General features: G+C 41.5%; 3 protein-coding genes and 1 long non-coding RNA gene across 6 annotated transcripts; 2 read left to right on the top strand and 2 right to left on the bottom strand.

Moving 5' to 3' along the window:
* Positions 1–122,133: 122,133 nt before the first annotated feature.
* oat (ornithine aminotransferase) lies at positions 122,134–146,161 on the bottom strand. Of its 2 annotated transcripts, none has more exons than XM_055646755.1 (10): positions 146,008–146,161; positions 132,815–133,038; positions 130,798–131,022; positions 129,415–129,510; positions 129,001–129,128; positions 128,786–128,908; positions 128,572–128,700; positions 126,633–126,746; positions 125,099–125,243; positions 122,134–123,300 (listed from the first exon to the last, which is right to left on the bottom strand). In XM_055646755.1, the coding sequence occupies exons 2-10, from the start codon at positions 133,014–133,016 to the stop codon at positions 123,140–123,142; spliced, it is 1,323 nt and encodes a 440-aa protein (XP_055502730.1). In that variant the 5' UTR covers positions 133,017–133,038; positions 146,008–146,161; the 3' UTR covers positions 122,134–123,139. The 2 variants fall into 2 exon arrangements, with proteins under 2 accessions (XP_055502730.1, XP_055502731.1); XM_055646756.1 differs by having other exon boundaries at positions 132,815–133,035; positions 146,008–146,142.
* A 1,922-nt stretch (positions 146,162–148,083) lies between these two features.
* LOC129703984 (uncharacterized) lies at positions 148,084–166,752 on the top strand. The gene is made up of 3 exons (XR_008724668.1): positions 148,084–148,179; positions 160,637–165,248; positions 166,179–166,752. It is a non-coding gene; the product is annotated as an uncharacterized LOC129703984 (long non-coding RNA).
* Positions 158,644–162,683, bottom strand: nkx1.2la (NK1 transcription factor related 2-like,a). Its single transcript, XM_055646759.1, has 2 exons — positions 162,446–162,683; positions 158,644–159,525 (listed from the first exon to the last, which is right to left on the bottom strand). Exons 1-2 carry the CDS (start codon positions 162,681–162,683, stop codon positions 158,903–158,905), a joined length of 861 nt encoding a protein of 286 aa, XP_055502734.1. The 3' UTR covers positions 158,644–158,902.
* Positions 166,753–167,365: 613 nt separating the features above from the next.
* lhpp (phospholysine phosphohistidine inorganic pyrophosphate phosphatase) lies at positions 167,366–274,150 on the top strand. Of its 2 annotated transcripts, XM_055646757.1 has the most exons (7): positions 167,371–167,545; positions 190,586–190,773; positions 193,857–194,010; positions 199,263–199,326; positions 202,998–203,090; positions 228,233–228,324; positions 273,747–274,150. In XM_055646757.1, the coding sequence occupies exons 1-7, from the start codon at positions 167,421–167,423 to the stop codon at positions 273,838–273,840; spliced, it is 810 nt and encodes a 269-aa protein (XP_055502732.1). In that variant the 5' UTR covers positions 167,371–167,420; the 3' UTR covers positions 273,841–274,150. The 2 variants fall into 2 exon arrangements, with proteins under 2 accessions (XP_055502733.1, XP_055502732.1); XM_055646758.1 differs by lacking the exon at positions 228,233–228,324 and having other exon boundaries at positions 167,366–167,545.
* The last annotated feature ends 14,208 nt before the right edge of the window (positions 274,151–288,358 follow it).

Raw genomic sequence — 288,358 nt, 5'->3', positions numbered from 1 at the left:
AAACCATGGGTCAGTGCAAGTTCTGATTGATTACCGCCCCCCTGGACAAGAGTCCAACTCTCTTGACGTGAGCCAGTTGTTCTGTAAAGTTCACTATAAGTTCGGGAATTATTCTTTGGTCATTCCCTTTTTTGAAATCCACCAAAGCAAACAATTTTCCATTTAGCAACATTCTTAACTGATTGGGTCAATGAGATAAATGGAAAATAGACATCAGGAAATCGGATGAATAGACTAGAAATGTGTTCACACACACAGACCACCTGGGTATTACTGGCAGGCCGGCAATTATTGTCTGTCTCTAACAACTCATGAAACATGTTGGTTATCCATGATACGAAACTGCTGCAACCCTCTAGTTAAAGGTACCCATGGCAGTACTGTTCCTAGAATTTGACCCAGCCACATGGAATATAGAACAGAGAATAGTTAGGCAAATGGATGTAGGGGGAAACTGCAAATGGTGCTTTACACCGAAGACAGACACAAAATGCTGGGGTAACTCAACGAGTCAGGCAGCATCTCTGCAAAAATGGAACAGGTGACGTTTCAGGTTGAGACCCTTCGTCAGACATTTACTCAGAGGGTATGGCACAGGAACAGGCTCTTTGGTCCACAATGTCCTTGCTGAACAAGATGCCAAGCTAAACTAATCTCCTTTGTATGCACATAATCCATACCCCTCCATTCCCTGTATATCCTTGAGTTTATCCAAAAGTCTTTTGGAAGTCCCAATCATATTCACCTCAACCACCACCCGTGGCAGCAAGTTCCTGCACCAACAACTCTCTGTGTAAAAATGTACTCTACATATATCCATTAAATTGTGCCCCTCTCACCTTAAAGCTCCCTCTCACGCCCCCCCTCAGTGAGGCAGATGTGATAGTTGATGTGATGAAGGGGTCTACAAACATTACATTGGTGACAAACAGAGAGATAGTAACAGGCACACGCTTATTGCCCACGCTCCATCCAGTTTCGGAGGGATTGTGCAATCAGAGGGGAGGCTCAGCTCGTCGCTGCCTCACCTCTCGTTTCTCCCTGTATTTGCGGCGGAACTCTGCAAATTTGTCGATTTTGACTTCAAATCTGGCTCTGGTACTAGCCAGTGCCTCCCCAGCCATTGACCTCACCGCACATCACAGTGAAGGAGCGTGTGTGTGGCCCGGACATTGAACTGATGGCTGTGGGTCTCCGCTTATGTTGTGTGCCCTGGGGATTCTCACACGCCACTCTGGTGGCTGTTTAAGTCTATATTTAATTTTTACGTGGTTATGTAACTTGCTGCTTTTTTGTATGACTGTTGGCAAATCAACTTCCTTTTATGTTTACATACTTGGCTAATAAATTAATTACAGTTGAGACTCCAGTCAGTGGAAGGTATTCTGATCATTACCATGAACTTCATTAGAAAGTTTGAGCTTGAGTTTAATTTACTGTCTTGTGCACCGAGGTACAGTGAAAAGCTTTTGTTGCGCGCTAACCAGTCCGTGGAAAGATAATACATGATTACAATTGAGCCATCCACAGTGTACCCATCCACATGATACCCATCCCCTCCGTGCTGCACAACATCACTTCTCCATCATCAACAATAAAAATAGAGGAGGTGGAGAGGCTGTTCAGAAGACAGAAAAAACGGAAATTGTCCAGGGCCGGACAATGTTTCCCTCTCTAATCTCACGCTCTGTGACGAACAACTGGCACCGGTCTACACAGACATTTTCAACCAGTCCCTGCAAACCTGTACTGTCCCTGCCTGCTTCAAAGTCTCCACTACCTGTACCCAGAAAGGCAAGGATTACTGGTCTTAATGGCTACGGGCCTGTCACACTGACCTCTGTGGTCATGAAGACCCTTGTGCTGGCCAAGCTGAAAAATATCACAAACCCCCTACTGGACCCTCTGCAGTTTGCATATCGGGCCAATAGATCTGTGAATGATGCAGTCAACCTGGGCCTGCACTTCATCCTCCAGCACCTAGACCGCCAGGGGACCTATGCGAGGATTTTGTTTGTTGATTTTAGCTCTGCATTCAACACCATTGTGCCAGAGCTACTACATTCCAAACTTTCCAAGTTGACTGTGCCTGAACCCCTCTGTTGGTGGATCACCAGCTTCCTGACAGACAGGAAGCAGCATGTGAGGCTGGGAAAGCACATCTCGTACCCGCAAACCCTCAGCATAGGAGCAAGGCTGCGTACTCTCCCCTCTCCTCTACTCTCTCTACACCAATGACTGCACCTCCACTGACTCCTCTGTCAACCTTCTCAGGTTTACAAACGACACAACCCTGATTGGACTGATCCAGGATGGGGAGGAATCTGCCTACCGACAGGAAGTGTCGCAGCTTGCGGCCTGGTGCCATCACAACAACCTGGAGCTCAATGCCCTTAAGACAGTGGAATCATCTCCAAGGACCTTAAATGGCGGACTACCATCGACTCCACAGTCAAAAAGGCACAACAGAGGATGTACTTCCTGCGGCAGCTGAGGAAGCACAATCTGCCACAGGCAATGATGGTCCAATTCTATACTGCTGTCGTAGAGTCTGTCCTCACCTTCTCCATCATGGTCTGGTTTGGCTCAGCCACCAAGCACGACATCTGGAGGCTGCAGCGAATCATCCGATCAGCAGAGAAGGTTTTTGGCTGCAACCTTCCCTCCATTGATGAACTGTACAGAGCAAGGGTCAGGAAGCGAGTGGGTAAGATCATCTCTGACCCCTCTCACCCTGGCCACAAACTCTTTGAATCACTTCCTTCTGAAAGGCGACTCCAGACTGTCAAAGCTGCCACAGCCAGACATAACAACATATTTTTTCCATGAGTAGTAGCTATACTCAATAACCAAAAATCTGTAGCCTCCTTTTGCTCTGGTATTTTATTTTGTTTAATGTTTTGTGTGTCATAGAAACATAGAAACATAGGTGCAGGAGGAGGCCATTTGGCCCTACGAGCCAGCACCGCCATTCATTGTGATCATGGCTGATCGTCCCCAATCAATAACCAATGCCTGCCCTCCCCATATCCCTTGATTCCCTTTGAGCTCTATCTAACTCTCTCTTAAATCCATCCAGTGATTTGGCCTCCACTGCCCTCTGTGGCAGAGAATTCCACAAATTCACAACTCTCTGGGTGAAAAAGTTTTTTCTCACCTCAGTCTTAAATGGCTTCCCCTTTATTCTAAGACTGTGGCCCCTGGTTCTAGTCTCGCCCAAAATTAGGAACATTTTTCCTGCATCTCGCTTGTCCAGTCCTTTTATAAGTTTATATGTTTCTATAAGATCCCCCTCATCCTTCTAAACTCCAGTGAATACAAGCCTAGTCATTCCAATCTTTCCTCATATGACAGTCCCGCCATCCCAGGGATCAATCACAAGGATGTCCTTCCTCAAATTAGACCAACACTGTACACAATACTCCAGATGTGGTCTCATCAGAGCCCTATACAACTGCAGAAGAACCTCTTTACTCCTATACTGAAATCCTCTTGTTATTCCTAATTATCACTATGTCATTGCAGGCGGAGCACCAAGGCAAATTCCTTGTATGTGAATACTTGGCCAATAAACGTATTCAATCATTCATTCATTCATTCATAACAGGAATAACGTGAATAATGTTTAGTGCAAGATGAAGCCAGTAACATCCGATTAAAGATAGTCTGAGGGTCTCCAATGAGGTAGATAATAGTTCATGATGTTGGTAGGATGGTTCAGTTGCCTGATAACAGACAGGAAGGTGAGTGATGATTAAAGAAGGTAGCTTTTCAGCCTTTCAAAACCTGTGGTACTCCTCAGAAATGGCTCTCTTCATCCCATTTCTCTGCACATTCCCCATGTTCTGGTTAGATATCCCTTCTTATATATACACAGTAATTTAATTTTAATAGCCGTTATAAATTCTACTTTCAGCTTTGTATCTTAGAAAGTATCCATATAGCAAATATTATGCAAAAAAGCTAATAACAACTTTCCTTCTTGATTTCTTTCCCCTACAGTTTTCTTGCTGCCTGCAATATTTTTATAGCACTCTTGTATATTTTACATAAAGGCCTCTTTGAAAAATACTAGATTATATAAAACTGTTTTTAGTACAACCCAGCATGATTTCCCAGGTTCTTCTGAAGGATTGAATTGTTTGCCATCAAAGTCTATTTTTTAATCAGCTTCATGGGCATACAATGGAGTCCTTAAATATGAATGACTTTCAATCCTTTCACCCAAAAATATTCATAGCATTTTCTTTGGTACTGTGCTAATTTGTTAATGTTATTTCAAATTAAATTCCATTCCAGATTAAGTAAAAATTTCTTCTTAAAATATAAACAAGAAACAGAAAAATGTAAAAAAAAAACCAGAAAATTCCAGAAACACACTACAGGTCAGACAGTACCAGTGGAATAAGAAAGATAGTTAAGGTTCCACCCTGACAACATTCCATCAAGCCTGTTCCAAGTTCCAAGGCTGCAGAAAGTTAAAGGGAAGTTTAGTTCAGTTTCAGCTATCCCCGCACACTAATGCTGCACACACTAGGGACAATTTACATTTATACCAAGCCAATTAACCTACAAACCTGTACGTCTTTGGAGAATGGGATGAAACTGATCTCAAAGAAAACCCACTCGATCATGGGAAGAATGTAGAATATCCATACAGACAGCACCCTGGTCTCCAGCGCTGCAAGCGCTGTAAGGCAGCAACTCTAACACTGAGCCACCGTGCCCGCCCACAAGCGGGAGGAATTATAAGACACAAGTAATGATGGTGAAAAGTACAAAGGGGTGATAATGGGCCATGGAAAAAAAATTAAAAATAGCTCAGGAGGTAATGGTGGTGCAAATCTGGTTGGCAAACGTTAGAAAGGGTAAGAGGGAGAGTACAGATAAAATTCACCAGGATATTTCCTGGAATAAAAAGTTTCATTTGACAGGAGGAACTCAGTAGACTGGGTTTATTTTGCTTGATCAGAGGAAACTGTGGGGGTACCTGTTTGAGGTGAGAGAGATTGACAGTAGGAAATGTTTCCCTGGACCAAGAACTATCTATTTCTGGTGACCATAGATTTAAAGGAAGGGGTAGGAATTTTAGAAGTGGTCTGAGGAATAGAGTGGTTAGAATCTGAAGACATTATCTGAGGTGACAATTGAACTATCAACATGAGCACTTGAATATCCAAAGCTTAGAAAGCTAATGGGCAAACGCTGGCAAATGGCATTTGAATGGTCTTGATGGTCAGCATGAAAAAGGTGGTCTGAAGGACCTACTGCGGCAATGTTTGTCTTCGTGTCTCGATGAATGCATTGGAAAGATAAGAGATTAGAAGTTGCAACATTGACATTTTTTGGGCAAGGAGAGAGGAGGTGCGATTGGAAGGGATTTAAACTGCAACTTGGCCCACTGTTTACGAGTGTTGTGCTAAGAGCAAAATTACAAGGTGTAGGGATGATCTTCTTATTCCAGATGTGTGCACCACCCACACTGTGGTTTGGTGCAGGGCAGAACAGCAGAGCAGCAACCTGCCGTGATCCTGAGGCTAAGCAAATGCATGTGTATGTGGCCATGGTCACCACAGACTGAGCAACCCAGACATCTGCATGAGTACGTTATTGTGGTCTTAAGGAATCAGAGTCTCAATGAGGATAAAGAATGTGGTTTAATGATTACTATGATTCATACATAAAACCCAACTGTTCAGGTGTACGATACATCTGTAAATGAAAATGGTTAATTTTCAAATTTTTGTTTCTCTTGAGACAAAGAATTTGATAGAACATAGAACCATGTTGCTGAGGAACAGGCCCTTCAGCCCGGCAATGTCCAAGCCAAACATAATGTCAAGTTAAACTAATCTCCTCTTCCTGCACATGATCCATATCCCTCCGTTCCTTGCAGAATCATAAAGGCCTCTTAAATGCTACTCACATTCGACCACCAACACTCCGGCCAGTATGTTCCAAGCATCCACCACTCTGTGCAAAAATCTTGCCTTGGATACCGCCTTTAAACTTTTGCCCCTCTCACCTTGTGACTAGAAAGTTGTGCTTTCTAGTCTTTGACATTTCCACCCTTGGTGATAGGTTCTGACTGTCTACCTTCTCTATGGCTCTTAAAATGTTGTATACTATCAGGTCTATCGTGGATCATGAGAAGGGGTAAAATATCACATATGTGTTTCCTCTGACTGCAGAAGAAGTAGACATGGTATTGGGAAATAATTTAAATGCAGATGGAAGTATGGGAGAATGGTGCTGGCAAGATACTAATGAAGGTGAGGGAAGATATTTTAATGGTTGCATCAGATAAAAAATGGTGGGGAAGGTGGAGGAGGATTAATTGATTGAACATGGAAGGGGCGGGGGAAAAGGAGGGAGGGAGGATGGAAGGGAGGAAGGAAGGAAGGGGAAGGAAGGGGCAGGGGGAAGGGAGGAAGGGAGGGAGGAAGGGAGGAAGGAAGGGAGGAGGAAGGAAGGAAGGAGGAAGGGAGGAAGGAAGGAAGGGAGGAAGGGAGGAAGGAAGGAAGGAAGGAAGGAAGGAAGGAAGGAAGGAAGGAAGAAGAAGGAAGGAAGGAAGGAAGGAAGGAAAGGAAGGAAGGAAGGAAGGAAGGAAGGAAGGAAGGAAGGAAGGAGGAAGGAAACAGAAGAAAAAAGAAATACAACAGACATGAAGAGTGTAAGAAAGAACTGCAGATGCTGGTTTACTTCAAAGATAGACACAAAATGCTGGAATAACAGCGGGACAGGCAACATCTCTGGAGAGAAGGAATGGGTGACATTTTGGGTCGAGACCCTTCTTCAGACTGATCAGACATGATGAAGAGCTGTCATCCACAGGGGAAGGAAATACTTGACTCATGGAATGAGAACATATGTGGGAGGTACTGCTGTGGAAGATGCCATGCAACAGAGAAACAGCTCAGAGGGTTACCAGTGGTCTGTAATAACCCATGGAATATTGAGTTGGGCCATCTAATTTATTTGAATAGCATGCAAAACAAAGTTTTTCTGTCCCTCAGTATAGGTGACAATAATAAAAATAAACCTAAAGCTAAGTCCAATTTCAAATGGGCTTAGGCCTACAATGTATGACTCATTGACTATATTTATAAGGTAGGTAAAACAAAATGGTGACTCCATGAGTATCAAAACATAGGCAGTGAAGTGGTGGCATTTTTGGATTTGACTGAATAAATGCTCCAATATAAAGAACATATTTTGTTTTCTACGGCTGTGCCATGACTGACCCAGAGGGACCCCAAGCCGACACAATGAACCTGCGTTGTCGAATGTTTATATTCCACATTTACTGCTGTCAACTGATGTACACAAATAGATCTTTAAGGTATTTTTAACTACTAGTAGGAACTTTAGAATTAAATAATGTATTGTGTCACCCTTTAAGTTATCAGAACTTTGCAAGATTACATGAACTGTGTCCACAGTGACCCAAGACTAGTGCTTTCGTAGTTGAGCAGTCTCCCCTTTCTTTACCAGCCTTCAGTATCCAGAGGAGAAATCTACTACTAGAAAAGGCAACCAAAGTCCCTCGGTCTTGTGAAGGCTGGGAATCTATGGCAGGACACCATAGGCATTTCATAACGCATCTGGTGCCAATCCCACTAAAATACTTGGAGGATAAAAGAGGTTAATTTTCTTTGAGATTCTTGTGAAGTTGTCAAGTTTTGATGTATTGATAAGCACAAAATAATATAAAAGTCTGGTCCAAATAAGGAAGAATCCCAGAAGATTGTGCTTTACTGAGAATAGCTTGCTCATAAGTAATCTCACAATGCCACTGACGATGATTAAAAATTTGCTTTTGTTTACAGGACTTGACCGTTGCACCGTTTTCCAGGCCAGCTTCCTGACCCTGCAGAGATGCCACATCTTGGTTCACTCCAAGTTGTGTACACCCATCACACCCAGCTAATCAACCACATGGCCATTATATACATACAGGTTGTTGGATATTCTTACTGATGATAAAAACTAGAAACCTATATCTTTGACCGATTAGATTAACAGGAATTGGTTAGACTTGTTCCATTTACAATTCAAGAAATTGTCAGCACCCATAGCCTTTGCTGTAACTAATGTACTCACTTGCTTCATAGCACTATGTGGAGAGAAGGGGGTTGACTGGATACCCAGATCTGTGCTACTCTAGACCGTAGAAACAGGAGAAGTAGATTTTCCGCTTTGGCACCGCAGCAAATAGTTCAGGGGAAAAATGTATTCTACGAATACCCAGTGCACTAACATACTGAGTTTGCAACTTGATCTCCTTATTATTTTGATCGAGAAGCAATAAGATTTCACGAAGTGTTTGTAATGCCAAGATACTTTTGCCAGTAACCATGGATTTTTTTCAGAACAATTTTCAATCCAAATTTTTAATTGATTAGAATATTTTCTACTATGGCAAAAACAATAAAATGTAGTATAAAAATAACATGCAATGGGACTAATCACAGAGAAAGGCCTTCAATTATATCTGTGATAGAGAGTTGCTAAAGAAAGTTGTTTTTCAACACTTAATCCAGCCTATGAGCTCACATATACATTGAATCATTGATTAAAGGGGATGTGTAGGAAGGAACTACAGATGCAGGTTTAAACCGAAGATAGTAACACAGCGGGAAAGGCAGCATCTCTGGAGAGAAGGAATGGGTGACGTTTCGGGTCGAGACCCTTCTGCAGACTGACTCACCCCCCTACCTGAAGTCTGAAGAAGGGTCTCGACCCGAAACATCACCCATTCCTTCTCTCCAGAGATGCTGCCTGTCCCGCTGAGTTACTCCAGCATTTTGTGTCTGTCTTTGACTAAAGGCTCGCAGAACCGTAGCTTTACTGGCTTCTGAGCCAATATTATTTCCTTCAGTACTTTTTTTCCTGTAACAGCTTTTTAGCTCTTTCATTGTTTGAGAGCACAGCTGGAGATCATAATGCTGAGAGCAAGTCACATCCACGAGGATCACAGTTGTTAACAACCAAAAGGAAATACTGTGGAAATTAGATCAACCAGTAGGTTACTCATCTTTATCTAGTTTACAGTTCGATGACCTTTAGCAGTAAGTTTTACAGACCGCATTCATGCCAGAACCATTAAATTACTAATTGTGTCACATTCTTGGTCTTGAAGATAACTGACATCAACTAAACATAATTACGTATCACTGTAGGAAGGAAGTGCAGATGTTGGATTAAACCAAAGATCGACACAAAACGCTAGAGTATCTCAGCGGGACAGACAGCATCTCTGCAGAAAAGGAATAGGTGATGTTTCGGGTTCAGACCCTTCTTCATACTGAGAGCCAGGGGATAGGATTGGTTGTCTTTCTCTTCCCCTCTTTCTCATCCCTAATTCCATGGAAAATCACAGAGAGATCGACAGGGAACCATTTTTATGAACAGTAATTTACCAACAGCATTTTCCTCAATGCAAGCCAAGACAAAAAGAACATAAAAAGATGCTTTTGACTCATAAAGTCATAGAGTGATACGGTGTGGAAACAGGCCTTTTGGCCCAAATTACCCAAAACGGCCAACTAGTCCCACCTGCCAGCATTTGGTCCATAGCCCTCCAAATCTGTCCTATCCGTGTACCTGTCTAACTGTTTCTTAAACACTGGGATAGTCCCTGCCTCAACGACCTCCTCTGGCAGCTTGTTCCATACACCCACCATCCTTGTTACCCCACAAATTCCTATTACATTTTTTCCCCTTCACTTTAACCTATGCCGTCTGGTTCTCCATTCACCTACTCTGGGCAAGAGATTCTGTGCATTGACTTCAGGAACATGGAACTATTAGTTCTCTGGAAGGGACTAAATAATGAATCAGTTGTTTGCAGTCAGAGCTGGAAGCTTCTAGCCATTCAAAGCAACATGGAGGGAGAGACTGGGCCACTGAGTGCAAGCTAGGTTATTCAGAGTACTGCTGAAAATAAAATAGGCACAGAAGCTGACAAACCTAAGGTACCAGTCGCTTTAACCCTTCCCTTAGCAGTCAATGTAAAAAGCACACAAAGTGCTGGAGTAACTCAACAGGTCAGGCAGCACCTTCCCAGCACATGGATAAATGATGTTTCAGGTTTGGACTTCTTCAGACTCATTATAGCAAGGGGGAAAAGGCTGGAAAATAAATGGGGGTGGGATAAAGCCTGGCAAGTGATAGGTGGATACAGTTGAGGAGGTGGGGGAAGGGGGGGGGGGGGGGGGGGGGTAAAATGGATAGGTGGATGGACAAAAGCCAGAGATGAAAATACATAAGGTTGTAAGATAAGGAGAGGAGTGCAATGTGAAGCCAAAGGAAGGGATAGAGGAAGAAGGGGGTGGGGAAAGGGCGGCTGGAGGGACAGTGAGAGAAATGGGTGGAGCACAGAGAAGAGAGGGGGAGAAGAGAAAAGGGGGTGAGAGGGGGTTGGGGTGTTACCTAACATTGGAGAATTCCATGTTCATAGTGTTGGGGTTTGTGAACTAACCAAGTGGAATATGAGGTGCTCTTCTTTGTATGAAGACCCCCGTCACTGCCCTTATAACCCCCCCCCCCCCCCCCCCCCCCCCCCCCCCCGACCCCCCCCCCCCCCCCCCCCCCTCCCCTCCCCCCCCGCCACCCTCTCTCCTCTCTCTGCCAAACCCAGGTGCACACTTCAGTCAATGTACATGTGTGCTAAATGAGATGGTTCAATGTCAATGCTACCAATTATGTTCAACCCTATGAGGATGTTGCCAGGACTTGAGGGAGAGGTTGAGCAGGCTAGTACTCTATCCCTTGGAGTGCAGGAGAAAGAGGGGTGATCTTACAGGGGTGTACAAATTCAAGAGAGGAATAGATTGCATAAACGCACAGAATCTCTTGCCCAGAGCAGGGGAATCGAAAACCAGAGGACATAGGTTTAAGGTGAGAGAGGAACGATTTAATAGGAACCTGAGGGGTAACTTTTTTGCACAAAGGGCGGTGGGTGTATGGCACGAGCTGCTTGAGGCAGGTACTATAGCAATGCTTAAGAAACATTTATACAGGTACATGGATAGGACTCGATTAGAAGGATATGAGCCAAACACAGGCAGGTGGCACTAGTATAGATGGGGCATGCTGGTCGGTGTGGGCAAGTTGGGCCGAGGGCCTGTTTCCATGCTGTATCATTCTATGACATCACTTGAATTGTTTGGTGAAATATTACATACTCGTCAAGATCAGTAACCAGAATAAATGTCAGCATTAAGAATACAATGTCTATTTGGTTAGGGCATTACGTCCCTAGTGTGGTGATGGGGAAGCATTTTCTGAAATAACCACACTGTTTTCTTAACAAGTTTATATCTTTTTGATTCTCATCCACCAATGCATGGAAAGGTTACCTCAATAATTGCTGTTCCCTGAATTCTGACTGAGGGCCATCCCACTTTTTTATTACACCACAATGACCCTGGTCTCTGCCAGCTGATCAGTCAGCATTTTCCACCTGAAGCCGTACATCCGCAGCTAAATATATAGCCACACGATCCGTCCAGACCCCCCTGCCATTCCTGCAGCTGCGCCACAAACTCTCACAGACTTTCTCAATTCCACTTCAGCCTCCAGTAAAACAAAGCTACGCAGTGGCCAGAATATGACGATGATCCAATCACCCTGGGAAGTCTCTACCTTCATGAGCTTTTCATTCACCCATATATTTGAAGCATGCTTAAAGATGCTGAACACGTCTTCTGAGCATTTGTATTGGTTTTTTTGCCTTCAGTGATTTTGCTTGATGGTAGCCCTCAGGTTTTCATTTTTTAATTATCGAAGAGGATACCCTTGGTATTCTGTCAGCTATTCTGGCTTCCACTTCAAATGAGAATGCTGCAACTGTCTGTTTCAAAATAATGTTTTACAGCAGTGCCAGTTGTCAGGCATCTGCTTGAAGAACTCTCTGCTCCGGCTGTAGCTGAGCAGCTGGGTGTTTGGAGAATTGAAGCCCTCTCTATTCATGAAGTACCAGAGGAGAATTGAGGACCAGAGGAGATAGGTTTAAGGTGAGGGGAGGGGAAGGTTAAATAGGAAATTGAGGGGTAACTTTTTCACACAAAGGGTAGTGGGTGTATGGAAGCCAGAGGAGGTAGTTGAGGCAGGGACTATCACAACGTTTAAGAATTCTCTAGACTGGTACATGGATAGGCCAGGTTTAGAGGATCATGGGCCAAATGCAGGCAGGATGGCTAAGTATAAATAGTGTGGATGGGACATGTTGGCCAGTGTGAGCAAGTTGGAACGAAGGGCTTGTTTCCACGCTGTAAGACCTGACCTACTGAGTTACCACAGCACTGTGTCTTTTTTTTCCTACAAGTCGCCTGAAACCCTGATTCACTAACACCACATTTAGAATTTTATTAGCCCCCTCTCCAAATGACTTCTTAAGTTCATATTTATGCCCCTTTATTTATGTTGAAATCACATTTTAAAGCCCAGTTTTAGATATTTGTTTCACACAATCTAAAGCCCTTCTCTTCTGACCTGGCCATTTACTGTAGCATATTGTTCCGTGTGTTTATATATGGTTGCTCCCTCAATGTTGGTGGTTAGATGGATTTCAGAGACTGAAATTGTGAGCATAGTTTTGAACAGTGCTATTCTCAGAACAACAATGAAATATTTGTTGAAGAATTATATCAGGAAAGCCTCTACTTTACTCAATCCTGCGCTGTGGTAAAACAGTACTATATAAACAAATTGCCACAGACTACAGTTCAATATTTTTCTGCAAACTTACACTAGAGCAATGCTCACTGCGAAAGAAACCTTTCTGTCCATCTTTCCTTCAAGATAAGAGGATATTGATGCAGTTCTAAATCGGGCATTACAGAGTGAAAGAGAACTTTTAAATGAAGCAGTGTTTCATAAACCCAATATCAACAGCTGGTAAAACAGCATGGCCTCCAATTTACAAACCAAATGATCAGGACATAGTATAATGGAATACAAATGAGTAGTAAATTCTACAGAGAGATCTACTAAAAAAAGTAAAGTGTTTTTTTTGTGCCGCATTTTACATGAGCTATTTAATGAAATCTTGATTCTTGATTAGTAAGGGTGTCAGAGGTTATGGGATGGCAGGAGAATGTGGTTGAGAGAGAAAGATAGATCAGCTATGATTGAATGGTGGAGTAGACTCGATGAGCCGAATGGTCTGCTTCTTCTCCTGTGACTTATGAACTTATAAAGCATGCAGGTTCTATGAGTATTATAAGTGTTGATAAATCATGCAGGATGCAGTACGTTTGACTCCTGGTCTGGGTTCAGGCAGTGATCCTGAGGTTTAAGAGATTGGTGGGACCATTGCCTAAATCGTGTTGTTGCGGTTTCGCATCCTACCCCAGGTTTTCAATGCACAATCCAGGTTGTCATTTCAATCTTGGCTTGAGGGAGTGCTGAACTATTGAGAGACTTTCAGGAGAGAGTTTAGTTTAATTTAATTTAATTTAGAGATACAGCATGGAATTAGGCCTTATGGCCCACCGAGTCCCCGCCGACCAGCGATCCCTGTACACTAGCACTATCCCACACACTATGGACGATTTACAATATTTACCGAAGCCAATTAACCTACAAACCTGCATGTCTTTGGAGTGTGGGAGGAAACCAGTACACCCGGGGAAAGCACAAGAAGTCACGGGTAAAACATACAAACTCTGTGCAGAAAGCACACGTAGTCAAGATTGAACCCAGGTCTCTGGCGCTGTAAGGCAGCATCTTTACCGCTGCTCCACTGTGCCACCCTAAATGCTAAGACACAAAACTTTAGCTCCATTTGCTCTACCAAGTGAAAATAAAAGGCTTGATGGCAATCTGCTCAGAAAATGCGAGGGTTCATCTTTTATCCTTTATCTTTTCACCAGCAAATAACAAATTATCTGGTCATCATCAGATGGTAGAATCATAAACACATAGAATTGCTATTAAAGAATACAAAAGACAAGTATTTAACCATCACTTCTAGGCCCAATCTTCCTGTAGGGGTCAAAGACTAGAGGCCACAAATATCAAATGCACTGGAAGAGAATTAATAGTGTTACGATGAAAAAGCTTTTTAAACAATAGACAATAGACAATAGACAATAAGTGCAGGAGTAGGTCATTCGGCCTACTCCTGCACCGTGCAAACAAACTCTAGAATGCATTGAATGCGGATGTGGTAGAGATAGGATCCATTGTGGCCTTCAAGAGCAAATCAGATAAATATATGGTGAAGAAAACATTACAAGGTATTAGAGATGGGCTGAGAATAGAACTAGTGGATATCTGGTGGATAGCTAGTGTGACACAATGGCTAAATTAACCTCATTCTGTGTTGTAACCTGTTCTATAATGGGTGAGAACATGATCAGGCACAACTGTGAGATTCCCAGAGTTAAGTAGCTTACGAACATATATTTTCACGGTAATTCTTCTCACATTTTTCATCTCTCTTAGTAAACAGAACAGATGTATCAATAATGCAAAATCAATAAACCATGAACAAACTGAGTTGGATGATCAGCCATGATCATATTGAATGGCGGTGCGGGCTCGAAGGGCCGAATGGCCTACTCCTGCACCTATTTTCTATGTTTCTATGTTTCTAAACTCATGGACATCACCTGCCACACACATGAAGCATGGCGATTGGGAAAGAAAGTCTAATAATACTAATATAAAGATTCATTGTAAAGTAGTCTTGTGTTTGAAAGTCCTTTCTTATATCAACTGTCGTATTAAATTACCTAGGATATAGATAATACTGAATTTCCTTTTTTAGCTTTCAAACTTGAATTCACATCCCACCAAACTGTGTCCTTGTTATATTTCTAATGATTATTTTGACAAAATAATCCAGGTTTTATTTTTCTCTGGCCCATAGGAGGTTGAGGGGAGACTTGATTGAAGTATATAAAATTATGAGAGGGATGGATAGGATAGACAGTCAGAACCTTTCTCCCTGGGTGAAAATGATAAAGGAAAGAGGGCATAACTTTAAAGCGAGAGATCAAGTTTGAAGGATATGTGCGGCACGTGTTTTTACATGGAGATTGGTGGGTGCCTGGTATGTGCTGCCAGGGGTGGCGATGAAAGCAGATACGATAGAGGCATTTAAGAAGCTTTTAAATACGTATATAGATATGCAGGGAATGGAAAGACGTGGATCACGTGCAGGCAGAGGAGATTAGTTTAACTCGGGATTATGCTCAACACAGATATTGTGGGCTGAAGGGCCAGTTCCTGTGCTGTACTGTACAGAACAACAGACAGCCAACCATGTCATCTCTGGGTGCCCGCTCTACCACCCACCAAATGGAGCTCAGGGCCTGGCAGACATTGACGCACAGACAACAACCTGGCTGCTCAACAATCGGCTTGAGATCTAACTATTCCTTTGGTTTATGTTTCATTCGCAAGAAGAAGAGTGTTCTATGTTCTACATCCTCATCCTGGATTTGACATTGTCTGGAATTGGGTGATTCAATAGAACCAATTAGATCCCACTTTGTGCAACACCCAAACTCAGAACAGGCTGAATGATATATTACTTACTACTGTTGGGAGAAATTGAATCTCGAAACTGAGACGACATCCCACAGTCCTTTTCAGCTGGTGGAGAGTTGAAGGAGGTTTAACAGTTGACAATTGGTTCACATTTCACAGAAGGCTGTGCACTCTCTGCAAAAATGATTTCAGAGCATTCTTTGAATAGCATGCTCGCACGAATCCCAATGTGCTGCTCACTGGAATTGAGAACTAAAGAGCTACCTTCAACCCAGCGCCAACCAAATATAAATCACTGAATTGCAGAGGATAGATTTAATGTCATGTCCGGGATCCTCTACTTCTCTGCATTTTAGTGAGTAATCCAGCTGTAAAACTGCCAAGACCTAACCTTTCTTATGCACTTAAGTCTTTCAACAGAGAGAGAGTGCCCCTTATATTAACAGTTCAGGCATATAACTGATTCCAACATATAAAATGGTGCCAGTGAAGCCTGGGGAGCCATTAAACAAGGCAAATACTAGTGGTTCCAAACTGAAAAAGCAGGTTTAACAACCAGGAAGTGGAGTTGTAAGCTATCAGGCATAGGAAAGTTACATCGTACAGCAATGCTCTCTAAAATAGACACAAAATGCTGGAGTAACTCGGCGGGACAGGCAGCACCCCAAGAGAGAAGGAATGGGTGATGTTTCAGGTCGAAACCCTTCACCAGTCTGAAGAAGGGTCTTGACCCAAAACGTCACCCATTCCTCATCTCCAAAGATGCTGCCTGTCCCGTTGAGTTACTCCAGCATTGTGTGTCAATCTTCAGTTTAAACCAGCATCTGCAGTTCCTTCCCGCACAATGACCTCTAAAATCTCTCTTCAAACTTTTGGTCATCTTTATAAGTGACTGGGGTCAAGGTTTATTTAGCGCAATCTATTAAAATGCCTTGGAATGTTTTCCTAATACGAAAGTGCGTTTTGTGATGTGAGTTTTTATTGTTGGTTACCACTACACAAGATGCATTAGATACAACAGAGAGTTGCTAATGGCTGTTTTCTGTCCTTTATTCTCCTGTGAGATAGTTACTACGTTCACATCAGCAGGGAAGAGAGACTCCATCTATTGCAGACTTTGTGTCATGTAAACTAAGAGCACCAGGGTCACCGATATTGAAATGGATCCTCACCTGGATGTGAAAGCTTCTCTGGTTCTTGGATTTCTCGGTCCAGGTCTTCTTGTGGGAGTGTCTCGGTGAACAGAATGTCAGTGTGCCAGATGTAACAGTCCAGAGGTGGTTTACGAGAATGGTCTCAGGAATAATTGGGTTAACATGTGATGAGTGCTTGATGGCACTGGGTTTGTACTCGCTGGAATTCAGAAGGATGAGGGGTACCCTCATTGAAACTTACCGAATAGTTGGCCTGGATAGTATGGATGCGGAGAGGATGTTTCCACTATTGGGAGAGTCTAGGACCAGAGGCCATAGCCTCAGAATAAGACAATGTACCTTTAGAAAAGAGATGACGAGGAATTTCTTTAGTCAGAGGGTGGTGAATCTGTGGAAATCATTGCCACAGAAGGCAGTGTAGGCCACCAATGGATATTTTCAATTCTTGATTCGTGATTAGTGCGGGTGTCAGGGGTTATGGGGAGAAGGCAGGAGAATGGGGTTGAGAGAGTAAGAAAGATCAGGTGTAGAACACTTGATGGGCTGAATGGCTTATTCTGCTCCTACAACTTATGAACTTATGAGATGCAATAAGGCCTATCTATGGTGTTTAAGGAGGAAGTTTTTTCCGCTTCCTTCCATTTCTTACACTGACATACTGCCAACATGATACGCATGCTATATTGCTTATTTTCTCTTTAAATATATTGGAACAGAGATGGATCTATTCCAAACCTCTGGTATTTGTATTGCTCACCTTATCCTTAATATATGTTATTTTCTTGAATTGTCAGCAAACATCTGACCACCTTTATAATTCTAATACCTTAAAAGGCTTGATATTTCTTAATTATCGCCCTACTATTACAGCTTGATTTTAGGTATTTTAACTGCTAAGGTCGATTTTTAAGTCGATTTCTCAACTTTTACTTGCAAAGATGTGATATTAAAATATTGAATTTTAAGTTTAAGACCAGAAATACGAAAATACTTTTCAACACTCGGCTCCAATCAAGTTCTTCAGCGAAAACTTTCTTCTAAGTTACCTGCTTCAATTTATAATACACAGATATCCATGTGTTTTGTTTGTATATGCCATCTACACTGGAGCAATGGCAGAGTTGCTGCCTTACAGTGCCAGAGACCCGGGTTTGATCCCGACGACGGGTGCAGTCCGTATCATTATGAGACTGACACTAATGAACACTATCAGCCTGAAATGTTATCTTTATTGCTGTAACTGCAGAACCACCTTGCAGTCCATAAACTCCCACATATTACACTTCCGTCACAAAACCAGTCCTGCCTTTATTAACTTTTATTTACAAGAGCAAAATATTGCAGGGGGTGCGATACTGAAATAATACACAAAGTACTGGAAATGATTAACAAATCAGGCAGCATCTGCAGAGAGAGAAATAAAGGTAACATCTCAGGTTGATTGTGTTCTTTAGTGTCAGCCTCGTCACTTAGTGGTTGGGGTGGTACTGTTGAAACATGTACAGGCTCGGCAAAACATGTAAACAGTTCACAAACACTCAACCGGCTGGCATTATTTCAAATTAAAATACTAATTCAGAGTATGAGTGAAGAGTTGTTACTGCCAAAGAGTTGAAAGTTAATTAAATCTGCATTACTTATGTGCCCTCTCGGTCTTTATGTCTAACTAGTGTAATTGAGCAGAGCAGAGCTTGTTGACTACGAAAGATTATGCAATCAACAAAATATTTTTTTCAATAAAGAAAGGCCGATTCCCAGACATTTTCAAAGAAACTGCAGATTAGAATGTCAATAAAGAGCAATAACATCTGGAAGTTGCAGGACATCACGTCAAGACAAATCATTAGGTCATAGAGTCATACAGAACAGTAACAGGCCCTTTGAAATGTGAAGGAAGGAACTGCAGATGTTGGTTTGCATCGAAGAAAGACACAAAATGCTGGAGTAACTCAGCGAGACAGGCAGCATCTCTGGATAGAGGGAATGGGTGACATTTCAAATCGTGACCCTTCTTCAGTCTGAAACGTCACCCATTCCTTCTCTCCAGAGATGCTGCCTGTCCCGCTGAGTTACTCCAGCATTTTGTGTCTCACGGGCCCTTCGACCCAATTTGTCTATGCTGACCAAGATACATCATTTACACTCGTCGCACCTGCCGGCATTTGGCCCATATCCCGCTAAACCTTTCTTTTCTATGTATTACTTTGGTTTCTTATGACAAACAGGATCATTCAAGAATCTTTGCCTCCAATGGGATGTTTGTTTTTTTTTTTACCTCAATAATTTTCCTGCTGTTTTGACAGATGACCAATTTTTTTGAAATAATAGGGTAAATATCATCAAATATCCGAGTGATAGCGAGAATACAGTTTTACATTTGGAAACCACCATTACCAGAAACAGTTTGAAACTGCCCGCATTATTAATAGGATGACAACTTTGTTGCAAACTGGCCCATATTGTCATAAGGAGAACTTCAAAATACTAATCTTTTGTTGTATTGGGAATAGATCTGGATCATCCACTCAGGTTGAATCCTGTCCTGACCGAGATCCTGTAACTCTTATTTTCATGGTGTTAGTCTGAAGGCAAGTATAAATGTAAAATGGTCCCAAGTGTGTAGGATAGCGTTAACGTGCGGGGATCGCTGGTCGGTGCGGACTCAGTGGGCCGAAGGGCCTGTTTCCTCGCTGTATCTCTAAACTAAATAAAAGTTGCTTTGAGTAAGCAGAGGCCCCCAGGCTGAATCGGCTGAGATAGCTGTCAAAAGGCTAGGGTGTTTGTGAATACTTGTGACACAAAAACATTCAAAAACTTACAAAATTAAAAAAAAATAAACATATTAAAACATTTAAAGATTTTGAACAATTAAAAAAATAATTAAAATGCTTAAGACACCAGGAAATGTAAAAATGATTAATATAGTATTTTTAAAAAATCCAATTAAATCAAGAATAAAGGACCTTATACTTACACATTTCCATTGCCAGCATTCATCTCCATTTAAACATGTGGACCCTTTGTTACAGCAGCAAGTCTAATCTTGCACGGACAGATCTGCACTCAAAGACGAAACTGGCGTCACTATCAATAAATCTCCACCAAGGTCAGGACTTTAATATTCAAGCAGGAGTCTTTACTTTCCATACCATTCAAAGCAAAAAGCCTTCCTAGAACTATAGTTTCAAGCTGAAATCTTGAAACTATATTTAGTTTGTCACTTTTATAAATATTCCTGGGTTAATAGGCCAAAAAGGAACACTTATCTGGGTGGGAGATGAAGACGGGGAGTTAAATCTATGATATCAACATCTCTTTAATCTCTGATTTTCTTTTCAATGTAATAGTATGGCAGATAAACGTCTTGATTCCTGCTCATTAATTTCTAAAGACATAATGAAGAGAAATTAAAATAACAACTTCACTATCCTTTAGAAAAATGAACATAGTGTACGTGAACTGGATCAGTCCAACAGATCTCAATATTCTTGCAAAGTTTGATAAAGTCATCATTGTTGGAGGTTTGTATGTTTGTGTACCAGACTAAACATTTACTGCATCTATAAAACTTCAACAGGAAATGGAATACATTTACCGAAACAGAACTGAAATTAGGATGCCAGTGACTGTACAAAGTAGTTCTACAGAAGCTGAACTTAGCAAAATATCACCTGGATAACACCATTTACCACACAACATACATGAGCTAATAAATTTTAAAGGAAAAAACATCCACGTCTGATATTTCCATTCGGTTAGCTTCAAACCACCTTCGAAGCACCTTCGATGCATGTAATTTTTCTTTGACTTGGAAGCACAACATTTTCCACACACACAAGGTTATGTAAACTTAAGAACTGGGAACCACAGTGTATTAACTGGCTTTATTGTGTGGATGTTTCATGGAAAGTGGTGTTCATTTTGCAGCAAAATGTTCTTCTATCCGTTATCTTATAATTTCTTTGGCTTTTGTTAGTCCCCCAGGTCTGGTATAACAAATAGTTGCCTAGATAAGAGATCACATGGATCTGTTGGTGTGTTAAACCATGTTATTAATACTCAATAGGACCCCGACAAAAAATGGATCAGTTTAATTTCACAAGCTCCAAAACCAGTTGCACACCTACCTGAGAAGGGGAGTCCTTCCTTAAAGGCATTCTCTATTGCCTGGATGAGTCTGCCAAAATATATATTTAACTAACTTAAATACAACAAAGTTGGTGATTACCATGGTGATGATTCAAAGATGGTCATAGTTTGTACCTTGCACCAACTAATGCTGGAAAGGGCAGAAAAGAGTGCAATGGGTCCAGGGATGCCCTTAATGTCCAACACTAGAAGAACACAAGATGGAGTACATGAAGAGCAAACTACAATGCCCAATGCAATTTCCCAATGAATAAAGGACACTAACCAATCCACGTTCTAGACAAAATATGGATATCTACCATTTCTTCTCAAAACCCAGATCTTTCTCATTCACAGAAAGCCAAAAATGGTTTTGGCATAGATTGAAAACCATGGTAGGCAGTCAGTCTGAATAGTCCAGTTCATCTCTAGCCAGTCCGTGTGTTTATCCTTCATCAATATCTCCAGAATACCAGCCACTTTCACTTTTCTGTGTGAACTGAATGTCTCCTTAAGAATCTCTTGAGGAGAAATCATTTTTAGGCTTTGTGGAGCATGACATAAATATTCGCACTCTAATCCCGCATTTTTTTTTTTTTAATCATCTCCCAATATTTAAACATGCCATATTTCAGAAATGATTACATCCTCTAATCAGTTCATGCCCTGCTAAGTATTAATTTGTTTTATTTCTAGGCATGGTCTCAAGCATTTGCCAACAGACTGATGTCTCCTGTTTACTAATTGCTCTACCTTTTTACGCCTAGGTATAATATTTGCTCTCTTCTAGTTCTTGGTTCAGCTCCAACCTTTACTGAATCGTGGATGCTGCTGCTTCATCATTGGACTCCTCCAGTAACTTTCCATTTCTTTCAGGATGTTTATCAGTTTTCAGCAGCTCAAGATGTTAATAAATAAAAGCTCTTACTTGTGTGCATTGGTTGCTCCATTACACATTTAAAGCACTGGGTTCTGCTCCAGTCTATTCTGTAAACACTGAAGCAAAATCCTCAGTAAGCAAAACTACCATTTCCTTATTGAATATATTTGTTTCAATAAGTTGAAATGGGCAGCACAATGGTGCAGCTGGTAGAGCTGCTGCCTCGCTGTGCCAGAGACCCAGGTTCGATCCTGGCCTTGGATGGTATCTGTGTGGAGTTTGCACATGTGGCTTGGCTTACCTTCACAATACAGTGACTCTGGCTTAAGAGAAGATTTATTTCCCCTGAAGAACTACAGGTGGACAATAAATATTATTTTATACTACTATGTCTGTAAACATTGACACATCTATCAATGGACATGGATGAGCACTTCTGTAGGTAAATAGAACTTTGCAAAGATGGTTTCAACCAAATTGCAATGTAGGAACAATATTATCAATGGATGTAAAATTCAATATCCCAGTGAACTTTCATTCTTCTAGATTTTTACAAGGATGCAATCTTATACCAGCACCAAAGGGACTGTGGGGGAGCTTTGCAAGTGTGCAACCTTATGTTGACATCTGAAATAGTGACTGCATAATTCAACATCTCTCAAACTTTCATTGAATGAGAGAAACTTGTAGCAGATCCATCGTATCCATCTCTTGATCTGTATTGGCACCTCAAGTTTTCATTCACATTGTTTTAAACACAAAGAGGACTTCTGCCTTCAGGTGGAGGGAGGGCGGGGATGGTCGGATGGTGATCACCTGAGTTTCTCAAGACCACTAGAGCACCACACCGAAAAATGGTGGCACCTTAAACAGTGAATAATTTTTGAAAGGTGTCAGACCGATAATCGAAGGAAAGAATATGAGGATTTATTAAATAGGAGCATAATTTTACATTTCACTCAAGTGCCTGCTCCTCCATCAATGTCATAGCTGATTTTATTCCTCAGTCCTCAGTACTTTCCTGCACAAACTCCTGCACATATTTCTTGGTTCATTTAATATTTAAAATACTTCAGTCTTTTTCTTGAGTATACTCGGCTTCTGAGCCTCTTGGGTAGAGAATTCACCATTTACCACCCATTAGCTGGGGAACATTCTTCTCATCTCAGTCCTGAATGGCCAACCCCTTACTCTGAGAGTGTACATCATCTACCCCGTCAAACCTCATAAGAATTTTGAGGAATTCAAATGGCATTGCTTCTCATTCTTCCAAATTGACGAGATTGTAGGTCCTGTTTACTTAATTGCTATTGATTGGGCCATCCCCACCACCAAACCTCTCTTTCTCAGTAAATATGGCAAATTGTTTGCACATTCCCTGTGCTAATTGCAGACCTTGCAGGGAGACAACACTTGTATGTAACTACCCCAGCTGCAGTCTCACTCCTATATAATTGTGGTAAAGGTACTTTTACACTTGTACTCAAATCTTCTATCAAGTTTGCATTCCTCATTGCTTGCTGCATCTATTGATTGCACATTGATACAGATACATGTGCACGCACAAGGACAATTTCAATTATTCAATTACAAGGCCACTACAGCTCTCTCTGAACCTTAACACCAGTCAACCGCTCACCATTCCACCAGGCATGTTCTAGCCTATCTACATACTCCGGAAGTCTCTATGCATCTCTACGCAATTCAAATAGTCATCCAACTACATACCATCAACAGTCTTAGATATATTAGAATTGGTCACTTCATCAAAACCATTGGTATGGATTGTGAACAGCTAAGTCCTCATCACTGATGCCTGTATCACACTGGTCACAAACTCCTATCCTGAAAATTACACATTTATTCCTGCTTTCTGTTTTCTTAGTTTAGTTTAGTTTAGGGTACAGCACAGAAATAGGTCCTTCGGCCCACTGAGTCTGCACCAATCAGCAATCCCCGTACACTAGCACCATCCTACACACTAGGGACAATTTACAAACCTTACCACGGTCAATTAACCTACAAACCTGTACGTCTTTGGAGTGTGGGAGGAAACTGGAGCACCTGGTGAAAAGCCACTCAGGTCACGGGGAGAAGATACAAACACCGTACAGACAGCTCCCTTTGTCAGGATTGAGCCCGGGTCTCGCGCGCTGTAAGGCAGCAACTCTACCACTGTGCCAATTGCCGTCCATTTTTGTCCATTAACAAATCATCAACACATGGAAATACATTATCTCCGTACAGTGACTTAGCCAAAACAGGGTAAAATATTTATTTCAACGAGCCAGCACAGGAATGATGACCCATATGAACCCTGTGTCGATTTTTATGAAACTGATTTGATCAATGTTACCATTCTTGGACATTCCTTAGCTAAATCCATTTTACTTGTGGAATTCAGTTTAAGTGCATAACTCTTGTCTAAGGAAGGAAAATAAATTTCCCTGTAGCTACTAAATGCTGTGCAGGAGAAATAAATTGTCAGTAACTTCATATTCACAAATTGTAGCAACAACTCACCAAATAAGCTGATTAAGCAGATAAAATCTGACATAAGATATAACTCTGAGCCTCACGCAGGCACTCAACCAAGCTGATTTGCACCAAATTATTAAGTCACTGACGGTAGGCACTGAGCCAGGCTTTCTCTCAAAATAATAATGACGTTAATAGTGTTCGTTATTTATGCATAAATGCCACATTAAATTCAGAAGAGGAGCTGATAAGCTGTTAAATGTTAATATCCAAACATTTATTACTTTATGCACTGCCTCCTTTGATAGTTTCTTGCTAAGAGGTATTTCACTGTCTATCACCGTTGACATTCATTGAATGCTGTGAAATTATTACAATTATGCTATAGGTAATAACCATGTAATAACTACACAGATATTTAAGGATAGTAATTACTGTTCTAGTTACTAGCAAAATTATAGGAATATACCAATGCATAGGAATAGATAAGTTTTATTGTTAATTATCATTTTATTAATGTACTAATTGTTGGTAGCTGGGAAATAACATTTCAAACATCCAGAAATAATTATTAGAATTGTGAAGTATTATTCCATCAGATTATGAATTATTTTAGGGAATTTATAATTACAACTATCATTTTTATTCTTAATTTTCCTTCTTTCTATCTTTCCATTCCTTCCTCCCAATACAACCCTTCCCTAATACAATCATTTAATCAGAAATTTACAACTACTAAGTCATTTGACTCATATCCATGCCAGTTAGAAAAGTACTAATCCTGTGTTCCAATTTTTGGTCCATAGTCCTATGGAAACTTTTTTTCAATCTCTTACCTTGCCGGAGATGCGATTATTTTTCGGGTCGTATCTCCGGTTGCTCTGTGGCCTAACATCATGGAGCTGGAGGCCTTGTTCAGGACTGATTTTAAGCCCCACCGCGGGGCGTGGACTTACCATTGGAGCTGATTCCTTGCCTGGGATCGACGCCCCAAGGCCTGTGGACTTTAACATCAAGGGCTCGCAGTCTCGGGAGAGACCGAGTCGGGAAGCTCCAAAACCGCACGACGTTCGACTAGCCCAGAACCGGGGTAGATCGCCCGGCACGGGGGAGCTCAGATTCTCCACCCATGCAGGAGCTTGATCGCCCCGACGAGGAAGGACCGCCACCGGCTACGGGAGTAAGATCATCCCGTTAGAGAAGGTTAGAGGCCCCCGACCGCTGGAGGACAAAGAAGGGAAGGGATTGAACTTTTTTTAGCTTCCATCACACTGTGGAATGTGGAGGAGTCACGGTGGTGGATGTTTATGTTCAAATGTATTTTGTGTGTTCTGTTGTTCTTTATTAGTATGACTGTATGGCAAATCAAATTCCTCGTATGTGTCAAAAAAAAGCTTGACTAATGAAGTATGAGTATGAGTAGTTATGGCTCTTCAAGTGTTCAGCAATGAAGGTTTTTGCTTCCATTACCATCTAGTTTGCAAAGCTCTTCAATCACTGAGTAGATTGCATTTTTTCTCAGGCTCTGTAATTTTTCCACCAGTTAAGTCAATGCCCCCAGGTACTTGCCTTTGAGAAAATAAATTGGTCTTTTCTTTTGACCTTGTATAGGTATTTTATAATTTTATGCTCTTTAAATAAATCTCCCTATAGTTTCTTTTGTTCCATAAAAACAGCCCCAGCCAACGCAGATTCTCCTCTTAACTACAATTCTTTAGTCTGGCAACATTCCTATGAACCAAAGCTACTCCCGGTCGAGCATTTAGTTTAGTTATGGAGATGCAGCGTGGAAACAGGCCCTTCAGCCCACTGAGACCGTGGTGGTCGGTGATCACCTGTACGCTAGTTCTATCCTATACACCAGGGACAATTTTTACACAACCCAATTAACCTACAAGCCTGCACGTCATTGGAGTGCAGGAGGAATCGGGAGCACCCGGAGAAAACCCACAAGGTCACAGAGAGAACATATAAACTCTGTACAGACAGCAGCCGTAGTTAGGATTGAACCTAAGTGTCAGGCACTGTAAGGCAGCATCTCTACCGCTGCGTCACTGTGCCGCCCATATTAAATACCTCCTGTTGTGTTCCAATGTGAACTGCACACATACCCTAGCTGGGGTCTAACTCATATTTTATACAGTTTTCCCTGCAAATCCATAAACCGCTCTGGGTTATACCATTTACCTGCACAACGAGAGAGAATTTACAGTGGCCAATTAATGTACTAATCCGCGTGTCTTTGGGACGTGGGAGATAACAAGGGCACCCAGAGAAACCCATGCAGTCACATGGAGCACATGCAAACTCCATACAGATGACACATGAGAGCAGGATAAAATATGGATTGTGGAGCTGTGTACCACAGTGCTGCCCCAAACTTCATTCCATTTGTCACTTTTGGGCCCAGTTGCGCAGCTTTTCCTGTGCCCTAGAGCACATGGGATTAGTATAGTTTGGCATTATGATTGGCACAGATATGATGGGCCGACCACATACATATAGACAATTATGGAATCATCAGCAAACTCTTGACATATTTATTTGTCTATCCATAGTTTTGATGTTGTATTATTTCATTTTACAATGCTTGCAATACATTGGGTAAGGAGAGAAATTAATTTTTTCCAATATAATGAATGGTTAATTGAGAAGAAAAGTGACTACATAAAACAGATGCTTAGTTCTAACTCAATTGGTATACAAATCATTTACAGTTTATAAATGTTTATATTTATACATATTTCATTTCTATACCATTTAGTATACCAACTTGTTTCTCTTAGCTCTTGATGGGTTATTTCTCAATGAACATGAAGTAAAAGAAGGGAGGCACAAAATGCTGGAGTAACTCAGTGGGACAGGCAGCATCTCTGGAGAGAAGGAATGGGTGATTTTTCAGGTCAAGACCTTTCTTCAGACTTCAGACAAAGAAGGGTCACGATTCGAAGCATCGCCTATCCATTTTCTCCAGAAATGCTTCCTGACCTGTTGAATTAATCCAGCATTTTGTGTATATCTAAGTTAAAAAAAATAGTTTGGGGGCCCAATGGTTAACTAAATCACTGACATTTTGGAAAAAGGCAATTCATTAGAATGATTCATTAATCTGTTGTTAATGAATGTTGTCTATGAATCTACCAGATTCTGGCTCGCTCCAGTCCATCTGGATATTTGCAGTACTGACCTGGTCTGGCTGAGGAATGACTCAGACCTATCGCAAGGAGATTGAGTTGTAAATGCCATACAAATTGTATAACCAGCCACTCAGTTCCCAAGAAAGTAGCTCACCACCACCCTCTGATGGGTAATTACAAATGAGAAATTAAAGCTGCTCTTGTTAGTGAGAAATTAAAGCTGCTCAGTGCTGACAACTCAATAAAGCAGAAAATCAGATGCATTTTTTGATTTAAGGTGAGGCAATAATGTGCGATTAGTCATTAATTATAAATGCGTAGGCTATTTTCTTCTGGTGAATTTTGACTGCATTTTCAAATAGGCACCAAGTTTACATTTGATGCCTAACATGGAATCTTCATGAGCATGGTTTTACCTTGCTGGTTAATTGAAATGAACATCAATGGCAGGACAGTTTGCATTCTAAGGGAATTAAAATACTGCAGTTTGTCCAGGGAGCTGTATTGTCAATGACTGTCTTACCGCACAGCTGGAGAATTCATGCCTGAGAGATTATGGTTGGAGGGGGGAAGGCGTAGGTGAGTGTGCTGCTAGCAGAGAGGTGAGGGAATGGGATGAGGAGGGAGAGGGGGAACAATTTGTCCAAACATGAATGTCATAATGGCTATTTTAATCAATAATGGGTTTTTTATTAGAAAAAGTAAAAGTAATTTATTAAAAAGTTGGAAACTTAGAGAAGGTATCAGTAAGTATTTCCAGGGAACATTTCTGCTAAGAGTTTATATAGTGCATTAAAATAAATATATTTCTAAAGCCCCTGCTATCCAATGCGTACGTTTATATGCTTTGGCATTGAACTGCTTTTCCTCTGTGTCTAGCCCAAGATAATCCACTGACTATTTTTGTACAGCGTACATTAACCTTTACTCCAGTTATTTAATTATAATTCAAGCAATGTTCAGATATTTTACCAAAGCACCCAGCACAAATAACATCTTCCTTATCTCATAGTCATAGGGTCATTGAGCGTGGAAAGAGGCTCCTCGGCCCAAATTGCCCACACCGACCAACACGTCCCTTCAACCCTAGTTGCACCTACCTGCGTTTGGCCTATATCCCTCTAAATTTATCCTATCCATGTACCTGTCTAAATGTTTCTTAAACATTATGATAGTACCTGCCTCAACTACCTCACCCGGCACCCTCCTTCCATTCACCCACCACCCTTTGTGTAAAAAAGTTACCCCTCAGGTTCCTATTAAATCTTTCCCCCCTCATCTTAAAATCTAACAAACCTTGAGTCTCCTTTTCACCTCTAGCCTTTCTCTCTTATTCAACCCATCTGTGAATCACCATCCCTCCCCTCCCCTCCCCCATCACCTGTATCCAGCTATCACTTGCTAGGCTTGGTCCCATCAACATCTCTCTTTTCCAGTTTTCCCCCCATATTCCAATCACTCTGAAGTAGGGTCCTGATGACAAACATCGTTTACCTCCACTAATGCTGCCTGACCTGCTGACTTCCTCCAGCCTTTCGCTTTTTGATCTGAATGTATTAATTACAAGAGAATTGTATTAAAAAAAATACTCTCCCCTTGCATAAATAACCCACAGATTAATTAATATGTTGACATTTGAGTTTTTCCCAAATTGGGAAACATTTCTGGATTGTGTTTAAGTTTGAATCAGTTGAGTGTCACAAATGAAGTTAACTTCTCTTGCTGAAACAAACGTGGGCCAATCGCGTTGTATCGTGCAGTCCTGACAGATCTGTAAAGTGACCATAACTCTGGAATTTCCTCCTGGTGTTAACTCAAAGGTTGGTGTTCAGTGAAACTATGGAATCAATGGATAAGGTATCAAGCTGAGTTATGTCTGAACTTACCAGGCACTTTCTGTCTGATTTGACCACCCATTCTGTAAAAGGAGACAGTGGAGTTTACCCTTAACTATAAAGTGTAAAATGAGTCCTTATAAACTTTCCAGTGTACTATTTCCATTTAAACCCTGGCAGGAACCCATCTGGCGCGTTCAAACTGGGTTAAGTGAATGTGACAAATCCTGCCACTGCATTTCTGTGAATTCCAACTTGAATTTGATCCTGATGTCCCTTCCTGCCAAAGGCAACAACTAAGTGGGATGTAGGAGGACCACTCTTAACCAACAGTCCATTGGTAAACAAAGTTCAGTGGGTTAGTGGTATACGTGGGTGGAGGTTCTGCCCTGACATTAACCTGCCCACAGGAGAAGAATTCAGCCCTCAAAATTCAAGAGTTTCTGTTAGTCAAATGTATGGTTTCAATTACTAGGTAGTGGTAACATGTCTGGGCTTACAGTCAAAGCCATTACATTTGAAGTGAGTGAGCCATGAAAGGCCCTTTGTTCTAAACTTCAGTTCCTGCTTTGTCTAAAAACATTGATAGCTAACTCAGGAAAGGATGAGATATGGTTTTCATTGGCAATGAATATTGGCAGTAAACCGATACAAGAGGATGAACTTTATATTGATGAAAGCGCCGCAGGTAACAGTTTCCACTTCACTGTTTTTCAAAGCTTCAAACAGCATGACAAGGACTCGGCATAAATCACTTCCCCAGTAAGTCATCAGAAATTCAGCCAGAAAGAACTACTGTACAAAGACTCCGAGGAGCCTTCTTTCTCGGGCTAGAAGTGACTTTGCAAGCTTTTCACTGTGTTAAAAGAATGCCGTACGACAGCTTAACATTGTTTCCGAAGGTCACATAAAAAATCATGTTCTCAACTGAACAGTTGAGCAGAGAGTGGCCAAGTTTCCTCGCGTAATGCCAGGCTGAAACTAACACTGTCAGCAGCCAGTTCTGAAGGACATACCACAATACAAACACCACTCTACCCGTGGCAGGAGACTGTTCCCACTGAATGTATACATTTGGTGAGGATGGAAAATGTGGATCAGTGGGTGGATGCCCCCAAGGAGCCAAGGGGTTTGGTCACTTGTGCGAAGAGCTACACCCAAATGGGGAATGCTCATCCTACAAGGGGACCATGCAGTCATTTAATGGGCAGACATGCCCAAATGTTTATGCAAGTACATAACAGTCTGCAATGCCAGCAAATGCACACTCTTGCTGTAACTGCCCCTGTTGACCCAACTAGAAGTCTGGTGAGGTTTCTTCCAATGAATGTGGAATTTGGATGATCTCCCCAAATTGGAAAGTTGTGAGATGTAGCCAGAGAACAACAGCAGCATCCAGATGGTCCTGACGTCAGTAAGCTGAGTGACCATGGACATGACTTTCAAAGTCAAAGCATCCCAAGGACACATCTAAGTCTGCATTTCATTTCACAGGGGATCACAGATCACCATGAGAATAAAGAATGCAGTTTTGAGTGGAGGCACTTTAAATACCCTGGTTTGAGCTGTATCATGGTCAGTTCAACATGTTCTTTCGTGACTAATGAACTGTCATTGTTCAGCCCAGTGAGCTTTGGTGTCTAGCATGGCCACAATCGTTGATGTCATTTCTGGGTGTTTTACATTGGAGAAATGTTGCTGGAGAGATCAAACATCCAGCAGATAAAAACAGGAGACAAATCTTATAATGGGAGCCAAAACATAAAAATAAAAGCACAAAATTGCCCAGCTCGTCTTTGTGATCTACAGAACTTATTTACTTTGAGGTTGTGCAAAATAATGTATTGTAAATGCCAGTGGATCTTTAGCCTTGTCCTGATATTGAATTTCATCCGTTTTTTAGTTTTATATGGGCGGGGTGTGGAACCAAATGTAAATCATCATATTGGAGAAATTGATCTTTCAAAATTGCTAGAATGGTTTCACCATTATCAGCAGCATTAATAGTGTGCTTAGTGAATCCTAACTCCAGCATGTGGAGGGATCGCAGTTACCATGTCATTTCCACAAGGGATCATTGAAAGCATGTCAGAGCCACAGAGTGCTCACTACATTATCATCCACAGCAATGCAGAAGGTTCAATGGTTGGGTATTAATGGTGGAGTAGCAAGATGGATTCAACAATGGCTGAATGGGAGATGCCAGAGAGTAATGGTGGATGGTTGTTTGTCAGGTTGGAGGCCAGTGACTAGTGGGGTGCCACAGGGATCTGTGTTGGGTCCACTGTTGTTTGTCATGTACATCAATGATCTGGATGATGGTGTGGTAAATTGGATTAGTAAGTATGCAGATGATACTAAGATAGGTGGGGTTGTGGATAATGAAGTAGATTTTCAAAGTCTACAGAGAGATTTATGCCAGTTGGAAGAGTGGGCTGAAAGATGGCAGATGGAGTTTAATGCTGATAAGTGTGAGGTGCTACATCTTGGCAGGACAAATCAAAATAGGACGTACATGGTAAATGGTAGGGAATTGAAGAATGCAGGTGAACAGAGGGATCTGGGAATAACTGTGCACAGTTCCCTGAAAGTGGAATCTCATGTAGATAGGGTGGTAAAGAAAGCTTTTGGTGTGCTGGCCTTTATAAATCAGAGCATTGAGTATAGAAGTTGGGATGTAATGTTAAAATTGTACAAGACATTGGTGAGGCCAATTCTGGAGTATGGTGTACAATTTTGGCCGCCTAATTATAAGAAGGATGTCAACAAAATAGAGAGAGTACAGAGGAGATTTACTAGAATGTTGCCTGGGTTTCAGCAACTAAGTTACAGAGAAAGGTTGAACAAGTTAGGGCTTTATTCTTTGGACGCAGAAGGTTAAGGGGGGGGACTTGATAGAGGTCTTTAAAATGATGAGAGGGATAGACAGAGTTGACGTGGATAAGCTTTTCCCACTGAGAGTAGGGAAGATTCAAACAAGGGGACATGACTTGAGAATTAAGGGACAGAAGTTTAGGGGTAACATGAGGGGGGAACTTCTTTACTCGGAGAGTGGTGGCTGTGTGGAATGAGCTTCCAGTGAAGGTGGTGGAGGCAGGTTCGTTTTTATCAATTAAAAATAAATTGGATAGTTATATGGACGGGAAAGGAATGGAGGGTTATGGTCTGAACGCAGGTGTATGGGACTAGGGGAGAATACGTGTTCGGCACGGACTAGAAGGGTCGAGATGGCTTGTTTCCGTACTGTAATTGTTATATGGTTATATGGTTAATTATACAAGTAGATGCCATGGAGATGTGGGGTATGGGGGCAGCACTTAAACCCCACTCTTGACTCCCACCCTGCCCCAATTGCATCAATTTCTGTGCTTTAGGTGGTTCCAAGCCATACAGAGATCAGTCGTGATCTCTGCAGGGAAGAACTTCTACAACTTATGCACATAGAACAAATCTACTGCACATGCATTCGCTGATCTGGCAGGGAGCCCCAATGAGGAATAACATCTTTAATGCCCCAGCTGGGAAATATAACTCACACACACTTAGAGACATGGTGCAGGTGTTGATTCTTCTTTGACATCTTTAGATGAATGAGAGGGGATCTTGTAGAAACATATACAATTCTCAGATTCAGATTCAACTTTAATTGTCATTGTCAGTGTACAGTACAGAGACAACAAAATGCAGTTAGCATCTCCCTGGAAGAGCGACATAGAATATGATTTCAATAAATAAATCTATTTACATGTATACAGGCATAGTGTTTTTCCTGTGGGAGGAGTGGCCGGGGGTGGGTGATTGGCAGTCACTGAGGTACATTGAATTGAATTGAATTGAATTGAATTGAATCCTTTATTTGTCATTCAGACCTTTCGGTCTGAACGAAATGTTGTTGCCTGCAGCCATACATGTAATAATAACAACACACAATAAACACAAATTAACATCCACCACAGTGAGTTCACCAAGCACCTCCTCACTGTGATGGAGGCAAAAGTCTTAGAGTTACTGTCTCTTCCCTCCTCTTCTCCCTCTGCGCTGAGGCGATACCCCCCGGGCGATGGTAAGTCAGTCCCGCGGTTCAAGCTCCGCGGCCCGGGGGTGGTCGAAGCTGCCGCCCTCCAGTCCAGCGGATGCAGTTGTTGCAACGGGAGCTCCGGAAAACAGGCACCAGCCTGTGACCCGCGAGCTCCCGACGATGTCGTCCACTGGCCCGCGGCCGAGCCCCGGATTCAGGTCGCCGCCGCCAGAACGCCGCCTCAGCTACCGGAGCACCGTCTCCGCCCCGCACCGGGCCGCCCACACGAGAGCGCCTCAGCCCCGCACCGGGCTGCCCACACGGCAACATTGTTGAGTAGTGTGACAGCCGCAGGGAAGAAGCTGTTCCTGGACCTACTGGTCCGGCAATGGAGAGACCTGTAGCGCCTCCCGGATGGTAGGAGGGTAAACAGTCCATGGTTGGGGTGAGAGCAGTCCTTGGCGATGCTGAGCGCCCTCCGCAGACAACGCGTGCTTTGGACAGATTCAATGGAGGGGAGCGAGGAACCGGTGATGCGTTGGGCATTTTTCACCACCCTCTGCAGTGCTTTCCGGTCAGAGACAGAGCAGTTGCCATACCATACTGTGATGCAGTTGGTAAGGATGCTCTCGATGGTGCAGCGGTAGAAGTTCACCAGGATCTGAGGAGACAGATGGACCTTCTTCAGTCTCCTCAGGAAGAAGAGACGCTGGTGAGCCTTCTTGACCAGAGTAGAGGTATTGTGGGTCCATGAGAGGTCATCGGAGATGTTGACCCCCAGGAACCTGAAGCTAGAAACACGTTCCACGTCCGTCCCGTTGATGTGGATGGGGGTGTGCGTAGGCGCCCCTAGACTCCCTGAAGTCTACAATGAGCTCCTTGGTCTTCTTGGAGTTAAGGGCCAGGTTGTTGTCAGCGCACCATGCTGCTAGGAGCTGGACCTCCCCCCTATAGGCCGACTCATCATTGCTGCTGATGAGGCCAATCACCATTGTATCATCTGCATACTTGATGATGGTGTTAGTACCATGTACAGGTGTGCAGTCGTAGGTGAAGAGGGAGTAGAGGAGGGGGCTCAGCACACAGCCCTGTGGAACGCCGGTGTTCAGGGTGAGGGTTGAAGAGGTGTGTTTGTCTAACCTAACAGACTGGGGTCTGTTGGTTAGAAAGTCTAATATCCAGTTGCAGAGGGAGGGGTCGATGCCCAGGTTACCGAGTTTGGTGACCAGTTTAGAGGGTATAATGATGTTGAATGCTGAGATGTAATCGATGAATAGCATTGTTACGTAACTGTCTCTGTTGTCGAGATGGGAGAGGGCGGAGTGAAGTGCTGTTGAGATGGCATCCTCCATACTCCTATTCTTGCAGTAGGCAAACTGATAGGGATCCAGTGTGGGGGGTAGGCAGCCTTTGAGGTGTGCCAGGACCAGCCTCTCGAAGCACTTGGTGATGATGGGGGTAAGTGCAACTGGGCAGAAGTCGTTGAGGCTTGCCGCAGTGGAGTGTTTTGGCACCGGCACGATGGAGGTGGCTTTAAGGCAAGTGGGGACAACTGCTTGGGCAAGTGACAGGTTGAAGATGTCAGTCCAGACGTCTGTCAGCTGCGCAGCACAGGCCCTGAGCACGCGCCCGGGGATGCCGTCAGGGCCAGCAGCTTTACGTGCATTAGTCCTACTCAGTGCCATGTACACATCGTAGGGGGTGTGTGTGAGGGGTTGGTGATCAGCAGGGAGCACAGCCTTGATGGCTGTCTCTAGATTGTCCCTGTCGAAGCGGCCATAGAAGTGATTAAAGGATTGGACAGGGTAGATGCAGGAAATATTTTCCCTATGTTGGGCGAGTCCAGAACCATGACTGAGAGGAAGAAATATTTCTTCACCCAGAGTTATGAATCTGTGGAATTCTCTGCCACAGAAGGCAATGAAGGCCAATTCACTGGATGTTTTCAAGAGAGAGTTCGATTTCGCTCTTAGGGCTAAAGGAATCAAGGGATACGGGAAAAAATCAGTACATATTAAATGATCAGCCATGATTATATTGAATGGCAGTGCTGGCTCAAAGGGCCGAATGGCTTACTCCTGTACTTATTTTTCAATGTTTCTATGTTTCTAAATATGTTTAGTTTAATTTCGAGATTCAGCGTGGAAACAGGCACTGCGGCATACCAAGTCAATGCCGACAATCGATCACCCATTCACACTAGTTCTATGTTATTCTGCTTTTTCATCCATTCCCTTCATGCAAGGGACAATTTTACAGAGGACAATTAGCATACAAACTGCAATGTTTGAAATGCGGGAGGAATCCAGAGCACCCAGAGAAAACCCACATGATCACAAGGGCAACGTGCAAACACCACAAGAGGCAGCGGCCGCGGTCAGATTGACACCCAGGTCTCTGATGCTGTGAGGCAGCAGTTCTACCAGTTGTGCCACCCTTGAGTACACCATAAGTTGTGCAATTTTAATCCTTAACAGGGCCCAAGCATTTCCAGTTGCAATTCACCAAAATGTGGAAATGATTTTCATGGAACTATTTGTGCATTCCACAAAAATCACTTCCTCAATTTGGTGAATGTGCAACTGGAAATGCCTGGTCTAATGTGACAATGGGTAGATGTCAAACAGAAATGGGCGCAAGTGCATTAAAACATGTATGTAATACTGATTACGTGCACAATCTGTATTAAAAAAAAGGCACAAAATATTCCAACCTCAAGGCAGCTTTCCTTTCTTTGTGTACTATTTAATAGTAAGATTAAATGAGAACTTACCAGTTTGAAGTTTGATCTTTATTTTATGAGGAGTTACGACGAGGGATTACGTGAAGACCCCGCCAGCACGCATGCGCGACATTCTTCAAACAGCGGTGTGAAATCACAGAAAACAGTAGATGAAATAAACATAGTAAGATAAAAAAAATAGAATACCAGTACACCTTTATGATAGAGGGCGGGAGCAGAGGGCACATAATCCCTCATCGTAACTCCTCATAAAATAAAGATCAAACTTCAAACTGGTAGGTTCTCATTTAATCTTACGATTTTACTTCGGAGTCACATGAGTGACTACTTGAAGATTTTAAAGAACTGTGATTTCATGCCATGGAACGAGTCCATGCTTCACTCGCTGCCTTAGTTGACCAAGGGAGGAAGTATGTGATCGTATTCAGACATGAATAATGACAATAGTAACCTCCCTCACCCGGGAGGAACTATGAACAGAACTTAACATAGAGTTCGTAAATACCCCCCCATCTGGCAATGGGTTAGTACTAAATGTGTGGGAAATTGCTAGATTGACCATCCTGCAACCGCTAGGATGTGGTCCCGCTAACTTCCATAACCCTGCTGCTGAGGTTGTTACAGCCTTGGTGGAGTGATTTGAAATGTCAGTATTTACTCCTGTATAAGCCAGACCCATAACCACCTGAAGATGGTCTGAAGTGATACCTTCTTTTGACGCTAGATGTAACTAACAATATTGCTAGTTCAGAGTCTCTAGGCTCTAGTGATCTAACATTCTGGTGTAGATGTGTGACCATACACAATCGAAGGTTCATGGGATATGTGAACATCTAGTTTGAGATCTGGTGCCCCTGGTCTATACTGCTTGACTAAGTCATAACATAAGTGTTATTTAGTCTGCAGATATAATCATCGTATCCAGTCAACGTTTATGTAATGACTGGACCCGTAGTGCTGCATGCAGGGCTATGAGCATAACCACTTATAAGTGAGTTAACCCAAGGACAGGGATGTAGCTGGAGCCCTTCAGCGAAGCGACATAGCACAACGTTAACACCCCATATCTCTGCGTCCCTAGGCCTGGGAGTTTTTCGAGTTGCAGATTTCCTTCATAATCTAGAGCTCAGAGGGTGACCCCCCAGAGTGGATTCTACTCCTCTCAGCCAGTATGATGAAGCACTTAGGTATGGTAAATGGCACTTTAGACATCATGATTTGTCAAGCCCTCATATGAGCCTGAACTACAAGACGTCAGTCATCCATGCCGAATATGTAATATAATTATAAAACAAATAACTCCCATCTCCTTATGAGGAAATATTGATATTTTTTGGTGCTATCCCTGCAATCTGCAGCGAGCATGTTCATGGTTGGTTTAACAACCCCAGCCGCAGGAATGGTCTTCTCAGTCTCTGTAAGTCAAAGAATTGATTATATCATGCTGAGGACGGTTTCCCGCATCACGGCTAGACCGATACTTGTGTCTAGAATAACCATATATGGTTCTATCATTCCCCACGTCAGTGGGAACCATGGCTGGCTAAGCCCGGCAGGCACTATAAAAATGCCTGAGGCGGGAACTTGCTGAATTTTGCAAACCCGCCTGATGAGGCAGAAATGGAGGAAAACATAAAAGAACATTCCTCCTTAGTGTAGCTAGAATGTAACCAACGCTACCGATATGCCACATATTTTCCACTGGTGATTAAGCCTGGATGGTCTTTAATGTTCACAATGTATTTTAATACTTTGTGATCCAACACCCATATTGTGTATCGTAATGAGGTTGAGGTAAACTATCACCGGATATTTTGACTTGTTTGCACCCATGTAAACAGACATTTGCCACCACCGAAGTGTATCAACTTGGACTAGAGCATGCGGATTAGGCATATTTGCATAAACCTTTAATCCACAGAATGCACCCAGTGTCTATAGGTAGTTGATACCATGTAACTGAGGAATTGGTAACTCTCCCATCCATATCTGTAACTAGATGGCATGAGCAATTTCTCATCCTGAACAATAGCATCAGTTTGTTATTTAACTGAAGATTTACTGATTTAGTGGAATAGCATAGAGCTGGTAACAATGACCACATGGTACTTGAGTGCTTACTTCTTTTACATGCTGTATAATTCTGATTGTGCAAAGGCCTAAATAGCACAGCTGTAAGCCAATTATACTTAATGAACAGAAGGTTGCTTGATCAGTTTTGTTATGGGCTTCAATTAATTCCAATCCCTTACCTCAGGGCGGAGTCCCAGACGATTAAATAGAGTTAAAGGTAATCCCAATCATCAATAAGTTCAGTTGGTATCAACTTAAATTTATCTGGACAGATGAGAACACAATTTCTCAAATGGGTTTTGTGGCTGATACAGTTAACTTAGCAAAATACAGCGTTTAATTTCACCCAGATAGTTCTTAACAATATTTTTAAACTCTGAGCAGCCGAAGCACAAATTTAGTAAATAACCTGGGAACTGAAGTTAGCCTATTTTGCAATGTTTTAACTGTATCATTGCCCCATCCAGTTAAATTTCAGATATTTCCGGTGCCCTGCGAATGAAGCTGACCCCATGGGAATTAATAGTCACGAAGTTTCAATGTCTATACTGCACATGCGAGTTGGGCTTGTTGATAATATACAGGCCTCATTTGTCATAATAGCGAGCCTGCCTAAAGAGGCAACTCCAGCCGTATTCCTAGACTGTCTCACTTGTACTGTGCAGCAGAAACTATCTCATCCAAACTTCTTGTAAATGGTCCACAACCCCACGTTTCGGAAAGAACCAGACCCACCTACCGTCATGGCTACCGGTGGTTTTATGGTAAGCCCAAAAGGCCCCCGATGCGGGTTCGATTTCCATCCTTGATTGGAGCGTAGGGCTGCTGGTGTATGTGGACCTATGTCTTTCCAGGTGCATGGTAACTCCCAGCCGGCACCTGTTCCTCGGACATGCTTCCGAGTTCAGAGTCAGTTGCCAACTGACTCCTCACACTCACCTTCGCAGAAGGGAGTTTTGTAGGCAGCCCTGAAAAGGGTGCTGCCACAGGCTCTCGAGGAGACCTGCGCTGATATGGCCCTCCCTGGCCAATTAGGGTGGGTAAAATGTCCGAGGATGAACCCATGTCAGAGGGGACCCTCCTGGCCTGACTTCAGTCTAGGCCTTTCAGTCTCCTGTTTTAGCTCTTACCCTCCTCGGGCAGCCGGAGTCTGAATTCGCCGCTGGCTACCCGCTCTTCTGCGATCCTAGCCGTGTCTTCCACACGGTCCCCGTAGCTGGGGTGTCCCCCAAGCACGGTTCTACCCGCGGTCTTCCACATGGTCCCCGTGGCTGAGGTTTCCCCCACGCAAGGATCTACCCGCAGCTTTTGAAACTGGGTTATCCGCAGTCTTCCCAAGGTCCCTCAAGCTGGGTTATCCCCAGTCTTCCCACGGTCCCTGAAGCCGGGTAACCCGTGGTTTTCCCGTGGTCTCTGAAGTCGGATTATCCGTGGTTTCCCGTGGCCTCCAAAGTCGGGTTCCTGCGGTCTTCCCGCGGTCTCGGAGAACGGGTTACCCGTGATCTTCCCGCGGTTTCGGACAACGGGTTACCCGCAGTCCTCCCCCGGTCCTGGAAGGCAGGTTACCTGCAGTCTTCTGAGGTTCCATGGTCCCCGCAGCCAGGCTTCTTCCTGCGGTCGGCATTCCCCACGGCCCTTGTAGTTGGGATCTAAAATGCTGGCGAAACTCAGCGGGTGCAGCAGCATCTATGGAACCTTGTAGCAGGGATCCTTGCGGTGTCGGGAGCCGGGATTTCCCCTTTGAATGCTCCCTCGGTTTTGGGCTTCCCCCGAGCCGGCGTGGCTTAGTAAACGGGGTTTCCCGGCGTGCTGGCGGGGTCTTCACGTAGTCACTCACGTGACTCCGAAGTAAAATGTGTAAATAAGCCAGTGTTAATATTGGTTTTAGGCTCTTCTTTATGGTCTACTATAACCATGAAAGCACAGTGGTGTTCCACATTTTATGTCATAGTTAAAGTGCAATTGGCATTTTTATGGCTGGTTTCCTTATTCACAACACTTCTAGGGATTTCTTCTCATAACAAACTTGATCTGTTCACAAACACTACCTCACTGCCATGAGCTCTGGCCATGATGATGAGGATAAATTGGTAAGAAGAATAACACTTGGAGACGAAACAACATAAAACTTACATTAGGTACACTGCCTGAAGGAAAGTAGCAAGTATGTTGGATAGAAAAACACATAAAATTATGAGCAAATTGGAATAATAAAAATGAAGACACATAAATAGATATGTTGCGTTGAAGGAGAAAAAGGAGCACAGCAGTCAAGAAGAACAAGTCAAGGTCTGGCAACATCACCAGAGAAACAAAGATGGAATGACTATCAAAATGGAAAGCTCAACTGAGGGCACGTGGAAACAGAACAAAACATGAAACATGAGAAACACTTGGCAAAAAGTGGCTTACATCTCTGCAGTCTAGTGGGCAGGCCAGTTGATTCAACCCATGATCTTTTAAAGTATAACTTTATTTACAATTTCAAAGAATGCAAGAGGATCGGATGATTCTTGCATTACTACAATGACCATGCACATCGGAATTACCAAAGGAAAACAAGACACTAAGTGCTGGAGTAACTCAGTGGATCAGGCACCACAAGTGCTACATTGAGTCTAAAATGGTTTCTGACTCCCAATCCTGAGCTTACAAATGGCCGTGAATAAATGCAGGTCTTTCTCTTATTTTATATGATTCATACAGGGCAATCGGATTGTTAGTGAAGCATAGGAGGGAGGAGAATGCGTGGATAGAAAGTCGACTACTATCAATGGGGCGCAACAACCTCACTGCCCTGTTAATCGTGGACCTGATGTAAGTACAGAATAGGCCACTGATGATTTTTGAAGCTGCTACCTTGACACAAGCAAAAGCTTAGATGTAAAAGTCATACATTGCACATGGCTCAGGATTACATTTACAGCATTGAGGCGATTAAAAATAAATGTTGTGTAAGAAAGTAATTCGAGTAACTTCAGCAATGCCGTTCTTGCTAATAGCCTGGATTGGAGTTGTGTTCAGCAGCAATACAACTGACAGACAGGCCACATAATTTGTTCCCTTCTCCAACCAGTGCACTCATTATCCAAAGTCCAATGCCAGGAGATCAGCTTAACTGCAATAATCCTGGTCAGATCATCACTCTAAATCCTACATGACATGTTGGAATCAGTCCCTGAGATATATCTGTCAGTGCTCCAGCTGCAGGATTCAAGGCCAGGGAGCTGATCCGGCATTTTAGTGCACTCACCATGAGGGCATTTTGAGCACCTGACAGCAATAGCCAAGGGAAGGGCCTATAACCAGTAACATGGTCAATGCAAGCAGCCACAGTGCATACTGCAAGTTTAGAAATGTCTACCAATCTCCCTGAAAAGGCAAATGACAGATTGCATACCTTGGCCACTGGTAAAATGCAAGCCAAAGGGTGCTTTCTTCACACAGAGGATGGTGAATCTGAGGAATGATTTGCCACAGATGGCTGTGGAGGCCAAGTCAGTGGATATTTTTAAGATAGATTCTTGATTAGTATGGGTGTCAGAGGTTATGAGGAGAAGGTTGGAGAATGTGACTAAAAGGGAGAGATAGATCAGCCATGATTTGATGGGCCAAATGGCCTAATCCTACTCCTATCCTTTATGACCTAAACCTGTCCCATAATCAAGTGACCAGCGTTATCCTGATATAGGACTGAGATGAGGAAAAACGTTTTCACCCAGAGTGTTGTGAATCTGTGGAATTCTCTGCCACAGAAGGTAGTGGAGGTCAATTCACTGGATGTTTTCAAGAGAGTTAGATATAGCTCTTAGTGCTAACAGAATCAAGGGATATGGGGAGAAAGCAGGAAAGGGGTACTGATTTTGGATGATCAGCCATGAACATATTGAATGGCGGTGCTGGCTCGAAGCTCCTGCACCTATTTTCTATGTTTCTATATCCCTATACCAGCTGCCAGTAGAACCCAGTGTGCGGCAAATTACATTTGAGCCCAATATTTCCTTACCGATGATTGACATCTCATCAACACCCTGAACATTCATTCCCTCCGTACAGTGGCAGTGGTATGTACCATCAATAAAACGCACCAGTGACTACTCTCACAGTATCTCCTAAACCCACAAAATCTACCACCAAGAAAGACAAGGGCAGAGGGCAGATGGTGCAAGGTTTCTCTTCAAGCTTTGTGTCATCCTGACTTGGTAATATACTGCTGGTCCTTCAATGGCATTGGACCTAAATCCTGGAATCCCTTGCCCAACAACACCTGGGACTTACCTTCACCAGAAGGATTTAAATCCCGTTACAGCTGGCCTCATCAGTGAAGCCAGATCCTGACAATGAATACAAAATAATGTTGTAGCAGGGCCAAGGATATAACATATCAGCAACTCTGCTATTTTTTCAGAACCTCAACTGAATTTACAATTGGGCCAGAGAGGGATTTTGAATTATAAAGCCACATTGGCAAATCAATTGATAGGCAGTTTGCCAAAATGTGGTGGATGTTTTATGTTACATTTTATTTTATGTGGCTGTGTGTTTTGTTGCTTTTCACTTAGTATGACTATGGTAACTCAAATATCACTGAACCTTAATAAACGTGCTTGAACTTGAACATGAATGGGACTCTACATGCCTGTATCACTTCCTTCGAGGACCTCTCCTCATCCAGGGAGTCGCATTCATTCAGCCTTATTGCCTTTGGAACTTTCAAAACAACATTTGGATATTTGGTGATTTCATTGAAATCCTAATTAGACTTGCACCAAAAATGACACCCAAAATGATCAATAGATCTCCGACAATGCAGCTCAGGAACAATCAGAAAGGCTTTTAAATTATTTTCTCAGGGCAATCGGATAGTGAGTGACGCATCGTAGGAGGGAAGAGAGGGTGTGGATAGAATGTTGACTACTATAAATGATGTGGAACTATTTCACTGCCCATTTAGTGCAGTGGACCTGATGTACAGCAAGTACAGATTGGGCCACTGAGGCATTTAAGGCATAAGATTACCACTATTCATTAACTCCACCGTTACAGAACTAGCTGTAGTATTTACACCCAATCTCGTGGTTTCCTGAGCTGTGCATGGGCGCAATAAGGAATTCCCACAACCATGGCAGCCAACGGTACTAATGTTGAGATGTTAGCATGAGTTCTTTGCATCAATACAAGAGATCAAATGTAAGCGCTCATGCTCTTGTTATACAGCATTTCATAATAAAACCCAATCGTTTCTGCTAGCAGTGAGCAATACTTCCCACCAGAATTCCCTCCTTTCACCTCATCCAGACATTAATTCAAATCCAGGACGTGTAGATTAAAAAAAGACCACCTGCTCTCTTTATGGACCTCCTGTGGGAACTATTTTTCAGATGTCTGCTTCGCTTTGATATTGAAACATACAGAGCAGTTGCCAAGCAGACCTTCAAGACATCCAAAGAATCAATGCCCAACCATTGGTAACATTGATGCAACAGAATTCCTCAGTCAGTCAATCTATTTTCATGGTATTTGAAACCGTTTCCAGGGCAACTGTCCGTAGTTCCAAGATTGATCACGCCTATTTTAGGTGCCACTGAGCCTGAATTTACTGAAAACAGAATGTTAAGACGTCTAGTTCGCTGCATTTATCTCATGATGTGACTGCGTGACACTATTACAAGGGTGGCAGCAACAGACTGGGAAATGGCAGGATTCTCGCAAGATAGAATTACTCACGCATACAGTATTTTAAGTAATTGGAGCACTGGAAACGTGATTTAATGTTGACACTATATTGGTTTTTGATTTAAAAAGACGCCGGACATTCAGGAATGCAGACAATTATTACAAATAAAATGTGAAGTTTTAATAAAAACTGGCACACCATGGGGAAAGTAATAGACCACAGGGGAACAATTTCAGGCTTTCAAACGGGATGATCCAAGAGACACTGAGCAGAGCCAACTCTCATATTCTCCCAGTGAATGATGAAACTAATAACATTCACTGTCCTCTGTAATTATAGATGCATAATATCACGTCAGTGTTTCTTTAATGACGAATATGTGGTGACAGCTGAGTACATTTTACTCTGCGTCTGCAGTGTTTTCCCCTGCTGCAAATAAATAAATGAATTAATCACCCTCTGAGGTTGATTTCCTAAACAGGAACTCTTGGAAAGAAGCAGCTCTCATGGAGAATTGGGAATATAAGCCAACAGCTCTTTAATTTCAATCCATGAATGGATTTCATTCAATTGCCCATCACTTCCTTCGAGGACTTCTCCTCATCCAGAGAGTCGCATTCATTCAGCCTTATTGCCTTTGGAACTTTCAAAACAACATTTGGATATTTATACATTTGCACTTCAGTAGAGCAGCTTTGTATACTAATAATAGGAACCAAATGTGTAGAAACATGGAACCAGCAGATGCTGGTTTTCAAAAAAAGACACAAAGTACTGGAGTAGCTCAGGCAGCACCCTTGGAAAACATTGATAGGCAATGGTTCAGGTCGGGACCTTTCTTCTGACCAGACCGGAAGTCTGGTATTTTTGAGTCTTTTAGGCATCATACAATATATTCCTTACTATTCCATCTACTTAAATTGCAACTTTCAGAGGGCTATGTGTAGCAGCAGATCATTATATCATTCAAGAGATTACTCCAAAGCCAAATGGTCACTTTAAGCCAAATGGCCACTTCACTATGGATTTGGTCCCCAAGATCACAGATGATCATTTATATGGCTACCCTTTCCCATACTCATCCCATATCTCTTGACTAAAGTTCTGTTGGACTTCTTGAATACATTTAACGACTGAGCCTCTGCCCCACTGAAGGATTCTTTGACCAGTGAATGGCTGTCTCCTGGTATTGAGACTGTGACCCCCTAGTTTAATACAATATCAACAAGGGAAACATCAAGTCACGGTCAAATCCCATAAGATTTCTGTGCGGGATTCAATAGGATCACCTCTCATTCTTTGAAACTAAAAAGAGTATGGCCTAGCCAGCTAATCTGTCCCCATAGGACAAATGCACCCATCCTAGTAATTAGGCCAAAAACAAAAATGCTGGATGTGTTCAGGGAAGAAAAATAGTCATGTTTTAGGTGGAAGACATATCATCAGAAATGACAAGGAGACAAAACAAACCTGTGAAACTGCAGGGGGGGGGGGGGGGGGGGGGGGGGGGGCAGGGGGGGGGGGGGGGGGGGGGGGGGGGGGGGGGTGGTGAGGGGATGTCATTACTGAGCTGAATTTTAGGGCAATGGATGCATTGGAATAAGATGCAAACCAGATTATCTGGTCAATGAATGATTGGGTACATTTTGAGAATGGGAGCATAGAGAAAAGAACATAGGCAAAGTAAGTTGTGAAATGCAGAAAACATTGCCCAGCGGCTTAGGTCCTTCCACTCACAGAGGTTAGTCAAGCGGAGCCAAGAAGATTGCATTGGGCCTCCTCACATAGCCCAATAGTGGAATGAATTGAATGGAAAACGGAATCGGAACGGAATGGAATGGAGGAATGGAATGGAATTGAATTGGATTGAATTCCTTTATTGTCATTCAGTCATACATACAATCATACAATAATAAACAACACTAAACACAAATTAACATCCACCACAGTGTATCCTCCAAGCACTGTGTTGGAGGCAAAAATCGTAGGGCTGCAGTCTCTTCCCTCCTCTTCTTCCTCTGCGCTGAGGCGATTCCCCACCGGGCGATGGCACAAACAGTCCCGCGGCTCACCGAACCCCGCAAACGGGCCGGCTCAAACACCGCGGCCCGGGGTGGTTGAAGCTGCCGCCCTCCAGTCCAGTGGACGCAGCCGCTGGCCCGCAACTGAACCCCAGACTCAGGTTATAGCCGCCAGAACGCCGTCCCAGCCACCAGAGCACCGTTCCAGCCCTGAGCCAGATCGCCCTCACGTGAGTGGCGTTCCTACCTCGAGCTGGGCCGCTTCAACGGGAGTGCTGTCAGGCTATAGGAGGTTCAGGGTCACCCCTGTGGACTCAACATACAGTAGATGTTCAGCAAAGTGATACCCAATCTGCATTTGGTTTCTCCAATGTAAAGGAGCCCGCATCATGAACACTGAATGCTGTACACTAGATGGGAAGAAGCGCGAATGAATCATTGCTCCACGTGGAAATACCTTCTGGGTCTATGGATGTTGGGGAGACAAGAGATGAAGGGACAAGTGGTTGCATTGCCTGCAGCAGCAAAAAAAAGTGAGTGGTTGGTGGGAATGGTTCTGGGAGTCACAAAGTGAATGGTCCCTGCATAATTCAGAGAAGGGAGAAGAAGGGAAGATGTGCTTGATGGTGGAATCTCTTTGAAGGTGGCATAAATTGCAGAGAATAACCTGTTGAACTAGGAGGATGGTGGGTTGAAAGATGAGGATCTGGGGACTCTATCCTAGTTTTGTTCCAGAGGAGAGGGGGATAGAGCAGAGGCATGGGAAATGGATGAGATGCGGTCAAGGGCTTTGTTAACAATGGTAGTAGGAAAACCATGGTTCAGGAAGAAAGAAGGCATTTCAGGTACAGAAAGTCTCATTTTCAAAAAAATACACCAGTGACGGGCTCCATATGGGTAGTGGACATCAGTCCAGACATACCTCAGGGGGTATCACCAAGAAACTAGATTCAAAGCCTCAGCCGTCAAAGGGTTAAATAAAACAAAACGTAGCAGACCATTGACCTGTTCACCTTTCCACTCTCACCCCCGCCACAACCACTGTCAACAAAGATTTTATAACAAACCCAAATAGGAATTGACCCACGTAAGATGGGCGTCTGCCATCAGCAAACTATTCAGTCAACCTCTCTTGAAAATGGGAATTCTATTGGTGTAGGTATGATTTGCTTGGGAAGCATGCAAAGCTCATCTTGGTGCACATGGCAATAATGAACTAAGCTCAATTACAATTCCATTCCATAGATTTCTAAGGCCATTCATTTTAAATGAATAATCTGCCAAAAGCAGATTTTTTTTTTTGAAGCATTAAAGGGGTGATATTCCTGCTATTCATTTCAGTGAAAAGCATAACTGAATGAAAAGTGACGTATAAAAAGGAAAAATCATTCATGGGCTAAGAACACACATTGTTTTCAGGAATTCTACATTTCTAGATGAATAATCAGGGGAAATAAAAAGAGAGAAAGAAATTAAGCATTTTTGCCTGTTATAGTCTGAGCATTTGAACATTATTTATGACAAAATTATGTAATTGGCATCAGGCTCAATGTCAAGTAAAAGTGTGAATATTTTACCGCAGGGAAAAGTGAATGTAATTACAGGAAAACACAGGAAATATCTTGATTACGGGAAAGCACTGGTAATCTTCCCCGAGAGAACACGAAGAAGACATTAGTGAGTTAAGAAAAGTAGAAAAAGGGGGCAGCTGAGGAATGCAGAGGGTGGGACAGGCATGAAGATTACAATGGGGACTGACCCATTCATCAGAGTCAGCTAGCTACAGAGCTCCAAAATCTTTGCAACAGATAGTTTACCAGATTTACACCAACATAACTGAGCTCTGCAGGAATATTCAATCATCAGCAATATTTAGCTAGGTAATAATGAATAGTTCCACTTAATTCACCATTTAGTTTAGTTAAATATTCATTGCACGAACAGATATCTCGGCTGCCCCTAGAATGGTATAGTAGCTTTATAAAAATAAATTCCTGTATTTGTCATAAGCATGGGAGTCAAAAAAAAGTATTGGGAGATGTTTGTAGTTGGCTCAGAGTGGCATTTTTCATTCAATTGGTGTTACCAGATAACTATGATTAGTTTTCTTAGCAGCAATATCTTTTACATCACAAGTGACATATTCCGTTGACATTGCCGACTGATATCGTAGCTATTGCTACTCCGACTTCCCTCTTGTTATCAGAATGGGTTTGCATTTGGTTTCTCACATTTTTTAAAACAAGGCTTATCTATATCCTTGTTCCCCATTATCATTTTCTGAATCATGTTTTTTGTTGGCTTCTCTGCCGTCTCTGAAAAGATGTATTGATAATGAACTGACCATATTTGGGTCACCAGGTTGCCAAACATAATACAGGAGGTATATTCCAAATCAACAACAAAATCAATGTTTCATTCTAGGGAAGATCATTGATTTTAATAGAAATTGAAGATAAATGTACACTGCAACCTTTCAACAAAATTGAAACCGAATATAGTTTTTAGCAACAACCAGTTAAGCTTAGAGACTACAATGTCTTTAACTGATATGGTTATCGTATAGCAAACTATTCTTTCTGTGTCTAATCCCCTGCAAAAGTCCCCTTGAACATAATCCAAGAAAATGCAGCCGGCTATCCTGTATTACCGGGAGAGTAATATTGATTAAACACAGCAAAGTTAATCTGATTGTTTCAAATTGCTGCAGCTTTTTAAATCCCGTGTTAACATAATGTCTCTTCATCCCTCCAACCAAGAGAGCCTGACCCCAAACATGGCAAGTCAGACATGAAAGCAAGTACTGTGATTTTCACACGCGTTGCTGGAAATACTAATTGGAGAGTGTAGAACTGCATCTTCACACTTGCCTGCCTGAAGAACCTGTTTACCTCCAGGAGTTTGGCTTGATGGTGTTTATGTATAGTAGTATCTGGTTTGATTATATAGCATGCTTAACAAATCTTTTCACTGTGACAATAATAAATCTATATCTAAACCTATAGGATGTTGCTAGGGAGGATGTCACTGCCAGCACTGATGCCCCAACGCAGGAAGACATTTAATAATCTTAGACTGGCAGCCTAGGTAACACAAACAGCAGAGTCTAACTAGACTCTAATTACACCCATCATTATTCACAGAGGAAACATGAATTCAGAAGTTTTCACTTGTTCAATGTGTGCAATGAGACAGCTGAGCTGAAGTGGCCTTGATGGACTGATTCAGTAAGATTGGTGCATGCAAACAACACAGGTGCACGAAGATAGACACAAAATGCTGGAGTAACTTAGCGGGACAGGCAATGTCTCTGGGTAGAAGGAACGGGTGATGTCTGGGTCGAGACCCGAAAAGTCACCCATTCCTTCCATCCAGAGATGCTGCCTATCCCATTGAGTTATTCCAACATTTTGTGTTTTGTGTAAACCAGCATCTGCACTACATGGATGCACGATCCCAACTAGAACATTTAGCCGTGCTAAACAACTCAGCATTCAGATTTGGACATCTTGATGCCACATGTATCCACTCAACCACCTCTGGATCTGCTTCCTCTTCAAGGAGGAGGAGGTGGATTGCACTCTCCATGAAATGTAAGTCTCTGTCATGTGGGGAATGCAGTGGCATAGATGGCGTGATATATGAATGAACCTCGCTACCGGCACTGAAATGGGATCGGGATGATCATGAGCATTCCGGCCTTCCCTTTCTTAATTAGACTGGCCCAGGCAAGAGAATTGCCAGCAGTACCTGACAGATTACACAGCTAACACTGCATGTTGCTATTGTGAATTGTGATCAAACCTGCAAGTACATTGGAACTCATCGGCACTTTTGATTTGAGTAGCTATCTAGGTTTTATAACAGGCTAGGGTCACTACCTGTAATTCGCTGTTCATCCTTACATGATCACATCCCTAGCAGTGCTGAAAGTAACAACTGAATTAAATTCAATCAAAAATGCAGCATTCTCCTTTAACCAGTTATAACATTCAGTCGAAGTAAGTTGTAGTTCTTGAGTGCCGCATGCAACGTTTACGATTTCCCACTATTAAGCATTGGGAACTAATATTTTAAGATGCCCGTTTTAGAAGGTCTGTCCACTTCAGATACTGGCTGCTCATCACTTCACCCATTCACCCAAGGGTGGTATTATATACAGAAATAGGAGTGGTCATTAAATAAAAGTCCATGATCAATCATTCAGAAATGAGTGGGTGCAGTTAATACAGTTCCTGAAATCTAGCACTGAACGGAAACACTATGCAATCGTTGGCAAAAGGCAACCTAGATTATGTTTAGCTAAAGCTGGAGGTTAGGTCGATGTAGAAATGCCGTAGATGGTGTTTAGTTGGCCACAGTTTGTGGCCTGATCAGAAATGGTCCAAACACGCCCTCTGAAATCATGACATCTTAAACCAGATGGAAAGGCTCTAAAATCAATGCCAAGGAATTGGTTTGGTCGAGATCTGGACCTCTGTGTGTGAACAATGATATATCCACACACAATCTGGACCTTCATCAAAAAATCCGTCAATATTTGTGATTTGTTTCCGTTTTTCAATCTATTCACAATAGTTTTCAGTGCTTTTGAAATATAGAGTATGTCAATCTGAGGTATACTCACACATGCAACTTAAAATATTAGCAACTAATGTTAAATAGTGGGAGAATCTAAACATTGCACATTGAACTCGAACTGAAGGTTGAAAGTCTCTAGTTCAGCAAATCCTGTGGTCTGGCATGTTTTGAATCTTTGGCACAGATTTATACTAATCAACTAATTCCAATTAAGTTCTAATTAAGATCTAAAACTAACTAAGATCTGTACTAACCTGTAGCTAATTAATCTACCAGTGCAACTTTTGCGATCCCAGCCGACAGTGTTTCTGACCTTCCAAATCTCTGGGGTGCCAGCAGCTGTAGGAACTCTAAAGGGCCTGTCCCAATGTACGAGGTCATTCAAGAGTTCTCCCGAGTATTCCCCTGATTCGAACTCGGAGAATGTCCGTAGCGGGTCCGTAGGAGTTAGTGGATGTCTGCTGTCACTGAACCGTGTTTTAAATCATAGCAGACAATGAAATATCAGTAATGTCAAATATCCTGCCGATGATTTTTATTCATTCACCAGATATGGGGGTCACTTGCAATGCAAGCATTTGTCTCACATCCTAGTTGCCCTTGAGAAGCTATTGGAGAGTTGCCTTTCTGAACAGATTGTCCATGTGATACTCCTGCTGTGTCCCAGAGAAACCAGAAAAACATGAAGATATGGTGATAAATTTGTAAGTCAAGATGATGTACAATGTGAAATGAAACATGATTATGGTATTTGCATGTACCTGCTGTCCATATAACCATATAACAATTACAGCACGGAAACAGGCCATCTCGGCCCTTCTAGTCCGTGCCGAACACTTACTCTCACCTAGTCCCATCTACCTGCACTCAGACCATAACTCTCCATTCCTTTCCCATCCATATACCTATCCAATTTATTTTTAAATGATAAAATCGAACCTGCCTCCACCACTTCCACTGGAAGCTCATTCCACACAGCTACCACTCTCTGAGTAAAGAAGTTCCCCCTCATGTTACCCCTAAACTTTTGTCCCTTAATTCTCAAATTCCCTGTGCTTCTCATTGGTAGTATCATTAGTATGCATCCTAATGCAGCTGAGGTGTACATATAATTGTCCCAACTGGAGGTTAACCAGTAACAAAGATTACTGCACTAATATAATATTGCAATAACACATTCTTCTAATGACACACACACATTACTAATGCTCAGAATCATCATTGTTGTGACAAATTATTAAAACTGTCAATTATTAAAGAAGTAATAATGGCGCATTTGGATATCGGCGGGCTGTCATATGAGGAAAGATTGGAAAGACTGGGCTTGCATTCACTGGAATTTAGATGGATGAGAGGGGATTTTATAGAAATTTATAAAATTATAAAAGGATTGGACAAGCTAGGTGCAGGAAATACAAATTCACAATGTTGGGGGTGTCCAGAACCAGGGCCACAGTCTAAGAATAAATGGGAATAATTAAAACTGAGATAAGAAAAACGTTTTCACCCAGAGAGTTGTGAATTTGAGGAATTCTCAGAAGGCAGTAGAGGCCACTTCATTGGATGAATTTAAAAGAGAGTTAGATAGAGCTCCAGGGGCTAGCAGACTCAAAGGATATGGGGAGAAGGCAGGCACGGGTTACTGATTGTGGATAATCAGCCATGATCACAATGAATGGTGATGCAGGCTTGAAGGGCCGAATGGCCTCCTCCTGCACCTATTTTCTATGTTTCTACTAGTTCATATGTTCTAGGAGCAGAATTAGGCCATTTGCCCATAGTCTACTCCACCATTTGATTATGGCTGATCTATTTTTCCCTCTCAACCCCATTCTCCTGCCTTCGCCCCATAATCCCTGACACCCTTACTAATCAAGAATCTGTCAATCTCCGCCTTAAAAATATCCATTAATGGCCTCCACTGTTGTCTGTCGCAGTGAATTCCACATATTCACCGCCCTCTGACTAAAGAAAATCCTCCCCATCTCCTTTCTAAAGGTAGGTCTTTTTATTCTGAGGTTATGGTCTCTGGTCCTAGACTTTCCCAATTCTGGAAACATCCTCTCCATATTCACACTATCCAGGTCTTTCACTATTTGGCAAGTTTCAATGAGGCCTCTCTCATTCCTAAACTCCAGTGAGTAGAGGCCCAGTGCCTTCAAACGTTCATCATATGTTACCCCAATCATTTCTGGGATCATTCTCGTAAACCTCCTCTGGACCCTCTCCAATGCCAGCACATCCTTCCTCGGATATCGGGCCCAAAACTGCTCACAATTCTCCAAATGCGGCCTGACCAGTGCTTTATAGAGACTCAGCATTACGTTCCAGTTTTGGTATTGTAGCCCTCTTGAAATAAATCCCAGCATAGCATATGCCTTCCTTACTACCGATTCAACTCGCAAATTAACTTTCTTCGAATCCTGCACCAGCAATCCCAAGTCCCTTTGTACCTCTGATTTCTGGATTTGCACCGCCAGCATCCTGCAGACTTTGCTTAATGCTTTTTCTTTAACTATCTGCATTTCCCCTCAGCTGAACTCTCCCTTCTCCTGTTTAGATAGTTAATCAATTCACTCGGAGTGAAGCTTTTCCTCTTTCCTCATTGCCGTTGTCAGTTCTCATTAATTGAAATCCATATCTGTCACACTGGTCTTTGAGCTACTAACTGCGAGAAACACACCAAAGAACAACAGCAACCTGAAAAGACAGTGAGGATAAGTGACCCGGAGGTCAACCTCCAAGGGCAAGGAGTCCAGACACATGTGCCTGTCTCAGGAGTCATAGAGTCATAGTCACAGAGTGATAGTGTGGAAACAGGCCCTTCAGCCCAACTTTCCCACACCGGCCAACATGTCCCAGCTACACTAGTCATCTCGGAGGTCACAGCTCTCAGTGACGCTCAAGAGTACAATCTGAATGCCAGCCCTCTAAACGTCATGGTTTCTAGTCCAAGGGGGTTCGCGAAACCTAATTGTTCTTCAAGACAGTGAGAACTGTGCTTTTCAGACTGTTGAGATTGGAAGTCTCTCTGTAAATGAATTTTGCATGTTGCGTAACTATTGACACAATTTAGGGGTGTTCTACAGTGGAAACAAAAAGACTGGAAGAATGAAAATCCCATCGTAAAAGGAGGAAATGCACTTTCCAACTAGACTTAAGATCAGGAAGATAGACACAAAAAGCTGGGGTAACTCAGCGGGACAGGCAGCATCTCTGGGGAGAAGGAATGGGTGACGTTACAGGTCTGGGTTAACCAGCAGATGCTGGTTTAAACTGAAGAAGGGTCTCGACTAGAAATTTCATTCATTCCTTCTCTCCAGAGACACTGCCTGTCCCGCTGAGTTACCCCAGCTTTTTGTGTCTATCTGAGGTAAATACAGTGATCCCCATAAATTATGCAGAAGCTGGCCTCACAGACACTGTGAAGGTCCTTTTCTAGGCAAGTACGGTGCAATGCGCCATTAAAAAATGACTGAATGGATAGCCAGCAGTTCATTGCATCGCGCATCATTGGACACCACTATAGCTATCTCCTTGCAACTGTGAGTCAGAGATATGGGGGATCCGGAGTGGAAACTAGGCACTGGGCATCTTGAATGAGGTCCCCCAATTGTCATTTATGTCTAATCATTTATTGAAATTAGATTAAATTGCACACAAAAATGTGGCACCGCATGATCCAATTTCTAGACACACATATTTTGAAGAACTGCATTAAATAATTAAGGAAGTTATAATCATATTGAAGTTAAAATCCCATGCCTCTCCCCAGTTAAGTGCTTAAAAGCCAGCAGAGCGTGGCGGCACTCTGATCTGCCTGCTTTTAAATGCAATGTCTGTCCCTGTGGTATTTGTTGCTTATTTTAATGTAAAATATTAATATCAATGCAATGGATTGGTACTCCTTCACAGCTATAACTGTAACAGTAGCTTATTTCAGTTTGAATGTGACTGAGGTTGAAAATTAAAAGACTAGCTGGCAAGAAAGCATGACCTCTGCAGCATTCTTACGGATCAGTGGTGTTCCATCAAATTCAATCGCTCCACTTACATCCAAGGCACTAAAGAATGAATTCCAGACTGCCTCTTCAGCAGCCCTGTATAGCTGTGCATTGTATGGTCATGCTGATTCAGCATGGATAATATAGTCACTATTCTTCCAAATGTCTCAAATATCAGGAAAGGGACATTTTTTTTCCCGTAAACCTAGATTTTTGTTTGATCATGAATGTCATTTTTACCACTTTTTCTGTAATTATGGGGAATTAATACTGATGTACAGAGGGATCTTGGGATCCAAGTCCATGACGCTCCTGAAAGTGGCAACATAAATAGATAATGTGGTAAAGAAGGCAGATGGTATGTTTGCTTTCATTAGTCATGGCATTGACTATAAGAGTCAGAAAGTAATGATGCAGCTTCATAGGGCTTTTGTTAGGCCACATCTGGAGTATTGGGAGTCACCCCCAAAACAGGAAGGATGTGGCGGCTTTAGAAAGAGTGCAGGGAAGGTTCACCAGAACGATGCCAGGATTAGGAAGTATCAGCTACAAGGAGAGGTTGAACTGACATGGATTGCTCTTTCTGGATCACTGGAGGTTGAGAGAAAGCCTGATAGAAATATATAAGATTATCCCAGGAGAGGAACATCAAACAATAAAGGGCGTTGCTTTAAGATGAGGTCAGAGCTAAAAGGCACTGTGCAGGGCAAGTATTTTACACAGCCTGAATTGCGCTGCTAAGGGTAGTGGTAGAAGCAGATATAATAGTGATATTCAAGAGACTTTTAGGTAGACACATGATATGCAGAGAATGGAGGGATATGGATTATGTGCAGGCAGATAAGAGTTGGTCTTGGCATCATGTTCAGCACAGACATTGTGGACCGAAGGACCTGTTCTTGTGCTGTATGTACAGTTCTACGTTCTATGGATAGCTGGGAGTTCCATTCTGGTAGCTGAATTCCAGGCACCAGAAGTTACACAGTGAAGGAAATTGGTTCAGATACAGGCTCCCCTTTATTTGGACACATAATTTCAGGCAAATCGTAAATCAGTACAGGTCACATGAGAGTATTTGGTTTCCATACTATCTGGTCCAATGGCAAGCACCTCTGAGTACTGAGCACAGTGCCAAGAATTTGAGTTTAGGCTCCGATCCCTGTCTCCTGCCATGGGAACCAAGAGGCAGAAAAACAATAAGGTCTCTCAAAAATTCTTCTTCTGGCAGCTCATTCGATATATGCACTGCGTTGGATATGATTTTAAAAAATACTTCACTGCAAAATACAATTGTAAATGGTTAAGGCAGTGATCCACAGCTGTTGTCAAGTTGAATTTTGTGTAGTTTACCACTCATAACTTCAACACAAATAACATCAATAGAGCAAAGTGACAGAGGTACAATTAAAACATAATTGGGTGTTTCAGAGCAAGTCCTGTTTAATCTTCTCCGCTGTTATTAAAATGTAAAATCTACCATGTAATTTATGCTACATTTAGCTGAAATATCCTTGTTTTGCACCAAATAATACTGCAGTCACATCTTCCTGGTTTATGTTTTTAATTAATCTTAATTACTGTTGAGTAATTTGGTTTATTTCCCAATTGCTCGCTTTACTCTATCATTTAGTACTCGCTTACACTTGAGAGAGGATACGAGTGACAAAAATGTGAACAGCATCCTTGCTTTTTCTGTGGGATATACATAAACACTTGCAAACCAAGCAGATGTGGCTTTGCGGATTAAAAACACACTCACTGGTGGCTAACAACGATGACTTTCGTTCAAGACAGAAAGTCATTCACCCACCCTACAATGAACAGCTGCTTTCACTTTAAATATAAATTATGATATTATGTTCTCTTATGTTGAACATAGAGCTCCAATTAACAGAGTAACTGAATGGGACCACCTTCTCGCCTCTGTAGCCTTTCGTAACTTGCCTTAATCTGCAAACCTAAACAAGAGACCACTGTCTGTAGTTGCTCATGCAAGTAATAAGCCTGTCTTTTGCCGTTTTAAGTCCCGAAGAGCAAAGATCAATTTGGTTGGTTTATCCTTCACCAACATTCCAGACGGCTCTTCTGTCATGACAGCATTGAAAGAGAGTAGAGTGGAAGGGATTTGTTAAAGCTGGACTGTGATGGCTAATGCAAGCAGGCTGCTTCAGAGCAAATGTAGGGTTTGCCTGATGTCTGTTTTTTGTGACTGGTCATTCATTGCATTTACAGAAATAACAACAATTTTAACCTATTTCCTAAACATTTTACTGGGAGTGTTATTTTTTTTTAAAGAGCCAGATTTTGCAGGAAAGGTCAACAAGACTGCTGGCTTTATGCCTTGTAAGCGAGTGGGAATTCCACTGACGCATGCGCAAATAGAAAAGTCACAAATTAGCTGTAAGCAATTTAACTTCACAAAGCATTCTGTTCTCTGTTCCTCATTCAACATGAGTGATGCCGTCCAGGTACTTTTCCCTGTACTGGTTATTAATTTATATTCTTATTTCTGATCGTTAACATCTGCATATTTTGCTTTTCGATTAACATGCTTTCTCACATTTTCACGTCATATTCAATAATTTTTTTTTAATGTTTCTAATAGTTGTTGATTATTTTTAAATATCCAAAAGATTTAGAAATGTTCAGTCTTAACATTTGAGGCTATGTCTGGTGCACAAGTATACAGTACGCTTCATTTTTTCTATGTGATTCTTCCATCGGACCTTCCCAGACATGATTGTTCATTCACAGCCTGATCACAGGATCGAACTCTGGAAGTTGTCTTGCAAGGTCTCACAGTAGGCTAAGGCTGATTGTCAATCTGAATATTTTTGTAGATGGCTTGTCCTTATTGTGAAGGATATTGAATACAGGAGTTGGGACATCATGTGGAAGCAATTGGTGAGACCACAACTGGTGTACTATGTGTGTTCTAGTAGCCCAGCTTTATAAAGGACTAGACTAAGTGCAACCCGTTGGGTCCCATGTTAACACGGGAGGGCTGGTCCCCTAATGCAAAATTCCACCTCTCCATCAATTCCAACATTGGGGGGGGGGGGGGGGGGGGCTTTCTGGAGCACTAATATGGGTGTTGTGGGCCAAAGAGACTGGTTTCCAGAGGGCTAGTAAGGACTGTGGGCCGAATGGATTCTTGGGCTGGCAGCTCAGTCACTCAGGCCTGGTGGGATGGCAGCTCAGTCACTCAGGCCTGGTGGGCTGGCAGCTCTGTCATCCAGGCCTGGTGGGCTGGCAGCTCAGTCACTCAGGGCTGGTGGGCTGGCAGCTTAGTCATTCAGGGCTGGTGGGCTGGCAGATTAGTCACTCAGGGCTGGAGGGCTGGCAGCTCTGTCACCCAGGCCTGGTGGGCTGGCAGCTCAGTCACTCAGGGCTGGTGGGCTGGCAGTTCACTAATGGCAATTCCTTGAAATTCAATTTCAAGCAGAGTGCAGGCCACTAAATTCAATTTCATAGCATTCCAGGCAGAGTGCAGGCCACCAAATTACATGTCATAGCATTTCAGGCAGGGTGCAGGCCACAAACTTACATTTCATAGCATTTCAGGCAGGGTGCAGGCCACAACCCTCAATTTCATAGAATTACAGGCAGTGCAGGCCACCAAACTCAATTTCAGGCGAGAGGACCAATCAGCTGATCTCAAGATTTTAACTTTTAGTTATGTAGATGTCATTAATTTGGAAAGTGTGCAGAAGAGATTTGCCGGACTGTTACCAGGACTTGAAGGCTTGAGTTATGAGGAGAGGCTGGATATGCTGGATTTTTTTCCTGGAGTGTAGAAGGTTGAGGAGTGTCCTGATGGATATATATCAAATCATGGGGGGGGGGGGATAGATAAGGTCAGCCTTTTTCCCCAGAGAAAAGGAATCCAGAACTAGAGGGTGTATGTGAGGGGAAAGATTTCAAACAGACATGAGGAGCAATTTCTTCACACAGAGGGTGGTGTTTATGTGCAGAAGAAGCTGGCAATGGGAACAATGGTGACCTTAAAATACATTTATAGACAGGCACATGGATAGAAAAGTTTAAAGGGATATAGACCAAACGTGGGCAAATATTTCTATTTGTTTAGTTATAATCTCTGTCAGCATGGAAGGGCATGTTTCCGTGCTGTAGAATTCTATGACTCTATCCAAGGTGGTAGAAGGGCACATTTAGTTAGGGGGTAAGATACTGTCATTGGGCAGAGAGAGTATGAAACCTAAAGGTCTCCTACCCACCTGGTTCTAGGATAAGAGACATAGGATAAGAGGCTGAGCTGGAGAGTGGAAGAGGAATGATCTGGCTGTGGTGATCCAGGTAGGTACCAATGATATAGGTAGTCAAGATAAGAGTTCGCTTAAGGGAGTTTGAGGAACGGGGACAGAACTAAAAGGCGGATCCACAAAGGTGATCAATTTAGATTATTATCTGAGCCACAAGCCAAGTGGAACAAAGGTGCTGAGAGAGAAACGTATGTGGCTCGAGGAACACTGTTCTGATGAAGGGCCTTCAACTTGAAGCTTTAACTCTCTTTCTCTTTTCTCAGATGCTGCCAGGGCAGGTGAGTTTTATTGCACTTTCTTTTTTAGTTCAGTTGTCCAGCATCTGCAGGTTTTTCTCTGAATTTCCAGTATATGTTTACACTTGTTCAATTTAGGGATTCAGAAGGTACTCAAATTTAACTATTCCATTTTAATTTTGGCTCTAGTCAACACAACATTTTGATTAGAACTCCATAGAGAAAAAAAAAACATTTCTCCCATAAAACTCCTAGGTACATACCCAGCCCCACTGTTGGCATATCAGAGATCAGCTAGTTCCTAAAAGCTCCTAATTGATTAATTGGCCATTGGAAACAGTATAGAGGTAGTGCTACTATATTGCAATAGCTGCATTCCTAAGAAACTTTGTGTTTAAGAAAATCATGTTATAAAGACAATTGTGTCAATGGGTAAAAGAGATTTAGGGACTAGTTTCCAACTTGCAATGACAGTTATTTTTCCCACAGGATTTTCAAAAATAAAGCATTTTCAGTCGCAGTAAATTTATTTTTGTTACCGCAAGCTAAAAATACTTAAGGCTGTATGTTACATTGTTTAATAGAGCTTCAGAAGAGTCAGGAGTGCCATTGCTTGTCCATTTCAACCAGTTAAAGTAGTTGTGCTCTAAAGTAACATTGGTGTCCGATTACTGTGGGGAGGTTAAATCGAAACAGTTTTTCCCCGATACTCTTTAAATCCAAGGCATCTTTTTTTTTTTTACTGCTCTTCAATTTCCAAAATAACATTTATGTGGTTCTCCAGTTGCTGATTGAAATTGGATTATATTTAATTTGGCTGCCATAATGCAAAGAGTGTTCCCTAATTCATCAATTGTGTTATATTCAATTCTTATCGTGGAAATATGCATTGTAGCAGAACTAACTGAATGTCGGAATTGTTTGTTCCATTTGATACCAAGATCATTTGAGATGAATTTAATAACAAATCGTTATAAATCTAAAAAATAAACAGCAAATATAATTATGCCCAGAATTCATTGATTATAGTCTGAACTCTTTCAACCATGGCTCATTTGGCTTCTGAGCCAAAAAGCTATTGTCCACTGTTGAGATGGGAGCACCAAAGTGCCAGTCCCCACTCCAGTGATAGATCAAAAGTGCTCTCCATCAACATCACATCAACATAAAAGAACCGCAGCAACATTTCACTTGAAATCTGGTCATTAAGTTTGTGGGACCTTGCTGTTGCAAATTTGCTCCATATTTGCAGACACAAAGGATTGCAGATCCTGGAATCTGGAGTGAATCCAGATGAAGGAGGCGTGACCCAAAATATCAATTATTTAATTCCCTTCACAGTCTCTGATTTTTTTGTTGCCACATTTGCATGCTCAGCTTGCAACGGGGCCTCTTCAACTGGATGCAACATTCTCTGATCATTTAAATATCATTCTGCTATATTTGTTCAGAATGAAAGTGTGCAAATGTTATATTGAGATAGGATGGGGCGTTGCAACAATGTTAGTTGCAGTCAGAATCTGGTACAGGTCCTCCCGGGGTTACAAATGTCCAAAGTATGGCCACTCCGTACGCGAATAAGCGTTTGAGAGACTGCGATGGATTTGGCGGATGGTGCAGGGCTGCAGTCATCTTCTGCCAGATGGGAACAGGGCATTTCTGCTGACTTCCCTCGTCCCTCAAGCCACAGCAGTCGAGGGCAGGGGACAGTCGTGCGGAGGCATGAGAGCTGAGCAGACTCACTCCATGAGTCAACGAGGCCAGCTGCTCTTCCCACGCCTGCTCGCTCTCCCATAGAAACATAGAAATTAGGTGCAGGAGCCTGCACCGCCCGCCATTCAATATGATCATGGCTGATCATCCAACTCAGTATCCCGTACCTGCCTTCTCTCCATACCCTCTGATCCCCTTAGCCACAAGGGCCATATCTAACTCCCTCTTAAATATAGCCAATGAACTGGCCTCGACTACCCTCTGTGGCAGAGAGTTCCAGAGATTCAACACTCTCTGTGTGAAAAAAGTTCTTCTCATCTCGGTTTTAAAGGATTTCCCCCTTATCCTTAAGCTGTGACCCCTTGTCCTGCCCCTCACAGCTTTTCTGTAATCCTCTACCACACACTGTGTTTGATCATTTCTTATTTACAGATAGTGTGTGTTACGATCCGTTCTCAGGGATGGAACCCTGTTATAACCCAGGGCTACCTGTACTCACTGAGGAAGTGCATGTGAAATGTAACTATTTTGGACAAGGCATCAGAAAGCCAATAGCACCCTGGAGGTTAACCACTAAACAAGGCACAGCTTAAAGGAGGAAGAGACAGATACATTAGAAGCAGACATACATTAAACTCACACATGAGTGCAAAGTCACCATTAGAGTTCCCCGTTTACCAGAAGCCTATTAAAAATGACATTAGTGCCTCACCCATGGCAATGTTCACAATAGAGCAGTCAATTTATGTCCTCTACATCTAACATTTTCAACTCCTAAATGAGTGTATATATTATTTTAAAAATGAACTCGGTTTTCAATATTTATTTGATTGCAGTTTTTCACATTGACATCCCATTTCAGCTGGGAATTGGGTTAAACTCGTGAGGAGCGGAATTTGTTCTGCTTAATACGCCTATTAATCTTTGTGTCAGCAAAGCTGCTGTTACTCTGGCAAGACCACAGAGAACAATGGATATTTTCTTTCGCTCCAAGGGTTACAATGAACACATGTTGTGCTGTTTACAAAGTTCCAGTGCACCTCTCTCCATAGTGACATTTGTTATTTTCCTAAGCTGAAATTAATTACTATGTGCAAAGAAATAACAGAATGCATTTGCTCCTAATTTAAAAATGATAAATTAAGATTACTGATGTTAATTTTTTTTACAGTTGGAAGGCCAAACTTCACATCCAAGGGAACATTAGGTGGAATATTGGGGGCTGCAATATGTTTCTATGTGTATTTCATTGTTCTACAGTGTATGAAATATTACGTCTTATGGATTTGTGGAGCTGGCCATTTTAACACAGCCACTGAGATGGATCAACAGTGACTTGTTATAGATCACTGCTTATCTCATCACTTTGAGCAAAATTCCTCATCAGGAAAGTTGTAAAAGATGGATCAGAAAGAACAATGGGCTTCATCCAAGATGTACAGCCTGAAGCTTTCTCTACACCTATTGGCTTGACTCAGCCTGCCTTTACATGGAGGGCCGCGAGTAGCAACTGTTTGGAACGGAGTGAGACTGGAAGCTTTCTTGCCTTCCTATTAGAACCCTCTTTTTCTTGTTCTTCACCTGTGCCCAGGTAGATTTCTGAGTATCTGAACCAGGGTTGAACTGTCAGAAGGTGAGAGGAGGAAAGAAGTCCCCCATCTAGGTGGATGGTACTGAGCCGCAGTGGGTAGCACAGTGAGTTGTTGCCTTACAGCGCCAGACATCCCCAGACTGAGTGTGTAAGATACTGAGCTAGCGTGCAGGGATCACTAGTCGGCAAGAACTCAGTGGGTCGGAAGAGCCTGTTTCCACGCTGTATCTATAAACTCTAAACTAGTCCTCAAGTGGCAACAACGAAACATTCTAACAATCCTTCAAAAGCCCGCTGCTATCAAATGCCTCTGAACTAGTTCCACATATCTCAATTGAACAGATGTATCTAAAAGCAAAACAAAAAATGCTGGATTAAGTCAGTGGGTCATTAGCTTGCCGGAGTAAGTCAGTGGGTCTTGACCAGAGACCTAGGCAAGGTCTTCACTCATGGCCCTTCTTCTGGAGGCATATACAAATTGTTTAAATAAACCCAAATAATTATTAAAAACATCCCCAATTGCTTCTGACTGAGAAGCTGTAGATTATGTTTTAAAGATAGAGCGTGGAAATAGGCTTGTGCCTACTAAGTCCCCAGTTCAAAGGCTAGTTCGGCTATCACCTTAGATGTGGCCCTTGTGGCTAGGGGGATCAAGGGGTTGGAGAGAAGCCAGGTACGGGATAAGTTGGATGATCAGCCATGATCAAAATGGCGGTGCAGGCTCGAAGGGCCGAATGGCCTACTTCTGGTTTCTATGTTTCTAAACCAACTAGCGATCACCTGTGCAGTAGGAACAAGTTGCAGAAGCCAATTAACCTGCAAACATGCACGTCTTGGGAATGTGGGAGGAAACCGGAGCACCCAGAGATAACCTACACAGTTGCAGCGAGAACATACAAGCTCTCTACTGACAGCACCCATAGTCAGGATTGAACCCAGGTCTCTGGCACTGTAAGGCAGCAACTCTGCCGCTACACCATTGTGCCATCCACGGCGACACAGTACCATCCACCTAGATGCAGAACTTCTTTCCTCCTCTCTGCTTCCGCCACTTCAACCTTGGTTCAGGTACTCAGAAATCTACCTGGGCGCTGGTGAAGAACAAGAAGCAAGAACAAGGGGCATGGACAGTTGTTAGAGGCACCAAGAAAAAGCCTAAGTGGATTAGTTGGTGTGTGTGTCTTATGTCACCATTTAATTCACAGTTTGAGATTACAATACTTTTTTTTTTGTTGGTTTATCTCTTTATATTGTGGAAAGAGGACAGAGTATTACTCAGGAACCCAGAGAGGTTATTGAGTGTGGGACTGTTAATGACAGTGAAATTGTGGTTGACGTTATAATTTTACTTGTTAATTATTTGATAACTAGAGACTTGACAGAAAAGGGATTAGCTGCACTGCTACCTTCCGTTCCTTTGTTCATTCTCCTTCATGCCTCTGTCAGCTCTTCACACATACCTATAGAGGCCAGGGTTTCATAATGTGGCAAGCTTGTGATACACGCTGTTGAATCCTCCCAGGGCTCTGGCAAAATAAACCAGACAGGAAAAAAATGTGGCTGGAAAATGTCGATGTTGTGCTTTAATATATTCCTCATGCCAGCGTGACTTATTTTATGCTTGCTCCATGGGTGTGGGTTGCTTTAAAACAGGAACCATGAGCTGGTTCATCATTGTAGATAAACTTTGCTGCTCAGCAACCACCCTCCTATTCCAATTTAAGTGGGAGGCTGGATTCCTGTAGTGGGAAGGCACGGTGACTTGTGCCAGCACACCTGCACAATGCCTCATCAACAGCTAGACACTGGCTGCATCAGGCAGCAGAATCCACTAGTTCAAGGGAAATGGCAGTGTTGAGAGAGGGAAGATGCAAAGCAGTGCATGTTCAGTCCGCGCGGTTCTGCATATGGAGATGTCTGCTTTCCAAGAAAAACTTACCATGACTCACTGCCTGAACAGAGAGCCTCTCTAACCTCCACAATGCAGCCAATTGCAAGATGTTCCTTCTACCTCCAGCGACAAGAATGCACGTTTAAAACCACAGACATTTTAAAAGCCACGGCCAGTGCAGTGCTGGGCCTATTCTGTGGTTATAGCTATGGCTGCAACAGTTGACGATTATCAGTCACAGCGTGATTTGTGAACCACATATGTCACAGTCATTGCCGAATGAAGTTCAGGTGAAAGAGCTGCTCCCTCTTCACCCTCCTGCTGAGATCTCGTCCTCCCCACCTCCTCCTCCACTCTCCAGCAGCTTGTCCTGCTCAGTTTAATCACTTTCCACTCATCCTCCATTCCCAGGGTTCGGTCTTCTAAACCATTCAGTTCTGGGCAAGCTGTGTATCTTTAAGTCACCAATAAAGTAAATTTGAACCAGCCAGGCCAGTCCCTGTAGATGACTCCAAATGTAGGCTAGTGTGGGGAAACCTCACTGAAATGTGCAGAATTGCAGCAGTGGCTGGACTAAATAATCAAGTAAGCCATAAAGAGTTCATGACCCATTTATATATTGCTGGGGGGAGGTGCATCGTGCCAATTAGCTGTGCAAGATTAAAGCTGTGTTGTGGAGTGCTGCAGTTAAATCAACAACTCACTGTTGAGCCTTGCAGTTTGCCTGCTAGCGGAAGACGATTGCTTTGTATTCTCCAATGCCTTTACAGATTTAGTGGCCGCTACACTTCCTGCTGAGACTATGCATGCTCTTTGTAAGTGACATCTTTGAACGTTCAGGGACCTCAACACACTGAAATGAAGTGCCACAGAGCTCTACTTGTCACCCAGCTTTAGTCCCTGTTATCAATGTGTCAAGTTAAACCTAGTCTGGTTTATTGGGTGGTGGGGTACAGGAACAATGGAAATCTTGCTTACAGCAGCATCACTGGCACACACTCAGACAGCGCATAAAACATTAATTAAACATAGATTATACAAGACACTGGGAAATACAGAAAAATATATACCAGTAAATCACTGTGAAAATCAAAAATAATCTGCAGATGCTGGAAATTGAAATGAAAACAGAAGTACAGGAAAATTTAAACAGATCAGGCAGCATCTGTGGAAAGAGAAACGTGTAATGTTAACTGTTCCTATTTCCGTAGATATTACCTGGATCTGCTAAGTTTTTCCAGGTGAGATTTGGCTGGCACATGAACCATTAACTACATTGTCGGCCGAGCAGGGAAATCATGAAGGTTTTAGGTTAAGATTGTTAAAATTATAGTCAGACCCCAGTGATACCAGCAATAGGAACTGGGTTACGAACTGTCTCCTGGTAATGAAAGGATTCCAATTGTACTAGGTAGATGCTGGAGAAACTCAGCGCGTGAGGCAGCATCTATGTAGTGAAGGAATAGGTAACTTTTCAGGTCGAGACCCTTCTTTAGACTGATTTGTACTGTCAATTTTGTCCGTCAGAAAATACATGGAAATCACTCAATGTGCTAAATATATCACTACTGTTTGTAACAATTACATCAAAAATATACATTACTGAAAAGGATGAACAATTACAGTCTGCTGCTCATAGGAACAAACCTATTTAGATGTTTAATTTTAGTAACATTATAGAATGTAATTCATATGTAGGGTTGTCCATGAGTTCTTAACCTCTTAAGCCAATTGGCCCTCAGGACTTGTTCTGCTATTTGTGGGGTCGACCTTTTGTCCCAATCCAGAACAAGACATAAAACTAGAAGATAGATTCTAACTAGCCTGACCTGCATTCTTAAAGGAGGAACTAACTGCCATTTTACCACGGGCTTGCTCAAGAGTATAAATGTTCAACCTACGAGAAAGCAGTGGGATCGGGCAGGGCTGCCAACTCGCACGCATTGAGCGTGAGAATCACGCAATTGGCCAAATTCCCACGCTCTCACGCTGATCACAAATTTCTCACGCTCTGTTGTGAGAAATTCTGTGATCAACGAAAATTTCAGAATGCATTGACTGCATGGGCCACGGGTGTTGGAGAGCCGGGGTTGAGGGTGGGATGGAAGCAGAAGCAGCGGCGGGGGGCAGATGCAGATGGGGAGCCAGGGCTGGCGAGTGTTTGCCGGGCTGGCGAGTGTTTGCCGGGCTGGCAAGTCGCTTACTGCAGCTCCAGCCATGGAGCAGCCTCAGTGCAAGAGTCCCTGGCCGTCAGAAGCGCCGGTGCCGTGAGAGTCTGTGCCGAATTTGCTCTGGTAAATGGCATGGATCAGGCTGTGGCCTGGAGGACAACCAGTGGCTGCTGGAAGTAGGTACCAAGCACTGGGTAGAAGCGGTGGAAGATAATGGCCTTCAAATGGGGGAGGTTGGAGAAAGCATCCTGCTTGCCTGCTAGGTTTTCACTTACTGTGACTGAGGAAAAAAGTTCCCGATGTTGGGGGAGTTCAGAACCAGGGGCCTCACACAGTTTAAGAAAAGGGTTTGGCCATTTAGGACTGAGATGAGGACAAACTTTCTTCACCCAGAGGGTTGTGAATCTGTGGAATTCTCTGCCACAGAAGGTAGTGGAGGCCAATACGCTGGATATTTTCAAGATAGAGTTATATGTAGCTCTTGGGGCTAGCGAAATCAAGGAATATTGGGATAAAAACAGGAAAGAGGTAATGATTTTTGATGAACAGCAATGGTCATATTGAATGGCAGTGCTGGCTTGAAGGGCCAAATGGCCTATTCCTGCACCTATTTTCTATGCTTATATGTTTGAGTACATGGCAATAAAATTCGACCACTTGATTTTGAAGCATTCATGCATGGTGAAGGTATAGTGTAGTCATAGTGATAAGTGTGAAAACAGGCCCTTCGGCGCAACTTGCCCACACCCGTCAACATGTCCCAGCTACACTACCTGTTTTTGGTCCTTATCCCTCTAAACCTGTCCTATCCATCTATCAGTCTAACTGTTTCTTAAATGTTGGGATAGTCCCTGCCTCAACTACCTCCTCTGGCAGCTTGTTCCATACACCCACCATCCTTAGTGTGGAAAAAGTTGCACCTTAAAAAGTTACCTCTTAAAAATACTTTAAACAAAAAAACATTGAAATCATACTTCTACATTGCACTAAAACATGATTTGAATACATCAAATTTCAACAGGCACCCACCTCCCACACCCTCCCCCCACTCGGTTGCTCCAGTACCTTGAGGCCAGTGATCAGTGATCGCTCAGTCCCCCCCCTTTCAAAAATGCTCCACAGCCCCTGGTTCAGACGGAGAGCACTGCCAGATGTGAGCGGGGAACTGAGGCCAGTTGTTCATGATGTCTGGATCCCAATGCTCAGCACTTTGTGTTTCGGAGTTAGCTAATGTTGTTGATTTGTAAGTAGCCTGATTTATAATTAGTTGGCAAAACATGAATTTATTAATCCGGAATATCCAGAGGGATGGGATAAGTGTAATATTAAAATGACATGCAAGGTGTCAGGCTGTCTGTCGCAACATACAGCCCCGATAACCCATTATTTCCTTCAGTTAAATATTGGAAATGTAGCACTATTGTCATTTGCCGCTCAACTATTATGTTTATTTACCTCACTGAGGTAGGGTTAGGAATGAGAGATGGTATACAACTGGAGTCAGGGTCAGGAGTAGTACCAGGTGTGCAGTGAGACCCAGGTTAGTCAACATGTGCCAAGTGCTTGATTATAATCTGATTTCCATACATGAATACACTAAGATCATTCATGTGCTGCACCTGTTGATCAGAGCCTGGCTCTACTGTGGAATGTAATTAGGAATGTAATTTAGCCTAACCTTATTCATAGCTAATCCAATTTAAAGCATAAATATTGCATTCAAGTGTAATTTAAAAGACTCGCTACAGTATGCACCAGATTGCACAATTTCAAGCTGAAAAATGCAAAAGCTCCATACCAATGGGAGGGGGAACACCCCCCTCCCACACCCTCCTCACCCCTCAGTCGCTATGCTCCCTCGGGCTTGGTCTCTCGCAATTTCTCACGCCCAACTCTCACCCAATGTTGGCAGCCCTGGATCAGGGGATAGTTTGTTAACTGTCTTCCTGTCGAATATCAGCCAGATAGCAAAAACTAGACCCGCACAATGGCAGCAAAGCAGGTTTACATAAAATTGCTACAAAAAGCTATGGTTTGAAAAATGTCACCCTAATATTTAACACATTCATATGTGCATAGAGACCAACATTGTAATTACAACATTTTATATATATAATTCCTAAACGATGTAATTAGCAAAGATCTCAGCTAGAAGGTCTGATGACTACAAAAATTAAGGTAAGAGGGAGATCAGTTTTCTGATGGTGCAGACGGAATAAAATCAAGCTATTGGGCTATTACCTGAAATTTCAAGCTGTTCACAGTCAGAGATAAGAATCCTGACACATTCCATGCCCTGTCACATTCTCACTACAATCTAACACAACAAGGAAACTATCAATTCTACTTCTGTGCAAAAAAATATCTCCATTGGCAGTCATTCATTTAATCAGAAAGTTAACCAAGATGGTCCTCAAAAACTATTAATGTTATGAAGTCTAATAAAGAAATCATTTGTAAGGCTGCTCCCATTATGATTTCCCAATAGTATGCTGATCCACTGGACTGCATGTGTCAGCAATGAAATTACTTGGCATGAAGCAGATTGAAAAGTATCGATGAGTGTTTCAGAGTCAGCACACAGCTGTCTGGTCAGACAGTGCTCTGCCTTTTTCAATTTGCCACCACATTAATCCCTGCTTGAACTCTCCAAGCACTTTGCTCTGGTGCATTTATTTAACACCGTTCATGTGATAGAATTGTAGTAGCAAGAAACTAAAAGAGAAAAATAGTGTATGACACATAAAATGGATAAAAATCAAAGGGATCTGCCATAAAATGAAAGCAGTGTTAATCTATAATACACTTCAAAGCATCATAATAAACAAACAAATAAATTGCAGTATTTTAACTGTTGTCATGATAGTAGTTGCAAACAGTTAATGGCTTCATTAAGATACAATAACAATGATATTTTAGATAGAAAGTGGGTGGAACTTAATAATGCAAGCACGCTAACTAGTGCCCTGAGTATCTGGGTTAAATAAATTTAATTGGCCTTCCAACACTAATGTGCATTCTAAGCACAGAGCAATTACTAAGACAGTCGGCTCAGGGAAACAATGCCCTCTCATATGTCTGGAGTTAATTTCTTGTTGCATTTAACTCATTGCTTACTTAATTCAGAACATGTGGTACTACAATTGGGCTCAATAATTGGCCCTTGTAAGAATTTGTTTGATTTATTAGTACATTTCTCCGGTTTCAACTGTGAGCTCAAAATCCTCTCAATTCAACCCCACCAGATGAAATTATTAGACGAGTCTATCAGTATTCAACAAACAACACACAGTTTGATAAAGGTACAAGGTTTGTAAAATTACAAATAGCCAGACATGACATTGTACTAATTCAAATTTGGCCACAGATTTTGCCATTTTTTCGGTGGAATTTACCATGAATGAATCATTTTCTTTCTGAATGTAATCAACCTTTCCCATGAACACATGCACACAAGTGTCTTGTGAACCACAAATAGAAGGAGGTTTGGGCTGGCACAGCCTGGTGGATGGCCAGATAGTGCAGAGAAAGCAGGGACTCTGCAGAAGGACTTGAACAGGTTTGGAGAGTGGGCAAAGATGTGGCTGATGTGCAGCAAAGTGTGGAGTCATGCATGTTGGTAGAAGGAATAAAGACTTAGGCAGTTTTTTTATATGGGGAGAGAATTCAGAAATCGGAGGTGCAATGGGACTTGGGAGTGCTGGTGCAGGATTCCCATAAAGTTCATTTGAAAGTCGAATCGGTAGTAGGGAAGGCAAATGCAATGCTAGCATTTATTTAGAGAGGACTAGAATATTAAAAACATGGATGTAACAATGAGGCTCTATAAGGTACTGGTCAGACCGCATTTGATGTATTGTGAGCAGTTTTGGGCCCCATATCTGATGAAGGATGTGCTGGCATTGGATATAGTCCAGAGGAGGTTAACGAGAATGATCCCAGGAATGATTGGGGTGACATGTGATGAGCATTTGACAGCACTGGTCCTGTACTCGCTGGAGTTTACAAGGATGAGGGGACACCTCATTGAAACTTACCACATAGTAAAGGGCCTGGATAGAGTGGATAGGTTGTTTCCACTAGCGGAAGAGTCTAGTACCAGAGGCCATAGCCTCAGAATGAAAGGACGCATCTTTAGGAAGGAGATGAGGAGGAATGTCTTTAGTCAGAGGGTGGTGAATGTGTGGAATTTATTGCAACAGACGGCTCTGGAGGCCGTCAATGGATATTTTAAAGGCCGAGATTGATAGATCCTTGATTAGTGCAAATGTCGGGGTGATGGGGAGAAGGTAGGAGAATGGGGTTGAGAGGGAAAGCTAAATCAATCATGATTGAATGGCAGAGAATTGATGGGCCGAATGGCCTAATTCTGCTCCTAACACTTATGAAAAGCCACTGCCTGATGCAACACCTTCTCCCTCGACTTCATACAGGAACCCGACAATCCTTTCAGGTGAGACAAAGGTTCATATGTACCTCCTCCAAACCTCATTTATTGCATCCGATGTTCCCGATGAGGACTCCAGTACATCAGTGAGACCAAAGGTAGACTTGACGATCGTTTCGCTGAACACACGCTCAGTCTACCGAGGCCTACGGGATCTCCCAGTTGCCAACCATGTCAACTCCCCTTTCCATTCCCATATGGACCTTTATGTCCCGGGCCTCCTCCATGGCCAGAGTGAGGCCACATGCAAATTAGAGGAACAGCACCTCATATTTCACTTGGGTAGCTTACACCCCAGCGGTATGAACTTTGAATTCTCTAATTTAAAGTAACTTCTACTAACATTCCCCTCCCTCGCCCACGTTGTTTAACCCGTTCCATTGTTCACTAGGTGTGTATCCTTCTTGAGATCACACCTTCCCTAACCAACAATTGGCCGGCCTGGGCACCACCTTGCCTGTCATTTGTTCCCAGTCCTGAAATGTCCTTGCCTCCGGCTCTTCCTCCCCTCTCTCCCCGCTACTTTCAGTCAGAAGAAGGGTCCCGATCCGAAATCTCACCTATCCAGAGACACAGCGTGACCCGCTGAGTTATTCCAGCACTTTGTGTCTATTTTACAGGATAGCTAATACACCTAAACTGCTCACTCTTTGTCCTTGTACACACTGGCTTCCAACAAGCTTCACAAAACATTACAGATGACATAGAAACACAGCACTAGAAATTAGGTGTCAGGAGTATTCGGCCCTTCGAGCCTGCACCGCCATTCAATATGATCATGGCCTCATCCACTCAGTATCCCGTACCTACTGCCTTGTCCATACCCCCTGATACCCTTAGCACACAAGGGCCACATTAACTCCCTCTTAACAAGCCAATGAACTGGCCTCAACTACCCTCTGTGGCAGAGAGTTCCAGAGATTCACCACTCTCTGCGTGAACGACAAACACTAGTTCCGAAGCAATCTCCCTGGGAAGTTTGAACAGTTTATTGAGATTGGAAAGAATGAAGGGAAAATCCCAGCTTCTTTAACCAACTGCACATTGCACAATTCCCTCTTCGGCCTTTGAAGTAGAAATCAACAGCAGAAAGGCTAATTTTTCAGTATTACATGCCAGAATCTTTAGGGTGAAGTGAAAACTGTTTACGGCATGAGAGTTCAAAAGTAAAAACAAGAAAATGTGAACTGTATTTCACATGAGTGAAATTCTTGATTAATGCGGTACAATACTTATAGAATAGATACTGTCAATATAGACATTTGTAGCAATGAAAAAACATTGATTTTGTGCTTAGATATAGATGGATTTTATTTTGTATTCAAGTGGCTGAGTGTTACTTGCATAAATCGTATTTTGTACATCATTTTAAGACATGATCATTACAATCAGGATTTCTTCTTAATTCATTTTATTTCTGTCCAAGATAAAAGGCCGCTTCCTTCAGCAAGTCATTACTTGCCATTAATTAAAAGTTCACCATATTTTCAAAGTGCAGGAACTTGATTGGTGAGTGAAATATTGAGTGCTTGTAACATTACTATAAAGCAGATATTGTGTAACCTGCCACTCATGAAAGTTAACTTGTTTAGCATGCTGTAAAGATGGACCAGGAGTTAATTAGCGCACAGTTAATTATCTGTTTAAATAACATTACTGATGTCGAATTCTCTGAGTTGGTAAGAAATAGCACTGACAGATCTTGGTAGTTCGAGCTTAGCTATGAATGTGAATTTATTATGTGACATAAAGGACAGTTTTCAAGCGTTATCTGCCCTCTTTACAAAGTAGGTGCTAGTGGAAAATGGCAGGAGAACAACATATCCATTCCCTCTACACACTGCTTCCTTCTCATTCCTTCTCTCCAGAGATGCTGCCTGACCCGCTGAGTTACTCCAGCATTTTGTGTCTATCTTGGGTGTAAACCAGCATCTGCAGTTCCTTCCTGCACCATGTACACCCAAGCTCAGTTTGAGTGTTCGATGCCAGTAGCAACATAACCTCCCAGTCTCAAAAGGACTGCCGCATAAATGGCCTGGAACCTTCTCTTGGTTGTTGAGTTCACCTGTGTTACCATGGCAGGCCCATTGGGACTGTTTGCATCTTGGGAGTGAAGGGAATCCTAAATCCACTCTGTCCACACGTTGCAGGCCACTCACCATTTACCCCCTCTTCCCCACTCAGCATGAACGATCCCACCACCCTGTCCTTTACCCTTTCCAACATGTTTGCCTGCACAATGCAGTGTCGTACTGAAAGTAAATGTTAGCAGTTTGTAGCACAAGATTTAAAATATAAATAATATATAAATATGATAATAATATTCTTATCTTTAGGATCCAGCCACAATATTTGCTGGCTGCTCATTTTTAAAACATGGTGTTCCACATTTTCAGCATTAAAATACAATCTCACCCATTTACCAAAGCTCTGTTTTCTTTCTTTGTCATCCTAGAATCAAGTTCTCAAGGCTTTTCTATTTATAAAAATATCTTTCTCACGCACGGTGCACCCAACATTTCAATGCTTTCCCAGGCTAACTGTCTTGTGTCAGTCATCACTGCTTCTCCCGTAGCTCTGCTCCACTCCACCCTATGCCTTCCGTCAATGGGACAAACTATGTGTTAATTCTCCCAAAGCACCCACTCAAGTGTTGAAAGAGTCAATGGGAGATACAGTCAAACAGTCCTCAAGCCTGTATTGACCACCATCCACCCATTTTAAACTAGTCCAACATTAATCCCATTTCCCCCCATATTCATATTCATCCTAGATTAAACCACTCACCTACACACAGAAGACACTTCACCATGTCCAATAAGCCTATCAAGCTGCATGTCTTATGATGCAGAAGAAAATTGGGGCAGCCAGAGGAAAGCAACAAAGTTGCAGGAATAACATGCAAACGTGCAAACACACTGACACACACAAGGTCAGAATTAGACAATAGACAATCGGTGCAGGAGTAGGCCATTCGGCCCTTCGAGCCAGCACAGCCATTTAATGTGATCATGGCTGAACATCCCCAATCAGTACCCCGTTCCTGCCTTCTCCCCATATCCCCATGGCTCTGCTATCTTTAAAAGCCCTATCCAGCTCTCTCTTGAAAGTATCCAGAGAACCGGCCTCCACCGCCCTCTGAGGCAGAGAATTCTCACTGTCAGAGAACCTAGGTCTCTGACAATGAGAGGTGACCATTCTAATAGTTCTACCACTGTGCCACGGTTGGATACTTGGACAATGTGCTGAACTGTGTCCTCACTGTGGTCCATCATCTCATGCAGCCAGCAATTAAAAAGTCAGCAGCCAAGTAAACATTGATTAGGAAATTGTCAGCAACACTTATTGTGCTGTTTGTACAGACCTTGCTTACGCTGTTGAGTTTCTGGAAGCCCCAGAGAACCTCTCCTCAATTAAAATCAATGATCTACAGCAATAACAATCTAATCGATCAACTGACATTTGCTAATCCATAACCTGCCTCTTCCAGACATCCAAGAGAAGTGAAGTGAAACCAATAAATTAATGCAGTGCGCTTGATTCCCTGACACAGATTCTCCAGATTCACATTCTCTGCTGCACCCATACAAATGTAATTCATCATATTAAAAATTCACCTTTGTTGCAGTGATGCCTCTGTTAAGGCCTCTCAATGTGCACTTTATATTATCTCTGCACAACCAAACAGCTATCATTATAAAACACCCCCCTGGTAAAGCCTTGTTCATTCATCATCACCAGCAGCATCACTGACCTGCACTGACACATGACAGCCCGAAGCCTGACATTTAAACTAAAAAGCCTGAAATACTCAGGTCAGCAGCTCTGAAATAGAGACAGTTAACACTTTATATCGGGTACTTTTCTTCAGAACTGGGAAAGAGAGAAAATAATTCAGTTTTCAGCAGCAGAGATGGCAGGCGAGGGATGAGCAGAACAGAGGCAATATCTCAGATAGAAAGTGAGGCCAAATGACCAATCGTGTAAAATAAGTAACAGTTTATGCAGCAGCAGTTTTTATTTCTGATGTCCATCATCTGTTTTTTTTTAATTTCACCTTGTGATATTTAAACTTCAGGTCTCTGGTGAATTCAGTTAATGTGTCAGATCATTTTGTATCCTCTTTACAAACTTACCTCGCTAAAAGCTTTCCCTAATTACTTTTACCTATCATTTAATGACAAGATTTGAAAGTGTGGCTTCCGAACCAATGCTTAAGAAAAACATGCCATTTCAGAGTTTATACTAATAGTTGTAAAGCAAGGTATATTTAAACAGAAATATCTAAATATAGCACTACCATAACGCACCTCCTCCTTAAACTCAGAAGAAAAGTGGTTCTGTGTTAATTTTCCATTGCTTAATATCAGATCATCAGCTATTTTGGTAAATGTGCCCAAGGCACAATTCATAATCAAATATGCTCAATTTATTTCACCGCAGATTCATAACAGCCAGAATTCAACAGAGTCAAAGTTGTTTTGAACCAGTGCTCTCGTGACTTTAAAATCCGTAACACTCTTTAAAATGATTTGAGCAACAATTTACTTTTTTAGGTACATGGTGAGAGGCTTTAGATTCTATAGATCTGCTGTGTGGGCACTAATCCAGCTCCGACATCTGGGATAACAATATTCTGGTGATTGTGGTTAAGAGTCATGAACCAAATTAACAAAAAAATTTAACCCAATTCTCATGAAAATTATGACTTCCATTGCATGTAGTATTGGTTGGTGTTCCTTAAAAGGAACAGAAAGGAACTCAGGAAGAGGCATCCCTCTGTCAATAGGGTAGTAGCCTTTAATACCCACAACATTATGATCTTAATATTGTGTAGGTTTGCCCCTACTCAGCGGGACAGGCAGTATCTCTGAAGAGAAGGAATGGGTGACGTTTCGGGTCGAGACCCTTCTTCAGACTGATCTTAATATTGTTTTTTTCCTGTTTTTGTTTGCATGATATTTTAAAATGAAGCAGCTGGGCTCTCTCATGGAAATAAAACAACATGGCTTTATTTGGAAGCAAGATATTGGAGTTAATCATGTTGCATTCTCAATCTTTATTCTTCAATGATTAAAACAGATAACCTGGTTATCATCACGTTATTGTTTGTAGATTTTACTACAAGCAAAGTACAATGGGGGGGGTTGACAAATTGGGAGTATAAGGGTGTAGTTAAAGGAGAAGAGAGTACAGAAAAAGTTATGAATGACACCCAAATTAATGGGATGGAAAGTTCAAAAAAGGATACGAGAGTAAAGTCAGGTGAAATAGAGTTACATCTGGGAGTTTGTAGAGTGCCTCTGAGATAGATTCTTAGAGCAGTTGTACTGGAGCCTACCAGGGAGAAGGCAATTCTGGATTTAGTGTTGTGTAATGAACCAGGATTTAATAAGGGAACTCAAGGTAAAAAAAACCATTAGGAGATAGTGACCATAATATGATAAGTTTTAATCTGCAATTTGAGAGGAAGAAGGTAAAATTGGAAATGTCAGTGTTGCAGATGAACAAAGGGGACGATGTTGGCACGAGAGAAGAGCTGGCCAAAGTTGACTGGAAATGGACCCTGGCAGGGATGACGGTGGTACAAGGAAATGGCAGGCGAGTTGAACAGGTACTCTGGTTCTGTCTTCACTAAGGAAGACACAAACAATCTCCCAGATGTACTAGAGGACAGAGGACATAGGGTGATGGAGGAGCTGAAGGTGATTCACATAAGTAAGAAAATGGTATTGGGTAGACTGAAGGGACTGAAGGCTGATAAATACCCAGGGCCTGATGGTCTGCATCCCAGGGTACTCAAGCAGGTGGCTCTAGAAATTGTGGATGCATTAGTGATCATTTTCCAATGTTCTATAGATTCTGGATCAGTTCCTGTGGATTGGAGGGTAGCTAATGTTATCCCACTTTTCAAGAAAGAAGGGAAAGAGAAAACATGGAATTATAGACCAGTTAGCCTGACATCAGTGATGGGGAAATGCTGGAGTCAATTATCAAAGATGTAACGGTGGCACATTTGGATAGCAGTAACGGGATCGGTCCAAGTCAGCATGGATTTACGAAGGGGAAATCATGTGTGACAAATCTTCTGGAATTCTTTGAGGATGTAACAAGTAAAATGGAAAAGGGAGAGCCAATGGACGTAGTGTACTGGACTTTCAGGACTATAACAGCCTATTGCACTTTATCTGTTTATTGATATGTATATATATATATTCTATAGTATATGGACACTGATCTGATCTACATTTATGACTACAATATCCTGCTGTGCTGCAGCAATGCAAGAATTTCATTGTCCTATCTGGGACACATGACAATAAACTCTCTTGACTTGACTTGACTTTGATAAGGTCCCACGCTGGAGATTAGTGGGCAATGGGATTAGGGGTAGGGTATTGACATGGATAGAAAATTGATTGGCAGACAAGAAACAAAGAGTAGGGATTAACGGGTCATTTTCAGAATGGCTGACAGTGACTAGTGGGGTGTCGCAAGGCTCAGTGCTGGGCCCGCAGCTATTTACAATAAAGATTAATTATTTAGATGAAGGAATTAAAAGCAACATTAGCAAATTTTCAGATGACACAAAGCTGGGAGGCAGTGTGAACTGTGAAGAGGATGCTTGGACAAGTTGGGTGAGTGAGCAGATGCATGGCAGATGCAGTATAATGTGGATAAATGTGAAGTTATCCACTTTAGAGGCAAGAACAGGGAGGCAGATTATTATCTGAATAGTGTCAGGTTAGGAAAAGGGGAAGTGCAACGAGACCTGGGTGTCCTAGTACATCAGTCACTGAAAGTAAGCATACAGTTACAGCAGGCGGTGAAGAAAGCTAATGGCATGTTGGCCTTTATAACAAGAGGAGTTGAGTGTAGGAGCAAAGAGGTCCTTCTGCAGTTGTACACCTGGAGTATTGTGTGCAGTTTTGGTCTCCTAATTTGAGGAAGGACATTCTTGCTATTGAGGAAGTGCAGCGTAGGTTCACGAGGTTAATTTCCGGGATGGTGGGACTGTCATATGATGAAAGAATGGAGCGACTGGGCTTGTATTCACTGGAATTTTGAAGGATTTTGGGGATCTTATAGAAAGATATAAATTAAGGGATTGGACATGCTAGATGCAGGAAACGTGTTCCCAATGTTGGGGGAGTCCAGAACCAGGGACCACAGTTTAAGAATAAGGGGTAGGCCATTTAGAACTGAGATGAAACTTTTTCTCACAGTGAGTTGTGAATTTGTGGAATTCTCTACCTCAGAAGGCAGTGGAGGTTGATTTACTGGATGCATTCAAAAGAGAGTTAGAGCTCTTAATGCTAGCGTAATCAAGGGATATGGGGAGAAGGCAGGAATGGGGTACTGATTGTGTATGACCAGCCATGATCACATTGAATGGCGGTGTTGGCTCGAAGGGCCGAATTGCCTACTCCTGCACCTATTGTCTTTGTATCTATGTATCTATGACCTGTGCCCTACTACCTAATAAAGTCTTCCCTCTTATGCTCCTGTCCTTCCTAATGGATTTGGCAAAGGGTTCTACACAACACACAAACAAGACAAGACACAGTGGATATTTCTCCCTAACCCCACTCTTGATAGGGAACCTATCTATTTCCTATTTGTGCTGCACTCGAGATATCTGTGTAAAGCAGTTTAAACCAATTGATGATTCCCTACCCAAAGCATATTTTGGAGAGCACGTCCACCTTATACTACACACAGATGAGATGGTGACAGACATTTTCTGAGGTAATGGCAAGTATTGATCACAATCCACAAATCTAAATTTCATTCCTCAACACCATTTAACCATGACTGATTTCCAAGCTTTGGATGGTGTAAGCATCTTCTCTAACTTCCCTCCTGCGACTTGTGTGACCTTATCAGTATGGCTTTCTCCTAAATAGTGCAGCCTGGCAAGAAAGGGAACAGCTAAGATAAAGATGGACACTTTCAGCAACCGAGCTCAGGCACTGGCGTTGCATGTAACTCTGAGGGTTTTGTAGAGGCAAGGTTTGTCCAGAGAGTGACAATGGACACAAATGGCATGTTGCCATGGCTGTACAAAAGAATTACACAAATCCCAAGTCATGAAAGTGCACAGTTGTCAATGAATCCGGCTACAGAACACTGAAGATAAAAAAAATACAGAGTCTCCACCCAAAACATTAACGCCATCTTACATCTTTTGCCTCCAGATAGATTCTGCTAACTTGCTGAGTTCTTTCAGCATACAATGATGCATTAGCAAACTTGACAGTCACCCGGACTTCAGTGTCAATCAGCAACAAGGAATCTGGCATTCATCTGATAAGTTCATTAGTCATAGGAGCAGAATTAGGCCATTCAGCCCATCATGGCTGATCTGTCTTTCTCTCTCAACAACATTCTACTGCCTTCTCCCCACAACCGTTGACACCTTTATCAATCAAGTATCCGTCAATCCCCGTCTTAAAAATACCCAATGACTTGGCCTGAACAGCTGTCTGTGGCAATGAATTCCAATAATGCACTACCCTGTAACTAAAAAGAAATTCCTCCTCATCTCCTTTCTAAAGGTGCGTCCTTCCTCAGATATGGGGCGCAGAATTGCTCACATTACAAAAAATGCTATCTGACCAGTGCTTTATAGAGCTTCAGAATTACATCCATGTTTTTATATTCTACTCCCCTCAACATAAATCCTAACATTGCATTTGCCTTCCTTACTATCGATTGAACTTGCAAATTAACTTTTTGGGAATCCTGCACCAGCACTCCCAAGTCCCTTTGTACCACCGATTTCTGAATTATCTTTCCATTCAGAAAATAGTCTATGTCTTTATTCCTACTACCAAAATGCATGACTGCACACTTTGCTGCACAGTATTCCATCTGCCACATTTCTGCCCACCCTCTCAATGACCAAGTCCTTCTGCAGAGTCCCTGCTTTCTCTACACCACCTGTCCTCCACCTACCTTCGTATCATCTGCAAACTTAGCCCCAAAGTCTTCAATTCCCTCAATCACATCGATGATATACATGTGAAGAGTAGCAGCCCTGACACTGATTCTTGCAGAAAGAACACTGCCAGTCACTAACCAGAAAAAGCCCCCTTTCTTCCCACTCTTTACCTTCTCCCATTCAGCCAGCTTTTACCCATGCTAATATCTTCCCTCTAATACCATGGGCTCTCATTTTCCTGAACATGGCAGCTTAATATACTTACCAAAAACACACAGCACAGAATGACTATGGATGCATTTACAAATGATTCTCTGCTTCGGTCGTTTTGTTTATTTATATTATACAGAAGTAGCTACTGTTTCTCTTGGCTGCTAGCACTGTGAAACAAACTTGGCTTACAAGAGCAGTGGCAGCAACACAAAAACAACTGTGAATGCTTAATATTTTAAAATGTTAATTATTGTGACTTTTGCTTCTGCTTGGATGAGGTTACAGACAAACCAATTACTACTAACTTCTCAGCTAATCCAAATTCTCGGTGTGACTGGTGGTAGCCATTTCTCTGCTGCTGGCTGGCCTCTCTGTTCTTCCATCAACATGAAGTGTAAACAACTACATTTGATGGTCATTCACAACACCAATTGCAGACATATTAAACCATTCATGCTGCAATGTTGCTGCCAAAATCCAAGCTTCTACTGTTGGAAGGCCTCTACAAAGTAGACTTATAGGTATTAACTATTTTGCAGTTTGGTTTAGAGATAGCGTGAAAACAGGCCCTTCAGCCCACTGAATCCACACCAACCAACACACTAGTTTTGTCTTACTCACTAGGAGGTAATTTACATGCCAATTACCCTACAATCCTGCACGTCTTTGCAATGTGGGAGGAAACTGGAGCACCCAGATTAAACCCACGCAATCACAGAGAGAAGGTACAAACTGCATACATACAGCAGCTATAGTCAAGATCGAACCCAGGTCACTGGCGCTGTAAGGCAGCGACTCTACCACTGTGCCATCCTTAATTTCACAAATACTGCTTATATTTTCTCTGCTCAATGAATGGAGAATGAATCTTGGGAACTGGAATAACAAAACTTAATGCTTATTACATGGTAATTGAAATTATTCACAAAGTAATTCAGCTTCTGCACATTATCAAAACTAGTCACATGGAAGCAATCATGAGTCAAGAGTGTTTTATTGTCATGTGTCCCAGATAGAACAATGAAATTCTTACTTGCTGCAACACAACAGAATATGTAAACATAGTACACTGTAAACTATATAATAAATGAGAAAGAAAAAAAAATCAGTGTGTGTATATACACATGCTCACAAGTACACGCACACATATATATATATGTATATGTATATATGTATGTATATATATATATGTGTATATGTATGTGTGTGTGTATATATATATATATATATATATATATATATATATATACATACACACACACACACATACATATATACACATATATACACACATATGCACACACAAAAAACAAACAATAGTAGTGCAATAATTATTATTCTTATAATAGTCTATTGTAGTTTAGACCTTATTTGAGGTTGTAGTGTTTAATAGCCTGAAGGCTGTAGAGAAGAAGCAGTTCCTGAAAATTACAGTTTTCAGGCTCCTGTACCTTCTTCCCGATGGCAGGGGTGAAATGAGTGTGTGGCCAGGATGGTGTGGGTCCCTGATGATTCTCTCTGCCTTTATGAGACAGTGACTCCGATAAACCTCGTCGATGGTGGGGGAGGTCAGAGCCGGTGATGGACTGGGCCGTGTTCACAACTTTTTGCAGTCTTTTCCGCTCCTAGGCGTTCAAGTTGCCGAACCAGACAATGATGCAACCAGTCAATATGCTCTCTACTGTACACCTGTAGGAGTTCAAGAGAATCCTCTCTGACGTACCAAATCTCCGTAATCTTCTCAGGAAGTGGAGGCGTTGATGTACTTTATTTATAATTGCATCAGTGCACTGGGTCCAGGAAAGATCTTTGGAAATATGCACGCCCAGGAATTGGAAGTTTTTGACTCTCTCCAGCATCGTCCCACTGATATAAATGGGATTGTGGGTTCTCATCCTTCCTCTTCCAAAATCCACAATCATTTCCTTGGTTTTACTGTATTTGTATTTCAGAGCCAGGTTGTTGTGCTGGTACTATTTGGTCAATCGGGAAATCTCACTTCTATACCCTGACTCATCACCATCTATAATTCTTCCAACGGTAGTGTCGTCGGCAAACTTGAACATGGAGTTCACTCTGTGTCCGGCTACACAGTCATGAGTATAGAATGAGTGGAGCAGGGGGCTGGGCACGCAGCCTTGAGGTGCTCCCGTACTGATTGTTAACGAGGAAGAAGAATTTCTGCCAATTCGAACAGACTGTGGTCTGTGGATGAGGAAGCCGGAACAGCTCAACAATTATGGCATTTCACCTTTGAAGATAAATGGGCTGGAAGTATTTGTGGGCTTCAAAGGATCAACAGAAAAAGCCTCATGCATTGATGAATTGAGTAGATGTGGTAGGCATCCTCTGATCTTTATTTGCTGCACAATTGTAACCATGTGTGGAGAGAATACGCTCTTCATTACTTCTCAACCAAGCACAACAAGGGATTTTTTTTTTCATGAAATGAATATAGGCAGCATTTAACAACTTCTTTGTTCCTATAACATAGAATCATGTACTCCCTGTTAACTTCTATAGCCTTTCCCAATATGGTTCCCCACCAGAACAAATTTCATAATTGGTGACACGTTTATGAAACAAAACTTGATATTTTGTCCAGTGGATCAACAGAGCATATTATTAAAACAATATGACTGCATTAAAGGAAATGCTGGGGTAAACCAGCTATTTCAAACTATAGAAACAAGGAACTAAAAAAGGTTTACAAGAGAAGACACACAAATACTAGAGCAACACAGTGGTTGAGGCAGCATCTCTGGAGAACATGGAAAGGTGATGTTTTGGCTCAGTACTCGTCTTCAGCTCCTTCTTTAGTCTGAAGAGGGGACCCGACCTGAAACATCACCTATCCGTGTTTCTCAGGGATGTTGCCTGACCCATTGAATTACTCCAACACTTGGTGTCTGCTGTGTGTTTTTCCAAAATGTCAGACATAGACACGATGGGCCAAATGGTTGCTTTCTGCCTACTCGCAAACACAAGCTTAGAGTTAAGAAGGCCAAATAGATGGTTATCTGTAGAGGGAGAAGAAACTTTCCAATTGTTTCTTTTTAATTCATAATATATAGATACAACCAATACTGGTGACCCCCACATTACAAAGGGGTTGCATTGCCATCTGTATTGTGATTTTCTGCAACCCAAAACAGTATTTCGCATTGAATCCTATGTGGTTATGTGGATATATGTTCCAACGGGATATTTTTCTCTCAACAGTAAAAATTACTGCTGCAGATACTGGTTGACAGTGAGAGGGGGCCATCTCTTAACTGGGCAGCAGCTACGTTTGGCGGCACAAGAAACTGCAGACGCTTATTGCCTTCTGGCCTTCAGTTTGAATGGAGACATATCCTACTGGAGAAAAGATGTTCAGTTTAGTTTATTGTCACATGTACCGACGTACAGTGAAAGGTTTTTGTTGCGTGCTAACCAGTCAGCGGAAAGAGAATACATGATTACAATCGAGCCCTTCACAGTGTACAGTTACAAGATAATGGAAATAACATGAATAGCCTTTAGTGCAGGATAAAGCCAGTAAAGTCCGATCAGAGATAGTCCAAGGATCTCCAATGAGGTAGATAGTAGTTCAGGATTCTCTCTAATTGCTGGTAGGATGGTTCAGTTGCCTGATGTCATGAAGCTGGAAAGAGTGCAGAGAAGATTTATGAGGATGTTGGCAGGACTCAAAGGCCTGAACTATATATAGGGAGAGGTTAGATAGGCTGGTGCTTTATTCTTTGGAACACTGGAGGTTGAAGGGCAATCATATAGAAGTGCATAAAATCATGAGGGGAATAGATCAGGGGAATGCACAATCTTTTTCCCAGGATATAGGGATCAAGAACACGTAGGCATAGGTGTAAGATGAGAAAGGAAAAATTTAACAGGAACCCGAAGAGCAACGGGATGGTGAGTATATGGAACAGTCTACCAGAGGAGGTAGTCGAGGCAGGTGCAATAACATTTAAAAGACATTTGGATAGGTACATGGATCGGAAAGGTGTAGAGGGGTATGGGGTGGTGAATCTCTGGAACTGTCTGCCACAGAGGGTAGTTGAGGCCAGTTCATTGGCTATATTTAAGAGGGAGTTAGATGTGGTCCTTGTGGCTAAGGGGATCAGGGGGTATGGAGAGAAGGCAGGTACGGGATACTGAGTTGGATGATCAGCCATGATCATATTGAATGGCGGTGCAGGCTCGAAGGGCCGAATGGCCTACTCCTGCACCTAATTTCTATGTTTCTATGTTTCTATGGGCATCCAAATTAGACAAGCTTAGATACGGCTCTTGGGTGGCATAGACCAGTTGGGTAAAAGAGCCTCTTTTCATGTTGCATGATTCTATGACTTATATACAGAGTCAAACAGCACGTTACACTTTTAAACACAAATCAAATATAGGTGAGGTAGGTTAATGACATAACATGCAGCAAATTACAGTGGTTGGTTCCGTTGCCAACATCCACTTAAACTCATTGGCCCCATTTCAAACATCTTGAAGGTAAATAACATGAAAAAAACCTACTAGACAGCAAAAAGAACCCATCACACTAAAATAAAGCCACACTTTGAGCGTGGGTCAAAAAATAATAAAACTAGACAAAATTTGTCGTTTCTTTCACATTTGATGTTGATTTCGTTCCCACACAAATTCTGCAAGTATAAATTTTAACTTCAATTTTTTGGGTAGTGAGATGCAAGTTCGATAAGGTGACCTCTGTACTGCAGAGGTCACTCGTCTTTAAGTAATACAAGTAGTTTTGCTATCTTGCAGTGGTTGTGTTCCGAAGAAACCCTGTGTTGTAGAAGATTATATTATAAAGACAATGGTGTCAGTGGGTAGTTAGGGGCTAAAGAGTTTTAGCAATCCTGCAGGATTTTTTTAAAGAAAGGTCTTTTCAGTCGCGATATATTTTGTCTACTATAAGTTGCATGTTACATTGTTCAACAGAGTATTGTTGCACAAGGGTCAATGGAAGCGATTGCTTGCCCATTTCAATAATGGACACGCAGATATTTCTGTGGTGAAAATACCAGCTGTGTTCTTAAGATACAACAGTGCCTGATAACTGCAGGGAGGTTACATGGAAACATATTTTTTTCCGCATACAGTTTTAATCCAAGCCAGTTATTTTCTGCTTGTCAATTTCCAAAGTGTATTTTAAATGGTTCTCTAGTTCTAGATTTTGGTTATAACCCATTCAGCCCACATGATGCAAATTATCTTTCCCTATTCATCACTTACATTATATCCAATTCATGTTATTCACTGAGTTACTCCAGCTTTTTGTGTCTATGTTCGTGTTATAGAAATACGCCTTATGGTGGAACAACACGAGACATTGCCCGCATGCATGGCTGCAAGTACCACTCAAAGTGCTACAAAGGAAATAACATCCTAAACATCAGAGGCTCCAGTTTTACGTAATTGCTTGATACCATATGATGATGTAAAATTTCAAAGGTATGGTAACCTTCTGAGTTCCAGAGTTGTCACATCTGGAGATAGAAATACAAGCAAGAGAAAGTGAGAATAGGACAGAACGTGGCTACAAAGAGAATGAAATGTTCTTGTTCTGTTGATGTATAAGAAGCTAATGCAATTAACAATCTACTTTAAAATAAGATGAGAAAGGGAATCTGCCTAGGACTGAAAAAAGGACTATATCCTGCAAGGACACAGGCAGAACTTGAAGCCGTGTGAGTTCTCTTTCTTCACCTTTAATTTGGAGAAAGTGAGAGAAAATGGAGAAATTGTTTCAGGCAATGGAGGGGCACTGGTTTGATTTATTTTCAAGGAGGACCCTGAGGCCATCCTGGTGTGAGATGAAGGTGTAGAGGGATTGGAGGTTGGCTGGGACATGAAAACCAGAAACTGCCAAAAAGCAGGAAATGCCAGCAACACTCAACATATCAGTCGGCATCTGTCAACGTATCAGGTCAATAAATCCTTCATCAGAACTGGCAACATTTTATTTCTTCTTTTTAAAGGCCGGGTCAGAAACTGAATGCAGCAGATGAGTTTCCAAGGTGTTCACCTGATTTTCTTTTTCCAATCATTTCTTTTTTTTTTAAAGTAAAGAATGAGCAGTTGAAAAGCGGTGTCCTGTCAAGCTTATCTTCATGTGCAAGCTGAACCATGACAAGAACTTCACCATATGGTGAGAACCGCAACCCAGTGCTCAGCTTTACAAGTCATCAGATCATGATCACTTTCTGAGGAGGCTTAAGAAAGTTCACCTGTCCCCCCCAGATCCTGTCCAACTTCTACCGCTGTACCATTGAAAGCATCCTGACCACCTGCTTCACGGTGTGGTACAGCAGCTGCACCACTGCTGACAGGAAGGCACTGCAACGGGTGGTGAAAACCGCCCATCACATCATCGGTGCCCCGCTCCCTGCCATGGCTGCCCGCCACCACACACGGTGTCTGAGATGGGCTGGGAAAATTATTAACGACCCCTCACACCCCAACCATGGACTATTTGCCCTCCTCCCATCAGGGAGGCGGTACAGGAGCCTCAGGTCTCGCACCATCAGGCTGAGGAACAGCTTCTTCCAAAATACCATTACCCTGCTGAACTCACAGGCCCGACGCTAGCTATCTTTTATACCCTTTTATCTGTATATATCTATTTGCCCATGTACTAGATTAATTTACCCACATTGTACATATTGTTTTAACCAGTATTTTACTACTTTGCACTCTGATTAGATGCTAAACTGCATTTCGTTGTATCTGTACTTGTATTTGTGCAATGACAGTAAAGTTGAATCAAATCTAATCTAATCTAATGAGGTTACCAAATGCATACAATGCTCGTGTGCAAACAACAAAGAGCATTCATTACTTAGACACAGGAACTGCAGATGCTGGTTTACAAAATAAGGCACAAAGTGCTTCAGTATATCAGGCTGTCAGGCAACATCTTTGCAAAACATGGATAGATGATAGACACAAAATGCTGGAGTAACTCAGCAGGTCAGACAGCATCTCTGGAGAAAAGGAATGAGTGATGTTGGGGGTCGAGACCCTACTTAACAAGGGTCTCGACCCGAAACATCACCCATTCCTTCTCTCCAGAGATGCTGTCTGACCCGCTGAGTTACTCAAGCATTTCATGTCTAACTTCGGTTTAAACCAGCATCTGCAGTCCCTTCCTACACGTAGATAGATGATTTTTTTCAGGTCGGAACCCTTCTTCAGACTGGAACCCTTCTTCAATCTGCAGGGTCCCAACCCAAAATATTGCTTATCCATGTTCACCTGAGATGTTGCCTGACCCGCTGAGTTACTTCAGCATTTTGTGTCTTTTTTTTTTTTTAACATTAATTGCTCAGACGATTTACTTCAAAAATTAACCAAAATTTATAACGTTACAAATGTCTTGATTAGCTGAAATTTAAAAGATGACAGCAGATAATTGCACACAAATAAAATATCTCCTCAAAATTAAATAGTTATAAACTGCAGACACTGTTTGAACTCAGGGCATGGATAGATACGTGTGACTGAAGTTTATAATCATTGCAGAAACATGGCTAAGAAAGGGACAAGACTGGCGGATGAATGGCCTGAGGTACCAGGGTGCTACAGGCGAGATAGAGGATGGAGAGTTGCTTTATTGATTAAGGACAACATCACGGCAGTAGTCCGAGATGACATTACTGACAGATCATCGGGAGTAGCTATATGGGTGGAGCTAAGAAATAAAAAGGGGTTGGTCACCTTGTGATTGTACGATCGGTTCCCAAGGAGTCAGCAGGAATTAGAACAAACATGCTAGGAAATTACAGGCATCCGCCAGACAAATAGGGTGTCACAGGGGATTTTAAATTTCCCATTTTCGACTGGGACTGCCATAATACCAAAGGCTTACATGGGATGGAATTTGTCAAATATGTTCAGGAAAATTTCTCAGGCTATATACAGAGGGTCCTACAAGGGAAAGAGCAAAGTTTGACATACTTTTCCAGGAACTGGGCAGGACAAGTGACTGAAGTTTCAGTGGGAAACCCTTTTGGGACCAGAAACTACAGTTCTGTTAGCTTTTAAGTAGTTTGGGATAAGTATAGAGCTGACCCACAAGTTAAAGTTCTAAATTGGGAAAAGGCCAACTTTGTATTAGACGGGAACTTGGAAAAGTTGATTGGAGTCAAGTCAGGTTTTATTTCACATAAAGTGCAGTGAAATTAATTTGCCAGCAGTGGTACAATAAAAAAAGAACATACAATACACAATAAAAATTTAACACAAATATCCACCACAGCATTCATCACTGTGGTGGAAGGCACAAAGTTTGGTCAGTCCTCCTCCATTTTCCCCCGTGGTTGGGACCACAACCCTCCGCAGTTGCCAGATGTGCAGGAAAGGTAAGTCCTGAATCGGTGCTTCCCCACCGGAGACCGTGGCTTTAAGTTGGTGTAGGCCGCAGGCCGATGGTCGAAGATCTAAAGTCCCCGCTGCGCTGCAGCCAGAAGCACCGCAGACCACAGGGCTGGAGGTCAGAGCTCCTCTCCAGGGATCCCCGACAAGGGATCCCGCTCCGGATGGTATGTCCCCGCCGCACCCGCGGTTAGAAGTTAGCCGCGGGCCGGAGCTCTTCTCCTCCGGGGTCCCCAACGAGGGTTCCCAGGCTCCGGATGCCGCGCCACCCGGAAGCACCGCAGTCCACGGTTTCTGGATGATGTAGGCTGCGGGCCGGTGGTCGGAGCTCCTCTCCAGGGATCCCCGTCTAGGGATCACACTCCGGATGGAAGTCCCCGCCTCGCCATCGGTTAGAAGTAGGCCGTGGAGTAGGTTGTTTGCAGGCAAGCGGATGTCTGGAAAGCGGGATGGTTTTAAAAATGTGACAGCGAGAGCTCAAGGTAATCATGTTTCTGTTAGAGCGAAGGGCAAGGCAGGTGAGAGTAAAGGTGCCTGGATGAACGAAAAATTGAGGTTCTGGTCAGGAAAAAGGAGGCATGGGATGGTATAGGCAGCTGTAATCAAGTGTATTTCTAGAGGATTGAGACGCATACTTAAATCTGGAAGGTGAAATGGGGCCAAGAGATCAATCTGGCAAATAAGATTAAAGAGAATCCAAAAAAGATTTAGTACAATACCATTTATTTTTCATTTGAACCTCAAATTTCAAACGAAATTTGGTTTCTGCAGCCATACAAGAAAAGAACCAAGACACACACCAACACAATTTACACAAACACCCATCACTGTGAATCTCCTCCTCACTGTGATGGAAGGCAAAGTTTTCTCCGGGCTGCCCCGTTGATCCGTCCTCGTGGCCTACCAGCGGGCGTGGAGCGCCCTTTCCTGGCGGGGACCGCCCAGCACCTCGGCTTCGTTGGCAGCACAGCGCTGGAGCGTTATCACGGAGCGGAGCGGGCGATGCCTTGCCTGGGTCGCCGCGCTGGATCGACGCGCTGGAGCTCCGGTGAGCTGTGGCCGGGCCGAGATCAACACCTCCGGGCTGCGGGTCTGCGGAGCGGAGCAGGCGGCACCGACTCAAACATCGGGAGCCTGGGAGCTCCAACCCAGCGCGGCCTTGTCGGCTTCGGAAGCAGCGTTCCCCAGCTAGGAAGCCGCCGTTCCATGTGGCCCAGCCGCTGTGAGGACTCTCCCGACGCTGGGGCAACACCACCCAGCCAGAATGGCCAGGAACATCGGGCCTCCGTAGAGGCAATAGCGGTGGCCTCAATAGGCCTGACTTTGTGTGTACTGGGGTTGGGGACTGGTCATTGTACCTTCCCCCACAGTGGTAACCACTGTGGGGGGATGATTTTTTTGTGTGTAAGTAAACATGTTAGTCTGTGTCCAAGATGGCTGTCGGAAGGGAGAGTAGACGCTGGCGCGCTTTAGCTGCCACTGCTCTCTCTTCACATTGTGTTTTTTGATTTTTTTTGTCTTTGAAGCGATTTCTGTCTTTAATTTGTGTATTGGTGATGTCCTTATTATTCTTTTTACTCCGACTATATGGTTTTTTCTCTTCTGTTAATTTCTGTAAGGTGTCCTTGAGACTTTGAAAGGCGCCCAAAAATAAAATGTATTATTATTATTATTATTATTAAAGTCTTGTCTCTCCCCTGCTCTCCATTCTTCTCCCAATGTCAAAGTCAAAGTCCCCGGCAGGCGCTAGCAAGTTCGCGGCCATTTAAAGCCACGCCGGGCGATGTAAGACCCTGCCCCGGGTCTTGATATTGGAGCCCCAGGCGGGCGCTAGCAAGTCCGCGGCCATTTAAAGCCGCGCCGGGCGATGCAAGGCCCCGCTCCAGGTCAATCTCAACCCCGCAATTCGAGCGGGAGAAGTCGCTGTTGCCGGTGCCCCACAAAGCAGTCTCCCACCGAGAAGCCGTGAGCTCCCGGTGTCACCATCCACCGGAGTCGGGTGGCAGCCGCGCGCCACCGCAGCTCTCCATGCTCCGAAGCTGGCCAGCTCCACGATGGTAGCTCCGCAGCTCCGCCGGCTCCGTGACTTGAGCCCCAGGTCGTTCCGTTGGAGGCCGCTCCACGGTGCTAGGCCCCAACGACAGCGGAGACCCGACAGAGAAAAAGGTCGGGTCTCCGTGCAGGGAAGAGATTTAAAGGTTTCCTCCACCCACCCCCCACACATACACATTTAAAAGCCCACTACAAACTATACCCTCAACGGGACAAAAAACTTAAAAAAACACAGACTGCAGAGGCCGCTGCGACGTCGGTCGCGCCACCCACAACCCGCATATATTCGGGGAAAGAGGGTGACTAGAGAGAGAATAGGGCCCCACAGAAACCAATTTCAATACAATACAATCAGTTTTATTCGTCACATTGCACATAAAGTGCAAGTGAAATGAATTTGTCAGCAGCAGGTACAATGATAAAGAACACACAATACACAATAAAAATTGAACACAAACATCCACCACAGCATTCATCACTGTGGTGGAAGGCACAAAATTTGGCCAGTCCTCTTCCATTTCCCCCCGTGGTCGGGACCAGAGTCCAGATTCAGTCCAAGATCGGCTCTTCCCCACCGGAGACCACGGCTTCAGGCTGGTGTAGGTCGCAGGCCGACGGTCAAAGATTTAAAGTCCCCGCCGCAGCCAGAAGCACCGCAGACCGCAGGGCCGGCGGTCGAATCTCCCCTCTAGGGGTGATGGTAAGTCCACACCAGGCCCGCAGTAGAAGTTGGCCGTGGGCCGGCGGTGGAATCTCCTTCTTCTCCCAGGTCCCCCACGAGGGATCCCGGCAGCTGGAACTCTGCAGAGCTTCAGGCTGCCAGCTGCCGCGGGCCAGCGAAATGGAGCGCTCGCCCGCTCCACGCTGGGAGTCCACGCTGTGCCCGCCGCTGAAGCCCCGGGTGCGTCTCCAGGAAAGGTCGCCTGATCCTCGTTGTTAGGCCACGGGGGAGGCGACCTGGAAAAAGTCGCCTCTCCATGGAGGAGGCGACCAAAATGGTTTCCCCCTTACCTCCCCACACAAGACACAATGTTCATCTATAGATGAGCAAGGTCCTCAATGGCATCTCTATTTATATCTTGGAGAAAGACATGAAGACTAGCAAACTTGAGATATTTAATGGAGATATCTTGAGGACAGTCCATAGTGCAGTCAAGGAAGTGCTCAATTCCTTAAGACATATGAAAGTAGATAAATCTCCCAGACCAGATCAGATGTTTCCAGGACACTGAGGGAAGCTGCAGAAGAAATTGCAGGAGTCCTGGAAGAGATTTATAAATCATCATTAGCCATGGGTGAGGTGCTGGAAGACTGGAGGGTGGATAATGAATGAGCCTCTCTTTAAGAAGGTCTGGAGAGTGCCTATCTCATATGTCTTCAGCTGGGATAGAAACTATAATCTACAAATTTCCTGTAAACCTACAATTATGAGAGATGAGTTTATTGTTTGTGGATTTGAATTATGTTACATCACAGTTGTCCCTATCAGAGAGCACAGGCCAGGCCATTTTCAGGAGCATTTAATCCTGATATTCAGCAAACTGAGTATGATTATCATTGCACTGAAAAGGATTAATTATATCACTTCAAGATTAATTTAATTAAGCCACAGGCCACTTACTAAACATGATGTATTGAAGACTATTTATTTTACACAAGGTGATCAGGATGCAAACAGGAGTTTCCATTTTTGTTCTCTTTATTTTATAGATCATTGTATTAAATAACCAACTAGAAACCTGCTTTGCTAATCTGAGTTTTCAGTATTTATTTGGTTTTCAGTAAAACTCTTTAAATATTGCTCTTTAAGAAGTTAGCATTGAACATTCTTTCTGTTTCCTTCTCTTCAATATCTTTGGCTGAAAAATTACAGAATGATTTTTAAAAATCATAGACATGCCTCATGTGTGAATATTGTAGCCCATTTCGCCTATGCTTTTCCAAGCTCCAATCCAGAAATATTAGATTTACTGATCACTATGTGTTCTCCTACATCCGCATTGCACACTTGCTCCAAATTTTATTGAGGCCTGGTTCCAGGAAATAACGCAGTGCATTCTATAATCATTTCCTCATGTGAACTGTTATTAGTCTTAATTCCAGTTTGCTTTGCGAGAGTTAAAGTTCCCTATTTTCGTGGCCTTAATTCTGTAAATTTCTCAGAATTATTGACAATGTTTTTAATTTTTCTTGTTTTACGGTAAGTCATAATCAGGGAACTGAAAGTAGGAGTTGAGACGTTATGTTACTGGATGTCAGTGAAGCCGCGCTTGGAGTATTGTGTTCAGTTTCGGTCACCCTGCTTTAGGAAAGATCAGTTCCGTTTTTTTTTAATTTGTCATAGGTTAACAGAGGGTCAACGGTACAATGAAATGTTTTTGACAAGACAACGGGTCACCTCAGCAATGATGTTACAAGGATAAAATTAACGTTTAAAAAAAGATAAGAGTGACACTGGTCAGTAAAAGACAATAATAAATATAATAATCAACATATATCATGTGTTTATGAGTTCAGAAGCCTGATGGCATGATGATAAAAACTGTTCTTAAGTCTGGTGGTGCGTGCAGCCTGTATCGTCTGCCTGTCGGTAACAAGGAGAACAGTCTGCGTGCTGGGTGGCTGTGGTCCTTGATGATGCTGTGTGCCTTCCGCAGGCACCGCCTGTGGAAAATGTCCTGAATGGCCAGGAGACAGTTGCCAGTGACGTGCTGTGCCGCCTTCACTGTAGTGATTTGTGGCTGTGGGCAGAACAGTTCCCGTACCAGACTGTGATGCAGCCCGTCAGCAGGCTCTCGATGGTGCAACTGTAGAAGTTTGTGAGGATGCTGGCGTTCATGCCAAACTTCCTCAGTCTTCTCAGGAAAAAGAGCCGCTGGCGGGCTTTCTTAGTTATTGTGTCCGTGTGCAGTGTCCAGGAGAGGTCCTCAGTGACATGCACACCGAGGAACTTGAAGCTACTGGCCCTTTCAACCTCAGCATCACCGATGTGGATGGGGAGGTGTCCAATCCCCTGCTGTCTCCTGTAGTCCACGATCATCTCTTTAGTTTTGCTGACATTCTGCAAAGGACGGACACAAGATTGATGAGGTTGCCAAGATGTGAGGGACTGAGCTATAATGAGAGGCTGGGAAGGCTAGGACTTTATTTCTTTGTGTGCATGAGGCTGAAGGGTGATGTAATAGGTGTATCCAAACATGAGGAGAATAGATAGGGTGAATGCACAGTATTTTTCCCCATGGTTGGGGAATCAAGAACCAGAGGCCACAGGCTTAAGGTGAGAGGGAACAAACGCAATATAAACCTGAAGGGCAACCTTTTCACGCAGAGGGTGGTGGGTATATGAAATGGGCTGCCAGAGGAAGGAGTTGAGGCAGGTACAATAACATCTAAAAGACATTTGGACACGTGCATGACTAGGAATGTTTCAGAGTTCTATTGGCCAAATGCCAGTAATGGAAATGGAAGTAGTTGAGTCATCTTAGAAACTCAGAATGATGTTGAAACTCATGATGCAAGTCACAGAATGCAAATATGGAACTTGAGAATCATCTTAAATGTTAAACTCAGACTACATTCTAAAAAAAGTCATCTTGCTATTTTCGAAAATAGGATGGCAATTCCCCATGCTACTTAAGCATGTAAAGTGGCTCGTGATAATCCAATGAGAAATGATGACTTTGTCATGCATAATTCACATTTAGTTTATGCAAGATGTGGTAAATGTGTTCTTGAAATTAGGCTGTTTCCTTACAGAGATCAATGGAGTTATGGTTTATTAGGTGCACGTGCTTAAACAATGTTCTTATAATATAATGAAGGCATCAAGTGATGTTAATGAGCATTCATTTAAGTTTGCAAAAGTCACTTTCAAGTTTGATGGCCCTGAAAATGGATCCCCAGAGAGTAATGCAAAATACACAACATAGCCACATCAGCACGTTGAAATCTGTTTGTAAACAGTTGCAATAAATTAGTAGATATTGATGCAGTAACCCTTTGGTATTATTTTCAAGATTAACTTAGAATGATGTTCAAGCTCATGATCAAAACAGAATACATTTTTGGGATGTGAAAGTTATTTCCACACAAGCGGCATTCTCAAAGACTAATCTTGCTATTTCAACCATGGGAAGGCAATTTCTGCTATTCGGCTTAAAAATGGAAATTTCCTTTGGCAGCACAAAAGGAAATTAGCAATTTCACATCTTGAAATTAAACAGCAAGCATTTTTTTCGGATCATAATAAAGTCATTAAGAGGAGGATTCCCTGATAGATTACGATCTCAGATAAAATTTGATTCAGGCAATTATGTTGATGGTGGAATGAACACCCAGATGAAGACAAATGCAAAGGATTTGGAGAGGTTTTTCAGTTCAGTTTTGTTTATTGTTACGTGTACCGAGGTACAGTGAAAAGCTTTTGATGCGTGCGAACCAGTTATTAACAATGTTAACACTGTTAACAGTATTAACACTATTAATAACAATAGAGTGAGAAATGGTATGGTTTTAGATGGGACCAGTCCTGGAGAAAATGCAAGAAATAGGCACAAATAGACACATGCGATTATGATGTTGTGAGAATAATGGAGACCAGGACTTTATCCAAAAATGGCTAGAATGAGTTCTAGCGTTTTCCCTAGATGCAAGTGCTCAGGAATGGTATGAAAGGGAAGAAAGGGACGGCTATATTGAAGGAAATGATTGCTACGCAAGAGACAGGGGAGTTCATTAGAGTTAAGAAACAATGGAGGTGTGATAACACTACTGAGGCCATCAGTTGGCGAAGAGAGTATAGAGGAGAGATTTTGCAGAAGAGAATATGCAGAAATCATTGAGAAATGATAATCAAAGGCTTCATCTATTCACGTACAGTGGATAGAAATAAGATGAGGGTTAACGAGGAGGAGGACATTTTGAAATGCATCCAGGAGATCAGAGTATTTTACTAATACATGACCAGCCCAACGAAAAAGGAAACGTTGGCGAATAAGGCAGGCCAAGCAAAGTAATGGTGGAGAAATGTTTAATAAATTGTGAACATGGTATGAAATATTATGTTTTTATTTTGACCATAGTAACCACACTGGCTTGAGAATGCATTTGCACATGGACTTACCCCTGATAACTCCAGCAGTCAAGTTGCAGAAGTATTTTAATAATATCTTTAAATAGTTAAGGTTTTGATATCCAATTAAATTCCCCAGTTTTGTTTTTGTCTTATTTTGCAGCTGATTCAACAATTTATTGAAACACCTGGCAATTTAATTAAGATTTTAGGAACCGCATGAAAATTTTTTTTAAATGCTCAAACTGAACAAGGTATCTATTCCACAAATAATGGGATGAGTATGCTGGGTAGACAAACTATTACGTTCACTGCTTTCAATAGTGTTGCTGTCAAATCATAGAATGTTTACATAGAAACATAGGAAATAGGTGCAGGAGTAGGCCATTCGGCCCTTCGATCCTGCACCGCCATTCGATATGATCATGGCTGATCATCCAACTCAGTATCCTATCCCAGCCTTCTCTCCATACCCCCTGATCCCTTTAGCCACAAGGGCCACATCTAACTCCCTCTTAAATATAGCCAATGATATAGCCTCAACTACCTTCTGTGGCAGAGAATCCCAGAGATTCACCACTCTGTGTACAAAATGATTTTCTCATCTCGGTCCTTAAAGACTTCCCTCTTATCCTTAAACTGTGACCCCTAGTTCTGGACTTCCCCAACATCGGGAATAATCTTCCTGCATCTAGCCTGTCCAACCCCTTAAGAATTTTGTAAGTTTCTATAAGATCCCCACTCAATCTTCTAAATTCTAACGTGTACAAGCCGAGTCTATCCAGTCTTTCTTCATATGAAAGTCCTGCCATCCCAGGAATCAGTCTGGTGAACCTTCTCTGCACTCCCTCTATGGCAAGAATGTCTTTCTTTAGATTAGGAGACCAAAACTGTACGCAATACTCCAGGTGTGGTCTCACCAAGACCCTGTACAACTGCAGTAGAACCTCCCTGCTCTTATACTCAAATTCTTTTGCTATGAATGCTAACATACCATTTTCTTTCTTCACTGACTGCTGCACCTGCATTCTTACTTTCAATGCTGAAGAAGGGTTTCGGCCCGAAACGTTACCCATCTCCTTCGCTCCATAGATTCTGCTGCACCCGCTGAGTTTCTCCAGCATTTTTGTGTACCTTCCTACTTTCGATGACTGGTGTACCATGACACCCAGGTCTCGTTGCATCTCCCCTTTTCCTAATCGGCCACCATTCAGATAATAGTCTACTTTCCTGTTTTTGCCACCAAAGTGGATAACCTCACATTTATCCACATTATACTGCATCTGCCATGCATTTGCCCACTCACCCAACCTATCCAAGTCACCTTGCAGCCTCCTAACATCCTCCTCACAGCTAACACTGCCCCCCAGCTTCGTGTCATCCGCAAACTTGGAGATGTTGCATTCAATTCCCTCATCCAGATCATTAATATATATTGTAAATAGCTGGGGTCCCAGTACTGAGCCTTGCAGTACCCCACTAGTCACTGCCTGCCATTCTGAAAAGGACCAGTTTACTCCTACTCTTTGCTTCCTGTCTGCCAGCCAGTTCTCTATCCACATCAATACTGAACCCCCAATACCATGTGCTTTAAGTTTGTATACTAATATCTTATGTGGGACTGATGAATAGAAATTCTGAATCAATGCTATAAGATTGTTCTGAAAGACAAAATGGTTGGCCAGGTAGACTGAAACAAAGGACATAAGATGGCTGCTGACCAGGCTTGCTGGAACAGGCTGTTAGGAGGGAATACACAATGTCTTGCAGTTACTGTGTAGTCATGAATAAAGGATCACAGGCCCAGTCTGACAAGATTGAGGAATACACAACCCCCCCCTTGCCAGGAAGACTAAGGAATGTACTGGTCTGAGATTATGTGTGGTTCCTCTACCATCCCCTTATATGTACATACTTGGTTTCCTGTATTCTTCGTACGTGTCGGTTCTTTGATCGGGGGAATGTGGGAGGTGCTAAACGGTGGTATTAACATATAAAGAGCCTTGCAATTAAGGGCAGGCAGCTTGACTCTTTGCCAGGTTGTAACCTGTGTGAAGACTCCTGCTCAATAAACGTACGTTTAAAGCAACCCCGGTGCCTGGTCGATTATTGTCGAAACAACCGATGTGAGAGAAAAACGTGAATCAACATTTGGTGTCAGAAGTGGGATGTCAACCAGCGACTGATCGAGCCAGCGAGTGAATCCACTGGGCGACGGGATCGATGTGAAGGGTGCGCAGCCAAGTGAGTAGATTTAGTTAAATCTCCTCTTGGTCCTTCCTCGTATCCCGGCGTAGCAGGGTAATTCGCTGACTTGCGTCAGTTGGTGGGACGACATCCGAACATTCCGGTTGTGGGCACGGGGATAGGGCGTCTCGAGGATTATCCTAGTCTGATCGAGCGGATAAAACACCCCGTAGAGGGGGACCGTAGACGGTATATAAGAGGAGTGCACTGTGTATAGGAAGTTAACTAGTATTGAGACGTTAACTGAGACCAAGGTACCCCCATATCTCACAGAAAGTCCACTTCAAAGTGACTGAGTGAGATACGGCGGAACCAAGGACTCTAGGTTAACCCTGAAAGAGTTAACAAGTATTGAGTGTTAACCGAGACCAAGGTACCCCCATATCTCACAGAAAGTCCGCTTTAAAGTGGCCGAGTGAGATACGATGGAACCAAGGACTCACGGTTAACCCTGAAATTTTGGTGTGATATTTGTGTAATAAAGTTAACTAGTATTGAGACGTTAACTGAGACCAAGGTACCCCCATATCTCACAGAAAGTCCGCTTTAATGGCCGAGTGAGATACGGAGGAACCAAGGGCTCTAGGTTAACCCTGAAAGAGTTAGCAAGTATTGAGTGTTAACCGAGACCAAGGTACCTCCGTATCTCACAGAAAGTCCGCCTTAGACTGGTTGTTAAGAGAGGAAATCCTCCACGCGAAGGTCAGGAATTGAAGTGACCGTGTGAGATACGGTGGAGCCAAGGACTCACGGTTAACCCTGAAATATTGTGTGTAATAGTATAAGTTTAAAAATGGGTAATGGTATGGACACCAGTGGTCACCCAGACCGGCCATTACATCAGCTATGTTTCTTGCATCCAGAAATGGAGGAGACCTTTAGGCGTATGTCGGGAGGACTCATTCATAAACTGGGGAAGGATGAATGGCCTGAGGGGGTTCAAAGGATATGAGTGTGTTATCAAGAGCCCAAAGTGTAATGTGGAGAACGGATAAAAAATATATATATATAAAAGGGCCATTCAGTTGTGGATCGATCATTGTAACAAAGAAAAGGCACGGTCTTTAATGGCCAGTTGGCAGAGTAATGCCTTGAAACTAGGAATACCCCTGACTGAGGGGGGTCAGGAGAAGTCAGTGACAGTATTAAAACAGGAATGCAGGCATGCTAAGGAAAGTAAGGATCGTCAGGAGAGAGAGAGACAAAATAAGGCCAAGGTAGATAAAGACTTACGTAAGTCGGTGGCTGGCATAGATTTGGGAGGTGACGACGAGGAGGACACCAAGCAAAGGGGGGAGGTCGAGGTCAGGGAGGGGGATCCAGTCCACGGGAGGCAGGGCACGAATTAATTTTGCCATGAAATTGCACGTTCTTTTCTTTTTCCCTCCCTTGTCTTCACAGATACGAAGTAAATCGCTGAGATGAGGGTCTTTGTGGCATTAATATGTGTGGCGACCACTGCAGGGTTAATCGGTTTCGGCTGGAAATGGACAAAGACTGAACACGGACGGAACCAACAGGAAAAGAGAGGGGAACGAGAAAACTCCAATTTATTCATCCAGGCACACAGCGAGCTATTCGGGAAGGGGCAGGTGGTTTGTTATCCACAAATGACATCAGTTACCTCCCTGTTTACCCCATCCCCTGCATGGGGCAGAACTGAACGACTGGTGAAGTGCCAGGACAAAAAACTGGTCCCTGTCAAGCCCGATTAATGGTGGCCTTATTGGGTTTGGGGACCACCCCCGAGGAAGCTAAAAGTTCTGTACGAATGATGGTCTTACAGCGTGAGCAGCAGAGACTGTTACCATTCCCCAACGACAGCGAAAACGATGAAGTGAGTGAGGAAGGAGAATTAGGGGACAAAGGTCAGACGGTCCAAGAAGCCTTGGCCAGGGAACTAAAAGGTTACGAGTTTCGGCGAATGGGACTTTTAAATGGACTATGAGTGTTGCCATAAGAATGGCAAAAGGGGGGAATGATGAATAGAAATTCTGAATCAATGCTATAAGATTGTTCTGAAAGACAAAATGGTTGGCCAGGTAGACTGAAACAAAGGACATAAGATGGCTGCTGACCAGGCTTGCTGGAACAGGCTGTTAGGAGGGAATACACAATGTCTTGCAGTTACTGTGTAGTCATGAATAAAGGATCACAGGCCCAGTCTGACAAGATTGAGGAATACACAACCCCCCCCCCCCCTTGCCAGGAAGACTAAGGAATGTACTGGTCTGAGATTATGTGTGGTTCCTCTTTCATCCCCTTATATGTACATACTTGGTTTCCTGTATTCTTCGTACGTGTCGGTTCTTTGATCGGGGGAATGTGGGAGGTGCTAAACGGTGGTATTAACATATAAAGAGCCTTGCAATTAAGGGCAGGCAGCTTGACTCTTTGCCAGGTTGTAACCTGTGTGAAGACTCCTGCTCAATAAACGTACGTTTAAAGCAACCCCGGTGCCTGGTCGATTATTGTCGAAACAACCGATGTGAGAGAAAAACGTGAATCAACAAGACCTTGTCGAAAGCTTTCTGAAAGTCCAGATATAACACATCCACTGGTTCTCCCTTATCCACTCTACTAGTTACATCCTCAAAAAATTCTATAAGATTCGTCAGACATGATTTACCTTTCATAAATCCATGCTGACTTTGTCCAATGAATTCACCACTTTCCAAATATGCTGCCATCCCATCTTTAATAACTGACTCCAGAATTTTCCCCACCACCGATGTCAGACTAACTGGTCTGTAATTCCCCGTTTTCTCTCTCCCTCCCTTTTAAAAAAAAGTGGGGTTACATTAGCTACCCTCCAGTCCTCAGGAACTACTCCAGAATCTAAAGAGTTTTGAAAAATTATCACTAATGCATCCACTATTTCTGCGGCTACTTCCTTAAGTACTCTGGGATGCAACTTATCTGGCCCTGGGGATTTATCGGCCTTTAATCCATTCAATTTACCCAACACTATTTCCCGGCTAACCTGGATTTCACTCAGTTCCTCCATCTCATTTAACCCCCGGTCTCTTGCTATTTCCGGCAGATTATTCATGTCTTCCTTAGTGAAGACAGAACCAAAGTAGTTATTCAATTGGTCTGCCATGTCCTTGTTCTCCATGATCAATTTGCCTGTTTCTGACTGCAAGGGACCTACATTTGTTTTAACTAATCTTTTCCTCTTCACATATCTATAAAAACCTTTGCAGTCAGTTTTTATGTTCCCTGCCAGTTTTCTTTCAAATCTATTTTCCCTTTCCTAATTAAGCCTTTTGTTCCTCCTCTGCTGGACTCTGAATTTCTCCCAGTCCTCTGGTAGGCTGCTTTTTCTGGCTAATTTGTACGCTTCATCTGTTGTTTTGACACTATCCCTGATTTCCCTTGTTATCTGTGGATGATATTTTAGATATTATTGTACCTTCCCTGATTTATTATTTTGCCAAACTGGGATTAACAATTGTTGTAGTTTATCCATGCAGTTTTTAAATGCCTTCCATTGCATACCACCGTCAACCCTTTAAGAATCATTTGCCAGTCTATCTTGGCCAATTCACGTCTCATACCCTCAAAGTCACCTTTCTTTAAGTTCAGGACCCTTGTTTCTGAATTAACAATGTCACTCTCTAACAATGTCTAATGAAAAACTCAACCATATTATGGTCACTCTTGCCCAAGGGCCACGCACAACAAGACTGCTAACTAACCCTTCCTCATTACTCAATACCCAGTCTAGAATAGCCTGCTCTCTCATTGGTTCCTCTACATGTTGGTTTAGAAAACTATCCCGTATACTTTCCAAGAAATCCTCTTCCTCAGCACCCCTGCCAATTTGATTCATCCAATCTATATGTAGATTGAAGTCACCCATTATAATTGTTTTATCTTTGTTGCACGCGTTTCTAATTTCCTGTTTGATGCCATCCCCAACTCCACTACTACTGATAGGTGGCCTGTACACAACTCCCACTAGCGTAATAGGAACTCGATGGGCAACTTTTCTTACACAAAGGATGGTAGGTATATGGAACACCTTTCTAAAGGAGGTAGTTGAGGCAGGTACTATCATAAAATTTAAGAAACATTTGGATAGGAACTGGATCGGATAGGTTTAGAGGGATATGGACAGGTGGGACTAGTGTAGATGGAGCATGCTGGTTGGCGTCGGCAAGTTGGGCCAAAAGTTCGGCAAGTTTCCACTGTTTAACTCTTTATGACTCTCGAGAGTCATACTCACAAAGTCATACAGCACGGAAACAGGCCTTTCGGCCCATCCTGTTCACGCATACCAACATGCCCCATCTACACTAGTCCCACCTGGCTGCTCTTGGCCCATAGCCATCGGAACCTATCTTATCCATGTACCTATCCAAACATCTCTTAAATGTTATGATAGCACCTGTGTCAACTACCAACTACCCCCTCCCCAGCAGATTGTTCCATATACCCACCATCCTTTGTGTAAAAAAACATACCCCTCAGGTTCCTATTAAATCTTCCTTCCTCCCCCACCCCCAACCTCCCTTGTACAGCATCCTGGCAACATCCTCGTGAATCTTCCCTGCACCCTTTCCAGCTCGACAACATCTTTCCTATAACATGGTGACCAAAATCATTAAAGTGTTTCCTGAAAGCACTCCACATAATTTTCTTTTAGAGTGCTCAAGTGAGTAGGCCGAAAAACTCTAATAAACATATATCATCAAATATCACCATACTCACAAAAGTAATTTTCCAAATAATTTAATGTTGTAAAGACTCACGTTGCCACAAAACTTTAATGATTCCTGGGTTTCTTTAAGTCGAGGTGTTTGTGTGTTTTATTATTGATGAGCTGCAATATAAAATGGTAAGGGAGCCATGATCAATGAAGAAACGAGGATTTGTTAAACTATCGATTCATATCAGACACCAAATTCTATAAAGATTATAATCGATACGTAACAAATCCTCGTTTAATTGTTCACTTTAGCCTCCATTCGTCATGTACATATTCATCTACTATAGTGTTTTTTTCTATGACTTTATTCAATTTCTGTAAAATCTTTACAAAACTATTTGACTTAAAATTTATATCAAATTATCAAAAAAAAAACAATGGTTCGATTGTATGAACATTGTGTGAATCTTGATTATTCCAGATGATTGCAATTAGAAATAATTTCAAATGTGGTTTCAATTTTGGAGTTTAAAGCTAGTGCTAATAAATATAGATTGAATGGGACTGTCTTTGAAAATGGGCATTTGCTTTAAGGTTTAGGTTGATAGACAGAATGATTTGTTGAATGCACTGAAAAGTAAACCATTTCTTAGATGTTGAATTTATATGATCAACAAACATATTTTCTCAGTAACGATGACTCTACTAACAAAGTTTAAATAATGTTGCCACTCTGCTTAATTATGACCTCTCGATGTCAATCTTTTCCTGTTATGTATTTGAATCCTTGATGGCATTGGTGATGAACTATTAAACGGAAGGGTCCATAATCTCAAAATGCAAAGAACCTTTTGACTCAATAAGTTAGCCCATACAATGTGATAACATAATGTCAATTATTAATCCACAATCCCCCCTAATCTTTGACTCACTTTCTTCTTGTACAATCACATTAGCTTCATATTCTTCAATCCCATCAGTCAAAATATTACAAATATTTTAGCATCTCTCCAGCAGAAACATTTACCAGTTTGTATCTATCGTATCTTTAAATGTAATAATGCACATCGTTTTTTCATTAAAGTATTATGACATTATCAGCATATTTTGCATACTGATGGTAAAGTTATATTTATTAGCGAGAGCAGGTCACCCAGTTAATATGGTGGGTTGACAGGAAGTCTCTCCTAATAGCATAATCAAAAATGACCTACTTAAAGCAGTTTTGTTTCAATCAGAAATTTAGCAGACATGAAAAAATAAATCTTTACATTTTTTACAAGAAAAGTTGTCTTCCATTCTTTAAATGAACATTGTACTATATCGCAGACAGGCAGCAGCCTTGTTTTGTATTAAAACCTCACATACATTTTACTTTTGCTTCATTGCTATTCAGTCCAATCTGAAGTTAAATATTTAGATAAATGTTAGGAGCAGATTTAACATCTGCTGGTTTTGTGACTTAGGTGTTAAAATACAATGACAATGCTTTTGCTGTGAGAAAAGTGAAATGCATTTAGCCCAGACTTTTGGTTTAGCTGAGGTAGACCTGATTTGTAGCATTCTTGAGACTTTAATAGGAGTTCAAATTTCACTGTACATTAATTGGTACATGTGACAATAGTTTATTGAAATCAGTTAATAACTCTGCAAAACATGTTTCCCACTCTATTGAATAGAAAAGCTTTGTATTAGTATTCTTGCAACTTTAATGGTGTCAAATTCAAACCTTACAATTTGAAGCAACCACTGCCTTCTATTGAGATATGGTGTGATGAAATATTATTTTTATTTAATTTCTTTCAATGTAACATTATACAAATATATTCACTTTGCCAGTTTCATTTTTTAAACCTACATTCCCATTCATTTAACAAAGTTTACGCATTTCAGCACAACTGACATGAGTGCATAATGGCACAGCTTGAACAACTGTTGCCTCACAGCTCCAATGACCAACGTTGAATCCTCATGTTAAGATGCTGTTTGTGTGGAGTTTGCATATTCACCCCGTGACCACATGAGTATTCTTTTGGTGCTCTGGTTTCTTCCTACATCTCAAAATAGTGCAGGTCAGTAGGTTAACTTTCCGCTATAAACTGGTGCTAGTTTGGAGATGAGTGGTGGAATCTAGAGGGAAGGTGATGGGAATTGTGGGGGAGAATAAAATGGGTTAGGGAAAGATTAATGTGTAACTAGATGCTTGATCATCAGCAAGGACCTGCTGTGCATTTTCCATGTTGCAACTCTTTATGACTGACACCAGGAAAACATTTAGGTGAAATGCACACACTGCCTATTTCCCAAGTTACAAACTCTATTACATCACATTTACTCACAATTCTCCCAGTAAAGAGGACATTAGTGTAGATACATAAATTGCTTGAAAATTTAAAAGCAGCATCAAAAGCCCACGTGAAATTCCAAAAAATTCTAACATACGGCACTCAATACGAGTCATGTGCGAACAAATGTTACATTTTATTCAGTAGTTAATATTTCCATGAAAAATAAAATTTGCATTTTGATTCAAATTAAGTAAATATCAAATTTGATACCAATTTCTACATAAAATTATTTTATTTACTTTTAAATCCCTAAGTGGTCTTGCCCCGTCCTACCTATCTGAGCTTCTTCACCCTTGGGAAATAGGCAGTGTGTGCATTTCACCTAAATGTTTTCCTGGTGTCAGTCATAAAGAGTTGCAACATGGAAAATGCACAGCAGGTCCTTGCTGATGATCAAGCATCTAGTTACACATTAATCTTTCCCTAACCCATTTTATTCTCCCCCACAATTCCCATCACCTTCCCTCTAGATTCCACCACTCATCTCCAAACTAGCACCAGTTTATAGCGGAAAGTTAACCTACTGACCTGCACTATTTTGAGATGTAGGAAGAAACCAGAGCACCAAAAGAATACTTTTGTGGTTTTTTCCATCTGAGGCAGCTGGCAAAAATAAAGCCGATTTTGTCAAGGAAGCACTTTGAGACGGTAATCCATGCCTTTGTTACCACCCGGCTGGATTACTGCAATGCACTGTATCTGGGGGTTAGTCGGTCCTCCATCGCCCGTCTCCAGATGGTACAGAATGCAGCTGTTCGTCTCTTGACAGGCACACGAAAGCATGATCATGTTTCTCACCTTTTGGCCTCTCTCCACTGGCTGCCTATTCAGTATAGGATTCGTTTTAAAATTATTTTATTTACTTTTAAATCCCTAAGTGGTCTTGCCCCGTCCTACCTATCTGAGCTTCTTCACCCTTATTCGCCCTCCCGCTCTCTCAGGTCAGATGATCAGCTGCTCCTGATTGAGCCAAAGACTAAGCGGAAGCTCAGAGGGGACCGTGCCTTTGCTGTGTCGGCTCCGAGATTGTGGAATGAATTGCCTCTGCACGTTAAACAGGCCCCTTCTCTAGCTGTTTTTAAATCACTCCTGAAGACATATCTATTCTCCATGGCCTTTGTAGACCAGTGAGGTGTCGAATTGTTTATTAACTTTATTTGCTTGGTTTTGCTGCGTTGTTTGTACTTGCGTTTTATGTTTTTTAATTTATTGTTTGGATTTTTGTATGTAATTTATGCGCCTCGTGTTAGTTGTATGTTCTGTTGTTCTGCCTGTTTTATGATGTCTTGCTTGTTTTCTTTTTTCTGTACAGCACTTTGGTCAGCTTTGGTTGTTTTTAAGGTGCTTAACAAATAAAGTTATTATTATTATTATTATTGTCAATAATAATATGAACACATTTCTAAAGCATGTTTTAAAAACTAATACTAGGGAATCCTTTAAAAGTCTAGAAACTGGTCGACCGTCATGACATAGAATAGGCTGTTGCGTGTTCTATTCCTAACTCTCTTACAGCAATATTCTATTGCTCATCTGGCCCATGGTATGATGTGCAATAGAAAGGTCCATGTGTCCACAAATTCCCAAAAGACTTTTCATCACTAGCTCCAATGCTAGCCCAAGAAGGTGGCTTGGAAAATGTCAGAGCTTTAGTTGGGGCCATGATTGAATGTGGATCAGGTGTTAGGAAGCCCAAAGGATGTTTACATCAAAGCAGTAGGACGAGGACGTGTGCAAAATAAGTGTGCGTAAAATAAAACTTTAAAAGGCTCTTCTACAGTGGGTTCCTTACACTATATATTTCCACAAACCAGGTCAGTCCAGTTCTCTTTAAGTTGGCAGAAATAGACTTAGATGAAGGTCTTGTGAAGGTTTGCTTTTGTACAAGTTCTCCATGCCACACAGGACAAATGTATTGTTTGCAAGTGATATCAAAATCCCAGTTAAGTATGTCTGAATGTCCCCCCGCAGAAGAACATCAAACAACTGGGTTAGAGCGATAATTGCATCGTCAGACAGGGTTTTGACCAAATTCCTTTATATTATGCATGAAATCCTTGAAACCGCATGGTGGAACTTCTGGAATCATTTGCATCAATTTCACTCAATCATTATTCATTGGCTCCCCCTAGTGTTATTGCCAGGGTAGACAGCTATCCTAGATTTATACTGATACATAAACATAGGATCCCTGCTTAATGTCCCCTTGCCATTTTGCTAAAATCTACAAAGTTACAGTAGAAGATTGGATAAACTCCATGGAAATTCTACCACTATTGATGATGATACAAAGCAGGATGGCAATGTGATTTATGGAAGATGCAGAGAGACTTCAAAGGGATAGAGACAATGAGGTAACAGGGGGAATTGCTGTGGGCATGAGTAGCTGCATGGCCTACTGATGCTTTAACATTTCATGTTCTTTCACATCTTTGTAATTTCCCTCCTCCCTTTGTCTCTCCATGTATGCTGCCCACACTATCGGGTACTTTCCAAATGTCTGTTCTTTTCATTCTGACCGATCTCCAGCATCTACAATATTTTATTTTTTAAAGATTTTATGCAGATCTATACTACAGAGCTCTGGTGAGGCTGCACCTGGAGAGCTGGGCAGCTTTGATCTACTTAACCAATGATGGATCTACTTACTTTGCCAGGATGCAGCAAAGATTTACTAGGTTAACTTTTGAAATGACGGGGTTGCCCCAGAGGGGTAGGTTGAATAGGATGTTCACGTATCTGGCTGAATGAGAAGTGATCTCTCTGAGACAGCTAAACAAGGGTGGATAGCAAAAAGCTAAGTACCTGTCAGAAGCATTGGGGTTAGCCTAAGATGTGGAAACACTTACGATAAACATTGTGAATCTTTACAATTGACTATTCAAAAGGGGTTATGGCTGCTCAAGGTTGATAGTGTTCAAAGTAAATTTTGATGGGGGGGGGGGGGGGGGGGGGGGGGGGCTTTGGGTCATTTTGAGAACAAAGGGATATAGGAATGTATTTGGAGCAAGTGGACCTAAAACGGAGGATCTGATGTGAACTAATTGAATGCTGATGGCATAAGCTTGAAGGGCTTTCCAGCTTGCTTCTGTTTCTTGACTCATTGCCTACCACTTCTACTAACTTTATAATGAATACAACTAACTCAAAATAGAACTACTAAGAAACATATCTTATAAGAGTGGCCGAATTTAATGACATTTGGAAAGCGTGTTTCGTGGAAGTGTGTGCACAGTCTCTATGGAGCCTTTCAAAATTGTAATATATTTCTGACTCAGAATTGCGATCTGCCAGCCGATTATGTTGTATTGATTCAAAGTAAGATTTCATAAATGACTAAAGCCATTGCAAATTAATATGACAGCTTTCAGCTTTAGAAAATGTACAATTATGGAAAACCAGTTAATCAAATTTCCTTTATAAAATTTGAACAAGGGGATAACAATTGATATGCACGTTCCTTAACATGCACTGAAAACCTTTGACTAACAATTATTGCTGATGTGTGAACAATTAAATGTCACACCAATTTATGAAAGTTTATGTTTTTTTTCCATTTCTGGGATCTGGACATCAATGGTAAGACCATTCCTAATCAACCCCAAAAAAGTTACAGTGAGCTGCGAACCGTGAACTGCTGCAGTCTCAGGTGCTGGTACTGTACTCCCAAAGTACTGTTACGTAGGGAGCTCCAGGCTTTAGACACCGCAAAAAACAGGGACAGCTAATATTATTCCAAGTCAGGACAGTGAGTGATACAAGCAGATGTTAGTAGTACTATCTTGTACTTCTTGGTGGTAAAGACTGCAGATTTGGGAGGTGATGTGAGAATGCCCTAGGTGAGACTGCAATACATGCTTTAGACGGTGTACTCAGCAGCTCACCAACTAGTGGTGAACAAACATATGTTTAGAATGGTGCATGCAGTGTTAAGAGGCTGCTTTGTCCTGGAGAGTTGTCGCACTGTGCCCCAAACACTAAGAGCATTCCATCACATTCCCAATTTGTGCTCGATTGGAAAGGCTTTGGGGTGTCAGGAAGTTATAATTTGTGCAGGATAACCGGCTTTTAACCTGCTTTTGTAACCACGTTATCTATAGGGTCTTTCAATTCAGTTTTTTGTTTACACTAATTACCCCAAAATGTTGATAGTGTGGAATTCAGTGATGGGAATGCTATTGAATGGTATAGGGTGGGTTGTTAGACTCTCTCTTGCTGATGATGGTCATGGCCATGCTCTTTTGTGGTGTGAATTAAATAATGGCTAATGGGAGATAATTAGATAAAAATAAGAGGCATAGAATTAGGAGATTTAAGGAACTGCAGATGCTGGTTTACATAAAAAGCACAATGTGCTGGAGTAACTCAGTGGGTCAGGTAGCATTTCTATAGAACACGAGTAGGTGACCCTTCGGGTCAGGACGAAGGGTCCCAACCCGAAACTTCACCTGTTCACAATCTCCAGGGATGCTTCCTGACCTATCCAGACTTAATTCAATGTATAAAAAGCAGGCATCAGAACTGTCCTTTCTTGAAAAGGAAGGCAAAAAACAAACTTTCTTAAAAACAATGTAGATTTAAGCAAACTTTTGTTTGGTCTGTCTCAAAGAGGCCAAGCTGGGAATCAGTTCAGAAATGATGAGAAGATTTGATCTAGAATATTTGATAGAGAAAATATGTAAGATTTAGAATAAATTGAATGCTATTTCTTTAAAATGTAACACAAAAACATTTAGGTTAGTGTGAAGCTAATGTCTAGTGTGAGTATGTCAACCTGCATACAGGTAAACATAGCAAAGATTGAGGTGACATTAGAACAAAGTAGGCAGTGATCAAGACAATTTGCTCATAAGATTAATGCCAAAACAGACTAGTTGAGTAAGATGATCAGCTCCCATCATGCAATTTCTATTCACATGACACTCCTTTAGTCCACTTTTATCAGCATTCCTTGTTTATTTGGAACGAGTCAATGCCTCTATTAAAATAGCAAGCTAAGAAGTATCACATGTATGAGCTAAGTAAGTAGTGATCAACTAATTTCACAGGCATTTCAAGTCTTTAATGCAAAGCTGGTTGTAGCTTAACTTGCAACAGACTGCTAGTATAAAACAAGAGTGCCCTCTAGTGAGCATGTCACAATAATAGGCAGATTTTCCAATTAACATTTTTTTTATCATACCCATTGCTTTGTTGGTTGAAAACAATTCTCCCAAGCAATATAAAATCAATATTTATATCTGCACCACGAATTTGCATTGCGTTACTAACACTATTATTTTCATTCCCATTCTTGTAATCCATTACTCAGACCATTCCACTCAGACCCATCTGAAAAAAAACTAGAAAAAATCTGTGCTTCAAAATCAATGAGTATTATCTGCATTGTTACAGAACATGCTGGAAAATTTTGGATCAAGCACCCATTCAGCAAAGATGGAACAATTGGCAAATTATGTGTTAAAGATTTAATATTTAAGTAAAGAGAAAGGCAGACATAGAAGTGGAGAAAAGAATGGAAATAGATTTGTGACAAATAAAAGGCAGTAGTGATTAAATTATACAATGGATATTGGCAAAAAGGAGTTAATAGACAACAAATGAAAAATGACTGGTGAAGCTGTGAAATGCAATTTCTGTCAAAAGGAGGTTGTGTTTAGGTCCTTGAGTGCTATGATTTTTTTCATAAAAAATATGAATTCACTCATTCAAAAGCAAAGATAAATTATTTGCTGCTTGTGAGATAACAATCATTCTTCAAATTATATTTGCTTGCATGGGAGTTATATTATTTATCTACACATTGTCACTTGCATAAGTAATTGCTCCTTTTGACCCCAAAATGAACATCATATAGTATATTCCACAAAGTATATCACTAAAACCCAATGGCTTTTAAGCACTCATGTGTTTTGTATTTGCCATTTTATTTTAGGGAATATGTAATAATGCCCAAGTTAGCTGAGCAGGCAACACAATGGCTCAGAAATGAAGCCATACTAATCCTGTTAACTCAGGCAGATTTTGATTAGAAATTTGATATTCTAAGCAGGGAAGAAGAAAAACAGGTAGACAACAGTTGATAGACACAAAATGCTAGAGAAACTCAGCAGGCCAGGCAGCATCTCTGGAGAGAAGGAACGGGTGACATTTTGGGGCAAGACCCTGCCTCAGGCTGAAGAAGGGTCTCGACTCGAAACATCAACCATTCCTTCTCTGCAGAGATGCTGCTTGGACTGCTGAGTTACTCCAGCATTTTGTGTCTGTCTTCGGTGTAAACCAGCATCTGCAATTTCTTTGTGGACAACTACTGTCTTTATAAATGCAGATCAAGAACCCAACTCATGAAGATCAGGATGCAATTTGAACCAAAGATATGCACTGGTGTATTCTTTGAGTTTACTTCCCTGATAATCCCAACAACGAGGAGACACAAGGCACTGCAGATGTTGGAATCTTGAGCAAGAAACAAACTACTGGGGCCTCGGGTCAGGCAGCACTTGGAGGGAGGGGGAATGGACAGACGATATTTCAGGCCAGGACCCTTCTACAGACTGAAGAACGGTCCTGACTGAAGAAGAATCCTGATCTGGAACATTGTCTGTCCGTTTCCCTCCACAAATGCTGCCTGACCTGCCAAGTTCTTCGAGCAGTCTTTTTGCTTCCCCCACCAGAAACATCTGGCAGATGCAGCTTAAAAAAGGCCTGGCTGATTTTTTTCTCCACCTTACAGAGGCAGGAGGGCATGTCCCTTTAGTTATTCACATACCATTATGGATTCTCCCCTTCCCACTATTCGTACACACCCATAAGGCCCTCCAATCTCCCTACATTCACTTATTGAAGTGATGGAATTCCTTTGGTATTCTCCCAGTGTTCTCCCAACAGCTAACATCCAGTCGAGCCCACCAGGGAACCAGCACTTTTATCCAGTTTTGGATGGGAGACTGACAAATGGTGGGGCCAATGCAGACATGGACTGAAGAGCTATTTCTCTCAACAGGCTTTGCCTATTGATTTCCATCTCAAGCATTAATCAAGCACACATCAAGTACAGTTTATGATATCTTATGAATTGGTGAGGGTGTATTGGTGGTGCATATAACCATATAACCATATAACAATTACAGCACGGAAACAGGCCATCTCGACCCTTCTAGTCCGTGCCGAACACATAATCTCCCCTAGTCGCATATACCTGCGCTCAGACCATAACCCTCCATTCCCTTCCCATCCATATAACTATCCAATTATTGAATGTATAGGGAAAGCAGATATCAAAGGAGGTTTGACCACAACTGTTTGAAGCTGGAGGTGTTACAATCCAGTTAACATCATTTAACAGAGTGTCAGGAAACAAACCATTTACCAATAGGAAGAAGCATCGTGTTTCCTGACCACAATCATGACTCCATAGGGTGAATTAGCCTCTGCCAAATGCTGCAGGACCGGAACGACATTCAGCATGGGCCAATAAATGGCAAGTGTAACAAAAGTGTCACATGTAAAATTGAAAACAATTTGTGCTGTATTAAGGCTGTACCTTTGAAAGAATTATGTAATGTGATTAACTGTTCTCTAACCTGTATTGCTTAGACTGAACAGTTCCAGACTTACTGTCAGGCTCTGTAAAAAGCAAGAGGAAGAAATGAGGCTGAACTATACACTTCTATTTGATTTCATAAATTACCCTTAGGTGTTTTGAATCAACAACTATTTTCCATTTTCTAGTCAGCGAGTTACATTTGTGTTACCCAAATGTATATTTCCAGTATGATCCTGTGCAAGCACTTTATGTTCAATTACATTTAAATGTTTTACCAATTTCAAGTCATATGGGAGGTGGATGGAGTTCTTAAGGTTTGGTTTGACATCTAACTGACACTCCGAAATACGTTCTCTCCATTATCAGTGCACCATGCAAGCAATTTGTACAATTAATTTGCTGCATCTCATCAAAATTCCTTCGGTAGCATCTGCTGACTCAAACCTCTACCATCTGGCAGCGTACCCTGGTGAGTCAAAGTCTTTGAATAGCTGGTAGCACTGGGAAGGGGTGGAGTGGGCTGTTGGAGGGGGGCTGAAGGGGTGGGGGGGGCGTTTTTTGTGCACTGCAAGGACTGCAACAGGTCAAGGTGGTGGCTATATCACACCATTTCATATGAAATTAGAAATCATTAATTGGTCACACCATCATTCTCCACATTCAACGAGTGAATATAAAGAAACACAAATTCCTCATCCCAATAGCCCCATGTAACCTTGTCATGCATGTGACCAAAATTGATGAATGAAGCTGAAACATATCACAATTCCAAATGTTATCAACAATCTAGTTGGAACAACTAATTGATCTAATTTTACTGCTGACCTACCTGAGGCTTCCTTAATGTAACCTGATGTTCAATCAAGGGTAGCAGTGTATTCTCCAAGTTTGCCTATGATGTAAAACAAAAAGGCATTGCAGTCTATCACGATACAGATGGGCTTTAAGGAAATATTGCAGATAAAAAAACAAACAATACAAGGTTACCGCAAGGACTAGCAGCCTGAAAGGCCAAATAAGCCATGCATACTGTAAAGAGTGTGGATGAAGATTTCTATACGACAAATATTATTAGAACAAGCAACTAAATGTTTGTCATTTTGGTCGGATTTCCCGCAATCCTGCATACAAAGTTGAGCAGAACTGCCAACTTTGTGTGGAGGCTAAAACCTGCGGCACATATTTCCCTACATGCAAATTATGCATAGCACAATTTCAACATCTGTGAACACATGGCAGATAAAGAAGCTGTATGACAAGGTTGTGAGAAGTGGAACATAGAATATACAATGGAACATCATAGGAACAGGCCCTTCGGATCACTATATTGCTAATCTAACCTAATCCCATTTGCCTGCATCATATCCTTCTATTCTCTGACCTTCACACTTCTGCCTTAAATGTTGCTATTTTATCTGCTTCTAACAGTTCTGGCAGCTTGAGCCAGGTACATATCACTCAAAACACATCTCTTTCAAACTTTCAAATATTCAGAGTTTGCAGTTGAGCTTCCAGCATACCTGATATTGTAAGAAAAGTTCAAAGGCTTCAGAAAAAACAGAAAATTCAAGTTTATTTATTGTCACATTTCAAGTTGTTCCCCACTTAGCCAAATTCTATGATTCCAGAAAACTTTTTACATTTGAAACTGGTCTGTTAATTACTAATTCTTAATCAGATTTCATTGCCAAGCTAAGCATAGCTTTGCAAAGTACAAAGTTAGAATGTATTGCCATCTTAGAAGTAAACACACAAGACAAAGAAATACAATTTTAAAGGCTATGTTAGTTACACTCAAGAGCGACGATTTAATGAGTGTCAAAAGTGGCAGAGTACAAAGAATAATCTGTACAATTTCTAATCATGTAATCAAAAGATTTGCCTGATACAAGGTTGACAGTTGAACATATTTGCTTTAGCCCGAAGGCAAGACCAGAGACAATTTAAACAAAAAATATTTCATAAAGCTGCCACAATAATTTTTTTTTTTTTTTAAACAGGGAAACCAGTTAGAAGTTATGAAGAACTTTTTACACAGGGTATATAGAGCACAATTGTATGCATTAGGTATGCAAGTAAATAATTTCACTGTGCCTAGTCACATGACACAATAAAATATTCCATTCCAAACTGGTTCAAGAGCCAGCATTTCCTTTGAGAGAGCGAAAGACGGTGCCACACCAAGAGAAGTGTCACAAAATGGTTACAAAAGAAAAACCCTTGTAAATACTCTCAGAATGATTTGCATCTTCCTTCTAACAAATAATCAATGAAAATATCAATTTTAAATATTTCACAAATTTTCAAATATTCTTACTCTTTAATTCAAGAATATTTTGACTATACAAATTTGAAACATGTAGATGAACCGATCCAAAATTCTGTAGCCTTTGAATTATAACGATCAAATTGGCATATTATTACAAATGTAGATGGCTTGGTTGGTAAGTTTGCAGACAACACTAAATTGTGGACTGTGAAGATGGCTGCCAATGGATACAGCCAGATTTAGACACAAAATGCTGGAGTAACTCAGCAGGAGAGGCATCTCTGGAGAGAAGGAATGGGTAACATTTCTTCCCCAAAACGTCAAACATTAATTCTCTCCAGTGATGCTGCCTGCCCTGCTGAGGTACTCCAGCATTTTGTGTCTATCTTCAGTGTAAACCAGAATCTGCAGTTCCTTCCTACAGCCAGATTTAGATCAGTCATGTATATGGGCAGAGAGATAACAGACACTTTAATTTAAGCAAGTCAGAGATGCTATATTTCAGGAGATTAATTTAAGGGGAATGTATGCAGTTCATGTCAAGGCCCCTAACGGCATTGATGTGCAGAGAGATCATAGGGTCTAGGTGCATAGCACATTGAAAATGGCAATATCTGGACGTGTAGTTTAGTTTAGTTTAATGTCAGGTGTTTCAAGGTACAATGAAAAGCTTTTTGTTGTGTGCTATCCAGTCAGCAAGATGACTATACCTAATTCCACTCAAGGTGGCCACAGTGTACAGGTACAGGATAAAAAGAATAACATTTAGATCAAGTCCAGTAAAGTCTGATTAAAGATAGTCCAAGGGTCTTCAATGAGGTAAATGGTAGCTCAGGACCATTCTCTAGTTGGTGATAGGACGGTTCAGTTGCCTGATAACAGCTGTGAAGAAACGGTCTCAAGAAAAAATGTACGTTTTCACATTTCTATACCTTTTGCCCAATGGGAGTGGGAAGAAAAGGGGAGCTGCCGGGATGAGACTAGTCCTTGATCATGCTGGTGGCCTTGCTGAAGCAGCGTGGTGGATGGAGTCAATGGAAGGAAGGTTGGCTTGTGTGATGGTCTGGGCTGTGTCCCAGGCAAGATTACTGGTCTTAACGACAACAGGCCTGTTGCATTGACCTCTGCAGTCATGAAGATCCTTGAAAGACTTGTGCTGGCCCAGCTGAAAAATATCACAATCCCCCTGCTGGACCCTCTGCAGTTTCCATATTGGGCTAATAGCTCAGTGGACGATGCAGTCAACCTGGGCCTGCACTTCATCCTCCAGCACCTAGACCGCCAGGGGACCTATGCGAGGATTTTGTTTGTTGATTTTAGCTCTGCATTCAACACCATTGTAGCAGAGCTACTACGCTCCAAACATTCCGAGTTGACTGTGCCTGAACCCCTCTGTCAGTGGATCACCAGCTACCTGACAGACAGGAAGCAGCATGTGAGGCTGAGAAAGCACATGTTGGACCCACAGACCCTCAGCATAGGAGCACTGCAAGGCTGCGTACTCTCCCCTCTCCCCTACTCTCTCTACACCAATGACTGCCCCTCCACTGACTCCTCTGTCAAGCTTCTCAAGTTTGCGGACGACACAACCCTGATTAGACTGATCCAGGATGAGGAGGAATCTGCTTAGAGACAGGAAGTGACACTGGTGCCATTGCAACAACCTGGAGCTCAATGCTCTTACGACAGTGGCATTGATTATAGACTTTAAGAAAGCTGCCCCTCCCCTCACCCCACTCACCATCAACAACACCACAGTCACATCTGCGGACTATTTTAAGTACCAGGCAACCATCATCTCCTAGGACTTTAAATGGGGGACTACCATCGACTCCACAGTCAAAAAGGCACAACAGAGGAGGTACTTCCTGTGGCAGCTGAGGAAGCACAATCTGCCACAGGCAATGATAGTCCAATTCTATACAGCCATCGTAGAGTCTGTCCTTGCCTTCTCCATCATGGTCAGGTTTGGCTCAGCCACCAAGTACAACATCCGTTTGCTGCAGCGAATTGTCCGATCAGCTAAGAAAGTTTTTGGCTGCATTTCCTCCATTGATGAACTGTACAATGCAAGGGCTAGGAAGTGAGCGGTAAGATCATCTCTGACTCCTCTCACCCTGGCCACAAACTCTTTGAATCACTTCCCTCTGGAAGGCGACTCCGGACTATCAAAGCTGCCACAGCCAGACATAAAAACAGCATTTTTCCACAAGTAGTAGCTCTACTCAATACTCAATAACCAAAAATATGTAGCCTCCATTTGCTCTAGTATTTTATTTAATTCACATGTTTAATCGATAATGTTTATTATTAATGTTTTATATGTCATTCCTAACTGTCACTGTATGTCATGTTGTCACTTGCGGGCGGAGCACCAAGGCAAATTCCTTGTATTTAAATATTTGGCCAATAAGCTTATGCATTCATTCATTCATTCATTCTCTGCAATTTTTTGCTGTCTTAGATGGAGCTGTTCCCAAACCATGCTGTGATGCATCCCAATAAAATGCATTCTACGGCGCATCTGTAGAAGTTGGTGAGAGTCAGTAGAATTATGACAGGAAGAAAGTGAAACAGAAAGATCTGAAGGTGAGATGAAGACAGGGCAAGGACGACTACAGGAGGAAACTGGAGCTGAAACGTCAGCAGAACAACATGAGGGTATGAGTGGAGCGGTATGAGGAGCATTACAGACTGCAAGCTGACCAGTGGCCTGGAGAGGGAAAGCAATCAGGACTTGGCCAACAAGCTAAACCTGTTTTTTAACAGATTAATTTGAATTGAATATAAATTTGAATTTCCTTTATTGTCATTCAGACAAGTCCGAACAAAATTTCGTACCATGCGGTCATGACAGCAAAAAGCGACAAAACACACAATGAACACTATTCAACATAAACATCCATCACAGTGAATCATCCATCACAGTGAATCAGTCCATCACAGTGAATCAGTCTCATCTCTTCACTGCCTACTCTCCCATGGCCAGGCAGCCAATCTGCTGTGTCGAGGCTCTCGATGTTGAAGCCCCCTCCGGGCGATGGCAAATCCCTCGGCCGATTTCAATCTCTGCGATCGGGACGATTCAAACTCCGTGATTCGGGGCGGACGAAGCTACCGTTGCAGGAGCTCCCGAAAATTGGTCACCAACCAGGGACCTGCGAGCTCCTGATATTACCGTCCACAGTGCCCACAGCCGAAGCCTCCGATGCTCTGAAGTTGGGTCGCAGCCACAGCGCCCCCACAACCTCAGACGTCTGCCAGCTCCACGATGGTGAGTCCACAGTCTTTGCAACCGCAGCCTTCAAGGGTGATTCCAGTTGGAGGCCGCAAGCTCCACGATATTAGGCCTCAGCACAGACGGAGACGGAGATACGACAAGGAAAAGGTCGCTTCCCCGTTGAAGGAAGAGATTAAAAAAAAGTTTCCCCACACCCTACATATACACAACTAAAAATAGACCAAAACATACCTCTAACAAGCCAAAAATAAAACAAAAAGAAGAAAAACAGACAGACTGTCTTCCTCTGCCCGTTCTTTGTCACACCTGACCATCAAGGCTGAGCAGGTGAGGAAGGAGCTGAGTAGACTTTTCCCAGGCAAAGTCATGGGTCCCGATGGTGTCAGCCCAAGGGTACACAAGGCCATTTGTGCGGAGTACTCCAGCGTATCTTCAACCTGAGCCTGGAGAGGGTTCCTGTGATGTGGAGGACATCCTACCTGGTTCATGTTCCAAAGAGGTCGTGTCCCAGCCCCTCCAATGACTACACACCGGTGGTGCTGACCTCACACATCATGAAGTCCCTGGAGAGGCTGGTGCTCACTCATCTGCGACCCCCTGCAGTTCACTTAACAAAGGAGGACGCCATCATCCACCTGCTTCATCGATCCTATGCTCAGCTGGATAAGCTGGAAAGCACTGTGAGAGCCATGTTTTTTTTTACTTCCCAGTGTATCTGGTCCGAGGTGTAGATGGTGAACAGGAAGGGAGAAAGGACCGTTCGCTAAGAGGCCCCTGTGTTGCTCACTACCGTCTGAGCCACAGTTCTGCAGCCTGACATATTATGGTCGTCCAGTCAGATAGTTAGGGATCCAGGACACCAATGGAGCAGCCCTCCCCAGCCCTCCTGAATCTTTCTGTCCTTTAAATCTATTCGGTTTTGCTTTCTCCCTTAGGCTTGATTAACTACACGTTTGGGAGTTTTCAACTGTGCCCTTGACAAATCTTTGTGCGATACTTTAGTACAAGAGCGACCTTGGATGTGGACAGAAAGTTTAGTCTTTTCTTTATTTTCTGTTTACTTGGTGAAAGACTTAGAAGTTCTCTGCTACATCTTGTTGAAACACTAAATGTCAATGGCACTGGTTCAGGGGAGCAGCAGCTGTCGTTGGCGTTGCTAGATTCAGTGAAGGATGCAGACTGACTGTCATCGCCCATGTCCTCAGTGTCTTGTAATATATGCACTTGGCTTTCAGCTGATGTTAAGGATTCAGGATCTTAAGCACCAGGCGGTGGAATATCATCTAAAGAAATGTGTTGACTGCCCTCTGGAAGTTTAAAAGTTTCATCACAAATTTTCATTAATGTTCCAGGTTCCTTGGGATTGCTGAGTTTTTTAAACTTCAGCAAAGTCCGGTTAACGAGAGTTCTCACCCTTGAGTTAACAGCAACAAATGAATAGCCTTCTGCATCCGACCAAGGAAATGTGAACTCAGCCGTCCCTCAGTTTCAGACATTCTTGTCCCAAACGAGGTATACAAGTACAAGATGTGTCCATTTTTTAAGATCCCTCTTAGATTCGGGCATGACAGAGAAATTCACTTCAAGGTGAGCTCTAGCTATGCCTGGCTGTGCATTTGAATCGACAATTTTGCATTTCTTCTTCAGAGACAACTGTTTTAAATGTAAAGGATTTTATTCAACAAAATGCCTAACATAAGTTAAACAGTAAAACAAATAGTAAATACCCAACAAAAAAAATCATATTCACCAGTATCATCAAACCAGTAAATTAATCTAAATTCAATTTCTAGATCTAAACATCGGTCCCATTCTTAAGAAAAGGCAAAAAATAAAGATTAACATCTCTAGATACTTAATTATGGTTGGAATTAAATCAGGTATCGAAAGGGTGTGCAGATGTGGCAATTGGCATTTCGACCAGCTGCAGAGCAATACAGGTTTAGGCACGATATCTACTAGAATGTGTTTATTGCCTGGGAATACGAGGCATTCATGAACAAAACACAACAGCAATAGTTGGGTAGACCACCCGTGCCCCCTGCCAGTAGCACAGAAACATTGCAATGGGCGCTTATGATTGGCTCAGGGAGAGGGCAATGGTCTGCTTGAAAGATGAGAGAGAATAATGTCAAAATGCCCTTGTATTTTTTTTGACTTGTATTAACCATCCGTTGCTGAATAAGATTAACATAAAAGTATATTGACTAATGAAATAATTAATACCCATGCTGTAGATAGTAATAACAGGAAAACATAAAGCCAAGGACGAGTATATTTTCATTTAATTGTATCTAACAAAAAAGTTGTTTACTGCATTGGCTGTCGGCTAACTCTGCTGCAGACAGGACGGGTAAGCAAGTGGCTGCCGCCATCTCTCCCTGATATAATGCAATAAAGCCTCTTAACGCGAAACTCGGTCCCCGTTTTTCCTTTAATTTTCCTGTCAATTTCCTCGACATCCAGTGGTAAAGGGGGCGTATGTTACACTTGCCTTAATCAGTCGGGGAGTCATGTTGCAGCTTGATAAAACCTTGGTTTGGCCACATTTGGAGCGTTGTGTACAGTTCTGGTCACCCCATTATTGGAAGAATGTAGAGGCTTTGGAGAGGATGCTAGGATTTACTAGAATGCTGCTGGATTAAAGTGTACCAGCTATAGGGAGAGATTGGACAACCCTGGATTGTTTTCTCTGGAGCATCAGAGGTTGGGAGACTTGGTAAAAGTACAGCATTTATTGAGAAAACCTTCTTCCCAGGATTGAAATGTCAAAGATAAGAGGATGCAGCTCTAAAATCAGAGGTGGGGGACAAGTTTTTATTAAACCTACCCAGCACGTCAGATGTCTGGAATATGCTGCCCGGGGCACTGCTGGAAGCAGATACAATGGTACTTACGAGATTTTTTAAATGGACATAAATATGGACAGTATGAAGGGTTTTGGATCACATGCAGGCAGAGATTAATTTAGCATCACAGACATTGTGAGCCCCTTCCTGAGCGGTACAGTTTGATGTTCTAAGTATGTCACAAGTCACTTTGAAGACAAAAGTGAGACACTAGAATACAAAAAGTAAAATAATCTAAAACCTTGAAATTAAAAAACAGAAAATCTACGGAGAGAAAAACATTACAAATGACCATTTTAGTAGACATCAAACAAAAGGCCAATCTAAAATTAAAATTTTCTCTACCATATACTGAACGACCTGCTGAACAATTCCAACATTTTCTGCTTGCTGTAAATAAACATCGGCATGCAAGTATCAAAAGCCCAGTGTGACAAAATAAAGAAAATTGAAAAGCTGGTCAATCTGGCATTTTTGTTGCATTATACGACCAATCATTTATGAAACGATTGGACACATGGGAGACTGCAAAATGTTGATATCTTGAGCAAAACTCAGTGCTGAGGAAAACAGCAGGTCAGACAGCATCTGGGGATACAAAGGGCAGTTGACGTTACAGGCCCAGATCCTTCTTCAGACTAATTCTGTTATGTGATGAAATATCAAGTTCCAATTAAATATCTTGACAAAATACTAACTCGTCACTAAACACCCCCAAGACCAAGGAGCTGATTATTGACTTCAGGAGGTCACATAATGGAGAATACGCTCCAATCTCCATCTACGGAGAAAGTGTGGAGTGTCCAGCTAGGTTTCTGGGCACACATTTCAGAGGACCTCACATGGTCCACCAACACCACTGCGCTGGTCAAGAAGGCACAGCAACGACTGTGCTTCCTGAGAACATTAAAAAAGACCGGCCTGCCCCAACAGCTGTTGACAACCTTCTACCTCTGCACCACAGAGAGCATACTAACGTATGGCATCTCTGTGTGGTATCTCAGCTGCACGGAGGCGGAGAGGAGAGCTCTTCAGCATGTCGTCCACAGAACGCAGATTATTGGGACACCGCTACCAGCCTTAGAAGGCATTTACCACACACGGTGCCTCAGGAAGGCCGTCAGCATCCATAAAGACTCCTCACATCCTTGTAATGGACTGTTCGAACTACTTCCCTCCGGCAGACGTTACAAGGCCTTCTACGCCCGCACCTCCAGACTCAGGAACAGCTTCATTCCCAGAGCTATAGCAGCTCTGAACCGGCCCTGCTGAGTGCCCCCCACCCCTATGGACTGACTCCCTCGGATGGTCACGTCACACAGGCACATCTGCACTTTAGTCTGTTGGAACTGTTTTACCGTTTTACTGTTTTAATGTTCTTTTTACAAACCATGTTCTCGGGGTATCTAAATCTAGATTTTATTAGTTATTTAAGTTATGACATCGGATGGAAGCTGCATACCAAATCTCATTGCACTTATGTGCAATGACAATAAAAATTATTATTATTATTAATATCCCAATCATTTGTCACATCATAAATATAACAAATTTCAACATATTTAAACTTTTTTTTTTCATTAAACATTTATGACGTGAAGGCTATTTGCTTACAATGGAAATCCACGATTGAATCTGAGATCTTTACTCACTATCATGTTATGCCTATAGACAAGATCTTAATCAGTCTTGCATGGGACAGAGTTTGACTGATCAATAATTGAATGATGCATTAATAAGTACTCCTTTTCAAAATACTTTATTAAACCAAGGATATTGCATAATGAGCATCTTACAAGAATATACATCTTGCTCTTGTACAGCTGAACAAAAACCTTGGTTTATCATTACAGTAGCATCCAAGGCTTTTTCTAATGAACAGAAGAATTCAATAGGGTCAACATAATCTCATTTACTGCACAGAATTATGTAACAGATTCTCAGATGCATCCTAAAAATATACCAGCTCACCGCAATGAGTGCTCAGCAAGGTAGCAAGTCACAACTTCAGAGGTATCAGCCAAGCACACTGGATCAAAATCTAGATAACTTAATTGCATCCAAACTATATTTACATAGCATATGTTGGTAATCACATCATACTTCATCCAATCCACCATTTTCTGATCCTGAAGTGTGATGTTGAAGACAGGATTCCATTTCTGCTTCCAGACAACATTTTTATCTTTTCCATGCTGAAGTCATGTCCTCAAAATATAATAATTACACATTTACCCTGAAAAGCCTTGTAGTTGTGCTATAAATGTACTTATTCAATTTTGACTGTTGATAAATTGCAGACTGTGAACACAGAAGCTAAAGCTCCGATTCAATGACAGCGATGGGGAAACATTTCATTTTCCAAACGTTAGCAGCATGGAAACCAAAAAAATGCATAACATTCTCCATCGGATGATTCAACTTGCATTATGTCAATGAAAGTTTCAGAGAATGATGTGTGTAAATTGGGTTACATCATTCAATAACCTGGTCAAAGCAAAAACATTTTTTTTTAAATCCCATAGTGATGACTATATAGAATCTTTGGATAGTTAAAGGCAGTAAGTAGACTACAATCTCACCAAAAGTTCAAACTAAGTGTATTATTTCACTGAATTTAAATTTCTTAAGTATGATTATTTGAGAAGGGGTTGAAAAACATCTGCAGCTTCAAATAAATCCCTGGTACAATGAGCAAGAAATACCACCTTGTTGAAAAGAAAGCACACACATCAAGTTTCAGTCCCCTTCAAAATGACAAAATTGTCTTCTGGATGATGTCCACACTTTCTCGTATTTCTTCCTCTTTGATCACAAGAGGAGGTGCCAGTCTAATGATGTCCCCGTGGGTTGGCTTAGCTAGCAGCCCATTATCTCGTAGACGAAGACAAACATCCATGGCATCAAAATCTGAAACAGGAAATAAAAGTTGAATAAACTTGATTTTTTTCCCCAAATGTATCCAAAGTCATTGTAGTACACTTAACTTTTATCATTTCTCAACAACTACATCTCAGACAACTTTGGTCAAAGCAACACAATAATGGAATCACTAAACCGAGTTTGATGGCAAGGCCAAAAAGATTTTAGAATTGTGATTTTCTAGTTGTTTGTAGCTTGTTAGCCAATGTCATTTCATTCTGGATACTTCAATTCTTTTGGTATGTCTTTTAATGTATGTTTTTAGAGAGCATATGTTAGATATGTTGCAAAACCTACCTTCAGCGTCGCTGCAGATCTGTCCCAGTCCATGTGCATGATTATGGCGCCGTTGAGAGGGGGCCGGTTTAAAACGCGATTTTCCCTAGGCTATTCAAATCGAGGTTGTTCAGCCTACTTAGTTGCTGACGAAAAATCGCTGGGACGTTGGTTCGCTGGAGCTATTTTTAAACTATAATGGTTAATTTAGTTGTTATAGTAAGTTAAAAATTATCCTCTAAACCCGCGTCCGCCGACAACGGGACAGATCTCATACAGCGGACAACGGAAAGTAGGTTGTTTATTTTTACATTAAAAAGGGCTTCTTAAGATCCCTTTATATAAAGTTTAATGTTGCGAGTAGCTAATTTGGGGCCCCATTAAATCCCGCAGTATTTTTCTGGGCATTTGGGGTACAAATCTACCGCAATGGGAACTTTCTAAACCAGCGCGTGCCACAGAGTTCCACAGGATCCCACTCGAAAGCTGATTTAAATGGCCATTAATATACAGCAATTGAACACTAAATTCCTTTCATTTGGCCTATAAATTAATATAAATGAGATTTTAAAATCATGTTTTATTGTGAATTCTTTGTGAATGTTATTTGGACACTTAGGCTATTTAAAAATGTTAATCTTTTCTTAAGAAATGGATAGATGTTTAGATCTAGTAATTGAAGTTTGGAATTAGCTACAATTGGGTAACTAACTAATTATATGCTTTAATTTCAGGTCATCCAAGTAAGATTGTTTCATATTTGTTTCAGAATGCTTCAATCTATAATAACTGAAAATTTATTTCAGTTCTCTTAATTTTTAAGAAAGTTATGGCCATTTCACTGTCCTCGATCACAGCTTTTGTGTTAAGTCAATGGAAAATCAATAGGGAACAAGATGCTAATTTCCGAGTATGAAAATGGCCATAACTTTTTTAATACTGAAGATATGGAAGTGAATTAGGTGTCAAATTAAACTTATTTATGTGCTTTATCTGATGGGATAAATTGCAGGCTTGCTTTTTAATATCGCAAAATTTTGTAACATTGCTACATATGAGGTGGGGGATTGTGTTGGAGATAAAGTAGAGCACTTTAATGGCATCTACAATATTCTGTTTTCTGCAGTAAGTTCATGCCCCTATTCTTGCACATAACAAGGAACAAAGGCAAAACATTAGAATGTTCAAACCAGATCCCATTGAAGAAACCTGGAAGACCAAGAGACCAGCTCCAGATTAATGACCAACACATCTTTAATAGCAACATCATGAAGAATAACAAGTAGAGATATTTTCAAAGGACCCAACGTAATGACTAAGAAATGATCTCTTGAACACAGATGCAATAAATGGTTAGAGATGAAATTAAAATGATTTGTCTTGGAGAAATGTTAATTGTACCGCTCCTTTTTCCTGTTGTGACACCATCAAAAATCTTGTCTCCTATTACCTGCACTGTTTTGCAGGCTTTTGTGGTGTAAAAGAGCAAGAAATCACAGCCATTTTGTACCTTTTGTATTTTTAATAACAATCGCATTTAATAATCCCTTTCCTCGCACAGCAGTCACAACATCTGACGGCAGTTTCATCAGCTCACTTCGAAAGAGCATTCCCATTTCTTCTGAATTTTCTGCCAGTTTCTCTTCTTCAAGGACCTTTACATTTTAGTTCAAGAAATGCAAAAGAAAAAAAAAACAAATTCATAAGTTTAGTGTGTATGAAGGAACTGCAGATGCTAGTTTTAAACCAAACAGACACAAAATGCACGAGTAACTCAGAGGGGTAGGCTCTCTTGTGGAGAAGGAATGGGTGACCCTTATTATAAGGAAGACCCTTACACCAGCCATGATGCATGAACCCATTTATTGAAATGCGAACAGAATGAAAAACTGCATATTGAATGATAGCAGAAACAAGGGACTGCAGATGCTGTTTTTTTTTTTTTAAGGCAAAATGCTGCAGTAACTCACCGGGTCAGCCAGCATCACTGGGGAACATGGACAGGTGAGGCTTCGGTTCAGGACCCTTCTTCAGAGACTATAGTTTGTTCTTTAACTTAATATCATTACCGCTTTAGATTTTAATTCTTTTGAGATATTAATTAAAAACATGTTAAATTAATTAACCACACCTCTTTCAAATGTTTGTAAAGGTCAGAATCTCAGATGTCAGGGTCTGAGGAACTACCACCCGTAGCCTAGAACCTCCTTGCAAATAATCCTGTTTCTGAAATACCTGCACCTCTGCAGCCTAAGTTATTGAACCCAATGGAGCACAGAAAGTCCATGCAGACATGAGTAAAGTACAGACAAACACTGAGATCAGATTTGGGAGGAGCAACAACATACGAGCATGCACAATGGGAATAGAGGGAGAGGTGTGAAGGAACAGAGTCAGAATCTTAAAAGGGAACAGTGTAGTCGATATAATAATGGAAAGCATATCTTGTTCTTTTATCATTACCTGGGCATGGAACGCAAGAGCAGATATTATCTATATGATTTGCATACATATTAACAAAGGTACTGCAGACAGTTCTGGTTGTTAAATTACAGGGATATGTAACTGTACTGAAGTACAAGGACATTCCCTGGACCGGTAAATTTTAGCCTTGAGAAAGATGGGATAGGTTGGAGCTTGCTTCTGTGCAAAGGAGTTAGTCAAGAGTCAAGAGAGTTTATTGTCATGTGTCCCAGATAGGACAATGAAATTCTTGCATTGCTGCGATGTTGCAGATTTCAGGCACCTGTACCTTCTACCCGATGGCAGCGGAGAGAGATGAGTGTGTGACAAGAAATTAAATACTGGATAACGCCGTGTAAAAATTTTGACTTGTTTGGCAAAGTGAACCACCCATGCCCACCTGCAGGTTTATAAATTCTGTGATAAACTTATTTTTCTTTTAATCCATTTTCATGAAATATTACAGCCACCAGAGGAAGTCATTGGGATAAAATAAGGGAGGTGGAATTTATTACATTAATCGGACATGCATTGGTTTTAAAACTGATTGCTGTAACCAACGTCCTATTTCTGAGACCTACCTCTAGGGCAGCAATAGCAATGCGACATGCCAATGGATTGCCACCATATGTAGACCCGTGCTGACCTGGCTTAATGGTCAACATAATTTCATCATTACATAAAACAGCTGAAATCTGAAAAATAAATCGGCAATTTTTAATTGTCAGCTACATCTTTCTTGGAGCAAAATTATATTGTAAGGATAATCACAATCAATGCAAACTTTTAGCTGCTACTAAACTATATAAGCTTTAAATCAAAGAGAGGCGACAGCCCTGAACCGGATGGAATCCCAGTCCGCATCCTTATGCCCCTGTCCCACTTAGGAAACCTGAACGGAAACCTCTGGAGACTTTGTGCCCCACCCAAGGTTTCCATGCGGTTCCCAGAGGTTTTCATCAGTCTCCCTAATGATCGAAAGTTGTTTCCGCTTCTTCTATGTTCCGGGCGATTATTTCAAAAAAATTAAAAAACGGCCGCGACTAAAAATAGGTTGCCGTTTTAAAAATCGGTAATTTTTTAGTTGAAGCCGGTTGCGATGCTAGTTGAAGGTGGTTGCCAGAGGTTGCAGTTAGTGGAAATTTTAGACCTTCCACTACCTGCCCCCTGCACTGAGGCTCTGGAACTCTGGCCTAGGCAGAGCTGCACATCCGTTCTAATTAGACAACTTCTGCGGCCAATTTTGGAAACCAGTACCTCAGTACAATTCAGGTCAGGTCAGGGGGAGTGCCCCCCGCCACTGGTACCATGTAATCCCGTGCTACCTGCTCCATGGTCGGATAGTCGGCGACTAAACCGTCTTCCCCCACCTGGTTTGGGAGGTGAGGAGGGGGCTGTGGATCCCTAGCAGGACCAAAAACAAGACATGTCAAACGCGGATGAGCTCCTAGTGAGCCAACGGTCATCCACACTTCAGTAGAAATTGCAATCACTGTCGTACATGGCATTGTAAGGCACCGTGCCCGTAGATGTTTTCAACGATGATCTCAACCCCCTCCAATGCTGTGACCTTCATTGGTCTGACAAAATGGATAACATGGCAAAACTCTGAAACCAAGTGTGCTGGAAAATCAGTATTGGACCTGTATTCAATTGATTTGTGAAAAAATACAATGCACTTGAAGAAACTGATATTTTCTTACTACAGGTCCACTACTGATTTCCTGGCAACTGGTGGTACGGCACTGCCTGTAATCCAGATAAATTTATGAGAGCGCTCTTGCAACAACTTCTCCCTTGCATTCCAGTCTGCTGGACAACATGGATGGTTGAATGAATTTTCACTTTTCATGACATTTTAATGATTTGTGTAACTGCACTTCCGGTTTTATTTTTATTTCTTATTCATCACGTCTAACTTTGCAGTACACAGCTCCATTCTTTTTGGACCCAAATTGTAAACGGTGTCATTTCCCATGCACATAATGTCTCCCCCATCCCATGTGGCATCAGCAAGCTTGGATAAGTAATTTTCTATATCAGAGTTAAAAATATTAACAGTTGTGGCTCAGATTCTTATCAGGCCATAATTTTATTAATTTAAGCAAGTTAATATTGCCGTACTGTGTTTCACGTCAATCAGCCAATTTTCTAATCTATTCATTAATTTGCCTTAATTCCATGAATTTAAATAATTATTTATGAAAGGCCATAAAATGTTTGGTTACATGAGAGCTTTCTGGACATCCACAAAACTTAACCTGAGACATTTCATTGTTTATTTAATCATTCATTCAAGAAAAAAAGGCAAATTACCGTTGCCCTTCTCCAGCCATGCATTTTTTTTGGCAATTCAGTTATTAGCCTAGAAGATTCTACTAATTTGTCAATAGATGCTAAGCGGGGTAATTTATAATCGCCTGGTTTATGCCCTCTACCTCAAGGAAAGTGACATATGTGCTAACAAAATCTACTCTGTTCAAGGATACTTATGCAAAAATCATGTAAGACATTACTCACAGGATATACTCCCCCAGAGAGTGCTTTTCCAAGTATAACAATATCTGGTTTAACGCCTTCATGATCACATGCCAATCTGCGACCAGTTCTAGCCAGTCCGGTTTGTACTTCATCCGCAATGAATAGGACCTATTCAATTACAATCATATTAAAAGCATGCCCTGTTCAAATTCAGCAAACTTATACTCCAATACTACTACTTCTTTTAACTCACATTATACTTTGTGCACAATTCTCTCACTCCTTGAAGATAACCTTTGTCTGGAACAACTACACCGGCTTCTCCCTGGATGGGTTCCACCATAAAAGCTGCCATATTCGGGTCTTGGAATGCACGCTGGAGAAATGGATGGAAACAGCTCACAGTAATTTTAAACAGAATTAAAGCAAGATATCACCTGTAACAAATGTAATTTCAACTTTCAATACCTCGATTGCTGGCAGATCATTGTATGGAATAATTTCAATCCCAGGCATAAACGGGCCAAATCCTTCATAACAACTGGGGTCTGTTGAACTGGAAATGGCAGATATAGTCCTACCCCAAAAATTGCCAGCTGAAGAAGGGTGGAAATAAAGTTTAAATTTTAAGAAGTTAAGGATATCACGAGAATCAAAATAATAAACAAAATAACCGAGTAAGAAATATTTGCATCATTATGCCAATAGAGAACTGCAGATTTTATTTATTTAAATCCTAAAGAATTTAAAACCCTCAAACCCAAGCATTGATTTTACACAGATCCAACAGTTTGGCACCCAGGAGATTTGAATAAAGATAACTGTAATTTAGAGGAACAAGATTATTAAATATATATATTACATTAATTCTTCACATCTTACCTGCAAAAAGGATTTTTGCTTTGTATTTAGGAATTCCTTTAACTTCATATGCCCATTTGCGAGCCAACTTGCAGGCAGTTTCTCCTCCTTCTACACCTACAATAATAAAATTAGTTCTCAAAGTTTTAAAAAGTACTGCCAAAAACAAATTGAAGTTAAACACAAATTAATTCATAATTCTGGTAAACAGGAGGAAAAGTGCAATTAGAAATAGATATAATAAAATATTACCAAATTTTAAGGTACATTTACCCGCCTTTCAATTTCACTACATGTCGGCAGTTTATGATCTTTATTCTTATACTGGTGCATGCTTATTTTCCATTCCACTCGGAGGATAGCAAATCCATAATGGAATTCCAACTTGCATTATGGGCATTGAATCACTAATCAATACTTATACAGCAATAAGACTCTTTTTACATAAAGTCCCCACATTATAACAAGGTTCTATTCCCAAGAACTGTACATAACCAGAACTGTTTGGAAATCAGAAATGAACTAAAATATTGCTGGAGAGGATCACAGAAGTAGCTGTTAAGTAAGAAAGAGTAGCCACCAGCTGGCCTCAATGACTGAGTGATGAGTGAGGGAACCCGCTCAGCTTTTCCAGCTCTGCACAGCTCATTCCAACACCTGAATATTGGGTATGTAGGAGATGGTAGTGATGGGGAGAGACGACTTGTGGGAAGGATCTGTTCCCCAATCAGGCAGATGCCTGCAGCAATCATCAAATCCAATGGTCTTTCAAATGCTGGTTTGTACGGAAAAGATGTCTGGGTGTCAGTTTATAATGTTGACTCCATTACTCATGGTAGGTTTGATTAATCAGCTCCACTAATTATCATTAAAAAAAATAACGGTATTAATAGAAACATTCTTGAGCATAAACTACCTGAAAAACCTTTAGCATGATCACAGTTCAATAAAGTAACTAAAGTACACATTTCTAGAAATATAATGAACTTAGGCCAGTATAAATCAGCAACAAAAATAGGGTTCAATATTGGCAGGTCACCAACCTTCAAGCAGTGATAGGCAAAGAAAGATACAATTCTGGATCTTAAGCTGCCAGTGAAATCTTTAACATAATCACAGTTCAATACAGTAACCAAAATACACAATGAACTTGGACCAGTTTACATGTATCAGTAAACAGAATTATGGTAGAATATGGTAGAATCACAAAAATGAAGAACTCGAAGAGGTGTATTTTTTCTTAATTCTCTCTTGGGTGATGCTGGGCGGAAAAATGTTCACCTCGTGGAACTTTTTTATGTTAGCGTCTGTCAAATTGGAAATACAATACCAAAGAAGAAACAACATAAATTTGAAGAAATCCGCACCTTTGTAAAAATAACAGTAAATGCTTAATAGACATACCTGTATTCATCGGCAGCAACTTGTTGTAGTTGAACAATTTAGTAATATATTCTTCATATTCCCCCAGTACGTTATTGTAGAAAGCTCGTGAAGTGAGAGTCAATTTATCAGCTTGTGATTTAAGTGCAGCAATAATCTTTGGATGACAATGTCCCTGATTCACAGCACTGTAAGCACTCAGGCAGTCGAAGTACCGCCTGCCTTCAACATCCCACACATAAATTCCTGCAAGATTTAATCAAGACTTTTAATTGTTAAACGTTTCTACTTAAAATGTTAAGATCATTTTACTGTTAACAAGAGAATTAATTTAGCAACAAAGGCTTAAAATGCACATTGATTGATGCCTTTTAAGACAAAAAAAAAGACCTACAGCACTCCAATCGATTTTAAATTATAGCGTTCGACCTTTGACAAATCCCACGAATCCTTGCGTTTTTTGGAACACCAAACTCGCTTATAGCCAGATAATTTGCACAAAATTTGAGCGGGGGGATTAATATGGAAATTTCATTAAGTTACGTTACTGCACAAATGTTAAAATAGCTGCTGTATGTTGCCAAGCAGTTTGTTACATGTCAAGGGGCACTATAAATCATAATATTATACGATGATCAAATATACAATTGAATCATCTTGAGATTTATACAATTAGTTTGTGTTGCCAAAATGCAATCGCCAAAATAGAGTAAAGTCGATCTTTGTTTTTGACAATTTAAGACCCAAGACTGCAAAATATAAACTATGCAACCTCAGATGATCTAGCAAATAGTCATATGGATGTGCATGATAGAAACATAGAAACTATAGAAACATAGAAAGTAGGTGCAGGAGTAGGCTATTCAACCATTCAAGCCAGCACCGCCATTCAATATCCACCAAGGGGCGCCGCACGATGGCTGCCTCGGCAACGGTCTCTCTTCGTCTTTTCGTTCTTTGTGTTTTTAGTTTGTTGTAAAATGTATGTTTTAGTTTATTTTGAGTTTGTAATATGTGGGGGGCGGTGCGGGATACTTTTCTTGTCTCTCCTCGACGGAGATCTCCATTGGCACGGCGGCCTAACATCGTGGAGCTGGCGGCCTCTTGTTTCGGACACCTAGGGCTCCAAAACCGCTGGCCTGTGGACTTATCATCTCAGAGCGGGCGACCCCTTTGCCAGGGATCGGCCTTTGGAGCTCTAACCTGCGGGAGCTGCGAACTTCAACATTGTGAAGCACGCAGTCTCCGGTGAGACACTGATTTCGGGAACTCCAAGCCGCAGGAGTTCGACCGCCCCGATGCGGGAGCTTAGATCACCCCGAAGTGGGATCTGGATCGCCGGCTCCGGTTGGTTCGATTCCCCCGACCGCAGGAGGAAAGGAGAAGAGAAGATAAGACTTTATTGCCTTCCATCACAGTGAGGAACGTGGAGGAGCCGCTGTGATGGATGCTTATGCCAATTTTTATGTAGTTGTGTGTCTTATTCCTTTTTTGTTACGACTGTATGGCAAACCAACTTCCCCGTATGTCGCAAAATTAAAATAAATTACGATTATGATCATGGCTGATCATCTAAAATCCGTACCACGTTCCTGCTTTTTCTCCATATCCCTCGATTCCTTTAGCCCTAAGAGCCAAATCTCAAGATGATTCAAAGTATTACAGAATTGCCACGTTTTGGGTGTGGATGACTATCTAGCAGTACAAAACAAAAGTTTCGAAACCACCTCAGGAAATTTTTGGTGCACACCAATACATTAAATAAACTGCACATGGAATAGAGAAGACAAAATTCAAGTTGATATAATCTAATTGCTTGCTGGTAAGAGGCATGTCATGGTATTTCAAGGTGGATGAGTAAAAATTAGATCTTGTATCAAATGACCGAATCAAATATGACCTCAATAGTCTACTCTTTGATCGTATCCATTTCAACTGCCAACTTAGAATACTATTTGCATTTAACTCTAAAGCTCTCAGAATTATTCAATAATTTGTACAATGATGTAGTAGTTATCTACTATTTAGAATTGCTTACCTTCTCCTCTGACCAACGCAACAGGCAGGGGGTGGTAATTATGAGCGCCATACTTTTCTTCACGAGCAAAAATTTCTTCAGGAGTGATTGACTTGTCAGTTTTTAATGAAGCTTCCGTGGCACCAAAATAGGTCACCGCCTGGATTCTTTGCTTCAAAACCGAACCACTGGAATTTATGTAACGTGAGAATCGGGATAACATTGTTAACTGTTCCTCTTTCCTGCTGAAAGATAAAAATGTATATTAAATTGAATTCATACAATAATTCAGTAATTCATACCATATTTTCTAAAAAAGTCCAATCCTATTGCTACAGTAATAATGTAATAAAATAATCCTAAACTCAATTAAATGCACAGGTACTACCCAGAATAGAGAACTTTTTCCATATTGTGTATAACATTAACATCTAAATACACTTAACCTTTTGCAGAGGTAAGAGAAAACAAACAAAGATAAATTAGCTCTAAGTTACCCAGATCTCTTTTCAAGGCAAACCCAGCCAATTCTTCCTTTTAAAATGCAACAACATGTCATTTCTGAAACCATCTCTGCAAAAGTTTGACCATCCTTTTGATGCTCCATTTCCATGCAATATGAAAATAAGAACTTTACGCTAGTTTGTGTAATCCAACAGTATAATAGAGGTTTAGCACATTTTAGCCTATTTAACACATTTGAAAAAATAGACATTTACTTTATGACACCAGAACTATAGTAATGTGTATATTTTTACTCCCAGACTCCATTGCTATTCTCTAGTTTTATTTTTCTCATGAAGCCACATTAAGTTTAACAAATTTCAAAATTTCAAACTCAGCTCCTGAAATTTATCTGCCAATTATATAATTCTCTAAGTGCTTTAATCCTCAGTGCCATGCAACTTGTAAACTCTTACTAATAACAAACAAGTGAACCCCTCCAACCCCATCTAGTGCTCCCACTGTAGCCTCCTCCACATCGGCAAAACCAAGCTCAGACTCGACAACTATGCTCTGTCGCAATTACCATCTTGACCTCTTGGTTGGATGCTATTTTAGCTCCGCTTCTCAATGCCACACTGACCTGCCCATCCACACCCTTCACCACTGTCAGGGTGTGGCCCAACATAAAGAGGAAATCCCACCATAAAAGTCAGATTGTCCATTACAGTTAATCATCCTCGCCTGTGGCTCTGCCCCCCCCCCCCCCCCCTTTTGGGAACCCTTTTGGGTTCCATTTGCCCTGCACCTCTCTTTGTGGTTCTCGTTATCACCACCTCACTTATCAAATTCCAGCACTGGTGGCCATTGTGTTCTTGCTCATCCTTATAAATGCTTCCACTTTCACCTTTTCCTCACTCTATCTGGTTCCATCTGCCCTTTCTTGTTGCCTCCATTTCACAACCAACCATCCTCTACCCAACTTCATCTGCCCATCATTCTTCAGTCTCAGTCCATCATCCCCCCCCCCCCCCCCCCCCCCCCCCCCCACACTCCTCTTTTCATTAGCCATCTTCTCTCTTCACTACTGGTCCTGAAGCAGGGTTTCCAAACAGAAACATCAACAATTTATTTCACCACCCACAGATGCTTTTTGCCCTGCTGAGCTCCTGCAGCATGTTTGTTACTTCAGATTTGAGACTGTGCAATCCAGTACTAATGCAGAAATCAATATTTATTTATTCCAAATCAATAATCAGATTTTATCTGTGAACAGTATTCCCAGCACCAATGCTTACAAGATAACACATTCCACTTCCAGCAATACAGTGCCCTCCATAATGTTTGGGACAAAGACACATCATTTATTTTTTTGCCCCTGTACTCCACAATTTGAGACTTGTAATAGAAAATAAAAATCACATGTGGTTAAAGTGCACGCTGTCAGATTTTAATAAAGGCCATTTTTATACATTTTGGTTTCACCATGTTGAAATTACAGCAGCGTGTATGATGAGTTTGTTAGTTAGAGTTAGCTGTGCAAGTTAGTTGAAAATTACAGCGTTGAGTGGGAAAATACTAGGTTCTGTTGCATCTGTGATAATGATGCAACAGAACCTCGTCATTCATTTGAAGAACCTGGCTGTTTGTGATAATGAGATCATGCGCTTGCGATTCAATTGTTTTAGAGTTATTTAACCTGATCATTGGTGATACTGAGATCATGCGCTTGCGAGTCAATTGTCTTGAGGAACATGATCTTTGCCTTTACACACATACCACCACTCAAGAATTTACCATTTTTTAGCTTTGAAAAACTCCTTTATTGCTTTGGGATCATTGGCTTGTTGTAGAATGATTGGCCAAAGTTTTGAGGCATTTGTTTCAACTTGAGCAGATAGGATATACACTTCAGAATTCATTATACTACTACCATCAGCATATGAAGATATGCGAGCCAGTATGTTCAGCGGCCATGACACCCCCAACACCGCGTTTCACAGATGATGCTGTGTGCTTTGCCTCTTGGTTAGTTATTTATCTCCTCCATACTTTGCTTTTGCCATCACTCTGGTATAAGTTAATCATCGTCTCATCTGTCCGCAAGACCTTTTTTGCAGAACTGTGGTAGCTCTTTCAAGTACTTCTTGGCAAACTGTAACCTGGTTAACCAGTGGTTTGCATCTTGCGGCTAACCAGTGGTTTGCATCTTGCAGGGTAGCCTCTGTATTTCTGTTCATGAAGTCTTCTGACAAAGTGATCATTGACAAATCCACACCTGACTCCTGAAGAGTATTTCTGATCTGTCGACGGGTGTTTGGGGATTTTTCTTTATTATAGTGAATTCTTCTGTCATCAGCAGTGGAGGTCTTCATTGGCCTGCCAGTCCCATTGCGATTAGTAAGCTCACCAGAGCTCTCTTTCTTCTTAATGTTCCAAACCATTTTGATTTTGTTAAGCCTGAGGTTTGGCTGATGTCTCTAACAGTTTTATTCTTGTTTCTCAGTCCCATTGACACAACTTTGGTCCTCATGTTGATAAACAGCAATAAAAGTTTCCAAAGGGGATGGAAAGACTGGAGGAAAGACTAGGTGCTGAGAGCTCTCATATACCTGCATTAAAGAGGCATTTAAACACACCTGCGCAATTACAAATACCTGTGAAGCCATGTGTCCCAAACATTATGGTGCCCTGAAATGGGGAGCTATGTATAAACACAGGTGTAATTTCTACATGGTAAAATCAAAATGTATAAAAACAGCCTTTATTAAAATCTGACAATGTGCACTTTAACCACGTGATTTTTTCCTATTGCAAAATTGTGGAGTACAGAGGCAAATAAATAAATGTTGGGTCTTTGTTCCAAACATTATGGAGGGCACTGTATTGCTGGAAGTGGAATGTGTTATCATGTAAGCATTGGTGCTGGGAATACTGTTCACAGATTAAATCTGATTATTGATTTGGAATAAATAAATAGATATTGATTTCTGCATTAGCACTGGATTGCAGACTCAAATCTGAAGTTATGGAGATATGGAGGGCACTGTAGTTTTAGCTGGCTATCCATTCTGCAATTTTACCTTGCTCACACGCTTGTTTATTTTTCACACAAAAGCTACTTGGAAATAAGGTCATAACGTCATGAGTGAAAGGAGCAGAATTAGGCCATTCGGCCCATTCAGACTATGCCGCCATTCAATCATGGCTATCTCTCTCACCCAACACCATTCTCATGCGAAGGCTTCTTCCAATAACCTGACACACGTACTAATCAAGAATCTATCTATTTCTGCCTTAAAAATACCCACTGACATGGCCTCCACAGCCTTCTGTGGCAAAGAATGCCACAGACCCACCACTTTCTGACCAAAGAAATTCATGTCCTTCCTAAAAGAACATCCTTTAATTCTGAGGCAATGACCTATAGTCCTAGACTTTCCCACAAGTGAAAACATCCTCTCCACGTCCACTCTATCCAAGCCTTTCACTATTCAGTACATTTCACTGAGGTCCCCCCTCATTCTTCTAAACTTCAGCAAGTACAGGCCCGGTGCCAACAAACGCTCATCATACATTAACCTACTCATTTTTGGGATAATTCTTGTAAACCTCTTCTGGACCTTCTCCAGAGCCAGTACCTTTCTCAGATATGGTTCCCCAAATTGCTCACAATATTCCAAATGTGGCCTGACCAGTGCCTTATAGAGCCTCAGCATTACATCTGTTATGCTGAGGCCTCTCAAAATAAATGATAGCACTGAGTTTGTTTTCTTTACTACCAATTTGACTTGCAGATTAACTTCTTGGGAATCCTGCACCAGTACTCCCAAGTCCCTTTGCAATTCGATTTTTGGATTCTCTCCCTGATTAGAAAATATTCTGCGCCTTCATTCCTACTACCAAAATGCATGACTCCACATTTTGCTACACTATATTCGATCTGCCACTTCTCTGCCCACTCTCCCAACCTGTACATGTAATTCTGCAGAGTCCCTGCTTTCTCTACACTACCTGCCCCTCCACCTATTTTCTTCTCACAAAGCATTCATCCAAATCATTAATATACAATGTGAAGAATAGCAACCCCAGCGGAACTCTGCTAGTCACTGGCAGCCAACCAGAAAAGCCCCCCGTATTGCCCATCTTTGCCTTCTGCCATCCAGCAATCTGCTATCCATGCTCGTATCTGCCCTTTTTACCATGGGTCTTATCTTCATCAGCAGCCTCATGTGTGGCTTTCTGAAAATCTAGGGAAATAACACAAATTCTCCTTTGACTGCCCTGCTATTTACTTCTTCAAAGAATTCCAGCAAATTTGCCAGGCAAGACCTCCCCTTCACAAAACCATAAACCAAAATTGTATTTACTGTATTATTCTCGTAAACCAGTTAAGTTAGTGCAGGGCCACATAGATACTTTGTTCGTAAAGGTTTGAGGCAAATAGTAATATGTGATCAGTAAACAGTGATTCAAAACTGCACATATAAAAGGATAAGCTTGGAGGATTGCATGAAAAAGGGAAAATGCACATTTCTATTAAAATTTAATGCAGTGCACACTGTTGCATATCTTTATTTCAACAAAATAGCAAGATGTCACAACCAAGGAAGAAATCAAGCTTTGCTGTTCATTCCTATGTGCAATTGTTCCTCTACATTCAACCTGTGCCTCAAAGCTATGGCACTGTAACAGTTGGTGGTTGTCCAGTCCCAAAGCACTTGACGCCTGAAGCACTCTCAACAGTTTGTTTTTACCCCTACTTTATTTATTTTTCAACACCTTGGCTTTGCATGAAATGCTATTTATTGCCCATCTCCAGCTGCCCTTGAAGGTGGAGAGCTCATTTCTCAAACCACATCCAGTATTTTTCTGGCAAAGCTATTCCCTCAGATCAATTAAGGAGAAACTCCCAAGATTCAAATACAGCTCTGAATCGATATAATTTTACGGCACATTGCTGTTCAACTTGGAGTGATGTCGATAGGAGATGATCCCATGCATCTGGTCTTTGTCCTCAGTGGCAAGGCCATGGGTTTGGAAGGTGTCAGGGTAGTCAGATTCTGCCTCTTTTCTCTCTTTTCGAGTGAAGAAAATATCCAGCTTTACCTGCTAGGCTTGACCTCTTGCTCTGAAATTCACAACATATTATTTAGACTAGCTTACATTTTGTCTATATTTTCCCCATTCACTTTGACCAGATTAACTTGTTTTAGATTTGCAGCATTTTAATCTCCAACCTAAGATACCAGCTTTCAAATAAACATCATTGCTTCAAGAGCACACAACCCTGCTTTCATCATGATCTGACGTTTAAAGACCTGATACTCAACCATGAGTTTTACAATATTCTGAATGATGTCTGCCACTGAAAATGCTGAACAGTAGGCACAAGAGACTACAGATGCTAAGGTTTGATGCAACAATCTGCTGGAGATAATCAGTAGGTCACTATTATCTGTTGATGAAAAAGGTAAATGTTTCAAAACCCTGCATGCATTAGCATTAAAGAGAATCCCAAGTGATTTTATTTTGTACATAGGGAGAGGGTAGGACAACTCAAATATAAATGAGGGGATTTATACTTGGAGTCAGAGGTAGAAATTCAGTATTCACCAAAGAGGTGAATAACAAAATTATTATTGTGTAGCGGACGCCGAGTTGTCCGTTAAAGAACGAGGCAGACACGAAGTTTGTCCGAAAATACTGTCCTTTATTGCTACACTAATTCTCTTCACTCACCAACCCCGTGTGTGCACGATTAACCTCTTAAATACTCCCCAGGGGCACCTGTGACCACACCGTGACCCCTACCTCTCGTCACTGGGAAACATGCCCCCCCCCCCACAAGAGCTGAAGGTTATGTATAGTGCGTGGCCCACCACCCAGTGCCACCATATTACACCCCTCCAGAACCGGAGGTACAAAAATGGACGTACGTACGTCCCCACGCAAAGGTTTATTTTCTGGTAAGGACGAACTAGGTGGGACCCGAGACGGCAGACGCCCTCAACAGCGACGGCCTAGGTACAAATGGGCCGGCTTCAAACGAGCCACTGACAGGCATAAAGCCCACTTCCGGCCACCTGGCCAGCCACAGCTTGTCTGAACGCTCCGCAAGAGCCCGGGCAGTTTCAAAACTTCCCCCTGCGAAGATAGGGCTGATGTCGTCTGGAACTGCTGCAGGTAGGCATATTCAAAAAGCATGCCGTGGTGGTGGCTGTCCATGAACGAGAGCATCTCGCTCATTAGGGCCGATGGTTTCCGGTCGCCGAGCCTGCCCATGTTGTAAATGCGAGCCGCTCGCTCCATTCAACTGAGGCCGAAGGTACGGAGCTGCAGCGCCTTCAGGCCACCGGTGGATCCTGCAGGAAGGGGATTATTCGCCCAGCCATTTCCTGGTCGAACGCGCCGACCACGTAATGGTAGCGGGTCTCATCGTTGGTTGCCCCGCGAGCGAAGAATTGCGATTCAACCTGCTGGAACCATACCTGCGACTGGGCTGTCCAGAAGGTCGGCAGCTTCAGGACGACGGCGCTGAGTTGGGCCTGGTCGTCATCGGCGGTGGCGGGTTGGGCACTGGTGCGGCGCATTTTTCTTCAAGAATATCTGTTCTGGACGTCGGGGTTACCAAATGTAGGGGACGCGGAGTTGTCCGCTAAAGAACAAGGCAGACACGTAGTTTGTCCGAAAATACTGTCCTTTATTGCTACACTAATTCTCCTCACTCACCGACCCAGTGTGTGCATGATTAACCCCTTAAATACTCCCCAGGGGCTCCCGTGACAACAACGTGACCCCTACCACTCGTCACCTGGACACGTGACGCCCCCCCCCCCCCCCAAGGAGCTGATGGTTATGTATAGCACATGGCCCACCACCCGGTGCCGCCACATTACCGCCCTAAAATGTAAGAGCATTTTGAGATCAAGAAGTTGGCAGTGTTGGGTCTCTTGACAAGTATCAAGGTGGATAAATCCGCAGAGACATATTACTGGGGACTTGACACGCAGCCTCATATCCTCTCTTGCCAAATGCAAGGTATTAGAGAATATCCAAAGTTATTCCTTTGTTTAACAAGGGAAATAGGGATACTCCAGGAAATTGTACGCTAGTAAGCTTCATATTAATGGCAAGGGGTTACTGGAGATGATTCATAGGGCCAGGATTTACTCATGTTTGAAAGAGTGGGCTAATTAGGGTCAGTCAACATGGATTTGTAATGGGCAGGTCATTTCTTAATGATTTGATGAGTTCATGGCTCTGGATATCGTCTACATGGACCCTTAGTAAGGCATTTCACGTCCCTCAAGGTAGGCTCAACAGAAGGTAAAAAGATGCATTGGGTCCTTGAAGACGTGGTTGTTTGGATTCAGAACTGGCTTACCCATAGTAGATAGAGCATAGTTGTGGAAAGGTGTTAACCTGGCTGACGATCTGTGACGAGTGTTGTACCGCAGAGATGCTGTTGTTTGTGATGCATAGGAAATCGACATGGACAAAAATGCAGATGCTTTGGTAGCAGGATTGCAGACAACAAAAATTGGCGGTGCAACAGCAAAGTCGGGTATCAAAGGGTACAGCAGGGATATAGAACAGTTAGATAAGGGGGAGAAATGGCAAATGGCATTTAATCCAGGCAAGGTCTTGGACTTTGGGAGGTCAAATATTGGGAGAGGTATAGTTTATGGCTGACCACTTAACAGCATTGTTTAGGTTAGTTTATTATTGCTACATGTGCCAAAGTTCAATGAAAAGCTTTTGTTCATGTGTCATCCACTCAAATAAAAGACTATGCGATAATCAAGTACACAGAGTACTCTGTACACATTGGTGTCCAGAAAGATCTTGGGATAAAAGTCCACAGCTCTCTGAAAGTAGTAATACAAGTAGATAGAATGGTAATGAAGGCACATGACATGCGTGCTATAGTGGCAGCTTTTTAAAGCATCCAAAGTTCGTTAAGCCACTAATGTCAGAGACCATTGGTAAAGTAATCTCACGTCACAACACTCTGGAGTTAGCAATGATGAATCTTCCAAACATAGTTTGTTGATTAATAGCTTCTTTATTGTAGAAATACAGAACAATGAAATAACTCTTAACTTCCGTTCTTAATTGTCGTCCCAATCATGCTCGTGGTCATGATGATAATGTGTTGCAGACATGGTAGAAAACTGTATCATCTCATGGCTCCGACATCAAAACCAAAACTAATCTGAGTGCCTGCGCTAGACTCCTCTGGCTAAAAAACATGCCCAGACTACGTAAATAACTCCACCCACATTAACACAGGCAGATAACAATTAAAGGTAACTAGACATGTGGCTATAATAAACTTACTTAAGCTAAATGGCTCTTACACTTGCCTTCAATAATTAGAGCTTTATGGACAAGAGTCACAAAGTCACGTTGCAGCTTGTAAATCGTTGGTTCGGTCACATTTGGAATATTGTACACAGTTCTGTATCACGTTACAGAAAGGATGTGGCAATTTGGAGAGGATGCAGCATATTAGGTACAAGGAGAGGTTGGACAAACTTGGATTGGTTTCCCTGGCCAAATCCCGGAATACATCATTGAATCTCATTCACATTCCTCCAGGTTGCCTGACCCTCTAAATTCCTGCTGCGCAGTGGTTTGCTCATCATTCCAACATGTCTCCATAAAAGTGGTAAATGTGTATAGAAAGGGGTCTTCTGCAGTAAAAATGTGTAACTGAACTCAGTATAAGCAGAGTGAATGAGAATCTCAACAACTTCAACCTTCACAATATAAATTCAGAAGTTATAGGAGCAGAATATTGACCATTTTGCCAAGTAGGCCTACTGTGACATTCAACAATGACTGATCTATCTTTCCCTCTCAACCCCATTCTTCCCTGTAACCCGACACTCTTAATAGATAGAATTCTAATAAAGAACCTGTAAATCTCGGCTTTAAAAGTACCCAATGACTTGGCCTCCACAGCAGACTGTAGCAATGAATCCCGCAGATTCACCAACCTCTCGCTAAAGAAATTCCTCATCGCATTTTTAAAAGGTATTTTATTCTGAGGCTGTGCCCTTTGGTCCTAAACTCTCCTACAAGTGGAAACATCATATCCATATCCAACCTATCCAGGCCTTTCATTATGCTGAAAATTTCAATGAGTTTCATTCTTCTAAACTTCAGAAAGCACAGGCCCAGAGTTCAGACGCTAACCCAATCATCCCTCGGATCATTCTTGTATACCTCTTCTGGACCCACTCCAACACCAGCACAACCTCTCAGGTACGGTGCCAAATACTGCTCACAATACACAAAATGCAATTTGACCATATAAAGCCTCAGCATTACATTCCTGCTTTTGAAATCCAGTGTTCTCAAAATGAATGCTAACATTGCATTTGCCTTCCTTATAGGGAGGTTTCACGGCAGTCGGGTCACGACCCATGACCCGTACTGTTGCTAGACTACTCCAAATGGATTACACGCGATGTACTGCAGGTAGGCACTTACCATTGTTTCCAGCGTAGCGGGCCCGTTAAAACCCACTGAAATAGTCAATTTTTGTGCTGTAAATAATTATGGAAATCGGGATAAGTGTGTGAGACATTTAGCCTACTTCAGAATTCCAAAAGTGAGGAGAAATGACGGTAGATAAAAACGAGAGCTGAAGAGACAACAACAGCCAGAGTGCTTGGCGAACATTGGCCGTTTTCTCACTGCATTTCATCAACTAAGGCATTATTTGTGTTTTTTCTCGATTCCTTTGGCATCTAAAAAGTTTCAGAAGTGATAAATCTGGCTGTAATTTTTTTTAATCGCCCATGGTTCTCGTGGGTTTTTACATACAAAATGAAAACGCATCCGAAGAAAAATTTACAGCCGGATTTATCACTTCTGAGAATTTTTTGATACCAAAGGAATCCAGAAAAAACACAAATAATGCCTTACTTGATGAAATGCAGTGTGCAAATGCGATAATCCCCAATATTTTCAATGTTTACCAAGCACTTTAGCTGCTGTAGTCACTTCAGTTCTCGCTTCTCTATACCTTCATTTCACATCACTTTTGGAATTCTAAAGTTGGGTACATGTCTCTCACACTTACCCCGACTTCCACAATTTTTTTCAGCGCAAAAATTCAACATTTTGGCAGTTTTTAACAGATAGGAAAGTACGCGTTTCTAGCATTAATAACATATACCGGAAGTGACGGATGTCTTCCAGTTGGATTTAGCGGCTCCGTTATTCGAGCCCTATGACCCAGTGACCTTTCGTGCAACCCCCCTATTACCGATTCAACCTGCCGATTAACCTTTAGTGAATCCTGCACCAGCATTCCCAGGTCCCTTTGCACCTCCGATTCCTGAATCCTCTCCCCATTTAGAAAATAGTCTATGCCTTTATTCCTCCTACCAAAGCGCATGACCGCACACTTTGCTATGCTGTATTCAATCTGCCAATATCAAGGGTAAACCTGACCCCAAAAGCTCCCCCTGAACATTATCAGCTCTTTAGAGATAGCTTGTATACTTTCAGACTCGATGAACAACAAAATGAATGAGAAAAACACAACTAAGCTGTTAGAGGTAAGACTGAACACAACAATGCAGCTCATCTATGGAATTTATGTCAGTCATGATACATGGATTCCCAGTACACCCCCCTACCAGGTTGTTTGTTCATCACCGCACAACTCCTCTTTGGAAATACCACAAATATTGCAAAATATCAGAATGCAGTAACATGCTTCAAGTTTTACAATCCTTTGTATTGTATTTGTAAACAGGCTGGAATCACATTTAACCTTCCTCAAAGTAACTCCAACCCAAATTGAACGTTCAAATACCTGATAAGAATAAAACCCAGCACTCAAAAGTCCTGCCTACAACTTTATCTGAACCCAGGAACTTTATCGGCCTGTGCCACTTAGGCAATTTTTTAGGCAACAACAGGCAACTAGTTTGTTGCCACATGTTCTCAGTCGCTCAAGAAGTCGTAGCGTCTTTCTGGTCGCCGCTAAATTTTCAACATGTTGAGAAATTTTCGTCAACCGTGGGCTTGACGCCAATGAGCGTAGCTTGACTTCTGACGTAGGTATTGTCGTAGGTTGTCGCCAGGATGAAGTAGGTTGTCGCCAGTTTTTCTGCGACCCGCTACGACTATGACAGTCACTGGCAGTTGCCTAATAAAATCACCAAGTGGGACAGGCCCATTACAGATAGGCAGCTCTAAACTGGATCTATGCAATTCAGGGCAGATGGCACAGCAATGAACGTGTGGAATAAGAAAAACTATCCACTGTACAACTGTGACCCACCAGAACAAACCAAAACATCGTTTACCCAGATTGGAGGACATCTACCGGACCCGCTGCATCCGGAGGGTCAAGGGCATCATTAGAGACAGCACACACCCTGGACACTGCCTCTTCACCCCCCTGCCCCCAGGAAGACGATACAGGTCACTGAGCACCCGCACGACAAGACTAAAAAACAGCTTCTACCATAGAGCTGTGACACTACTGAACTCTATCCCCCTCCCACACTGATTCCCCCCCTCTCTCTCACGCACCCACCCATACTCCTATATGTTTATAGTCTCATTTTTTAATAGTTCTTTTTTAAACGTATTGTTATACTCATATTGTGCAGCTGGAGGACTGCTCCAACAAAATTTCGTTGTCTTGTACAATGACAATAAAGATTATTATTATTATATTATTATTATCATTGTTAAAATGTCTAAAATGCCTACCACCATTCCCAATGCTTCAGTAAATAATTAGCACTGCATGTGATTCTGTCATGGGAGCAAAACGTTCCTTAGATCATGTTGGCAAGTCTTGGTGTGAGGTGGGAGGCCGAACCCGCGCAGGCCAATCAACTGCTTCTTGCTGCATTTCAGCGTGGCTTGTGGATTTTGGATACAACACTTGAAAATGTATCAATTTGTAGTCTTGACTTTTTGACATTTTCCCAAATAATTGCACAACCAGCATCAATGTAACTTAAAAAGACACCCATAACCGACTTTTGAAATATTTACATACTTACAGGTAAATTTACAATTCGTTTTTCCCCCACAAGGCGAGTAACACAATGCTTATGCATATAATCTAGCCACGTTGGAATCCTCCCTCTAAGAAGGGAGTGGTGGGGATTAACATTTCCCGGGTATGGGCAAATCGATCACTCCTCGGGAAGTGCGGAAAGGGTAGAGTTGCTGCCAGTCACCACAGATAAATTGCGTGTGCGTGGATGCAAGATGTACCAGTCTGTACTGTCCGTGCAAGCAGCCGACAACTGCGCCAGTCTGAAGAAGGGTCCCAACCCGAAACGTCTTATTCGCTCTCCCCAGGAATGCCATCTGACCTACAGAGCTACTCCTACATTCAAGTGCGCTAATAATAATAATAATAATTGTGTGCTTGTAAAAGTCCTGCTTCCCTCCGCCTCGCCGGGACCCCGCATCGCCCCGCTGTTAATAACTTCATAAGTGATAGGAGAAAATGTAGGCCATTTGGCCCATTTACTCAGCCATTCAACCATAGCTTGACACAAAAAGCTGGAGTAACTCAGCGGGGCTGGCAGCGTCTCTGGAGAGAAGGAATGGGTGACGTTTCGGATATTCTGCTTGCTACTGCACAACCGGCAACAGCTGGGCTATCTCATGCAGTCGAGAGCCTTCGTCAGAACTGCACCCGCTTCAGTTCCCTCACCCTCATGTCCTGTCCTCTCCTCTCTCCACACGCCCACGCCCACGCCGCCCGCCTCACTCACCCTGCTCGCGCCAGCAACGTTCACCTTCCACGGCCGCTCGCGATCACAAAAGAGCCGGGCGCCAGCTCGGACGCCGTTTAAAACGGGGGCGGTTCACGTGACGGGTCGCACGTCACCACGCCCGCCGAGCTCGAGAGCTGCCTGCGTCACCCAGTAACCGTCGCCTCCCTCCCTCCCGCCGTGTGTGTTGGAGACGGTTGGCCGCTTGCCCCGTCACGGAGCAGAGCTCTACCTTCTGCGTCATCAACAGGGTTAAAGTCGGCGTGTTCCGCAATCAATAAACTATATAGCAACTTGAGCTGACAATTTCTTTACTCCCCACCACGCACCCACATCTCCGCGGTTGGAAAATAATCAGTTGGCAATTGGACGAGCAACTCTTTAAATAGCCGCCGGCACTCTTGGCCAGCTGCAAATGTCACTGGAGTGTTCTGCCAATAACAAAAAAAAAAGGTTTGGAGATGTTGCGGTGGCGTGCAACACGCCGAGGAGGTACACGGAGACACGAGAGCCTTGCAGGTGTCGGAGGGGAATGGACACGACGTTTAGTGTCATGGAGGGCAGACGCGAGAAGAAGGTTTGGGCCAAGGACTGGCAAGCGAAGGAAGGATCCAGGTGAGGAGGCGTTGATTGGCAAATGAGTGAGGACAAAAGTTGGAGAGTGACCAGGTAATATGAGGGAGAGACAAAATGGGTGCATTTGGTGGAATCTCATAAGGAAGGAAGATATGCAGTGTAGAAGAGAAAGAGTGGGATAGAACTGAAATTGAAGAATTCAATATTCATGCCATTGGGTTGTAGGCTACCCACGTCCAATGATTCGATTGTACTTCATTGTCACGTGTACCTAGGTACAGTAAAAACAATGTGTATACCATTCAGTAAAGATTTTACTATACATAAGCACAATCATACTTTTAAGTACAAGAGTAGAAAAATAGGAGGTAATCACAAAATGCTGGGGTAACTCAGCGGGACAGGCAGCATCTTTGGAGAGAAGGAAATGGGTGATGTGTTGGGTCAAGAACCTTAAGACAAATATAGAAGAGAGAATATAGAAGAACAGTAGATTACACAGAGGGAGTACACAACAATCGCCACATTTCTGGCGCCAATTTATGTCCTTCAAGTTTCAAAGTTCTTGAAAACGTAAAGTCTTAACTTGGCCTTTTGGCCCATTGTCAGAGCAAAGGCACTGTGCCTAAGTTGCAAGAATGAGCCTGGTCAGAAAATGATGGCGATGACCTCTGTTGCTCTATAGTACTGCAGACCACATCCAATCACACACTCATCTGACCTCTGGGGCCTCCAGCAGCACCTGATCCAATCACGCCCCCCGATCCATCACTCGCCTCCCACAGCCACAACTCTGACATCGGGCACCTCCTGCAGCCAACCTCGGAATACTCTCAGTGCCTATTGGTATCCCAATACTCGAAATGTCGCCTATTTCCTTCGCTCCATAGATGTTGCCTCACCCGCTGAGTTTCTCCAGGATTGATTTAAATGAAGTGAGCAGAACCAAAAGAAAAGTTGTTGGGGGGGAGGGAGGACAAGATATGACAGATGGAGTAGAATGTTAGTTGAGGGGGGAATAGGTTGGGTCTATGTTCTGTTCTAGGATGAAATGGACGGCCCTGAGGTGTACCTGATTGGAGATGAACGTGTATAAGGGACCAGACATCCATGGTAAAGGTGACGCACTGGGAGACAAGAAATTGGAAGTTGTGAAAGTGGTGGAGTGCTTGTGAGATATCCTGGATGACCAGACAAGGGAGGACAAGATAAAGTATGAGGGGATGTTTTTAGTGGGGAACAACAGGCAGAAACCATGCCCCTAAAATTGCGCCTAATGCCATGCGCCTAATTTATGGATTCATCGGAGACACAATCGGGAGATTAGGCAGTTCATTACCAACTAAAGATCAATTTAAAGCTTACAATAGCAAAAAAAGGAGAGCTGCTGAAGGAATTCAATAATCAAGCAGTTTCTGAGGAGGGAAACGGACAGCTGATGTTTTGGGTTGAAACCTTTCAACATTTGTGCCACACAGGAATCAAGCAAAATCTTTATCCTAGTAGAGTCATGCTGCCGCCACTTCTACACATGCAGTGGCATTGCACTAGCCAAGCACATCACCCATCAAGAGCCCGGGATTATTTATGAGAAATGTAAGCAATATTTAGCCATCTAAATATTGAGGCCACAACACCAAATTAGAAACTGGTGTATTTTTCGTAAATGACTCCCGAGAACTTTTACCTACCTGCAAGGTGAAGATCAGAACAGGCAGTGGCGTGCTATGTAGGCTGTTAAAATAAAATCACATTCAATTAAAGTTCAGCTCTACTAATATACCGTATAGTGGAAGATAGTAGGCAATGAAACAATTTAGTAGGAGGAGGATACTCCATGAATGTTCCCATCATCAAAAATAGCAGAGCCCAGCATCTGAGTGTCTCGGACAAAGCTGAAGTATTTGCAAAAATCCTCAGCCAGATATGCCAAATAGATGTTTCACGTCTTTCCAAGGTTCTCACTATCAAATAAGTTAGTATTCATCAAATCAAGTTCACTCCCTCTGAAATAAATGAACACATTGCATATAAGAAGAAGTAAAAGATGACGAATGCTTGGAACTAAATGTATCGATGGCATTAAGTCACAGACTTTTTGAGGAAATCGTGTTACTGTAAAACATAATTGTGCACTTCCGTTGAGCAGCACCAAAAAATATTCTCCATTGAATTCCATAAACCATTCCTCTGCCCACTTGCCCAACTGATCAAGATTTTGCTGTAATTTTTGATAACCATCTTGGCTATCTACGATACCACCCGCTTTTGTGTCATTGCAAACTTACTAATCATGCCTTGTACATTTTCATACAAATCATTGATATAAACCACAAAAGCAATTGGCCCAGTACTGATCCCCAAGGCACACTACCAGTCACAAGCCTCCAGTCTGAAAAACAACCTTCCACAATCACTGATTCCTTCCATGAAGCCAATTTACTATTAATTCAGCTAGCTGTCCCTGGATCCTATGCAATCTTATCTTCCAAAGCAGTATACCAGGACGGAACCTTAATAAATGCCTTGCTGAAGTCCATATAAACAACATCTACAGCTTCGTAAGACTCAATCCCTGTCCATATCCTATGCCTCAGAATCCTTTCCAGTAACATGTCCATCACAGATGTTTGGCTCACTGGTCTATAGTTCCCAGGCTTTTCCTTGCAGCCCTTTGTTAAATAGAGGCACAGCATTATCCATCTTCTAATCATCTGGCACCTCACCCATGCCTAATGATGATTCATATATAGCTAGGGCTCTTGCAATTTCTTTTCCAGCCTCCCACAGTGTACTTGGATATTTCATACACCTTAGGATGTCCAGTACCTCCTCGACTGTAGTACGGTCTGTCCTCAAGACATCTCCAAGTTCCCCAGTCTTCATGTCTTTCTCCACAACAAAGAAGTATCATTGAAGCCCTTGCCCATCTCCTGCGGCTCCACACAGATGACCGCATTGTTTCTGAGAGATCCTATTCTCTCTCTAGTTACCTTTTGTCACTTAATGTACATAAAATCTCTTTAGATTTTCCATAACATTACCTGCCAGAGCTATCTTCCGCCACCCTTTTGCTCGCAAGTTTTAAGTATGCTCTTCTTTTCCTGAAACTCCTCCAGGGATACTCTTGATCCCAGCTGCCTATTCCTGTCCCATTGCCTCTTTTTTCCTGACCAGACAGTCAATTTTTCTTGTCATCCAGGATTCCTTACTCCCACCTGCTTTGCCCTTCGCTCTAACAGGAACATGCTGGTCCTAAACTCTTGTCATCAAGCTTTTAAAAGCATCCCGCTCCTACTACAATCAACTTGAGATGGGTACAGAGTGGCAAAGTAGAATCAAGCAAGAGAACAGAAGGATGAAAGAGGAGCAGGAGAGATGAAAATGATAAAGAAGGGTGCATTTATTTCTTCTCATGTTTTGTAGCTGAGCTTTCCTTGTCATCTTCCATTGGTCCACATTGGTGCCAGCCTGATTTCAGTTTTCTGTGTTTATTGATTGCCTTTTATAATTATCTTTGTTGCTCAAAGACTGAGGACTGTTTAGAAATCTGACAGCACTTTTCTGTCAGTGGACTATTATTGAAGTATCATCTGTGTTATGATATAAGAAATATGATATGCAATTCTTGCACAGAGTTGAATCATCATACAAAGGCATTGGTTAAGAGTAAATGCTTAAACCGCCCTCCGTTTTCCTTCAAATAATAGTACTAAGGCATTTTAATGTCCATCAGAATGGTAAGATTGAAATCTCATTTGAAAATTATTGCAAATCTGACAATGAAATATTCCCTCAACAGTCCTTTAGCCTTCTTTATTTACATGTGTCTGTAGAAAGAATAAAGAAGTGACGTTAATTAGATAGCCCAAAATGCCAGGACTGCCACGGTGAACTATATTATCTTTTTCCTGAGGTGTCGAGTGCTAAACTGTAGATCCATGAATCTGTACATTACATTCAGACAGCTTTTGACAAATGGGAATAAATTCAAAAGGCATATTGGCAGGAACCTGAATGAGCGGGGCATGGAGGGATATGGAATTGATTCAGGCAAGTGAGACTACATAGATAGGCATGGAGGCACGGTGATCAGCATGGGCACGGTGGTTCGAAGAGCTGTACAACTCGATGGCTCTATAAAACCACTGATTGCATTTGTAACATTTCCATCATCTGCAATTAATTATATTCATGTAATTTACAAATGGGTTAACATACTGAAAGAAAATATGTACATATGAATGATTCACAACATCCTGAGGGGATTTGTTAAGTATCAAAGCTTTGTTCCAACACTTCCTTCTGATTTGAATTAATGACATTGGTTTTTGTCTTTGGCTTTCCTTTCTTTACCTTTTTTTAAATCCTTTTATGGCTTCATCAAACACTTTATACCATACATTGTTGTTAATGGTATTGGCAAATAGTTGCTAATTGTAGCTGCATTTCTGTTATTGGAAACATTTTATATGTTATGTTATCCAAGAACTAATTGCAACATTTCCCCTGTGATCACAGTATTTAATATAATTGGATTTTATAAACAAAATAAACATAATAAAACTTTAAAAACAAACACAACATTACCTTCTAGAAAGGTCCAAGTAACAAGTCAACCTTTTGTCATCCAATCATTGTCATTTTAAATTATATCAATTAGAATATCTGACATGGCTACAAAGAAAGGGTCAGCTTTATTATTCATTATTGCGCCACATACTGGGCAGAAAACAAATAATCCATTGTAAGGTCAAAAAGCTTTTCTTGCTAAAGGTTACTAGTGGAATACAGTGCCCTCCATAATGTATGGGACAAAGAACCGCCATTCATTTATTTATTTGCCTGTGTACTCCACAATTTGAGATATGTAATAGAAAAAAATCACATGTAGTTAAAGGGCACATTGTCAGATTTTAATAAAGGCCATTTTTATACATTTTAGTTTCACCATGTAGAAACTACAGCAGTTTTATACATAGTCCCCCCCATTTCAGGGCACCATCATGTTTGGGACACAGCAATGTCATGCAAATGAAAGTAGTCATGTTTAGTATTTTGTTGCATATAATGCATGTAATGACTACTTGAAGTCTGTGATTCATGGACATCACCAGTTGCTGGGTGTCTTCTCTGGTGATGCTCTGCCAGGCCTGTATCGCAGCCATCTTTAGCATTGCTTGTTTTGGGGGCTAATCCCCTTCAGTTTTCTCTTCAGCATATAAAACGCATGCTGAATTGGGTTCAGATCGAGTGATTGACTTGGCCACTCAACAATTGAGCATTTTTTAGCTTTGTTGCTTTAGCAGTATGTTTGGGATAATTGTCTTGCTGTAGAATGAACCACCGGCCAATGAGTTTCAAGGAATCTGTTTGAACTTGAGCAGATAGGATGTGTCTAAATACTTCAGAATTCATTATGCTACTAACATCGGCAGTTGTGTCATCAATGAAGATAAGTAAGCCAGTACCTTTAGCAGCCATAAATGCCTTGGCCATAACACCCCCACCACCGTGTTTCACAGATGAGGTTGTATGCTTTAGATCTTGGGCAGTTCCTTCTCTCCTCTATACTTTGTCCTTGTCATCACTCTGATATAAATTAATCTCCGTCTCATCTATCCACATGACGTTTTTCCAGAAATGTGGTTGCTGTTTTAAGTACTTCTTGGCAAACTGTAACCTGGCCATCTTATTTTTGCAGCTAACCAGTGGTTTGGATCTTGCAGTGTAGCCTCTGCATTTCTGTTCATAGAGCCTTCTGCAGACAGTGGTCATTGACAAATCCACATCTGACTGCTAAAGAGTGTTTCAGATCTGTCGGACAGATGTTTGGGAAATTTTCTTTATTATAGAGAGAATTCTTCTGTCATCAGCTGTGACGGTCTTCCTTCTCCTGCCAGTACATTTGCGATTAGTTAGCTCACCAGTGCTCTCTTTCTTCTTAATGATTTTCCAAACAGTTGATTTTGGCAAGCCTAAGATTTGGCTGATGTCTCTAACAATTTTATTCTTGTTTCTCAGTCTCATAATGGCTTCTTTGACTTTCATTGGCACAACATTGGTCCTCATGTTGAAACAGCATACAAGTTTCCAAAGGTGATGGAAAGACTAGAGAAAAGACTAGGTGCTGAGAGCTCTCTTATACCTGCGTTAAGGAGGCATTTAAACACACTTGAGCAATTACAAACACATGTGAAGCCATATGTCCTAAACATTATGGTGCCCTGAAATGGTGGGACTATGTATAAACACAGCTGAAAAAGCTATTAAAATCTGACAATGTGCACTTTAACCACATGTGATTTTTTCTATTACAAATCTCAAATTGTGGAGTACAGAGGCAAATAAATAAATGATGGTATTTGTCCCAAAAATTATGGAGGGCACTGTAATCCTAGGAATTGAAGTGCACTCCAAAGGATTTATTTAAACAATGTTATGTAGTGAATAAAGTATTTGCTACCTTACCACCTGGCGATTGATCAAATATTACTTGTTTAAATACACAATATGCATTATGAGTATGGACTCAAAAAACCTGCTACTGATCTGTGGCATCTATTGGGATGGTTGGGGGGGGGGGGGGGGGGGGTAAGGGTAATGGGAGTATGGCTTTGGAGCATGGGTTTAAGAATTAGGATGGGCAGAGACATTGGGTGGTGTTTGGAAGGTAGCCAGAGACATTAGGGATTGAGGGGGAAGGCATTTGGGAACACTATCAGGAGAGTGATCTGGTGTAATTTCAAGTAAGGGATCAATGGAGAGGCTGACATGTTTGTTGAAGGCTGGGGTGTGTTTTCACAGGCAGTGGTGAAAGTGTTGGGAATTTTACAACTTGGATGGTGGATGGGGCAATTGGTGCGGTACCAAAAGTGTCTGTGAGCTTTGTCGCTAATGATTCAGACACCTAAATGCAGGACTCTAAATCACTTTTGGCCAATTTAACCATTTTATCTCAAGAATGCCTTGCAATAAGTGCATCCAAGAGAATTCAGATAAAGTTCCTCTGCGACTTGTTGCATGGGGATTGGCATCTTCAAGTATATTCCTTATATGTTGTTTCAGAGTTGTAAGGATGATTCACATCTCATGACAAGAATACCTAGTCAAATTTCATTATAGGGATGAATAGAGATGTTGCCTGACCTGCTGAGTTCTCCAGCACTTTGTCTTTTTTTTGGTAAACCAGCATCTGTAGTTCCTTGCTTCTTCATTATATGCTTAATTTATCCTTAAAAAACAAAAGCTGTTTACTTCAAATTAAATTTATTTATTTATTTATTTTATTATTTATTTCGAACAGAATAAAAGAATAAAAAGCAAGTGTGAAACAGTATACAAAAAACAAAACAAAAATATTTATAAAGAGTCATAAAAATATCTATAAATAAATGAAATCGTAGGTGTCCGAAATTGATTTTCATTTGCATTACATTGAAAAATTGAATTATCTGACATAAGCCTTATTTTGAACACTTGACTATTGCAATGCTAACAGGCTTCCAGTTATCAAAAGCCACTGTGTTTGTGTGAATATAAAAAAGAATCAACTAAGCTGTTGTGATTCTCATGTGTTTAAGAGGGAAAAAAACCAAAGAATGTATTCATTCGTTCACATTTTGCCTTTGAAGTCTCTTTCAAGGCATCCCAAAATGCTTAAAAGCCAATTAATTATAATTAACATTGTTGATGCGAAAACACTGGGCAAAAGTATCCAAAAGAGCAGTGTTTTAATTCTTAATGCTATTGAATTTGGGTGTAACTATTGATCATGGCCCCATGAACAATTTCCATTTCTGTGGAATATGTTGTGCTCACCAATGAGATCAGACTGAGTCCCAGGCTAATTACTCATCCAATTGCTAGTCCCAGTGGCAGCAAAGAAGTGATAGTATATTGACCAGTGCACCTGGTGAAGATTGTCAGTCAGTCAGTCAGTCAGTCTTCTACAAAATTCCTCGACAATTGTAATTATTTAAGAAATTCAACCTGTTTCCCATTGTTTAGTTTCCTGGTGTAGTATCTTAGTCTTGCAATTATTCTCAGATGAAATATTTTCTGCAACTAATCCAGAATAAGGGGGACAAGTAGAAATGTATTTTTTAAAAGTTGACATTGAGTGAGTTTGTTATATATTTTGTAACGTGAGACGTTAGTTCTATAGTAATGGTCCACTGCTTCTTTTTTACATCAAAGCAAGTGTTCAGCTCATGATTCAACATATTAACTTTGTTGCATTGTAGGTGTTAATTCATTCATTATTTATTTTACAAGGAGCAGTAAAAACTATGGCTTTAGCTTTTCAAAAGTACTTTTATTAGTATTATTCTCCACGATCTACAACTGATCCACAATCTTTATCCTACCTCCACTTCTGCACCAAACATTGCTCCTCCATTATCCTTGCTTAATTCCCAAAGACTTCACAATGAAAGTCACTTTTTGTAGTCACACAGCCAATGATTTTCTTGATGGATTGCAGGCTGCATGCATTAATATCACTGTGAATTAATCAGATAATACTTTGGGATTTTCTTCCAGAAATAATGTGAAAACTACTTAGATAAGTTATTTTGTTCTTTATTAAATATCCTTCTCCAAGTTTATACCATTTGTATTGTAGACAGTTTAGTTTAGTTTGGAGATACAGCAAGGAAACAGGCCCTTCGGCCCACTGGGTCCGCGCGGACCAGTGATTCCCGCTCATTAACACAACCCTACACAAGTTGTTACACAATTAGCCGACAAACCTGTAGGTTTTTTAAGTGTAGGAGGAAGCCAATACAGGTCACGCGGAGAACATAAATAATCCCTCCGAGAAGGCCCACGCAGGTCACGGGGAGAACATACAAATTCCCTACAGACAGCACCCATAGTCAGGATCGAACCCGGGTCTCTGGCGCTACAAGCGCTGTAAGGCAGCAACTCTTCTGCTGCACCACCGTGCTGCCCAGTTTCGCAAATTACAAGATAATCTAACTATTTTTAGGCTGCATCAAACTAGTTGATCTCTTGGGTCCAGAGGGCACAGATATACATTTGTGTGCTCCTATAATAATAGTTAGGAACGCCAGAACAAAAGGCATGACTAAAGAGATATTTTCAATGAGAACTGCTGGACAAAGGAGGTGGCCTGATGAAGGATCTTTGACCTGAAATATTAAATCCATTACTCTTTATAAAGTGGCTGCTTAACGTGTTGACTAATACCAGCATTTTCTGTTTTATTTCAGATTTTCAACAATATCTATTGCTATCTCCATGGGCAGTCTTATTATGCATTTTTCTTCCAATAGCCAGGACAGATTCCAGCTGTTTACTTGCTCTAATAAATGTATGAACGAATGTAGAATAAACAATATTAACTTTTTTTTTAAATTTCAGAGTGGTCTTAATATTCTCTCAAAGCCTGAGGTTTGAAGGGGGGGGGGGGGGGGAGGATTGATTCCACAAAACTTTATGGATTAGGGGAGCTGTTAATGAGATAGGTTTTCACAGACTTGACCATATGAAAATGGTAGTGACTCAATGATGTTTGCCAAAACATGATATTTTGCTAGATGCTGCAACAATACTAGCCAGATGCCTACAAAGGTCGTAATTGAATTTTATTTATGATTAACAAACTTGACCATATGAAAATGGTGTGACTCTTGTTTGCCAAAAGAAGCTAGTCAAAATACTAGGAGTTGTAATCCCCCAGAGTGGTGTGCACAACATAATGAAGTGAATTCAAGATGTTGTGCGTTAGAAGACAGTAGTACATCCAAAATGCAATCTACTTCATGGAATTGCCACAGCAGTGGGAAAGAAAGGATGTAACACACCATAACTTATGCATTGAGAATACTTAAACTGTGGAATTAAATTGTTCAATAGAATTCGAAAACAAAAGAAACCAACTTGTAAGTAACATTTTATTAGCATTTAATATTTTTTTTATTTACAAATGGTGCTTTAATATTTCCTCACCATAGAGAAAGCATGATCAAAGTTAAAAATATTTTCAAAAATAGGTTGGATATTTTTAAACATATAGGATAGTTTCTCCTATCCTTACTTTGATTGGTAGCATATTTTCAGTTATTTTCTTGATAATGTTGGAAGGTTATTTTACTCTTTGTTCTCAATGGGTGCAGAAGATAAAATGACACTATGTGAGACTATCAAAGCAACTCTCCCAGTCAGCATGTAGGTCTCATTTGAAACCATCAAAATAGATTGGCTGATTTTTCAGCTCATTGATACTTATTAGACATTGATGTTTTTGTAAATGGTCTGCCAGTGCTTGTACAACCCAACAATGACAGCACCTGTGTGAAGTTATAATTAGCTTTGAGAATTTCTTAAGAATATGAAAACATCTCACCAAAACTCTGTTAATTTGGCTCAGGACTTCAGTGGTTGACAGATTTTTATTTTACCTCTGGGATGTTGTTCCTATTAATACCCATTTTAATACATAACACCACTTTTACTTATCTTTTTATTAAGGAAATGTAATACATTTTCCGATCAACTAAGTAACTGAGTTCCAAAGGTACATTGTTAAGAATCATTTGTAATCAGTAAAACTGAAGTCAAAAAACTTCTGACCTATTTCGCGAAAACACCTATTGTTTCGCTAAAGTGAATATACGTATTTTGTTTTCATTCATCCGAATAACTGATATGCAAATATGACCATGTGTATGATAATCATTCATTGATTATCATAGACATTATATAATTAAGGTAGATATTCATAATTTGTAAGCAAGATTAGCATTGCGAAGCAGTGAGGGTTAAAGGTGTTTCTTTACCTTAATAGCTGTAAACCATATATATATCCTGACATTTTTATCATCTAAAATTTGTTCAATACAAGCTTTTAGAGTGTCCATAACCCCACATCAATCAATTCACATTTATTTTCAAATGAAGGCTATGTCAAACATTGAGAAACATTGTCAGAAGTAAAATTAATCATGGAGAGAAATATCCTAAACAAATATTTATAAAAATGTAATATGGTTGCATAAGAAGATCCACCAGGAAGAAGGCCAAAGTGGAGGAACTGACTTTCTTCTGTCTTTAGAACTATAAATGATTACATTTATGAGCTGCAGTAACCCAACCCTCTTTCTTTATCATTTATAGTGAAACTGACGGGCTGAAAATCTAAAACTTACTTAAATCAAGATATTCAACATTAGCTCATAGAAAATATTGTATTTTTAATTATGGCAAAAGTTATTTGTCTCTTGCAAAGTAGTGTTTTGATTGCCAAAGCCAAATTCCCTTGAGCATCCAAGAATAAATTATGGATCTTCTCTGAATTTAAGTTGTTAATAAAATGATATGGACTCATTTTAATCAAGTTGTATTCTCGTGGTAGCAAAGTCCACGTAAAACCTTAGAATATCAGTATGGCGATATCATAAACTATTTTCCAGAAGGACAGAGTAATTTGAGCTACTCTTGGATGGCAAGTTCCTTTCTTGTTTCATTTTTTCGTAATCATAATTTATTAGCCAAGTATGTTTTGCAACATACGAGGAATTTGATTTGCCATACAGTCATACCAATAAAGACAAACAAGACCCAAATAAGTTTTTAACATGAACATCCACCACAGTGACTCCCCCACATTCCTCACTGTGATGGATGGCAAAAAAAGTTAAATCTTCTCTTCTTTGTTCTCCCGTGGTCGGACCACTCGAGCCTTCCATTATAATTTATAATTCCATTATATATTAACGATAGTGCCATATTCAGTGCATATCCATCCCATGAACCTCAGTATTTAATGCAGTTGTTTATTATCATGTGTATTTGTTCAATTTAATGAACAGAACATCCACATTGAATTTTTATACTTTTAGATCATTGTAACCAGACAATTGAAAATACTTAATATTCGGTAACAGTACTGAACAGTACAAAGGTATTGTTTACAGACTTTAGCACCAATGGACCCAGTACACAGGAGTGCCTGGTCCTTAGTTTCATAATCTTAGAATCATAATCTTAGCCTTAATAATGCTCCACCAAAGCCCAACAGAACATACGTTTCTTCTGATTCTGTCAGGTTTGTTTATTCTTACCTACAGATATTGAATTGGCATATTTCTTGTATATTGTTAAAACTCGGAACTTGTCTGTTTAAGGCTTTGAAACACTGCTTACAAATAAGTTATCATCAGTTGAGCTATTCAGTCCTCTTTAAGGTGATGATTATTTTATTACAAGATGGTTGTACAAAATGGTAGCTCAAGAAAGAAAATTGTTATTATGTTCGGTGTAAATAGTTACTTGAGATATACATATTTCGTTTTCATAAATGAGGTGCATAAAATGGTGTCAAGTAGGCAGAACTCAGGAAAGGAGACATCAAACCTGTAGTGGATGATACTAAAGGGACTGGTGTTGCTGTCTGGCAAATGACATTCCCTGCAGAGTAAGCCTGAAAGGTTGGAAAGCTGAGTGCACTTGGTCCAGGAGGACTTGGACTGATTAGCGACAGGCTTGTAGCTCCAGGCTGGATTGTGCTATCTGCTCCAGGATTCTGTTTCTTCCACTTTGTGCGTCTGTTTTGAAACCAGATTTTAACTTGTGTTTCTGTTAGGCTGAGGGCCAACGCAAGGTTGAGGCGTTCACATACTGATAGGTAACGCGTTGAGCGAAATTTATTCTCCAGAGCCACTAGTTGCTCATACGTAAAGGCAGTTCTAGCTCGTCTTGGTTTAGCACAGCCTGGTTCAGCTCGACGGCGTTTTTGTCTGGGTGCAGTATGATCGGACCTGGATTCCAACTCTGTGGGGGTATTCTGGTCATTGTCTAATTCAGGTTGTATGGAATCCTTATCCTTTTTAAATTGTTGAACTTTTCCATGGAATTCTGGAGATTCTTTTGAAGTATCAGCATTGGAATGTTTGCCTTGTTCCCAATCACTTCCATCTGCAAACAAACAGTTATAATGGTGTCAGATATGTGAATTTTGGAAATGTTAGTAGGCAATGGGAATGAGAGCCTGCATAGACTTAATGGGCCAAATTACATCCTTCTATATCATATGAAAATATGCAACAATCTTCCCACCCCACCTTCCCTTAGCTTTGTGTACTATTTGAAATGGTGTGTAAAATCTGATTTTCTACACCATTTAGATTCTCTGAATTCCCCAAACTGCTTTTATTTTAAACCAACCCCCAATTATTTTAGCTTTTCACACAGTTTAATCTAGATACTATATATCAGATTTTAGTATTTTTCTTCTATATTCTTGCAATTTTTGCTATATACTGCAGTTTTATTTATTACATGAATTTGTAGATATAACGCTTTCACATCTTTCAAATTCATGAAATATAACCATTGAACTTAATTTTTTAACATAATACAAAATCTATGAGGAAACCCACACAGTGAAGCACTGCATTCAGATAGCACAGATAAGTGAATATAGATGTGCTAGGAAGAAGGTAGGTGCAGGACTACATCCTTAGAGGAGGTCCAATAAAAAGGCAAGAGGAAATAGACAAGAACTGTGACACAAAAGCAAAATAAAAAAAGACAAATGGTTAAACAACCTAAAGTCACAATGACTCTGCTTGTAAACATTACAAGCGGGAAGACTTGAACAAACATGTTATGATTATGAGAGTAGAGTCCCAGTAGATATATTATCAACCACAAGGTACTGCTGTGAATTACAAACATGGTGTAATCAACTCCTCCATAGTTTCATTATCTCTTTTGCATCAATCCACCTCATATACAGTAAAGTTTAGCAGCTTCATACACAACCCATGCAAGTTTTATCGATCAGTTCCTACACCATATACTGATTTAAAGCTAATTTCAACCAACTGAAGTTTTTGGAAAATAAATTAACTTAGTTTCAATTTCTTTAAAATTAAGATGTTCGGTGACTATAACATATATACAAATGTTCAACTATGTTAAGGATTGGTAATGCAGGATCAATTTATCTTGAAGATGATCAAAATACCATATGTTACAATGCATTTTTATCTCCCAGTAAATAAAAACACGTTTTTTTTTTCAGCTCCCCCCACTACAAACAGCCTGAAGAAGGGTCCGAAACATCGCCTGTCGTTTCCCTCACTGATGCTGCCTGACCCGCCGAGTTACTCCAGTGCTTTGTGTTTCACTCAAGATTCATTGTTTCTACACTCATGTGCTTGCAATTTTTCTTTATTTCCCTGTTTTCTACTTAATTTCTATAAACAGATCAATATTCCTTGAACATAAATCAATTATTAATAATGACAATTATCTCAATTACAAATCTATTGATTTCTTATCAATCCTATAAAATACTCAACACTTGTATGTATTTGGTAGAACCTGGAATATACCGGGTTATATCGAAACGGTGGATCGGTTTCATGGACTATTTTCAAAGTTTAAAAGTGACTAACAATGAGCTAATGGACTTCCCACTGAAAATTACTCACGTGCTCAGAAATCAGAGATCAACTGTTTGCGAAATGCGCCCCAGAATTCGTCTAAAATCTGACCACTTTTAACAGCCTCTCTGCGAATTAGAGGGAGAGCACTGTCGGTATATAGAAGTGTTTTTAAATTCGGCATTGTGGCAAACTCTGATTGTTATTTTACCAGTAAAAGATCATGAAGTGCAAATCCGGATACGTTGGTGAGAGCACTGCCATTTAGCAACGCGTTTCTCCCAAGATTAAAAAAAGGGAAGTTTTGTTATTGACATAGTTTATCGTAGGCACTCGACTTGAGATGTAATAATGGATCACGGTATATTTTTGCTTGTTTAAAAGGAAAGTAAGGATGGCGTGTCTAAATGGGCTGATCGCATCCTGATTGGGACGAAACCAAACCCAACATCAAGCAGATAGAGAGTTGCCAGAGTATACACGAGAGGGTGTCCAAATCTACACCAGCCACGATGCGCAATTAGTCTCAGATTTTAACAGATCGATAATACCATCTATTAAAGGTAAGTTTTAATCGAAAAAATATTTGGACCTTCGATCTGCTTCAGACTCTCGTTTTCACGCTGTACCTGCAAGCTGCTGGAAGGAGATATGCACAAGTCAGTAATAGGATATCGATCATTTGAGCAGCGGCATCCTCTATGGGACGATTTAAACAATTACCCAGGCTCTCTCCCAGTGCCAATCATACCCAGCAAAGAGCTGTTATTGAACAACTGTAATTGTTTTTCAAGATATGGCCAGCAGTGTAAGTCATTTTTATGATTTCAGTGTATTTCGCGATAAGAACAAAAGAGGGAAGATATTAAATTAATATGCACTAATCATGAGAGAGTCTCATTTAAAATGAAACACAATTGTTTTGTTGTTTCTTATTCCAATACGTTTGCAGGGCAGATGTGGTTATGTAACTGTCCAAGTGCAGATACATTTTCCATAGGCTGAACCATCTCTACATTTAAAAATATATATATACACCAAATATGTCACGTATCTGACTCGTACTCTAATTGAGTTCAGTTTCTACTTTTGACCACGGTATAATGTATTAAAAAATAGACGCCGTCAATAAATGAAGACTTTTTTGCCCATAAAGTTAGAATGTTTCTTTTGAAAGCAATCTGTCAGTTTCATAAACTCAATCATTCCTGACTGTAGGTTGGTTTAGAGGCATATAGTTAGAAAGTAGATATGTTAATTATTCAATTAACAGCGTTATTTTTCGTTGGATAAATCGGGTACAATTACAGACTACAAGAGGTACAGAGTAAGATCTTTATAGATTTCAATAAAGTGCCTGCAAGTGGTCTAATTTTTTTTTTAAAGTAACTTTGGTACAATCTGCTGTCGTGGATTAAAAATAAGACCGTGCATCATTTACTTACCAGAGTCAGTGCCGATTTGGTTGCTGTTCTTTTCAGCACTCAGCTTTACTGTCTCCTTTAGAGCCTGTTCTGCACTGGAGACTACGGGCATATCACTGTTTTCATTTGGCCCTTTGTCTTGCAGCCCTTGTGCCTGGGATTTACCTGTAAATTTTTGGGGGTCGAGGATATCTATGATGGAGAAGGATATCTTGTGAGTAGGGCTCATCCCTTCCCCACTGTCCGAACACTCGAACATCGCCCTCTTCCACTTTCGATACTACCCAGTAGGTACGGCTTGTGTAGCTGTACAGATAAGACAGCGATTTTGTCACAAGTTGGCGCACAGAAGAATTCAGTTTGGAAGTAAAATAGGTTATCAAGAGACTCACAGTTCACACCTGACACCACAATCACTAGCTAATGCTTTAGGTTGGTGGCCATCAGTGGACAAAGAATTGATCCGTTATTAGGACTGCTCATCCGTTTGCCTTTAAAAGCAAATTGCAAAGCCTCGACATGAGGTGTAACCTCTGCTCCTGCGCTTGTATTGTGGGACTCCTCTCCGAGTGTGGAGCTGGTCTGTTGAATGCTTAGGTTCGTGACAGAGACTAATAGTATCGGTGCACGTGGTACAGAGCCCAGAAGCAAATCTCAGCTATTAACACTATAGAGACCTTTGGATATGCATGGACAGGTTCCGTACGCGTGATTACAATAATAGTTAGGCGAACTTCAAAAGAATTTCCATTGCCATTACAATAGATGAAATACAATGGTGTGTTTTATTTGCGGTCACTTAATTTCAGTTCCAGTGAATAATGAATGTGCGCAACCATGTCATATAAATGCGTATTATTGTTGTGGAATTTTGTTAATCTATCTATAACACGCTAGGGTGGATATTTAGTTCTGAATATTATTTAACAAACTACACTCTAATTGCAAAGGTGTGTAAGTTTAAGCAACGTAATAAAATATTTGCTATTAATTATGTTTTTTAGTTTTAAAGTTCCGTTGTAAATCAAGAGTGGCGAGCATGTCTTAATTAATTCACTTGCATACTGGCCGCACTCTTCCAAGTAAATATTTCGAAATTTCGTACTGCTTATTTAATCTTGGCACGATTAAGTTCTGGAGTACGATAGTCTGCTGCAAGGACAAAAGCCTTGATGACTATATACCTTCTGGGCAATAATTGGTGAGCAGTGAGATTTTAGTTTTGCAAAATGCCAAAGACGTTATTCTGCAATCTACGTGTAGATTTTCTTTAAGATAGCATAGATGCATTACAATATTTCTTCAGTACTTCAAATCTATAAATGGATGAAAATGAAGTGACTCGCCCTGAAGCAATACAAATGTTGATTTATTTCTGCCACATAAACTCACAATGCTTGTATTTACTGTTCTCTTTAACATTATACATAACTGGATGTGTATATCCGACTAGAATAATGTGCTTTCGAAATAACATTTAGAACATTCTTTTATTAGTAGTTTTTGTTCACGGATCTCCGTTTCTATTGAAGTGAAATGGGTTTACTTTGAAATAACCTGTGGATAACGTTTTAAACATTGAATAGAAATGTACTATATCCATTCGATCCAGCCCATTTGGGGGCGTCTTGCAAATCAGCGGAACAAATTCGTGTTGCACTTTAACCGTCCATCCGGTACTTCAATTATGCTCTTTTGTCCGCTATAATTACACGGATCTTTTTAAAAACATTATGTAGATCAAATAATTTGCATCTGGTAATACCTCAAGAGGCGTTTCTAGACCGATGGAAATGCAGAAAGCTAGAGGATATATCACATATCAATGCTATTACCATCCAGCACCCAGCTGCCGTTGCAAATAAAGTTTAAATCCAACCTTGCACGCACTTATGACTAATTTCTCCACACGTCCATTGTATTAAATGCAGCCACAAATGTGCCTTTGTACAATACTGTTATAAACTTTAATGTGTATGTGTTTATATAGCTTAATGTTGTAACGATATATATATATCGGAAGTGACTTATTTTAACCTTGATGCAGGCGATATTTGGGAATTGGTCTTTTCAACTCGTGCACCACAATGGACGATTCATAATCGCAGCGCCACTAAACCGACTAATAACATATCGCTCTATTACATCATTTCCATCAGACTATTTCAATAATAAGGATGACATATACATTTTATTTAGATTTTATGTCGTTCTTTCAAGATGAAGGGGACATCTAAAGTTCGAGGACTTTATGAATAGAATATGGAAGCTAGATATTCACGCCAGTGCGCGTTCTGCGGCCCAATGGAAGGATTGGACTTTGTTGGTGTTTTGCAGCAATAGGGAAATATAATATTCTATTCAAATAGAAATCGTAAGTGAAACCATGAAACAATCTCACACAGCAGGACTTGCCTAGAACTTCAAGTATCACGATAGTTATTAAGTAATAACAATGAATTAATTCAGTAAACATGAAAACCAGACTGCAATGGTCCATTGTTTCATTTTTGTGCTGATATTTTCTAGGATCCTTGGTTCCCGAGTAATACTTTAATTGTTTGTTTCCGTATCGTGTGCCGTATCGTATTGTTAAGATTAGTTTTTTTTAAACATTTAAAGTTGGGATATCCTACTATTATGGACAAGCTAGACCAAACAACAAGCCGTTCATCAAATTAGCTTTAATGTACAATGAATAACGATATTACCACTTTCCTTTTAAAGTCTATTTCCAGGCTTTAACTGCACAGGTGTGGACTACATACAGTGGAGGAAAGAACTGCAGGTGCTGGAACACAAAATGATGGAGTAATTCAGCGGGGTAGGTCGCACAACACTGCTGTCTGCCCAGCTGAGTTACTCCAGCATGGGCTACATACATGCTGATAGCCACTCTAAATGGCACAATTCATTCCTTTTTTTTCTTTGAATGTTGTTCTTCCGATCTAATTTTGACAGGCAGAACCCACTTTAGCAATCTGTCTGAAGAGATAACGATGATTATGCATAAATATCTGCTCTGACTTGAAAGCGAAGCGGGAATCGTTGACAATTCTTTGCCCCACCCCCAGATGCTGCACGACCCGCTGAGTTCCTCCAACTGTTTCATCTTTGCTCCAGATTCCAGTCCCTCGTGTCTCACTGTTTATTTGTTGCTCTGGGTGGATTTTCCTATTAGAAAATCAATTAATTAATAGTACACAGTGTGCTCGAGTAATTCAGTGGGCCAGGCAGCATCTCTGGAGGATATGGATAGGTTATGTTTCTGAAGAAGGGTCTGAAAAGAGATCCAAATCCGAAATAACGCCTACCCATGTCCTCCGGAGATGATGCATGACCCTCCGAGTTACTCGCAACACTTTGTGCTCTTACTAAAATTCCAGCATCCTTTTGTCTCATTTAATTAATAACGTCCATTAAAGCTATTCTCTACACGAATCAACATTTGGTTTTAAAACGTTTGACAATCATTGTGCAAATTCACCACAGTTGAAATGGATTCTCGTAAGACTACAACTAAAAATCAATGCAAGTTGCCTTTTGGAGGAATAGCATTTCCTTGTCCCGTTTTCATGATGCTATACCGAGTCTCCAGTCTGTTTACGGTGATGTAATTTATTTCATGAAATAAGTTCCTTACAACACCCATTACGTTGTTCAATTAGACCAAATTATGGTTTGTGTTCTGCAATGATGCTTTTAAAAGCAATAAAAGTATGTTTCCTAAAGTTTTTTTGTTTTGTGTTTGCAGAATTGCGGTGAAATGTCCTGCCTTTTGGCAGTTTTAAGTAGCTTTCCCATGGCAAAGGATTAGAATTCAATGTGAGTGCTGTCTTTAAATTGCTTTGACGCCAGGTGGGATTCAGACCTGACCTGTCCTGATGGCAGCTGATGGCTTGAAACAAGCTGGAATCAATATTCACAGCGGGTGTCCTCTGCTGATAAGACTGTCCAAGACAATGTTCACTATCAAAGTAGACAGCTGAGATATTACACTATTAAAGATGTTGTTTAAAATAACTTGTTCAATCTCCAATTCTTACTAATGAGTTTTACAGTATAGATTATATCTGCAAGAAGATAGAACCCTTACAAACAGCAATAGGCGAACGCTTAGAAATTACGTTCCGAAGATTCCAAAAGAAATAGTTCAGAGGCGAAACGCATTGTAGTATGACATAACTTGGTGAGAATGATGCGTGTAGCGATTCTATTAGTAGCTGAATAGTTGCTCGTTGATTCTAGATAAAAATCATTAGTGGAGAAACGATAAGAAGCAGTCCTGTTAATTACCATAAAATGATTGATTACGTATTTATAGATAACTTAATTAAATTTCGCTCCCTATTTAACAGCTACTTCTGTAGTATATAGTTTAGCTACCATTTCATGTATGCAGAGAATTTATGCATTTCATAACCATACAAATGTTACGTTCTCGACTGATGTTTGGCGAAGTAGAGATATAGGCACATGTTTTTGAATTAAAAAAATAATTGGCAATTATTTATTGTTCCGAGCTTTTAAGTTTATACGTAATATCATTATTTTCACATCTCATTGTAGCAACGATATATTGCTCCCAGTTTAACACGGAAATGAAAATATATACAGTCATAAACAGTTACGAGTTACTATTGGATGGATTTGAAAAGGGGCTGACGATATAATTTATCCACATCTCATTTTATATATGAAACTACAATGAGGTGCACGGATTTCTGGTTCGCATGCAGCAAAACAAAAATAATATCGCTACTTTTAAAACACATTGCAGTTTCCTGTATGCCAAGCTCAATGTCATGGATAACGATTGGTCAGTCAGCAGAGTTACGATTATGCTCCAATTATTGACTGGGACTTTGGGAGGTAGCCTGGACGTACGGTGCTCTGGCGTCTGTAGTTCGTCCTCTAGTATCTTTGCTTTTACTTTAATAACCAGCGCCTCCCAATAAACGCCATCTCCCAGAGTGCAGCTTGTTCTGTTCTTGTGATGGCTGAATGGTGCAAGCCCGTGGGTAGAGTGAAGGGAGTGCTGTTGGATATTTGTGGGGTTCTGTATGAAAGTGGGGATGGAGGAGGGGTCCCCATTGTAGGTTCCGTGGAAGCGGTTAAAAGGTGAGTGTTAAAGCTCCAAGAGAAGTCTGTTCGCTTAGCGGGGTAGATTGACTCCGCAGCTTCGTAAGTAGCAGATGTTAAATTTGTCTTTTTGTTGAGATAAACAGTGATCAAATATTGGCCGTGTGAAGGCTTCAATACACACTGCCAACCCTCTTGGGAAGGTAACCGTCTCCATCTCATCAGAGGCTTATTAATGAACTACAATATATTGTATTCAGTCTATTGATCAAGCAAGAAATTTCTGACAAATTTAAACGCAGTCTTTTGCGCTGAAAACACATATTGGTCATATCTCGAGATAGTTAACAGTTCCCACAGCAGTAATATTAGTAAAACTTCAAAATAGTTGTGCATCCAAATCAAAGTCCCTAAATGATTTATTCCTTGCACATTTAGTACCATTCACATGCAGCAGAGGACAATCTATTAGTCCGACTGAGCCTGCTTCTCATGAAGGCAGTCCAGGGTTCAAGAATTACCATCTTTCACTAGAATTTTGTACCTGCAGATGTTGACATAGTTGGGGTAGTGAGTTTGGAGAGGAAGGTGGGTAGTTTGGGAGGCAGTGCATTCCTCCTACAATTTATGCTCTGTTTCTGATTGCTCTTAGTACATAGTATTAAGATGGATACATAATGTTCCACCAACACATATTGACTGATTTCTTGAGGGAAGTAAGAAATTTAAGTAAACAATTCTGTATCCAAATCCAAACCTTTTGCACACATGTCATTTTCACCTGGGATAAAATAACAAAGAATATAGTTGGGAATGTCAAAGTGATATTATGATTATCGTGGTATGATAACCATAGTTACAAAGTGGTTGTGACTATAGTGGTAACTAGCTTAAACACAATTTAAAGATGGATTATTTCCCAAATGTCTGGAGTGAGCCTGCAGCCCCAAACTTTCTGCAGCAGTTAGATTTGAGCAGAAGAGATTTGGCTGACACCTTCAAAGTATAATTGTGTAGAAAGTCAAATTACATTTTGTGTCTTTCACATTGTATTTAGGAAATTACTTTACAAATTAACAAATTAGAAATAGAGTCATTTCAAAATAAAAATGCATTCATAACGAACCCAAAATGAATAAATGATGCAAGTGGTTTATCCATTGAGTATCGGTCCAAACGATTATTTCTGAAGATGCATCAGAATACATCCAGAAGCCTAATACGCTGTTGAAATTTTGTTTGAGTGTTGAAACCATTTCTTATTTCTGCCCACAATGTTGTTCATCTAAGGTAGACACAAAATGCTGGGGAAAATTTCTCCAGCATTTTGTGTCTACCTTTGATTTAACCAGCATCTGCAGTTCTTTCTTAAACATGTTATTCATCCAATTTGTTTTAAACAGCTTCTCATTGTAACAAATACCAAACTTTTTAACTGTCTCTCATACACGTTGCAATAACAAACCAATACGAATAGAATAGCTGGAAGAACTAGCCACTCTGGTAGCCTGTGTGAAAACAGAAACCAGTCAATGTTCTGGCTCAGTGACCCGTCATCAAAAGGGGGAGTGTTTGTTTCAGATCCCAGCATCTGCAGTTTTATTTGTTTTCCAATTATTTGTTGCAATTTAACATTTATTACCTTTTGAATTTTTTAACATAATAATGACATGAAAAATCAAGGCTACTTATTATGAGAACTTAAACATAAAATAGTACAGCACAGGAACGGGTATTTTGCCCCATGATGTTTGTGCCGAACATCATGCATAGTTAGACTGATCCCATTTGTCTGTACATGATCCATATCCCTCTATTTCCTGCACTTCCACGTGCGTATCTAAAAGCCTCTTAAACACCACTATCGTATCTACCTTCACCACCATCCCTGATGATGCATTCCAAGATCCCACCAGTCTCTGTGTTAAAAAAATAAAAAATAAAAAGTCACACACATCCCCATTAAACTTTCCCCCTCACACCTTATAGCTATGCCCTCCAGCGTTGGACATTTCCACCCTGGGGAAAAAAGGTTCTGAGTGTCTTCTACCCTATAAATGCCTCTCTTAATTGTATGTACTGAAATTTACAAATTTGTGGCAGTTAGATATTTCTGCAAAATATAATTGCACCCCTCAAATAACTAATGAGTGCAATGGTCAGTTGATTGCCAGAATCAATAGTTCATGCTCTATCCAAGAAACATACACAAAATCTACTCTGAAGCACAAGCACTGCACTGCAGGGAGTGTTGCAATTGGCAATAGTGTCATACACCCATCATGATTCAGCATTGAAACAACTAGTCCATGCCAAGTAAATGCCAATTAAGCTTGCCCCATTTGCCATAACCTATATCCTTCCAACCCATGTGTTCAAGAAGGAAGTGCAGATGCTGGAAAATCGAAGGTACACAAAAATGCTGGAGAAACTAAGCGGGTGAAGCAGCCTCTATGGAGCGAAGGAAATAGGTGACGTTTCGGGCCAAAACCTATTTTGGCCTTTTCTGTGGGTTTTGGCCCAAAACGTCACCTATTTCCTTCGCTCCATAGATGCTGCTTCACCCGCTGAGTTTCTCCAGCATTTTTGTGTACCTTCCCTCTAACCCATGATTTGTTTGAGAAATTAAAACATGTCGGTCTTCTAAAATTGGCAATTTCAGATGAGTGTTATATGGTGCTGTGGTCCTTGTTCATGGAATTCAGGGCAATTATCCTTAACTGGATAGACAGCTGTATGAATTGTCTTCAAATCCAAATGATAAAAATATGTAAATTCTTTAAACATTGTTCGAGCTTTCAGCTCTATCTGGTGATTCGGGTTATTGGGTGCATACCTGATGCAGGAAATCCTTGGACATGCTAACAATGATTGCATCCGGAGGTGCACAGCCCAGTTTTGTAGAGGGTATGATTGCATCCAGATAGTCAACTTTTGTGTTGTGTAGCGCTGAAAGAAACAGATTTACACAATTCCGTTCCTAAAGCACCCCTTCACTCTTTTATTCCTTTCTGCCAAGCTTTTTCTGTTTTCTACTCTCAAACATATTGCACTGTGAGATATATTTAGGATGGACTGTAGAAATATTGTATGTGTTGCAGTTCAGCCACTGGATAATCTTTAATGTTACTTCCAAGTTTATCAAAATGGCAGTAACTAAAGAGTATTAAATGACTCGCTAAGAGTGAATTTAAATATATAGCTTCAGGTGAGCATGCATTTTAGGCTTCTTTTTGCAAATGGAAAACAAATCCATGACCTTGCATTCTTCCATTTGTCTTTTATCTTCTACTTCAAATATTGACTGTATTTACCATTTGGATGCAATGGTCTCTACCTCAACCACTTAACATACATAATATAGTCTGCAGTTTAATGTTTGTAATGGAGCAATTAACAATACTACAACTATAGGTTTAGTTATAGGAAGCCTACATTTTACGTTAGCAGCAGGATACCATAGTGAGTTATTACTTTGTTAAAGGTGACATGTCTGAAGTCCCTATTTAACCATAGCTCTGCTTACCAGTACTTTACATTTCTATCCTCATCGCCTGCCCATTGAGAGCCGTTCCATATGAAAAGCAAAGAAATGCCAGAGTTTTACAACATCCTGTTGTTGATTTGGTATAGTGCATCTGTTAGCAGAACTTTAAACAAGGAACATGGGATATTAACAAAAGACCAGCAAGTCCTATACACAAGAAGGCAGTAGGAGCAGCTGGCCAATATGTAGCGAGACAAAACCCTGCAGAGCCATAATTGTGCCAAGATCACAGGAAAACCAGCAAGGGGTTTGTTAGTTCCACAAATACACCCATAAAGCAATCTACCATCAGGGAGCCCCACATTTGTTAATTATCTGCCAAGTCAAAAACATTCTTACTAAGAAAAGATGACGGAACTTGCTTCAGTTCCGCTTAACCTAAGCTGACCCTAAACTACAGAATTCAAATAATATTTCATTCCTATAATCCACAACAGAGACGTGTCCAAACAAAACAACAACAAATCTTATGGGTTTTTTGATCAGATTGGAATATTTTTGCCATTTTGGATGAAAAACTCTGTCTCATGAACAAAGTTCATTTTGGAATTAGACGAATGGATGCATGCTTTAAAAAGTTCTTGCAGGGATTATTCATCTTTTAGTGTAGATGCAGAACAATGATTTCAACGTCCTCAGCCTCTCCTTTTTCCCATGTTTGTCATGCCTTATTCCACTTTAGTGCTCCCAATATGTATTTTCCTTAATTGTGTTTTACCTTCACCTTAATTATCAGGGTTCTCATTGACATCTGTTCAATTTCTGCACTTCTACTTCCACTCCCTTACCACTCACATTGGACAAGGATCAGGTTTCCTGTGATCATGTGTACCACCCCACCAAACTTCATTTTCATGGGTCAATCTCTGTTTTCTGACAACGTCAAAGTAATGCAAGCACCAAACACAGCTCGCTCTCTTCCCCTTAACCAATCCAATGCAACATCGTGGTCCACTTTTACATGTCCACCAACACTCGCTTCTCTTGTTGCATTTTACATCCAACTGTCAGAGAAGAAAGACATGTCCTTTTATCTCCTCTTTCCAGGCATCGAAAGATGCAAACTCTCCTTCCAGGTGAAGCAGCCATTTACTTGTGCTTAATTCAATTTCATTTATTGCATTTGGTATTCATGATAAGGTTCCCCCTATATTGGGAATTGAAATGCAGATTGTGTAATTGCTGTTCAATCCTCAAGGGTGACACTGAGCTTCCAGTTGCATGTTCTGCAACAGCTTTGCAAAGATTTTCAACCTCAACCATTTTTTCTACTTTTTTTTAATTTATAGGATCCAAAACTTCTTTCATGCAGTTTGTTAATCTTTCCCCTAAACACCTTCCTATGTATAAATAGTGCTTACTGTGTGTTTTCTTTAAAAAAAAAATACATTCATCAGAATTGATTTGTATCCTTTATTGTATCTTTTTAACTTTAAAATCAATAACCAGAAAACGTATAGATTGCATTGTACATAATTATGATATAAACATTGTGAAACCAAAAGTTGGCTTTTTCCCCAAACAAAAGGGGAACCAACATTCATTTATGCAGGACATAAATTTACTTTAAGCATTAAATGAATGACTAATTGCTTATAAAAGTCAAATGGTCATATCAGCTTAATGAATCTATTCTCCATTCCTTGCAATTATTTTTATAAAAAATACATTTGTTACACTATTTGAAATATATGTCCAAGTTCTCTGGAAATTATCAATTTATGAAGCAAATTTATTTTGCTATGTACGTCAGTGCCCCTCAAATCTTTGCGTTCATCAGGGTTAATTTTTCACTCTTGCCAGATGTTTGGTTACTAATTATAGGAACGATAATGTCTATTTGACAGCGGAAATGATAAATGAGTTCAAAGTTTTTTTTAATGTGGGTGGGATTTTCAATCTCAGCAATAGTTGAAGATTCAGAATGGAAGCGCTACAAACCGTTAACAACCAACTGAGAGCCACAATAGGCAACAGCAGAAACCACACGTTGAATGAGGAAGATTAAAACTGTGGTCCCAGCCTCACCCAGCCTTCTACTCGCGCACTCTCCATCTATTCCTTGGAGCCTTTGCGTGTTAATAACTATATCTCTATATAACTAAAAGTCTTAGTCTTGATTGTGCCCACGTTGTGTCAACCATGTGTCAACCTGGTTTTCCTATCTTCTTCCAAACGCTAGGCCACAGCCTCCCCATTTCACACATCCTACTCGCATTTCCCCCGTCGAGGCGATAAACATCTTCCCGTCGCATTTCCACCTATATTTCTGAAGTTATGAATCGTTTAAAGTTTTAAAAACAGCCCGAAAACTCATCCATTTCGGAAAGGAAAAAAAATGATGTCACAATGCCCCACTCCGTAGGAAGGGGCACTCCAGCGTTCCAACGGTGATGTCACAATGCACTCGCAAGGCAGGATGGCCCAGTCCAGGAGCAATAGGGGGAGGTTCAGCAGGCTGGGACTTTATTCCTTGGAGCACGGGAGTGAGGGTTAATCTTATAGAGGTATAAAATCATTAGAAGAATAGATGGGGAGAATGCATGAAGTATTTTACCCAGTGTAGGAAAATCAACGATTAGAGGACGTAAGTTTAAGGTGCGGGGTGCCAGATTTAATAGGAACATGAAGGGCTACCTTTTGGTGGGTATATGGAACCAGCTGCCAGATAGTTAGGGCATGTACTATGACACCATTAAAAAAAACATTTGGAGAGGTACATGGATAGGAATAGTTTAGAGGGATGTGTACCAAATGCGGGCAGGTGGGACTAGTGTAGATGGGGCATCTTGGTCAGCATAGGCAAGTTGGGCCTCAGGCCAGTTTCCATGCTCTATGGCTTCCTCCCTGCTCCCTCCACATGAGATGTTCTGAATTCTTTAACAAAATGATCACAACCAGTTCTGTGTAGTTATGCTTCTGATAACTTTCAGTTGTCATGTCATAGCGTCAACTAATGTGGAAACTGGCCATTCTGCCCACGCAGCCCAACATATATAGAAAAAAGTTGCCCCTCAGGTTCCTATTAAAACTTCCTCCCACTCGTCTTAAACCCATGTCTTATGGTTCTCGATTCCCCTCTGTATGGGAAAAATCTGCACATACCTTATTTATTCCTCTCATGATATTTTACACATCCATAAAATTACCCCTCAAACTACTGCTCTCCAAGGAATAAAGTCCTAGCCTGCTCATCCTATAATGAAAGGTGGATGTATTTTGTTTTATGCATGAGCAATGCCAAAAATTAAAATATGGAAACATTTAAATTGCAACACCAGCAATTGTATTCCAAGCACGCAAACTCAATTCTAGTAAACTTTGATTTGAAAAATGTTTTGTGAACCTAGTTTGACATGCAGTCTGATGCAATAAACACTTGCACCCTTTGGGCAAGGCATAAGCAGCAATGTTTTGAGGATCACTCTATCAAAAGTCACTCTTGGATGGAAAATGTTTTTCACATTAAATGAGTATAGAAGTTGGGAGGTCATGTTTCAGTTATATCAGAAGTTGGTGAGGCCCCATTTAGAGTAATGAGTTCAGTTCTGGGCACCGTGTTACAGTAAAGATGTTGTCAAATTGTACTGGGGATACTGAGAAGATTTACGAGGATGTTGCCAGGACTCGAGAATCTGAGCCATAGGGAGAGGTTAAGCAGGCTGGGACTCTTATTCCTTGGTGTGCAGGAGGATGAGGGGTGATCCTAAAGACATTTATAAAATCATGAGAGTTATAGATCGGGTAGACGCACAGAATCTCTTGCCCAGAATAGGGGAATCAAGAACTAGAGGTCATAGGTTTAAGGTCATTGGGGAATGAGTTAATAGGAATCTGAGGGTTAACTTTTTCACAGAAAGGGTAGTGGGTGTATGGAACAAGTTGCCAGAGGAAGAAGTGAGGCAGAGACTATTGGAATGTTTAAGAAACAATTAGACAGATATATGGATTGGCCAGGATTAAAGGGATGCTAGACTAAGGGGGACCCGTTGGGTGCCATGTTCATACGGGAGGGCTGGTCCCCCAATGAAATATTCCACCTCCCCACCTATTCCAATATTGATGGCCAGTGGGGGGTGGGGCAGGGGTGGGGGTGGGGGGGGGGGGGGGGGGGGGGTTCTGGAGCACTAGTATGGGTGTTGTGGGCTGAAGGGACTGTTTTCCAGAGGGCTAGTATGGATATTGTGGGCCGAATGGATTCTTGGGCTAGCAGCTCAGTCGCTCAGGCCAGGTAGGCTGTAGCTCAGTCGCTCAGGCCTGGTGGGTTGGCAGCTCAGGCCTGGTGGGCTGGCAGCTCAGTCACTCAGGGCTGGTGGGCTGGTAGCTCAGTCACTCAGGGCTGGTGGGCTGGCAGTTCACTCACAGCTATTCCTTGAAATTCCATTTCAAGCAGAGTGCAGGCCACCACATTCAATTTCATAGCATTTCAAGCAGAGTGCAGGCCACCACATTCAATTTCATAGCATTTCAAGCAGAGTGCAGGCCACCATTCATTCAATTTCAATTTCAGCATTTCAAGCAGAGTGCAGGCCACCACATTCAATTTCATAGCATTTCAAGCAGAGTGCAGGCCACCAAATTGCCAAACAACTCATTGCATTGTCATTAAGGGTTAACAAATCATTTATTGCAAGTACATTGCAGACTCACAGTTCAGTTGATTACCAGCTTAGAATCACAGTTGTGGACTCTCCCTCGCGATCTTCCGGAGTGACTGACTCGCGTCCAGGCATCCGGGATTTTATTGTCCTGCCCCCCCCCCCGGAAGGGGTGTTACCTTCATCATGGTGGTTGACAGGCGAGAGGACCAATCAGCTGATCTCAAGATTTTTTAAACATTCATAACATTTTTATTTTTCATCGATCGGAAAAATCGTCGTGGCTGCCTCAGCGGAGGAGGACTGTGAGTAAGATGGCGAAAAATCATAGTGATATAGGGTAACGTTTTTTTCTAAAATCAATTTACAGCGCAGACAGGAAGTGATCAAGATGAGACTTTTAGTTGTATAGATTGACCAAATGCAGGCAGGTGAGACTATCGTAGACGGGACATGTTGGTCGGTGTGGGCAAGTTGGAATGAAAGGCCTGTTTCCACGCTGTATTATTCAATGACTCTATCTGCTGCTGAAATAAGGGTGTACTTTTTATTGATGGTTCTTTGTATTGTGAACCAAATTTTAAATTTCAGGCAGCACAATGTTATAGCAGTGAGTGCTTCGACCTCACAGTTCCAGAGGCATACATTTGATTCTAATCTCTTGTGGATGGCAGGAGACTGGATCTGTGACAGGAATGGGACTGAAGAATATGTTCTGATAACCAGAATAAGCTTATTGGACTGAATGGCTTCCTATTTAGTAAGGAAATATGTGAAGCTAAAAGGTGTCTTAGAACTTCCTCAACATTGCTTCAGATGCAATTTTGATGGTAGCCTGTGGAACCATTGGAAGGAGCTCTGTATCTTCGTATTCAGACTGTCATCTTGATATTTGCAGTGAAGGGCGTGTGAAAAACAGTATCTGTGACAATAAATCTTATGATATATCATTCATTTTTCAGAAATGTGAAAAAATGGCAGAAATAGTTTGGTTGGAAAAAGGGACATCTATAATCTACAAAAACTAAAGTTCCTTTCTGTTCTGAGATGCGGATGAGATTGTTTTACATTCTATTTCTTGGGAATTAATTGTAGAAATGTAATTATGTAATTCCTCCACTTTTCACTCATTAAGCACAAACCTGATTTTTTTTTTAAATTGAAAATTAATTTCATTAGCTGCTATTAAATCAAATGTCAAAATCCAGACAGCAATGCTTTGGATCTGTGTCAGTGCAAAGGACACCAAAGAACATTTCACTGGGCATTGATGACAGTCCCCTGGCAAGGCAGCATAGAGGTGGCCCTGTTGCTGTATTTAATGTTGAAGGTCATTTGGAATCTGCTATGCAAGTGATTATGGAAACTAGTTTCATATAGTAGTGCCAAGGGAAATTTGATTTAATATGGTGATAATTGTGTTACTAATGATAATTACTTTGTACAAATGTAAAACACTTTGTATTTAGAGTTCAAGGCACTCTGGACCAGTTTTCTATACAACATTTACTCAAGACAAAATGTGGTGCCAGAAAGATGTAACAATTGCAAGCAGCATACGAGACTATACCAGTGGGTGCATATGACCCGACAAGCTCAGTGGATCTGACTCATCAGAATGCAAGTACAGCACCTGAAAGCATCAGGGACGTTTAAAACTGAATACTGCAGCCACAACTACAGCAGTACGTAGCGGGCTTTTAAAGCCATGCGTTAACAATTTCAAGTTCACCTGACAGACGCAGCGAACCCGATTCTTCAGAACACGTGCAGCACCTGGAAGCATAAGGGAGACATCCATTGTGCTAGAAAACGTGGATGCCAAGGAGGCTTTTAAGACTGAAGCTTTGTGGTATGCGAGCCCCTCTCATTAGCATCCTGCTGGCCAATGTACAGTTACTGGAGGACAGGACAGAAGAAATAAGTTCCACACTACTATATCTGAGGGACAGTTGTGCATTCTGTTTCATAAACACATGGCACACCCAAAAGTCTCTGGATACAATGGTCCAGCCAAGTGTTTTCCATTCACTGCATGGGACCAGACGGCAACATCAGGAAAAGGAAGTGGCATCTGCTTCATGATAGACACGTTGTGGTGCTCAGCCAATGGCGGTCTTATCCCATTCCTGCTCCCCCAACCTGGGGCATGTGGTGGTTAAGTGCTGGCCATTCTATTTTCTAAGAGAGTTCTCTGCCGTCATCCTCTGTGAGACATTAAGCTATTACTTGAAGATTTGGGCACCACAATCAGTGGAAATAGAACGGATGTAATGCTGATGCTCTATAAAGAGCTGGTCAGGCTGTATTTGGAGTATTGTGAACTATTTTGGGCACCATATCTGAGGCAGTATGTACTGGAGAGGGTCCAGAGGAGGTTTACAAGAATAATCCCAGGAATGAGTTGTTTAACATATGATGATCGTTTGACGACACTGGGCCTGTACTCGCTGGAGTTTAGAAGAATGAGGGGTGACCTCTTGAAACATGCAGAATAGTGAAAGGTTTGGATAGAATGGATGTGGAGAGGATGTTTCCACTATTGGGAATGATTAGGAATAGAGGTCATAGCCTCAGAATTAAAGGACGTTTTTTTAGGAATGAGATAAGCAGGAATTTCTTTAGTCAGAGGGTGGTAAATCTGTGGAATTATTTGCCACAGAAGGCTGTGGACGCCGTCAATGGATATTTTTAAAGCAGAGATTTTTTATTAATACGGGTGTCAGGGGTTTTGGGCAGAAGGCAGGAGAATGTTAGGAGGGAGAGATAGATCAGCCATGATTGAATGGCGGAGTAGACTTGATAGACCGAATGGCCTAATTCTTCTCCTACCACATGACCTCATGACGTATCCCTGTGCCTTCCACATTATCAGTGGGAACCTCAGCCAGGCTAGTTTGAAGAAGTATCTGGCAAGCTACTATCAACACCAGAAGACCCAACACACCAACCATCATTATACCACCACCAAGAACACCTATCACTCCGACCATCATGCACACTTTGGAAAGACTGGTCACCTGGCTGCTCTGCTCCTACCTGTGTGCAGACGAAGCTGAAGAGCGTGGTACTGGCAAAGTAAACAATGAAGAGCTGGTCAGTGAGCTACAAAGAAGAGGAATTACGAGACTGCTTTCATTCGATGGACTGGGCTATGTTCATGAATTAATCTTGAATGAATATGCCACGGTTGTCAGCAAATGTCTGGACGAGTATGCACCAGCAAAGCATTCTGAGTCTTCCCCAACCAGAAACTCTGGATGAACCAGGAGACTCCTAATCAGCTGAGGATAAGATCTGTGGCATTTCACACTGACAATTCAGGGTCATACATAAAGACCAGGTATGACTTCCTGAAGGCTGCTCACAGCTAAGCTAGTGATACAGACAATTGATTGACAGGCAGGGTTTGCTTATCACCTCCTGGAAGGCAAAACCGGGTAGCATAAATGGCAACGATGGATCACTTTCTGATGAGCTAACAGCCTTCTATGCATGCTTTGAAAGGGAGAACAATGATGCATCTACATAATCCCCCACAGTCCCTGACAACCTCGTGATTTCAGTCCCAGGCCAGAGCATTATTCAGAGGGTGAATCTAGGTAATGTCTAGCCCAGATCGCCTGTCTGGCCAAGTACTAAAGCCCGCATGGACCTACTAGCCAGAGTATTCAGATGCTATCTCACTGGCTCTCCACTCTGTTCTGAATGGGTTTGGATAGCAGGGACACATACATCAGGCTGCTGTTTACCAACTGTAGCTCAGCATTTAACACTATTGTCTGCTCCAAACCCATCACCAAGCTCAGGGCCTCTGCAGTTCCCTTCCCTTGAATATCTCTTTGACAGACCTCAATCTAGTTGGAGGGGTAAACAACATCTACTCCTCATTGACCATCAGAATAGGTGCACCTCATGGATGCATGTACAACCCATTGCTCTACTCACTTTACACCCATGTCTTTGTGTTTAAGTACATACTGTATACTTTATACTAAGTACAGCTCCAACGCCGCCTACAAACTCACAAGCAACACCACTTTTATTGGCTGAATCATGGGTGATGATTAGTCAGCATTCAGGAGAGAGATGAACTACCTAGTTGAGTGGTGCCGCAACAACAACTTCTTGCACAACGCCTGCAAGACCAAGAACTGAGCATTAACTTTAGAAAAGGAAGATGGGGGATCCCATGTCAATTTCCATTGATGGGTCAATGGTGGAGAGAGCTAGCAACTTCACATGCCTGGGAATTAACATCTTGGATGACTTGTACTGGGCCAAGCACATGGATACAATCATGAAGAAGGTGCACTGAATACTTTACAAACTTAAAGAGATTCATAAAAGTATCCTGAATACTTGTAACAATGCACAAGAATACAGAAATTAGGTGCAGGAGTAGGCCATTCGGCCCTTCGAGCCTGCAAGCCATCCTGACGGGTGCTTCAGTATCCCGTACCTGCCTGGTATACCCCCTGATCCCCTTAGCCACAAGGGCCACATGCAAATATAGCCCAAGAAACTGTGGCAAAAGGTCCAGAGATTCACCACTCTCTGTGTGCATAGGTCATAAGTGATAGGAGTAGAATTAGGCCTTTTGGCCCATCAAGTCTACTCTGCCATTCAATCATGGCTGTTCTACCTCTCCCTCCAAAAGCTGCAGAAAGTGGTGGGCTCATCCCAGTCCATCACAGGAACAGCCCACCTCTCCATCAAAAGCATCTACATGAGATGCAGCCCCAAGAAGGTGGCATTTATCATCAAAGATCCTCATCATCCAGGCCACTCCCTCTTCAAACTGCTACCGTTCGGCAGGATATTACAGAAGCCTGCAGTCCCACACCACCAGGTTCAGGATCACCTACTTTCCTACAACTATCAGGTTCTTGAACCAACGTACAGTGCCTTAGCCTAATCTCGGCAGTGGAACATTGCGGCCCACCTTTTCCACTGTGATGGATTTGTTTTTTTTCTGATTGTGTTTTTGCACAGATGTATCATTGTTTGCACAGTTGTCTTTTCTTTTAGAATGTTATGTATCATTTATGCAGTCGCTGTATTCTACCCTTTATGAGAGGACATTTCACTGTTGTTGGGTGACTATTTTTCTAATTTCTACCCAGTCACTCTGTAATATTATTGAATTAGATTATTAAATTGGGTATGATTTTATTATTTTGTCCCAAACCTTAAATTAACTGATTTCAGCATGATCTTTGCAGGCAAAGGAACATTTTCAATCCAACAGTAGGAATTTAATCTACTCTCTTGAATATGCACATTGTAAATGTTCTGTGCTAAAGTTTCTGCCCTAGCCAGCGGAAGAAGTTCCAATTCTAGTTTGCTTTGCAAATGTTGAGCAATTTTATGCTCAGATTTCTGCTCATCGGTGCTGGTGGGTTATATATTGCAGATCAGGGTTACATCAGGTAAAAGCTGGAAGCTCACATCTGTAAAATGAATGAATGAATGTCAAACCTCGTTCACTGATCTAGATCACTTTCAACATCCACATATCCATGGCTTAAAGGGGTCATTGGAATTTAGATTTATACAAGGTCACTTGGGATGTACATTAATTGTCATAATGCTTACCTGTTCTGGGGCAATAACAAATGCTTTTCATTATTTGCACATGACTGAGCCTGGCAGATGCTGACAGCCAGCAGATGTGTAGAATTCTGGTTGATTTGTAAGGAGTTGCACATCTGACACTGAGTAATTGCATTGTGGGACATCATCAGACTGTTGACCTGCTGGGACGAGGTAAAGGTCAGTTCAAAGCTGCCTTGTAGTGGCTAAACTCCTGATCAACCAACTTTTACTCCTCTGACAGTGTAGCATTTCATCTTGTAATGAGGAGTGTCTATAAGTACATTGTACAGCATTTTAATAGATAATCAAACTGCATAGGTTATGGTTTCAGAAAGACTGGGTCACTTTGTGTTTGCCTACACTCTCATCTCTGTATCAGCCTTGGGAATTTGAAGACAGCTGGTGACAGCAATGAATGCATATTTGCCCATCGTCTACTATTTCCAGAATAGCAGTTGTGCTGTAATGTAGTTGCATTCCTAAGAAACCCCACGCAATAGAAAATCATGTTAAAATAATTGTGTCAATTGGAAAAGGGTGTTAGGGGCAACACTTTTTCCAGGATTTAAAGAAAATCAAGTTTTTGTTTAGTAACTGTAAGTTTATTGCAAGCTAAAAAAAAACTAAAGGCTATGTATAACATTATTTAAGAGTAACATTGCACAAGTGTCAATCCCTTGTTAATTTCATGGCCTCTTACGGTGAAATTAGCAGCTAGGTTTTTAAGAGCCAAAGGTGTCTGATTACTGCACGGAGGATACAGGCAAATACGTTTTTCTTCCAACACTGATTTTTTTTTTTCAGGCAGTTTTATTTTCTGCCTATCAACTTGCAAAGTAACATTTAAGCAGTCTCTAGTTCTTGATCAAAATTGTATTTTGGCTGATTTGGCCCACGCAAGACAAATTCTCTACTTCATGAATCGTGTTATTTCCAGTTCATGTTCTGGACACATGGATTATAGCAGAACTACTTGTAGTTTTGTTTAATTTTAGAATAACTTGGTTGGGATTTGGCATCAGGATTTTCAGTTGTCCTGTCAGTCAGATACAGGAATTATGTGCAGAGAACCCAAGGGAAAGGAAAACTATTCCTTCAGAAATATATTTGAAGATTGTGCACATTTGTCATGACCAAATTAATCCTAAAATAATGTTCGTTTTGCCACATTTATGAAAGATTGCACTATCAGTGCATATACTATATAGTATATGCAGTGCTTCTCAAACTGGTGAATGCGTCGCCCAAGGGTGAATTAAATTATTTTGGCATGAATGAAGGGTGAATTACTTAATTTATTCAAATAATATACACAACGACGAATAAGATGAAAATTAGCAAAAAACATAAGAAAATTTAGTCGAGGGTGAATTACATTTTGTGATAAAGACTCGGGGGTGAATGTCATTCTAGATACAGGTAGTAACAACAAATGGCATCACTGGTGGCATTCTTTCTCTTTGTCCTCCACCTCAATCCCAAATAATTACACTGGTGGTTGAGCAGAGGATCATAGGATTCTCTGAAAAAGCAGAAGAGTTGCCATCTTATTTTTGTTTTTGAGTTCAACAAAATGCATTCGATTAATTTAAGGCAATTAATTTAAGGCAATTGTACCTTTCATTTCAGGTACAATATGTCAGGATTAAGCTCTGTGATTCTAGGTCAGGTCTAACTCAACCAGGTACAAAACTCAAAGGTAGACACAATGTTGGAATGGGCGACGTTTCGGGTTGAGACCCTTCTTTCTTACCCAGGTACAAAACTCCCTCTACTGTGCTCCAACATCATGCCTCAGCACCCATCTCAAAAATGCATACCTTCTGTGCCTGTGACAAAACAAAATCCAGTTTCCACTCCATCTATTCTGAGTCTGAGTGAGATTTTCATCAAGGTAAACATTTGTGTGCTGAGCATTGGATGGAAACTGCCTATAACAAGTTTTAGAAGACGTTTGTGCTCAGCACTTTGAGGATATTTCCATCCTAACAGTATGAATAGGATATGAAGCTGGGACAAAGTTGAATGACTAATATCCGAGCTGCTGTCTTACTTCTCTTGTACTTCATTGTTAGGACACAACCCAGCATTTCCTCATGTCCTGAAATGGTGTGGGAAAATCAAAGCCCAGAAATTCTATCCTTGCCATAAAGTCCATTAATTCCCAACTTTCCTTCCAAGACTTCTGGTGCATATGATGAGCTCATACATGGTGGTGCTGAGCAATTGTACAGAAACAGGCCTTCACATTTCCTAGTCTGCTGAGTCCAACATTGGGGATTTTTAGGTAGGTTTCATTTTAATTATGATAATCACCTCTCTCATTTGTGGTCCCTCAAGCCTCACAATTAGCCCCTACCCTTGCCTCTCAGTCCATTACAATGGCTAGCTCACTATCACTACCCACACAAATCCCCAGTCACCTCTGCTTTTGATTGCCATCTCACTTTGCATTAATATTTTAACCAGATCCACAAGGCTGTGTATTTCAACCTCATTCTGGGTCTCTCTTTCCCATGATTGCAACTTGTCAATTTATTCCACCTATTCTATTGTGAACAATAGATGTGGGAGGCTTTGCCATGACTTGGTGCAAAATAATCTATCCTTTGCTCATGGCAGCCATTTGCAGTCATGATTACTTGAAGAAAATCTTTGGCCCCATCACATATCACCTGCCTGTTATCCCAGGTTTCCGCAGAAAATGCTGTATTTTTTGAAATTCTTAAATAACAAGGCCATTGTGCAGTGCATGGTGTTAGAATGCCAAGCACTTCACATCCAACCAGAATCTTTTGTTTTTAAATTACAATTTAAATCTATCAGACTACTTGAGTGTTTTGAACTTTACTTACTAGATCTTAAAGGTTCATAAAGGAATTTGAGAGATTATGAGTGCTATTCTAAAATATTTTGTGTGTCTTCAACAGTAAAATATTTTGTGTTTCTTCAACAGTAAAACTATATAAGTTTGCCTGAAATGTTGCCTGTGCATTCCCTCCACGACTATGTGTGCGGCCCAGTGTGTTGCTTTTCAATCTGTTGCAGGTCAAAGGTTAAAAAAAATCTAATTTGTTGGTTGATCATTCCAGTTTTAACCTAACAATTTGGCAAGTAAGCAAAGCTACTCATTATTTTTTGTTGTGTTTTAATGCTCTTTAATTGAAAACATCTATCACTTTGCATTTTGTTCCCCCAGCTAATCTTTTAACTTTTTGCAACCTGTGACAAAATGTTCCAGGTGTAATTAAGACAGACATATACACAGGAAATGGAGAAACATAGGCTATGTGCATGCAGATGTACAGTTTAAATTGACATAATGGGGCACAGACATGTACTGTTCTGTTCTCTGGTCTAAAAGAGTTCTTGCAGTACTGTTTAAACTTCCTCCAACTGTGGTCTCTGTCCATTAATGCATGAAAGATTTCTTGCAATTTCCCATGGAAAACAAAACACTTTATTTTACACTGAAACACTTGAGTAGGCAAAACATTTTACAATTTCAGCCGTACATTTTGCTTCAAAATGCAGCTTTTTAAAGACGACTGACCAATTGTTAATAGAACATTTAAATATTAGCATAACCTGGGGAAGGAATGCCTGGTTTAGTAACAGGAAGCAATGATATTTTATACCTGTAATCTATATTACTAAAAGTCTGATCTTGACCGCTTTTGACCCACTGTGGTACGACTTCCGAGAGAACGCCGCCACCAACGGCCGTCATTTTTGGCCACCTCGCTCAGAGCCCCCCTCCGCCTTCCGGGACCAGAGGATTTTTCCCATCGATGAAAAATCAGAGAGATATTAATGTTTTTTAAAAAATCCCCATTCTCTCTGCTGCCCCCGCTGGCGGCAGGGGGAAGGACTATAAAACCCAGAAGTGTAGTGCCTCAATCAGTCTCTGCCAGACCCAGGAAGCGAGAGGGTCACGACTCTCTGAGCTGCAACTAACACTGAACGCAAGTCTACTCTACGGTGAGTCTCCTCGATGCGGCTGTAAAGTGGCTGCAGTCCAATTGTTTGCCTCGCCTGTTTAAAAAGTTTGTGTTCACAAAATGAATTTTGGTTGTTGAGTGGCTGCAGCCCAATTGCTTGCCTCGCCTTTTTAACAAGTGTTCACAAAATGAATTTTGGATGTCAGGTGGCTGCAGCCCAATCGTTTGCCTCGCCTTTTTAACAAGTTTGTGTTCACAAAAATAATTTTGGTTGTCGGGTGGCTGCAGCCCAATTGTTTGCCTCACCTGTTTAACAAAGTTTGTGTTCACAAAATGAAATTTGGTTGTCAGGTGACTGCAGCCCAATTGTTTTCCTTGGCTAGGCTTTTAAAATCATTGCACCAGTTGGATGCCAGTCCAAGAATTCATTCGGTCCACAATGTCTATACTAGCACTCTGGAAACCAGTACCTTCGGCCCGCAACACCCATACTAGCGCAACAGACAGCCCCCCCACTGGCAAGCAATATTGGAATTGGTGGAGAGGTGGAATTTTGTGTTGGTGACCAGCCCTCCCGTGTGATGCTGGGACCCAACGGGTCCCACTTAGTCTAGTTATTATCTATTGTCTTGCAGATTTATTTGTAATTTATCCTAGAAACTGAAAGTTGATGTAAATATCTATTTGCTTCTTAATTAGATAAATGTTGAAGTTGAAATGAGCCACAAATTCAAGCACTACAAACAGCATATATTGGCACGCTGTAAGGTGAACACCACTAAAACTGGAAACACTCATAATTCCATCAAGAAAGCAGCTAAATGTTTAAAATGTGTTTTATTTGTGACAAAGTAATGTATCAAACATCAATACAACATAGTAGAATGAATTGTGTTCTAATTTAAAAGGAATTATGACCTTTATCATGCATTAATGAGGGCAAGGTGCTACACGGTTCCAGCAAGCCGGGCTGATCCTGACCTCTGGTGCTGTCTCTGTAGAGTTTGCTAACTCTCCTTATGACTGCTTTGGTTTCTCCTGGGTGTTCCAGTTTGCTCCCATATCCCAAGGTTAATTGGCTGATGTAAGTTTCCCCTGGTGCATGTAGCAGAGAATAGGTTACAAGGAAATGAGTGAGGGAATAGAACTGATGGGAATGGTCTGAGAGCTGGCATAGACCAAGTGCCCTCTGATGTTGTACAGAAATGATTTATTTCAGAGCCTCGTGATCTGCAGTGCCCAAACGTTGCATGCTTGCACTATTACATTGGTATTTGTGGAAAATATTTAAAATGTCAAGCCAAGTGGAAAGCTGATTGAATCCTGGATGCCATCAGATAGGCTCATTTTTCTTTTCATTTTCACAATCGAGAGATAGATACATAGAAACAGAAAATAGGTGCAGGAGTCGGCCCTTCGAGCCAGCACCGCCATTCAATAAGATCATGGCTGATCATTCAAAATCAGTACCCCGTTCCTGATTTCTCCCCACGCCCTTTGATTCAGTTAGCCCTAAGAGCTAAATCTAACTCTCTTGAAAAGATCCAGTGAATTGGCCTCCACTGCCTTCAGTGGCAGAGAATTCCACAGTTTCACAACTCTCTGAGTGAAAAGGTTTTTCCTCATCTCAGTCCTAAATAGCCTACCCCTTATTCTTAAACTGTGACCATTTGTTCTGGACTCCTCCAACATCGGGACCATTTTTCCTGCATCTAGCCTGTCCAATCCCTTAAGAATTTTACGTGCATATTTATATGCAAGAGATCTGCAGTATCTCTTTTTAATTTCTACTGAATCAGATATTTTGTTTTTTTTCATTGAATTTATTAAAATTGGAAAAATATTTTGCCTTAAACCAAGCAGATCATTCTGTATTTGATACAATTAGTTACATTTAAATCCTTTTGGGATAGAAACTTTACTGAAGTCAAAGTTGCAGCAGATGTCATCTGTAGTTATCTGAAGAGAGCATGTGTTGTGCATTACCCTTACAAGGTCAAATGATAATTCATTATCACTGATTAGCCCCATGGCAGTCTCTCTACTTATTCAGTCAATTGCATCAGTAAATTATGAGAGGCTCTCCTGTGAAAAATAAAATTACTTTACAATTTAGAACAATGGAGATATATTGGTAATGTAAATGTGACTGTTAATTGTAGCAATACATTAATGGCCGTGAATGAACTAAAAAAGCTTTCTGTATGAAGGGCAATTACCTCTAACTGTAATTGATAATTCACACTAACCGCAATTAGTAAAGATAAATAGTGCTAAAGAAACTGATCATCACTCTCATTAAGAAAGACTTGTCAAGTCCTACACTTTTTTTCACTGCTCAGAATGCATTCTGATGTGCTTTCCAGTGCAAACATCGATAAAACTCAATGGCTTCATTATCTTTGGGAGGGGATGTTTCATTTTTGCAGCCAACGATTTGCTTGTAATGAAATGTTTATGCAATTGGCAATGTTTAACAATAGTTCAGTCCATTAGATATCACTTGGTAAACAAAGCTGTCTTTCTTTTCCATTTGTTCTTAAAAAGGACACTGAAAACATTATGAAACACTTTATCACTCCCTAAAATGTATAACAAATTGAGTTTTAGCTGTGAATTCGATTTGAAAATTTGTACTTGTAGTGATTTTCTAGTTAAAAGCAGCAGTCTATTTGGAATCCCAGGGAATTGGAGTAACTCAGCGGGTCAGGCTGTATCTCCAGAGAACACGGATAGGTAATTGGAGGTATGAGATACACACGTCTCTTGTCAGCCATTCCGTTAGATATGCGGGTAAACTGTGATGCCAAATAAATGTTCACTTTGCTACTTTTATGAAAGATTGCACTATCAGTGAATAATAGGCAGGCCAAAACTGAGCAAATGGCAGCAAGGGGCGGTTTTGGATAGGCAGATGTTTGGACAGAGGCCAGAGATGAAAAACCTACAGGTGTGAGATAAGGATAGAAAAGTTCAAATCGTGCAGCCAGAGGAATGGAATGTAGGTGAATCAATAAAGGTGCCACTCTTTTCCAAATAGGTGTTTCTTTTCTGATATAAATGCTTTGTGGATCTGTCCTGCAATAATTTAATAGGAATAATGATTCTAGAAATATGTGATGGGTTACCGCTTCCAAGTTTAACCTAAGCTGTTCATTGTCTTCATTGCCATTAAAGAACATATCAGATATCCATTTGTGAGAAATAAAAGCAGAAAATGCTGGGAAGGCCCAGTCAGTCACTCAGGCAGCATCAATGGAAAGAGAAGCAGAGCTAACATTTCAATTTGAAGACCATTGTCATAAATGGAAAAGAGAGATAATAATGATAATTAACATTGTGAATACTGAATGCAGTAAGTTAGATTGCCATACTGTTCTAACCTTTACATGGTCTATCTGTCTCTTCCCTCCTCATTCCGGATCTCCGATTTTCTTTGCAAAGTAAAATTCCACTTAAAAGAAACATTTCCCAGTTCCAATGAAGGAATTTTGACCTGAAACTTTAACTCTGTGGGTATGCCTGACTTGCTGAGTATTTCCAGCAGTTTTTTTAAAAACTTTGGATTTCTAGCATCTGCAGTATTTATGATTTGTATCGATCAGAAGTTATGTACTCATTTGTTTTCATTTACTAAAGTTAAGTCCTCCTTATTGGTCTCTTGGCATTATTATAAATCTAAATATTTCCAGTCGGCAATATTTTGAATAGTTATCACACAGATTCCAAACCAGTAAGCAAAAAGCATTTGCTTATTTAACTCTTCAAATACTTTATTGAAAGGAAAATAAAGATTGAGGTGAAACATCAAATTTAAAGACAGTATTTTATAGATTATTATTTCTAATACTTTGAAAATGTTATTTTGAAGAAGTGAAAATTCACATGCATGTTAAACGCAAGAGGGTTGTTCAGCAGTAAATGGCATATTGTTTAAAGATCCACTTTCAGCTGTGGGCATTTGTGGTGAAAGTGCATGGACCTTGAACCATGTCAATTCAGTATATGTTCAGATGTGTAAGTCGCTTACAATGTTGAGGGCCTGACCCACTGCGGCGACCTAATTGGCGAGTTTAGGAGAAGACTAGCTTCGAGAAAATTGGACACCGAATAGTGGAGAGTGATAACGACCTCCTTCGACCTCCCTTCGCCTATATTGAAGACTATCTGTGACTACCTTCGACTACCCTCGATTACCTACGAATGACATGCCGTCCTACTACGACCTACTTCGACTAAACCTACAAGTAAAAACAATTTTTCCCCTCCATGGCTACTTTTTTTTTTACTCGCGGGCATTTTTCAGCATGTTGAAAAATACGCGGTGACTTAGCTGAGGCCTCGGGGTCGCGGAGACTACTCTCGAGCATGAAGGAGAGTTACAAAAACCTCCTAAGACCTCGTGTCGACCATGCTGCGAGTATGTGTCGAGGGCAAACTCTTCTAAACTCGCCAATTAGGTCTCAGCAGTGCGATAGGCCCGTTACAGTAATGATAGTGAATAGTGTCAGTTTTGCTAACATTAAATTTCCATCCATTGTATTGTTTTTGGACATTTGATTGCAATCTTTGAAGGCTGAGTTTGTTTTCAATCTTTGTTAGTGTAATTTTAGTTATTGATGTACATTTTGCTAAACCTTATACTTTCTTAATCAGGCATAGTTACTTAGTTAGACAGGCAGAACCTTTCTCACAGTGGAAATGTCAAAGACCAGAAGGTATAGCTTTAAGCTTGTGAAGGAAGTAACCGAAGATAGACACATAAAGCTGGAGTAACTCAGCGGGCCAGGCAGCATCCCTGGAGAGAAGGAATAGGTGACGTTTTGGGTTGAGACGTCTGAAGAAAGGTCTCAACTCGAAACATCACCCATTCCTTCTCTCCATAGATACTGCCTGTCACGCTGAGTTACTCCAGCTGTTTGTGTCTATAGCTTTCAGAAGCTTTTTGAGGGGTAAAGGAGATGTGCATGGCAAATATTTTACACAGAACATGGTGGGTGCCTGGAATGCCCTACCGAAGTGGTGGTGGAGGCAAGTTACAATAGTGGCCTTTAAGAGGCTTTTGGTTAAGCACATGAATGTGCAATAAATGGAGGGATTTGGATTATTTGCAAGCAAAGGAGATTAGTTTAGCTTGGTTAATGTTCGGCGCAGACATATTGAGTGGAAGTGACTGTTCCTGTTCTGTTCTATGCTCTAAGGTTTGGAGATAATGTAATCACTTCATACATCTCCCAATGAATAATGTTGGTATGTTAAGCCCTTAGTACGAGGAACTCTCTAGATGATCTTGCCTCTAGATGAAATGTATTGATCACTATTTTTTAAAGCTCTTGTAGATAGCAGCATTCATTTAAAACATTACATTTTAAGATTCACTTTTTTTCTGCTGCAGACTCAAAGAAGCCAGCCTACAAGTGCGTTTCTGTACCAATGAAACGCAAGCTACCCGGGAAAAGTTTATAAAGAAATTGCAGAACCTGGGGTTTGATATCACGGTGGATGAAGTCTTTTCTCCTGCCCCTGCTGTTTGTCAAGTTCTGAAGGAACGTGGACTAAGACCTCATCTTCTGGTACATGATGGTTGGTATTCAAACTTTTATCATTATCACTGCTGAATTTATTGGTATTCAGTATAGTCTTCATAAAATAAATAAAACTTCTTCACGGCAAACACACCATTGTTTTTCAGTTATTACATTTCTAGATTTTTTGTGTGGAGTAAATTACAATTTAACTATAAAGCCTATCCTACTCCCATTTGTATTTTTCAGAACACGGACTCATTTTTGTTTAGTCTTTATTTATTGACAAAAGCAAATTATATGATGCAAGGGTGCACATATTTTAAAGAGTAGTTACTGTTAACAGTTTTCTCTTTAGTTAAATTGGCATCATAAGCCATATAATGTGAAGGGTGAACGAGGAATATGGTCTCATGTCTGGTTAATGGGTAAAAGGTTGTGAAAGCTAGATCATTATAAAATACTCTCTGGTATAGTACCGCATAAATAAAATGTACAGTGCATTCAGAAAGTATTCAGACCCCTTCCCTTTTACCACATTTTGTTACGTTACAGCCTATTCTAAAATGGATTGAATTCTTTTTTTTTGTCATCAATCTACACACAATACCCCATAATAAAAAAGTGAAAACAGGTGTTTAGAAATTTTTGCAAAGTTGTTGAAAAGAAATAACTTAAATATCACATTTACATAAGTATTCAGACCCTTCACTCAGTGTTTGGCAGCGATCACAGCCTCTCAAGTCTTCTTGGGTATGATGCTACAAGCTTGGCACACCTGTATTTGGGTAATTTCTCCCATTCTTCTCTGCAGATCATCTCAAGCTCTGTCAGGTTGGATGGGGATCGTCAATGCACAGCTATTTTCAGGTCCCTCCAGAGATGTTTGATCGGGTTCAAGTCCGGGCTCTGGCTGGGCCACTCAAGGACATTCACAGACTTGTCATGAAACCACTCCTGGGTTGTCTTGGCTGTGTGCTTAACAGGCATGATATTCTTCCGATTTAAATTGGAGTTCCGATTTTTTTTTCCTAGAAATGATTCTGATTTTTCACCTCGACTAAACCACTCGATTCGACTATACCTCGCCTCAACTAAACCTCACACCCCACTACGAAACCTCACCTCGACTAAAGTTCACCTCACACTTAAACCCCGCCTCGACTAATCGCCGTCTCTCTCCCGCTCCCGTGGGGAGGGGCTACTGCCGCCGCGGGCGAGGCGGGGCTCGGGCTCGACGTTAACTTTCCCTTAATCCTGACTGGTCTCTCAGTTCCTGCCGCTGTAAAACAACCCCACAGCATGATGCTGCCACCACCATGCTTCACTGTATGTATGGTATTGGCCAGGTGATGAGCAGTGCCTGGTTGCCTCCAGACATGACGCTTGCCATTCAGGCTAAAGAGTTCAATCTTGGCTTCATCAGACCATAGAATCTTGTTTTTCATGGTCTGAAAGTCCTTTAGGTGCCTTTTGGGAAGCTCCAAGCGGGCTGTCATGTGCCTTTTACTGAGGAGTGACTTCCGTCTGGCCACTCTACCATAAAGGCCTGATTGGTGGAGTGCTGCAGATGTAGTTGTCCTTCTGGAAGGTTCTCCCATCTCTACAAAGGAACTCTGGAGCTCTGTCAGAGTGACCATCAGGTTCTTGGTCATCTGCCTGACCAAGGTCCTTCTCCCCAATTGCTCAGTTTGGCCAGGCGGCCAGCTCTATGAAGTCCTGCTGGTTCCAAAGTTCGTCCATTTAAGAATGACGGAGGCCACTGTGCTCCTCGGACCTGCAAGTGACACAAGTTGGGTTGGGCAACCTGATCAGCATGGATGAGTTGGGATGAAAGACCTGGTTCTGTGCTGCATAACTCCATTACTATTTTATTACTTTACTCCATGACTCATTGAGAAGTAAAATATGGAATATAGGATTAAAAAAAAAAATATTTTTATCCAAATACCCAAAATGTAGATCTGTGTTCACTGCCATTCATTAGGCTTTTAAAATTGTTCAAATTATAGAATGGATTTGAACTACCAGAGAATATTGTTCAGCTGTCCCTGGGTTGGACAAACCAGCGAAAAGTCATGAAATGAACTACATATCAGGATTCAGTTCCAACGAACTTGTCTGTAAGCCGAATTTTCTCTGTTGGTCAGAAACATCTGTTTTCTGCAGTAACTCTACTTACACTTGCAATAGCTCTTTCATTCCATTGAGTATCCACCCTAACTAACCATAATGAAACTAATGGAATACATGATGCACCTCCTTTGGTGACATTCAGAGGAAACATTTGTGCACAACCCGAGCTGCAACACAATTTTGTTTGATTGCTTATTCTAATGATGAGGCACTTTGTTACACAGAAATCCTATCTTCTGGTGAAATGTTAACATCCTTTTCCATAGATGCTGCCTGACCTACTGACTTTTTCATATTTTTCAGTTTTTATTTGGGAGATTTTCAGCATCTACAGTTGTTTTGTTATGTTCAATCCTGTTTATTGAATGTTACTGGTTGCACTGAAAATAAATTGATGTTATGTTACTTTTTCTAACCATTGAATTATTTAGGCTGCCCTTGCTAGTAAAAATTGCTAATCTGAGCTTTGGACAAACCAGCGAAAAGTCATGAAATGAACTGCATATCAGTTCTCTACATTGCTAGATTATTGAGAGAGATTAAACATTCAAGATGTTGGATTTCTTGATTTTGCGGATAACTTCATTTTGTCCTCGTTGTAAAATAGCACGTGTTCCCTTTAAAAACATTGAGAGATTTTGCAGTTTGCTTTTTTGGATAAATGTGTTATCCCTTTATCTGTACCAAATGCACTGTAGCCAACATTGCTGGGTTTTCCCCATCGCTAGAAATATAACTAGATGGATATGTGTAAGGATGTTGTAAAAAAAAGAGAGAGTAGTTAAAATGTGTTGTTAACTCATGTATACAATTGAACTATTAAGATATTTGAAATGCCAAAGCTCTCAACGCAGCATTTAATTTGTGTTCATCAAAACTTTAGTTTGTTCATGGCTTGATTGTACTAATTTATTGGTATAATCCAAGTCACAGCACGCAAAACAAAGTTTCCTCGCTACATGGACAATAATAAACCAATATGAATATCCTTCAATTTACTTATAGGTCTTCAACCAGAGTTTGACCAGATTGACCAGTCAAATCCCAACTGTGTGGTGGTTGGAGATGCTGCAGAATATTTTACTTACAAGAACATGAATGAGGCTTTTCAAATTCTAATGGGGCTAGAAAAACCTATCCTGATTTCACTTGGCAGAGGGTAAGAGTTTCCTTGTTGAATATGAATTACTTAAAATTTGTATGTGTTTGTGCATAATTATGCATAATTTTATTTTAAATTGTGTGGATGGAGAAAAATCAGATCACTGGAGTAAATGACTAAACAAGATTTCTCTGGTTTGGATGACCCATCATGCAACAAACAAGGTTGTAAAGTTTAAGAAGGAACTGCAGATGCTGGAAAATCGAAGGTAGACAAAATTGCTGGAGAAACTCAGCATCTATGGAGCGAAAGTAATAGGCGACGTTTCGGGTCGAGACCCCTCTCAAAGTTGTAATGTTCCCCAACATGTTAGTTGGTACGTTTTGTATTTTACCAGTTACTTTGCTTTAAATCCTCTTTGGTCTGTTTTCCTTCTTGGGATGTCATTGTTCTCAGTGTTATAGAAATGGACCCCCTGTTGTTTTTAAATGCAGGGTGTTTAAGCAATGTTTAGTTGGCGACTGGGGAGCCAAAACCAAATACTATTTTAACTTCACAGACACTTGGAACTGATGGTGGGAGAGGATGCTGTGGAATGAAGATGATGTTGTTGGATAATGGTGATGGATGGTCAGGAAGAGGAGGGGGAGATATAACCCAATGTATCTAGAGAACATCCCTCACAAGGAAGAAACTGAATTGTTGATGAAATACTTCAAAGGGGAAAAATTGTCCACCTACAAACATGATAGCTTTACCACCATTGAGATTTGGTGGTTTTGGACTCAACCGTTTGGAGTTGGAAGGTATAAGAGAAGAAAGAGACACTTGTGAACTCAACATGACCAACAAACTGAATAATTTCTTTTTTCAGGAGATTGAACTTGTGTTTATCTATGAGGAAGACTTAAAACAAAAATAAGATGGTTATCACTTGAACAGGAAACTCACCTTCGTCATGTCTGACAGAGAAACGTTAGAACTTAAATTAATGTCACTCAGCAACCAGAGCATGGAACGGCTCAAACAGAAATATGTACATTTTATATTATTTTGTTTCTTAGTCACATAACTCTGTGCAAATTCTTACTTTTTGCTTTAGATGGTCGATTGCTGACTCGTGTTTTCTTAACTCAGTTTTTACATTTATTCTAAGTACTAAGACTCTGGTTCTATTCCTTCCCATTCCACATTCTGTACCGACTGCATTACCCCTCCTTTGGCCAAACCTGCACCAGGTGTTCAAGAAGCACCTCTCTGAATTATCTTTGAGCTTCCCAAAAGGGCAATATTTCAAGCTCCTTGACTTTGTCAGAGTTTACTGTGGAATGAAGATGATGTTGTTGGATAATGGTGATGGATGGTCAGGAAGGGGAGGGGGGGATATAACCCAATGTATCTAGAGAACATCCCTCACAAGGAAGAAACTGAATTGTTGATGAAATACCTCAAAGGTGAAAAATTGTCCACCTACAAACATGATAGCTTTACCACCATTGAGATTTGGTGGTTTTGGACTCAACCGTTTGGAGTTGGAGTTGGAAGTTCCTGTGTTGTACTGTTCTACGATCAATATAATGCTTACCATGCCATATAGAACAACACTATTTTCTACTGTTTCCAAAAGTCAACAAAACCAATTTTAGGAAGTAGAAAAGAATGCTGCATAACAGCACTATCAATTAGGAACGGATTTCTAAGCACAAAAGTTAATCTTTTGTTTCAAACCACTTGATACCCTTGCTTAACTAAAAGCAGTCCATCTCAATCTTGACAATATCAGTGCCTGCAATGTCCTTGCAAGACTCACTTTGACATTACTGGTGAAAGTGTTGGATAATTTCATCCCCTAATGACCCATCTTAATCTTTAAAAGTAAAATCCATTGACCATGATCGTCAGAGAATTATTTCTCTGTTTCAATTCTATTCAATGACTTGGCTTTAAAAAAAGCAAAGTAAATTCATGACTTGGGCAAATAAATGCCAGTGGCCAGCAGCCAAAATTTTGTGTTATTAACTCCACTATTTGTTTGCCCTGCAGTGCAATTCAGATAACAATATTGATGCTAGGAGCCTACCAGTAGGGAGATAAGCAGATGAGGATATAGAGCAGGACCCACATCATACTGCCAAAGCAATGACAGCATTGCAGTGCTCTGATTTGCAATGCACTGCCAGACCATAATAAACAAACTCTACCTGGTGCCTGTTCTGGCTCTGCATGGCAATATGAAATCTGTAGCAACTTATGTTGATAGAATCAGTTACAAATTAGAGGCATTTATTGGCGAGGATATGGCCAGCAAAAAAAAAAATCAGTGCTGGAGTAACTGTGGGTCAAGCAGCATCTTTGGAAAACATGGGGAGGTGATGTTTTAGGTCAAGACCCTACCTCAGACTAATTGTAGTAGGTTGGGAGAAAGCTATAAATGAGTTTGGGGTGGGACAAAGCCTGGCAAGGGGATAGGTGGATACAGGTGAGGTGTTTTCTTTTTGGTAGATGGGTCCACAGATGAAGAGAAGACAAAAGGTTGTAAGATAAGGAGAAAGGAGTGAATTGTGAAACCATAAGTGGAAGGGAATGGGAAAGGGCACTTTCCTCTCACATGCAAGGGTTTGTCCCACCCTCACTTCTTTTCCAGCTTTCACAACACCCACCCCCCCACTATAATTAGTCTGAAGAAGGAGCCCGACATAAATGTCATGTCTTCCAAAGAGGCTGCTAGATCTGTTGAGATACTCCTGCAGGTAGTCACTAAATGTTGGAGTATCTCAGCGGGACAGGCAGCATCTCTGGAGAGAAGGAATGCGTGACGTCTCGGGTCGAGACCCTTCAGACTGATGTCAGGGGAGTGGGCGGGACAGAGATAGAATGTAGTTGGAGACAGTAAGACTAGCGGGAGAACGGGGAAGGGGATGGAGATGGAAGAGGAAAAGCAAAGGCTACTTGAAGTTAGAGAAGTCAATGTTCATGCCGCTGGGGTGTAAGCTACCCAAGCGAAACATGAGGTGCTGCTCCTCCAATTTGTGCTGGGACTCGCTCTGACAATGGAGGAGGCTCAAGACAGAAAGGTCAGATTGGGAATGGGAGGGGGAGTTAAAGTGCTGAGCAACCGAGAGATCAGATAGGTTAAGGCGGACGAGCAGAGGTGTTCAGCGAAACAATTTGCCGAGCCTGCCATCGATGGTCTCGCTGATGTACAGAAGTTGACACCTGGAACAGAGGATACAGTAGATGAGGTTGGAGGAGGTGCAAGTGAACTTCTGCCTCACCTGAAAAGACTGTCAGGGTCCTTGGATTGAGTCGAAGGGGATGGTAAAGGGATAGGTGTTGCATCTCCTGCGGTTGCAGGGAAAAGTACCTGGGGAGGGGGTAGATTGGGTGGGAAGGGACGAGTTGACCAGGGAGTTGCGGAGGGAACGGTCTCTGCAGAAAGGGGTGGAGATGGGAAGATGTGGCCAGTAGTGGGATCCCATTGGATGTGGCGAAAGTGTTGGAGGATTATATACTGTATGCAACGGCTGATGGGTGGAAGGTGAGGACAAGGGAGACTCTGTCCTTGTTGTGAATGGGGGGAGAGGGAGCATGAGTGGAGCTGCGGGATATCGAGGAGACCCTCGTGAGAGCCTCATCCATAATGGAAGAGGCGAACCGCCGTTTCCTAAAGAATGAGAACATCTCCTATCTAGTATGGGAAAACCTTGTCCTGGGCGCAGATGCGGCGTAGACGGAAGAATTGGGAGTAGGGAATTGGGAATTGAAATACTCCTGCACTTTGTTTTCTTTTGTAAACCAGTATCTGCAGTTCCTTATGTCTCGTTCAAATAGTCGTCTCTGCCTTTTATACGCAATGAGATAAAATGTTGTTATTTTTTTATATTCTGTGATTAAGGCTGGGTGTCCATGATTCTGGCTTTCTGTTTCCTAGATTAGAATTATCAATCATTTGTTCCCACATCACAATGATGATGATAAGTTCACTCAATAGATTCTGAGCTCCCAATCCTCCATTTTTTTAAAAAGAAATATACATTTTGGTCAAAAGTGCCAAGTGGCAAGTTAAAGTGCACCATTTAGTAATGTGGGAATCTCGGTTTGAATTAAGTCAAGTAAATAAGCAAAATCCTGGGGTGAGGGTGAAATAAACAGACAGGAGTGAACAATAGCTCAGAAAAACACAGCTGCCTACACAAATGTCCACACAAGTATAATTTATAATTCCATTCTCATATTCAGGAACTTAATTGCAATGTTTAAAAAATAATCAAAGGAGAAGTAATGTGTGCACATGTGAATATGATATGAATGTAAATTCTTAAGAACACAACAGCGCTCCAGAGTATATTCAAAACAGTCAAGATGGATCTTTACTCTAGCCAACGAATGGGAAGTTATAAAGTTATGTCCGTGTGACAAAATTACTCAGGGAGACGAGAGTAAACATATTGATTTACATTCAGCATCTATTTTTGGTGGGAAATGGACCTGACAGTGTAATGTCTCCGGTCACGCCGGTGTTAGCTTACGCTAGGTTGTGGAAGGTGAATGGCTGCTCAAGCAGAGGTCAAGTGGTCATTTGAAAAAGAGGCTTTGCTATATAATTGAAAATGGCAGCAAGATAAACTATAAAACCATGTCCGACCATGTTACGCATTTCTCATCTGCTGTCGGAGACCTTAATGCAGTCCATCTGGCATAGAGCAGAAATAGTTTAGAAAAAATTATTTGCTCAATAATTCTGTCACTCAGCTGACATTATCTGCTTGAGTGAAGGTGAATTACATTTAAGAGAGAGGACAGTATGAGGTTTTTTTCAATAAGTTTATTGTAGCTTGTAAAAACCCGAGAGATATTTAACATTTTATCCGTTCAGTAATCTTCACATTTCCTGACGTACTTTGCTTTTAATGCATGCTTATTTTGAAAGGCTTCACAGAAATAATTTTGTTCTTCATATTGACAATGAAATATTCAATCACTTCAGTTGATATTTGTCTTGAAGGAATCCATTTGACACATTTTTCCCAGCTGAAAAAGGCTCCATATTAGAGTTAAAATATCAGAAGACATTTACTGCTTTTCAAAACAAATTAATGTAAAGTCTCTAAAATTGAGCTGTATTCATCTTTCCTATTCTGTTTGTCATATGATTATGTGCATCACGGCTGCTATTGTTTGCTTTCTTTGCTGAAGGAGAAATTGTAAGAGATGCTGTGTTTAATATACAAGAAGCTGCAGCTAAACTCTGTGTGTATCTTCCATGTTATATATACATCTCTACATTTCTTTCTATTTCCATACATTAGGCGATATTATAAGGAAACAGATGGGATGAAACTTGATGTTGGAGCTTACATGAAGGCCTTGGAGGTATGAGGATCCTTTCTCTTTTAAGACTGTTACTGCATTATTCATATAATGTTACAGCAACAATTTTACAACAGAATGTTACCATTTATGGTATATGGTATTATAGAAGTATGAGAAGCATAGCACTAAATGAAATGAAAGCATTTGTTTATAACTCAAATTTAGAAAATACAGAAACTAATTTCCTTAAATATTGATCCTCAGGCACATTTGATACACTTGATAGGTGCTGCATATAGCTCTAGTACAAAATCCAAAATCACAATTAGAGTTCCAAACTTGGGCATCTTTGCTTTAAGAAATTGTTATCATGGTTGTTTCCCTTTCAAGTGACCTAAAACCCTATCTGCATTTTGACACCGGCTGCTTGCTAGTTACGCAGGTATGCAGTTGAGTAAGAACACAGGAGAGCAAGCAAAAAGAGCAAACAGGAAAATGGTATGTGAGAGGATTATGTTGTCCAGGGCCTCCGGGGTATAATGCTCCTGAGAGAGGAGCCATCCTGATCAGCGAAGGTATCGTGCCTGTAAATCAAGGGGTCTGAGCTGCAGTGTTTGTGGATGGCCTTGTGATGAAGCCACTGGTAATATCTCCAACAAGTATTAGCAATTGGTTATGGGCTCTTGGTGCAAAGGAAGAACATGACAGGAGACGGAAGAGGGAAAGTACAGGACTGTCTTTACAGAAATAAGTTACTCTTACCACAAATACAGCAGCATTCATTCACTTCCTATGAAACAGAGATGGTGCAAATCTGCAATAAAAACAAAATATACTGGAAGCTGGTCAGGCAGCACCTATAGAGAGGTATACAATCCATATTTCATTCTGTCACCTTTCAACAATGCAACTTTTAGGTAGCATTCATAGTCATAGAGCTATACAGCTCAGAAACAGGCTCTTCAGCTCACCTTGTTTAAGCTGCCTGGCATTTTGGATTAGTCCCATCTGTCTGCATTTGTTCTATATCTCTCTGTACCCTTCCTATCCATGGAGGGAGATTATCAGTGAGAGAACTGAAGACATATAGAGGATAATTTTCACAGATAAGAAGATTTCTCAAGGGAGGAGCAAAATTTTGCTTCACATGATTCTTATGTGAAATTCTGTACATAGTTAAAAATAGTGATTGGCTTAATTCAGTAACATGGCATAATGATGTATGTTAACCATTTTTTTAAATGGTCTAACTGTTTTCCTAAGACTTGCAAATGCACTGAATTACTCAGCAACATGTTATCTCACATAAATAGAAACAGACAGTGGTGGAAATGTTCAGTGGACCAGTCAGCATCTGTGGAGAGAGGAACAGAGTTAATGCCGGTGATCTTTCATTTGACCATCAGGGATAATGTTCCACAGATTGGCATGCTGCCCAACATTGTTAGTCCCCTGCCATTGGACCTTGATTTTCCTATCAAGATGCCTCTGGACATAGTTTTTTGCCAGGAATCAGTTCCCTGCTGATGAGAGAGGTCGTACACATTGGATACATTCATACACCACTAAAGCCACGTGGGCACAGGGCAAAAACAACTCGACAATTCAAACTATTACTTTTTTATCTAATTAAAACACACAGAAAATAAAGAGAACATACACTTCTGTTTACCATTCTGTTCTCAGCAGTTTCTTCCGATTGATTGTGAGTGCCTGCTGGCCCAGTCTGGCATAGGCCCAGTCAGCTGATACCCTGGGCAATGTGCTGACACGTCTGGAGAATTCTGTGCTGCTGGAATTGACTGGCACAGCACAGCTTTGCTGAGAGCAACACTTAGTCTGAAGAAGGGTCTCGACCCGAAACGTCACCCATTCCTTCTCTCCAGAGATGCTGCCTGTGCCGCTGAGTTACTCCAGCATTTTGTGTCCAACTTAGTTGCAGCAGATGCTGGGTATTAGCCTGCACTAAAGAATCTCTAGCATCCTCTGAGTTAAAAAAGATAAAAGCTGGGGAATCCTTTCAAATCTGCCAGCTTTTCAGTGGAAGAACAAGAGTATTATTGCCTGCTTTGCTGTGCCAGTGCATCGCAGCCAAAAATCACAAACTCCCTCTGCTGGGTGCACACTATATTACATGGTGTAGTGCTGATCATGTGATCTTGCTGCACACTGCATTGGACATATTCAGTTTAATTGACATGTGACCTATTGCACAACATGGTTATAGGAAAATACACATTTAAATGTCAGGATGAAAGACTAAACGCATCAAGGTTACTTTTGTACTTCTGCGATGCATGACACGTAATCGGTTAGATTTTGTGGGGTAGTATTGCACACAAAAATCCAACATTACCCTACTTAATAATCGGTAACATCAAGATTTCTGTAGAAGGCCAGGTCTCCAAATTACTGGTAGCTTTTTGCGATATTTTTCATTACTAAATATTGAACTTTTGCCAAGGTACAATAGAAATCCAAGTAAATAGTGTGCATGGCTACATATGTTTCAGGAGATCATCTCTAATGATGTCAGTGACTACAAGGGAGCGAGCCAACTATCAGCATATTTGGATGTTTATAAGTACTTTGTGTTTAGTTAAAAGGTTTTGAATAATTGTACTTGTTTTGACACCCAGCTAACCCAAGGGCATTGCATATCTTAGCTAACCATCAATATTTGCATGGCTTCTTTGGGCTTGGGCAAGTTCCCAAGCATCCACATTGCAGGCCAGCTTTTCTCAACAAGTTCCTGCACTAGAGGGAGGTGTAAAGATATTTGTTGAATTGTGCTGCTAAATTGCCACTAAAACCAGGGCAAATGTCATCTGTATTTGCTATGCACGGTATCTATAGTTAGGAGCATCATTACTCTCAAAAAGAGTAATTTCCATGACACTCAAAATAATTTCTGATCGAACATTGGCTGTTCTGTTGTGACACCAGAGCTTCATCTAAAAAATGAAAACCCTTCATGAAAAATGCATCATATTAGTTGTCAGAGTAAATAATTATTCATTTAATTGTCGCAGTAGCTACTTGTTGTATCTTACACATGTTTAAAAATAGAGTCATCAGAGTTATACAACATGGAAGCATGTCCTTTGGCTCAACTTATCCATGTCATCCAATTTGCTTAACTAAGCCTAGCCCATATCCTTCCAAACCTGTTAAACCATGTATAAATCAGGAACTGCAGCTGATGGTTAATATACAAAAGGATACAAAGTGCTGAAGTATCACAGCAGGTCAGGCAGCATCTTCTAGAAAGCATGGATAGGTGACGTTTCAGGTGAAGTCTGAAGAAGGGTCTCGACCTGAAACATCACCTATTCATGTTTTCTACAGAGGCTGCCTAACCTGCTAAGTTACTCCAGCATTTTGTGTCCTTCTGTTAAACCATGTACCTGTTTAAGTGTCTTTTATGTGTCATATTTGTACCTGCTCTACTTGTCCTCTCGTTCCATGTAAGCACTATCTGTGTGAGAAAATTTACACCTCGAATCTCTTTGAAACCTTGCTCCTCTCACCTTAAATTACGCCATCTGGTTTTTGACTCCCCTACTCTAGAGAAATGACTGTAGCTGCTCAGAATAAATATTTAAATAACTTCCAACTTCACTACTTTGCTTTCATGTACTTTAATGAAAATCTGTACTTACAGCTTTGTTTGCAATATTTTCTCACAAAGAGCACATGAATTTGATTTTTCTTTCCATTGCTTCTACTAGTATGCCTGTGATATTGAAGCTGAAGTTGTCGGCAAGCCAGCAGAAATGTTTTTCTTGTCCGCTTTATCTGATATGGGCTTGGAACCAGATCAGGTAGGGGTTAATCTTTAACACAACATATTGGAATTGTCACTTGTGTAAAACAAAATCATGTTTGAACTGTTTCTAGTGGTTTTCACTGAGCTTTCAAGTATTTGCAGATCTTTCTTTGATGAATAGTTAGTTTTACTTTATTGCAGATTATTGGATTGTTGTTGTGCATAGAGAAATAATGCTACAAGTTTAAATAAGTAATAAGGAATAAATGTAGAAAATGTTTTGAAAATATGATAAATGCAGAAGTAACCTGTATAATTATAAAAGGGAGTTTTAAATTCAAAAAGTAATGAGAAAAATAAGAACAGCGTTTTATCTGCATTGTGAACCAAAATAGGCTGTGGGCCGAGCATCAAAAATGTGTTTTGGAACTACATGAAATTTTGCACAGATTTAGATAAAATATAATTGAGGAGGAAGTCATAACTCGTCTCACACACTGTGTGTGTGTGTGTGTGTGTGTGACTGTAATCATATATAATTATAAATGACTGTAATCGTATATAATTATTTATAATTATATTATATAAAAATAATATAATTGTGAGTGTGTATTTTGAATGAGACTGCCGCAGAGGACCGGTTTCTGAACCCGCCTAATTAATGGGTGAGGGCAGTTCCTGTGGGTTCCATCATTTACTGAACCCCACTGACTGCCAGTGTGCAGAGTGGGGTCACGGCCATAGTGGGACTGGGGCAGTGCCAGGCTGGGGAAAGGCTAAGGTATCATCCTCTGACAGGAAAATCCCTAACTCTAACTCGCCCCCTCTTCCAGAGCTGCCCACAGCTGGAGCTGGAGCTGCTTTGGGACCGGCTGCGGGCTCCATACGTGTGGCCCCGCAACGCGTCCACCCCGGCCAGCATGCTCTTCTCGAACATCGTGGTGATGATGGTGGGGAGCAGCACTGCCCTGCACGCCGCCCGGGCCGCCTTCAGCACCACCATAGCGCCGGCTCCGTCAGTCTGCCCGCTTGATCGCTGCAGCACCGGCCGTTCGACAGCCCAACCGACCACTTGCAGCACCCACCGGTGGCCCGGCCACTCTCACGACCCACCGACGGGCCGGCCTGGCCGACTACTCCCACGACCCACCGGTGGCCCGGCCTGGCTGACCACTCTCACCATCCATGGGCGGCCTGACGGTCTGACTGCCCGACCAATCCTCCACAGCATCCATCGGCCTACCGACAAGCCCAACCGACAGACTGACCGACCGACTGACTGACCCTAACCCTAACCCTTTTTATTTTCATTTTTATTTAACAGTTCACATCATAACTTTATAAAGATAAATCAATTGAAAAACAAAATGATCAGCAAGATTAGCATTACCTTTATTCCTTGGAAACCTTGCTATTGATGTAATGAGGAGGCAGCCATGATCCCATGGTCCTCGCTGTCTAGCGACTATAAAACAAAGCGCGGGATTGGTCAATTTGCGTCCGACCTCAATGTCAAACGTGCATTGAATGGACAATTACTACTTGGAAAATTGGAAGTTTTTCTCATATTTAATAAAATGTGCAGGTTTTGGTCTTGACACATTTCAGGTATGATTTATATAACATTTTTACACAATATGTTAAAAATTCTGGTAGTTCCGTGAGTTGGGTCACAAAATTGAACGAAAAAGGTCCACGGCCCAGCCTAAAATCTAGAGAGTGGTATAACATTGACAATTGAGTGCAAGTTTAGATTATTGAGCAAGCACATAGTCCTGTGCCAGACCAGGTGAGTAATTATTTGTGACTTGAAATGTACTTTTTATTTTTGCTTTGCCAGAGAAAAAAAAAAAACTTCATTGAAAATAGAGTCACTCAATGTATATTGGATCTCATTTTCAGTTTACACATGGCATTTCATGGATTGATGCCTCAGTTAACTGAAGTCTCAGTCTGATGAAGGGTCTCGACCTGAAACTTCACCTATTCCTTCGCTCCATAGATGCTGCCTCACTCGCTGAGTTTCTCCAGCATTTTTGTCTGCCTAACCAGGTATCAAACTGTGATCTCAAAACCAGAATAAAAACTGGATTAAAACAGAAAATTCTGAAAACAATCAGCAGCACCTATGGTAAGAGAAACTGGGATAACATTTCAGGTCTGAGACCCTTCATCAGAGTTGTTGAGTTCTGACAAAAGGACTCAGACCCGAGACATTTATCTCTGTCTCTCTTTCTACTGATGCTTCCTGGCATAGACAATAGACAATAGGTGCAGGAGTAGGCCATTCAGCCCTTCGAGCCAGCACTGTAATTTAATGTGATCATAGCTGATCACCCCCAATCAGTACCCCGTTCCTGCCTTCTCCCCATATCCCCTGACTCCGCTATTTTTAAGAGCCCTATCTAGCTCTCTCTTGAAAGCATCCAGAGAACCTGCCTCCACCGCGCTCTGAGACAGATAATTCCACACAGAGATAAAGGAGAGAGAGAGTGAGAGGAGAGAGAGAGAAGGGAGAGAGAGAGAGTGAAAGGAGGGTGAGAGAAGGGGAAGAGAGAGAGAACGGGGAGAGAGAATGGGGAGAGAGAACAGAGAGAGAGAGAGAGAGAAAAACAAAAAACGTTGGCACGTTATAACTCACAGGCGCCCCATGCTGAACCCCCCGCTGCACTATTGCGCCCTTCTTCACTGCGGCCTGTGATGTCTCGGCTCTGACAATTCGAGGGATCTAACCGGTAACAACACTAAGAGCAGTCCCGGGCCGCCACTTGCAATTTTGCAAATAGCAGAAGGATGATTGGTGGGTGGGAGTGGGAAAATATTCTTTGCAGACGTTTGCAGAAACGTAATGAAAACCTGGTCCTGTTCAATGTGTATGAAAATATAAGCCTCCACATTTTATCCTAGGCTGAGGATGTTTATTAAATAGGTAGACAAAAATGCTGGAGAAACGCAGCGGGTGAGGCAGCATCTATGGAGCGAAGGAATAGGTGACATTTCAGGTCCATTCGTAACAAGAGCAGAGTCCCCCTTGTCCTCACCTTCCACCCTACCAGCCGTCACATACAACAGATAATCCTGCAACATTTTCGCCATCTCCAATGGGATCCCACCACTGGCCACTTCTTCCCATCTCCTCCCCTTTCAGCTTTCCGCAGAGACCGCACCCTCCGTAACTCCATGGTCATTTTGTCCCTTCCCACCCAAACCACCCCCTCCCCTGGCACTTTCCCTTGCAACCGCAGGAAACGCTACACTTGTCGCATTACCTCCCCCCTTGACTACATCCAAGTGCCCAAGCAGTCTTTCGAGGTGAGGCAGAGGTTCACCTGCACCTCCTCCAACCTCATCTATTGCATCCGCTGCTCTAGGTATCAACTGCTCTTCATCGGTGACACCAAGCGCAGGCTTGGCGATCGCTTCGCCCAACACCTCCGCGAAGTTCGCATTAACCAGCCTGATCTCCCCGTGGCTCAGCACTTCAACTCCCCCTCTCATTCCGAATCTGACCTTTCTGTCCTGGGCCTCCTCCATGGCCTGAGTGAGTCCCACCGCAAATTGGAGGAGCAGCACCTCATATTTTGCTTGGGTAGTTTACACCTCAGCGGTATGAACATTGACCTCTAATTTCAGGTAGTCCTTGCTTTCTCCCTCCTTACCCTCCCCTTCCCAGCTCTCTCACAGCCCACTATCTCCGCCTCTTCCTTTCTTCTTCCCCCTCTCCACCCCCACATCAGTCTGAAGAAGGGTCTCGACCCCGAAATGTCATCTATTCCTTCGCTCCATAGATGCTGCCTCACCCGCCGAGTTTCTCCAGCATTTTTGTCTACCTTCGATTTTTCCAGCATCTGCAGTTCTTTCTTAAACATGTTCATTGAATAGACCTTTCATAAGCTAAGGATATATTCCCGATCTTCCAATCTATCTTGTTGGGGTCCCTTGCACTTTTTTTAATTTCCACTTTCTCAGTAGCTCTAACACTATATTCAGCACTATATTTATTTTCTCTTCTTGCTCTACCTGTTATACTAATGCGTAGTTTGATTGCATTACTTATTTACGTGAAAAACAATTCCAGCCATCAGAGGCAAGTTCTCTAGAGTAATGAACAGGTAGTTAAACACTGGGGAAAGCATTGGATAAAAGGGTGGAATGGGCTACCTCAACTTTTACTTTATTGATGCGAAATAGAGTGAAATAGAAACGTCAGCATTTATGAAAGGCTAGATTTACTTTTGTTTTCAACTAAAATACTATGTAAATTATTTTATTTAAGCATTTTCTATACTAATTGTTGAAGCTACATTTCTCATTGATAAAATCAAGGATTTTCTTTTGTTTTGGTCAGAATCACTTCAAAACTACAACCTTCCAGAAATATCAACATTTTTGCATGTGATTCTTTGTTGAATGTTGATTAGTATTTTTCGGGTCTAGGAAATGTTATAAATTCACTGGCTGAGATTGTGATTGTGGGGCATCTGTTTAATTGTGGTGCACATTCACTGGTGCAGTGAAAATCCAAAACACAACAATTGACCCAGTTGCTCTCCGCACAACGGTAAATTAATTTTTATTTGGTCGTGCTCTTCTGCACGGCCTTTATTGTGTCCAGAGCTTAGCTTTATCACAGGAGTACTGAAAATTACTTTGTTGAAATTTGCCAAAATTGTGGTATTATTTCAATAGTAAACAGCCAAAAAATTACTCTTGTTAGGAAAAAATACCTTGCAACCAGTTCACATAATATTAGCCCGTGAGTGCTGGATCTCACCTTTGTTTGGAAAGTAATATCGTATCCCCTTTCCTTTTTACAAATGCACATTAATGGTTCTTAATTTAAGTTGGTTTAATTTGGCAACACTGAATTTACATTAAACATGCCCATGTTTTGAAATGCTTTTGTTTGTTTAGTGTGCACGACACTACCTTGAACAATTGTGCTGAATAAGTAGTTATCTTATTTTAAGATACTTTGTTAAAATTGTCGAGGATGTTCTTGGTGAAGCATACACATACAATGCTAAAGTTGGTGCTCTGGATACATACAGGATGGTGTAAAAGTTCTGATACCAATTTATGGTACTGATGAGTGCTACTGTGTAGTGCATGACAAACAGTACTGGATATACTAATGTACTACACTAAATGTGTAGCATTGATACCATGCTACAGATGGCACACTGAAATACTATGCTAAAGGCGGCAAGCTTGATATACTACAGTAAATGCAGTGCAATTATGTACTACATGAAGGAATGAATACCATTTGAACAATAAAGATCGCACACTAATATATGCTAAGTATGGTGCATATATGCTACTATAAAGATAACCCACCAATGATAACACTAAAGATGCTACACAGTTCTCCTTGGATAAAGGTAGCCCCCTGATTCTCAAACCTCCAAACATCAATTACGTACAGAAAAATAAATAGAAGCATATGTTGTTGGGTTTAGAATAAATGTTAAACAGTAAACCAAGTTGGGCAATAAATGACATGTTTCTGAGGTGAAAATATAATATGATACTTTGTAATAAAATATGTTTAAATAAAAGTTCTGGTGGTAAATGAGATCCATGGATTTGTTTAATATATTTACATTTAGTACTTCAAGTTAACTTATAATTGCGATCATTGATGACACTTGTCATAAGGTATTCCCAAATATTTTGGTACACTTGTCAGTATTTTGGTGAATCATATGCGCCTCTACAACTCTACCCATGTAAGCAAATGTAGTGACTGAGGGTACATAGTAGGTTATCTGCCTGGTCACTTCTTAAATATAGAGGCATGAGGAAATATTATTTCATGAAAAGGTCAAGGAAAGAATTTGCCTGATTTTAATTCATTTGATATGTTTGTGCATTTTCATCCTTGTTTGTTGTTGGCTTATATATCAATCGTGTAATTTTTTTACCAGTGAAGTAAATAAACAACTTATTGATGAAATGTGATGACAGAAAGTTGGTTGAAAGGTTGAAAATTATCAACCATTGTTATATATGATTTGCGGGTTACTTATGGTTTATTTAAGCACCGGCCATCACTTTATTGTGGGATAATTCACACATCTCCACAGCACTGTAACAATCGCAGGTAGGAATTACCATTGGCAAGAATGTTTGTGTTAGAACTTGAAATGGTTGAAAGTTCCTCAGGAGACATGTACACAAGGAATAAGAAAATTATTTAATCAGTGACCAGGAGTTCTGGGTGTTCTCTCCAGAATGCATGAGATTGCTGTCTTGGAGACATGGTTGCATCAAACTTGATCATGGAATGTTCAGACTTCTTAAAATGCCATGGCTGTTTGTCACTGTTAATGTACACAAGAAGCACACACATTTGTTTTGAGTATTGACTATTGGAGAAAGCTACAGTATATTAGTGACTAAAAAACAATTTATATTTTTATTACTTTATTCAGAAACTTAAATGTTCTTTCGGGACTTAGTTTGTGTGTATTTCTATGTGATTAAAGTTACCAATAATGGCTGACATATTTCTGACATCAATTACTTGTCACAGAGCATTAGTTCTTAACTCCTGCAGTGGCCATTTCTGCTTTCCTATTAATCAAGAGGCTGCTGTTTATTTTCCCATTTACTGCGTTGATTATGGGATGGTCACACTGCCTGTCACAGCTCATCCCCTTAGATATTCCCACCTACCCTGTCAACCTGAAAAAAAGTATTTTATACCTTGGGTTTGATGACCAGAGCTTTTTATTTCCCCTGACATGAGACCTTTTGACCTCTATCTTCTCACCAATGATTTTTTAAATCCTAAATGATTTGGGGATAATTGCAGTGCCTTTAGTGATTATTACCCTTCACTGATAGTAAATCACTAAACTCCCCTGAGGCCAGAGTCCATTTTTGCACGCGTCTGCCACTGTCTGTTTCTGCAAGCACCATTGCTCACATGTAGTTGTATTTTAAACAGCATCTGCATGTATTTGTCCTTCCTCTCTGAGGATGATGCAGGAAAGTAATATCTGATTTTATTAATTAAAATTCTACTGCCGCTGTTCATAAATTATGTGTGGTGCTGCTAAAGATAGGAATCCTGTTTGAAAATGCACTTAATTAAGTAGCAATCCTATTTACACTCCATTATGTTCATTGAAAAGTATTTTAGGTCAGAAGAGTAACATTTCTGAGAGGGTTCTTGAAATTCATTGACAGAAGATGAAGACTGGGACTGGCGTAAGTGAACCTGTCAGCAATTTATTTTGAATTTCCCCTCAAATCATTGCAGAAAATCTTGTAGCTCCAATGAAATGCATCCCCAATTCCTTCACTGAATGATCTTTACCTTCTTCTTTTGCTTTGCTCACTCTTAACTGGTAGTTTTCGAGAGAGATTTGTCATCTGCCAGAACCAACAAAGTTTATTGATTCTGAAGAAGGGTTTCGGCCCGAAACGTTGCGTATTTCCTTCGCTCCATAGATGCTGCTGCACCCGCTGAGTTTCTCCAGCTTTTTTGTGTACCTTTAAAGTTTATTGATTGATATGAGCAGTTGATACATATTCAACTGCAGAAGGTGTTAAAGCTGTGTTAGGTAGATGATCTGTTTAGTGGATATCCAAACACAGGGATTTCTCCTAAGGATTTGCTAAGCAGTGATTAGAACAAGAAGCTCAGTTCAAATGTTACCTGAAGAAGGGTCCCGACTAGAAACGTCACCTATCCATGTTCTCCAGAGATGCTGCCTGACCCGTTGAGTTACTCCAGCATTTTGTCTTTAAATGTTTCCTCCTTGATCCAGAAAGTCCAGTAACATATACATCCCAACACAGCTTCCTGTCACATTTCTCTAATCGACCCCCAATCTGCAAATAACTGACTCAGTCCAGACCAGTGACTGCACCTTGAGCGCTGATTTAAAATAATTTTAATTAATCACTATCTCTAGCAGCATGTTTTTTGTTCTTCCTTTCTTCTCCTCTGAATAGCACACAGACTAAATATACATGAATTAATAATTATACGTTCATTGGGTGCTGACTGTCTGGGGGGATTGAGGGGGGATCTTATAGAAACTTACAAAATTCTTAAGGGGTTGGACAGGCTAGATGCAGGAAGATTGTTCCCGATGTTGGGGAAGTCCAGAACAAGGGGCCACAGTTTAAAGATAAGGGGGAAATCTTTTACGACCGAGATGAGAAAAACATTTTTTACACAGAGAGTGGTGAATCTGTGGAATTCTCTGCCACAGAAGGTAGTTGAGGCCAGTTCATTGGCTATATTTAAGAGGGAGTTAGATGTGGCCCTTGTGGCTAAAGGGATCAGGAGGTATGGTGAGAAGGCAGGTACAGGATACTGAGTTGGATGATCAGCCATGATCATATTGAATTGCGGTGCAGGCTCGAAGGGCCGAATGGCCTACTCCTGCACCTATTTTCTATGTTTCTATGTAAGTTACCCAAGTGGTCTCTCTACATCTGAATGTTGACTTTAAATGTAATATGATTTCTGACGTCCCCTGGGAGTTTGTGATCAGAAGCTGAATTGGTAATTGGTAATGGCTTGCATGTTAATTTTGCCTCATGTACCACATCATCAGCCAGCAGAAATAACTCCACATCTCCAGCTCCCTATCCCAATCTGATTGAAAAGTGGCCACACAGGAAATTGGAACCGCTCTTCGCCAACCAAACCTCACTCTCCTCCCCTAGGCACTGCCTTGGAGTTGACGGTGACTTGTTTCCATTCAAATTTTGTGGGTATGAAAGTGCGTGAAGAGTCCTGTGCAGGATCTGTGCCACAGACAGGACAGGTGCTGCTTGATGAGGTTGGTATCTTGGGAAGTTGTACTTTTCTTCCATATAACATATTATTTTCCATAATATCAATTTAAAGATACCAAATATCATAGCCAAAAATATTTCTGTACAAATGAAAACAGAGAAGCGGGCACATTTAACTGTTAGCAAATTATGATGTGAAACCACAATAGTTCGAGAAGTTGTAAGCTATTTTTTCACATTTATTTTCAGTTGATTTGTTTTTCCAAAATAGCATTCTTGGCTTGCTGCAGTGAATAACTCAAAGCAAATTTACACCACTGTGAGCTGGCATGGGGTTTGGAACAGCACAGTTGAATAAGGATATACACAGTGTTTAAGAAGGAACTGCAGATGCTGGAAAATCGAAGGTACACAAAAAAGCTGGAGAAACTCAGCGGGTGCAGCAGCATCTATGGAGCGAAGGAAATAGGCAACGTTTCGGGCTGAAACCCTTCTTCAGACTGGAGAAGGGTTTCGGCTCAAAACGTTGCCTATTTCCTTCGCTCCATAGATGCTGCTGCACCTGCTGAGTTTCTCCAGCTTTTTTGTGTACCAAGGATATACACAGGTTTATCCTTTTTTACCCACATTTTAGGTTAGGATTGATCACTTTTCAATTAAAACTACAGCTCCAGGTCTGTCGCTGATATCATCTGAGAGATGGATGGCGTGCAGTTTACTGTACCCAGTTTTAGGTACTGTTCATTTTTTCATAAAAATGTGTGCATTTACTTACAGTTTGTAATGCTCATGGAGACTTGGGAAAAATATTGTCCCTCTATCTCACCACTCTCATAATGACCGAGTACAAATCTGTAGATGATTGTCACAATAGCCCAGCCTGAGTGTGTCTATGTACAAGTTTAAAAAAGGGAATATTTTAAGGAGTGACAGTTGTAGTATTGATGGAGCTCTCTCACGACTTTGGATCATTTCAAAGTGACAATCCCCAGCACAGGAGAATAGTGAATGCCGGAGTGCATTGGTAGAGCAACACCATTAGCTTCCACAGCATTCAATACATACAGCAAACAATGGGTTATGGAGACGAGAGAGGTGCATAGGAGAGCATCACCAGCAAAGCTTCAAGAGGCACTATCCTTGCAACCTGATGTGCAAGAGCAGTGGCTCTAATTGTTGGGCCTCTTTGCCGCTCAGTAGAACGGGTTTTTGCAGGATGATGTTACCTTGTCAGATGATCATCTGGAACTTATTATAAAAATGATATGATGGTCAGGTAGTGCCAACATTCTAAAAGATTGAAATGAATTTCTTCAGTGACCAATTTTTATTTGATTTTTCACTTCTAGAGAATTGTCTGCATTCCTGCATGGAATGCTTTTAATCTAATCTTATTCTTCTTTTTCCATTTGCGTTTTTCTAATGTTGATGTTTGATATGTACACAAAATTTGTTTTTGGACTGAAAGCTTAAGTATTTTGAATCAATGCCATTTTAGATTAGGCTCACCGAGTTACGGGTATATTCACTAATTAATAAAGATATTCCACTATGTGCAGGTATTAATACACATTGGAGTGCTACGTGTATTAAAACTACTTCTAAATTCAACCTTGGCATCTTTTGAAAGCAGAGGATTAAAAAAAAAATATTGCTTGTTTTGGTGACCTGCCGGTTTCTCATGTGACTTTTATGTAGGCATGGGAACAGCCTATTTAACTGCTTAAGCCAGTTCGGCCATGCGATAAGATCACAAATGATCTGTGACTAAACTCAATATACTTACTTCAATCTCATATTTAAAATTAATAATTAATCAGGTATTGGTGGCCACTTCCAGAAGACAGTTCCAAGTATCAACCACCTTTTGCATATGGAAATGTTTCCAAATAAAATGTTATTCCTTAAGGGCCTGGTTATAATTTTATACTATATCTCATAGCTCTAGAAACCACAAGCAGTGGAAATAGATCTCTTTATTTTCCCTATTGCCTCGCATTAATTTGTCAAAAGCAACTGTGAAATCACTTCTTTATCATCTGTATTCCAGAGACAAAAGGCCACTTTACGTCATCATTCCTTGTAACGGTATCACATGGGGTCTAAATATCACTGGCAAATAATGCTGCACTCTCCAAGACATTATTATTTCTAAGTTGTGGTGGCCAGAAATGTTTACAGTTCTCCAGACGCCATCTATCCAAGAATCTTGTTGTATTAGAAAACATAAGCTTGGAAGCACTGGTACTCTCTCTACCTATACATGATCTATGCATATAAACCCACAAGTCTTTTTCATTCTTTTTATAATCATTTAGAGGTTACTCTGGATATCCTGTTTGTGTCCAAAATGTATCCACTGTCTTGTGGATGACACCAGGTCACCAGTGACTACACCGACACATGTAGTCGGGTCGATTCACGTACAGGTGCACAACCTTTTAGTGAAAGGATCCTAATAACGAAAAGGCAATAGCAACATTTTTCATCGGTCCTGTGAAGAAAGGTCCTTGCAAATTAGGCTTGTTCCGAAAGCGGCCCGCAGAGGTGAACACATGGTGGCTCTCCGGTCGGTCCTCGAAGTCACTGGGAACTAAATCCCCATTCCTAAAACCTAAGGTGAGGGTATATTGCTAGCAGGGAGGGTTAATAATTGACAATATGCGGCTGCCTGCCTGCTGAGTTAAAAAGTTCCCACGGTAGACACGATACACAGTGTATCGTGAGTCCGCGTGGGAACTTTTTACAACGGCGTGCAGGCACAGCAGCCCCCCCCCCCCCCCCAGATTGTCGCTCCCTTCAGTTTCACCCCACCTACACCCCTCTGCTCCCCGCCCATGTGTGTGACCCCCATCCCCCCCCTCCCCCCAACTCACCGCTCATTGCACCGGCGCGGGGGCTTTGTACTGTCTTCACGTCGGCGATGGCAGCAGGCCAGTGCAGTCACCCGTTTAGGACGTCTTTTCCAATTTTACTATTCGACCACCAGGCCCACCGCAAACACGGAGAACCCAGAGACCCACAGCCAACAGCAGGATCAGCGCCGCTCCAACTACAGAGGAACCTGGGTTGCGGAGGACGGGGCGCAGCTCGGGGTGTCTGTAGGGTCTCAACGGGAGCGCCCTGGGTTCCTGTTGTTGTTTGTAGCTTTTACGTCTCCAATACCACCTGCCCATCCTCTGGGGAAAACTGTACCTGCCCTTGCAGGAGAGTGGGGACTTGTTTGCAGTTGCAGAGGGAGGGGTCAGGATGGGGTAATCAGTTCCCCAGTCTCACGCTCCAGTCCAGGGGGGTGGCCGGAGGTTGTCAGGACCAACGGGACACAACCCCCACCCACTACAAGCACTGCACACCAATACAGAGCACACAGCCGGATCATCAAGTTTGCAGATGACCCGACCCCGCTCCAACTCCAGAGGAACACGTAGGGGGCAGAAGCTGATGGTGTGCGAGGTGTTCTTCCAAAAACTGACGCAGCTGCACTAAAAAATAACTGTGGGCAAACCAAAACAAACTTATTGACTTCATAGCACATCCCATCATGGTGGAGCCAGTCACTGACTTTAAGTTCCTGGGAATATATATCTCCTAGGCCCTCAAATGGACAATGAAACACCGTCACTCTCGTGAAGAAGTCACAGCAGCGGCTGTATTTCTGAGGTCTCTGTGGGAGAGCAAACGTTTCACAGCTGGCTGTCCTTCTACTGGTGTGCTGTGCTGTTTGAAGTCGCCCCCTATGCTATCCCAGGGACAGGGAGACACAGCGGCTTATTAGACTGGTGGGCAATCACTTCCAAAGTTCTGCCCACACAGTCAGTACACCTCTCCTACACTGCATTTCATACAAACATTTATTCTGCAAGAAAAAACGACATTGAAGACTCAAACTCGCGACCGAGTAACTGCCAGGATCAAGGCGCAAACTCGCGACCTTGCGGATATGAGCCGAGCACTCTACCACTGAGCCAGCCATTAAAATCTACGCAAAAAAATTTCCATTCCGAAGACCGACAAATTCTGAATTACAAAAAGTGTCTGGTCCCAAGGCTTTCGGATAAAAAGGTTGTGCACCTGTATATGGTTTATTTATAGTGACAAGGAAGTCTAGGCCCGCATAGGCATGCTATTCTTCGTCATTAGTGTGCATGTGCGGAGATGCTGGCAATATTGGGCTTGTTCCGAAAGCTCAGCCTTGAACACATGGTGGCTCTGGTGGTCTCGGCTTTGTCACTGTGGCTCAATCTTCCTCCAAACCTACAATGAGGGAACACATCTAGCAGGGGGGCTCCCCCACAACCCACCCCTTTCCCCCATCAACCCGCGACGGAGATGCCAATCCCCCCCCACAACCCGTCCACACTGCAACCCAACATCCAGGAGGTTACCCCCTTTTGCTGGAATCCGATTTTGAGAGCTCACGACTGGGAGCTTGCGGACATAACCTGGCACAGCCCCCGACCCTTTACCCCCCATTCCAACACACTTAACATCACTGAGCCGCCCAACACCGCCCCCCATCGGAACCCAAGCAGTTTCAATCACCCGCCCCCCCCAACACACCCCCCACCCCCACACACACACCTCGCCCCCCCCACCACACGACTCCCAACACACGAGCCCCCAACCACACGCCCCCCCTTAAGAAGATGACACACGCCCCCCCCCCCCACATCAAGAGTCCCCCCCCCCCCCCCAATACCCAATTTAAATTCCCCCCCCCCCAACACACCCCCCCCCCCCCCACCACCCCCCCCACCAACGCCACTCCCCCAACACAGGCTCCCCCCCCAACCCCCCACGCACCCCCCCCCCCCCCCAGGATGGTTGTGGGTCCCCCCCACACACTGCCCCCCCCAGACACACTCCGATAGATCCTTTCGATGGTGGGGAGGTCCCCCGACACACTGGGCCCCCACCCACACGCCCCCCAACACACGCCCCCCCCCCCAACGAGCCCCCCACCCATTAACCCCCCAACACACTCCCCCCCCACTGTGCACCCCCCCCAACACAGAGAACCTCTTTGACCACCACGCCCCCCAATCTCACCCCCCCCCCCTTTATTTATACGCCCCAATGCCACCCACAACCCCCCAACACACACGCCCTGGAATTTGAACAACGTTGATAAAACCGGGTCCCTTTACACACCTTCCCCCTTCCTAAGTCCACTATCAATTCACAGTTTTTTCTGTATTGAACCATGTACACGCCCCCCCCAACACACGCCCCCCCCCCCCCACACGCCCCCCCCCCCCCCCCCAACACACGCCCCCCCCCCCTTAATCTGGTGCATGTGAGAACAAAACGCCCCCTTCACAACCACCGCCCCCAACACACGCTTGTTGAATAACATTTCCTCTTCCCCCCCCCCAACCCACGCCCCCCAAGTGTCGTGTTCCCAACACACGTGTGGGACAACACGCCCCCCCAACAACACACCCTTTGAAAAAGGACCCCGATAGATCCTTGCGATTGTGGCCCCCCCAACACACATATCCCCCAACACAATGTGTAACAAAGTCCCAACCAATACAGTTTAACCCCAACCTATCCACCCAATGTTGCCCCAACACACACCCCTGCCAATCCCCCCCCCCAACCACACAACATGCACTTCAATAGTTTCACACACCCCCCCCCAAGAAAACCTGAACTTAAATAATTTCAGTTTGTCCCCCATTTTGTCCCCAAAACGCTGGTCCCCCAACTTTGCCCCCCCCCCCACCCACAAGCAAAAAGATGTGCTTTACTACGCCCCCCATCCCAACACACGCAAACTGCCCAACACACGCCCCACACCCACACACGTTAGCCCCCACGCCCCACACCCTCATTTCTTCAGTTTCCCCACAGATACCCAAACACCTGATTTCCCATAACATTAGTTCTGCATTCAATTGTGGTATGTTCCCCAGCAGAATGGTGGACAAACTGTCTGATCTGGGTGTTAATGCAAACACATGCAGATGGATCAAGGACTTCTTAACAGATTGTCCACAAACTGTCAGGATGGGGTCCAATCACTCCCCAGTCCTGACGCTCAGCACAGGAGCGCCACAAGGTTGTGTGCTGAGTCCTATCTTATACACAATATACACCCATTTATGACTGCACACCAATACACAGCACAAACCGGATCATCAAGTTTGCAGATGACGCGACTGTGGTGGGGCTGATAAATAACAATGACGAGTCTGCCTACAGAGATGAAGTCCAAAAACTGACTGTCTGGTGCACTAAAAATAACCTGGTACTCAACCCAACCAAAACAAAATAACTGGTTATTGACTTCAGGAGGAGGAGAGAGGAACCTGCTCCCCTCTACATCAAAGGAGACATGGTGGAGACAGTCACTGACTTTAAGTTCCTGGGAATATATATCTCCCAGGCCCTCAAATGGACAATGAACACCGTCACTCTCGTGAAGAAGTCACAGCAGCGGCTGTATTTCCTGAGGTCTCTGCGGAGAGCAAACGTTTCACAGCAGCTGCTGCTGTCCTTCTACTGGTGTGCTGTGGAAAGTATCCTCTCCTATGGCATCCTGGTGTGGTTTGCTAGCTGCACTGTGGCTGAGAGGAGGGCGTTGTAGAGAGTTATTAAAACTGCACAGAGCATCACAAACGCTCAACTGCCCTCCCTGGATGACATATACAGGGCCCGATGCTTGCGCTGGGCCACAAACATCAAGCAGGACACATCCCACCCTGCCAATCACCTTTTCACTCTGCTACCCTCTGGGAGGCGATACAGGTCTGAAGAGTTTCTACCCATGTGCGATAAAAGAACATAACTCTCCCACTGGGGGCAGCACAATATAATTCGGGGTGCAAGATAATGCACAATATTAGTTTAAAATATTTTTAATACCTATTTATTATTTTCTTTACTGGTCTGGTGTATATGTGAGTCAATGGCTGTTGTGTTTTGTTCTTTTTAAATCTTTTATCCTGTGTCTTCTCTGTACACACCGAAGGAGATGCAATGGAATTTCGTTGTACAGTTGTTGTGCAATGACAATAAACGTATTTCATTTCGTACAGTCCACCGGGTGGAGCCAGCAATAGCTGCCTCGCCAACAGTCTGTCTGTCCTTCCCTTCTTTGTGTTTAAATAGCATGTGTTAAATGTTTGTTTTCAGTGTTCTTTAACTTGTTTTATGTTGTGGGAAACGTTTTCTAATCTCTTACCTCGACGGAGATGCAATTTTTTTCCGTATCGTATCGCCGTCCACACTGCAGCCAAACATCCAGGAGTTAGCGGCTTTTGCTGGAGTCCGATTTTCAGAGTTCCACCACTGGGAGCTTGCGGACATACCATCGCGGAGCCCCCGATCCCTTTGCCAGGGATCAACCTCAGAATTCCGACTGTGAGTGCTTGCAGACTTAACATCACGGAGCTCGTGGTCTCTGATCAGAGACCGACATCGGAACTTCAAGCTGTGGGAGTTTCGATCGCCCTGACGCAAGATCTTCAATCGCCCCAACGCGGGAGCTTCGATCGCTGGCTGCGGGAGCTTCGATCACCCCAATGGATGGTTCGACTCCCCAACCGTGGGAGAATAAAGGGGAAGAAGATGGGCTTTTTTGCCTTTCATCCCAGTGAATAATGTGGGGAATCAAGAGTCAAGAGTGTTTTATTGTCATATGTCCCAGATAGAACAATTAAATTCTTACTTGAGCTTAGTTGGGGTTGTATTGTTTAATAGCCTGATGGCTGTAGGGAAGAAGCTATTCCTGAACTTGGACATTTCAGTTTCCAGGCTCCTGTAGCTTCTTCCCGATGACGGGTGAAATGAGTTGTGGCCAGGATGGTGTGGGTCTCCGATGGTGCTGGCTGCCTCTTTGAGACAGCGACTCCAATAAATCCTTTCGATGGTGGGGAGGTCAGAGCTGGTGATGGACTGGGCAGTGGTCACCACATTTTGTAGTTTCCGCTCCTGGACGTTCAAGTTGCCGAGCCAGGCCATGATGCAACCAGTCAACATGCTCTCTACTGTGCACCTGTAGAAGTTCAAGAGAATTCTCTTTGACGTACCAAATCTCCGTAATCTCAGGAAGTAGAGGTGTTGATGTGCTTTATTTATAATTGCATCAATGCTGGGCCAGGAAAAATCATAGGAAATATGCACGCCCTGGAATTTGACGTCACGTTGATATAAACAGGATTGCGGGTCCTCATCCTTCCTCTTCCTAATCCACTATCAATTCATTGGTTTTTTCTGATATTGAGAGCCAGGTTGTCGTAGTGTGTGTTTATGTTAAGTTTTATGTAGTTGTGTGTCTTGCTTTTTTCTGTATGGCTGTACGGTAATTCGCATATGACCGTACCTTAATTGGTGCATGTGACAATAAAAGACCTTCGAAACCTTTGAATTGGAACCTATAAAACTTGTTGAATAACATATTTCACTTCTACTTTTCACTGCTGAGTAGGTAGTGGGGTGTGTTTTCAAGTACAGCCCTTACTTTTTTTTAATTAAACAGAAAAAGGTTTTTAGATTGATGGGAATTGTGCTTCTGCTTTCAGTGTCATATCATTGAAGATGAACGTGTATTAAGGTTCCAAAAAATACATTTTAAACTTCCAACCTATCCATTAAAATGTGTTGGGTTTTATTCTTTCTGGCCAATCAGCTGTTCAACCAGATAAGAATTACAATCACTTCAAGAGTTTCAAATTCAGCTGCAGAGAAAACCTGAACTTAAATAATTTCAGTTTGGTCTCATTTTGTTTAATATCCCCACAAATCCTGGTCCTATCAACTTGCAGGTAATTTTAGAAAAGCAAAAAATGATCTTGCTTTACTAATGAAAATGCCATCATTAATGAAGATTGAAAATGCTGGAAACACTCAGGTTCGGCTGGACTAGGGAGGAGAAGAACATTGTAAATGACCCTCTGGTGAAGGTTTTCATTCAGTTTCTCTCCACAGATACTTTGTCACCTGATTAAACTATATGTAACTTTTAGTAACACAGTTCAACGAACTTGTGTATGTTTTTAAACAGAAGAGTTGAAGATTAACAAATTTGTACAAGGCTCTTACTAGAGAGCAACCATCTATAACTGAACAGAAAACCACACTAGGACTTCTTACCCACCCTCCCTTGCCCTTACTTTATTGGCTGTGTGGAGAGAAGGATAGAAATAACAAGCAAGATAAATGGATCTTGGGGATACACAACATAAGATCCTTCCTATCAGCTGCTCTTTTGAGGATTTCCTTGTTTATTCTCAAAACAGCTTGACATCCGATTCTTTTGCCACCCATTCACTCTTACCGAGTAAAAAATCATCCATCAAACTAATGGTGGAATAGAATTGAAAGAAGTCAACAGTTCTAAATGTTTTCAAACCCCAGCTGGAACAAGAATGTCTGTTTCCAACTAGCTACCATTCACACCTGTCAACTCTGGCATTGTGGTACTGTTGCTGACACCTATTACTTAAAGAGAGCTGTTGGTATGTAAATAAAATCTCACTGACCCGGAACTGATGCAGCTGAAATTGTTCTTTCTTTGTTCTCACACGGTTTGTTCTCTCACGGTTTCATCGCTGACGGTCGATCCAGGTTGAAGACAGTCGCTGTAAAGTCGCGTCAGTGGGACAGGCCCTTTATTGGAAAAGGGAGAGAAATGCACATGCGCTTATGTACACACATATACTTCTACTATGCCACCTGCTCCTGCATTATCCCTCGCCACAATATTGGTCTTCTACTCATCCACCTGCCCAGCACCCCATAGACAGAGGATTAAATCTTCTCCCTTCCTGTGGTGGAGCTGAGGTCTGGTGGCTGCCTCATTGGAGCAGTTTGAAGCTCCTCAGGAGCATCGGTTGACAGCTTAATGACCTCTTAGAGCAGAAGATGTCAACTGTGTATGCAACTAACTGTTCTCCATGAACGGAGGGTTGCTGCAAGTGAGCAGATTGGTTCCTGCATGTGCAGAGTTATATCCTATATCAGCATTTTCCCTACTAGAAATATGGCATGATTTATCTTCTGCTAGAGCAGCAGCATGTCCCCTCCCTGTGACTTTCACATGTCCTTATCATGAGCAGAATCATGTGTGAGAGATGACACAGAGGACAGCAATAATGGCAGCTTGGCCAGGCCCCTGTGAAATGAGGATATTTATATATATGTCAACAGATCACTACACCATCTATCTAATGCCTCACATTATGTCAGAACCTGCTGCGCATTGATATGGCCTTTCTTCGTGACTTCAGTTCACCTGGCACTGTCGCATCTCAGGGAGCATCCAGGCCCACTGCCAGCCACCCTGAAATGTTCCCTTAATTGACTGGGAAATGTCTGAAACCTGTCCACCCAAGGTAAGAACGTCTCCTGGGTCATCAAAGATATGTGCACAGATTCAAAATGAAAGAGTGTAACATTGCAGCATCCAGACTGCTTAGTCAACTTATGAAGGCTGCATGGTGAGATGAAAAACTTGTCTGATGTTGATCCGTTTGGAACCCTCCATATGAAACGATTAAAAATATCATGAATAAATGAAAGATCTTTACTTAGAAATGATTTTACAGTGATCGTTCGACAAATATATTATTCGTCAGAAAGCTCCAGGTGCAATGCGTTGTGGCTTAAGATCTTTTGATAGTATGGACATCTCTGTGCCTCCTGCCCCAAGGTCTCTGAACATCCATATGCAGCACCTATTTTGAAGCGTTCAGTGATGGACATAATCATATAACATGGAACCAGACCCTTCTGTCCAACTTGCCAATATCAACCAAGATGCCCCATTGACAGAGGATTGACTGGTCAGACCTGTCCGCATTTGGCCCATATCCCTCTAAAGCTTTCCAATCTATGTACCTGTTCAAATGTGCTTTAAATGTGTTTTTGTAGTAGCCTCCTACCTCCTGTGGCAGCTCGTTCCATATACCCACCATCATCTGTGTGAAAAAGTTGTCCCTCGAATTCCTATTAAATCTTTCCCCTCTCACCTTAAACCTATGTCCTCTAGTTCTTGATTCCCCTACTTTGGGTAAAATACTTTGTGTATCCACTCTATCCATTCCCCTCATGATCTTATACACCTCAATAATAATAAACTTTATTACGGACTCAAGGTCCAGACAAGGGGCAACATTACATTAAAAATGCATTGCATATCAAATATCATAAATAAATATAAAATCATGGTATATCACATAAAAACATCATAATTTATATATTTTTAAAAACCCACGATACTTAAGTTAACAATCCAGATTAAAAGATGATCAATGTCCTACAACGAGACCAGTGTCTCCACAGCTGGGATTCGTAGCGTGTAATGCTAACCCTTATGTTTGTCAAGGCCACAATAAGCACATTTTTAGAGTCATTTATCCTGCAAATGAATTTATACATGTGGTGTCTTAGGATAGCTTCTAAAGTACTGACTCCTGCAGCCACAAACATATTACTGGCACTACACCATCTAGGTTGCCTTAGCAGTGTTCTCATGGCATCGTTATATGCCACCTTTAGTCTCTGCATACTTGTCTTTAAATAGTTCGACCACAGGTGCGCAGTGTAGAGTGGTGTGCAGTATGCTCTAAATAGCGACATCTTCACCACATCTGCACACGCACCAAATTTACGCAAGAGGATATTCGCCTGTACATACAGCATGCGTCGTTGCCTATAAATATCCTCATCATCTGTCATTTGTTCTGTAATAATATGCCCTAGATATTTTATCTTATTACAGACACTAAGATTGTTGTCAGACAATTTAAAATCAGGATATTTTAGGCATTTATCCTCTTTGGTTCTACAGATCATAACAGCACTCTTACTAGCATTATATTTAATGTCATGTTCCACACCATACACAGAACATATAGTAAGGAGCTGCTGGAGACCAGCGCTAGATGGACTAAAGACCACAAGATCATCTGCATACATAATATGGTTCACTAAAATATTACCAATCACGCACCCAGTGTTACAGGCTTTCAATTGTTTAGACAGATCATCAATATATAGATTAAAAAGGACTGGGGACAAAATTCCCCCTTGTCTAACACCATTGCTAACCCCAAATGGTGCTGAGACCCTATTGCCCCATTTTATTTGCATAGTCTGGTGGGCATACCAGTAGGCCAGAATTCTAACAATGTATTCAGGCACCCCTCTTTGACTCATTTTACCAAACAGCTTTCTGTGATTAACACAGTCAAAGGCTTTGGAAGCATCAATAAAGCACATAAGGATTGAAGAGTTTTTGCCTCTATATTTGTTTACAATCTCCTTTAGGGCATATATGCATAAGTCAGTGCCATGTTTAGCTTTAAAGCCTATGTCTCTTGCATACATAGTATGTCACAGTTCTCCAGGAGGTTGTCAACAATAATATCATCCCTCAGCCTTGTGTGCTCCAAGGAATAAAGTCCTAACCTGCCCAAGCTCGCCCTATAACTCAGTCCTGACAGTATCCCCATAAATCTTCTCTGCACTCTTTCGAGCTTAACAACATCTTTTCTATAGCAGGTGACCAAAACTGAACAAAATACTCCAAATATGACCTCACCAATGACGTGTACAACTGTAACATAAATTCCCAACTTCTATATTTAATACCCTGTGATGAAAGCCAATCTACTGAAAGCATGGTTGACCAAGCTATCTAAGCTTGACACCCCTATCAAGGAACTATGTACCTATACTCCAAGATCCCATTGATGCTCCCTAGGTCCTGTTCTAGTTTAAATTCCCAAAATGCAAAACCTCACACATATATGTATTAAACTCTATGAAACGATTTCTCAACTGATCAGGATACTGCTGTAATCTTTGATAACTTTCTTTGCTGTCTACGATACCGTCCACTTTAGTGTCATCTGAAAACTTACTGATCATGTCTTCTACATTCTCATCTAAATCATTGTCATAAGGGCCCAGCACTGATCCCTGTGATACACCATTTATCACAGAGCTTCAGTCAACTTTCCACCATCACCCTTAGCTTCTTTCCATGTTAATTCTCTATCTAGTCGGCTAGCTCTCCCTTGGTCCCATGCATTCTAACCTCCCAAGGCAGCCTACCATGCAGAATCTTATCAAATGCCTTGCTGAAGTCCATATAGACAACATCTTACACACACTGGTCTACAGTCCCCAGGCTTTTCCTTGCAGCCCTTCTTAAATAAAGGCACAACATTTGCCACCCTCCAGTCTTCCTACGCCTTGCCCCTGTCTTATAATGATTCATATATCTCAGCTAGGGCACCTGCATTTTCTTCTTTCGCCTCCGATAGTGTCCTGGTTTGTATCTGATCAGGCCCAGGAGATTTATCTACCTTCATATGCCTTAAGACATTCAGCACCCCCTCGACTGTAACACGAACTGTCCTCAAGACATTTCCATTAATTGTCCCAAGTTTCCATGTATGTCTATCTCACTGTAAAAACAGTGGAGAAATACTCATTGAGGACCTTGCCCATCTCCTGCGGTTCCACACAGAGATGATCGCTTTAGTTTCTGAGGAGCCCTATTCTTTCTTTGGTTACTCTACTTCTCTTAATGAACATAAAATCTCTTTGTACTTTCCTTAATATTTAATGCCAAAGCTAGCTCCTGGTCCTCAGTTCCCAAAACTCCTTCAGGGATACATTTAATCCCAGCTAACTAAACCTGTCCATTGCCTCCTTTTTCGTGACCAGATCCTCAATTTTGCTCCTCATCCAAGCTTCCTTGCTCCAACGTGTCTTGCCCTTCATTCTAACAGGAACATGCATGCCCAGAACTCTTGTAATCACTCTTTTAAAAGCATTCACTCTCTGGACATTCCTTTGCCGGCAAACAATCTGCTTGAATCAGCTTTAGCAAGTTCCTGTCTCATACCATCACTTAGCCTTACCCCAATTCATGATTTGAATTTGTGGGCCTGCCCTGTCTATTTTAAAGGTAATAGAACAGTGGTGCCTGTTTGCAAAAGGCTCACTTATGGACACGTCAGTCACTTGCCCTTTCTAATTTCCTAAGAGTACATCAAGCTTTGCCTTTTCCCTTGTAGGGCTCTTTACATGTTGCCTGAGGAAACTTTTCTGAACACATAATGAATTACGCCCTGTCCAAACCCTTGGCACTATGACAGTCTACATTGGGAAAGTTTAAATCTATTATATCATCCTTATTAGTCTTGCAACTGCCTGGAATTTCCTGGCATGTAGCACCTATACCCTGGAACATTAAACAGCCAGTCCTGTTCCACTCTTAGCCAGGTTTCTGTAATGGCTGCAACATCCCAGTGGCATAAACCTGTCCACTCCCTGAGTTCATTTGCCTTACCTGTCTGGCCGCTCGCATTAAAATAAATGTCATTAAATCCAACTGTCCTTCTCGCTCTCTGCCGTACTCCTGCCTATCGTCTGCTGAACTTCCTTTCTTCACCTTCCATACCAACTTCCAGCCTCTCACCTGCCTCAGTTCTGCATTGGATCCTGCCCCCCTGCCAATCTAAAGTCACCAATGTAGCACTAACAAACCTGCCTTACATGAAATTAGCTCCCCTACAGTTTAGGTGCAACTCTTCCTTGCACCAGAAAAGATTCCAATGGTCCAAAAATCTGAATTCCTGACCCCTGCACTACCTCCTCAGCCACACAGGTTAGAGTTAAGCAGTCCAAACTTGATTTGAAATGCTAAAGACTGCTGAATGCTAAATGAGTATAGAAGTTGGCGGACATGTTGCAGTTGTATAAGGTATTGGTGAGACGGTATTTAGAGTATTGTGTGCCGTTCTAGGCACCATGTCATAGGAAAGATATTGGCAAGCTTGAAAGGGTTCAGAGAAGATTTAAGTTCAAGTTCAAATTTATTTGTCACATGCCCCATAAGGTGCAGTGAAATGTAATTTACCATGCAGCATTCCAATTAAAAAGGGACACTATGCACAACATCATTCAACACAGACATCCACCACAGCATTGTTCACTGTGGTGGAAGGCAATACAGTTCAGACAGTCCTCCTCCTCCCCCTCCCTTGATCATCCGTGATCAGGGCCCTGACCCTCCGTAGTCATCGCTACGGACGGCCCGATATTCAAGCCCTCTGGTCGGGATGGTCGGAACGCCGACCGAGCTCCCAATCTGCCACCTCACCGGAGACCGTGGCTACCAGATGTTGTCGGCCGCAGGCGGTCGGAGCTCTTCTTTGCCGACCCCCGGTGAGGGATAGTCCGCTCCATAATGTTAAGTAAAGTCCGCTCCACGCCTGCCGCCAGAAACTCCACAGACGGAGGCTCCAAGATGTTGTATGCCACATGCCAGCAGTTGGAGCTTTTCTCCAGTGACCCCCGGCAAGGTGGTCTGCGATGTGACAGTCCCCGCTGCGCCGCCGCTGATGCTGTGGGCCCGCAATGTTAAGGTCCAATGTTACGAGGATGTTGCCAGGATTAGAGGGTCTGAGCTATAGGGAGAGGTTGAGTAGACTGGGTCTCTATTCCTTGGAGCACAGGAGGATGAGGGGTGATCTTATAGAGGTGTATAAAATCATGTGAGGAATAAATCAGGTAGATGCACAGAATCTCTTGCCCAGATTATGGACTCGAGGACCAGAGGACATAGGTTCGAGGTGAAGGGGAAAAGATTTAATAGGAATCTGAGGGGTAACTTTCACACAAAGGGTGGTGGGTGTATGGAACAAGCTGCCAGAGGAGGTAGTTGAGGCTGGGACTATCCCAACATTTAAGAAACAGACAGGTGCATGGATCGGACAAATTTGGAGGGATAAGAACCAAACGCAGGCAGGTGGGACTAGTGTAGCTGGGACATGTTGGTCTGTATGGGCAAGTTGGGCTGAAGGGCCTGTTTCCACACTGTATCACTCTATGACTTGACTGTATAGAACATGTACTCAATTTCATTCAGGCAAAATGGTTTTAAGTATTTATTGAGATTGAAGGTGTAACTCATGTCACCTTGCAACCTGGTATCTTAGCACACTGGAGCCCAGAGGTGTCTGACACATTCAGCAGTCATCTCTTATCTTGTGGTATGTAACGCCACCCTGGTGAAGATATACAGGAACGTTTAACCATATCATATTGTTGTCCTCCTGTGCAAGAACATTTTGTTTTGAATGTGTATGTTTCCTTTCAACATTGGATTAAGTTACAATTAAATAATTATTTTAATCTTCATTCTTTTGACTTAATTGCTCTATACGATTTCAAAACATTTTGAAGAGCAGGTAACATTTGACTGACTTGTTGGTTGCACATTTGCAGCCCACCTCTCGCAACCTGCCATTTTGTTCTGCCTTGTAAATTCCAGTGTGCACTTGTTCAATGACAATGTTCAATGTCAGCCTATTCATCTTGGTGACAGTTCACATTTAATATTTTGAGAAATGCAAACTCATCAAAATAATCTCACCTGATACCAACTCATTCATTACTTTTCTCTGACAGGTCATCATGATTGGGGATGATATTGTGTATGATGTAGGTGGAGCCCAGCAGTGCGGTATGAAGGCTGTCCAAGTGAGGACAGGCAAATACAGGTTAGTAAATTTACAGGCCAATCCTTCACCACATCTTAATGAGAGTGGCTTTGCTCAGAATGTTGATTGCCAGAAGAGAATCACTCCAGTGCCTCCCTTTAAAGCCATACCAATTGTTGGAATCTGTCAAAAGCAGGAAAGAACAATGCCATATTTCATAAAACCCAGATTACAGCTCATCATAAAAGTAAATCTGTGGCAGAATCATAGAAAACCAAATTAAATAACATTTTATTAATATTTATTCTTATCTGTCAATTTATTATACGGTTGGCAGTCATTCTTGCACTAGTCTCATTATGTGGAATAGAAGAATGATAATACTGTCTTGCACTTGTCAGATATTCTAGTGAATGTTATTGTCCATTGTCAAGTGCATGCAGACAATAGATGGTTTATGCATTCCAAAGGTCATGAAGATAAGGGAGGCCATTCATGCAGCTAGCTCATTCTCCAATAAAACCTATGAATTTATGTCCACACTATCATCACTATATTTAACAGCCTCGTGATTAACTGCAGAATATTCCACCTCACATTGCTGTCATGTCCATTATTTATTTATTGTGGAGGAATTTCCTTATATTCAATTTGTCTTTTGCCAGTTTACATTTTTTTTGCTGTCTTTCAGTCATGGCTGGGATTGAAATAGCACTCAATATTGACTATTCCAATTCCATCGTTTGCCTGTACATTCTTCTTAAATATCATATTTCATTTTCCATTTCTAGAGGCTAAAGTTCCTTGGCTTGTCAATTCTTTACTTGAAACTCCCATCTGCTGAAAAGAAGGACGTCTTTTAACCTTTTTCTGTTCTAACCTGAGGGGTGTTTGTTGACACTTTGTGCAAAATACTGAAGGATCAGTACACATTGGTGACACTGAAGGATGTATTGAGCATCTTTGTGCCTATGGGCTTTTATAAACATATTACAGTTAGTCATACAGTGTTTGCAACTGAACAAGGTGTTGGACATCTTTTGCATTATCTTTAGCATATCCCCTATGGCCATACTTGTAATTGTGTTAAATTTGCATATAAGCATGCTGCCAGCATAAATGAGGAGTTTAGTTCAAACTATACAGTCTATTTTATGAGACATTAATCCTACATCTCAAGAATGATTCCACTGAACATCTAGACCTGGATTTCAGTGCTACAAGCAAAATGTGAGGGGATTGAATAGTATAGTTAAGACCCATTAACATAAAAGAATTACTTGAATGTATCTCCTATTCATGTTAATTGAATCATATTTTAGTTAAATATAAATACAATTATCTAATAATATTTGAATGAGGCAAATTTAATAAAGAAAACATCATAGATTTTACAAATTATCAATTTAATCTTGCGTTAATTCAAACAAAGCTATTTTGAATTTTGTGGTTTATCACATTTACAGCATTTGACCTATTGACAAACCATTAAACATTAATCTTAATAGTCACTGTGAAATTCTTGTGGCTCAGAGGTGAACAGTTTTATATAATGATGTTGCTTCACAAAAGCCATACACCATAAACCTGCATTTTCCTCGACCAATTTCCAGATGCCAAGCTATAACCCAGCATCATTTTAATCCTTGGACCTTATTGAACTAGAATTTCTACAGTAAAACTGAAAAGTTACAGCAAAGTTTGAACTGCTTCTGCTGAGGTCAGCAAATACTAAAATAGCTTGAGAATATCATAGAGACCAGTAGGAGTTAATGCAAACAGGAGCCAATGCAATCAATCGCGATCCATGTAAAGCAGATAATGCTATATTACATTTCTTTTATAAGATGAAGCTGTTAAATCATGAATTAGACTTAATAAATGTCAGGCTTAATAAACCCAGCTTGTATAAGAACATGAAATTATGGAAGATTTTAATATGTTAATTCGTTATCCTGATGAATTCTGAAAGTTTTATGGTGGAGGCTCCACTAATGCTGACATAACTGACTAAATTTCTCTAATATTCCCCTAATATTTCTGAGCTTTTTTTGCTACAAACATTATGCCAAACTGGCTATTGCTTTGTTACAAGTTTTGAAATAGGTCGATTTTTTTGTTAATTATGTATTCCAAATTTCAATATTATAATTTCTGTATTTCAGATAGTGTTGTCTGCTAAATCATTTTTGTTATTTTTTAATCTGAAGCATTACTGTTTTTTATTGTTATGTTCTTGTGTTACTTCCCAGCCACCCAAAGACATAAGAATACCTCTAGGTGGTGCTATAAACTGCACTTGTGCTCTTGTGAAACTTTCCCAAATAATTATAAAAGGATAAAGCTATGACATTTTACATAATTAAACTGTCACCCATAATTTATGTCCTAACCTCTTAGGGCTCATATCAACTTCTACATTTTTACTATATCCGTAATTGGAATAATTTGAAAGTTGATGCATGTGAGGTACTCAGTAGTACTCCTTCAAACTTGTATCTTGACAGCTAAGATTTATAGAATTCAAGGAAGTAATGCCATTAAGAGGACATTTAATGTTTAAATGGAAAAAAATCACTCTTTGTAGATGCTAGATTGAATTTATAGAAAACTTAAACAAAATGAAGACTCTTGCTTACTATCTAAGTCCAACAAAGTGGTAATCCTCAGTTGTTCAACTGCAGTTCTGTTCATTGAAGTGGCAGTATGGCTGAACCAAGCTTCTCCAAGCTATGCAAAGAACTTGCAGGAATAAATTCATTTTCTGAGGCTAACCGTGCCTATACTATGACACCCAATGCTCACAGGTGTACACTTGGATTTAACTTGGTTTAAAGTTGCAACATATCAGTACAAAACAACCTATCAGTACTATCTGTTTAAGAAGGAACTGCAGATGCTGGAAAATCGAAGGTACACAAAAAAGCTGGAGAAACTCAGCGGGTGCAGCAGCCTATGGAGTACTGTCTACTGCTTTTCCTGCAAGTACAATCCAATTTATATAATTAATATAAGTATACAATATGATCCACACTTGCCCATTAAGGCACAGATGAGTAGGACCTTTGAGAAAAATCCATGGCGCTGGGACAGGTGATTCAGACAGGATGCTGAATGGGAAATGCTAGCCTGGAGTACTAAGTAATTGGCTGTTTGATCATGTAAAACACACTGAAGCAAAAGGAAACCATTGGTTCTATTTTCTTTTAAAGGTGCAGATAACTGATATTGAGACACGCTTCACATCTAGAGAGCTGGGTACATTAGGAAGTGCCAGAAGAAACAATTGTCATTATTTTACAAGCCACCCTTTACGTAAAGCAAATATATAGATTTTACCTTGTCTCCAATTTTGTCACTGTTCCAAATGTCATGGTGACCTTCCCATTGCCATGAAGGTCCTGAGCTGACACTACACTAGATAGCTCTCTTGGCTTGTTTGACATTAATCAACTACTTAGTAACTGCAGGGAATTCACCACAAAGAAAACTTTTTTAAATGGTTATTGAACCTCATAACCTATGGCCTTGTCCTATCTGACAAAGCCTTCCAGTTTCTCAGTCCATATTACCTTGTGAACCATTCAAACTGTGTGGCCTTTGCCTTCTGAGCACTCGTTGGGCAGTACGCTCTGGATTGAGAGATGATTAGCTTCCACTCCAGTCCAACGGATACTGAGATGATGGAAGAGTCCGAAATGGGTTCAATGTGTGTAACACGGTTGCACTGTAGTACTACCTTAAACCTGTAGTAATTCCATCATGGTAGACTTTAAGTGATACAGTTAGAAACTTTATTTCCTAAGTTTACCTGACTATTTGCTTTGACATAGTTTTGGGAATAGATAGTTCACAATCAGTGATGTGAAACCATATGTTTTTTCATAATTTCACAATTCTTACATTCTGCAGAAATAGACATCTCTATGCTCAATGTGTCAAATTTGACAAGCCATATTCTACAGTATGGTCTATAGAAATGTTTTTAAAAGAGGTGGAACTATGCTGAAGCTTTTCCTTCAGAGGAAGGAGAAGGAAGAGGCAAGGTGACTTAGTAGTGAGAGATGGTGGGAGTAATGTTGTGGGCGTGAGGGGCAGGGTAGTTCTCCCACCATCTCTCACCAGCCCATTTCACCCTGCTCCGTTTCCCACCTTCTACACTTATCTCCCATCTACAAGTCCCACGTTCCCTTTTATCCCCCGTTCCTTACCCTCCTTTCTCTTCCTTTCTAGCCATATTCTTCTCCTTGGCTTTACATTTCACTCCACCTCTTCTTTCCTTATTGGATACGCTTTTGTCTCCTTTTCCACTCTGGCCTTTGTCACTTACTTCACCCATCTGCCAATTAATTACCAGAAGGGTCACGACCCGAAACGTCACCCATTTACTTCTCTCCAGAGATGCTGCCTGCCCCGCTGAGTTACTCCAGCTTTTTGTGCCAATCAACCTACCCTTATCATTTGTATTCACCTATAATTTACCAGGATTAGTCCCATTTCTGGCTCTCTTCGCCAGCTTTCTCCCCTCCTACACCAATCATTTTGAAGAATGAGCCCGGCCCATTAAGTCCACAGATGCTGCCTAATACAATGAGTTCCTCCAGCACTTTATATTTTGCTCAAGATTCTAGCATCTGCAGTTCCATGTAACTGGTATTGTTTAATCATGGTATACATGTCTGCCGCATTTTTCTTCTGGCCCTTTAGCAATCCATTTTCCAGTTTTAGGAGTTCTGTGAACAGGCCGATTTGATGATATTAATGAATATCCATTAGACTCATACAGCCTGGCGCATGCTGACCAGATGCCCAGCTACACTAGTCCCACCTGTCCACATTTGGGCCATATGCCTTTAAATCTTTCCTATCCATATACCTGGCCAAATATCTTTTAAATGTTGTTATAGTACCTGCCTCAACTACCTCCTCTGTCTGCTCATTCCATGTACCCGACACCCTCTGTGTGAAACGGCATGATTAGCTGTCATTCAGTCAGTGTGTCGACAATGATTCCATGATATGGTACATCAGTTTAATATCCACCACACGGGAGAACAAACTGAGCATCATTTTTATTTTTGTAAGAATTAAACATCAGACCTCCCAGGATGTTGACGACCTCTGCACCACCTGTGAAGAACAAGGTGAGAAGCCATGCATAAATAGCTCCACCATACAATGGTAATCTTTGATATTCCATCTAACCAAAATATTTTAAGAATCTATTCATGTGCTTTATGATGCTTTGTAGAATTTTAGTCAACTTTGCATGCTGTAAAAAGTCAGTCTGCAAGAAGGTGCGGATCTGGATTTGATCAAAATGCAATACCAAGTGCAAACATTAAAATGTTTTAGTGCATGGCACAGCCAATTTGAGGGGGGAAAAACAAGTCCAATATAAAGGCATGATCTAAAACAAAATCCTTGCTTAATTTCAAATTTGTAGCTACTTGTGCAAGTAATTTCTTGGACCTTTATGGTCCCAACAAAAACGAAAGACAGAATAACAGTTTACACAGAAACATGCGAGGGGTTTAATTTAATTTTAATTGATTAATTTTTGTTTAATGCTAGTTTCATTTCTGTATAGGTGATTGAGAATGAATGAGAATGAAGTTTTATAATCTTGCAGTAATGATAGATCTAATTTTCAAAAATCCTTTGATTAGAAAAAATAAGTTTGACTTGCTGCGAAGACTATATTACTGCTTGATTACTTTTAAGTTAGTTTCCCTTTCCTTCACAATTGCCTCCCCTCCCCCAGCCCACCTCCCAGTTCAGGAAAATAAAGGCTAATTTTGTGGTTTAAAAGTAGCCCTGAATGAGATTGCCTAACTTGACAAAAGAGCGGAAATAAAACCCTGAACTTCTTGGTCGATGTACTTCAGTAGCAGGCGATGTTATTTATTCTATCCTTGGGGGCAGGGTGGGCATTCATTTAACTATTTTTTTCATAGATCGCGCTTGGAGTTGATGGATGTTACTGATTAATTTTCTATTCATACTTGCTTGCCTTCAGTATATGCATCAAAATCACATTTATTGCACTTTATATAGTTTGTTTTATGGAATATATTCTATAAAGCTGTAAGGTTGTACACTAAGAAATAGTGTACACTCTAAACAGCACTTCTTGGTTGAAGTAGCAAAAACATTGGCTTTGTGTGATTCCAGATGTTTGTAATCAGTTCAGGCTCTTTCTTCTGTGTTGTTTATCCCAGTGTCAATTTAGAAAATGATCATCTAATTCTCATAGTTCCACCCATGCTGTTGCGATGCAAAATCAGACAAATAAATAATTACTTTCTGTCACCAGTGTTATTTTAAGATAAATCTCTGATGATTTTTGGGTGAAATATGTTCCTTTGTTGTTCCTACTCAAGTCAACATGATTTCACATGATGATGTCACATGAGTTCTTCAATTTTTTTTTACCCCAGACTAATTTAATTTTACCGAGTTATAGCCCGGTCCCACAGTGTGAGTTCAGTCCAAGAGCTCTCCCGAGTTTGCCCTGATTTGAACTCGGAGATTTACGGTAATGGCCACTCGTCGGTACTCGGGGCTCTGGTGGACATTTTTGAACGTGTTGAAAAATCTTCACGAGTCTTCCCATGCTTACCTGCCGTTAGCGAGTCTTACCGACTACCTGCCGTTAGCGTTACGAACCGCTAAGAGACGTCCCCGAGCTCCGACGTACCCACTACATTCATTCTCCGTACTTTCCACGAGTTTGATTTTTTTTTAAACTCGGGAGAACTCTTGAATGAACTTGTACCGTGGGACTGGGCTATAAATTTATATGTGAAAAATATGCCATATTTATATGGCAAAGAGCTAGGTTAAATTTAGCTGGTTAAAATTAACAGCCTTAAAAAAAGTTGTAGTTAAATAACTTGCAGTTGAATAAATCTGCATCCTAACCTTTTTCCTTGTGCATTAGCTATCGCAATCATATTTAAACTCATTCTGCTGTTGCCAAGCAAGGAAAACCGGCCAGCAGTTCTCTCGTTCTTCTTTACTTCATTCTGGCCGGTTTTTATTCATTCGTAACTTAGCTTGATCAGTCTGGGCAGTTAGATGAGAAATAATTCTTTTGGTGACATGCGTAATGAGTTCATTTGGAGTACTGACCTTTGCTGGAACCAAAGGACTACTAAGTTGGCCCTGTAATTGCTGCACTTCCTGCCAGTCCTCAACTAGTCATTCTTGGTCTACAGTTGCTCTAAGTAAAGGTTACCTTCTTCATTCATACGGGAACTAAAGTATGCATGAATATGATCTGTTTTGTTTCAAGTGTATCTGTTGAACTGAGGTATTCCAAGTGTGCACTTACAGAGTTAATTGTACAGTGGTTGATCAGTGGTCCATTATAAAAGTTATGTCAGTTCCCATCCCATTTATTAAATGCTTCACCTGAAAGCAACGATAGATTATGTATATCATTCATTTTATTTTCTTCTTCTGACATCTCTTTACAGTACACAGTTTTAAAGTTTTCATATGTTTTTAATATCTTTTTAATGGATTATAAAACATAATGACAAAACTGAAAAAAATAGATGTTTTCATTGATTATTTGGACAAAAAACACATGTGTTTTAATTGGAAGTAAAGTGAAATAGGTGAAAATACAAACAGATTAAGAAAGTCTGAAGAAGGGTCTCAACCCAAAACATCATCTACTTCTTTTCTCCAGCTATTTGTGTCTGTCAAACATATCAATATATAGGTATGATTTTATATCTTAATACTGATCCTGTTTGAATTGCATGCCACAATCTTTTATATTGTACATTGGAATTTATTTAATGAACCTTTATAATAATTCTCCATTGTCAATACTGCTGTTTTCAATGATTTGAAGGCAAACAGATTAGTTACTGAATGCACACTTGCAATGCAGCAGTGAAACTTTATGTGGCTTCAATTTACACTCGCAGTAATGTTTGGTAATGTAAATCAGAGCTATGGCTTTGCCTTGTTCTGCAGCAAAACAAGAGTGAGTCTCTTTCCTAAAGTTGGACACTGACCCACCTTTTACAGTAGAGCTTCAACATCAGTTAATAGCAAAAAGGCCTTATGAAAATATGACTGAATATTTGATTACAATGTAGAGTCGTGAAAGAAACTTAAACCTTTCTCAATCAACTGTCACAAAATATGAAATAAACTTTTAATAGTTGTCTGCCATGCCTTCATTGACCTAAGTTCCACTTTTATTTAAAGGTTAGATTCCTGTTCTACACAATAGAATCAACATCTATAACCTTTTTTCAACTTAGTTGTGTTATGGTTTCATAGGCACAACAGACCCTTGTTTTACTTGAAATAATATGGGACATTTTCTGCAACTCTATATGAGTTATATAATTGGACAGACCAAATTAGTATCAGTAGCATTAATAGTTATGCATTCATGTTCTAAGCAGAAAATTATGTTTTATTTTTTTTAGTTATTTTAAACATATTGCTTTACCAGGAGATCTATTTTGAATTGGTTGATATTTTCTGTAAAAATAGATAAATGCTGAATGTTATATTTGCTATTTAACATTCCAAAATTCGTGTTTAATTTATTTGTAAAACAGCTGCTTTGTTTAATAACCCATGTTTCCTCTCCTATCATTTGAAGTTGATCATGTCTGCAGCATACCCCACTACCATTCAGTGACTCTTGTTGCTTTGTAATTGGAATGGGACCAGGCAAAGTACTGTTTCTTTCCCATCGTAGCAAGCCAGCTGAAAGGAATTCAGTAACCTCATGCAACCTATGGACAGTGGGGCAGAGCTTCACAATTAAAGTGTAATTGACAAAAACCAAAAAAATGAGCACATAGGCTGATATTTAATAATTTCCCACATAGCAATTCTAGCATGTGGTGCAATGCTTATGTTGGCTGCATGATATAAACTAGTGATAAGTTTAGTTTGGATTTGTTTTTCACTCGATTTATATCGATTTTCTTTTGGGGTTTAAAGCTATTTGGATATAAACAATCATCCCTGAAGATTACTTCTGTGATGATTTTCACGCTAGGGCACATGAAAACACACTTCAGCAAGATCCATTTTGTTCATCAATGTAACAGCACTTCTTTGATCGCAAGCCCAATTCCTTGCCGATGACATGCCCCACAAGTCCTCCACAACAGATGTTCCATCCCTCCCCCATCTAGAATCTCCGCTCCTGATCCACTTCCTATCTCCATTTGAACATTTTGTGGCGTTGCCTCAAGAATGCAGTAGTTATCATCAAGGATCTCCAAGAGGAGCATGCCCTATTCTTACTTACCATCGGGCAGGAGGTACAGAAGCTTGAAGTCACACACACCAGGCTCAGGAACAGCTACTCTCCTGGAACTATTTTTAATTGTGCTTTGCACAACCTTCTTTCAGAAATTGTATGTGTAATTTATATCTAGTTGATGTATCATTTGTTTTGTCTATGTGCCTCTGATGCTGCTGCAAGAAACCTGTACCCGTACCTCAACATATTTGAAAACATAAAAATAAACTCACCTTGACCTGATATATTTTCTGTTGTTCCCAATGCCTCGAACCTCATGCATAATAGAGCCTTGAAGCAGCAGCCCATAAAGGAAACCACTCACTTGCTATGCACGATCTATTCAATGTGCCCTTCCAAGTGTCTAAGCTTTTCAAGCTCTTCAGATTGTAAGAATGCGTGGATTTTGCTGCTGATTTAGAATTTGTATTTCCATGTGAAATGTTACTTATTTCTGAAGCATCTCCATTTGATTAGCAGCAAAGAACTAACCTAGGAATATTTGTAAAATATGTATTAAAAAACATTACATTCAAAAGTGTTACTTCTGGTACCTCTCACTTTGAGGAGGGGGGCAGTTATTATTATGTGAGATGCCATGCTAAGGGTCCTCAACTTCATTTTTGAATAGCTATATGTACAAGCAATGTCCAGATAAATTTGTTGTCAATGTAACAATAGAAAAAACAAATATAATGATGTGTTACCCAACATAAACAGAATAACCAAAATCTAATGGCTTCATTCAGATTTTGTCTTGGGCCACTAACTTTGGATTCTTTGTTGTTACTATCGGCTGATTCAAATAGTTGAATTTGTCATAACACATGCAAGACTTCCAATTGTTGAGATTGTGCTGTTTAGAAAAGTCTAATTGTAGGTGTGGGAAATGTTTTACAACCTGATAAGTTATTCAGCTTCAAATTTCAAATGTTACAAATCCAGCCTGTGTGGATTTATTGTAGGGAAGTAATATTTGGAAAATATTGCAATTTTCCTGCAAAGATTCCAGAGTCAGTTCTGGTTTATGTCATGTCGGTTGGATTCATAGGGGGAAACAATTATTAGTCTCAGCATCTTGAAGATAGAGAAGAGTAAAATCGCCTGGATAATAATAATAATAATAATAATAATAATAATAATAATAATAATAATAATAATAATATATTTATTTATTAAGCACATTTAAAAACAACTCACATTGACCAAAGTGCTGTACAGACCAGAGCAGATAAACACAAAACAAAGCCAGGGCAAACAAGAGCGGCAAGAAGTGACGACAGGCAGCCAAACGGCGGCCCAATGTTTCAGGCCCTCTCGCCGGTATGATGGAGCTCCGGCCTCGGAATGGAGAACACTCTCAGAGGCTTGGAGTTTCCGAATCAGCCACTTCCTACCGGAGACCGCGGCTCCCGAATTCCACAGGCTGAGCTGAGCGGATATTCAATGCTGGCCATCCTCGGCAAAGATCCCAGGGTCCGCGATGTTAGAGTCAGCGCCGCCCGCATAGCTGGAAGCTCCGCAAAGACAGCTCCACGATGTAATCCCGGCCAAACACTCCGGAGCTCCAACACGGCGATGCCCGATAGGAATCGCCCGCTCCGCGATGGTAACTCAGTGCTGCCTCGCCGCTGAAGCTCTGGCTGGTCTCCGGCAGGAAAGGCTGCGCCAATCCAGATGGTAGGCCGCGAAAATGCGGCTTAGAAAAAAGACGCATCCTCGACCAGGTAGTGACTGGAAACCCCCACATAAAAAGACTAAAAGACCTCCAAAACAAACTTTTTAAACAGACTAAAAATAACAAAAAAGAGTGAAAGGACAGACAGCTGCAAGTTGTGACCTGCAGGGCTCCACCATGGATAGAAAATTGGCCTCATGGAAGGAAGCAGTGAGTAATGGTGGAAGGTTGCTTCTCGGACTGGAGGCCTGTGACTAGTGGTGTGCCTCAGAGTTTGGCAGTGGGCACGTTACTCTTTGTCATCTATATCAATGATTTGGATGAGAATGTTTGGGGCTAGATTAGCAAGTTTGCAGATGATACAAAGTGGGTGGTATGCAAATAGTCATGATGGATGTCAAAAATTGCAACAGGATCTTGATCAGTTGGCCTGGTGGACGGAGGAATGGTTAATAGAATTTAATACTGAAAATTGTGAGGTGTTGCATTTTGGAAAGTCCAACATGGTCAGGACCTACACAGTGAATGGTGGAGCTCTGGGTGTGTTGTAGACCAGAGGGATATAGTAATGCAGGTACATAGTTCCTTGAAGTTGGCGTCCAAGTAGATAGGGTAGTCAAAAATGCTTTTGGCTCATTGGCCTTCATCAGTGAGAGCATTGAGTATAGAAGTTGGGAGGCCATGTTGCAGTTATGTAAGACATAAACTGAATTGTGTTCAGTTCGGAGCACCATGTTCCAGGAAAGATGTCAAATTGGAAAGGGTACAGAGAAGATTTACGAGGATGTTGCCAGGACTCGAGGGTCTGAGACCCGAGGCTGGACTCCAATCCTTGGAGCGCAGGAGGATGAGGGGTGATCTTTGAGAGGTGTACAAAATCATGAGAGGAATAGATCGGGTAGATGCACAGAGCCTCTTGCCCAGAGTAGGGGAATCGAGATCCAGAGGACATAGATACATATTTTGGGTGACTTATTTGAGGATCACTCTGTGGTGGTAACTCTGAACCTCTTATTTCCTCTCACTTTAAAGCTTCTTTCCACTCCAACTGTGGAGTGGTTTCCACTTCAACTCTGTTGATTGCCTCCTGCACTGTTATGGCAAGGCCAAATGTTAGCCTGAAGAATACTGCATCGTCTTCCATCTGGACACATTTCAGCCTTCTGTACTCAATATTGAATTCTCTAACTTCAGTTAGCTAATTTTCTATGTCTCTAACAGAACTGGCCCTCTCTTTTTCAAGTCATCTATCTATGACATTGACTTTGTTTACTCACTCGATTAGTGCAGCCTGACTTACTGGCATATCCTAGAAGCTCTCAATTTCACAACTTGTTATGCTCCTATGATGCACTCACTCCAACTGCCCCCTTTAATCAATCAACTGGTTCGTGTCTACAATTTAACCACACACCGTAGCCTCAACTATCACAGATATTCCTTTTGTCCCATTCATCCTCCCCTGCCACCTTCTCTGCAACTTAAAACAAACTTATTTTCCCTGTGGCCCAGTTCTGCCAAAGGATATTTGACTTGAAATGTTAACTCTGTTTCTCCTTCCACAGATGCTGCCTCACCAGCTTAGTGTTTCCGTTATATTGCAAGTATCTTTTCCGCTGGCTTTGTATCCTGTTTTGGCTGATCATGCCTTGGAACATTTTGCCTTGTTGAAAATGATATATGAAAAGAAGTTATTGTTTGCAATTACTATAAAACCACATCTTCTATTACTTAATGTTTACTAAAGTAAATTGAAAACTGTCCTTTATCAGATTTTCAAAATAGATTTCAAAGCTGGCTTTCATCGTTAAAACTCTATACAACTCCATGTTACCTATTTCCTGACATAATACTACCATTAACATTTGATTTAAAATGTAAGTAGCCTCTTGCAGCATAGGAGGAGTAAGATTATATTCTGTTCCCAAGTGTCTTTTTGCTGTTCTTGTGAGGCAAAAATTAATGTTTCCATGTGGAATAATTTTCTAACTCGAATTATCTTCTTCCTCCAGATTATTTAGTGATCCCTCCTGGTAAGATTTAAATATTGTCAGGGTTTAAATTTCCTTTTCCATATTTCAAGTTTTATTCTCCATCAAATACTGTAAACCACTTCTCATTTTTTTCTTATTACTTATTCTTAGCCCTCAGGTTAGCTATGATCATTAAAAATGAAAAATATATCAAGGCAAAATTGTGCAGGTGACTTAGTCAGATATTAAGCATTGATTTTATAGCCCAAGAGAAATACAGAAATTTAGAAAAATTATTGAAATGGACAGATATAAAAAGTATTCAACTGCACCAAGGGTTTCTAATGTGTGTGTTTTAATGTTTCATTATAATCTTAAAGTTACATCTTTGATTTTTTTTTTCATTGAACTCTGTTGTGGCTGGAGAAAAAGAGTGTTGTGAGATTTGGGTTTTGAAAACATTGAAACCCAAAGTATTATGAAACTCTGACATGAGAAGATTCCAGATGTTACAAATATAGGGAGAGCTAGACTTGGACATTAAAAATTGATAATTCTTTGAAGTATTATCAGCCGTTTGATCGATCGCAAAGTTTGAAAATACCCTGCATTTCTGTGATCTTGTGAATGTGGGCCTCATTACATAGCGTATGTACAAAGCAGAATAAATCTGCTGTAATTAATTAGATTCAGAATTACAAGGTTAGTTGTCATATGCATCCAGCAAATGTTATGTAACTACCTCATTACAAGGTCACACTTTCAATGTTCCCCATTATTTTACAATGGAATGCATTCACAGCATTTTGAAGGGGATAAATTACTCACTGATGTCATGTTCCAGTGCTTCACTAAGCAAATATTGGCTAGATCATAATTTATCATAATTTCTTTGCTTGAGGCACCTTCAATTAGCAAGTGGAGATTTTGTAATTTACAATTTTGTAAAGTTGTTCCAATAAAAAGAATCATAAGGTCATAAATGATTGGGGCAGAATTAGGCCATTCGGCCCATCAAGTTACTCCGCCATTCAATCATGGCTGAGCTATCTCTCCCTCCTAACCCCATTCTAGTGCCTTCTCCCAATAACCCCAGACACCCGTACTAATCAACAATCTATCTATCTCTGCCTTAAAAATATCCATTGACTTGGTCTCCACTGCCGTCTTCCACAGATTCACCATCTTCTGACTAAAGAAATTCCTCCTCATCTCCCTCCTAAAGGAACGTCCTTAAATTCTGAGGCTATGTTTAGTCCTAGACTCTCCCACTAATAGAAACATCCTCTTCATACCCACTCTATCCAAGCCTTTCACTATTCGGTACATTTCAATGAGGTCCCCCCCCTCATTCTTCTAAACTCAAGTGAGCACTGGTCCAATGCTGTCAAACGCTCATCATATGTTAATCCACTCATTCCTGGGATCAATCTTATAAACCTCCTCTGGACCCTCTCCAGGGCCAGCACGCCCTTCCTCAGGCATGGTGCCCGTTATTGCTCACATTACTCCAAATGCCGCCTGACCATCCCTTATAGAGCCTCAGCATTACATCCCTGTTTTTCTATGCTAGCCCTTTTGAAATAAATCCTGGCATTGCATTTGCCTTCTTTACTACTAATTTGACTTGCAAATTAACTTTTTGGGAATCCTGCAGCAACACTCCCAAGTCCCTTTGCACCTCCAATTTCTGGATTCTTTCCCCATTTAGAAAATAGTCTATGCCTTTATTCTGACTACCAAAATGCATGACTCCACACTTTACCACACAATATTCCATCTGCCACTTCTTTGCCCACTCTCCCAACTTGTCCAAGTCCTTCTGCAGAGTCCTTGCTTTCTCTAACCTACCTGCCCCTCCACCTATTTTCGTATCATCCACATCCTGGGCCACAAAGCCTTCAATCCCCTCACCCAAATCATTCATTTACAACGTGAAGAGTAGCGACCCCAGCACCAACCCCTGCGGAACTCCACTACCCAACTAGAAAAAGCCCCTTTTGTTGCCACTCTTTGCCTTCTGCCATCCAGCCAACCTGCTATCCATGGTCGTATCTGCCCTTTGATAACATGGTCTCTCATCTTCCATAGCAGCTTCATGTGTGGCACATTATCAAGGGCTTTCTGAAAATCTAGGTAAACAACATCCACTGATTGTCCTACTATTTATTTCTTCAAAGAATTCCAGCAGATTCATCAGGCAAGATCTCCCCCCCTTTACAAAACCATGCTGTCTTCGGCCTAATTTATCATGAACGTCTAAGTACTCCATAAGCTCATCCTTTATAATGGACTCTAAAATCTTACCAACCACTGAAGTCAGACTAACCAACTTATAGTTCCCACTATTCTGCTTTGCTCCCTTCTTGTACAGCGGGGTCATATTGGCAATTTTCCAATCGGCTGGAACCAATACTGACTGGCGATTCTTGAAATATCACTATTAAGGCCTCCACAATCTCTAAAGCCACTTATTTCAGAACTCTTGTGTGCAGTCCATGTGACTTATCCACCTTCAGTCCTTTCAGCTTCCCAAGCACCTCCTTCATTAAGGAATCATTAAGGGATTGACTGCACTGGATTGTAACTGCCCATAATATGACATGATTCTGGTTCAGTCCCCACACCAATTAAATATGTTTGAATTTCAAACTTCATTAGCCTGTAGAATGGAGAACAGAAAATAATCTTAGACAAATATAGATCAAATAGAGAATATAGAATATATGAGAACAAGTTCAAGTTCAAGTGAATTTATTGTCATGTGTCCCTGTATAGGACAATGAAATTCTTGCTTTGCCTCAGCACACAGAACATAGTAGGCATTTACTACAAAACAGATAAATGTGTCCATATACCACAATATAAATATATACACACATGAATAAATAAACGGATAAAGTGCAAATAACAGAAAATGGGTTATTAATAATCAGTTTTGTCCGAGCCAGGTTTAATAGCCTGATGTCTGTGGGGAAGTAGCTATTCCTGAACCTGGTTGTTGCAGTCTTCAGGCTCCTGTACCTTCTACCTGAAGGTAGCAGGGAGATGAGTGTGTGTGGCCAGGATGGTGTGGGTCTTTGATGATACTGCCAGCCTTTTTGAGGCAGTGACTGCGATAAATCCCCTCGATGGAAGGAAGGTCAGTGCCGATGATGGACTGGGCAGTGTTTACTACTTTTTGTAGTCTTTTCCTCTCCAGGGCGCACAAATTGCCGAACCAAGCCACGATGCAACCGGTCAGCATGCTCTCTACTGTGCACCTGTAGAAGTTAGAGAGAGTCTTCCTTGACAAACCGACTCTCCGTAATCTTCTCAGGAAGTAGAGGCGCTGATGAGCTTTCTTGATAATTGCATTAGTGTTCTCGGACCAGGAAAGATCTTCAGAGATGTGCACGCCAAGAAATTTGAAGCTCTTGACCCTTTCAACCATCGACCCGTTGATATAAATGGGGCTGTGGGTCCCCCTCCTACTCCTTCCAAAGTTCGCTGAGTGAGCTTCAGAGTGGCACAATTTGTCTTGACCCTTTTCCACCATCGCCGTCCGTTGAATAAATGGGGCTGTGGGCCCCCTCCTACTCCTTCCAAAGATGAGTAGAGTTTTGATGAGCTTTCTTGATAATTGCATTAGTGTTCTCGGACCAGGAAAGATCTTCAGAGATGTGCACGCCAAGAAATTTGAAGCTCTTGACCCTTTCAACCATCGACCCGTTGATATAAATGGGGCTGTGGGTCCCCCTCCTACTCACACCAAATTTGCTGGTGTTGAGGGCCAGGTTATTGCGCTGGCACCATATAGACAGTTGCTCGATCTCTTCTGTATTCTGACTCATCCCCATCAGTGATACGTCCCACAACAGTGGTGTCTTCAGCGAACTTGATGATGGAGTTCGCACTGTGACTAGCTGCGCAGTCATGAGTATAGAGTGAGTACAGCAGGTTGCTGAGCACGCAGCCTTGAGGTGCTCCCGTGCTGATTGTTATGGAGGCTCACACATTTCCACCAATACGAACAGACTGTGAATGAGGAAGTCGAAGATCCAATTGCAGAGGGATGCGCAGAGACCCAATTCTGCGAGTTTAGTAACCAGTTTGGAAGGGATGATTGTGTTAAATGCCGAGCTGTAATCGATGAATAACAGCCTGACATATGAGTTTTTGTTGTCCAAGTGGTCCAGAGCGGAGTGGAGGGTCACATTACAAAATAATTAGGTAAATAGTCAACAATCAGTGACACAGAGGTGACTATTCAGCCCATTGTATCTATGCTGGTGACAATAAAGATGCTCATGCCACTTTCCAATTCTCTGTCAGAAGCCTAGCAGGCTAAAAGGACAAAATGACCTTCCAGGTATTTATTACATGTGATGAATATGTCTACCTCTATTTTACCATTTCAAGCAGATAGTTCCAGATCCCCACCACTTTTTGGATGATTTTTTTCTCAAGTCCCTGCTTGTTTTATGCCTGTACCCTTAATTCTCCATTGCCTCTCTCTGAAAATGGGCTCTCTGGAAATAAATCCTCATCTCTCCCCTTATCTTACTGTACTGCAAAAACTATAACCACAACTGAGCCAAACCTTCCTCATACCTAACTCTCTTCAGCACTGGCAACATGCTCACAAATCATCTGGTGCTATCACATGCTTTCAGTAATACAATGATGAGAGTAGTAAAATCCTTAAACAATGGCCCAATTAATTTTCAACTAATTATCACATAACCTCGTGTTCTGTACCCCAGCCAATACCTAGCAAGTATATGCTACCTCCGACAATTTGTTTTTCTGTCCTGCCATTTGCAGTGATCTATGGGAAACACAGTCCACATTTATGCAGTGATCTATCACAGTCCATATTTATGCTCCTCTATACTGTTTAACATCTTGTTATTCATGACCAGTGAGTAATAAATAATGAGAAAAGTTATATCAAATAAGTATAATCAAATCAAAATGATTGAATGTGATAAGCAAATAGAAAAAAATCCCTAATTATTGCAGTTGAATGAGATCTCTGTTCTCTGCACCCACCCATTCACTTAATTCTGTGTCTGTGCTTAAAATTTTCCAGTGCTTTCACTTAACCAACTTGTAATTTGAAGTATTTTTAAAATGTGGAACATCTGTTTGTCGCTCAATAATAATAGCAATTCTTGCAATGCAATAACCTTGCTATGTATGTTAGATGTTTAAAGATTAAAGACATTAAATCATTGAAAGTTCCATAATTGTCAAATGAAAGGTCTGACATTTCTTTGCCTTTCCTTTCATTGTTTCATCCCTGCCCACAACTCCTGATTTGTAAAAACACATGTAATCAGCACCAAAGTGCTGATCTGGGGGTCATGTGCCACTTAATTTAATAAAGGATGACATTAACGCTGGAGGCGATGAGGCTATCTTTCGTCTGATTGGCTGCTCATACAAAGGCTCAGTGTGTTAAACATATGGATTACCATCAATAAGTCAACAAAGTGAGCAGCAGCTCTGTCCCTTATATCTGGGAACATTGAGTCAAAGGGATGGTCTTTCTACGGTGGATTGTGTGCAGATGGATTGATTTTAATAACCAAGTTCATGCTTTTGTTGTAGTCAATGCTGTTTATTTAAAGATATCGTGTGTTTAACTAAGGTGAGAACAGCATTTTGACAGACTAGTCCCTGGTTCAAATGCTTATATCTGCTCCATAAACCTTAGTATAGAATGGGTTATGAGGAAATGTAGCTTTTTTGAAGGAATACATCCCCATTTGTCAGAAGTCATACAGCTTGTCAATGGAAGTATGTTCGGAAATGTATAGAATTTTAATGGGATTATTTCAATGGGAGGTCTGTATTGCATAAAGAAATTAAGCAAGCTACCTTATTGTTGTGGTAATAAGCAAATAGGGGAATTTGGTGTGGGGCATGCTTTGCTACATCCTGAATACCATGCACCTATTTTGTGTTAGCTCAACTGCAAAAGAATTTAAAGATCACGATCTTGATATTAGCTGGTATAAGCTGGGATCAAAAGCTTTCAAAACGGGAGCTGTTCAGACCACGCGTTGAGACAAAGGTGTTTCATTAATGGCCATGTCGAGCATTTGAATTTAACTCTTGATCGCACACCAATGTCCATCCTCAGACATTGTTTCAGAGAGGCCCCATTGCAAATTGGAAGAACAACATCTAGTATTCCACTTGAACAGCATAATGGTTCTGTTTTTGATCTATAAAGGGCCTGTCCCTCTTTCATGACCTAATTCACGACCATTTTTACTCGTGGACATTTGCTAGGAGGTCATCATGCTAGAAAAAACGCCCCGACCTACTTGATGCCTCGAGTACCTACGACTAACATCACGACCTCCTACGACCTACCTACGACCTCCTCCGACCTCGTGACGACCATGTTACGAGTACGAGTCGAGGGCAAACTCGGCAGAAGTCGTGTAAGTGGGACAGGCCCTTAACTTTGTGATTCCTACTGACAATTTTGCCAGTTTTCAAATTTATGTCCTCATTACTGACCTACTCTTCAATTCAAAATCAATAAAGGTTTTGGTCATTCCTGTTAAACCTTTCCTGCTGTAAGAAACATATTCTGAGCTTCTCCATTCACCACATGTGACTTTCTTCAGCATTAGTGTCTTAATATCCTTTCAAAAATGTGGTGCTGTGCTTTATATACAATACTGCAGCTGAGATCTAGTTTGTGATTTCCCTTAACTTCCTTACTTTCAAACTTTGTGTCTCTATTTATGAAGCCAAGAAACCTTAAGCATTTCTTTACAGCTTTTTCAACTTGGCCCAGATCCATCAGATTGTGCACACCCTTTTTAATTATAACTAGTTAGTTTATATTTCCTCTCCTCATTTTCCTTTGCATTAAATTGCATCTACCTAGTTCATCTACCAATGAGTAAATGTCTTTCTCAAGTTTGATATTATCTTTCTCATTACATGTTTGCTGCATGTATAGCCTCCATCTGCAAATTTTGAAATTAAACCTTCATTTAGTAATCAACATAATCAATGATCCCATTGCTGAATGGGGAGAAGGGGTTCACTACTATTAACTTCCTTCTAGTCTCAAAGGCAAGTATTCATCACAGTCTTTGATTTCAGTCTTGCTCAGTTTGGTATTTACATTGTCACCATTGTATGTGCTTTACTTTTCCAAAGCATGGATATGTGTTGTGTTTTTAAAAAGAATACAACATGCTGGAGTAACTCAGCAGACCAGGCAACATCTCTGGAGAAAATGGTGATGTTTCTGGTTGAGACACTTCTTCAGACTGATAGTGGGGGGAAGGGGAAGAAAGATGGAAAAGGTGAGAGGCAGGACAAAGCATGGCAAGTAACACAGGCGAGGGGCAGATGGTTGGAACAAAGGCCAGAGATAAGAACAATAAGTGTGTGACAGGTTTGAAAAGTTGTGGACTGTGAAGCCAATGGAATTGACTTGAATTGGGAAGAGAGGGGAGAGTGCGGAGGAGAAAAGGAGGGGGGTTAGTTAGAGGTCACCTAAGATTGGAAAATTGAATGTTCATTGTTCTCTCACTGTGCAGGAAGGAACCGCAGATCCTGGTTTACACTGAAGAAAGACACAAACTGCTGTACAGTTACTCCACAAAATGGAATAACTTAGCAGGACAGGTAGCATCTCTAGATAGAAGGAATGGGTAATGATTCGGGTCGAGACTCCTCTTCAGGCTGTTCTCTGTCTGGTGTGTAAGCCTGTGGGAAAACAGCATCTGCACTATCTTCTTTATTTTCCATTGCAGCATCAGGGAACTCGGTCAAGCTTACATCTATATATTTCAATTTCTCAAAAAAAAGTTGTCTGCCATTTATCTGTCCAACATTGCCTGTCAAAATCACGATATGATTAGTCTTCTAGATATTTTAATCTTGCAAGAAACCAAAGTGGAAGAATTTCATTTATCAAAGTATATTTTTGGCACTCTGGTCTTGCTCATTAATTGATTAGTGCAAATGCTTCAGAATCCTGTACCCTTTCTGTGGGGGAGCTATCTGTGGCATCATTTATAGAAATCTAAAGACGTTAGAATTCCATCCAACAAGTTTACAAAGCCAGTGAAAGACATTTCCAGTTAAAGCCAGCTCAAAGCGTTAGTTCAAATCTATTTTGCAACAATTGGGTAAGAAATCCACAAATTAGGGGATGTCTGTGATGTAATTTATCTTCCCATTTAAAACATAATAGACTGTGTCCACTTCTGGTCAGTTTCACAAATCTAATTAGTCAATGCATAATCATTCTTGCCAATTGGTATTCACAAAATAGCGTCTCTTCTTGCAGATCTTTGTGCCTTGTATTGAATTTGTCAGTTGCTGTTTTGTTGGTAATACTTGTTGTGTTTAGAATTCCCCAGGTGATTACTGTTCTTAATTTTCTCAATGTGAATCGTGTAACAATATCTTTTGTACCAACGTGAAAGTTACAAAGCCTTTCAGTTGTAATTTCTACAGAAGTGGTTTAATGGTCAGATAAGTCGCACCTGCTTCCTGAGCCAGCTGTCTAAAACATTGATTGTTTATGATTGCATTTAAAATATCTAATTTTTTAAAAATTTAACAAGCATTTAACAAAAACCACAAAAAATATATATTTTTAAAGCATTGCTGCCTTACAGCGCCAGAGACCTGGGTTCGATCCTGAGCTCGGGGTGCTGTCTGTACAGTGCTCCAGTTTCTTCCCACATTCCAAAGAATGCAGTTTTGAAGGTTAATTGACTTCTGTAAAATTATCCCTCGTGTGTAGGATAGATTTAGTGTGTGGGTGATCACTGGTCAGTGGGCTGAGGGCCTGTTTCCATGCTGTATCTCTAAACTAAACTAAACTTATCTCTTCTACACACAACAGTTCCACTCTTTTAAAATGAATGGGATTTCTTAACTTGTGCTGGGTCCAACCTGATGTAGGTTCCGCAGCAAATTTCCTAGATAAACTGCAGAAGATGAAACTCTGCTACTGAATTGCATTAGTTGTCCAAGTTTGGATTCCAGTTAGGAAGTTGCAAGTAGGGACCTCTCTGGAGACATGCATGTCTGTGTTCCCAAACCTCCTGGTAGTTACGCAGAGAAATGACGGCAGATGCTTGCAGACTTGCAATATTTCTAAAGCGATGCAGTTAAATATTTTGATCTTGATAAAGGTACTGCCATTAAGGTGGCAAAAACAGAAAAGCAGACCATTATCTAAATGGTGGCCGACTAGGAAAAGGGGAGATGCAGCGAGACCTGGGTGTCATGGTACACCAGTCATTGAAAGTAGGCATGCAGGTGCAGCAGGCAGTGAAGAAAGCGAATGGTATGTTAGCTTTCATAGCAAAAGGATTTGAGTATAGGAGCAGAGAGGTTCTACTGCAGTTGTACAGGGTCTTGGTGAGACCACACCTGGAGTATTGCATACAGTTTTGGTCTCCAAATCTGAGGAAGGACATTATTGCCATAGAGGGAGTGCAGAGAAGGTTCACCAGACTGATTCCTGGGATGTCAGGACTGTCTTATGAAGAAAGACTGGATAGACTTGGTTTATACTCTCTAGAATTTAGGAGATTGAGAGGGGATCTTATAGAAACTTACAAAATTCTTAAGGGGTTGGACAGGCTAGATGCAGGAAGATTGCTCCCGATGTTGGGGAAGTCCAGGACAAGGGGTCACAGCTTAAGGATAAGGGGGAAATCCTTTAAAACCGAGATGAGAAAGAACTTTTTTCACACAGAGAGTGGTGAATCTCTGGAACTCTCTGCCACAGAGGGTAGTCGAGGCCAGTTCATTGGCTATATTTAAGAGGGAGTTAGATGTGGCCCTTGTGGCTAAGGGGATCAAAGGGTATGGGGATAAGGCAGGTACAGGATACTGAGTTGGATGATCAGCCATGATCATATTGAATGGCGGTGCAGGCTCGAAGGGCCGAATGGCCTACTCCTGCACCTAATTTCTATGTTTCTATGTTTCTATAATTGCTTTCTTCCTGTGCAGTGGATCATCTTGCATTTGCTCTGTTCCAAGATAGTGGGTCTTTTATTTTTAGCTTCCTTCTATTGATGACATTCACCAATATGAAGCACTCAGTCCCTGGAGCACTTGTGACATTGGAGCTTTAGTTTCATTTGAGTCTTGTGATCTGTTGCATTAAGTACTTCCTTCACAATATCTGGAACTGATTATGCGTGTCCAGATGCTTGTATCTTGATATTAATATATAAAAATAAGTTTCTGCATCAGGCTTCACTGATCCTGCCAGGATCATGTATGCACAGAAAAATTGAACTATTGTAATCCAGGAAAATAAATTGTCCTTGTACCGTTGCATAACGCAGATAATAGCAAGTTGACAGCCTATCCAAATTATTTAATATATTTCTATTGAAAAGACTGCTGCTTTATGTGGATATCAGTGCAGCCTCTTATTTGACATTGAATGACCAAGAGTAATATTATTTGTATCTACTGTTCTTGGAAATCTCAATTCTGCATTTGGTTTGGGACCCGCTTATTAATGTGGAAGTAATCATCGTCCACCCTGATCATTCCTTCTGCTCCCAGATTTTATCTGTTAAAAGGCACGGAAGCTTGAAAGCGTGTACCACCAGACACCGAAACAGCTTCTTCCCCTCTGTTATCAGGTTTCTGAACAAGATAAGGTATTGTTCGATTCACCATTACCCCAATGCAGAGAGTGCATTTGGTCTATGAAACTGATGCGATGCAATGCTGATAACTTTATTCTGCACTTTTTATCGTCCCCTTTGCTCTATCTATTGTACTATAGTTTGACAATTGTATTTATGCATAATATTATCTGATCTCTTGGATCATATGCAAAATTAAGCTTTTCACTGCACCTTGTTAATAAACCTAAACCAATAAGCCTACTATCAAGTAGCAAAATCTGTTAATCTATTGTGTGGGATTTGATACTGAGACACTACCCTATTTTTCTCAACAATTTTGGCTTTGGCCCCTGTCAAGCCCCCTAATTTTGATCTCTTGGTCTGTCCAACAATCTTACACTTGATAGCATTAAATTTAACAACAAATCATCTCCATTTCATCTATACTGGTAAAAGAGGAAATAAGATGGCCCTTTTCAATATTGGTTGTCATTTGTTAAATTGCACTGCATTCATGAAGGAATGGTTGATGAGATGTTTTGAATTGCAAATATGTGTGCCCAAAAATTGGATTCCATTTTTTGAGAGAGCTTTAGAACATACAATACAATACAATACAATACAATACAATACCGTTTATTTGTCATTTGAACCTCACATGAAGTTCAAACGAAATTTGGTTTCTGCAGTCATACAAGAAAAGAACCAAGACACACACCAACACAATTTACACAAACATCCATCACAGTAAATCTCCTCCTCACTGTGATGGAAGGCAAAGTCTTGTCTCTCCCCTGCTCTCCATTCCTCTCCCGAAGTCAAAGTCAAAGCCCCCGGCGGGCGCTAACAAGTCCCACGGCGACTTAAAGCCGCGCCGGGCGATATAAGGCCCTGCTCCGGGTCCCGATGTTGGAGCCTCCGGCGGCCGCTAGCAAGTCCGCGGCCATATAAAGACGCGCCGGGCGATGTAAGGCCCCGCTCAAGGTCACTTTCAACCCCGCAATTCTAGCGGGAGAAGTCGCCGTTGCCGGTGCCCCACAAAGCAGTCTCCCACCGGGGACCCGCGAGCTCCCGGTGTCACCATCCACCGGAGTCGGGTCGCAGCAGCGCGCCACCACAGCTCTCCACGCTCCGAAGCTGGCCAGCTCTACGATGGTAGGTCCGCAGCTCCGCAGGCTCCGTGACTTGAGCTGTCGTTCCGGTTGGAGGCCGCTCCACGGTGCTAGGCCCCAATGGCAACGGAGACCCAACAGGGAAAGGTCGGGTCCCCGTACAGGGAAGAGATCTAAAGGTTTCCCCCACCCACCCCCCCCCCGCCCCCCACACATACACAGTCAAAAACCCACCACAAACTATACACTCAACTGGAAAAAAAAAAGACAGACGGACTGCAGAGGCTGCTGGGACGTCGGTCGTGCCGCCAACCCAATTGCTTAGACTGCCAGTCTTGTATAGTCTTATATATCCTTGTGTAATTGTTTGAAACAGTAATAGGATGCTACAATTACAGGAAGTACTGCTAAATAAGACCTGCACAGGCTCTCAGTTTCTAAGGTGTTACCATGCAGCATATAGAGGAGCAGTGTACACTGACAATGACAACAGACTTCATGTTTAAATACATGTGTGCTAATAGAATATGTTCTTTACGATCTGCGCTGTTGTATTTATGAGGAGTATAAACCACACTGTTATTCTACACCCAAAATCCAGCCAAATAAATTCAGAAGAATGTTCATCTTAAGGATTTCATTGTACAGCTAATAAAATCTTTCTGCATAGTTACAAAATAAAGCAACATAAAGTGCGGTCTTGGAAAAACAACGAGTACAGTTTTCTTTAAGTGTTCCTCATTGGGGTGTACTTTATTTACTTCAGCAAGCTTGACATGATCAAACTAATCCCTGATGATATGGATCATTTTCCACAAAATCATTTCATCAGCCTTCATAAATTTTTATGCAGCATGATTTTTAAGACACCCCTCCATTGTTTTCAGTAGTGCAGGATAGAAGCTAACATATTTTAGTTAATGTATGCAAAAAAAGCCATTTGCAGTTCCTTATTGAAAGAAGCCTTCTGTTCTGTTGTACTGAAAGTAAACTAAGCTGCAACTTTGGGGCAAAATTCTGAAATATAGATTATATCTGCAAGCAACAGGCATGCTTATGGTCTGTAAACATATTCCTAAATTACGCCACAGTATAGTTTGTATATCTTATATTTATTCCCCAAAAATATATACACAAAAGCAAGAGCGGAACTCGCTATCAAAACATGGAGGGGACCGGGGGACACAATTTTTTGGCGGCCACGCGCGCGCGCGCGCGCACACACACACACACACACACACACACATACACACACACACACACACACACACACACACACACGCGGCTTCAGAGGCTCAATCCAGCATTAAATGCAGCTCAACTCTGCCTGTCTCACCGGGTTAACTACAGCCCTGTCTGGACTGATGGGACACCAGCGCTGCTTCTCCGCGCTGGCCATATTTCCTGCAAGTCCAGGAAGGGCTGTAGGCTCACCTGGCGACACAGGCAGAGTTGAGCTTGGTTTAGTGCTGTTTCTCTGCGCTGGCTGTGGGCCTGAGGGCACCGCGCCCGTCTGACTCCCAACCAAAGAGGAGGATCTTTGCTGCCGACCTCTCTGGCCACCCGTTGGGGGGGGGGGCACTTGGGGCAGCGCCGGAGAGCCGGCCGGGATCGATCCTCGCTGCGGATGAAGCGCAGGTCTGTGCCACGTCTCCCTCCTCCAATCACCACTCTCTATTTACAGTCCCACCCCCCCCACTCCTCCCTCCTCCAATCATCACGCTGAATTATCATGTCCCGCCCCCCTTGCTTGCTGACGGACGTCTCTCTCATCCAATCGGCGCCCTCAATTATCAGTCCCACCCCCTTTGCCTTGCGGAAAGAGGAGATAACACCGGGTTTTAAAATCCAGATTACAAAACCTTGGGGGGGGGGTCTGTTGCCCACCTCTCAAAACATGGGGGGGTCATGTCCCCTCTGGCCCCCCTGGGTTTTCCGCCCCTGCACAAAAGATGTGATTAATTTGTAATAAATTGAAATTGGATATATAATCTTCTTACAAGTTCAATATTTAAACAATGGTGCTGTTCAGGATTAACGTTAGTCATTAGGTTAAATTTAAAAGTGAAGTATAATATCTGGAATGAAACTATTAAACTGATAAACAGAATAAGGGTCAAACATTTGTGTTCAGTGCACGTATCATCTTTTGGCTCGTGTATCATCATCAGCCTAGGATGAGTTTACAACATCTCTACTTCATGTGGCAATGCTGTAAATTCATCCATGCTTGAGTTCAAGTACTGACATGCTGAACCTAATTAACTTGTTTCAACTTTCTATAACTGGGTCAACAGATATCTCCTTTTTGTATACACAGAAATGCCTTGCCACTGAGATGCCTTTATATTAACTGATCTTTCTTAAAATCTGGCTCTGTCCATTTATGTTCTTTGTTTAATTAAACCCCTGTCCCATGGTACGAGTCCATTCCAAGAGTTCTCCCGAGTTTGCCCTGATTCGAACTCGGAGATTTACGATAATGGCCACTCATCGGAACTCGGGGCTCTCGTGGACATTCTTCATCATGTTGAAAAATCTTCACGAGTCTTCCCTTGCTTACCTGCTGTTAGCAAGTCTTCGCGAGTACCTGCCGTTAGCGCTAAGAGACGTCCCAGAGCTCCGACGTAAGCGCCGTACGTTCATTCTCCGTGCTTACCACGAGTTTGATTTTTTTTAAACTCGGGAGAGCTCTTGGAATGAACTCGCACCATGGGACAGGGCTATTAAGCTTCTAATACTTCTGAGGATAATTAATTCAATAATCTGGACAAATTATAACTGCCCCTCTTTAAATAAAAAACACTGATATTTGTTAAATCTTTGATAAGCAGTTTGAACCTTATTTCAGAACCTGTCAGTGGGTGAATCCAACTCCATTTGAAATATTTTCATTTGCTCTTCGATCTGGGTAAAAACCAGTGTGCCTGGGAAACAAATAACCGTTTTCACCTATTGATTCTGCCCTTTCCCTTCAGGAATCTGTTTGCTTTGAAAAGGATTTGAATACCAATGCTGCATTTGGGAGATTGTACCCACATAATGTGTTGCTCTAATCTGTAATAGAGCAATTGAATAATTACAGAAACACATTGTTTCTTTGGTAGTTAATAATGCTTCCATGTTTTCTGCAACATCAAGTTCAAGTTCAAGTGAATTTATTGTCCTGTGTACCTGTATAGGACAATGAAATTCTTGCTTTGCTTAAGCACACAGAACATAGTAGGCATTTACTACAAAACAGATAAGTGTTTCCATATACCATAATATAAATATATACACACATGAATAAATAAACGGATAAAGTGCAAATAACAGAAAATGGGTTATTAATAATCAGAGTTTTGTCCGAGCCAGGTTTAATAGCCTGATGGCTGTGGGGAAGTAGCTATTCCTGAACCTGGTTGTTGCAGTCTTCAGGCTCCTGTACCTTCTACCTGAAGGTAGCAGGGAGATGAGTGTGTGGCCAGGATGGTGTGGGTCTTTGATGATACTGCCAGCCTTTTTGAGGCAGCGACTGCGATAAATCCCCTCGATGGAAGGAAGGTCAGAGCCGATGATGGACTGGGCAGTGTTTACTACTTTTTGTAGTCTTTTCCTCTCCAGGGTGCTCAAATTGCCGAACCAAGCCACGATGCAACCGGTCAGCATACTATCCACTGTGCACCTGTAGAAGTTAGAGAGAGTCTTCCTTGACAAACCGACTCTCCGTAATCTTCTCAGGAAGTAGAGGCGCTGATGAGCTTTCTTGATAATTGTATTAGTGTTCTCGGACCAGGAAAGATCTTCAGAGATGTGCACAATTTGAAGCTCTTGACCCTTTCAACCATCGAACCGTTGATATAAATGGGGCTGTAGGTCCCCCTCCTACTCCTTCCAAAGTCCACAATTAGTTCCATGGTTTTGCTGGTGTTGAGGGTCAAGTTATTGCGCTGGCACCATATGGACAGTTGCTCGATCTCTCTTCTATACTCTGACATCCCCATCAGTGATACGTCCCACAACAGTGGTGTCTTCAGCGAACTTGATGATGGAGTTCGCACTGTGACTAGCTGCGCAGTCATGAGTATAGAGTGAGTACAGCAGGGGGCTGAGCACGTAGCCTTGAGGTGCTCCCGTGCTGATTGTTATCGAGGCTGACACATTTCCACCAATACGAACAGACTGTGGTCTGTGAATGAGGAAGTCTAGGATCCAATTGCAGAGGGATGAGCAGAGACCCAGTTCTGTGAGTTTGGTAACCAGCTTGGAGGGGATGATTGTGTTAAATGCCGAGCTGTAATCAATGAATAACAGCCTGACATATGAGTTTTTGTTGTCCAAGTGGTCCAGAGCAGAGTGGAGGGCCAGCGAGATCGCATCCACCGTTGATCTGTTGTGGCGGTAAGCGAACTGCAGTGGGTCCAGGTTTTTGTCGAGGTAGGAGTTGATTTGCTACATGATCAGCCTCTCAAAGCACTTCATCACCACAGACGTTAGTCCACCATCACGTGAACCAAGGTACAGTGAAACACTTTTTTGTGCCTACAGCTCAGCAAGACTGTCTCCATACATCAGAACAATCCCCTGGTTAGTACAGAATGTACGGAACAGCCCACTGAGTATAAATGCATGAGGTGCCATTTTGGCACCATTTTACAGTTGCAGCTGCCACTGGCCACAAAGGGCCATTGCAACCTTCCCTTTCTGGGCGGGTACCTGATTCCGCGGCGGGAGAACCAGGCCTGATGTTGGGATGAGCTGCGGCTTGCCGGGATTCCTCTCAACGCACGCAGCCCACCTGGATAATATGCTTTGCATTATCCTCATACAATAGGAAAACAATAATTTCACACCTCTGTGCCAAAACTCTGGCATAAATAATTTTCTAATGCAGAGGTATTTCATTTGTCATCTTTTTCAATTTCAGCATTTGCCACTTAACTATGCGCAAACAGAATTGCTGCAATGTCCAGATTCAAGTATTCATGAAGGCCCAAGATAGACACAAATGTTTTATACATTCCCAATAAGTCTATTACTAGATCAGGAATTTAAATAATAAATTTGATGTATTGATATTCAAGAGATCACAGAGAATATGTGTGTTTAATTTGTGTTACTCTGGGCACACTTTTATTCACACAAATGGACAATTTTCATGTTCAAGTATGCCGTGGTTGCCTCTTGTGAGCCAAGCTGGTTATAAGCCTCTCATACACAAGAGACTGCAGATGCTAGAATCTGGTACATAAAAACAACGGTTGGAAGAACTCAGCAGGTAGCAACATCAGTGGAGGCAGAGTAATATTTGGCAGAACCTCTGCGCCTGTCTATAATGGTTATCTTGAGTTTCCGATTGCATGTCATTTCAACCAGTACTACACCATGCATCTATCCTTGGCCTACTCCACTACCATAGTGAGGCCAAGTACAAACCAGAAGAACATCTCACATTCTGCTTGGGTGGCCTAAACCCAATAGCATGAATATTGCATTTTCCAAATAACCCCACCCCTACGTTCCTTTCATACATTCAGGTTCTCTCTCCCTTAGTTCACCTTTTCCTTCCTTCCAACTCTCATTACCAAGATTTGTTACCTTTCCCCATTTGGTTCCATCTGCCCATCACCCAGTGCTATTCACCTGTGTATCTTCTCCGTTAGTTCATCTTTCCTATCCCCTCCCCGCACCCAACGAGTTCCTTCTGCACTTCATTCCACCTCACATCTGGTTTCCCCTTTCACCTGCCTCAACAACTGCCCTCTTATGTGCGATTTGTCTCACCACTGCCTCTCATTTATATTTTAACATTGTATTTGTTATCCTCCCTCTACACTCTCAGTCCTGTTGTAATGGACCTAAAATCTTGAATCTCCACAGATGCTGCATGGCCCCATGATTTCTTCTAGCATGTACCTGATGGAGTTTATCAAACCAATACCAATTGAATCTTGAGCAAAATTGCTTATTTTTTGCCTGCCAATAACAAAGGCACATACCCATTCATTTTTCTTTTGTTAAACAAGGACACTATTTTTTTTTTAAATAGGAGTTCCACAGTGGGTTAATCAGAAAATAAAATAAAAAAGACAGCTTATGTTTCAGATGTGCTTCTTCATGTATTAAATGGTCATAACTGAAACTTTTGCATAAGACCAGTTGCAGCTGTCTTCCATGAATGATTCAGGTCAATCTCTCTCTTGTCAGTTATTGTCTGTTTGTAATTTCTTATCTCTCTCTAAAGATGGTTCATCTCTTACCTCAAAGGTAGGAGTTTCTCGACTAACATCGGCAACTCTTTCTCCTCCCCAGCTAATCTCTGCTGTGGGGTTCCACAAGGTTCCATCCTTGGCCCCATTCTCTTCTCCGTGTATATGCTCCCCTTAGGCCAAGTCATTGAAAGGCACGGCATTTCCTTCCATTGCTACGCAGACGATACACAACTCTATCTCCCCCTGAAGCCCAAAAACCAATCAAATCTACTTTTAATTGTGCTATATAAATAAATGTGACTTGACTTGACTTAAACTGCGTCCTCCTAAACTGATAGAGATGAGCCTTATTTTGTTCTGCACTACTGGAACAGTAATCACCAAAGGATCTCAGCGGGTGCAGCAGCATCTATGGAGCGAAGGAAATAGGCAACGTTTCGGGCCGAAACCCTTCTTCAGACTGATCGGGGGCGGATCCGCCCCCGATCAGTCTGAAGAAGGGTTTCGGCCCGAAACGTTGCCCGCCCCCGATCAGTCTGAAGAAGGGTTTCGGCCCGAAACGTTGCCTATTTCCTTCGCTCCATAGATGCTGCTGCACCCGCTGAGTTTCTCCAGCTTTTTTGTGTAACCTTCGATTCTCCAGCATCTGCAGTTCCCTCTTAAACACCAAAGGATCTCTTTGTTTGGGACCAAACAATGGCATATTGTGTAGAGTAGCTAGAGTTGCAGGTATGTTAATTATATGTGACCTTTGCGACTGAGCAGTGGAGATGTGTGGGTGGAGGCGAGGCACGAGGTTGGGGTTTGGGTGGCGGGGGGGAGTTGGATTTGGTTTATTGACACAGTAATGAGTCGCATTGTGTGATCAAAGTTGTCAGCAAAATTGTTAGCGCATCAACACCGATGACGTATCTTTAGCACACCCGAATGCCTCAAGGTATTTCACATGGTCAGATAAAAATTAACAATGAGCCAAGAAAAAATAGTGAAAGTCAAATGCAGCATGCAAACGGTGTCGGTGACATTTGACCCTACTCCTGTGGTGCTGCAGCATAAACTGACCATTAGGAACACCAGTTCATGCTTGGCGAACAGAATCTTTTACGATGTGCAATGCTGTCATTTCAACTTTCTAATCCCAGAAACATTTTTTTACAGCTGCCCACAGCTGTTTTGTTCTGTTTTTGAGAAAGAATCTAATACTTTGTGGTTCAGTTTAGCCATGGTTTTGTGCTCACCACAGCTGATCTAGAGCAAGACACAGTTCTGTTGTTATAAATCTCTTTTTATTTTAAGCAAGATCCAACAATTGCTTGCTTACCCGAGAAATATTTGTCTATCTTTCTTTTTTGAATGATTCATCAACAAGACGATTTAAAAGAAAAGGGCTGACTATTGAAAGATTTTCCAAAACTGTTCGAAGCATCTGCTTTGCAATATGGATATCCAGTGGTTTCAGTTAGGGCACACTTCCATATTTTGTAAATGATGACATGTTTCAGTCCCAGTACTGGGAAGTATTGTGGATTGTTTATTTTTATAATGCTTTGCATCTGAAATATTTTCTTGTTTAAGTTGATGCCATCACTGGGACGAGGAAACAAAGTACCTGGAACTACCAGCACAGCACCTGTATCAGTTTAAATTAGAGATACAGCGTGGAACAGGCGCTTTGACCCCCTGTGTCCACATTGGCCAATGATCACCTGTACACTAGTTTTATCCCACACACTGGTGTCAAGTTGGAAAGGGCACAGAGAAGATTTACGAGGATGTTGTCAGGACTCGAGGGTCTGAGCTATAGGGAGAGGATGAGCAGGCTGGGACTATTACTTGGAGTGCAGGAGGAGGGGTGACCTTATAGAGGTGCATAAAATAATGGGAGGAGTAGATGTACAGGGTCTCTTGCCCTGAGTAGGGGAATTGAGAAACGGAGGACATAGGTTTAAGGTGAAGGGGGAATGATTTTAATAGGAATCTGAATGGTAACATTTTCACGCAAAGTGTGGTAGGTGTATGGAACAAGCTGCCAAAGAAGGTAGTTGAGGCAAGGAATATTGTAACTTAAAAAAAACAATTAAACAGGCGCATGGATAGGCAGATTTAGAGGGATATGGGCCAAACGCAGGCATGTGGGACTAGTGTAGATGGGACATGTTGATCAGTGTGGGCATGTTGGGCCACAAGGCCTGCTTCCACGCTGTATGACTATGATACTAGGGACAATTTACAGAAGCCGATTAGCCTACAAACCTGTCCAAACCTGTCTTTGGAATGTGGGGGGAAACCGGAGCAAACGAAGAAAACCCACACTGTCACAGGGAGAGCGTACAAACTCCATACTGGCAGCAACCATAGTCAGGTTCAAACCCGGGTCTCTGGCACTGTAAGGCAGCAACTCTACCACAGCGCCACTGTGCAGCCCTAAACAGTCCTGGCTACATAGCCTTAACTTATTGTTACCCTACAGTCCTGAGACAGAAGAGTGAGAGGTTGTATGTGAATTACCTGGCAAATGCAGAGACATTATATTTTTATCTGTCTTCATTTTCTCTGTTTTCACTTTCGGAAATCCTATTCATTATAAACCGTTCCTATCTTCAGCTGCTGCCTCAAACTCTGTACAAATCTTGGACTAATTTCCAAACTTAATTTCCAAACTCAGTTTCTCAATAACAAATAATTGCTCATCTGCTGCACTCCCACTCATGTAAACCTTCATAATGACTGTCCCAAAGTTCATCTCATCTTCCACTTGTATAAATTGCAGTTCACCCAAAAGCCTGCTTTTTTTTTGGTTCCTTTTACCCACTTGCCCACAATGGCTTATGCTCAAATTTAAAAATCTCATCCCACTATTAAACCCTTCTTTGGGCTTGCTGCCTCTACCTTTAAGCTCGTGCAGGCCTGCAGCTATTTTCAATATTTGATCCATTACTGAGTTCAGCCAATTGTGCACCCTACTGCCCCCCCCCCCCCCCCCCCTCTTCTCCACCCTCTCCCCCCTCTCCCATCATTGGAAATCATGTTATCCCCAGCTAAGGCTTAAACACCTTTTTCCCTCTCCCTCCTTGAAAACACTCTCATTACCTCTGATTAGCTTTTCCGATATGACTGAAACAGCTCACAACTTTTCGATGTCAAAGGCACAATATAAATTGATGGAAAGATACAAAGTAATACATTGGAAATATGTACATCACAATACTGCCAGGCATTTCCTGGCACTGAAGCATCCAGCAACCTATCACTGTTACTACTGAAAGCCAAAATTACTAACAGTTAACTTTTGTGTATGTAATGGAGAAAGTGAAAGGGATGTTCTGATTAAATACTCATGATTCTCATCTTTCAACTGCAACATCTCATCACTGGTGACCAGGTGCAGGTCTAAAACCTGCCAGTAATTTCAGTTAATGCATGAGAAGGTCCATAGAAACCGAGACGTTGCCAAACTTGTAATTTTCCTGGAACCTGCCGCTATCCTGTATTTTCAGTATAAAATTTCCAATTGAACTTATACCAGGAATGTTCACTCAGCCAGACTTCAAGAGAGTTGTTCCCATCAAATGTTGCCTCTGCCACCTGAAATTGCACTTTGTTGTTGAATTCAGCAGCTTGTTGGTTTGCTATTTCACTATTGTTGCCAGCAGAGCTAGGGGGATCCCTCAACAAATTGGTTGATTTTGGATCATGTGCTACATAGTTAGTGCATAGTGATTCAGTGGTGTTAATCAGATGCAACGCTATTAATATAATAATCTTATGGAACAAACGTGTACGTGAAATACAGTATTGGCAAACCTAAAACAAGATCTGACTGAGTTTCATTTTTCCTGCCTAATCTACTTACCATTAACCTCATACAGAAAAAAAATAGCTTCTTTCCTCTACTAAAGCTAAGAAAAGTTAGATTTTCCATTGGCTTAATGCCAGGTGTAAAGGCTGTGACTTCAACCAGTGAATAGATTGTCCAGGCTTGCCAAACAAATATATAAAGCATCATGCTGCCTTTATGCATTAACACAGCACAGTGTCTGCCAAAGCCCTGGAACATGATAGTATACACAGTTATCAGTTACTTATTCTGGACAGAGATTGTGCTGGATTAATTAAAGAACATTAACAATCAGAGCGTTAGTTTAGTAATGCACACCTTGGACAAAATAGAAATAAAAAATTGTATTAAGAGATCTTCTTTATATATATGTCCCAAGGATTTCAAAGCACCAAGTGTATTTATTTGTTGTGTTATTGCATTTAATGAGCCTGTAAATCTGCAGTAAGTTTGAATTTTATTGTTGCCGTTCCGGTGTGCATGACAATTAAACACTCTTGAAGTACACATTCTCTGTATTCTACTCTGGAATGTAGGCAAACTGTCTGCCTAACACTAGTTATCACTTAGTGGGGTTGGAGTGTGTGGTTAGTGATGAAGGGTGAAGCAAGCCATCGCTGGAAATTATGTGATGAAGTTTGCCTCGTTTACTTCATTGTTTTTGGGGCAAGGGCTTGCCTCCATCTTTTGGCTGACATAGTTGGAAATCTGCCATGGGCCCATCTTTGAGATTTCTGGCACAAGATGTTATTGGAACCAGTTCCTCACAATGTTCTCTGGACCAAAGGTTGACCTGCTTATTTTCTGCCTTTTGAGTTTCCTGATGATCAGAGAATATTATCGATTTACCTTCTTTCCTGCACATTCAATTGCAGGCTAAAATGCAATGACAAACTAGACTGTGATACTTTGTGACCATCTCATCCTCTTTAAAGAATTGTATCAAAATCTCATGAGTTGGATAGCCTGATATCACCTGATAGCCTGATATTACATTTCCACTGTTTCCACCTACTAACAATTTTCTCGCAGTGTAATCAACGTCGCGGGTGAACAGTTTGTGTTAATAAATTATAATTGTGAAAATGGGGAGAAGATTTTTTCCAAATAACTTTTATTTTTGCGAGGATGTTTCCGTAACCGGCTTCCGTCTCCGCACTAGTATCTTTGCTCCGCCATGGGATCTCTGGTGCGGTTACGGAAATGGGGCTGAGAATTACCCATGAATCTGCCCATGACCGTACTACGTCTTTTTCGCCGAGTGGGCTATCTTGCTTGCTATAGGATCTTTGGCAGCCACCGCAGACTGAGCCCTGTTGCACGCCTCACATCACCCTAGCTTTACCACATTGCCCCAGTTATTCAACCTGTACACAGACATATCATCCAAATATATTACACAATAACAAACCCCCTTCCTTTGCAGGACCTGTCACTCAAAAACACCAACACCTAACTAGTGCAACTGCACACTCTGCCCCATGGAGCAGAAGGAGTTCATCATTATTGGAGTGGTTATTACAGTCTGTGGTCAGCGGCAAGGAGGAAACAATTAAAGACCGTACCAGCCAACTTTTACTTTCCACTTCACCACATGTATGAAATGACCAATTCAACCTGGCCAGGAACCCATAGAAGCAAAGAGAGTGAAGATGAAAAATGGTAGTGCTCTTAGTCAACAGCTTAAAAGGGGCCTTTTGTGTACCTTCGATTTTCCAGCATCTGCAGTTCCTTCTTAAACAGCTTAAAATGGGCCTTGTTGTTTGCATTTTATGTTAGCCAAAAGGTAGGATCTGCACTAGATGAGTTTCATGACATGTATATAGCTAGACAAAAAGTAGGACAATGCAGGGGCCAGCATTCCTGAAAGAGAGATTGTAAACAAATTGTGCTGGAGTTTCAAAAGAACACTTGTTTGCAGCTCTCTAAAAAAGTCAATGATGTTCTCAATGATGATATGGGCTTCCATGGGCAAAAATGAAAGGAGTATTAAGTAACATGAAGCAGCTAGCAGTAACCTTGCAGTAAGCTTGGATTCATGGAATGGATAGCAATGGAGAGAAAGGAAAATTGTAGGACCAATGGTGACTTGGGATTGGCATTTTGGTTAGCATAGTCTTATGAATTGGTATGGAGAGAGTCATCAAGGGAGCTCTGCCTAGATTGTCCCCGCCATTCTTCTTTCCTCTTTTTCCTCCTGCTTCTCATCACCTCACTATGTCCTCATGCCCAAATATTTAATGCATTGGTAGCAGAAATGTCCTCAGGATTGCCCTGATGAAATGGGCTATATAACATTCAACAGACCACGAGATTTGACCTCCAGTCTACCAGCCTTTCCCAGAGTGTTTCAGGTAATAGAGACCTGACAACACTGGTGGTCTGGTCTGACATGCCACCTCTGTCAGATTGGCCTTCAGTACCAGATACACACCAGAGTTAAGAACTACATTGTCAGCGGATAACCCATGCTTTTGGGCCACTCTGCCAATATCATGGCAGCTTAAATGCAGATGGCATTATGAGCATGTCATGTGTACCAGCCTTCGGCTTATGGCACATCCCCGAGTTGACAATACAACTTTGGAGGGAGCTGAATGCAGTCAATAATGCATTTCACTTTGTGGCAACATGCAGACCTCACAAAACCAGCATTTGCTCTACTGCTGGTCAGTGAGAAGTGAAAATGAGGTAGACTTGGCTCTTTTGGAACAGTGTGGGTGGGTGATCAATATGTTTCAACAATTGATGTTGAACTGTAAGCTTCAGCCCTTTGAGCTATTAGTAAAGATTCTTGATATGTCTTCATGTTCTTTCTGCTTTTCCACCAATTCCCAGCCAGATTGGACTTGGAGTAGTTGGGTATCTGAAAGGAGAAAACCAGAACGTTTTGGTGAGGTTGTAGATAAAAATTTTACGGTTACACCATCTGTAACTTGTAAGTGAGATGAGTATGTGGAACGGGTAACATGGGCAAATATGATCACGCATATAAGGTCATGGCCGTTGGAAAAGTGATCCTTTCCCTCCTCTGCATTTGAATTTGAGGCTGGAGCAGGTATGTATTTGAGTGAGGATATCTTTACTGAAGAGTTGGAGCACCACATATTGTTTCTCACTGAGGTTCAACCACAATGATTGCTCTCTGAAAGTCCCAAGTAGATGTGGCCACCTTCTAGGAGGCTTTCCTCCTGAGGCCCTTCTTTCTCCTTCTACTATCTCATCCTGCCGAATGTGCTCTCTGCTCACTCACCCTGTCGTACTGCACTTCAAAGGGAGTGATTACTAGTACCCTGTCTGGGAGTATCCACGCAGAAATTTGACAATAGTCCTAGCATACCACATTCTTTGCAACTTCACAGGACTTGAAAGCATTGATCACGTAGAATTGTAGCAAATCCCAGGCAGAAACAGATAAGAGCAAATCTGCAAACAATGGATGGGGTCTTCCAATAACTTTGGGGGCCCTTTTAAATGCTAGTAAAGGGACACAGTTGAAGCATTGATTTAGCAGTTTCTGCACCAATGTGCAATTGCACATTGATGGGTGTTATGGCCTTCCTACTCTGCATACTACTACAGGTAACAACCTCACAAGTTGCAATATGCTTGCCAGCATGCTTATTGTTTAGCTTATGTTACAACTGTCCATCTACATGTGATAGTTAGCTTATTGGAGCTAATTCAGGGTCCATTTTGCCTAAACAACCTATGCTTTGGATCAATATTCTTTCATTGTTTCAGATCAGAAATCGATAACTCACAGGACATTAAAAGTCTTTGACTGGTGGCATGGCCTTCGGCAGAATCATGCTTCCTGACATAGCTGGAAGACATCTTAACAGTTTGTGAATCTTTAATATTGAGCATCTGTTTAAAAAATGAAATAGCTAAGCACTAACTAAAATAAGTTAAAATATTAATATTTAACTTCATTCCTCATGCTCTCCTTGCGCCACAGAAGTGGATCCCCCATGATTATGCTGAAGGCTCCAAGCAGGATTAGCCTTGCCACTTGACTCCATGCACAGTTCAACAACAGATCGAGAGACCGATGCGCTGGCATCTGTCACTGTTCTCACACCAGTCTCATAGCTATACCACATCAGTCCAGTGTACTGAATGCTGATGGCGCTTTTCAGCTGTTGTGACTTCAAATCTCAAACCTACTTGGATGTTTCAACTGGCATACAAACTGCGCACCTAACCAAAAACGTTTGTTCAACTTGATTTTTTGTAACAACTTGGGTGACGAATTGTTATCAGGTGTGAGTATTCTGCTACATTTCCTGTTTCCATTTGAGGGTTTTCAAGATTGCCCAGTTTTCCACCATTTGTTTAAATTGGCATTATGGCCAAGGTTATATAAATCGTGTCTTCTTGTCCCCATCTGATAACTTGGTTTTCAATCACAATTGTGATTTTCATGAAACTCACCATTTTGGTGTGTTATGTCATTCCATGATTGAGTACAAACACAAATACCGTGTACTCTGCAGACAAAGCTGGGCCTTGTGTCATTCTCTTAAATATACAGCATGGAATGTATTAGTCAGGTATTAGTCACGATGGGATTAGTCACCATCGTCGAATGTTGAAATCTATTCTTCTCAAACAACTGGAACATGAAGTAAATCCAATTAAAGATTGATTAAACAATTATATTTTACAAAGGTTGCAGCAAATTAAAATGCATTTGATGTCTTTCTGTGTATAAAAGCCACTGGGAAGCTTATTTTGGCCATAGAATAAAACTGATGGAAGCTGCATATTGCTGTGAATAAGGCAATGATTTCAGTTCCATGTTTACCGCCATCCTATTCCTTGTGTATGTGACATTTCTTAGTACAAACGAGCTCTGTGTTGAAAGGTATTGCAGTTTTGTTATATTGCACTTTTCATTTCAGAGCCAATAGATGATACATTTCCCTCGGCAGCCAGTAGCAGATTTGGCAGTCTCTAGCTTGGACACAAATCCACATCAGCACCAAAATGAATCTTCCTTTTGGGCACAAAGATAAAGGAACGTATTCTCACCAGGAAACTGTTCTACATGCAGAATATTAACATTCATAATCCCAGGGAGCAGGCTTGTAATTCCACTGGGATGCAGTTTTGTTCAGTTTGAATGAAGAGATGAAAGTCTTCTTTCTCCCTTGCATGACCTGGCACCTGTGATCAAAGCCTAGGTCTCTTCCCTCCCATTGACAAAGGTCTGGATATTTTTTGCCTCCTCAATTAAACTTTTCAGCTGAAAGAAAGGTACAAGATGCCAGACGAATGATGCCATACACTGTTACTTTTCTTCTCTCTGCAACATCCTCCCCCATATCCCTGTGTCTTTTCAGCTATGGGGCCTCGTCTGCCATAAACTCAGGAGGGGGCTTAATAAAATTCTATTAAAATTTGCAATTTGGGGTTTGGTCCCGTTTTCGTTGCCTGTTTATTTAAATGGTTGGCCCTTTGCCACGGAGAGGCATATGCAGGGAGTTCTGTCTAGTTACAGAGGTTAACGACCACATGTACAGAGCAAATTAGGACTTCCAGATGTGGAAGCAGGCTTGCCCTCTGTTCTAGTCACAGCTTTAGACTGAGTGTTTGGAAGGAGCTCAGCCAACTAAGTGGGGTTTCCTCATATAATATTGAGTAGCTATGACTTGTATTCAGGGTAGCAAAAAGCATGTTTGCATACTTCTATGAAAATGAAAGTGTCACTGCTGTTTTGCTGCTGAAATTGAATGTGTTATTCATGAATCTGGAGGAAGATATCATGCAATTCACCCACACATAGATGAGGAAGCTGATAATAAAGTTCTAACATTATCCATAAATTAGAAAGTTTGTGGATAGTCCCACAGATGTGCTCAGTAACCTATCTCTACAAATCTGTTCCAGAAGCAGCTGCCTTTGATATCTCAAAATCTATTTTGGACCCCTTCATACTGTGCTCCAAAAGAAAGTTTATGGCAATCTCATCTTCTCAAATCTTCACTCAACTGTAATTGATCATTTTTTCCATTAACCCAGGATTTTTCAATCTTTGGCTCCTCTATGCTGCTTTCCATATCCTGTAATGTATACTGGAGGAACTTGTGGTCTATTCTGGTTTCTGCTTAGATGACAGTTATTGGTGATTAAAAGTTAAAGGGTTGCTACAGTGTTCAAGAGATTTGCCGAGGAGTAATATTTTATTCTGCCCAAGTTGTGTGATTTTTGTTTCCCTGATCCTCTTATTGGTACATTTGAAACCAGTTCTGTCTTTCTTGGAGATAGTTCAATTCCAGGAAGCTCAGATTTGCCAGTGGGTCAGGAACTTCACCAGGCACCGATGCAAATGGTGAATGTGAGAGACAGATAATCCTGAGGGGGATGCGATATCCATCCAATACAATTAACATGCACAAGATGTACGATCTCTGATCCTCTTGATAAACCATCTCCACCCCACTCACATCAATTATTGGGCCATAGCATTCTATTAGGCTAAGGCTGCCAACATTACAGGGATTGCTGTACAGACTGTCTTGATTAACAATTCATCTCTTGGGTGCTTTTGCAAGCAATCTTTGAGAAAAACAGGAATTCTCTGAACACTTTCTACAATATTTTTACTTAGCTTAGTTTAGTTTTAATTTAGAGATACATTGGCCTACCGAGTCAGTGCTGACCAATGATCACCCGTACACTAATTCTATCCTACACATGAGGGACAATTTTTATAGAAGTCAAATAATCTACAACCCTGCTTGTCATTGAAATGTGGGAGGAAAGCGGAGCGCCCGGAGGAAACCTACGCAGTCACAGGGAGAAAGTACAAATTCCGTCGAGGCAGCATCCATGGTCAGGATCGAACCCGAGTCGCTGGTGCTGTAAGACCCGCTGCGCCACTGGAATATATTTATTGGTTATAAAGATATTAGATATCAGGGGAGTTGCTGTTGGAATGGGTAGGGTACTACGAGGTGAATGATAATACAATTTAAATCTCTCGCAAAAGCAATCCTAGGTATTGTGGTTCAATGGTGAGAAGGAAAGGTGTACAAGATGCAGTCACACTGGCAGTTCTTATTTGCTGTTCTCCACATAAGACTTTCTAATTTGACAATGAAGAACAAGCACTATCTGCATGGTGTTGAATAATATTGTTTTATTGATGCATTTCTCAGGATCTGGGCATTGGTGTCAAGGTTGGCATTTATTGCCCATCCGCAATTGACCTTGAGCGACAATGAAGAAACGGTGATCTATCACCAGATGATGTGAGACGTGAGGTTGGCTTTGAGTTGGCGATGGTGTCCTGCACCTGCTGCCTTCGCCAGCTTTGTAGTAGGGCTCACGGGTTTTAGAGGTGCTGTTGGAGGAACCTGGACAATTTGGAGAAGTGAACACAATGGCCAATGAATGAATGAACGAATGTGTTTTCAAATGGATTTGTTTATCCTAAATGGTGTTGAGCTGCTTGAAATTTGAGTGACAACTAATCATGCTCACAAGTGTTGCACAGTCTTGGTCATATGGCTGACGTCATCAGATTTCTTTATTTCTTTCTAAATTTCTTTTGTCAGAGGGTGGTGAATCTGTGGAATTCTTTGCCACTGAAAGCTGTGGATATATTTAAGGCAGAGATAGGTATATTCTTGATTAGTACGGGCATCAGAGATTATGGGGAGAAGGCAGGAGAATGGGGTTAGAAAGGAGAGATAGATCAGCCATGATTGAATGGCGGAGTAGACTTGTTGGGCCGAATGGCCTAATTCTACCCCTACCACTTATGATCACGTACTGCATGATCTCCTGCACAGTTAAGAAAGTAAAAAGTAAGAAGTGGTGCAACAGTGAAGCAACATTTGTTTTCAACATAGAAGTGGATGTCAATGTTTGGTATGAAAGCAATGTGATGTTTATTCGTGGGACGTAAAATCAGCTCATCCCTCCAATGTGCAGTTGACGGGTTGACTCATTCCGGACTCGTCTGATATTTGGTTATGTGAGATGGTGCTGCTGTGAAGACGATGTTAATCTAAGATTTATCTCTTCAAGATTGTATAAAGGGTGTTTACGCTCAGATAATATCATTTAGTGGTTTCCTTCACCATCTGGCTGGCTTTCTTGAAATTGGCACCTTCTGCACTTTTTTGTTGAAAGAAGCTGGCAGCTTTTCACTCTCCACTGTTGCAGCACAGTTCCAGTGCACCAAAGAGGAGGAAATAAGTCAGCAGTCTGTCCTAAGTAGTCAACATTTACTGCACCACCCACTGAAGAATTTTATATACAGAAAGTATATTTGGTCTGAGTTCTATATGAAAGACCTCATTCCATAAAATAATGTTATAGTTACGTTACTTTTTTTTTAATTTAAAAAGTAACCAGTGCTAACAGTTCTGCACTTTAATTAGTGCTTTTACAGTCAATGTGTGAAATTGTGTTTTCTGGATCTTTAGTTGTAAAGCAATAGAGAATAGAGCATTCAATATACGTTATAATTCCCTGTATACTCTTCATGAGCCCTGTGTATAGTGCTATAATTTCAGATGTTACTCGATCTTCAACATGGATATCAGTTATATCAATTGATTTTTATTCACATGGGTATGGACTCCATGCACTATTTTTACTTCTTCAAGAGATAAACCTATTGGGGTTTGCTAAATTGCCCCAGAACTTCTAATGTGTTGCTGATGAGTAAAGCATTGACAATAGACAATAGACAATAGGTGCAGGAGTAGGCCATTTGGCCCTTCGAGCCAGCACTGCCATTCAATGTGATCATGGCTGATCATCCCCAATCAGTACCCCGTTCCTGCCTTCTCCCCATATCCCCTGACTCCGCTATTTTTAAGAGCCCTATCTAGCTCTCTCTTTAAAGCATCCAGAGAACCTGCCTCCACCGCCCTCTGAGGCAGAGAATTCCACAGACATTGAAAGTGCTCTTGTTTTCAGTTGTTTCAGTCCAATTAATTATGAATTAATAATTATGAAAATATTTGTAATAATTTTTTTGAAAGTGCAGCATATCAATGCTAAATATCGATTTAAGGTAGATGGATGGAACTTTGACTACTGAGCAAGAATACTGCTGTAATAACACATTAATAATGGTGCAGAATGAATCTGACACTGATAAAGGTTCTATCTCAGTCCTTATTTTATATTAGTGGTTAAACAGTACACTATCACTGAGAGCTGACAGGAACATGAATCAAATGATGATAACAGAAAAGGACACAAAGTGCTGGAGTAACTCGGGGTCAAGCAGATTCTCTGGAGAACATGGATTAGCGATGTTTCAGGTCGGGAACCATCAAACTGATTATAGAATGGGGAGAAAGCTGGAAAAGAAGTGAGGGTGAGAGATCCTGCCCCTACCAAATGATGACATTGCTATGAACACTTTGCTGGCCACTAACCAGTTATCCCTGTGTTAATATATGTCAGTGGGTTTTTTTAATGCTTTTTTTAAGCAATAGTTGTTTTCACCAACAAACTATTTGCAATGATGTTCAGCTTGAAAGCTCATTTTGTCAAAGTCTTTTCATTTTGCCCGCACACTCAATTCATCTTTAGATTCCTCACCTCAAACTGCCAACACGGGTAAGTGGACGCAGTCGCTATCCTCATGCTGATAATGTGCAAATGTAATTAAAAACTTGTGTATGGCCATATAGTTCAGCACAATAGAAATGGCTCTTTGGCACAACACATCCAAGCTACTCTTTTTGCCATTCTATACTAATCCCATTTTCCTGCATGAGAACCATATCAGTCTACGCCTTGCCTCTCACCCCTACACCCCTTGTCCTGGGAAAAAGACAACGCATCCTGGCATTAGGACCATTTATCCTTTCTACTACCTATGAATTTTATGAACCACTCTTAAGCTCACTCCTCAGCTTTCAAAGTACTGGTGAGAATTAACACAGCCGATCAAATCTCTCATTATAACTACTTCCCACCATTCCCGGCAACATCCAGGTGATGGTCTCGACCCGAAACGTCACCCATTCCTTCTCTCCAGAGATGCTGCCTGTCCCGCTGAGTTACTCCAGCATTTTGTGCCTAACATCCTGGTGAATCTCTTCTGTGACTCTCTCTACTGGCATGGATAGTGTGGGTGTGGAGAGGATGTTTCCACTAGTGGGAGAGTCTAGGACCAGAGGCTATACCCTCAGAATAAAAAGATGTACCTATAGAAAGGAGATGAGGAGAAATGTATTTAGTCAGAGCGAGCTGAATCTGTGGATTTTATTGCCACAGGATTGTGGAGGTCAAGTCAATGGATATTTTTAAGGTGGAGATGAACAGATTCTTGATTACTAAGGGTGTCAGGGATTATGGGGAGAAGGCAGGAAAATGGGGTTAGGAGGGAGAGATAGATCAGCCATGATTGAATGGCGGAGAAGACGATGGGCTGAATGGCCTAATTCTACTCCAACACATGAACTTATGAATACATCCTTCCTGGAGTGTGACTATCAGAACTGTACACAACATGCCAAGAACTATCTTTGGAGAAAGTACTTGTTCTTTTACTGCCTAGTCTTGGGAGTGAAGCTTTGCTTGAAGTTTAATTTATTTTCTCACACGCAATAAAGAAACGATATTTGAAGAACTGTCTTTGGCAAAGTATGGCCTCACAGTGCTTAATTGCAATCTAACTCCATCAACAATTATGACCTATTTTGGATGCTAGTTAACTTCTATTTAACTCCTAAACGATGGATTATTTTTGATGGATCTGTTTACAATGCTTCTGTGTTTTATTTGCAGACCATGTGATGAACAGCACCCAACTGTGAAAGCTGATGGGTATGTAAACAACTTGGCGCAAGCAGTCACAATTCTTCTTGATCACTTACATTAGTAACTTGAACGTCAGTGCCCAAGAATCATCTGGTGATCAACAAAAGATGGCAGGTCAACCTAATCTACTGTCTGGCAAAATGAAGGAAGTTAACATTTGATGTTATGTAGTCACAGAATTAACACTATCCTGTAGGGGTTTATAGTTTACACTAGACGATAAATACTTGATTATAAAACTGTGTACAATTTGGTATACTGTTGGTATAAACTCCAAGGATTCACTTGTGTACAGTCTTATAAACTGATAAAATATCAGATCGTCTGTATATGTTACTGTAACACTGTCAATAAAGATGATTTTAATCCGAGATTCAGGTTTGTCTTTTCTTTTAATATTTTTTATTATTTTATACAATTTTTTAACAAAACAGAACAAAACAAAAAAAAAAAAAAAAAAAAAATAACTGAAAAAGACAACAGGAAAAAAAAAGGAAGGAAAAAAAAATAATTATAATTAAAAAAAAATAATAATAAAACAAAGCCGCCAGACATAACAGTATTGGTACAATCCACATGGTGCTACACAGTCATGCATTGCAAAAGCAGAAGTAAAGGTCACAGGACTACATCACTGCAGACAATATGAAATTATGAAATTATTGGACTTTGAGATGGTTGATAAATGGTCCCCAAACACTTAAAAAGTTGTTTGGTACCTTGGAGTTGTAGAAGCGTATCCTTTCCATCTGTATGATTATTTTCATTTCATTGAGCCATTTTTCGAAGCAGGGGGGTGTAGATGATTTCCAGTCTGTTAGGATCATTTTCTTGGCTGCCACCATACCAAGCATCAGTGCTTGTTGTTCTTCAGACGTGAAGTACAAAGCAGTCTCTGAGCATCCAAAAAGTGCCAGTTCTGGATCAGGGAGAATATCTTTTCCATAGACCCCAGAAAACCACTTAAATATTTTAGACCAGTATCTTTGTATATGAGGACAGAGCCAGAAAATATGTGTTAAAGAACCATCTGCACTTTTGCATCTGTCACATAATGGAGAAATAGCAGGGTAGATTCGATATAATTTTTATAAGGTTTGTCTTTTCAATTGAATTTTTTTCAAACATTAGCTGTAGCTTAGGTACAAGGAATTGTAGATGCTGGTTTACAAAAAATACAAAATGTATGAGTAACTCAATGGGTCAGGCAGCATCAGGAAGACATGGATAGGAGACAGTTTAGTTCAGGACCCTTTTTCAGAACTTGCCATAATCAGGACATACACGTAAGTAATGAGAAAATACAGATTCATGTTGAAGGCACGTGGTATATATTATATGGTGACATTGTACTTTTATTGACTATATACAACCCAGAAGAGAGTCGTTTTTTTTTAATAGATCTGAGTTTGAATTGTGGCTCGTGTTGATCATAATCACTCATGATGAAGCAAACAACTACATCTCAGTCTACTAGAACTAATCCGAAGGGAGAATTAATTCACGTTTCTGAAGCAAATTTGGCCTGTCCCAGGGCAGTTGTAAGAGATTTAGTGCAGCTTGGATTCATTTTCATATATTTAGCTTAGAAAAACTATAACCTGGTAATTTTATCTGGTGTGATTTTAAAAGCTCGTGGTTGCAGAATTGGCTAGTGTTGTTCAGAGGTGCACAATCCAATGATTTAATACCTTTCCATCACACATGCAGAACTGATGGTTTAGAATTCTACTGGTGGAAAATACATTTATTGAGAAGATTTGTCTCAATCTTCCTGTGCAAATTGTTAATTGCTTTACTCTATAGACTAGATTCAGCATGTTCCAACAAATTAGTTTTTTCAGCACTCTATGGCTCACAGCTTACTGTTGCTTCCAAAAGCAAACCCATCTCCCCCACGAGCTAAAACTTACCGCTCACACTCACTTTCCAGTTAAGATTATATACCTTTGACTCCAGAATTAGAATTTCTTTAGTTAGAGGGTGGTGAATCTGTAAAATTCATTGCCACAGAAGACTGCCGAGGGCCAAGTCAATGGATATTTTTAAGTCGGAGATTGACAGATTCTTGTTTAGTTAGGGTGTCTGGGGTTATGGGGAGAAGGCAGTAGAATGGGGTTGAGAGGGAAAAATAGGTCAGCCATGATTGAATGACGGAGTAGACCTGTTGGGCTGAGTGGCCTAATTCAGTTCCTAAAACTTATGAACTTATGAAAATTACTTTATTACAGAATCTCTTACTTCAGAACGTGAATGGGATTCCCACCATTTATTTTGATCACAAGTTGTTCAAGAAGGAACTGCAAATTTATTTTGATCTCCAAACAGGTTAAGTATATTTACAGATTATATCTAAAAAAAATCAAATATTCTGTGATTATACCAATACAAAATTAAAAACAAATTATTGTTAATGGTGCAAGCATTTGGTAAACGACTAAGAATGAGACATTTATCTTGGACCTTCCTGCACTGTACAATAAATTCTAAAACTTACTTAGTTCATAGTTGTGCTTGGCAGATGTGATGCTCTTCCTCATAAGGCTGAAACCATTTATTTTGGATGAATTCAAAAGTAAAGAAATCACAAATAATTTTCCAAATCTGACATAAACAATTAATCTTCAGAAGATAGATACAATAAGCTGGAGTAACTCAGCGGGTCAGGCAGCATTTCTGGAGAAAAGGAAAAGGTGACGTTTTGGGTCGATACCCTTCTTCAGACTGAGAGTCGGGGGAAAGGGAAACAAGAGATATAGACGGTAATATAGAGAGATATCGATCAAATGAATGAAAGACAGCAAAAAAGTAACTATGGTAAAGGAAACAACACATTGTTAACTGTGTGCTAGGTGAAAACAAGTTACAGACAATGAGACTCAACAAGACGACTTTGAAACTGGTAACAACTTGGGTGGGGGAGGGATGGAGAGATGCAAGGGTTACGAAGTTAGAGATATCAATATTCATACCACTGGGTTGTAAGCTGTCCAGGTAAAATATGAGGTGCTGTTCTTCCAATAAACATAGACTGTGAGTCAAGCGTACCCTTTTGAAGAAATCAGTGTGGCTCTTTGATAATTGGCAATAACAATGATTTTTATCTACTGAAAGTATGATATTGTGGAGAGCATCCTCTTCATTACTTGGAGCTGTTATTATAAAGAAATTATTATGAAGAAAGCAAGATTTTTATTTTGCCTTTACCTCACCATGCGTGACTTGAACTACTTCCTCATTCTGCTCAGTGTGAATGCTATTATTTTTTTCCAATTTTTAATGCAGAAAATGTCATCCTTAATTGTTTTGCTTGAAGTTATGTGATTTCGATGAATAAACATAATTAAATGTTAAATTCATACTCTTAGATCTGTTGCTTCACTCAGAAATTACAATTATGATATAAAGTCTAGCAACAATACAAATGAAAATTGTAGAAGAAGGCAAAACCGCTGCTAACAGGAGCTCTTATAACTAATGTTCTGTGTAAACTCGAGTAATAGCATCTTTCTGGAGAAATGTATTAATTACTTTGTTCAGTATTTTATGATGCCTCACATGGGAAAGCTTGAGTTCTTAAAGGCTGAACTTCAGCGTGATTAGGGCAGTATGAAGGTGGTGTGAGTACTGGATCTGTCCCCGGTGCAACATGTGTGGACCCCTAACCTGTGATGTCCCGCTGGTTTAACCACCCCCTTCAATGCCATGATTCTCCCCACCCAGCCTTGTATTATAACAGCTGGTTATAGCAAACAATCGTCAATAACGCAGACCATCCCCCCTCCTCCCACCCTCCGTGTGGCTGCAAGGTTTTACTGTACTTTGATTGTTTACAGTGTAGCACATAAAACAAGACAAACATGAACACTTCTGTGTAATATATCATCAATGATTTCCCTTAAGCACATACTTAGGGGAAATCACTGATGCGTTAGTGGGGTTTCAGCATGAGTGTTTCCTATCTCGGGTTTACTTTTTCACATTGCGTGGCCTCAGGTCCATTTTACACTTGTCTGGAACGCAACAAACTGCAGATGCTGAAAAGCTAAAGTAGAGCAGATAATGCTGGAGATAAACAGAAGATCAGGAAGCATCTGTGAAGGGAAAAACAGAGTAAATGACATAGTCATTCAGGTCAGTGGCCTTTCATCAGAGCTGAAAATGTGAGCAAGCCATTGAGCACTAAGTTGCAGAGAAGAGGGAGATGTGGAGAAAGCAAATGGAATGTCAGTGATGAGATGGAGATCGAATCCATCGGATTGGAGACCAGCACCTCACCTTCCATAAAGGCAACCAGCCAACACAAATGCAGTTTCTACCATCTAAGGAAGGGTTGTGAGTACACGTATATAGCTAAGATCAGTCTAGATGAGCTATAAATGGAATGGTGAATGAGGGCAGACAGGAAATAATACTACCAGAACTGTGAGATACAGGACGCAGCAGTCGCTGAAGACCTAAAATGAAAATAATATGCTGAATATGCTCAGCTGATCAGATAGCATCTGCAGAGTGGGAAAATGTAGGTAATGTTACAGGTGGATGACCTTCCTTTAGAACTGGCCACGCAGACACAATGAGGAAAAGCTGCTCATCTGAAGCTATAGAATTCATCCCGTGTCCCTATTGTGTGTAGGATAGTGTTAGTGTGCGGGGATCGCTGGTCGGCACAGACTCGGTGGGCCGAGGGGCCTGTTTCTGCGCTGTATCTCTAAAACGAAAGAACTAAATAACTGAGGGCTACAGGTTGCCTTTATGGAAGGTGAGGTGCTGGTCTCCAATCCAATGTTAGGCTTAGAGTCATAGAGCAACTGCATTGGAAGAGTGTGGGAGGTTAAGGATAGAGAGGTCTGATTCGGAGTGAGATGCATTTGCCATTGTCTCATTATCTTGGTTTCCACCTAATCACAGATCTTCCCTTTATGCTTTTTATACCTCCCCCTTCTCTGTTATTAAAACATGTTTATGTTTTCACATTCCTAGTGCTGGGGAAGAGGTCATTGACCAGAAACATTAGTTCTGTTTCTCTCTTCGCAGATGCTGCCTGACTTTCTGACAGTTTTCTGTTTTTGTTTTCTCCTCCAATCATCTTTCTCCACAAGTTGCAATGAAATAAGTATTGATGTTGCAGGTTATTTTGCTGTTAATGGAATCTAAAACTTAAGGACATTTCTTAAATCAAGTTAAGTGGTTGAGTTAATTTAGTTCTTCAAGTAAGAATGTATAACAAAATACATCAAGAACAGAATGATGTGTCAAGAATCAAGAACAGAATGAGATCAGCAGTCTGAAGACCAGAACAGGACAAGCAGGGGAAAATGACTTTCCTGAAGCATCTCAGAATGATGTGCAAACTACTTGCCGAGAGTAGGTGAATCGAGGACCACAGGACATAGGTTTAAAGAGAACGGGAAAAGATTTAATAGGAATCTGAGGGATAACTTTTTCACACAAAGGGTGGTGGGTGTATGGAACGAGCTGCCAGAGGAGGTAGTTGAGCAGCGACTATTGCAACGTTTAAGAATCAGTTAGACCAGTACATGGACCGGTTTGGAGGGAAATGGGCCAAAAGCAGGCATGTGGGACTAGTGCACTTGGGACATGTTGGCCAGAATGGGCAAGAGTTTGTTTCCACGTTGTATGACTCTATGACTCTGTTAAAATTATCATTAATGCTAAAGTGGTAAGTGTTGATAAATGAGAGTCAAAGGCCAGTGATTTCACTTTCAGGCATTTGTAAAACGATGCAACACCCACCTGGCTGCCAGAGTCCTTGCATATCCCTCACATCATGATTACTTTCACCTTCCATCCCTCTCCCATCACCTTTTGTTTTTTATATATTATCCATGTATATTGAGTTTATAGGATTGTTATGCTGCTGCAAGTAAGAATTTCATTGTTTCATTGTCGATATATATGACAATTAAATACTCTTGACCTTCCTGTACCCGCATTTCTGAATAGAACGGAAGATGATTTTTCTGCAAGGGGTTTTTCATCATTAATTCAGTGAAAGAATATATGTAGAATTTCAGGGCCATCAGGGTAAGAATTTAATCTGCATTGGACAATGGTCATTATTTTTTCAAATCCATCGTCAAGCCATGTTACTAACATTTTACAGAAATGCTAAATTTAACAATTGACATTTGCTCCACTTTTTTAACCCAAAAAAAGTTATCTGGTTTAAAGTATATAGGATTTACATAATAAAACTTGAGATGGACACAAAATGCTGGAGTAACTCAAAGGATCAGGCAGCATCTCTGGAGAAAAGGAATAGGTGATGTCTTGGGTCAAGACTCTTCTTCAGACTAAGAGTCAGGGGAGAGGGGAACTAGAGGTGTGAAACGGTGCAAAACAAATCAGGGCCAGAACCAATGACCAAGAAAAGGTGGAGCCCACAATGGTCCATTGATGGCTGTGGAAGAGGTGATAATCAAAGGATACGATCAATGAACCTAGCAGGACGACTACGGTGGGGGAAGGACACAGAGAGAGGGAATGCAAGGGTTACTTGAAACTAGAGAAGTTAATTTTCATACTGCTGGGGTGTAAGCTGCCCAAGCGAAGTATGAGATGCTATTCCTCCAATTTGCGTGTGGCCTCACTCTGACAGTGGACTAAGCTCAAGACAGGTCAGATGGGAAGGGGAGTTGAAACGATTGGCAACTGGGAGACCACGTAAGCCTAGGCGGACTGAGCATAGGTGTTCAGTGAAACATTCGACCAGGCTGCACTTAGTTTCGCCGATAGATTGGAGTCCACACTGAAAACAACGGATACTGTAGATGAGGCTGGAGGAGGAGCAAGTGAATGAATGAATGAATGAATGAATGAATGAATGAATGAATGATTGAATACGTTTATTGTCATTGCACAATACTGTCCAACGAAATTCCATTTCATCTCCTCCGGTTAAAAAAAAATACAAACACGACAACCATTAACACATATGTACACTTATTAATAAAATAATAAATAGGTATTTTAAAAGAATTTAAAAGAATTTAAAATAATTTGGCGGCATTTCTTGGAATTACATTTTGCTTCCCCAGTGTTCTCTGTTGGAATTTAGCTCTTTTATCGCACATGGGTAGAAACTATTTTTTAGTCTACCGGTGCGAGCCTTCAGAGTCCTGAATCGCCTCCCAGAGGGCAGCAGAGTGAAAAGGTGGTTGGCAGGGTGGGATGTGTCCTGCTTGATGTTTGTGGCCCGGTGCAAGCATCGGGCCCTGTATATATCATCCAAGGAGGGCAGTTGGGCGTTTGTGATGCTCTGTGCAGTTTTTATAATTCCCTGCAGCGCCCTCCTCTCAGCCACAGTACAGCTAGCAAACCACACCAGGATTCCATAGGAGAGGATACTTTCCACGGCGCATCGGTAGAAGGACAACAGCAGCGGTTGTGAGACGTTTGCTCTCCGCAGAGACCTCAGGAAATACAGCCGCTGATGTGACTTCTTCACGAGAGTGACGGTGTTCATTTGCCATTTGAGGTCCTGGGAGATGTTTATCCCCAGGAACTTAAAACCAGTGACTCTCTCCACCATGTCTCCTTTGATGTATAAGGGAGCAGGTTCCTGAAGTCAACGACCAGCTCTTTTGTCTTTGGTGGGTTGAGTACCAGGTTGTTTTTGGTACACCAGACAGTCAGTTTTTGGACTTCATCTCTGTAGGCAGACTCGTCGTTGTTGTTTATCAGTCCCACCACAGTCGCGTCGTCCGCAAACTTGATGATCCGGTTTGTACTGTGTGTTGGTATACAGTCATAAGTGTATATTGTATACAAGATGGGACTCAGCACACAACCTTGTGGCGCTCCTGTGCTGAGCGTCACGACTGGGGAGTAATTGGACCCCATCCTGACAGTCTGTGGGCGATCTGTTAAAAAGTCCTTAATCCATCCGCATGTGTTTGCATTAACACCCAGATCAGACAGTTTGTCCACCATTCTGCTGGGGATGATTGTATTAAATGCAGAACTAAAATCTACAAAAATCATCCTCACATATGAGCCAGGACGCTCCAGATGTGTCAGTGCAGAATGTAGAGCTATGTTGATGGCATCCTCCGTTGACCTATTAGCTCTATATGCAAACTGATGCTGATCCAGGGTGGGTGGGAGTGAGGACTTAATGTGGGCCAGGACCAGCCGTTCAAAACACTTCATCACCGTTGAAGTGAGAGCAACAGGTCTATAGTAATTCAAGCTGGTAATGGCTGTTTTTTTGGGTACAGGCACGATGGTAGCAGTCTTAAAGCATTTAGGGACAGTGCACGTTGACAGAGAGAGGTTGAAGATGTCGCTGAAAACCTCCGCTAACTGGTCTGCACAGTCCCGCAATACTCACCCTGGGATGCCATCTGGGCCAGCAGCCTTCCTGGGGTAGACCCTGCGGAGTGTTCTTCTGACATCCTCCGTACTCACAGTGAGTGCCAGGTCGTCAGTGCTGGGTGCGGCTGCAGGTGCAGGCTCCGCCTCATTCAGCTCAAAACGGGCGAAAAAATGGTTGAGCCCCTCAGCTAGCGAGTTGTTACTGCTGCATATGATCGCCCCCCCCCTTGCCCTTGTAGTTTGTGAGTTGCTGAATGCCCTGCCAGACACGCCGAGGGTCCCTCTCGTTAAAATACCCCTCTAACCTTCTTCCATAGGCTGTCTTTGCCTCTTTAATAGCTCTCTTTAGTTTAGATCTGGCAGTGCTGTACAATTCATCACTACCAGATCTAAAGGCTGAGTTGTGTTCCCTCAGCAGTTTCCTGACATCCCTGGTCATCAATGGTTTGTTGTTTGGGTAGCACCTGAGCAGACAGTGACGTTGTTGATACAGTTCTGTATATAGAACATGACTGTAGATGTATATTCTTGTATGTCCTGGTTTGTAAACAAGTCCCACTCGGTGCGCTCAAAACAGTCCTGAAGTTGGGGGGCAGCGCCCTCGGGCCAAGTCTTTATGCTTCTCACACTGGGCTTGGTTCTCATAATGAGAGGTCTGTATGCCGGGGTGAGAAAGAGTGCTGGATGGTCAGACTGGCCGAGGTGAGGGAGGGAGGAGTCTTTGTATCCATCCCTAATGTTGCTGTACCCATGATCCAGTGTATTTTGACCTCTCGTCAGACACGTGACATGCTGGTGGAATTTAGGGAGGACAGTTTTTAGATTAGCCTGGTTGAAATCTCCAGCCACGATGAAAATCCCATCAGGGTGCACAGTCTGTAGTTTGTTGATTGATGCTAGCAGGGTGTTCAGTGCTAGCTTGATGTTGTCACTTGGTGGAATATAAACAGCCAGAATAACGACGGCTGTGAACTCCCGCGGCAGGTAGAAGGGTCGACATTTCAATGTAATAAACTCCATGTCTGGTGAACAATGTCTCTCGACAACGTTTACATTTGTACACCATTTGTCATAGGAGTAAATACATAGCCCCCCCCCCCCTCTGCTCTTACCGGAGTCACTGCTCCTGTTGGCCCAGTGTGCTGTGCGACCTACCAGACTGATGGCCTCGTCCGGGATCCCAGCGTGAAGCCAGGTCTCAGTTACCACCATAATCGAGCAGGTTTGCACAGATGTATTTTCTTCAGTGATCAGCTCCAGCTCGTCCATCTTGTTGCTGAGCGATCGGGAGTTCGTCAAAAAGATGCTGGGTGTAGCGCTGGTCTGTAAGGAGCTTCCTTTAGCCTAGCGTGAATGCCGGCTCGACAACCGCGCTTCTGCCGCCTCCATCTGCGCCGCCTCCCACACCGTCCTTTCGGTAAGGTGATCCACTCGGACTCCGCTGGGCGGGTGATTTCTGGCGGGATATCATCGTTGTGGGAGCTTCTTGCGAACTCTAGTTCGCTACACAGCGTCCCAATCCTTAGAAGGTCCTGCCGGTTGTACTTCGAGTCGCAGGTCCACAGACAAACGGACAAAACAGACAAAAACAACAACATCCACACAGGGGAGAGCAAAGCCGCTGCATTCAGGTGCACCGCCATTTTCAGTAAGTGAAACTGTGCCTCACCTGAACAGTCTGTCGGGGTCCTTGGGCGCAGTTGAGGGAGGAGGGTTGCAGGGGAAGGTACCTGGGTAGGGGGTGGTTTGGGTGGGAGCTACGGGATATCGATGAGACAGGTGTGAGGGCCTCATTTATGATAGAAGAGGGAAATCCCTGTTCCCTAATGAATGAGAACAAGAATGGGCGCAGATGCGGTGGAGACGATGAAACTGTTAGTTGGGAGAATGGATTTGACAATGAAGCATTGAAATAACCACACTGGTTATTCCTTTCAGTGGTAGAGAGGTTGCATGGTGATTAACAAATATTTTGAAATCAATGAAATGCAATTATAGTGTTTAAATGTAAGCCTTTTTTGTGTATTCAAAACCTTAGCCTGTCATTAAGGGATGTTTCTGAACTAGTGAGCAGGGAGAAACATGATCGGCGTTTCTGTGAATTCCAGCTAACAATGACCTTTCGCCACATAACACCCCATGCTGGGAATAACCGGGGCAAAACATTCACATCTACCATGACATGCTAGCTTACGTTTGTCATTTTGTGGTCCGATTGTCTTTTTCAAATGTGACGCATATGCTGCTCTTTTGAAGCTTGGTCAATCCACTGTACCAACTGCTCCTTGGATACAAACACAGATTTGCAGTTGATGTCTATTTTATAATTTGTTTCCTCTATGCAGATTTGGAATAGAACCATAGAAATCCCTTACGTTGTAACAATCTACATGCATTTTGCTTCAGGAACGTCCACTGAAAGTAGGTGGAATAGCAAAATTGATTGGTGACCAAGAATCAATCATAATCCATATTCAGAATTGTTAGCCTGTTACTATTGTAGTTATGTCATTGTTAATTTTTTTTTTACAAAGCGATTCCAATCCTTTAAACACGTCCAGGCAAGTCCATGCCAAAGATGCAGGCTTGAAGGTAATGAGGAGATGGAGTGGAGCGGGAGGTGTGGACTTGGTGGGAGAGAGCTGTTTCTTTCAAAAGTGTAATAATAGATTGTACATCCTAAATTAATGACTGGTTTTGACCCTAAAAATTGTATGCTAGGAAATTATTCCTCTATGACTTTTGTGGTTAATAGCTTCAATTAGTTCAAATGATTCAGTGCAAACAAAATTACTCAAAGCAAAGCCTGCTGAATGTAAATGCGAAGACCAACCCCTTTAGATGAAAGTTAACAGTCTGTAAGTTGCCTTAATTATTTTTGTAAATGTTCTCCTGCTTTTAATGATCTGTGCCTGGCCTCTCAAATCTCTCTGTTTTCCATCGTTCCTAACTTTTCAACAACTAAATAACACTCATGGAATTCTGTCTGCCACCTACTTAATTTATCAATGTATATTTGCAACTTTCTGCTCCTCTGCATCTTGGAGATATAATAAAGCACATTGTACCAGATGAGACCCTGCTCTCCATCCCCTACCTCCTATAATTTCCTTACCCATGTCAAAAGGTTGTCTTTAATTCAATATTCAATTTCTCCTAACTGTCTCGTGTAAAACCTTAGGTTGATTCTGAAAACCAATTTTACTGGTGTATTGAGATTTAATGGTGATATCCAAGCCGACCACATCCAATCTTAACCCCATCAGTTGGTCCAAGGCCCACCCTGACCATCACCAAGAGTTTTGTCCAGATGTGAGGCCAAAGCACCTGTGCAACCATCCAGCATTGCAGTACTCTTGCATATGTACAACCGTTACTATTTAGCACCCATGCATGCCTCTTTAGTGTAAGTGTGTCTATTTTATTCCTGTTCCCCTCTGGTCAAGCTCAGCAGCTTCCCATCTTGGTGTCCGTCTGAGTCAGAGCTAGATGTTCTCTCCATATCTGAAGCAGCTTTTCACACCTGAGTAGACACAGATGACCTGTTCCTAGAACAAAGATTCATCACCCTGAGGAACTACACATAGTGCTCATGTCAAATCCATTCCCCCTTTGACTCAGTTCTGATTTGCATTCTGTCAAAGAGAACGGTAGAAGCAAATTCACTGGTACATTTTAAATAGACAATTACACTCGTAATGGAGACATTTTAAGACACACTGGCTTGCCCATCTTAGAGAATGGAGTGAAGTCAAATGGTGTTACTGGGGTGATGAGCTTTCTGGTTCTGGCTGGTGAGGGAGCAGAGAGATTTAAACATAGCTAGGCGATCATCATGAAGGTAGAGCCAACAGCTGTTAAGAAGGATACTACAGGACTTGTGATTACAAGTACTTGTGATCCCTGAGGTATAGTTTAATTTAGAGATACAGTGGGGAAACAGCCCCTTCAACTCACTGAGGCTGCACTAACTAGTGATCCTTGTACACTAGTTTGAGCCAGGGGCAATTTACTGAAGCCAAGTAACCTACAAAGTTGCAGGTGTTTGGCATGTGGGAGGAAACCAGAGCACCTGGAGAAAGTCTACGTGGTCACAGTGAGAAGGTACAAACTCCAAAGGTATATCTGTCTGGCTTACGGTAATGCCACATGGAATATACTTGGTATCTCTTGCTTCCATCACTGCCATTTATGTTCACTGACGTGCAGGAAGGAACTGCAGATGCTGGTTTATACCAAAGACAGACACAAAATGCTGGAATAACAGCGGGTCGGGCAGCATCTCTGGAGAAAAGGAATAGGTGACATTTTGGATCTGAAGAAGGGTTTCGAACCAAAACCTCACCTATTCCTTTTCTCCTATGCTGCCTGACCCACTGAGTTACTCCAGCATTAGTGTCTATGTTTACTGACTTACTATGTTCCCATATTTTTCTTTCTTTCTCGGTATTACCCACTGATCCAGCCTGGTTCGCTGTCCTCCTACAACAAGTGCAAGCAGGGAAGAGCAGCATGTTTTCTCCGCGAGAAGTCGAGTGACATATCTGTGAACTGAGTACTCCAGCAGAATTCAAAGATGCCATTTTATGTTCAGAACATTTCATGGCCCGTTTTATCTATAGTTGTCAACATATTGTTCTGTGGTTTAAAAACCAATTCGACGGATCACCTGTGATGGCAAACAGAGAGTCTACAGGGATCTAAAAGTCAGTTAAAAACAAGTATCCTTCACAGAGCGTGACCATGAAACGTACAAAGGCAGCGGAAACGATACCTTGCAGGTTTCAGCAGAAACTCTGCTCCCATGCATGTGAGAAGCTTATGGTTGGTTGTAACCACAGAACCACTTGCTGGGTTGGAAACTTCAAGTGATAATAATCTAAACTGAGTTCTGTCAGCATCTTCTATCTCAGGGCAACATCCAGTATAAAATGTAAACAGCTGTGTTTTTGTTTTAGTTCTGCTCATGAACTTTCCCCACCAGTATCTTTCTCCTCTCCTGAATATGTTGACTCTTTGATTCATGAGTGTTGGCGATGCTATTGCAATTACAATCTGATCCTCTCGCCCCATAAGTTTTCCCTAATGATGTTTCCAGAAAGAGTTCGCTGACGTGTTTAAAAGCAGAATCTCTGGCCACTTTTTGCTTTGTTAAACTTAGATGTGCTGAAGACATTTTTATTGCCGGTAGCCCCACACTGGCTGAAGCAGATAGCTATGAATGATTCTAGTCTGCATAGCTCAACCAGACACCATCATTTTTCTGAGCCTTGGAAATTGTGATTTCTGAAGCATGTTTTGCAAATAATTCACTAACTTCAGAAAATTGATCATTTCCATATTCTGAATGTTTAAACGCTAAGCTTGAGAATTGGACGTCCAATATTTTTCTAGAAGTTAATTGATGTTATAGTTTGTGTCCAGAAGAAGCCATGACATCTATTTACTACATGGACTTATGCAAATGATTCAAGGCTAAAGAATAATGGGAATTAAAATGCATTTGATCATATTTTGTCCAATGAATCCCATTATCTCAAGTGCAGAGAACCTATGCAAGCCAAATATTAGAAATTAGGAATAAAGCAGATTCATCGTCTCAATATTATTGTGGAAAATAAGAACTTGTGCTGTAGAAGGTAATAAAAGTTTGGCTGGTTAACAAAATGCCCCAAAGTTTGTTGCTGGGGCCTTAACCTGCTACAATTTATATAAATGACTTGCCCGAAGATACAACGCTAAATTTATCAATGACACTTTAAAGATAGAAAGGGAAAGAGGTTGGAAAGAGGACAGAGGATCTACAGAGGGATACTGATGGGGATGGGGAGAGAATCTGGCAAATGTAGGCAAATATGGAGGAAGAAAGATTTTGCAGGAAATATAGGGACAAATGGTGAGAAATTGCAGAGGGATCCAGGTGTTTTAGTGCATGATTCACAAAGGCAATTATAAGGGCACAATAGTAAGTAGGAAAGCTAACAGAATGCTCAGAAAGTTCATAGGGCATATCTGGAGCAGTGTGCATATTATTAATTTTATTTAAGAAAGGATGTTAATGCAATGGCAGAGGCTCAGAGGATGTTTACTGGGCTAATACCTGGAATGGAGAGGCTGGGCACGTGAGGAAAGATGTATGCCTAGCTTAACTCTATCTAGCAAAGTTACAAAATTGTGAGATTTAAAAAATCAAGTCTGCAATTTATCCCATCAGATAAAGCATTACAATAAGTTTAATT

The sequence above is a fragment of the Leucoraja erinacea genome, chromosome 15, assembly GCF_028641065.1.
Source record: "Leucoraja erinacea ecotype New England chromosome 15, Leri_hhj_1, whole genome shotgun sequence".
Classification (NCBI taxonomy): domain Eukaryota; kingdom Metazoa; phylum Chordata; class Chondrichthyes; order Rajiformes; family Rajidae; genus Leucoraja; species Leucoraja erinaceus.
The sequence above is the reverse complement of the archived record's forward strand: the minus strand, read 5'-3'. Positions and strand labels throughout refer to the sequence as shown.

Coding starts and splice junctions, on each gene's coding strand:
- nkx1.2la (XM_055646759.1), bottom strand. CDS start 162,683: ATGTTCGAGTGTTCGGACAGTGGGGAAGGGATGAGCCCTACTCACAAG. Junction 159,526..162,445: donor CCAAATCGGCACTGACTCTG/GTAAGTAAATGA, acceptor GTTTGTTTGCAG/ATGGAAGTGATTGGGAACAA.
- oat (XM_055646755.1), bottom strand. CDS start 133,016: ATGTTATCCCGATTCTCACGTTACATAAATTCCAGTGGTTCGGTTTTG. Junction 131,023..132,814: donor TGCGTTGGTCAGAGGAGAAG/GTAAGCAATTCT, acceptor TAAATCTTGCAG/GAATTTATGTGTGGGATGTT. Junction 129,511..130,797: donor GTTGCTGCCGATGAATACAG/GTATGTCTATTA, acceptor TTATTATTGTAG/GTGTAGAAGGAGGAGAAACT.
- lhpp (XM_055646757.1), top strand. CDS start 167,421: ATGGCTGAATGGTGCAAGCCCGTGGGTAGAGTGAAGGGAGTGCTGTTG. Junction 194,011..199,262: donor CTGATTTCACTTGGCAGAGG/GTAAGAGTTTCC, acceptor TCCATACATTAG/GCGATATTATAAGGAAACAG. Junction 228,325..273,746: donor GTGAGGACAGGCAAATACAG/GTTAGTAAATTT, acceptor TTTTATTTGCAG/ACCATGTGATGAACAGCACC.